A 287,205-nucleotide genomic window follows, 5' to 3' on the forward strand; every position below is an offset into this window, starting at 1 on the left:
AGCAGTCCTCAGGCTGTGCCTGCCCTAGTGACTCCATGGTGAATGGAACAGCAGTCCTCAGGCTGTGCCTGCCCTGGTGACTCCATGGTGTGTAGGACAGCAGTCCTCAGGCTGTGCCTGCCCTGGTGACTCCATGGTGTGTAGAACAGTAGTCCTCAGGCTGTGCCTGCCCTAGTGACTCCATGGTGTGTAGAACAGCAGTCCTCAGGCTGTGCCTGCCCTAGTGACTCCACGGTGTGTAGGACAGCAGTCCTCAGGCTGTGCCCGCCCTAGTGACTCCACGGTGTGTGGAACACCAGTCCTCAGGCTGTGCCTGCCCTAGAAACTCCATGGTGTGTAGAACAGGAGCTCTCAGGCTGTGCCTGCCCTAGTGACTCCATGGTGTGCTTAACAGCAGTCCTCAGGCTGTGCCTGCCCTAGAAACTCCATGGTGTGTAGAACAGTAGTCCTCAGGCTGTGCCTGCCCTAGTGACTCCATGGTGTGTAGAACAGTAGTCCTCAGGCTGTGCCTGCCCTAGTGAATTTATGGTGTATGGAACAGCAGTCCTCAGCTGCTGTTCCTCGCCAAGCTGCTCACTGAGGCTCTCCTGCCCCCAGTGGACACTCGGGTGACCCCTTGGGTCGAGGCTAGACCCAGGCCCTCCAGGTCCCGTCCCTTGTCTCATGGTCAGCTGGTGGGGACTAGAGCATTTGACCTCCTGAAACTGGCAGGACCAGAGGAAACCACGTCCTCACAGCTGGTGCCCTGGGCCTTCCCGTCCCTGGACTCTAGATCACCCTCTGAATCACGCCAGCCCTACCCGAGAGGTTTAAGCAAAGTGGATGCTCCCATCAAGGGCCGTCCCCATCAAAGTCCATCTCCTGGCCCCTCTGCCCTTGTGCAGGACTCCCAGGGAGAGGCCACCAAGGCCTAGGTCTCCTTTCACAGGGGAGGACTGCATCCTCCGCCATCAGTGCCGCTGGGGCGAAGCCGTTTCTCCTCTGGGGGCTGCTCCAGCCTTTCTCTAAACCAGGAGCACCCCACGTCTGCTGGGGGGAAGGCGCAGTGGGAGCCCAAGGACCGCAGAGGGCTGACCGAGGTCTGCAGCCCGGCCCAGGCCCGGCCCGCGGAGGCGGGGTGTGGGTCAGCACGGAGGGTGCTTTAGCCAGCTTTTGCTGCTGTGACGGAAAGACCTGAGAAAAACAATCTCACAGGAGGAAAAGTTCACTTGGGGGCTCACCGTTTCAGAGGTCTCGGTTCATAGAAGGCTGGCTCCCTTCCTCGGGGCTCGAGGTGAGGCAGAACACGGCAGTGCTGTCCTTGCTGGGCTTCCCCCAGGGACGCTGGACAGGAACTGCTGTGGACCCGGACTCTGGACCCCCTGGGCCTTTCTGTGGGAACCTTGGCGGCCTCGGACCTGCTTCCTGAGTGCTGTTATTGGTTCTTGGAGCAATTAGGTATCAGGTGCCCGTGGTGCTGGGAGGTGACCAGAACCAGAGACAAAGCTGTGAACAGGCATGGTCCTGGCCTCGTGGCTCACAGTTGACGGAGAGATTTGGATGGTTAACGGGGTTTTGTGTCATGGCACAGACACCTTGACAGAGCGTGTACAGGTGCGATTGTGTCGGTCAGAAGGATGTGAGAGGAGATGTGGGGGCAGCACCTGGGAGAAAAACCTGCATAAAGCTGAGGAATGCTGGCTGGAATGAGGAGGGTATCCCCAGCAGAGAAAGGTAGGGGACAGCAGAGGGGCCAGAGAGGCACAGCTCCCAGAGCACATGACACAGTCAGCACAGCAGGTTGCAAGGCAGGGATGGGAGTCGGGGTAGGAAGACAGATTGGGGACTGGAGAGGTAAGCAGGGGTGTGGAGAGCAGGCCGTGCCCGAACCTGAGGGACTTCACGGTGTGTGGAACAGCAGTCCTCAGGCTGTGCCTGCCCTGGTGACTCCATGGTGTGCGGAACAGCAGTCCTCAGGCTGTGCCTGCCCTAATGACTCCATGGTGTGTAGGACAGCAGTCCTCAGGCTGTGCCTGCCCTAGTGACTCCATGGTGTGTAGGACAGCAGTTCTCAGGCTGTGCCTGCCCTAGTGACTCCATGGTGTATAGAACAGCAGTCCTCAGGCTGTGCCTGCCCTGGTGACTCCATGGTGTGTGGAACAGCAGTCCTCAGGCTGTGCCTGCCCTGGTGACTCCATGGTGTATAGGACAGCAGTCCTCAGGCTGTGCCTGCCCTGGTGACTCCATGGTGTGTGGAACAGCAGTCCTCAGGCTGTGCCTGCCCTGGTGACTCCATGGTGTGTGGAACAGCAGTCCTCAGGCTGTGCCTGCCCTAGTGACTCCATGGTGTGTAGAACAGCAGTCCTCAGGCTGTGCCTGCCCTGGGGACTCCATGGTGTAGAACAGCAGTCCTCAGGCTGTGCCTGCCCTAGTGACTCCATGGTGTGTAGGACAGCAGTCCTCAGGCTGTGCCTGCCCTGGTGACTCCATGGTGTGTGGAACAGTAGTCCTCAGGCTGTGCCTGCCCTGGTGACTCCATGGTGTGTAGAACAGCAGTCCTCAGGCTGTGCCTGCCCTGGTGACTCCATGGTGTGTGGAACAGCAGTCCTCAGGCTGTGCCTGCCCTGGTGACTCCATGGTGTGTAGAACAGCAGTCCTCAGGCTGTGCCTGCCCTGGTGACTCCATGGTGTGTAGGACAGCAGTCCTCAGGCTGTGCCTGCCCTAGTGACTCCATGGTGTGCAGAACAGCGGTCCTCAGGCTGTGCCTGCCCTAGTGACTCCATGGTGTGTAGAACAGCAGCTCTCAGGCTGTGCCTGCCCTGATGGACTCCATGGCGTGTGGAACAGCTACTAAACAGGTGTTAGTAGTAAGACCTGACACTTGGAGGGACGCCGAGGTGCTCCGTCCAGGTGAATGACAGCGCTTTCAGGTTCACGACAGGTTTGTCACAGAAGCCCCTGGAAGCCTGGGAAGACCTTGAGCCCTGCTGGTTCCTGAGCAGAGGGGGTGCCAAGACCCGATCCCTGGCCCTTCCTCTGTCTCTGGTTGTGTCTGCCTTAACTCAGAAGCAGAGTCTCGGACACCAGTGGAATTACCCAACACGTTTTCCCCTGGTATTCATGGTGTGAATTAAATAAGAGTCTTGGCCACTTGTCAACACGATTACAGGCAGATTCACCTCATTGTAAGGCAGTAGCAATTTACCGGGTCCCCACCCTCTCTTATCAGCAGGTAAATTGTTTCCAGCAAATCTAAACAAAATGTGAGCATATACAAGCCCACAGCAGTTTGAAAACATGTGCAGGTGCCACAGAAGAAATCACAGGAGTGCATGGGTTGCTGAGCAGGCTCGTGTCAACACTCGACTTGGACCAGTGACCAGTCGTCCTCTGGAGGTCACGCTGACTTCCTCCAGGTCAATGGGGCTGGGCTGGGTGACGCCCATCAGCAGCATCTTCAAGACAGCCACTCCACTACATGAAAAGAGGTAGCCGCTTGCTTACTTCACATTTTTTTTTTAATTACAGGCAAGACCGAGCATCCGTTTTCTATGGATAAGTTATTTGATTTTTCTGGTCCTGTTTCCTCCTTTCAGTCACGTCCCAGGAGGGAATTTGGGTCGTGAAGAATGTGCCCTAATACCAGCAGGGTCAGAATGGGTGCCCTGTGTCTTTGGAAGTCAAAGCTGATGTCATCCTGTCCCGCTCCATGTCCAGACCAAGTGACTGGGCAGCACAGCCATGGCGCTCCCAGGCATCTATGCAAGGGGCAGGTGCTCAGAGGGTAGAGTCCAGGGGCAGCCCATGCCATGAACAAGAATGGTCACCCCACGCTGGCCCACATGGGGTGGTCTGGAGGCTGCTGCCATTGCTGGTCACTGGAATGCCCACTATCAGTGCGGGAATTCAACAGTTTCAGCAGGACGTGAGTCTCTGAGAACTCTGGAGATGACGAGCCAGCTGGGGAGGCGCAGGAGGCAAGTGCTGGCCACAGCTCTGTCCTGGGGAGCAGCAGGGCAGCCTGCTCTGACTCACCAAGCCCAGGGGGCTCAGCGTCTTCCCCACCTGACCCTGCCCCAGAAAACGGCTTCACGTTAGTGAGGCTGAGAGTCAGGACACACTGCAGTCATAAAGGGGTCTCAGAGGGTCTGGGATCTGGCTTGGATCTTCCTGGGATGCACTGGCTTTGGGAGCCCTTGGCACCCGAGAAGGAAGGGGAGCCCTCCTGGTCTTGGGCGTCCCTGCCTGGCAGGTCTGCAGGAAGTCCTTGCAGGAGAGCTCGGAGCTCTCCAGGGAGTGAGTGCTCACACTGTCACCTTCTCTCTCCACTCAACAAGAGACGGAAGTCCACGCGTCATTGTAAACATGAACAAGAAACACGATAAGGGGTCGGGCGAGTAAGTGCCATGTGGTGGCCTCGTTGGTTAGAACCCAAACCCCAGGAATGGCTTGGCCTGCGCCCGAGCACTGCAGGGGCTGCGGTTCAGGTCAGCCGCGGCCAGCAGAGCTCACGCCAGCCATGTTTGCACACGGGATTGCACACGGGATTCTTCTAGAAGGCACCTTGGGGAAAGGAAGAAGAAACAGCAGAAGTTAACTCAAGGGCACATTTATGTAGCCCAATGTATCCAACTATTGCCACCCTGATACGACTCATTGCAAACATGAGCGAGAGGCTGCATCCTACGTTTCTGGATTCCTCCAGAGCCAGGACCTGTTGTACCTCATGCTTGACCTGGGCTTGACACTGTCGAGTGCCCATGGCACTGAGGCTGACTGGGTCTCCCTGCGGGCAGCTCAGCTCTAGCCTGCCAGCCGAGGGTCAGGCCAGCCTGCTGCTCTGAAAAATTCCAGTGCTGAGCCGCCTCCAGTGGTTCCAGCCCAGAGTCGCAAGCTCCAGCGGGTCCACGCCAGTGCGCCGGACCGGACCGAGCCCAGCCCGCAGGTGAGCACGTAGACCCCCAGGCGGGGTCCCGGGCAAGGGGACAGGGCGCGGACTGTTGTCCCCCTCGCCGTCGCCCTGTTTCGTGGTTTGTGCGGGATCCTTCCCAGTCCCGCTGACCCAGAGGCCGCCTTGGGTCTGGGAGGGTCGGCGGTCCTAGGGGTCCCCGCTCTCCGCCTGACCCTCGCCCTCCGCCGGACCCTGGCCTCCCACACTCCTCTTCCCACCACCCCTTTCCAGGGTAGCTTTCTTCCCCAGGCAGGTGCAGCAGGGCGGCCCTGCCCCCGCAGCCCATCCAAGTGCAGTGGGAATGGGGGAGAGGCGCACCCAGAGGGGGAGGGCTCTGCGGAGAGGGCAGGTGCAGCTTCAGCCCTAGAGCCCCTGTGCTGCCTGAGGGGCAGCTTGAGTACACGGGTGCAGGTGGCTGGGGGGAGGGGAACTTCCTGGAGGTGAGAAAATGACACCTGAGGGTTAATTAGGAAGCCAGAACAGGGTCTCCTCTGTTCTGAGCCTCTAGCTCCTCCCCTTCCTCAAACAGGGTGGTTGGAACACAGGTGAGTATATCTGCTGCTCAGGGAGGGTCTGGAAAGGTTGGCTTGGAGCAAGTGGGTATTGGGTAGGGGCTGCCAGCCGGTGGCCCCAAGCTTCAGAACCTCAGCTTTCTGCTGTGGACCTGCAGCCCCCCTGCCCTGACTCACCACAGGAAGCTGTGGAGGAGCTGGGCACCACTGGAGCCTCCAGGCTCACCTTGAAGCAGGTCCAGTGACACACAGGACCCCACAGGCTGCTTTGCACTAGACTTGGTCTCTTCCTGGCTGACCCCATGTGGGATTCCTGGTGCCCAGTATCCTGGCAGCTTTATTCCTGGACGTGAGGCCACAGGAGGTCCCCAGCACTGCATGGCCACCGGCACATCGAGTAGGCCTCTTGAGGCTGGGCAGGCTTTTCTCCAGGGCCCCTTCCTGGCCGCTGGGCAGGCCTGGGATGCTCCAGTAGGCTTTTGTGAGGTCCAGGTCTGGACACATACCCTACAGATGAAGAGAGGGTCCAAGCCCCTATGGAGAACTTTCCAGAAACAGCAAAGTTGCCAGCAGGGGCTGATTCTCCAGGATTCTGCCCTGGCCCTGCCAAGCCCCTTCAGTGAGCAGGAGGCTTGAACTCCAAGGCAGGGAACCCTAGTCCTGCAGACACCGAGGGGGACAGTAGTCTCGGGCTCTAGTGTATTTTTCAGCAGGTTGCAGCCAGGTCAGGGGCAGGGCTTGCTCAGCTGTCGCCCTGCCCAGCCCAGTTAAGCCAGCGCTGGCCTGAGCCTGCTTGTCTCTCTTGGTCCCCATTCAGGTAGGCTCCCTGCCAGTCCTCCAAACATGGACCAGGGAGGGCTGCATTCATGTCTTCCAGAAGGGAGGGATCCCAAACTCAGTGGCACAAAGTGGCTCCTGCCACCAGCCAGCCTTTGCTAAGGCAACCTCTGCCCTTGCAGAGGGCTCAGCTGATCTCCTGTGAGCAGCATGCCCAACAGCCTTCCCCGGGGGCAGGCGGCACCCAGAGCTCTGGCGCTCCTGTGCTGCCTTCCTCCGCTACCTACCCAGTACCCACCTGGGCACCAGGGGTGGACACACCATGGCAAATAGCACTGTGGAACCCGGGGGTCGGGGTTCACCTTACAATGCAGATTTTGTCCCACGTTTCACAAATATTTCCTTTGTCTTGGGGTAGAGTTATTTTCTTTCCTATTACAGAGGTCCCTTTGTTCAGAAATCTCAGTGTTCCAGAAAGGATCATGGCTTACCAAACCCTAACACCACCCCCAGATCCTTCCTGGGTCTCATTTGAAGTGTCCTCGTCCAGACTCAGCCTTGCACTTGGACTGACGAGGATTTCACTCAGGCCGTCTTTAAAGGACTCAACTCTGAATGATGGCTCTGGGCCACACCCAGCTGCCTGAACTTTACCAGGTGTCACCTGTTGTCCCAGTGGGGTCTTCATCAGAAAAGCATCGTGGTCCCAGTGTGCTAGGCCTCTCCTTCCATGTGACGGAGGCAGTAGGTGGCCCAGGTATCTGCAGGTGGCTCTTATACACCTCTGGTGGGATACTGGGGAGCCTGCAGGAGCACCAGGTGGCGATGGCCTTGGCCCCAGGAGGTGGGAAGGTGCTCAGTCAGACCTCATAAACAGGGACTCCCTGTGGTCTGCAGTGGGCTGGAGCCACCAGGAGTGCAGCGCACACCTGCTCGGGCTGCTTGGTAGTGCCTGAGGTGGTTCTCATGCTGCCAGCAGGTGGTGGTCCTGTGTAGGTCCTGTGCTCCCAGAAACCAGGTCTGTGCCCCACGAGAGGGGACCAGATGACGGGAAGACACTGCCCCCAGGCCCCACCCTCTGCATTCCACCACGGTGCTAGGTGAGAGTTTCCGTTGGTCTGAGGGTTTGCTGTTGACATTTGGAGGAATGGCCCCTTTGGAGCTGGGAGTGGGAAGGGCTGGCTGGAGGAGGCGGGGGTCCGAGGGTCCCGAGCACTGAGTTACATAATCGAATGCTGCCAGGCCTGGGCTTCCCAGGTTGTGGGGCAGGTTTTCTAAAGCCACGTGGAAAGGACCCGGGCTGTACCCAAGAACTCCTCTGGGAGTCTGCTCTCCGAGGGAAGGACAGAGTCCCTACCCAGGGTCTGCAGCCCTCAGGGCCACATGGCTGGCTGGTGGCCTTCCCCTGGGTGGTGATGCGGGCTGTGTGACTTGTGCTGCCAAGATCTCACAGGAAGCAGGCAGAGCAGCTCCAGCCTGGGTCCACCTGACCTCCAGGGCCAAGCTGCCCCTGTGCTGTGGCCAAGCTGTGGGTGCTCTGGTCTTCCAGAAACCACTTAGGCTTGTGTCCACTGACCCTGAGCAGTGAGCAGATGGATGGCCCAGGACGGAGCCCATCTGCTGTGCTGTCGGCGGACGACGTCCCTCCAGGGTATCAGCCAGCAGGAAGGGACCCGCGCAGGCCGTGCTGGGCCCAGCACTCTGCTGGCGAGGTGTACTCGGTCCCTTGGTGGCTGAAGTTCTGTGTTCTTCTGACTGTTCAGTTCCCCCTGTCTAAGATTTTGATCCCTGACTTGTAAATTCGTGATCTTAGGTGTAGAAAAAGTGACGTTCCGTGCCGTTAGTCCTGTCTCCTGGTGGCCCTCTCTGAAGTTGCAGGAGCGACCTTGTGTGCTCGGTGGATTCCGAGTCTCTGCTCTCTGCGCCCTCCAGCCGCCAGGCATCCTCTGGTCAGAACTTGTGGAGGCCCTGAAAATCGGGCTGGCGCTGGGGCTGCATATCACAGACAGGGCCGAGGCCTTGGAGGGGCCAGAGAAGCCCCTGCCGGTATTTTGGTTCTAGTCTCATGGCTTGATTCTGCTTTGGGGGCATTTTAAACATTGCTTTTGGGCGTCCGTTTCTTTCAGCTGTAAAATGGAAGTAATGTGAACCCTTTTCTCGTGGGACTGTGCCGTGGGAACATGTGGAAACACAGCAGCCTCCAAACACAGGGCTTGGTCGTGCTCTGCAGAGCTGAAACCTGGCCAGGAAGTTCAGCAGTGGGATCACTGCGTGACCCTAATGTGATGGACACATGGCCAAGATTTGTCCATCCCCCCCGCCCCCCAGCACCAGGAGCAAGCCCTGACGTGGGCCACAGGCTCTGGGTAGAGTGACGTGGCTGTGTGGGGCCTCGGTGGGGGGGGTCTGGGTGGGAAATCTCTGACTCTTCCTCCCAATCCTCTGTGCATCTCAGATTGCTCTGCAGAAATAAACCCTATTTACCAAAAATAAAATAAAACACAACTCGTTGATAAAACACAACTTTATTATAAGAGGGGAAGGGGGACTAAATAGGTGAGTTTTCAGTGAGCAAGGGAGGGTTTTAAGAGCCAGCTGACCCATGATGACCAGCGAGTGAGTGGCTGGCAGGGACACTGGTCATCTGTGCAGCAAAGGCATCTCCTGAGAGCAGCCCCCACCCAACAGCAAGCTCTGACTGCCACTCTTTAAAACCACGCACAGCACGTGGAACAGGGACCCTAGACTCCTCTCCCTCCACCAAGTGCAGGTTTCCTCCTGCTGTGGAACTCTCCTTCCTCTGTAAGTGAAGCAGGACGTGCACAAGGTAGACTTAGCAAGGACCGGACAGGGTGGCTGTTCAGAGAATCCAGTTGTGAGGTCCAGGGCACACTCACTCTGTTCCCAATGCAGGCTTGGTGAGCAGTCTCTGAACTGTCCAAGAGACTCTTCGGCCTCTTGGCCCCAAGATTTGCTTACACAGAGATCTAGGAACCTGGTCAGAAGTTCTGGACCAAGTGGTGCTTTGACCTTGACACTACTGCTGCCAGGAGCAGGCAGAGGCCTGGGGGCTGGTGCAGCTGTAGCCCCCGACTGCATGCTGAGGACGGAGGAGAGGAGTCCCTGAAGCCACAGTGCAGGCTGGAGACGGCCGGGTGGGCCCTGGTGGACATGCAGGTGGTAGCATGGCTGGAGGTGCTGATGTGCTTGGAAAGTGGCACCATCAGGGTCCCCCGTGCAGGCCTGTGGTGGACTCCCAGGGGCAAGGACAGTGCCTAGAGTTCATCAGCAGCCCAGGAAATAGCTCTTGGATAAATGGAGGCATGCAGGTTGCTGAGGATGGTGTGACTGCAGCCCCTGTGGGAGCAGGTGTCTTGCTCACAGGCTCTGGCGTCATGGCCAGGAGCTTTGGGTTCAGCACCGGGGCAGAGCCTACTCCTAATGAACCTGAGTGGGGAGCGGCCTGCCTCCCTCCCCTCCCTGCAAACATGCCTCGGGTTTCAGGAGGGTCACCCTGTGCCATCAGGGGCCCACTTTGCAGAGACGACAGTGAAAGGCATCAAGAGCCAGTCTACTTTTATTTTCCCCGTGCATGGCCCTAAACAGTGCTGACGGCAATGCCCCACCCCATCCTCCCTTTCAGGAAAGGCCCTAGGGCTCCTCTTGGCCACATTCCTGAGGCTGGTCCCTCCAGGTGCGAGGGCTACAGGAGCTGCCCAGTGCCATACAAACAGGGTCTCTCGGAAAACTACAATGGGTTTTCCCATGACCGTGTCCCAAGGACTGTGACACAGGACGCACAGGCAGTGTGGGATCTGCACACAGCTGAGGGACTCAGGTGCAGCGGCTCAGGGCCCCGCCATCCCTGCTGAGCATGACCACAGTGACCACAGTAGTGTACGTGCAGTGTGCTGGCCACAGGTCCCCCGCTGAGCCCGGCACCAGCTCACAGGCTGGACGCCCCTCCACCCCTACTCCCTGGGCATCAGGCAGCTTTGGCCAAATGTATCTTACTTTCCAAAATGTGTCTTTCTCCTGAGCCACAGCTCTGGGTCCTGTGAATGGGAGGACGGGAGTGGCCGGCAGCTTCCCAGGATGGACACCAGCGAATGGTGGGTGGACGGGTGTCTGTTCAGGTAACCTGTGCATGTGAAAGTGTGGGACTTGTACAAAGCGTTGAAGGCTGGCATGACAGGTGTGTGTGTGCAGGTGTGGGCAGCCCGGCGCCCAGAGGGCCCTGTCTGTCCGGCTGTCTGTCTGCAAGCCTCGTGTGCTCTGGCCCTCAGGTCTCTCAGAGTGGGCACCCATCGTGGGCCGCCTGTCCACACCGCGTGTATCTTCTTTCTGGGTTAACGCCCCCAGTTAACAGCTGCTGCAGCCTGGGTCACACCTGGGGTGCCAGGACCCAGCAGGCAGAGAATTCCAAGAATCTGCCCTCTGGGCTGACAGGGGAAAGTCCCTGAGCTGAGACCAGCAATAAAGGACTTGGGAGGGCAGGGGCTGATCCTCCCTGGAGCCAGCTGGCCCTGCTCTCCACTGCTCCCGCCCTGCCACCCCTCGGCTTCTTTCCAGGAGACCAAAGCCTGCACTCTGGGTGCCCCCCGAAAGCCTGTGGGGGAGGAGGGGCCTGGGCACAGGATCCCGAGGCCGAGACGGGAGGGGTGGGGCTGGGACAGGTCCTGCTCCACCCGCGTAGATGACACAGCCCTGAGCATGACTCCAGGGGAGAGGGTCAGGAGGGCCAGTCCAGGCCAGGGTCCACCCCAGTCCTCAGGTCCCCATGCTGCCCAGGGACCCCACACCCTGTCCTCAGGTCTTGAATGCCAGTCCCAGAGTCCCCGTGCCCTGTCTCTGTAAGCAAGGACATGGCAGCAAGCGGGGGTTCTCGTCCTCCTCCCTTGGCCTCTCGGACACTCCGATGTGCTCAGCCTCACAGCCGCCCGCCTCTCTCAGACATGGCTGCCCTGGTGCCTATAGCAGACAGCTGCTGCCTTCCTCCACCCCTTAGAAAATGCTGCCCTCTGACCAGGCACCCATTCCACCCCTAGTGATGGGTCCAGATGCCTGGACACTTAAGTGCCATCCGAGGGGCAGGTGACCTGGGCTCTCTGTCACTTGGCATGGTTCCTGGAGGCAGACCCTGTCTTCTGTAGGTCCAGGAGAGGAGCTGGCCCCTCAGTGGCTCTGCAGTCCCTGTCCTGTGGGGACAGGTCCTGCCCACGGCACTCCCACCTGCAGGGAAGGAGGGTGGCCAGCCAGGTGATCAGGGATGTGAATGTCACACCTGCTGACCTCTGTCCACAGCAGGGCTGACCCCTGTGGGACCTCTCCCAGCCCTGCCACTGCGGTCAGTTAGAAAGGCAGAGGCAGCTCCAGGGGCAGGACAGCCAGGGCTGTGGGGGGCCCGTCCTGCTCGTGGGACCTTGGGTTGTCACTGGGGCCGAGGGGCCTGATCAGGTCTGTGTAGGCAGGAGACAAACACCGGGCCCTGCCCATGGCGCCGGCACAGTCCCTGGGCGGCTCTTTCCTGCGGGCAACCTCGTCCCCAGCCCCAAACGTGAGCCGCGACTCAGGACTGAAGATTGAGGACTCCCCAGCCCGGGGCTCCTGCACCCTTCTGGAAGGTCCTGCCCAGCCCGGAGGGTCCAAGGGAGGCGCGTGGGAGTCGGAGCCCACCCGCGGATGCACCCATGGAGCCTTGCGGACCTGCGAGGTTGCACGAGTCCGGCTCAGGTTAGGGCACCTGGTTAGTGCAGTCCCCACATGTGACCTGTCCTGTTGGCTGCTGCCCTCTTGGCATGGCAGTCTCAGTCCGCCACGGGAGTTCAGAGCACCCCCTTCCTTTGTCTTTCTGAAAGGTATTCCCGTGTTGCTTTTTCAAAGCCTATCCCTCATGGGCGTAAAGAACTGAGAAGTTTGAGTTCTAGAACATTCTCAGCAAGCCCATCTACAAGATGACACCACTGTCCAGAAGAAGGGAGAACTGGGTGGAGGAAGACTGAGTGCCTGTCTGGAAAGAGGCCTGGCATCTGCCTTGGCATCTCCATGTGGAGCCCCTCACACCTGAAATCCCAGCCGTGGCCAGTAACTGAACAAGAGTCCAGGGGACAGTGCACTCCGTCAGCACAGGGCTCCTGTGGCCCCACATCTGTGCACCAGCCAAGTTTGGATCAAGGATATTTGGGAAGCACTGCGTTTGGCCGGGAGGTGGAGGCTTCCTGGCCTCTCTTCCTAGCCCTGCGGTCCCAGCTATTGGCACAGTCACTCTGCATCAGGCTTTATAAGTCACCTCAAAGTGATTAGTTATTCACAAAATGAGTGCCATTTTAAGCAAGGAGCTTGAATGTCACCAACTTGGGGCTCTGGGCAGTGTGTGGAACCCGTTCCTGCAGATAGCAAGGCCAACTAACTGTACCTACAAGTGCTGTGGATTTGGGGTATCTTGCCATGTTTCTGTTTTCTCAAAGGACAGAAAGCTGTTGTCTTCTTGATGAAGTGTCCCCTGACTGTCCCTCAGAGGTGTTGCTGGGCTGCAGGGCATTCTGGGTAGCCCGTGCAGCTCTGGGTTCTGGGCCTGAGACATGCCACTGTGCTGGGGTCCATGGATCGTTTATCAGTGATGACACGTTTCTCTTCCTTTTGGCTCGGAGAAGACACCACCTATGACACATGGAACCCACACCCACCACAGGGCTCCGTGGCCGTCGACCACCCCCGCCCAGCCGTCCTGGCTCTCTCCCCATCACTACCTCCTGTGTTCCCACAGCCTCGGGGGCCTCCTGTGCTCAGACACTGCAGGAAGACAGTAGCTGCTTCCTCTGTGATGCTGCGGCAGGCGTCCGTCCACCTCCTGACCAGCATCCAGCCAGCAGTTAGCCTGAAGTGAGGATCAGAACCCAGTGTCCACCTTCCGGAGCAGTTGGCCTTGGCTGAAGGGACGCGTGCTCTCCTGTGACAAGGAGCCTCGCATTACCCTGCAGAGAAAGCAGGCCCGGGGGGAGGGCTCAGCCTGAGTGCAGGGGGCGGTGGGCAGACATGAGGTGGAGCCCCCTGTCCCTGGGCCTGCTAATCTTCCAAAGCCCTGGATAGCCCTGAGGGTGCTGGAGTGTGGACCTCCTGAGACCAGCCAGCTGCCCCTAGGACCCTCCTGGGTTCCTCCACCAGCAGCCTCTCGGGATCAGTAAGAGGGACTTCTCCAAGGAGGTCCTGAGACTCAGGGACGGGAAAGAGGCCCCCCAACCCTGGCTGAGGACAGAGGTCCACAAGCCAGGCCCATGGATCCAAAATCTCCTGGACCTGAAATGCCCCCAGGGTTGGCTGCCCCGGCCAGTGGCCTCCGGGGGCCCCTGCTAGTGCCTGGAGAGTCCACGGTGCCTCAGACTGATGGCAGAGGTCCCACTGCTGGCTTCTGAGAGTCCACACCCTCAATGTGCCTGCCATGGCCCACTTCTAGCTGTCCCAGCCTGCTGCAGGGGGCCGATGAGCTGGCTCTGGCCAGAGGAGTCCTCAGCTCCCAGCTAGCGGAACAGAAAGGGCCCCCCGGCAAGGTCCCTCCAGGAGCTGTGACTCCAGCACGTTCCTGGCTCTGTGGCTAGTACAAGCAGGAGGTGTTGTCTTGGGACTGGGGCACGTTCCTCTCCCATTGCCTCTTGTCCTCCTGGCCCTCCTGCTGCTCCAGTGACCAGGGGCCACCCTGGTTCTGGAGTCTATGTCCAGGGGTCTGTGTGGCCCCTCTGTCCTCTGAGAGCTGCAGGAGACGTCTTGTGGTCCAGGGGTCCTGGCCCTTCCTATAGGGGCCACACAGTGGTCCCTGTCTATGGCCTGGAGTGGAGCTGCCCCTGCCCAGGTACAGTGAGGTGGCCACAGGACCGTGCATTCAGTCATCCTCCACATGCCTAGCTCACAGCCTGACCCTTGTCCTGCACAGCCACCAAGTTCCTGGCCCTTTATGGCGAGTGCCAGAGACACCAGCACAGAAGGCACAGCTGGGAGTGGGAGGGCCAGTGTCCACCTGAGCTGATGACCAGGGGAGACCAGAGACGGTGGTGCGGAGATGCCACCCAGAGGAGGCGGGGCTCCAGCCGCTCACTCCCCCTGGACAACCCTGACTCCTCTCCCCTACAGGAGCTTGGCCGGCAGAGGCTGGTCCTGAGAGAGGCTTGTACGCAACCCAGTGGAGCCAACCCTGGGGACAGCAAGATGACCTCAGAGCACAGGGATGTCCTCGTGCTGCTGCCCGCCCAGAAGCAGCTGCGGCTGGCAGTAGGGGTGAGCAGGGCATATGCCCAGGGGGTGGCCAGGAGAACAGTTGGGTTGTGTGTCCAGAGGGTGACTGGGGGACAGTGGGGACCACATGTCCAGAGAGTGATATGGGGACAGAAGGAGCTATGCACTGGGGGCACCTGGACTAGAGGAGACATCAAATGACCACTTCACTATGATGCGGGCCACTGTAGCATGCTGGGGCTGAGAGCTGCCCAGTCCCCTTTAGCGTCCAGAGTCCTGGGCTGCCTGGCCCTCCCACAGCGTCCATGCCTCCCTGGGTTGACTTTGTCCCAGGGTACCTGTCTGATCCCTGGGTGTCCCTCCTGTGGGAGAAGCTGGACTGGAAAGGCCGATGAAGAAACGGTGCCTCGGGAGCAGGAAACTGGTGGCACAGTTCACCCGGGACAGCGGCCTCCCTCTGGAGGCCCTGGGTGGCTCTGCGTGCCCCCCCCCGCCCTGCCGCCCTCCGGTCCTGCCCTGTCCTCCACACTGGGCTTTAGTGAAATGTTGGCTTCTCCGAGTTTTCACTCCAGGGCCCCTCTGAAATCCCTGCATCGTCATCGGGCTGTAACTGTCACGGGCAGGGCCTCTTCCCCCGGGACCCCTGCCTCTCTTCCTATTCTGCAACCTCCGCCCCACCCTTCGGCCTCCCCCTCCACTTGGACCCTCATGGCTGGACCATCCCCCTGGGGATGATGGATCACGTTGTCACCCTCAGAAGTGGGGCCGCCCTCACTGGCTGATAGAAAGCCCCTCCCCTTCCATCTGAGGACAGCGCCGAGGGCTGTGCCCAAAGTCACCAGAGTTACCAGATTCCCCTCAAGAGAGCGTCTGGTGAGAGAACTAAGAGCTAGGAGCAGCGCTTGCCGGCCCCAGAGGAGGCCTGGCCCGCAGGACAGAGCTGGAATGGTCCAGGGACCCCGGCCACAGCCTCCACAGATGGCTTTTGGATCAAACTTCAGGTTGTGAAACCACACAGAGGAGCGGAAGGCTGCCAGAAGTCACTGGGGACCCTGTAGCTCTGCACAACCTGGTCATGTCCCGGCACTTAGGGTCTGAGAGGGACACTAAGGAGCAGGCCGTCTCCTTGGCACAGATGACCTCCAGCCAGCGCGTGACCCTTCTGTGAGGACTTTGGCATCCTGGGTGGATGCAGTCTCGACGCCTGCAGCTCCCCCTGCCGTCCATCACGGGGCAGTGTGGCCAGGTCATGGTCCTCAGGTCACTGTGACCTGAGGGACAGCAGGGTCATGCAGTTTGCTGCAGACCCGGCCCTTCCCCACTCCTGCCCTGGGGAGGAAGGGAAGTGTCCGGGCTCGGGCCCTGAACTAATCCAGGCACTCACTGGTCCAGGTCCAGGGTCCCTGCGGTTGGCTTCCTTCTGGGGCCCTCTGGGCGAGTCGCAGCGGCCTAGGGGAGGCTCTTCCTCAGGCCGTCTGAGCAGGAAGAAGCTGTCAGTTCCCAGCTTTAAGCTGGACCAGGAGCAGTCCTTCCACCTTTGTAAGTGTGAATGGTGAAAATGGGGATTGAAATGCAGGTGTCTGACAGAGTGACAGGTCCCTCCAGGGGGAATTTGTTGAGTCTCCTTGTGGACAGCTTGGTGCTCTCTGAGGCAGTGACGGTCTGTGACATCACGGTTCGGGTCCCCTGGGAACCTGGTGTCTGCCTGGGGCTGCGTTTCCGTAGGAAGTGCTGGCACTTAGGTTTGTGGCAGTGCCCCAAGCACTGGAGTTCCACCTGAGGAGGGGATGTCAGGGTCCTGGGGCCCTCTGAGGCATGCAGTGGACGTGCTGGGGCCTCCTCCTGTGTGACCAGGGCGTCTTCTACCTGTTTCCCTCCCTGAGCTGTACTGTGAGATTCAGCCGGAGGCTGCACCCAGAACACAGTGTGAGGTCATGCTCGGGCTTCATGGAGCCCCGGAGGGGTGTCTCCTGCTCCTACCCCCCCAGTCGGGCCCTCTGGCCCCGGAGGGGTGTCTCCTGCTCCCACCTCCCCTCCCTACCACCCTCTGGCCCCGGAGGGGTGTCTCCTGCTCCTACCTCCCCTCCCTACCACCCTCTGGCCCCGGAGGGGTGTCTCCTGCTCCTACCTCCCCTCCCTACCACCCTCTGGCTCCGGAGGGGTGTCTCCTGCTCCTACCTCCCCAGTCGGGCCCTCTGCTTGGTAAGGACACAGGTGGCCAGCCCTCAGGTGCGAGCCAGGCACTGTGGACCATGGGAGCCTTCGTGGGCGTCCATGTCCTCCTGTGTGTGGCTCCACTGCAGTCATTAGAAGAGCGTGGGCTGAGAAGACCTTCCCAGTGCACGTCCCAGTCTCGGTGGCCCTCACCACGTTAACTGATGCTAATGAGCCAACCTTTCAGTAACTTGTCATCGAAAAGCAGGAACAGGCCGTGCCGCTCCGGTGACACAGAGGCACAGGTAGCAGACGGCCAGGTCACGGGGCTCTGGGTTTCTAGTGGAGGCCAGGTCCGGGGCCTCACAGGGGCCCGGGGCCACCGCCACACACCTCTGCCATAGCCAGCTGGCACACACGGTGTCTCTGAGTCACCAGCAGGAGATGTGTGGCTGTCCCCCGGCCGAGAGGCACAGGGGTGAGGACAGCACTGCCAGCCTGGAGCCGAGTCTGTCAGGAAGTGGAGCAGAAGCAGTGGCTGAGGTGCCACGGTGTTGTCCGCCCGCGTACACGGTGGCATCTGAGGGGATTCCACGCAGGAAGCTCAAGGTCGGATTGGAGCAGGGACGTCACCCAGGCCAGCACGGGAGCTTCTGTAGGCTTGGAGTCAATAAATAGGCATAAGGGGTTGGCACGGGACCAGGGGTTTGAGGAGATCGCTGTGAAGTGTCCGTCAGGGAGCCATGCTGGGACCACATGAAGCAGACCGCAGGACGTGCCATAAAGAGAGGCCTCACCTGCGCGCAGAGGAAAGCACCCTCCTGGGCAGCAGCATGGACACTGGCCCTGGGCGTGAGGCCTGCCCAGTGGTGTCTGGGGGTGCAGTGTAGGATCCCCCAGGGCCAGCTGTAGGAGTCGTGTGCCCAATGGCTAAGCTGGCCGAGGCACAGACTGCACAGTGAAGCATGTCCTCAGGGGCCCAGGGCCCGGCTCAGACTGTGCACGGGGACTGCTAGTTAGATCTGCAGAGCGCTGGGCAGGCAGTGTGTTCCTGAGTGTTGTCAGCCCCTCCTCGGCCCCCTCCCCTGAACATCAGGTGTCTTCCCCACCCACAGATGCCCATTCCCGGGTGGTCAGGGCCATGCTTTCTGGGGTAAGGAGGATCTAGCAGGCGGGCCCCCAGGGGGTGCACATTATGGGGAGGGTGGAGGGTGCTCTGTCCAATCCAGGCGCACCCCTCCACCTCCCTCTCCCAAGCAGCTCTGTGGGGTTGTGAGTGACCCTGGCCCTGAGCACAAGCCACTGCTCACGTCCTGAAGCGGGGTCCCCTGAGCCTGTCCAGGGCAGTCCTGGACGCCCTGAGCACCGCCCCTGTTGCAGGTGAGGGCCACGGCGCGGGAGCTGTTCCAGCAGGTGTGCCGCGTGCTGGGCCTCCGGGAGGCCCGCTTCTTCGGCCTCAGCGTGGTCAGAGGTGAGCAGTGCTGCCGTCCCACCTTCAGGCCCCCCTGCTCCTTCCACACCCCCCCATTGTTGCTGGGCTTCTGGGGTCAGGCTCTGGGCGGACAACCACAGACAGGGTGTTGGGTGTGTCAGTGTGTGTGGTGTGTGCACGTGTGCTGCAAAGTGGGTGGTCAGTAGTGTGCAGTGTGCTGAGTGTGCGGTGTGAGGTGTGTCTGTGCGATGCCTGTGGCGTGTGCTCGTGTGGTGTGGTCGTGTGTGGCCTGAGGTATGTGCATATGTGACGTGTAAGCCTGTGGTCTAAGGTGGGTGGTGCTCACATGCGTGTGTGAGGTGTACATTTCTGTGCACCAGCACATTCAGATGACACACACAGCTGCCCGCTCAGCCTGCTGGGCTCTGTCATGTGGGGAGTGTGACAGTTACGGGGCCAAGGCGGGTGCCTGTGCAGATGCAGCCTGATTTCAAGGACCTGAGGGTAGGGCCTGGAGTGCCGGGGCGGCCCCCCAGGAAGGAGGTGGCCAGTCACAGTGGGCAGGGGAACCCGCACATGCTGTAGGACGGGGTGCTTCTCCCTGGTGGCCCAGAGGTGCTCGGCTTCCTGCTGGTTAGGGACTCCCCAGGCCTCAAAGCGAAGAGTGAATCAAAGCCCTGGTGATACCGCGCCAGGCCCCGGAGGCCGCCCCTGCAGGGGGCCAGAGCCCACAGTGTGAACACAGCCAGCAGCTCAGGACCTTTGTCCTTCTGATTGAGGCTCAAGGTCCATACTGTGAGCTGCCCACACCTTAGGGACCAGCTCACAGGTCTTCAGCATGTGTGTGTACCATGGAGCACACTCCTGTGAGGTAGACGAGTGGGGTGAGCGGGGATGAGTCACGGGAGGCCCTCAGCCAGGCTCAGCCCAAGTCGAGGCCTTGCAGCAGGACTGCCGAGGCTCGGCTCTTGTGGGCGGGCATAGTGTCCACTGCGAGGAGTCCAGGTGCACACACAGGGATTGCTGGGAGTGTCGCAGGGCAGGTAACCAGCTGGAAGGCAGCCACCTCCACCAGACCTGTCTTCCATCTCCTCTTCTGTTGGCCATCTGAGATGGCCTGCCGCCAATCTTGCCGGCCCCAGGAGCAAGTTGGCAGGGCAGGTTAAGGAAGAAATTGGGGTTCCCTGCTCCCAGGTGAAGACAGGTCTCCCTCCTGCACATGGGACCTGCCGAGGCTGAGGCTCCAGCCCGCTGAGCTTGTCCATCTTGGAGCTCAGCCCAGGGCCACTGGCACCCTTCATGGCCAGAGTCCTTAGTTTGGAGACCTGGACTTTTGAACAGGACCTTGGATTCCTTGCTTCAGCGCCTCAGGCGTGGTGACTTGTGCACACTTTTGGTAACACAGCAAGGGACGGGACCTCCACTGGCAGCCGGGGCTTGGCAGTAGGGAAGGTGGGACACAGACAGAGACAGGGCAGGCCCCCCTTCCCTGGCCAGCAGGAACGCGAGGGTCAGCTCCTCAGTCCGCCCTGGTGGCTTTGGGTGTCCTGCCGTCTGCACTAGGTAGAAGGCAAGGGCTCCGCGGGGGAGGCCGAGGTCTTCCACTCCTTCAGAGGCCTTGGTTGGGCTCCAGGGCGCCCTGGTGCATCTGTGGCCAGAGAGGACAACTCCCTGGGCAGAGAGGTGGGGAGGCCTCCGAGGTGGGCAGGTCCTCACTGCCCTTCCCAGTCACTGGGACATACCACGCTCTTGGCTGCACTTCCTAAGTGTCCCAGTGTGCGGGATCATCAGTGGGACTGGGCTTCAGAGGGAGCGTGTGCAATACCCCTCCACAGGGCTCCATGGGACCCTGGGCCACAGGAACAGGAGCTCCCAGAGGATCCTGGGGCTTTTCCAGCCCTCCCTGCTGCCCAGATGGTGGGGAGTGAACAGGAAGTCACCAGGCCCTTGCTCCTAGGGTCATCTGCAAGACCTCGGGTGCGGGTGTCTGTCCAGTCACCAGGGGCAAGAGGAGACCTTTGGGCCCGAGTGAGCTGCAGGCTTGTTGAGGGCTCTCCTGCCTCAGGAGGCTGGAGTCACACTTGGAAGGGGCCTCAGGACTTTAACATGTCATTTTTTGGAGCAGGTTGAGGTGACAGCAAAACTGAGCAGAAGGAAAAAGTGTTTCTCATGTACGTCCCACCCACAGTGTCCACATCCCAGCAGGAACCTACAGGGACACATCCGTGTCACCAGAGTCCATGGTGACATGAGGCTCACCCCTGGTGTCAGACACTGTGCAGTGCCCTCGGTGTCACCCAGCAGTGCCATGGCCCTGAAGCCCTCCCTACCCACCCCCACCACCGCGGGTCCTCTGCTGAGTCCCTGCCCTGTCCACAGTGCTGCCCCTCCAGACGGCTCTCCCTTGGTGACAAGCAGTCATGTCGGCGCCACGCCCTCCACAGCTGGGGCTGAGTCCTTGTCATCAGTGACTGACCCTCCACTCTCTGGATGTGCCACAGGCTTTCCTAGTCACCTGCCAAAGGACATCTCGTACAAAGGAGAGTTTGCTTCCTTCAAGCAAGAAATTATGGCCTGACTCAGGAGATGACCTGGTCAGGGAGGCAGGGCTGTCTGACCCCAAGGCAGAGACCATCTTCCCAGAGAGCCAGGGACCAGGGTCAGGGCTGGCCAGACTTAGGCTGTGGGGGAGGAGCGGAAGGCCGAGGTCGTTCAGAGCAGATGGGCTCTGGGCCGCCAGCCGGGCCACAGGGTTCAAAGTCTGATGTGTTAGGGACAGAATTGGGAGAGATACACGTGACCCTGGTGGTTCTGGGGTCCTCTCCCGCCTGTGTCCTCTCTGCGTCCTTCCCGGTGTCTTCGCATTGCTGTCCCTCTGGGCTGCATGTCCAGTCCCGTTCCTGGTGGATCAGGACACCCTGGAGACTCACTTAAGTTGAGCAGTCCCTGAGGCCCGGGGGTCAGGGCTCTGACATTGGGGACACAGCTCAGCCCCTAACTCCTGGCCCTGGTGAGCCTGGGAACTCAGCTGGACCCCAGCCCGCTGTCTGTCAGGTCCGTGGGGCTCTGGGGGAGACAGAGGCAGGCCAGGCAGAGTCGGGAGGCCTGGGCCCCCAGCCCTGGCCCCCGTGGAGCCTCCGGGCGTTTCCAGGCCTCTCTCTACCTGGGCAGGACTGCTGGTCCCAGTGCCATGTCCAGCCGGGTGTCTGAAGGTGGCAGCTGGACTGGGATGTGCTCAGTGGGCAGAACAGGTTAAAACTGCCAGGGACAGCCGGTGACACTGGCCTGCAGCACACTGTCCTCACTGTCGCCCAACAGCTCCTCGGTGGCTCCTGAGGGACGTTTCCTCCCCAGTTCACTTGGAGCTATGCACCTCAGGCCTTGGCACGGACCCTGTGACAGTGGAGGGAGCCCCCAGCCTCTCCCCTCCAGCTTCCACAGGAAACCACTGTCCTGCCCCAGTGTCACAGCAAGGCTTCCCTCAGCAGAAGCGTCCCCAGCACCCTCCCAGCCACTGGGCCCACGGTGCACTTGGTGGTCGGCGTCTGTTGGCGTGGGCAGGCTATAGGGTCCCTCTTGTTCTGTGGCTGGGCCAGGGAGCCTGGGGTGCAGGGAAGGTCTGCGGGCCCCGCTGCTCATCCTCATGCCTCCCGGAAGGCTGAGAGTGCGCCAGCCCTCCCTGGGAAGGCCATGCAGGTAACCAGCAGCGGTTGACAGGGCTGTCCCCGCAGCCAGCCCAAGGGAGCAGCCTGCACCAGGTCAGCTAGAGAAGAAGCTGCCCGGCTCGAGGCCCTCGGGAGTGAAGGTGAGGTGCTGACGAAGCCCGTCCTTTCTAGACAATGAGCACGTGTTCATGGACTTGGAGCTCAGGCTCAGCAAGTACTTCTCAGAGGACTGGAAGAGAGGAACTCAAGTAAGTGGGCTGCAGGCCAGGCTGAGCCCGTGTGGGCCTGCGGCTCCCTGCTGGGGCCCCCGCCTCATCTGGGCTTGTCTGGCAGGCACACTGCTGTCCCCACGTCCTCGGTGCCACACCCCACTCGGCCCTTCTCCCCGTAAAAGTAGGATGAAATACTGAGTGTCGCGGCTCCTAAGACCCCGGCAAAGGCCGGGCGCCGGGAGGTGCCCCAGGCCCGCTCTTCCTCACCCTCTCCCAACAGGGAGGCTGGAGGCCCCGGGCGCCCTTCGTCACCTCCCTCAGAGTGCAGTACTACGTGGAGCACGGGAGGGTCATGAGGTAACTGCTCCTGGTGTCCAGGACCTTGCCTGGAAGGACACCCAAGTCCAGGAGCCAAGCCTTCTGCCTGTGCCTCAGAACAGCCATGTTGGCGCAGTGTGGGGCCTGACTGGGCCTTTACCTGAAGCATCTGTGCAGACGTGGCAGGAGGGGCTCCCGGGACAGGGGCGGTGGCCTCCCTCAGATGGCCACCTCGGAGCTGGCAGGACAACCAGGAACCCTGATGTTCAGCAGGACAGAGAGAGGGCTGGGGACCCTGAGAAGGCAGGTGGTCGCTGATCCCAGAGGGGGAGGGGAGGGTGCAGGTTCTGGGAACCGGGAGGTGGGCTGAGGGCAGTGCCCGACTGTATTAGAAGACCTAGGGGAGGCCCCCTGGGCAGCCCGCCTTGTCCTGGAGCTGCGTGTGGCTGACGGCATTGGGCAGTGGGCTCAGGGAACCGGGTTCAGTGCCGCTGTGCCTGAGCCCTTGGGCAGGCCCTTCCCTCCGGGGCCCAGGCTGCTGAAGGCTGCAGCCAGGCCTGGCTGGGCCCCGCTGGGGGCAGCAGCTCTCTGCTCACGGAGAAGGGTGCGCCCGGCACTGCCCTGGGTCAGATCAGGCTGTGAACAGGGGAGGCTGGGTGCCCTGGACCAGGCTGGGGCGGGCGGCTGTGCAGACCCCACCCGGGTCCAGCCACTGGACCCCACCCAGCTCTGCTGCCTTCCAGCGACCAGGTGGCCCGGCACCTGTACTACTGCAGCCTGAAGGAGCGGGTGCTGCGGTCCCAGTGCGCACACAGGGAGGAGGCCTACTTCCTGCTGGCCGCCCTCGCGCTGCAGGCCGACCTGGGCAGCCACCGCAAGCCGCCGCACGTCGGGCGGTACTTCGAGCCGCAGGCCTATTTCCCACAGTGGGTAAGGACCCCTTGGCACCCTCCTGGGGGGTCACTGACACTGTCCCCAACAGGACTCTACGGGGTCCATGCAGAGGGGAGGCTGCAGAGCTGGGAGGGGCAGGGGGGGAACCTGGGGGAGCCCAAGGCAGGCGTGTGGCCGCGTGGACCAGTGCCCAGGGCCGACTCCGGTGCTCCTGCGCACACTTGGCCAGCTGTGCGACCTGGAGCCAGGGGCTCTCCTCCTCTGAGCCTCTGGACCTGCCCAGCTGTGAAGAACAGCCCACCTGCCCCTTCTCTCCAGGTATCCCAGGGCCCTTTAGGGGCCACTCACGTCCGTGCTTCAGCCCTTCAGTGCCCTGGGAGGGGGGGGTCAGGGAGCAGAGGAGTCCACCTTGTGTTCCCAGCCCCGGGCACTGTGCCTGGCTTCGTGGGGGCACTGAGCACTGGGTTGTCCCTCCAGGGACAGTGGCCCCTGCCCTGGGCAGAGTCCTAGTTTCCCTCCCTGTGGGCGTCTCCTTGTTCCTTGTCTGCCCCAAGCAGCTGGAAACTGTCCGCTCTGCACATTGGTCACTGTGCCCAGGGCTGGGTCCAGTCCTCCAGGTACCCCGTCCCTCTGGACATGGCTGGCCCTCCTCAGATGCACATCCCTCAGGTTTCACCCCATGCACAGACGTAGCCTCCTCCTGGGCTGCTGGGAGCCGTACGGGGAGTCGTGGCTTGTTGGGCGCACACTGCCACCTGGAATCAGCTTGTTTCTGGGTCTCTGTGGTGGGCACTGGGGGGCCCAGAAAGAGAGGGGCTTTCCTTGGGTGCTTTGGGGAACTCCACACACTCATCTCTGTGTCCCCAGCTTGGACAGCAGGCCCAGTCCTCCCGCTGGACAGCTGCAGCTGGGGAGGTCCCCTGCAATGGCAGGAGGCTGGGAGGCTTCCCAAGAAGGAGGCCAACTCAGGGGAGGGGAGGGAAGGAGGGTGGAGCTGACCTGGGCCCGTCCTCAGGTCATTGCCAAGAGGGGTGTCGACTATATCCTCCGGCACGTGCCCACCGTGCACCGCGAGCAGCAGGAGCTGAGCCCCCAGGCAGCTGTGCTGAGGTTCCTCAGGGACGCCTGTCAGCTCGAGGACGTGCCTGTCCACTTCTTCAGGCTGTACAAGGTTGAGCCCAGAGCACTGGGGCCCAGGACAGGGGAGGGACAGAGCCCCCGTGCTGACAGGGTGCTGGGACCCTAGGACAGGGCAGGCAGAGTCCCCTGCAGAGGACACTGTAACCTGGATCCCAGAGCAGAGCTGGACCAAGTCCCCACAGGTGACGGTGTGACCAACCATCCTGGGGACGGAGGTCCTCAGGACAGGCTGGTGTGGTGAGGGAGGGAATGTGTTCCCTGGTGGCTGTCCAGAGGTGGTGTGCAGCGCTTCCGCAGGGCTCCAGCGGACCCCGAGGGACTGGGGACCCGAGCCTGCTGGCTCAGCCACGGTTGTTCTGACTTGGGTCTAGTGCTGGGGCCTCGGGCCTGGACTCTGTGTCCACCCGGCCAGGCACACAGGTGACACAGCACTCAGTCTTTGCGGAGAGGACTGGGTGGAGGTTTCTTGGGGCAGGTTAAGGGGTTCAGACACGTTTGGGGAATGGAGACTGAGGCAATTGGCAGGGACAGCTCCAGCACACAGAGGGCCAGGGGAGGGTCCAGGACAGAGCTGGGTGGGGCATGGTGGTCTCTGGCCACCCCAGGCCCAGGGCCTCCACCTCTTGCACCTTTCAGGATAAGAAGCGTGAGCACCCCACTTTCCTCCTGGGACTCACCCTCAAGGGAATGCATATCTATCAGGTGAGAGAGGGACTCGCCCCTCCCCGAGACTCGCCCTGGCTGCCCTCCTGGACACAGTGCCTCTGTCTTGCAGGAGGTGAGCCACGCTCCGCAGCTGCTGCATGACTTGCCCTGGCCCTGCATCAGGAAGCTGGCCTTTCTGGTGGGTGTCTGCAAGGGCCCTCAACACTCTAGAGCCCCGGGGCAGATGCAGCTCCGTCCTTCGGGACACGTGCAGGCTCCTGGCTCCCGACAGCCCCGGAGGCTCTGGACATGCTCACCCTCACAGCTGTGCTGGCATGGCCCTGCCGGGACGGGGCGAGTGGCCGAGATGTGAAGGGAGGTCCTGATGCCCTTCTCATTCCATGTGACTCCTGGCTCCCGAGTGGGTCCTAGAGGCACATCTGTGCCCCTCTCATCCAGCTCCAGAGCTGTCACCCTGGGCCCCTGTGACTGAGAGTGAGGGCCACTGGGTAGAATGGACAGGGAGACTCAGCCCTTTAGGTCCCACCCTGGACACTTGCACCCTCACCCAGCCAAGGCAGGGGTCTGCATAGAGGGCTGCCTTCTCATGGCTAAGGTCAGACAGCCTCCTGATCACAGTGACCAAGAGATCCGTTTGCTCACGGAAGTCAAATCTTTAAAGGGGACCTTGGCCATCGCCCAGTTAGTTAGAGGGCCATGTGATGTCTTTCCTATTGCTGGAAGGGTTTTTCAACGTATGAAGCCACATCTATTGTCCCTTCTGTCTACTCAGGGAAAGAAGCTGGAGATCCAGCCCGCTGGGCTGCCCCCATCCCGGAAGCTGGTTTTCTACACGGGTTTTCCCTGGCGCTCCCGGCACCTGCTCCAGCTGCTCCGCTCCAGCCACTAGTTCTACCTCAGTGTGAAGCCCCTGCTGCAGCGGCTGCAGCTGCTGGAGGAGGCTGAAGGTGGGCACCTCCCCGCCGGGGTCTGGGCACCTAGCAGATAGCTGCTCACCCCCTCTGAGGGGTGGAGATGAAGCGGATTGTCCCTAGAACTTGCCCAGGACCTGGGCCACCCACTCTGGGCTCAGCAAAAGGGTTCTCCCGTAATGGACAGTGGCCTTTCAGCTCCTGTCCCCCAGGCGCTCCGGGTGAAGTGTAGTGGTGACCTGAGCAGAAGCCTAGAGATGGGGGCGGGGTGCAGTCAAGGTGAGGGCTGCTCAGCTCTGTCCGGGCTCCGGAAGCCCCTTTCCGACTCCTCACATCGTCCCTTGTGCAGAATCAAGGCCACGTGAAGACCTGCTGCAGTGCTGTGCCAGGCCTGGTCTCACTCTCCCAGTTTTCACCTGGGGGCTGTTCTCACTGTGTCCTTAGAGAGCACTGGGAGACAGCCACGTGTGCACACTGCAGTCACAGAGCACGGGTGGGCGTGTGCGTGAGCACGTGTGTGAGCACATGTGTGTCTGCATAGGGGGGTGAGCTTGCACAGATGTGTTTGTCCCTGTGTAACGAGGCAGCCCTAGGGAACACCTGCCCTCAGAACAGGCTGACAGTCTGTTCTCTCCCACCCAGCCCTGTCCTGGGTGGCCGTGACATCAGGGATGCTCAGGATGAGCCTGTAGCCTGAGACAGCGAGGAAGCCCCAGGAAAAGCCTTATGGGCCATGTCCCTGGGGCCAGGCCTTCCTCCAAACCCAGCTCTACATCTGTCCCCCACGCCCTGCAGAGAAGAAGCACTACCAGGAGGCCTACATCAGCGACCCGCTGGAACTGGACCCAGAGTTGGCCAGCAGGCACAAGAGGGACACTGGCCCGCACCACCACCACCGCCTCTCGCTCAGCTCTGCTGACAGCCACGGCAGTGCCCACACACTGGGCACAGAGGCCGACTCTCAGCATGCAGAATCTGGGGAGGTGTCTGTGGATGAGCCCGTAGAGGCTGAGGGCCTCTGCAGGAAGATGCCGTCCATCAGCTTCAGGGACAGCGGGGGCAGCAAAGGTGGGCTGAGAAGAATGAGGCAGCAAAGAGCCTGGCCTGCCCCAAGTGCCAGACTGCTGGGAGAGGCCAGGCTGCGTGTCACAGTGCCTCTCTGGGAACATGCCCGAATGTACCACCCAGGTCCACCTGGTGTCACCTAAGGCCAGCCAGAGTCATCTGGGGTTGCCCAGGTTGGCAGATCTGTCACTAACCAGTGTCCACTGCTGGCCTTCACCTCTGATGTCTGGACCAAGTTTTGGTCTAGACCCAGTAGAAATGACCACAGCACCCCGCTGGCCTGGAGAAGTCTGTTCTGTCTGACATTGGAGCAGACAAGGTGTCTCAGCCACAGGACAGGGAGGGCTACTGGGGAAAAGTGGCCACCATGACCCAGGCCTGGCTTCTCCCAGCCTCAACACAGACGTGCGCTGGGCAGGCTGTGGCCCCAGCTCTGTGGGGAGGTCCTGGGCCTCCTGGGGCAGCTCACCTTCCTCCCCTGATGGAGCCAGGTGGGCAAGGAGAGGGGTCCTGTGTCAGGTGGAACCCGATGCCCTGGGCTCTCTGGGACACACAGGACCACCTCGCAGTGGACACTGTGTGAGGTCACAGACCACCTCGCCTGCGGGCCACGAGGAGTCGGGGCTCCAGGACACAACACTGGGGCGGGCAGCTGCAGCCCAGCTGCAGGTGCAGGACGGGCCCTGCCAACCCCCGCTCAGGCCCCTTCCTCCTCCTCAGCCTCCTGCTCGGGGCCCTTCACAGTGGTGCAGGTCCCGCTGGCCAGGACCAGAGGCCAGAGCACCGAGGTCCTACACAAGGTAGGGCCCCCTAGGTCCAGGTTGGGCAGTGGGGCCTGCATGTGACCCATGTGTGGCCCACAGGTGGCCATGAATGTGACTGTCTTCATTCTTCCCTCCATCCCCCTCTGCCACGAGTGGGATCTCTGTGGGACAGCCGTCGGTTGGGCCCACACCCCTGATTGCCGCAGCAGAGGCCAGCCAGGGGCTGTGTGATGGTAGCAGAGGACCTGGTGGCGGAGGGTGGTGGGGTGGGGAGGCGCAGCAGGGTTGAAGCAGAACTGCTGCTGCTGGAGTCAGGGGCCTCGAGCGCCTGGAGCAGAGCACCCTGGGCGGGGGCAGGTGGGCCTCAGGCCAAGCCAGGCAGTGGGAGCCCTGCAGGGGTCCAGTCCTCCTGCCAGAGGCAGAGCACACCCAGCAGGGAGCACAGGCTTGTGACAGCAGCTGGCCTGGAGCCCACTGCTGAGTAAAGAGCCATGGGTGGCTTCTCCCTGCAGGTCCGGGAGGCGGAGCCCAGCGGCAGGGAGGCCCTGCACAGCCACAGCCTGGACCACACGCATCAGCTCCAGCCAGCCCCTCGCCCTGCACCTGCCTCTCACACCTGTGCCTTCAGCTGCTCCCTGGCAGGGCTGCTGGTGCCCCAGGAGGTCAGGGCTGCCCTCTGTGGCAAGAGGTCCATGAACTCTCTCTCCCTGGACCTGCTCAGGGAGGGCGCGTCCTTGCAGGAGTTTGTGGTGTAGACACTGTCCACAGGTGCCTCCGTCTGCGCCTGCCAGCCTGAGGGTGGCTCACCCCACACCACTGCCCCGTGGCCAGCCCGGGGCAGGGCGGTCTTGGCCCTTGCCTCTTCTATCTTCCAACCCCCACTTCCTGGCCAGCTTCCAACGGTCTCCCCCTGTGGGAGGTGTGCAGCCAGCTCGGACGTCAGCCCAGGGTGACGGGGGTCCTCCTCGTGCCTGTCTGTGGCCCATAAGCTCCTTCCCCGAATGATAAGTCAGGGCCTGGACATCCAGCGTCCAGGAGAGCCAGGAGTCAGTGGTGTTGACCCTGGGGCAGCGCAGCAGCCTATGTGAAGGGTGTCTGGCCAGCCTCAGGCCCTGGGGGAGCCTGGCCTCCTGCACTTACACTCCCGCATGGGCCCTAAACCCAAGGCTGCAGCTCACCGCTGCACCACTGTGCCATGGCCTCTCCTGGACCTTGCTTTTTATGATTCTGCTCAGAAGTTCAGGGTCCTGCAGATGCAGGCCTCTCCTGCACTCTGGGCCCAGCTGTCTCCCAGGCTCACCCAGAGACCCTGTCACCTCCTGCACAGACACACCACCAGGTAGAGGGTGGCTCCCTGCACAGACCCCTGCCCTGAGGCTGAGGCCCCTCCCGCCCCAGGCCTCACACAGCTGGCACAGGCTGCCTTCCCCAAGACGGGGAAAGAAGGGGTAGAGAAGGGGTTCACCTGGCCTGGGGAGGGTCAGACCAGCTCCCTTCAGCTCGAGGAGCAAAAGCCCAGCCCACGTAGGGCAGGAACGTGCCCACTGAGGGAGCAGGCGTGGTGAGGGCCTGGACAGGATCCTGCCCACACAGAGATATCCTCACATGTGCCTGCGCACCCCACATGGAGTCACACCCCACGGCAGGCGCAGGAATGCAGAGGACGAGGCCAGCGAGGCTCTCATGGGGTCAGGCGAGCTCCCAGCCGCCGGCCTCGACTTCCCGGCACTGCAAGTGTTCCTGGAGAAAGGGCCCGGGGCCGGCCCTCCCGGCCAGCACCCACAGCCGAGGTGGAGGCAGCCGGGGCTTGGGTGCCCGTTCACCGACAGGGACGGCACGGCCACTGCGTCTCCTCTTCTTCCCTGGCTGCTGGGGGTCGAGGGTTGACCTGTCAGGCCGGGGTCTCCCACATCATCAGTGTCATCGTCACCACCAGGGCTCCCATGGGTCCCTGAGTCCTCTGCTGAGGGTGAGCAGGCACCATGGGCCATGAGGCCATGGCTGAGGGTGGGGACCCAGTGCCTGCTGTGAGGACAGTGGCCAGGACCAGGGCCTCACACAGTGAGTCCTCCCTGAGTAGCCAGGGTGACCTGTTCAGCGCCCACCCACGGTGGGGTTACCTTTTTGTTCTGGCTACTTCTCATGTCTGGGATGGGCCGGGAGCCCCAGCTGGTCTCTGCCAGCCCTCACAGAGCCGGTCACAGCCTCTCTTCAAGACATCCCCTGCCAGTCCCCTTGGCCCTGCCCTGTGTGTCCTGCTTCTCAGCACAGCTGTGGGCAGCAGCAGAAGGTCACAGGGAGGCTGGGACCTGCACCCTAGGTCCTTCCCGATGGGAGGCAGAGGGGGCTGCCTTCTATTTCTGTCCTTCCTCTGGGCCTGGGGCCCATGGAGAGTTGAGCCAAGTGACCTCAACCACCAGGCAGCCCTGCTGCGCCTGCAATCTCTGGTCTGCGAGGTGGGTGGAGAGGACACTTAGAGGTCGACGGGTCAGCCCCAGGCCAGGGTCTCACTTCCTGCCTCACCCAGATGCAGCACGGACGCTCCACACTGACTCCTAGCTGGCACACTCACTTTGTAAATGCTGCTTCTTGGGGAGCAGAGCCTGCTCTTGTGTTCCTGTCCTCTGTGCCCTGGTCAGCACCCCCATTGGAGGATGGAGACTGCCAGCTGGAGTCCAGCCTTCTGGGACAGCCTGCACAGCTCCATGACAATGCGGCCTGGACGGCTGCTCTGTGGCTGGAGACAGGAGGAGCCGGGCCCCCAGTGCCTTCCAGCGTCCAGAGAGTGTCCTCCACGCCAAGCAGCAGGGCTCAGGCAGCAGCACGTGCAGCAGCCCCAGAAGCAGGTTAAGCCGTGGGCTCAGCAATGTGCGCATGCAGTTACAGCTTCATAAATGTGCAGCCGACTTTGCAGCTGTGGGGGTCTGGGACCCCATCCTTTTCCACTGGGCACCACCGCCCTCCTCATCATGGCTGACCACATGGGGCCTGAGGCATGCAGGGGACTCGTGCAGCCCTGGGGCCACAGCTGCAGACCATCTAACTCAGGCCTGGCCGGAGGCATCCAGGGCTCAGGCCAGGTTGCAGGGGTGGTAAACTTCTGGGACTGGACAGCACAGGGCAGAGGCCATGTCACAGGGTGGGCATGTCCTCCCCAAAGCAGAGTACCAGGGGCAGCAGAAACACCTCCGAATCCCGCAGCCCCTTTCTCAGCCCTGGGTCCTCATCATGTCACCAGTTACCCGGCGCAGGGGACATGCCTCAGGCTCACTGCTGGGAGCTGGCCTGCCAAGCCAGGAGAGCCATGTGGTTCAGAGAGTGGTTCACAGGACCGTCTGCAAAGGCCCCAGGTTGTGTGTGGCTCGTTACTCAGGCAACCAGTTCATAAAAGTGCTGACTCGAAATCTTGGGATTATTAGTGTTATTTTCCAGCTTTTGAAAGTTGGGATTTGATGGTTTTTAATTTTTCTCTGAACTTCCTTCAGACCTACTTCAGATTTCCCAGCCTTAATCCCACCCTCCTGGCAGAGGGTGCCCATGACCACCTGGAGGTTTCCGGCCTCAGAGTCAGGCTCAAGCTGGGGATGCTGATGTCAGGCCCTCTGGTCACAGGGCTGACTCCCAGGGACATGTGTCATGCCCAGCTCTCAGCTCACAGCCCTCCTGCTGGAGAATGGAGGCCCCTGGCTGCAGGACAGGCCTCAGACTGGAGCTCCTTTGGGCTCCTCACCTGCCTAAGCCTCCATGGCCCCCATGGCTTGCCACTTCCCCAGTGTCCCCAGCGTCCCCAGCAGCCCTTGGCCTGGGTGCTGGCCTGCACCTAACACTGCCCGTGCCCGACTCCTGTGGACCTGCTGGGGCTGCTGGCAGCATGTGGCTTCTCCCATCTGCCCTTTGCTGCTGTCACCATGTGCACCTGAAGTAGGCACCAAGGTTCAGGCTCCGTAGAAACCAGAGTCACCATCACAGAGCACTTGGGACCATGGGCAGTGTCCTGAACGGTATGATTTCCCTGGTGCTGGGGCCTGGTCTTCTGGGTGCCAGAGGCCGCGAGGCCTGAGTGGTGCTGGAGCAGGAGGAAGAGGCCATCTGGAGCAGGGCGGGGCATCACCCAGCATGCAGGGCCAGCTGACTCCCAGGCGGACCTCGGCCACCCACAAGGGACTCAGGATGGGCACCACTCTGGGAGGTGTGATGGGGTGACAGGTCCAGGAAGCGATGCCCCTGGCCCAGAGACAGGGCCCTGGAGGTCGGTGGCCACCCGGCTGCAGCCTTGCCTTGCACATGGCTTCTCATGAGAGGTGGCCTGCAGGCACCTGGTCTCTGGGGAGGCAGCTGTCATGCAGTCTTCGCTTGGCTCCTGCAGCAAATCACGGGCACAGAAATTGTTCAGGCAGAGACACGTCTGGGGACTGGACACCCAGGCCCAAGGCCCAGGCCAACTGGACTCTGGTCAAGGGCCTCACACAGTAGAAGGAGTAGGACCCCTGGGATCTCTAATAACATCATTAATCCTGTCTGACCCTCCACCTCCTAACCAAGTCACCTGCCAAACCCCAGCCTCCCAGCCCTCGTCACCTTGGCAAGAAGAGCTTTGGGGACACATTTTATCTGCAGCTTGTGGAATAATCGACTATTTTTGCACTTGGGGGCAGGACACGCCTGGGGGAACGTGGCTCTCCCGCCAAGCTCTGCAATCTCCCAGGGCAGGAGCTTCGTGTGTCCTCTGTGGCATCTCCAGTGCCCAGAACACAGCTGGACATGAAGTAGGCATCCAGGGAATGGATGTGTGCTGACCGTGAGGCTCTTTACACACCAGAGCTGGGGCCGAGCTGGAGGCTGGCAGTGGGACAAAGCCCTGCCAAGGCACAGCTGCAGTCCAACGCCAACTCGCCCCACCACATGCCCACTCTCGCTCCCCCCAGGGCCGCGCTCACTAAGGCCGTCTCACCCAGCTCACTGGATACTGCAGCAGACGCCACGTGTCCTGGAGCAAGGGGATATAATGAGGCAGTGGTCAGCTGGGCCTCGTCCTGAGCAGACAGCTTGCTGGCACCCCCAGTGACATGGGGGGGCCAGAATCCATTTCCTCTTTCTCCCCAAGGCAGCGCGTCCCTTTCTGCTGACAAACCAGGGCTGGAGCCTGGCTCTGTCTTACCCTGCCAGTCGCAGAACACACAGGCACACGGCCTCTTTGAGGGTCACTGGCCCCTGGCTTCAACCCTGTGCTGACAAAGCCCTGTCCACCCTCCAGGTTAGCAGTTTCCCTCTGGCTCTGAGGCCTGTGGCCCACACACTGTGTGTATGGGAAATCATCCCTCACAGGCTTGGGCATGAGATAGGATGGGGTGACCACCAGGGGACAGCACAGCACCCACCACTCAGCCCCCGTGTCCTCCCCAGTGTCGCTGACCTCCTCCACGCTCTGCTCGGAGCCAGGTCCTCAGGGAACCTCCCCAGCAGAGGCACTGGACCCCTCTACGCCCTGACACCCACGTCCTGTCCTCGCTGTCACTCAGTGGTCAGGAAGTCTCTGCCTCCCCTCATGGTCCATCCCTCAACGCAGCCATTACGTGCTTCTTAAGCTGCTGCTGAATCCTTTTCTTCCAACAAATCAGCACAAAGCATCTTTAAAACCAGGGACCTTAGACCTCCTACAGGTTTGAAGAGAGGGGGGGTGCAACTCCGGCCTTGCATGAAGGAGCTCCCGGAGGGCCCACAGGGGGTCAGAGCTGGGGGTCAGCCTCTGGCCATGTTACGTTCGCCTGGGCAGGCTATCTTTGGGATGTGTGCCACTCTGTCGCCACCCAGAACAGGGGCTCCTTGCCCTCCCGGAGATGTTTGGGGACACACTGCAGCTGCCCGCTGCTGGGCGTCAGGGGCGGAAGCTGGGGATACACACTGTACCCCAGCTTTCCTGGGCTGCCCGAGTCACTGCTGGGCACTGAGTCACCTATGGGCAGCAGATCCAGAGAGGCCTGAGCCTCCCTGTCCGAGGACTGACACCCACATCCTGTCCACACTCCATATTCAGTGTTAAGCAGGGTCTGCACTGACCCAGATCCAGTTCAGCCTTGCACCAGTCCCGAGAGCTTCTCACCTGAGGTCAGGCCTGTCCAGGGTCAAGGGAGGCACAGGGGGCTGTCACTGTCTCGGGTCACACCTCCTCCCACCCTGGCTGAGTGAGGGCCAGCCTACTCCCGACACCACCAGACCTGGTTCTACCTGGTTCTTTCATGTGTGGGGGGTACTTGAGGGTCCTGGGAACTATGAGACTCACTCCCCTTTACCAATCTCCCCGCAGCCTCCCCCGTGGAGCATACAGTTCCTGCTCACAGCCTTCCCCGGCAGGAGTCCCTCCTGGGCAGGGGCCTCCCCCGATGGATGGCCAGATGGTGGCCCACCCTCCTGCCCCAGCTAGCCTCTACTCTCCACATACCTGGGTGGAAAGTTCAATCAGGAACCAGGTGGGCCCCCCTTGCCCCCTCCTGTCCCACAGAGCCCTAAGCCCCAGCACCAGGGGTTGGGGAAAACACAAAGTGACTTCAAACTGCTCTTCCGACCACTGCTCTGTGGGCCTCCGGGTCTAGCCGTTCCCCACAGGCCTGCGGGCAGGGTCTCCTGCGCTTCTCTGTCAGCCTGGTACAGCGGGGCTCTGCCCAGAGGTCAGAAACAAGGAATGCAGCTCTCAGGTTGCAACTGGGTCCTGCGACGTGGCTCCCAGCACATGTGGACACCACAGCAGGCAGATCCCCAGCCCCCCCAGTCCCTTCTACTGCCCTGGCATCAAGTCCCCAGATGCTCTGGTTGGTTTCGCACACATGGAGCTGCGTGAGTTCAGAGGCTGGTGGACATGAAATGGGCTGTTTCCTCCTCGGTGCCCAGAGCCCTGACTACTCATAGACCCCTGGCCAAGAGCTGGAGGTCTCATCACCTCCCCTGCCACTGTGCCCAGCCTGGGCCCTCACTTGGCCAGAGAAGCAACGTACAGATACCTCGGGGCAGTGTGCTGTGAGTAATGCACCTGTTTTGCTCCACCAAGCCTCACTGCCCCTACTGTCCACCCTGATCTTCACCAGCTCACAGACAAGGAAATGGGGCCTTCCCTCTCCGGGACACAAAGCCGGCAGGAGGCAGAGCCCAAGTCTGTCTAGTTCCGAAGCCTGTGCGCAGAGCTCTTGGGTCTGTGGCCTCGTTTGTGTCTAAGGAGGCACAGCACGCAGAGCTGGGCCTCCTGGGGGGCCGCGGGCCTGCCGCACAGACAGCACAGCTCCTCACCCACCTGAGCACCTGCTGCCCATCTGCTCCGGGAGGAGGCTCCTTGGACGAGCCGTCCTCTCTCTGGGCCTCCTGTGCCGGGTGATTTGGCCTGAGCTGTGCGGGGATCTCCCGGCCAGCCAGCCACAGGTCCCTGGGGCACCACAGGCTCATCAAATCCAAACACATTTATTCCTCAGGCACCCACCCTAGAAAACAGGGACAGAGAGCACACTTCCGGGGAAGGGGATTCATCGAGATGCTGAGCCCACGCACGACTTCCTCACCTGGGCGCAGGAAGGCCTCTTCCCAGCCTGTCCCCGCTCAGCCTGCCGAGCTCGGGCCCCAAACCCCAGGCCCTGCAGTGTCTCTGCCACGTGCTTCTGCCCCGGGGACACACAGAGGATCACCAGGAGCTTCGCATCGCCCCCTTAAATAAAAGGAACAAGATGTGAGCTGAGTAGGAGTCATGACAAATGGCATCTACATGTCCCAAAGCACTGGACGGGATCCAGCTGCCTACACAAAGTCCACTGGCACTTGGAGCAGAGTGCAGTCCCCAAAAGGTGGCTGATACAGGCCCTGAGGCTGCACCAAGTGCCCTCACCCCACTCAGCAGAGCTGCAGCTCCCACAGCTGGGGGACCCATGGAGCAGGTGGCCCTGGCTGCTGCTGAGTCCAGCGTGGTGGAGGGAGCCCTGAGCCTAGCTGGATGGCCAGGGGTGCACCCCTGAAGGCACACACCAGCCAGCCCTACCCAAGACTGTGGAGGGCACAAGTGCAGTTGCCACCAAGTGCCAGGGACGTTGGAGAGGGGACCTCCCAGAAGCCCAGCAGACTTGGGTAGGCCCCAAGGACAATCTGGACCAGGGACAGCTCCCCCAGGTGGAGCTCACAGTGTTCTCTATTCTGGGTTCATCTGAGGGGGACGAACCGATGGTGTCCTGGAGCAGGTGGGTAAGCTTGCTGTTCCGATAAGGCACGTGGCCACGGCGCTCCGACAGGGCACCCAGGACATCTGCCAGGGCTGCGAGGCTCCGGTTGATGAACGAGGTCTCCCTTAGTGCCAGGCCAGTCACCCCAGATGCACCTGCAAGGCACAGAAGCCCCCTCAGCCACCCTGCACTTCCAAGCGCCCAGGAGTAAGGAGGCTCTGGGCGGAGGGCCTCTCGGCAGCTGGTGGGGAGGCACCTCCTGGGAGTCCTTACAGTGGACTCCGCCATCGCACCAGCATGGCTCCTCCAGGGGCCAGAGCTGCTCCTGGAAACTGAGGAGGAAGAACGTGACCTCTGATGGCCCTGGGGAGACCTCTGATGGCCCGATGTGACAGGGCTTCGAGTCACCCGAGCAGAGGTGCCAGGCTCAGAGCTTCCTGGTGGCCGGTCAAGCCTGGCTGTGGGCACCCCCAGGTGAGGGCTTCTTCCCGCTGCCTGTCTACCCAGCTAGCCGCCAGCTCCTGCTCACCTGCACACTCACTGCCGGCCAGGTCCACCAGCTGCAGCTTGGCCTGCGCTTGCTTCGCAGAACCCATGTGGTCCACAGGAAGGGGCTGGAGAGGCGGAGCCTGGGGAGAGGTGCTCCACCCCTTCCCTGCCCCAGCATGACCCTGCAGGGGGGCTGGATGGTGCTGCTGGCCTGGTGGGAGGGGAGGACAGAGGACAGAGGGCAGGGAGTCAGTGCGGAGGCCTCTTGCAGCTCCACCCTCCAGGCCTCACCCACCAGCGAGAAGCTGGTTCTGCCTCTCTCTTCCTCTTAGAAACAAACTGGGCAGAGGGACAGTCGGTGGGTTCTGTAGGAAACTATAACAAGAAAAGGAGGCGGGTAGCATGCTTCACATTGGGAAGTCTAACGAACGCCCAGTCCATCCCAAGAAAACTAAATAATGCTTCCTAGTAGTCCGGGTGACGACGGTGACTGGAACCCTGGGAAAACCCATGCCCTCCTGGAAATCCATCCATCAGCTTCACAGAAGCCCGAAGAAGTGCTGTGTCCATGGGTCTGAAGTCTCGCCCTGCGAAGTTCCTGAACAGACCCACGAGACCTCAAGAGCTTATGCTCATCCCCCAAAACAGAAAACACAGAGATTTTCGTAGGAGAGCCCAGAACCCCTGCACAGAGGCCACCTCTGTGTCTGTGTCTTGTGGCAGCACTCACAGGATCAGCAGAGTGCCTGGCGCTACCTGGGCCCTACCTGAGCCCAGTCCTGTGCCGGGCAGTAGTGTGCTGGCTGGTGGAGTGGCTCGAGGAGTGAGTATGCTGCCCCCCGCCCTCCCTTGTCCGGGGACCACAGTGTGGAGTGTCATTGTGACAAGATGCACCACATCTGTCTACACTGGCCTTCGGGATGCACCACATCTGTCTATACTGGCCTTCCAGGCAAGAAGGAAATGAGCTGGAGCAGGTCGCAGGGCTTCCCTGGGGCTGCCTGGGGGCGGGGCCAGAGCCGGCTCTGCAGGACACACCCTCTGCACCATGGACTTCCACACGCCACGCGGGGCCTAGCCTTTCCCCCTGGCGCCCTGCCGTGCACCTGTGCGCAGGCACGTGTGGGCCTCTGTGGCTGGAGTCCAGGAGCTGCTGCTCTGGATGCCGTGGGCCTCTGTGGCATGACATGGCCTTTCTGACACGCCGGGAGTTGATCTCTCTCCCACTGTGCAGTCCCCTCAGGACACTGTCCCGCGCCCCCAGGTGCCGCATGCCCTGTTGCCCATGTCCCTAGCAGATGCTTCCTCCCGCCCACCTCCCTCTCTCTCCCCAGCCTGTGCCCTAGGGCCTCCTGTGTTCAGGTCCCAGATCCCAGGTCCTTGGAGGGTGTGGCTGCAATTCCTGCTCCAGACCCCGGGTGACCCCGGGATTTTTCCTCTTGGTGGATTTCTGTTACTTGAACTGACCCGGCGCCAATAGCAGCTCACCAGTGCTGTCTGAGGGGGACGCCACGGTCAGAGTCACCGTCACCACCAGGTGAGATCTGGAAGAAGCCATGTGCACCAAGGTGGGGTGCCTCGCTCTGAGCTGCAGACCTCCGTGGACAAGTGCCACCAGCTCTGCGGCGCTGGCGACGGCCCTGGCAGGGGAGAGGTGTTAGAGGGCACCCAATGGCAGGTAGCAAGTACCACCCGCTGTCCCCAGGCCAACACAGCGGGCCACCGCTAACAAGCACCGCTCCCAGACATGGGTACGGCAATTCCAGAGGAGACTGAAGCTGATTTAGGCAAAACAGAACATAAGCAATTACAAATAACCAGTGGTTTCACCAAATCCAAGGTCAGTAACCCCCAGTTCCCATCTTCCTCCATCCATTTCACCCTCACGGACCCACGTTTTTAGAATATTCTATCAAATTAAATTCAGGAGATAAGAGCCCATGTCCGTGGATGGGGCTGTTGCTCAGGCTCCGCAGGGAAGGGCTGCATTTGGATCACAGTCCGTCAGCCAACAGCTGAGAGTCTGGGTTACTTCTGCAAACATGTCACCACCAAATGCCTGGCACCTCAGGCTTCTGGAAACAGGACCAGCCGCCGGCACAGCCTTCTCTTGCTGAGTCTGAGTCCTCCCCGGCTGGGCAGCCCTGCCGTGGCCTCAGGTGGGAACTCCTCCTGTCACTCCCTGGTGGTGGGGCAGGTGCTGACCCACACAGGGCTTTCACAATAACTGGAGAACCCAGGCCATGTGAGGAGTGCACCTTCACAAGACGCTGCGTCCCTGCGCTCTACAACATGCTGATGTTCAAGTGTGAGGAAGTTCACTGTCTCGACTGACCGTGGGCAGTGAGGTCCCTTCATCTGCTTTTCCTCTCCTCAAGGTGGGGTTGAGGAGGATGGAAGACACAAGCACAGTGGACAGGGGAGTACAGCAGGATCGGGCTGTGACTTCACCCCAAGATGCCCCACGAGCAGCCCTGCACTCCCCAGCCTGTGCCCCCAGGCCTGAGTCTTAAGCAGCCCAGGCCTCAGAGTGTCGGGGCCCAGTGAGCCGGCGCCCCCACACATTGCTAGCTTGCACAACCTATTTTCTTTAGACTAAATAAAGCCAAGGGAAAAAATGTTGCTAGTGACTTATGAGGTGGGAATGTTGCAAAAGTCATCCATAAACGCCCAACAATGTCAGCCTGGAGATCCCGAAGAGAACCAGGCCCCCGCCCTGATCTCCGAGATTAAAGGAGCCTGGGCTCCCTGTTTACAGTCTCCTTTAAGAGAAGAGCCCGAGGCCCGTTTCATTCTTGAGATGGCCTGCGCTCTGTCCCTCCGCTGAGTGCCCCTTGCCTTCCTAAATGAATCTCTGCTATGCCTCTTCCCGACAGGTCCCCAAATTATTTTTCTGCAACAAATGTCAAGAGCCAACAAAAGCTGAGTTAGGTCCCTGTCCCCTCCTGGCCCCTTTGGTGACAGGATGACACCCTCCCATTGACTCTGATGAAGACTTTTAAAGAGACATTTATTATACACCTTTTAAAAAGCCTTTTCTATTTCTTTCTCTTGGGCTGAGGACTGAACCCAGGGCCCTGCATGCACAGGCTGGCATTCCACCACCCGGCTCTACCCCTTTTTTATTTTCAACAGCTTTATTAACATATTATCAACATATAAAATTATTGAACACCTTGATGTTTTGACAGACTCACACACTGTGACACAGTCACAGCATTCCAGCTGATTAACGTATCTGTCACCACTGCACAGTTCCCAGTAAAAAAGGCCACTTTGGGCTGGGGGTGTACCTCAGTGGTGGGGCGCTTGCCTGGCACACATAAGGCCCTGGGCTTGCTTGATCCCCAGCACCATGAGAGAGAAAGAAGGAAGGAAGGAAGGAGGGAAGGAAGGAGGGAGGGAGGGAGGGAGGGAGGGAGGGAGGAAGGAAGGAAGGGAGGGAGGGAGGGAGGAAGGGAGGGAGAAAGGGAGGAGGGAGGAAGGAAGGAAGTAAGGGAGGGATAAAGGGAGGAGGGAAGGAAGGAGGGAGGGAGGGAGGGAGAGAGGAAGGAGGGAAGGAGGAAGGAAGGAGGGAAGGAAGGAAGGGAGAGAGGGAAGGAGGAAGGAAGGAAGGAGGGAGGGAGGGAGGGAGGGATAAAGAAAGGAGGGAAGGGAGGGAAGGGGGAGAGAGGGAGGAAAGGAGGAGGGGGGAGGGAAGGAAGAAACATTCTTAAACTAAAAATTGGGCGACATGCACTGAACCCTGAACCCTATGTGGCCGTCCCGCTGACCACCAGCCTGATCCTTCTGCACAGCTGGCTCTGCTTGGGCCATGGCCGATCGGCACCTGGGCGGCAACTGTCCCTCGGGGGCCAGGGGACCTCTGTCCTGAACTCACGTGCAGGTCAGACCCGGGACCTCTGTGCATCCTTCCTGGGTTGTCACGACGTCACGCTTGACCCCAACCACTGCTCCAGAACCCTCTTTGGCCAGGAGATCAAAAATGTCGTTATTGTAAATCTCCACTATGGACACCTCAGCCGTGGGGCTTCTCGGTGGACTTTCTGAAATGAGCCTGGGAAGCACACACGGACACGGGATTAACCAACAGAGGACAGCCCGGCCCCATGGCAGATGGCCGCAGCCACAGACACTCAGCAGGAATCCTGCAGCAGGGTGCAGGGCAGGTCTCACAGCACCCAGGTCACTGCGAAGGGAGTCCCATCTAACCTGGAGGGAGAACCATGCCTGGGGACAAAGTGGCTTCATGGGAGTCTTGCTTAAATCAGCTGCTGCACAGCCCTACCCTCAGGCCCGGCGGCCCAGGTGGAGAAGAAGGAAGGATTCACAACCAGGAGCAGAGACCCCGCAGCCAGCTCACCCTGGGGCACGAGCCTGGGGCAAGCTGCAGACCCCAGGGCTCCTTTGTCTGAACCCCTGCTTCAGGGAGGCTTGGTCAGCGGCATGGAGGCCAATCCACTCATGAGGTCCAGCCAATGTCCCCTGGCCTCCTGCACGCCCACTCAGCTCTCAAACACCACCACGAGTCTCACAATGCTTCCGCTTTTAAAGTGTGGTGTGCTGACCACTGGAGAACTGGAACTAAGGGGGCTGCTCACCTAGCGGGGAGCCCACCCCACCACTGCCCGCCCTCCCACATCCCTCCTGATCCTGCTCTGCCCCCTGACCTGTCCCAGGCCAAAGGACAAATGAAGCTGCTTCATGGTCCAGATTCCCGCCTCCCTGACACAGCACAGTTGGGTCAGCTGATCCCCATCCTGCATTGCTCTCGCCCAGGAGGACAGGCCCAGGGAGGGCATTGACGGTGTGCTTGAGGCAAGTCCTGTGAGATTTTCCCGTCCGAGCTTTGCCAGAAGGAGTCGTTAGTCCAGATCTAGAGACAGTTGTGGGTAAAACAAGCAGTCGATGTCTTCTCATGGCAAACAACAGACCTAGGCAACAGAGCAAAGGTGAAGAGGAGGCAAGGGTCCAGACGCCGGCCGTGCGCACACTGGAGTCTGTGGGGACCGTGCCAGGAACAGGGTCTGCAAGATGCCAGAGGAGCTCACTAAGCCGGCAGCTGGGTGGACCTGGCCGATGCAGACGTGGCCTTTCCTGGCAGGGGCCAAGTGTTTCAGGGTCATGGGCCCCGAAGCAGGTGCTTCTCATCCACAGAATTCCCCAGAGTTCCTTTAAAATGCTCATCGACTCGTCCTCTGGATTCCAGAAGTGGTCGGAAACTGCATCTTCTCTTTCAGCCTTTAAGCAGCTAAGTTTCTCGGGCAAGATACGCGGTCGTCACGGAGAGCAGTGTCCTGTGGTCAGCCCAGGCGACCCCAGCCCAGGCTCCTGGGTTACATGGGCAGGCCCCGCAGAGACCCCTTTCCCTCCTGCGTGCCCTCGGCTCCTCTGTGTCATGCCCAGTGGTCCTGCCCACGTCCTCCTGCTGCCACCCACGGTCTCTTTCCACTCTAGGCTTCTTGAGGGCTGAAGTCATCACACTCACCTCACGTGCTCCGTGCCTCTGACGGTGTTGGGGAAAGCATGAGGGTGAGCAGAGACCCGGCCCGGGAGGCGGTGTCAACAGAAGCTTAGAAGGAGCGGGGAGATGCAGAACAGAGTCCCCGAATCTCACTTCAAACGGCAGCCATGGCTTCTCTGTTAAGTGCAGTCTGGCAGGACCCTGTTTTAGGGTGAAGGGTCCTCAGACACTCCCTGATACGCGGCCCCGTGTTGTAAGTTTGTCTTTTGGCGGGAGGACAGAGGACATGTTAACTCCGGCACACCCATGCTGCCCCCGACCAGTGCGGGCAGCTGAACTTAAGGTCACTCGTGTGAATTTCCTGGGACCCCAAATAAAACACAGACACACACTTTACCTTTAAATCAAGCTCCAGGACGGCTCCTCCGCTCTCGACCTCAAGCTCCCCAAATGGGAGCGAGGAAAGTCACGAGAGGCTGGCAAGAGTGAGTGAGCACGTTTGGAAGTGGGCTTTTATTGGGGGGACCCTCGTCCTTAGAAAGTTCCATCAAAAAAGACCAGGAGGGGCAGGGTTACAGGACAGGCGACAGTGATTCGACCCTGGGGCTGCAGGACGGCGCGCCTATGTCTGAGGACATATTCTGCTACTTCCAGGATCCGGGCAATATCCAGGTGACTACAAAAGTGACCCACAGAGCCTCTCGGATCACGGGAAGGAGAGTGCCAGTCATTCAGCAGGACCGCCCCCCCCAGACTCACCCCCACGTCTGGCTGAACAATGTCTAGAGCTCGTCTGAGGTGACCAGCTGGGGTCTCAGCTCCGAGAGATCAACCTCATCAGCTTACACTTGGACTGAGATCTCGCGGTGCCTGTCCTTCTGAGCCGGGCTTAGTTCTCCTGGCACAGTGTCTCCAGGTCCATCTTCTTGTACACGACAGGATCATCCTTCTGTGGCCGACTCGCGTGCTCCATAGTGCACATGGCCCGCCCCTTCTCTGTCCACCCTCAGCTGACGGACACTGAGACCTTCTGTGACTAGAGCTGCGGTGACCCAGGGAGAGCCGGTGTCCCTCAGCACACTGATGCTCTCCTCTGGACGTGGGCCTGGCAGTGGGATTGCTGGGTCACGTGCTGGTTCTGCTGCTGGTGTTTCAGGGAATCTCCGTGTGGTTTTCCACGCTGGCTGTGCTGATTACACTCCCACAACAGTGCAAGGGCCCCTTTCCTCCGCCTCCTCGCCAGCGGTCACCTTCAGTCTTCTTGGCAATGGCCATTCTCACTGGAGCCTGGTGAGGGCTCACGGTGGTTCTGACTCGCGTTTCCCCGACTGGTGGTGTGAAGCATTTGTATGCCTGTTGGCCATTTGCATGAACTGACCGGTCAGGCCTGTTGCCCATCTCTAGTCAATTCTCTAAGGATTTGAACCCTCCACGCTGTCTGCTCTGGTGGTCCAGATGGCTTGGTGCTCTGGGTACAGATGCCGAGAGGCTGCCTGCACAGGTCCTTCACAGTGAAGGAGGAGCAGGAGGACTGAGCAGGCAGAGGGCAGACGCTCCCCCGGAAATCCCCTCTGCAGGCCTTCTCAGCCCTCAGCCTCCAAAGGAAGTGAGGAGCCTCACGCTCCAGCCAGCAGTCCTGTGGCTCCCAGCTGCAGCTGGCCGTGCCTGGGGGCTCAGACCCGCACTCCCCTCACCCTGGAGGTTCTGATCTGCTTCTCCACCTGGATGGGCACTGTCCACCTCATCTCTGAGCTCTTCTGCAACCCACAGCTGAGCAGTGTCTACGGACACCGAGACTCCCCCAAAGCTGGACCCCAAGAACTGAGCTCAGCATCGGTGAGGCAGCTCTTGGTGTGTGTCTGTGGTGGGGCCTGATGCTATTCCCAGGGCCCTGTTCTGCTCAGCCGAGGAGATGGGGAAGGATGGACGCCTGTGCCCTGGGGGATCCCTGAGGGCACGTGCATAGCTTCCCTCCCCTCACACACAGGCACAGGCTGGGAAGTCTGATCTCCAGGGCCTGTCACTGCAGCACAACATTATGCAAAGGGCATGTGTCCCAGGACAGGTGGCCCATGACAGAAAATACGGAAGGACTTTGCAGCATGCACCCAGAAGTACTTAGTCCAAGTAAATTGATAGACACGTGAGTTTGACAAAGATTTAAGGAATACCAGTTTGAAGACACTAAAGCACCCGGCTTGGTGGGGTTGCTACATCATGGTTCATCCCTGGTTTTAGGACACAAAAGGACAACACAAGGAAATAGAGACAAAAGTCGAGTCTCAGGGTGGGGAGCACAGAGGCCGCTGGCTGTGCTGTCTGTCCCCACGGGGCAGGGCCCGGGCTGGCTGGGTGGGCAGCCATGGTGCGTGCAGAGCAGCGTGAGAACCAGAGGGGAGTGCAGAGGCCAAGCCCGGCGTGGGCTGGAGAGCCTCACCGTCGCCATGGGCCCTGCCAACCTGGGCGGCTGAGGACCTTATGGTTTTCTCCTAGGACTAATTTAGGTGGGGACATCCTGACCATGGCCACAGGTCTCCTGTGGGGACCCGTTAATGGAACAGGAGACCCTCCATCAGGAGGCATTTGCTCCCTGCGGGGGAAAGGAGCCCAGGGATCTTGGTCAAGAGCTCTGTCCTCGGGAGACTTTCATGAGCTGAGGGAACGGCTGTCCAGAGTGAGCTGACCCTGGGCCTGCTCTCCATCCCTCCCGCCCCGTCTCATCCCACACAGCACCGAGGTTCTGTGCTCGGAGTCACCACCATCCAAGTACCTGAAGAGCTCCTCCGCGGCTCTGGGAATAATTCCCAAGTCAGCGTGAGCCCCCGATGGCAGCCCAGGCTGGTCCTCAGCATGCGGCCCCAGCATGGTGTAGCTCTTCCCGCTCCCAGTCTGCCCGTAGGCCATGATGCACACGTTGAACCTGAAAGGCAAAGCCCGCTCAGGCAGCAGCACACGCCCGGCTGGCCACTGCCCAGCGACCGGCCACTGCCCAGCGTGGAGGCGCCCTCACTGAAGGTGAAATTTCAACACACTTCATTTCATGTCCCCCGTGACTCCACTTCTTGTAAGTCAGGTTGTCATTCAGCCATGACTAGTGCCACTACGGCCACCGTGTGGCTATTCTGCACACAGCCCGCATCTCGCCCTGCCTGCTTCACATCCGACGTCTCTCATGGGTCACGTCCTCCGTCAGCTCGCAGGTCACCAGGGCCGACCCACAGTGGGTCCCTTCCGAATTCCCACAATGTCTCATTGGCTTTCACCACAGTATTAGAGTGGCTCGAGGCAAGTGCATCTTCATGTTCCATGAAATGCCACAGAAGGATGCGTGTTTTCTTACCAGGTTCTGAGAACATTTTGTTGGTTTTAGTTAGTCAGCAGCACAGTGGCCACCGTTGTACACCAATGGCTTTAGGACACAAAAGGACAACACAAGGAACCGTGGGCTTTCCTTCTTGCCAGTGAACCCACCAGTGCCCAGGCCCTCCCCACCTGCCCTGGGGTTACTGGACCACAGTTTGTTCAGCAGAAGCCAAGGATTCCTGATGGACCTTGAATTTCCCTCCAGTCCTGTAGGCCAAAACATCCACGAGAAGGTTGGAGACATCTACATAACGTTTTAAATTAGTTTATTACGTGAAATCACATCCTCAGCCACAGGTGGTCTTGCCTGAAAGGTGCTGGCCAGATGCACGCTGCAGGGCCTCCACCCTGACTGCCCGGCAGGGTCACCCAGCATTCCCAGGCCCATACTCCCCTCACCCCGGAGGTTCTGATCTGGCTTCTCCTTTTGGATGGGCACTGGCCACCTCATCTCTGAGTCAAGTGAGTGCTTTCCCTGGACAAAGGTTTGGGCAACTGGTTGGTGGTCATCTGAACACTCAGTGCCCAGAGCAGTGAGGAGCCCAGAGGCCCAGACTGAGGGAGCTGACGCATCCCCAGAGACCTTGGGGCCACAGGGACCAGCTCAGGACCTGTAAACTGTCGCCCTGCACTTCGGGATTGAGGCTCGAGGCGCGGGGACGGGAGCCACCACTGCCCACTCTCGTCTGCCGGGCCCACCTCCCTTGCCCTTGGCCCAGCAGAGCTCCCTCGCGGGAGGGGGAGTCAGGCAGGCGGCACAGAGGCTGGGACAGCACAGCGCTCCGGTTACCAGGGGAAGCCAAGTGCAGCCGAGACTGCAGCCACGGACTCTTCACTTCTGAAAAGATGCCTGCTGACCACAGCAGCCTGGCCATCTCCAGGGAGATGGACACAAGCCAGCTGAGACAGAAACTGCCCAGCAATGAGCGGGGATCTCTGGGTGCCGGGGTGGTGAGGTGGGCATGGGCCAGCCCCACTCCACAGATCACAGGCCTCGGGGCAGCCAGGGCACCAATGGCGAGACAGCAACACTGCAATTAGCTTCTATTTGTGGAGGTCGGTCACGCAGCCTCCTCTCTGGGCAGACACAGGGGCGTCTTCTCCAGGGAGTTGGAGGTGGACCTCTGGGTAAGTTGTGGCCTGAGGATCCTCAGTTCAATATTCCAACCTGGTTTAACTGATGGCTGAAGAAGTGCTCTTTACTCCTAAGACCCCTGCCTTTAAAATCGGTAGTTGTGGTTTCTAAGAATAGACAGAGCCCCCGACATGATGAAACGTTCACAGCAGACTTCTAAAACGTGTGAAATGTAAAGAATCCCAGAGGGTAAAGGCAGCCGCTAGGAGGCCCGGGTCCACCCACAGCCACCCAAGCCCTGCTCAGGCCCGTCCGCTCTGCACAGCAGTGCCCTCCATCTCCAGGGGTGGAGGCATGGTGCAGTGCAAGACACAGAGCCAGCACTGGCCACAGGCTGCCCCCGGCCAGGCCTCTGATTTCTGTATGGGAAAGAGGTTTGCTTAGGTTTAAATGCAACTGTGATCACTGGCCTTAAAAACATTTTCACTCACCCGTCCAGGAAGGACGTCAGTAAGGGACACACATCTGCAAACACAGCCTCCTGAGACTCTGCTGGACCGTAGACTCTGCAACAAACAGAGGGTGCGTCGGGGGAGGAAGGCTGCTCCGGCATCCTGCAGGAGCGGGGCCTGCGTGCAGGCCTACACGCGCACCCCGACACACTCGAGACCCCTGCCTGTCCACAAGCTGAGAGGATACGGGAGGTGGACAGGTGGCGCCCTGCCTGGGAGCTCAGAAGCATGGGGGTGTGCGTAGGCAGACACCTCAGTGCTGCTGGGCAGCCCAGTCCCCGAGACCCCGGCTGGACGGCGCCTGGTGGACTGTGTGTGCTCTGAGGTCCACTGCTTCTCCCTGGAGGCTCTTTCAGGACACCCTGCCCCTACTCACTTGTGTGTTGGTGAGCACCTAGCAGGGGACTTGGAGGAGTCGGTGAATCTCCAACTGCCCCCAAAAGCCAGAGGCCACTGCAGGGTCAGGAAGAGAGTCCTCAGACATTGTAGTTAGGAGCAGAGGACTAAGCCTGTGCCCGGGGCCCCTCACCATCCTTTGGTGGTGGTGGGGGGAGGAACTTCCCAACCCTACTTGCAGCCCTTCTGTGCCTCCCGGGTCACCCCTGCCACTCAGGAGCCAGGATCACTCACACCCAGCTGACCAGGAAGGCCTCTGACTCAGGCCCCGTTGTTTGAGAGAGAAAGAGAGAAAGAGAGAAAGCCCTGGATTTACCTGGGGGTGGGCACAGGGGTTATCTCTCACCGCCATCCCCCAGAGGCGGGACAGGGGGCACGTGTCAGTCAACCCCATGCATGATGTGCGTGGTTTATGTGTACTCGGCCAGCTGCTTCCTTCTAAACAGCACTTACCTTTCAAAATTATACGTCTTATTGATCTTAGGGTGGCCAGGACGATGGCATTTCACCAGAATCGTTTCCTAATAGAAACAAAATAGAGCCATCAGACCCAGCCAGGGCTTCACTAATCAAACGGGAGCCAGGGTGGAGGACAGGCCCTGGGCCAGGGCCAGCTGTGGCCTGTTTGGTCAACACAGTTTCCTGGACCACCCGGAGCCCTTTGCTGACAAATGCTGCAGGCTGCGAGGTGCAGGATAGCTCCAGTGGTCAAGACAGAGGATGCATGGCCTCGAAGATGGCAGCCTGCCATGCCTGGCCCTTAAAAAAAGGCTTGCCTGCCCCAACCCAGAGAAGGCACTCACCCCGTGGGGAGTACGTGATGGCCTGGGGCCAGTGGCCTGAGCATCCTGGGCACTTGCAGTTTCCCATGGGGGATGAAGCCCCCGAGGCTGGAGAGCCGCTTTCCAGCCACTTCCCCTGGGCCTTCTGAGCCGTCTCCTTCAGGTACCTCCCGTGGGAGGGGAGCCGAGGCCGCCCTTCAAGAAGTGGGGCACCAGCTTCGGCTGCTGCTGAACAGAAGAACGTGGATGGGCTCCAGTTCCAAAACAAACTGAAACTTCATGGAGAGACAGCGGCTTGGGAAGGCGAAACAGCAACAGCACAGTTCTGAATGGCCAGGCGTTTGCTGTCCACAAGTCCTTGTATTTGGAGGAAGCAGGATGGGCGCTCCCCACCCCCTGGCCAGCACATGTTGCATGCACAGGAAGCACATAGGAATTTCTGTGAGATGATAAATACATGCCAGCGCGTGCCCTGTTCCGGGATAGAGCCACAGGCTGTGGGCCCGACAGCTGTCAGTGTGAGCAGTGCTCCTCTTCGCTGTCCACTGCGGAAAGCCCCTAATGGCAGCGGCTAGAGCACAACGCTGCACACCTGGCCAGGTGGGGCTCCTGATGCAGCTCTGAGGCTGCCGCACAGGCGACCCTTCACCGTCTGCAGTCACCGCGGAATGCCACGTGAGTCCCAGCATGCATCTGGGTACTGCAGGCTAGGGAGACATGACTAAATGTTGGCCTCTGCACACGTCCTGCAGGGACGAGACTTGGCTTTGCCTGACAAACAGCCTGGCCTGACCCCTCCCACCTGCAGCGCCTGCCCTGTCCAAGCACGAAGGCCCTGCCCATGCCCAGCCTGTCCTTCACACCACTGCATAGGAATGTTTCCAAGATGCCAATTGAAGAGGGGGCAGTGAGGTCCCTGAAGCCCAAGAAGCAGGTCACGGGAGGGACAGAGCCAGGTCTGGCAGAGGGTCACCCAGCCCTTACTTCAAGTCCCTGTAAGCTGTGGTAGACCAGGAGGTCGTCTGGGCCAGGATGAGAAGATCAGGAGCACAGGTCGGGGAGCCTGTCCACGGGAGGGCAGCTCCGCGAGGCCCTAGGGAGCACTCGGTGTGCCGCCATTGCTTCGAGAACTAAAGGTTCCTACACCCCCCTGTCATGACCCCAAGACAGAGCTTTCTGCTCTTCTCACCCCCTAAACTCCCTAATAAAAGGCAGGAGCAAAGCTCAGATATCAACCAGGACCAGGGCACCCACAGCCCACGTGGACCCGTAGCCTGGCGGCCACACTCCAACATGGCCAGCCTTGGCCCCGCTCCCCTGGCCGGCACCCCTCTCACTTGACTCCTGCACCGGGAGTGACCCCCATGCCATGCAGGCATCAACAGGAAGCAACGTCCCAGCTTCAGCTGTAAGGAGAAATCAGTGGAAACCCTGAAGCTCGACGGGTTCTCTAAGGAACACAGAGGGCCCAAGCACAAGCTGCAGACCAAGGCGCCCTCGGGCTCCGGGACCTCCGACTGCAGTGCCATCAGCGGAGGAGAACACCTAGACCATCCCCAGGAGCAGGAAGTGGCTGCCCCAGCCCAGCTCAGGGCTCTTTTCTGCCTGTCCCCACAGAAGCTCCCTGTTCACAACACTGCATGCCTCTTGGTCTCATGAATAGGACTCGGTTTAAAAACAGCCTCCAGCCCCGGGTGGGGGCTGCCTGTGGTGGCGCCGTCCCCAGAGGCTGTGGATCTGCAGCCGCTCTCTTGCAGCCCCGTCACTCGAGGGCTCTGCCTCCGGATTCTCGCCATTCCTGAGGCTTCTAGAGGCGGAGGATGGAATCCAGCGTCCTGCAGCAAGGACAGGGCTCCAGGCCAAACCGCACCAGCCCTGCACGGTCTGTTTCTTATTCCTACCTAACTTCCTAGCTAACTTTCAAACCTGTAGGGCTTAAAAGTGCTCCCAAATTCCAGATCTCACATTTTATAGAAATAAGTCTGAGGCCAGGAGACGGCTGCACCCCGAAGGCAGAGGCCCTCCACGCAGAGGAAGCCCCAGGCATGCTGGTGCTCAGGTCCCCAGGAAAGCTGACACCTGTCCCTGCACGGGGGTGAGAGCCACCGCTTGCTACTTCTGGAAGTAAAAGGAAAGAATGGGGTGCCCAATATCCCACCTCCCTCTTGGGCTGTCGCTGGATAGCACAGGGGTGCCCCAGCACCCTTCCAAGTTTCCAGGAAAGAAGAAAATCAAAGGAGCTAGATTCTCCCCACCTGGTGTTGGAGAGCTCACTGCCTCCGCTGGCATCGAGCACCTGGCCCCACGCACCTCCCGTGATGCACCACCACCACTCAGCTGGGGTGGCCTGGGCACGTGCCAGCTGGCAGATTGTGCCAAAGACAGGAGCAAGACGAGCCGCACCTCAAGTGTCAGCAAACTCAGACTGTGGGCTGCACCCAGGGCTCACGGGGGCTGGAGGGGACTGGGGATAGGAAAGCCACAGAGGACACCAGAGCACCAGTTGGCAGGACCGTACCAGGCTCAGGGAGGCGCACTGGGCAACGGAGCTGAGGGGAAGAAGCTGAGGCCAGGTCGCGGTCAGCTGGTGGGGCCGTGGCCTCTGCTTGACGGCTCATACCACCTCTGCCTTAGGCCTCTGTTCTCGTGTCTCTGTTGAGTCTTTATTTCACAGAAGGTTTGAAGACAAGGTCACAGAACTTAAGGAAGAAAGAGTGAGAAGAAAGGCCGCAGCGCTCATGGACAAGCCCACAGGCACGATGGCGTGGCCTGAGGGACACCTGGGCAGGCGCCAGGGACGCGGCGCATCTGAGGTCCCCGGCTGAGGCTCTGGGTCTTCAGATGCGTGCAGCAGAGGGCGGGATGGGGGCACCAGGGACCCGGAGGGAGGACGGCAGAGGGCACGGGTGGCAAAGCCCCATTCAGCGAGCAGGACACCCTGGAGATGAGGTGATGGCCACGCGCACCCGACGCCTCAGAAGCGCGCCCAGGTGGCAAAGGTGGCAGCTGTCAGGTTGCCTCGTTACACACAGATGGCCATCCCAAACCAGGGTTAAGATCCCTCGTGCCCGAGGCCCAGCGAGGAGAGAGCATGAAACACGGTGGACAGGAGCACTGGGCACAGCTCAGGCGCCTCTGTGCCCCGGCCCCTTGGCAGTGATCGCCTTCCTTCAGGGAGGAGGCGGGACAGGGCTCAGGCCTGTCAGTAGCTGTCTGCCGGCCAGCTTGCCCGCCCAGCGACAGATGAGGACAGCTGGCCTGTTCCCGCTCCATGCCCCTGACTCGAGCAGGTTTGATGGCTGGTCGGCCACGGGGCTGGTGTTCCACGTGCTCTGGAGCTGGGGGCAGGGCAGGAGTGGGGGTCCCCTCTGTGGGTGTGAGGGGCTGGCAGAGGTGGCTGTGGCCAGGGGCACAGTCCTGCAGAGCTGAGGGCTATAGGCAGGGAGACGGAAACACATGGACCGTAAGGAAGCGCCAGCTGGCCTCAGAGCCCCTCACAGCCAAGGCCACACGGCTACCAGGCCGCACTACATGATCTGTGGGAGTTTTCTATCCTGTGATGGATGCAGAACCTCCTGGGATCCCCAGGCACTGGACCGCTCTGTGCTCCCGTGAGCTCAGCCCTCCATGAGTCTGCAGCAGGGGACAAGCTTCTCTACGGCACGGACGCTGGGTGACTGGGAACACTTCCGGTTGTCCAGTTCCACATGTCTGATTTATTCAACCTCATCTGAGTCCTTCCCATGGCCACCATCCCCCTGCACCCCGGGTTGAATCCCAAGCCTCCCTGCCCCAGGCCAGGAACACGACACCTCTTCCCAAATCTGCCATCTGCTCTGTCATGTGGCTTGGACGGTGGGGCAAGGAGCACATGCCTAGCACCTGACACCACTTCCTACATTTTTCATGGGCACTTAGGAACAGAGATGGTTTAGGGTCGTGTGGAAGGTGCCTACCAACCCCCCACAATGTGGTTTGAGGTGCATATGATACACGATGCCCCTCTCCCAGTTACCTGAGCCTACCCACACCGCGTTGCCCACATGTCTCGAGGTGGTCCTGTAGCCTTGCAATCGTAGGATCCATTAGGCCTATAGGTCTGTGACTTAAGTAAGCATGAAACAAGAGAACATGAAGAACTACCACTGGAAAAGGAACACACTCCAGAGGCACTCTGCACAAGTGGGTGGCTTCCTAAGACGGCCTGTGCACAGGCAGCCACATGCTGGCCCCGATGAGGAGCCTCGGGAGGAGCCGCACGCCCTTGTGGGAAGAGCACTCCTGAGACAGGGGTGGTGAGCAGGGTCTCATCCGTGCATCGGGGGCCAGCACACCGAGACTGGCTGACAGGAGAGGAGGCTGAGCCCCGGGACCGGCTGGGTGCAGTTGGCCCTTCCGTTCTGCGTCTCCTGAAACAGAAACCCAAGCCTCTCTCTGACCACAGTCTGTAAAAGTCACGTTTGTTCTTAAAACAATTTTCAGTTCCTCACAAGTGATTCATATTTGAAAACTAAATCTTGATCCCAAAGAAGTCCCTTTTAGACCCACTTCATGGTTGGAAAGAAGACCCCCTCAGGAGCCACATCCAGTGACAGTCGGGGCTGTGACTCCCTGGTCCTGCCTGGCATGGGTGATGTGAAGTGCCTGCCGTGAGCGAGGGGACGTGGCCTCCCTCTCCGGAGACAGACCCTGCCAGTCGGCGTGGTGGACAGTCCTGTGACCTGGTGTGCAGACGCTGGGGGTGCGGGCATCGAGGTTGTCAAGGAAAGGCACGGTGGCAGGGGGTTCAGAGAAGCCCCTGTGGAAGGGGAGAGGGCCCTGGAAGGTGGCCATAGGCTTGCAGGCAGAGCAGAGCCTTCAGGATGGAGTGAGAGCCCTGCAGGTCCTGCCCGCGGCGCCGCGGAATTCCACAAGCACACACTGAAGAGGCTCTGGCCAGGAGTGGGTGTGACCATGATGTGACCAGGTCGCATTTGAAAGGACACTGCTGCTGGGCAGGTGAGCAGGCCAGCCAGGAAGCCAGGAGCATTCGGGCAGGGGAGAGGTGGCCTGGCAGGAAAGAAACCGTGGGAGCGCTCACCGCAGAATTCACAGGACTTGGAGATCAGATGTGGCCGTCAGGGCGCCTGGAGTCTCCATGTGATGAGCTGGGAAAACAAGACAGTGCATCCACAGAGAAGATGAGGAGTTCCGCTTTGGACGTCTTCAGGTTGGGAAGCGCACATGCTAAGACGGGAGGCCAGTGGCTGCGGGATGCGTGGTCTGAAGCTCAGAGGGGTCTGGAGAAGGAGGACGGAGGAGGCAGGCGGCTGTGCCCCTGCTTCTGCACAAGCCCAGGGACTGACTAGGGGAGTCTGAGGCCAGGAGCAGCGTTAGAGAAGATGGAGTGGTCCATGGAGGACCCAGGGTCTCGGGCATGAGAGACGGTCCTCAGGTGCGTCACTCCGCTGACCAGTCGAGCCCCTCTGCAGAATGCGATTCACACCATGGCAGATGTGGTCAGGTCATGTGACCCACAGGCCCCACCAGCTACATTTGGAAATTGGAGTCGGTGTCAGGCAGTAACAGGGATCCCAGGCAGCAGTCTGCAGGAGCTTGACACAAAGCCCGAACTCTGCTCTCCCATGTCTGATCATCAACAAGGAGATGGACATTAAATAAAAACTGCAAGCAAATAACCAGCAAGGCGGTCGCCAAGCAGGAGGCAGGGCCCAGATTTTCCAGCTGACACTGATGGTGTTTTTAGGGCGAATCCAGACCTACCGCAGGCTGAGTGCTGGCTGCACCTCCACCCAGCCCGGACCTCCAGATCCCAGAGAGCCACACAACCTGGGAGCCTGCAGGTCACACAGTCCTGGCTCTTGCAGCAAACCCAGTGACATGCAGTCCTTCAGCGGGCAGGCCAGGGTCCTGCTAGTGATTCTTAAACTTGACCCACACGCCCCCGACAAAAGAAACGCTATCTTGTCTGATGGGGTAAGACGTGAAAAGACAGGCGTCCCAGGGAGAAGGTTCGGTGGGACTTGGCGGGGCCTGGAGAGGTGGGCCACTGCCTGCCGGGCCTCTGGCTCAGGAGGGTCTTCTCACCAGAAATTGAAGGCTGGCCAGAATGTCCACAGGCAGAAGGCCCCTCAGGCTGGGCCGCAGGGACAGGGTTGGCTGGGGGGCAGGGGAGGGAAGGCCAGGGCCAGGGTCCCCCTCACCCAAGTCCAGGAGTGAAGGCATGACTGCTCGGAGGCAACCAGGGACCTCCAGGGACAAGGGAAGCCACCTTCAAGGGCTTTGGAAGTGTTCACTCCAGAGACAAGTGAACTTTTTGATGCAGCTGTGACAATGATCTTGGCCTCTTTGTGAAAAACAATTCCATCAACCATTGACTACCACAGAGGACTGCTAAAGCTCAGGATGCTAACACCGTGAGACACTCAGACGAAGCAGCCTTTCCAAGAAGTGATGAGGCTTTAGAAATTGTCCAACATGGCCATTCTAACCCACATGACTGAGATTCTCAGGTGACAGTCAGCGTTACCCACATTAATTACATGTTCAGCATCTCACTTGTTTCCTGAATGCATTCTCTGGTAGTCATAATAAGCTGGAGCGAAGCATAAGCTCAACACGAAAAGGCGATTGTCCTGCCTCAAAAACACTTAGCACGAGGACATTCTGGCACAATCTACCTCCCTTTTCTCAACACGTTTTAAATTCAAAACCAGACAACATATCGTTTCATCTGTAAAGACCACAGTCTATCTCTTAACCAATAAGAGCTTTTTAAAGCATAACTAGCATGCTAGTAGTCAGACCTTGTAAGACTAGTGTCACCTGAGAGGTGGCTGCATTAGTCTCTTTTATGTTGCTATAAAAACATAACTGAGGTTGAGCAATGTATAAAGAAAAGAGCTTAATTTGGCTCACAGTTTTGGGGGCTAGGAGTCCGAGATCAGCTGGCCCCTCAGTTTGACCTCTGTGAGGACTTCTGGCTACTCACAACATGGCAGATGGCATCACAGTGGGGGTGCAGGTGGCAGGGGAAGAGAGGAGCAGCAAGATGGGAAGTGAGAGGGGTCCAGGGCCCAGGCTGGCTCTTTGTGAAAACCCACTCTTGTTTCACAGGCCCTAACCAGGGTCCCTCCAATGGGGTCTATGACTTTGAGCAAGCCCTTCCTCCTCCCAGCAGGCCACAGTGGGACCAAGTGTCCAGCATGGGAACTCTGGGAACATCCTAAGCCGTATGCAAACCACAGCAGGGCGGACAGGCTGCCCCCAGATGCTTCACTTTGGCACCAGGGCTCTTTTTATTTTTAATATTTTTTTAGTTGTAGATGGACACAATACCTTTCTCTTATTTGTTTTATTTTTATGTGGTGCTGGGGATTTAACCCAGTGCCTCACACAAGGTAGGCAGGCGCTCTACCACGGAGCCACACCCTGGCCCTGGCACCAGGGCTCTTTTCCTTTGAAGGCACTTGAAGGCAGGCAGAGGAGAGCGTCTGAGCCACTCTCCTCCAGGGCAGGAGATGAAATCCCCACCAGCAGCCCCTGCTGGGAGGAGAGAAGCGCTCTCCAGAGAGGGCGCCCAGGCGGGAGAGACCACCAGCAGGCTGAGAACGGGCCTGGTCCCTGCGCCCCGTGTGTCTTCCCGCCCTTCCTCTTTGCTCACCCGGTACGAAAGCACCAGGCTTCGCCATGCCTGGTCTCCACTTCCCGACAAGGCCCCCATGTCACATGGACCTCTTGCAGTGTCCCCGAATGCTTCTCTCCGCACAGCTGTCTCCTGCAGAGCGAACACTCAGGCAGCCCAGACTGCAGGGACAGGCATCCTGCCTGGGATGCACTGGCACAGGCGCATCTCCCAGGTCCCCATGTCCTCCAGTGAGCCTGCCAAGAGGGCGCCACTCGGCCCAGGGGGTGCACCGTGCAGCTTCAGTGTCTTGTTGTTGACTCGTTGGGGACGCCCGACTCTCATCCAGTGAAGTGCCCACGTTCTGGAGTGTTTCCTTTACCATGACGGAGGGGGACCTGTCCAGAGGCAGCTTTGGCTACAGCGAAAGCCCAGGGTGGCAGCCCTGTCGACTTCACCCCCGTCACGAGGTCACCATGTCTGCAGTGAGCTCTGAGAGCTCAGAGGTGCAGGGCATCCCTCCAACTGTGCAGACCCTGCTGCCCCCGGGGCCACCGCAGCCACCTCTCAGCATCGGCTCTGAACTGGTTAGCCAACGGCTGTGAAGAACGTTTCTTACCACCACTCACTGCCCTGAACCACCTCTCTCACACCAAGGGCGGCGTAAATGTCCGGCTCTTTTTTTTTTTCACACTTTTTAGAATAGTGAATTGATCATCTACCACCCTACAGAAGTAATTAATGAAGTTTTTTTAGAAAATATTTATGAACTCAGAATTTTTAACTATGATTATGTATTTCCATCTGCTCAGCCAGTTCTTGAGCTCCTCGTTTCCCCCCCGTGCCAAATGGTTCTGTGTTCTGGGGACATGGCCACAGCCTCGGGTACTTCCCCTGTGGCCAGCAAAGGTGGCCCCGGCTCACCCTGTCCCCTCCCAGCCCCATGAGGTCGTCTGAGGAGCACAGTGCTTGGAGAGCAGAGCGTGCATCTTCTCAGAGCTACTACCAGGCGTTTCTGGGGTAGGACTGAGAAGCATGAGGGTTTCAAGGAGAGACAGAATCAGGTCTGTTTCCAATTAACACTACAAAGTTCATGTTTGACTTCACTGCTTTTAGTTCTGTACATGTGTCCCTTTTCTGAATGCTCTACTTTTTTGAACCTACCCACCTGCCACATGCTCAGTTTGCAAGAGACTGGGCTTTGAGGCTGCAAACGCAAAGCACTGGGGGACCTAAGCCAGGAGCCACCCGCACAGGAGCAAGAGCACCTGCTCCCCCAGAAAGTAGGCAAAGCCACCCTGGCTGACCAAGAAAGCCAGCCTCACCAGGGAAGCCACTGGCTCACTCCCAACAGCAGAGTCTGCAGGAAGCTGCCCTCCCAGTAGGACACCTTGGGGGCCAGAGTCCCTGAGGACGTGGGGACACACTGGGGATACTCACATCATCCAGGGCATGGACCACTTCTCGCGAGATGGAGCTGTAGGGACAAACGACACTTAAAAGGCACACTGCAGCCTGATTTCTTTCTGAATTCGCAGTGTCCCCTGCTCTCTCCACGGCTCTTCCCCACCCCCGACTCCCTGGACTCTGGCTTCATTCTTGCTCTCTCGGGTGTGCCCTGACCTCCCCTGTGTCCATGTCCCTCTTCCCCCACACACGTCTCTTGTCCTCTCTGGGCCTCTTCTTCTACCCTGTACTCTTTGCTTTTCATTTCTTCTGTTCCTACGTGATTCAGGACAGGGGCCACCACGGGCCTGCTCTGCTGCGGCACCCTGCGTCTGAGCTGCCACATTACACTTTCAGGGTAGCAAGTACGACCAAGGAACTCAGTTTCTGATCTGCTCAATCTGCATTTGTGAAGTCTCACCGGTGACTGGTGATGGGCCACCCAGAGCAGATGACAAAGCAGCACAAAGTTGCATTTGGTACCTTGAGGTAAGAACCTTCTGGAAGCCAGGTCCAAGGAGCTGTCACATGTTAGGGTTACCACTACACTGCTGTCCCTATTTCCAGTCCTTTGACAAACTACAAATGCTCCCAGTCCACAAGGTGCACTCGTGCTTCCTGAGGCCTTCCTGAAGTCCAGCGCTAAGTCATCCAAGGTGAACACGGGAGACCTGGCAGGTCCTTAGAGGGGAGTAGAATGTGGACAGAAGAGCGGGGACCTGAGACCAGGAAGGCCACACCAGCCAGACTAGGGGGCAGGAAGCAGATGACAAGTGCAGAGGAGGTGGAGAGGCAGGGGAGGCTGGGGAGGGGGTCCGGGGGTTTCAGCCACTCTGAAGCTCTGTCCCCAGGTCTGGTTGCCTGGCGAGGAGCACCACCCTAGGGACACCTCCACGCGGACACCAGCAGCACCTGTGGGGCCAGGGCTGGGGAGCCAGGCTGTGGAGACTCCTGCCAGTTCCATACCTTTTCCCTCAACACCCCCACGTGGCCACACACGGCCACACACGGCCGAAGACGATGCCCGAGCGTAGGGTCACCTGCTATGTGAAGCCGAGCTGTTCCACTCACTATCGAAGGGCAGCAAGGGACGGATCCGACAGTGAACGCGGATGCTTCCTTTCAGCTCCTGCAACAATGACGTCCACTGTGGACACGGCTGTGAGCCACAGGGGGACAGGAGCCACCCCCTCGAGGCGTTCACTGGGGACATTTCCCACGTGATCCACGGAGTCACTGCACTAGTCCTGACTTCTGGAGAAGGCCTGCAGGGCAGCGCGTGGTCAGGGTTAGCCCAGGCTTTTCTGACTCAAACCTAACACGTCCATTCCCTTGGCAGACCACCCCCCCTTGGCAGAAGAACCCACAAGAGGCCTTTCAGTGCATCCCAGGTGAAGTGCATTGGGCATTATAGGGGAAACTGAGACATTTGACTCTTCTGCTCATCATCCTGGCCCTCCAGAGGCTTCGCCTGGATAACGTCATGGCGAGGTTGGTCAGGGTGGACGAGGAATGCGGGCCCCTGTGCAGGCAAGGGGCAGGGGCAGCCCGCAGCCGCCCATGGGGAGCGAGTGAGCAGAGCTGAGTGCAGGTGGAGCTGGGAGACTGTCTGCCCCTCTGCCTGACGCCTCTCCCCACTGCCTGTGTGGCTGTGGGCCCCTTGCACACCTGTCAGCCTGGCACCCGGCTCCAGCAGCCTCCAGGCTCCGCCTTCTCCACCCGCCTCCATCAGTCCTCCCCGCTCATGGCTGAGCCCCAGCACCATCCTGAATGGCTAAAATCTACCCAGTCGGGTTTCCTCTTTCCCTGGGTGAGGTGTCCAGAACGAGAGGCACGGGTCAGGTGTGGTGAGTCACTGGCAGAGCAGAGCAGGACTGGGGACCACCCTGACCCAAATGCTTTCTGTTGGTGCAGCCCAGCGATGCTCTCACTGGCTTGGCAGCTCTGATCCTGGCACTGACAGCAAGCGAGGACTATCAGTCAGGCCACCAGTGTTGGTAATCAGGTGTCTCGTACCCAAAGAATTCCCGACCTGACTCGAAGGCAGCATCGTCTTCTCCCAGCCCCTTTGAATCATGGAAATTGGAAAGCAACAGAGCCCTTAGAAATGCACGTGTGCAGATGCCTGTAAGGGCGCCGAGCCCCAGCCCTGTGGGGAGAAGCCCCCTTGGGAAGGGGCTGTCCCCGGAGCAGCGGCAGAGGCAGCCTTGATGGGGGGAGGTGACAGAGAGCAGTGAGAGCCAGTGAGACCAGCAAGTCACTCCACCTGCAGAGTCCAGGGCCTCGCCACCCTCGCACTGGTGCAGCCCGGGGCAGAGGAGCAGGGTGAGGGACCAGGCCCAAGGCAGAGCCCTGCACTGGCTCTTCTCTGTGTCTGTCTACTGGCATCTGGCCTTGGCTCAGCAGGGTGCTGCCATGGGGGGTCCCTGCATCCTTCCATGTCTTTCTACCACACTGTGCCTGGAGTTGGTACCCAGGTCAGGTTCAGCCTGTGACTCTGGCCTGCTGAGGTATCTGCGACCAGCCAAACCTGCAGCTCCTCTGAGATTCCAACCATGCCTTCTACATCCCACCTGAGTCCTAAACATTAGGGTCTAATGTTTAGAGCCAGGCAGAGCCACAGGGCGCCGCTGAGCACCAGGGCAGAAGCCTGGCCCCTGCTGGGTTCCTGGGGACAGGAAAGCCCCTCTCTCCCCGGGTGCCGGGTGAGCGGGTGACCCTGCTGACACGAGGCAGCAGCTCCTGCTTGGAAACCCTGTCCATAAATACTTCATGCAATGCTGCCCCACGCGCCCGGCTGAGACCAGACACTCCACGCCCGCCACATTTCCTTGATTTAATACCTGAACATTTCATTCCTGTAAACTCCTGCTGCTCGCAGGGAGCGACCTTGCTTCCTTTAAGTGCTCACACATTTGAGCACTCCATTCTAAAGCCTCGTCTTTGATCTATGATGAGCAAGTCCAACAGCTCTGCCATACGGCTGCTCCTACTGCTCGAGAACCAGGTGAGTGACACTGTAGACTGATTTCCAGCCTCTTGAGCTTCCCCGAAGCTGAGGTCAGTGTCCTGTTTGCACAGTGCCCATGGCAAGGAAGGGCCGCTTCAGCTAGTGCAGCAGGTCCAATCATGATCCTGATTCTAGACCCAGGATCGTGCGCCATCGATTCTTCTGTATTGGACTTGTGTCCACCCTAGGTAGTGCGTTTTTGCCCTTCTCACTAGATCCCATGCTGTCCCTAGCAGCCCCGAGAGGTAGTGATAGCACGGCGGTTACATAAGGTGAAGGGCCACAGTGCTGTGGAGTGCTGGCCCCCTGAGCACCGACAGATGACTCCTGAACACTGGATTGCACAGATGGCCCTAACGCCAGAATCATCCTCAGCTGCGTCTCACGCCCAGTGGAGCTTTTCACCTCTGTGAGGGCCGAGCACCCCTCAGGAGCACAGGCTTCATGGGCAAGAGGTGTCTGGAACTCAGACGTCAGCCCCGTGCGAGCACAGTCAGACCTCACAGAGGAGGTGCAGAGCCAACCACCCGCCCTGGCCGCCTCACCATGGTGGAGGGGAACCGTCTTAACCTTCCGAGTCTCAGACCCCTCATCGCTGAAGCAGCAGTGGGGGAATCTCATGACTGGGCTGGAAGAAAGCAGCTAAGGGCCAGGAGGAAGGACAGCTGGGTCCTCTCACGCCTGGCGGAGACCTCTGAGCCCTCCAGCTGGGGAGAATTGGGGGTGTCCTGCTCTCAAGTACCCCTCTTCTTCCTGAGCTCACATCAGCTCAACTCCTGCAGGCCTCAGGGGCTGGCGGGGTCCCAGCCTACAGCCAGCATGGCTACTGTGTGGCCCGGGACAAGCACCTCTCCATGCCTCGGTGGCCCCTGCTCTTCACTGAGCACCAGAGTGGGTGGTGGTGTCTGGGTGAGGGAGGACACTGGAGCCCAGCACTGACCTCAGCTGACCTCTCCACCCTGTGCTTGGCCCCCCCGCTGTCCCTCCCATTCCCTCCGTGTTCTGACTTTCTGTCCCCTCCCGCCCAGCTGTGGCCTCAGTGTGCCCAGCCCTCAGTGGCGGAGCTGGGCAGCCGTGGCAGGCGCTCACCAGCAGGCTGTTGTGCAGGGCCCGCCTCCTCTGCTTCTCCCGGTGGCAGCGTTCCTCCATGTCCTGCAAGGACTGCTCAAGACGAAGGGCCTCTGACCGCCAAGCTGGAAGGACAGTGTGACCCAGGTTACGGGGATTCTGCAGGGGGACCGTGTGACCTGGCAGATTAAACTACCTCCGCTAGCAGAGAGGTAGCCACTCACGGAGGCCAGCAGCTCTCCACATGGGACACACCCTGGGACCATGGCCAGGGGCCTTGCCCAGGAGTCCTGCACCACGACCCAGTCCCGGAGGCCTGCTCCTGACGTCCTGAGGCTCCCGAGGACCCTCTCTGTGGGAAGAGCCCGCAGCAACGGAGGCAGGGTCTGGCTTCCAATTCCTCCATTGCCGTGCTGACCTGGGGCCTCCACTTCCTGCCCAGTCAGAGACCCTCTGGCCATGATGTGAGGATGAGGGGAGACTGTCCACTACACACTGGGGCCAAGCACAGTCGCAGCTAAGTCAGGATGCCCAGGATCCCAGAGGGCCATTGTCACGATGGCTGCTGCCCACGTGGAGTCCAGCGCAGGAATGGAGAGTCTCGTCATGGCCTGAGGTCAGCAGCAGCCAGGCCTGCTCCAGTGCCCACAGTGACACACCTGGCCTGGCTGCAAATGTCCAGGGAGGAGGTCCCATCAGCAGTGGCCACTCACGAGGCTAGAGCAGAGTGTGCTCTCTCGGTGCCCAGCCAGGCAGCTGGGGCACTGCCCCCTGAGCAGTGTAAGGGGGCACTGCCCCCTGAGCAGAAGGTCTCTACAGCTGACCCCGACTCCGTCAGCAGGCCTGCTCCCCACCCCGTCCTGTCTGAGGTGCGGGATGAACTACCTGACACCAGGTGGTATCTAAGCTTCACCTCTGATGGGCGCTGAGCTGCAGGGAAGAAGGAGCTGGGAAGCTGGCCACCTGGACAGGACATGGGCCAGCAGCCTGGAGAGGCCTTCCTGGGGGTCTGTGTGCATAGGCTGCAGGTGTCTGGCCAGCCTGGGACCTCAGCCAGACACCAGCATCTCCCTAGGGAACCGCCCTGGCTCCCGCTCGGCCTTCCCTGGGGTCCCAGAGCTGCACCCTCTGCCCTGAACTAAGCAACGGACTCTTCTCGTCAGCTCCAGTGGGGAGACCATGCACAGACACACCACACACACCTACATACACCAGTACACACCACATGCACCTACACACACAGCTACACACACCACACACACGTGCACACACCACAAGCACCTACATACACCTACACACACACCTATGCACACTTACACACACACCTATGTACACCTACACACACACCTACACACACCTGCATACACCTACACACACCAACACACACACACACCACACACACCACACACACCACACTCACCTAAACACACCACACATATGTGCACACACCACACACACCACACACACACGTGCCCACACACCACACACACACCCATAAGCAGCAGACACACTGACCTCTCTAGGGCGTGGCCCCTGGCCATCTGAGTGCAGCACGGCCATGCCTCAGAACGGCAGCGGGGCCGCAGCCCCTCACACTCTGGGAATCACAGGAGGGGTCGTCGCCCACAGCCCTGCCCAGCTGTCTTCAGGCAGGACGTGGGCTGCAGTGGATAGCGTGACCCTGCACTCAGGCAACACTGCGCAGCTGACCACCCTGAAGACAAGCCCCTATGAGATGAGGTGCAGTCCAGTGGCTGGGGACTCATGGAAGGAGGAATCCCACCTATCTCTGGAAAATCTGACTCTGAAAGCTAATGTGCCCGCAGGCTCCATGCAACACGAATGCCAAGGGCAAGAGTCACTGTTCCCGTGACAGGGGAGGAGGAGACCCCACGGCGGTGGCCGCAGGGTGGGGGGGGGGCGCAGCAGCCAGGATATAAGACAGTGTTTTTCCTCACTCTGAATGGGCGTCAGTGGGTGGCTAGGAGAGGCGGGGGCTGGGCCCAGGCAGGCCTCTCCCAGCAGGCCCGGCTGGCACAGCGCGGCCACCTCACCTTGCACAGCCTGACTGTCCAGCTGTGCTCTCTGCACAGCAGCCGCTGCTGCAGAGAGATGGGCCTGGCACTGCTCCTGACAGCTGCCCAGAAGCTCCAGAACAGAAGAGCGGAACTCCTTCACATCTTGTTTAAGCCTCTACGGGAGGAGAGCACACACACGGGGCACAACTAGTTTGTGACCATCCCCACTGTGGTATGACCCAGAGCAAGTCATCATCCACTCCTGTCCCCAAGCCCCAGCCCCAGCCCCAGCCCCAGCCGGCGGCCAGCCGACTCCATTGGGGCCTGCAGCAGCACCTGGGGTGCCCTCACTGCCACACCCTGGTTCAACAGGCTTGGACCAGTGTTGGGAAAGTAGCTCATGTGACTTGAGTGGTTTGTGTCTTTAAATACTCACAAAATAGAAATTCGAGCATGTCCCCGATTTCCGCAGCAGTGCCGCCCATTGTTTGGAGGCGGAACTCCCCCTGGCCTTTTGTTGACCACCCTTCAGTGTTGGCAGAATCCTCATCTCTGTGTCCCCTCCAGGGGACAAAGCCCTGATGGGCAATCCAGACCAGCTCTGGGAGCCCCATTATCATGGGCTCCTGCCAGTGAGGACCGCTCTTCAGAACTGTGCCCCAACAGAATCCCCGGACGATAAGCAGGAAAGCACCCCCGGAGCTTGGGGGACGTCACGGCCATATCCTGTGCTCCATCTGCTCTTTCCCCTGGATTTATTTCAAGGATTTTCAGTTTGACAAAGGAATTGGTGAGTGGCCACCACCAAATTCTCCTAGGCTGTGACGCCCACCTGGCCCAAGCAGTGTTCTGCTTCTCAGCTACACCTTTCTTTTTCTATAAAAAGAGAGAAGTTCTTTCATGTGCTTGGGGAACACTTTAATAGAATATAAAAGCTAAACTGAACTAAACTATTTCATTATATAGAATACAGATAAATTACAGAGCTACTTTTCAGGGATAGATTGATTTTCCTCAAATGGAAGAGAATTAAAAAGAAACTCTATATAAATCCACTCTGAATGTACCAAAAAAAAAAAAAAGTTAAAAGTCTCTGGATGTGACCAGCACAGAGCGCAGACTGATCCCATTAGCAGATGGTGTGGCATTGTTGTGATGCCGTGTTTCTTCCTGATTTTAGCCCTGGTCCCCCTGTTTATAACAAAGGCAGAACAATGCTCCTAATCAGAGGTAGTGAAATATCCACCCTGGAGGACTTCCAAACGTGCTCATGGACTAGCAGTTCTCCTTCTTTCTAGAAACCTCCAGCAGTGTGCTAGAGGCAGGCCCCATGGACGCCATGGACGCCTCGGCCATCATCCTTACCCTGCACACTGCGCTCGCCTCCCCGTGCGGCCGTGAGACAGCAACCCTACCTGACCACGCTGAACCCCGCCCGGCAGCCACCTCAGCCACCCACTCCCGGCCAGTGCGAATTTTCTGCTCCCACTTTTGGTCAGAATGGGCTTCTAGGTTTTTTCTGTTCAGTGAGAGTTGGAGGGCAGAAGCCCCAGAGGGAGAGGTGCCTGCAGTGAACGGCAGGGCCCTGGTCTTCCTCGCCTGGAGAGGCCCGCGGCCCCCAGGGACCCCACCAGCCCCAGGAGCTCTGCTTGCTCAAGCTTCCCTCATCCCCGGGGTTGGGGGCTCACTTCCCACAGGCCGGCTGCACGGTTCCCCCAGAATGAACCCTGCATGCTGGATCTGCTCTCTTGTGTAGGTGGGCGATGCCTACCTGAGCCAGGTGCCAGGACTGGGCCAGCGCTGGGTGCACACCTCCCTGCCCTCCTCCACGCCGAGCGTGAACCTGCATGGCCTGGAAGTGGCTCCCTCTGACCCTTCCTTGGTACTGTTGCACAGGGAGAAATGAAAAATGGCAGAAAGTCTTAGAGCGAAGCAGGTGCTGTTGCCCTGAGGCCTGGTTCCAGCACACTGTGTGCAAGAGCAGCAGCAGTGGGTTGGCCCACAGTAGGGCAGGGTCAGGAGAAGCTGCTGGTAGACCCAGCTGTTCAGGTCTGAGCCCTTGGGCACTGGCCAGGAAGAGGGGAGAGGCCAGCATCCAAGGAAGAGGCCACCAGGCAGATCCCAGAAGGGACAGGAGTGGGAGGGATGAGGTGCAGAGGCCCATGAGCGCCTGAGGAGCTCTCAGGACCCAGCAGCAGGGCTCTCAGAACAGGTGCAAGACCCACCACTCTGGACTCTCACGGGGAGAGGTGGGGTGAAGGAGAGGACCCTCACAGCCCTGGGGGCCATCTAAGCCTCCAAGCAAGCAGGGAGGGTGAGGGAAGCAGAAGCACTGGGACAGCCTGGTGGGCGGGCCAGGGTGCAGGTGGGGGCCAGCCCAGTCCTGGGCTCTGGCCTGCACCACTGACCGGCATGACGGATGCTCCAACAGCAAGTGCAAGGCAGGACCAGGTGGTTTCACCTCAGTTGTGGCGTCCACTGTGGAGCTGCCCTCACCAGCAGTGCATCCTGGCGAAGCCGGGCCACCCGAGGCCGAACCACACTGGGCTAACTGCACAAAACACACCGCAACCTGCACTCACAGGAGGAGGCACCACGCATTCCAGCAGAGCGTGAAAGCCGTGGGAATGCGCAACGGACCCCCAGTATATTCTTCAGAGGAGCAGAGAAGGGAGCCTGTTGGTGAGCCTCTGGGAGGTGACCCAGAGGGTGTGAGCCCTGGACTCCCAGCCAACCAGAATTTGAGTTGCTGGCACAGTGTGCACTGGGCCCAGGTGAGTGGACAGGTTCCCTCACAAAGCCTGGGAGAGGGAGGGCCGGGTCAGCAGGGAGATTTCCAGAAGTTTGCTTGTAAGTGAACCTCACCCAGAGGTGTCTGCTAGGGGGCGGACCAGACAGGAAGTCCACTTGCTCCGTGGAACCGTCCAAAAGTGCACAGAAGTCCAGTAGAAGGCCAGGGCAGGGAGCCCGGGGGATGCACCAGGCTGCCCTGCAGGCCAACGCGCACCACAGGAGACGGGCTGCCCCGCGTGCGGCAGCCTGTGGTGGACACTGGAGTCAAGGAGCATTCGCAGCTAATGGCCTCTCTTCGTTTGGGTGAAGAGAAAAACTAAAGCAAAACAAACTCTCTAACAGGACTGACTCCATATTCAGAGGAATCGAGAAGTCCATCCTGCTGACCACACGAGGGACAGAGACTCAGAGGACCTAGCACAAGAGTAGCTGGCGCTGACAGCAGCCTGGAGGGGAGCCCGGGGTGATTTGGTTTCAGGTAACAGGAAGGAAAGACTGTGGAGGAGCAGGGAGTGGACAGGTGAGCTGGGCTGTCCTGCCTGCCAGGGAGGCCGAGGAATAAGCCAGTAAGCGCAGAGAGAGGCTGTCAGTGGAGCAAGGGTGCTGGACCTGACTCAGGAGAGGGGACACTGAAAACAGGAGAGCCAGGTACTGTGGCACACATCTCTAATTCCAGAGACTTGGGAGGCTGAGGCAGGAGGATCACAAGTTTGAGGCTAACTGGGAAATTTAGAGAGACCCTCCCTACCTCAAAATAAAATGAAAAGGGCTGGGGATGTGGCTCAGTGGCAGAGCGTCCCTGGGTTCAATGCCCAGTACCACAAAGAAAGGGAGGGAGGGAGGGAGGGAGCAGAGGAGGGCGGGGAAGAGGGAGAGAGAGAGGAAGAGAGGGAGAGGAAGAAGCTGCCTGCCCTCAGCTGAGGAAGGATCCCCCTCCACACTGAGTCTGGTCAGTCCACCTGAGAGTGGCTCCTCTGCAGTGTGGTCACACTTTAAGCATGTTGTGCTGGGGGATGCCCTTCCGGGAGCAGCTGCAAGGGGCCGGACCCCGGACCAGTCCGAGGGTGAACAAGTGGCGCTCTGAGTCACTGGAGGCAGGAGGTTGTGTTTTCTAGCCACCAAAAGGAACTGGAGGTGCCAGGAAGCGGGACAGGCCATGAGAGCAGACGGCAGAGACTCAGGTGCTGGTGCCGGCTCTGGGGCTCCCAGGGGGATGTTCAGCAGAGCGGGCTCCTGAGCACAGGGGGACCCAGAGCCCTCGCAGGGATTCTGCAGCTGGAAGGCCTTGGCTGCTGTGGCCTCAGTGGCCTCCAAGATTCCTGGGGGGGGCAGCCCACTGTGGGGGCATTTGGAAGGGGAGGTGATGAAGTTCCCAGCTCCACTCTCACAAATGGACCAGGTCCCTACAAAAGCAGAGCTGGACGGAGCAGCGGAGGCCCTTCCTGCTCTTCTGCTTCCCCACCGTAGGAGGACACCTAGCTGGGCCAGCGGGAGGAGCGGCCCTCACAGACACCCAATCCATACAGCCTCCATCTTGGACTCCCAGCCTCCAGAACTGGGGGAAATCAATGTTCTTTGTAAACCACCTAGTCTCAGGTCTTTTGTTATAGTGACACAAAAAGACAAGGGCAGTTGAGTGACTCTAAATTTACTCAACACAGATTGGACAACTCACAGTGGATGAATTTATGGTACATATATTAAATCTAATTAAAGCTGTTTAAAGAAAAACAGCCTTCAGCTGCATCCTTACTTTATTAAATTCTTGTGAATGCAGAGACAAATAGGAATTCGGAACATAACCTGTTCCACTGTAAGAAGATACTTTAAAATGTCAGCTGAAGAGCTCCTCTCACCTCACCAGACAGAGAACAGAAAAGCTCTAAGGAGAGTGTCACTTTTAATTTATTTCTTCGATAAAGGCTGAAAACTGACTTCAACACTAAATCACTGGATGCAATTCAAGATATTTAAATATATTACCTCTGCCAATTTCAGATGAAGAATAGCATTTTCTGTTTCCAGTTCAACTATGCTTTCTTCTTTGACCTATCAACAAGGATCCAGAAAGGGAAACCGTCACCAGAGCACTCCTGGGTGAACCAAGTCACAGGAAGTAAGTGCACACACAGGAACAGAGAGGTGAGCCTTAGAGGAGTGCAGGAGTCGCCAGCATGGGGTGGAGGGGACTCCACTGCAGGCTCCTCTGCCAGCAGGCATGGCCTCCCTCCCCACCACCCATATACCTATGACCCCTCTCTGCCCAAGGGCAGCCCCAGACTGCCGCAGCAACACTTGATGGTGGGCTACAAGCACAGGACCAGGACACTCCCTCCCTCTGGTCAGAAAGGGTGCTCAGGAAGATGGACTGGCAGGGATGGGAGTGGCAGAGTGGCCGAAGGAAAGGCAGTACCCAGTCACAGGGCTGAGACTGTGGCACATCAAGGAGAAAGAGCCTTCTGTGATGTGGGGACCCGTGGGGGAAGGAGGTGACTGCAGAAAGGCAGCCAGCGCTTGGCAGGGTGGGGTCTGCAGCCAGAGGAGCTGGAAATGGGCATTTAATCACACGGAGAGAAGAGCCCTGGAGGTACTGCAGCAGAGTTTCCTAGGTACTTAGACTAAGTACTGCAAGATCAGGAAACTGGAGAAGAGTGGACAGGAGTGAGCTGGTGAAGTCCTGCTGGCAGGTGGAACCTCCTGGGGGGACTCAGTCCCTCCTGCTGGGAATTCCTCCACTTCCAAGTCTGCTGATAAGCAGGTCGCAAAGAACCTGCGATATTTAGGACTATCTTGCTTGTAATTCTAAACTTTCTGATTGGTGACACAAACCTGATGACACCTGAGAATTATCTATAGTATTATTGTTATGTCCATTTATTTTTTACCCCTTATAAAAATCCTCAGAATATTTCCACAGTTCATTCCAAGATCCCACCATATCTACATGTTCCATTGCAATATAAACTAAAATTATGAACCTGATACACTTTGCTTAAATGTTTCCCACATAGATACTTTCATGATACTGTATATAAATTGTTTTCTGAATTTTTAATTTTTTCATTACTATAGCATAGAAATACAATTTTTAATGTGGATCTTGATATCCTCAATCTTACAGAACTCACTTTTTAGTGCAGACTTAGAGTGGATTCGCTGGGATTTTCTATCGACGCCATCTGTGAATACAGATGTCCTTACTCCTTCTCTGAGGTAGGTGACTTTGCCTTCTTTGGCCCCCTACCCTGAGTAGCATGTCTAGAGTAGTGTTGAACAGCGGGGCTCAGGAGGGATGTGCTGACCTTGCTCCAGATCTTGGAGAAACAGTCATCTTCTGCCACACAGTGTGATGTGGCTCCGAGTTCCAAATGCCCCCACCCCCACCCCCGTCAACTATGTCCCTATTATTCCTAGTTGGTGATTTTGTTTTTTTCTTTTGTACTGGAGATTAAATCCAGGGACACTTAACTACTGAGGTACACCCCCCTCCCCCTGCCACTACCGCCCCAGCGGTGAGACAGAGGGTGACTGAATTGCTGAGGGTGGCTTTAACTTGGGATCCTTCTGCCTCAGCCTCTGCAGTCTCTGGATTGCCACTGTGTGGGAAGCCATCCATGAGCCGTGTGTGAACAGAGCCATTAGGCAGGGAAGGCTGGTTTTAGGAAGTCCCAAGTCGGAATCCACGGGTTTGAGAACATCTGAACGCTTTGGTGCCCTGTTATAGCACAGTCTCCCAGGAGATGGGTATAACTTGTCAAATGCTTGTCAAAATGCAAATGCTTGTCAAAATAACTTGTCAAATCAACCTATTTTTTGGTAACTCCTCCCACTGAAACCTTATACCTGCCTTTGATGTACTCCCCCTTAAATAATCTGGCCTTTTTCAAGTTATTTAGCTCCAGTTCCCATCAGGATTGGAAGACTCATCAGGCGTTCCACTTTTTAAAATGTAATCTCTGGATTTGTCTTATTTCTTACTGATTATTTCAGACTTTTAAATTTTCCCAAACAGCTCACGCCTTTTGGTAGAAACCTGTTCTGTTGGGGTGCTGGGCACCCCAATACCACTGTGCCCTGTGGTTGGGTGTTTTCATTATGAAGGGTGTTGGATTTTGTCAAAACTTTGAGATATGGTGAAGAGTTTTGTCCTTTATCCTATTGATATGATCTGCTGTATTAACTGATTTTTGGAGTATATCCATTTGGTTGTAGGATATAATTCTTTTTATACATTATTGGAACATTTTACTAGTATTTTGTTGAAGGTTTTTGCATCTATGTTCATAAGAGATACTGCTCTCTTTTCTCCCCAGACTGTCTGTGTGGCTTTGACCTCAATCAACACTGGCTTCATGGAGAGCAACACTCTCCTATTTGAAGGGGCTGAAGGACAGCTGTGAATCCTATAAGGGACTGGTGAACTAGTGAGAGCATCTGGGCCTGGGGTCCTCCTTGAGGGTTTTTTGGTAACTAATTTAACCTCTTTACTCATTGTGGTGTGATAGTAGGAGCAAATGTGACTCCATTTTGTTTTATGACTTCATCCTGTAAAACAACCATGCCAAGTAGAAGAGTCATGACTGGAGCAAGATGTTCTTTTCCTTTTGCTATAGAAACCTTTAAGAACACGGAACTACCTAATGGGGTATTGTTTCTGTAACTAGGGTAACAGGGCTCTGTTTCTGTAACTGGGGTGACTGGGCTAACTGGGATTGGTTAGGCTTCCCTCCGCTTGACTGCACTGTCCCGCTTCTGTAACCTGGCTGGCTTGCATTGGCTAGACCCCCCGAACATCCCTTTTTTGGTTTTCAGGCTTATAAGGAGTTCCCTTGCAATTGTTCAGGGCTGATCAGAGGAACAACTTTATGTTCTGGTCAGCCGCCACCGGTGTGCTTCAGTAAAAGCTTGATTCGATTATACATGAGTGGTCTGGAAGTCGGTTTATGAAACCCTGGGACGAAGCTTTAACTATAACAGTGGTTCTGCTCAGCTTTTGTTTTTCTTCTTGGGTCAGTTTTGGTAGTGTGTGTCTCTAGAAATTTGACCATTTCACCTAAGTTGTCTAATTTCTTGGCAACTTTCACAGTATTTTCTTACAATCCTTTTTCCCTATCACTTTGGTAGTACTGCGACCTTTTGATTTTAGTGATCTGAGTCTTCTCTTTTTTTAGCCAGCCAAGCTGATTGTAATCATTTGCCACTAATTTTCCTCTGTGGTTTTGCTGTTCTCTGCTTCATGCATTTCCTGTTTACTTCCTTCTCCCTACTTAGGGTCTGATGTGTTCTGCTTTATCCAGTGTCCTAAGGTGGAAGGTTAGATTGCTGCTATGAGAACTCTTATTTATTTATTTTGGTGGGGGGGGGGGTACCGAGATTGATCAGGGGCACTGGACCATTGAGCCACATCCCCAGCCCTATTTTGTATTTTATTTAGAGAAAGGGTCTCGCTGAGTTGCTTAGCACCTTGCTTTTGCAGAGGCTGGCTTTGAACTTTCAATCCTCCTGCCTCAGCCTCCTGAGCCGCAGGGATTACAGGCATGTGCCACCATGCCTGGTGAGGCCTACCTTATTTTTAATGTCTTTACAGCTATATTTCCCCCAGGCACTGCTTTAGCTGCACAATACAAAGTTTTATACATGTGTCCTGCCTCAAATCATTTCATTTGATTTGTGATTTCTTCATTGACCTACTAGTTATTTAGGGGGTGTCTTATTCAATTTCCACATATTTGTGTTTCTCAAATTTATTTTTATTATTAATTTCTAATTTCACTCTAGTGTGATCAAAACGGATTTCGTGCAATTATTCTTTCAAACTTGCCTGGGCTTGGCACCAGGCCTCGTGTGCTGCCTATGCCGGCCCTCACTCGGCAAGCACTGGCCAGCACTTAGCCCGTACTCGGCCCCTCTCGGCCAGCACTCGGCCCCACTCAGTCCGCGCTCGGTCCGCACTCGACCCTACTTGTCCCGCACTCGGCCCCGCTCGATCCGCACTCGGTCCGCACTCGGCCCCACTCGGCCAGCACTCGGCCGGCGCTCGGTCCGCACTCGGCCCCACTCAGTCCGCACTCGGCCCGCACTCGGCCCCACTCGGCCCCTCTCGGCCAGCACTCGGCCCCACTCAGCCCGCACTCGGCCCGCACTCGGCCCCCACTCGGTCAGCGCTCGGTCCGCACTCGGCCCCACTCGGCCCCTCTCGGCCAGCACTCGGCCCCACTCGGTCCGCACTCGGCCCGCACTCGGCCCCACTCGGCCCCTCTCGGCCAGCACTCGGCCCCACTCAGTCCGCACTCGGCCCGCACTCGGCCCCACTCGGCCCCTCTCGGCCGCACTCGGCTGGTACTCGGCCGGCGCTCGGCATGCACTTGGCACTCGCTGGGCAGATACATTCAGCTGTGGGTGTTGCAGGGATGTCTCTCGGGTCTCGCTGGTCCCTGTGCTGTCACTGTCCCTGTGGAAAGTGGAGCACCGACATTCACAACCTTTATTTTTGAAGTGCCTATTTCTTGGTTTGACTCTGCCGAATTCTTGTTCCACTTATTTTAGGGCCCTGTGGTAAGGTCCATCACATTCATAGCTTTATATCTTCCTGACAGACTGATCCGCTCATCCTGACGAATGTCCCTGTCCCGGGAGGAAACCAGATTTATTTTCATTTTAGTGAGACAGGGTCTCACTAAGTTGCCCAGGCCATCCTTGAACCTGCGATCTTCCTGTCTCAGCCTCCTGGGTCTCTGGGGTTATAGGAGTACACCATCACACTTGCTTTTGCCTTCATTTTGAATGACATTTTTGTTGGGTCAAGTTTTTTTTTGTTGTTGAGGTTTTTCTTTTGTTGAGAAGTTTTTCTTGCCATACTGTGGACATGCCCTCCTGCCCTGGCCTCCACTGTTTTTAGAGTCAGCATCAAGTCCTCTTGGAATCTCTGACCACTGGTTTCTCTCTTCCTGCTATCATATCAGTGTTTACTGTGACATGGGGATGGGTATCTCAATATCTACCTCACTTTTGGAGTTCTGAGCTTCTCTGATGTTTCAGCACACTTGGGGTTTTCTGTTCCTGTCTCTCTCTTCTCTCCATCTTGTTCCTCCATGACATAGGTTGATGTGTTTAAAGGCTTCACATGTATTCCTGATGTTCTCTTCATTTTTCTTCAACTTATTTCTATCTCTGTTTTTAAGATTGAGTCATTTCTACCAGGCTCCTGATGACCTCCCACCAGGCCACACTGGGTTGGTGGTGGTCTGAGTGGGGCTTGTTGCCCCTCTCATTTTCTGATCCCTCTGTTAAGCAGCCATCAAGACACAGGGGACCTTCTTGGCCTCACATCTGAAAGATATGGAAAATGACAACCCCTAAAACTGTCTGGCCCAGAGGAAGAGGGAGAAGGGAGAAGATCATTAATCTCTCCCAGTGAAGCCTTTCTCAGTAATGATGAAAGCAAACTCTCATCCCTTCCCGGTTTCATCCCCAGCATCTCTAAAAGCAAACAGTCATCCCTTCCCAACTACAGGGAGTCCTGAAGGGAGGAGGCAGATACTGAAACACTCGTCCTGGGCTTTTCCCCTTTCCCATTGCCGATGAGTTCTGGAAGAGAAAAACCAATGGGGAAGCTCTGGGAGACGATGAATCCTGGAGAAAGAAGATCAGCAGTGAACACGGAGTCTGAGCTTTTCCCAATGACCATAAGTGGCATTTTCAACTTCTTTTTACAGCTTCTTTCCTGACTGTCCAAACCAACATGTGCTGCTTCAGTCTCCAGTAATTAAACCACCCTCACTGTAAAGACCCAAGACTCTTCTGTAACCAGTGGCCATTTTCCTACCCAGAATGAGCCCCACCAGTGCCTGGCTGACTGCTTGCTGCAGAATTAAGGAGAGCTTGCTGACCACTTGAGGTCTGCCTCCCTCCAGTTCTTTGTGTTTTCGTAATGGTGCAGAACAGTGTTGGTTGTTTTGCTCACAACACCTACTTACTAAACTCCCTTAATTACTGACTGATTGCTCTATTGATGTTGACAATGACCTGGACATAAATTTCTCCAAGATCATCTGATCCAATGAAACTGGGGGCAGTGATAATTTTTAAATCCAGTCTTTGAGGATTATCCTAAACCCAGAAAGGCTCTCCTCAGCCATCTCCCTCCCTCTCTCTAGTACCCGAGCTGGCCTATAGTTTAACTTGTGGCTCCTTAGGGGCTGGCTTTGCCCTCCCTCCAAGGCACATGTTGAAGTCCCAATTCCCTGGCCCTCAGGATGTGACTGCCCTGAGGTAGCTCAGGGAGAGGGATCCCATCCTCTTGGTCACCCCAGACACAGGAGCTGGTAAAGGTGAGCCAGGGGGAGGCAGAACACAGAGACCTCGATGATTTGCGGAAATCTTAGCACGTTGTCTTTACTGAATGCTTTCTTGTTTGATGCGTTTACTGAGGATTCCAGAGGCCTTAAACACTTATTTCCTACGGTTTTCACCACTTTTGCTTACAGCAGGTCCACAGAGCTCCTCACCCTCACCCTAGAAGTCCTTGCCTGCAATGGCCTTCTCAAGTGACCTCCATGATCCTTCATACCCTTGAACCATGACTGCACAAAGTGACAGATCTGATCATGTCTTGCTTCCCTCTTAAAATCTGATAGTGTATCCTTGGCATTGAGATAAAGGTCCTTGGGCAACCCACTGCTTTGTGTGCCATCCAGCCCAGGGCCACCATATATCTATCCCCACAGGAAGCCTTTTCTATACGCTCAGCCCCCATCAGAACACGGTTCAGCCATCAGGACACAGGGGAACTTCCTGGCCTCTCAGTGTCTCACTATGTGACCTCCCGGGGGCAGGGGGTGGTCTTTGAGGCCTTTGCCACCCAGTATTATATTTCTCTAAACTGCTTCATCAGTCTGCTTCCTTCGCACTGCAGACTCCATGAGGATAACGACAGGAGTGATGCCTGTTTCTTCCTAATCAGGCATGCCCAGCAGCTAGCTGCACAGCATGCAGCAGGCATTCCACGAAGAGGAAGAGGCTGTGTGAAGGACAGTGGTGCCAGGGTAGGACGACAGAGGGGGAGTGGACAGATGGGTAGGTGGGCGGAGGGGCCCAGGTTTGAGTTGGAGATGAGGAGCCGTTGGGGGAGGGTAGACAGGCCAGCGACCCCTTCTGTCCTGCAAGCCAGGTTGTGTGTGTGTGTGTGTGTGTGTTTGGCCCATCTTCAATTTCACGGATCCATGAAACCCATGAACCCCACAAATTCTCCCTTGGCCCCAACACCCAGGTGAGGGGTTGGCTCCAGCCGCTAGGCCCCTCAGGGACTCACCCGCACTTGACGCTGCAGCTGCTGCGCTCGTCGCTCTGCGAGGCCCCATAGGGCGCAGCACTCACCGGTGTCACCTGCACTTGTGGGCCTCATCGCAGGGATCCAGGCCTACAGGTGGAGGGGGGCAAGCAGGGGCCAGGGGCCCGACCAGCCAGGGGCCAGGGGCGGATCCACGGGGTGGGGGCGGGGCACAGCGAGCGCACGGGGCGGGGCGATGGGACGGGTGGAGAAAGCAGGCGAGCACGGTAAGCAGGCCCACGGGGCACCCAGGGACCCTGGCTGCAGGAGCCGCTTGCCCACTCCCACTCCTTTCTCCAAGGGCTCTCTGGATACTGTGGGCGACCCTCACACCTTTTCTGCCTGGCTGGGGTTGCCCGCTGCACGAACTTCTCACTATGGCCTGGGAGGCCCGCCTGTCCCACCTGGCACTGGCCGCTCTGTGGAGTGTTACCGGCTGTGCGGACAGCTGGTCCGTTGTGCCACACCCTACGTTCAAATGTGCCCTCCTCTCAAGAAAGCAGGTTGTTTTCTCTGGGAGTCCACCACCTGAAAGTTCGGTTACTAAATGCGTGCTTATATTAACGAAGCCATGCCAGAACTACATTCCAGGGTAGTCTGGGAAGTGGGGTCACCTCTGAGCTGTTGGCACCCGTAAGCTTCACTAAACATCACACAGAAATGACTTCCACATCCCAGTCTGAAGTCTAACAAGCAAACGTGCACCCTTCTGGTTACTGACTTCGTGAATCCACAAGATGAAATGCCAGCATACAAAAGTGTTGACCATATTGGGGCACATTTTCCCTTCTGCAAGTAACTTGACTTAGATTTTGTTTACTGTTACCCTAAATATATGGCTGAGCCTTTGGATTAGTTTTCTGTCCAGTAAAACACGGAGGAAATTTTTGTCCAATGGTACACAGTAGGAAATTATCAAGGACCCTGCTGCTACTTCATGTGGTTCAGACCTGAAGGAACACTGTAGGTCAAAGTCATTATTTCCAGAGAAATATGGCTGTGAGATGGAGTGGAATCAGTACTAATCCTCAGTCTCCAAGACTTGCTTTCTCCAAACTTTCAAGTATCTTTTTAGGCATTAGCATACAGTAAGACTGAATAGTATGATTCAAAAATGTAAATATCCAGTTCTGCCATCAAAGGCCTCCCACAAGTTCTCCCAGCTCTGACACGCTGCTTCCCTCATGGGAGCCTGTCTCAAAACACAGTATTGATCACAATCGCTCCACTGTGCAGCAGAACAGCAGTCACTCCTGCCTGTCTGCAGCTGTGTCCTCTGGCCCTCTCTCTCTTTCCTCCCTCGAACTCTCCTAGAAGCCCTTTGTACCCTCGCACCGCCTGCTCCACACCTCTGCTCACAGGCTATGAAGCATAAAGGAACCTGTGAGTGAAGAAGAGGTACCCTGGGGACAGGCAGATTGGGGCGCACACCCAGGCATACAAGGACAAGGGCAGGGCTGGCCCTGAGGGTTCAGTCTGCACAAACCTGGTCTGGCTGTGGGGCTTGCTCTCACTCCTGGCCAGTGGGAGTTCCTCGACATGGACTTAACACTTTTAGTCCCGCACACCCCCTTTCACCAGCTGCCTCAACTGGGTGCTTGCATTTAAACACAGCTCAGGAACATTCACACAATGCTCATTACTGGATGTGTTTAGGAATTTCAAAGTGGCCAGGATGGGGCATCCTAACTAAGAAATGGTCCCAGGGGCCATCTGGGATTGCTCAGGTGCGAAACAAGTGACAAGGTGGGGGAAGGAGCACTCTGGTCGTGGACGATATGAAACTCACCTGAGCCTCAGTGGACTTGTTCATCCTGCAAAGAACATGTCCCCACAGGTGGAAAATACAGGGGAGCAGCATTTTGCATTGTTTAACATGAGTGACAGATGGAGGCAAGGGAGAGAGGGCTGTTGTTAGAAATATAAACTCTGTCAGCATTTTTAAAATAACAGTGAATACACTTAAATACATACAAAGTTTATTAAAAATAGGTTGCAACCGAAATACAGTAGAAATGGAAAACTACAGCAGTTTGGATTTTTCCCATAGCAATGCACATCATGAAAAGCACTTTTACACATATTCACATTTGACCTCATCATCCAGGATGGCCAAATCCACCTTTGTCTGGGTTTGACAAACACACAAATATCCCTGTTTGCACTCATGCTGTGTGTGTCTGTCTCCCACGTGTGACCAGCGGTTATCAGCACCCGTGTTTCTCTAGGCAAGGTGTGGATTTGCCACCTGGAGGCGCCAGTGCCCCTGAGACACCAGGAGGAGCTTGCTTTTTCCGGGGCAAGTGTGCAAATCCTTCATCAGCTCTCGGGACCATTCGACTCTTACTTACAGGGGGAATGGAGAAAGCACACTTTCAAATAAGAACCCTGATAGACAAAAAAATATTTACACTTATACTTTGGACATTTTATCATACAACTCATATTAAAGTGGTTTCTAGGGCAGCAAATGCCTCTGTTCTATTTGAAAGTGTGCATATTTTCCCAACATACATCTTCGTAAGAGAACAATATGGTACAGAAAGATCATCTGGACCCCATTAGGGCTTTGTCAAATAGGAAATGTGCTTAAAAATCACAAAAAATTTTACCATTTTAACATCACACAACATAAACAAACTGAGGTCCGTCTCCCCAACATCAGCCATATACCCACAGCTGAAAAAATGACAGTGATAACTCAGAACTCACAAATTAAAATTAAATAACTCCATTATACTATAAAAAACAAAGCTCAAACTGCCATGAATTATTCTTGCAATACTCCAGTTACAGATGGCATAGTCAAGGAATTCCTTTCTTTCCCACAGAATATCAATGTAAATTTGTTTCCCAAATTTAAATTTTCTAGTGACATCTGTGCTTGGGGATCACCTACCAATATCCCCATTTTCTCAGGCATTTTTGATCCTAGTTACATCAACACTGTTTAGCTACAGAGATCTTTGATAGACTCCTTAGAATATATGAAATATTAGTTAACTTTCTAGAATAACTGTCATCTTCAATTTCATCAATGATTCTTATTAGGCTAACAACAACCTGTATTTATAAAAATAAAATCTAAGATTAAATTCTCAAAATTTTCTTCTTTAAGAATTTTAGAAATCAAATATTAATCAAAAATTTAATTTAATCCAATATTCAGAACTGATTGGTGGCTCTTGTTTGTGGGGTGAGATGGGCCGTGTGCCATTCTGCTCACAGGACCTTGCTGTCCAGGCTTCGGCATGGCCCAGACAAGAAGGCATCTGGAAACACACCCCGAGGGGGCCAGAGGAGCAGTCCACACGTCCACCCTCACTCCTAAAAGTCTGTGGCAATGGAGTGCACACAGCAGGCAGGGCGGGGTAGCCAATCTGAGGGTCACGGGCAAAATGAAGTTTCCAAGAAAGTCCAGGAAGAGAATTCTTGGTCTACAGTGTGTGGCACCAGGACAGGGAGACAGTACCTTGACTGTTCCTCTTTTTGCCCCATGAGGCCAGGACTCCAAAAATAAACCAACAAAAAGATACCCTCAAGTGAGATCACTCAGAATCAGACAGGGTTCAAATTGTACAAACAACAATTTCTTGCTGAAGCAAAATAAAATTTCTTGGAATTTGAACATCTCTAAATTACAACCACTATAGAATCTGAAATTAGAAATCACTTAGAAACACAGCCTCCCCCCTCCTCTTCAGGTTCCCACCTGTGACCCCTGAGCAGATCTGTGTGCACATAGTTGCCCTGTGCCTCTCCTCACTTTGTGTTTAGTTCATTCTCCAGTTCTGTTAATTTACGGGAAGCTTTCACTTTATTGGACACATCTTGACCTTGTGAAAAAAGGCGCTGACGCTCTCTGAATGTTAGGTTTTCAGGGGCTCCGGAACTTCCAGGTAAATCTGCATCTTGGCTGGACAAGAGACAAATGAAAGATTACCCTTCAATGCAGACATGTCTGCCCATAGCTAGCTAAGTCTGCATAATGAGCAATCAGTTGATACTCTCGGGAGACACATTCTTTGCTGAATGTTGTTATAATGCTTCTTACAAGTAAACTTACTGGGGCTATGTTTAAACCCACATACAAATATAGGCAAAATGTTCTCCTTATTAAAATTATAACATTCCCCAGTCATATCCAACATTCAGACACTAGTGAGTCAGATTTCAGCCAGCAGGTGTTTCTTACCAGTTAAACAAATTTAACCAAAGGGTGCAGTTTCAAAATACAACTTATGACTCACACCTACAGATACATCTAATTTAATACTAGGAACCAGAATGGCTGTTTTCAAAATAGCTGGCATTGAGAACTAAGATCTAGGTGAGGACAGTCTGTGATAATGTACAGCTGGTTTATATTCTGGGCAATCTCAGGGTTGACTCCACATGGCTGAGCAATATCTTTGGCTACTCTCCTCAGATTTTCAACCTTCTCTGGTAGAAGCAAATGGCAACACAGCTAACTGCTTCTAGTGCCTGGCCAGTAAGCCCAGCACCTATATCACTGTGTGAAACAGAGCTACATGAGAAAACCAACGTTAAAAAGCTTTACCCTATGGCTGCCCCAGGGCCCCCCTAACAAGGCTCAAAAGACACAGCAAAGCATGTCTCTATCTCACGGTCACCCACAGTGGCCTCCTGGAAACTGAGAAAGGGTCTTTCTGGAGTGAATTCCAAACACATCCTTCCATGTGCTCCTGTGATCTTGTACAATGGAGACACTGAGCTCATGAAGCCTTTGAAACTTCAACCCAGTTTCACACAAGTTAGCAACACCTTGGTCACAGACACTACCAGCGTGACTCGGGGTACCTTCTGGTGTGCTTCTCTCTTGCATCCCGAGGAGCATCATGGGCACCGCTGACTGCCCCAGCAGATGCTGGGTAAGGGTTCGGTCCTTTTCCAAAAAAGAAAAAGTCCAAGTTATAAGTACCTGATTATCTGTAAACCTTCATGACAATAAAGATACAGTGACCCCCACAAAATAAGACACCTTTAATCATTGAGCAAACAAGAAAGCCAAGACTCTTCATATCAGATGAAAGACGCACCTCAGGAGGCCTGCATCTCTTGGTGGCCTGAGTAACCCAATCACTACTCAGCTGGTGCTCAACAGCTCACCTCCCTTCATCATTTGAGTGGAACACTGCGGTGGATGTGTGATAACCAACTCAAATCTGATGGAGTGCATGGTGAGCACAAATTCAGAAGACAAAGCCACAGAAATTTCACTCAAATGGGAGGTTAGCAAAGTGTTCCAACATGCTGCTGAAACCAAGAATTTTTTTTACAAGATCTCTGAAGCAAATGCAGTGCCAGAGATTAAGCAGGTAAGCACATGATTGAGTTCTTCTCTGGAAAGCTACTGAATTGTTTTTCAAGACAAACGGTTGTAATTATTAAAAACAAAGTAAAGTTTTTTAAGCCAGCTGGGCTGCCATGGCTGCTCATGGCATCAACCAGTCAGGCAGCCCCCCAGTACCCTTGGTGAGTTGCTGGAGATGCAGAAATGATGTAAATGGAGAGCTCCAGGTGCATCCAAGCATGTGGTAATACTGCCACTGATAATATAAAAATCACAGTGTACTAAATCATTATTAATGTGTACCTATTAATTGTGACAATAAAATATAAAAAAAATTCACACCTGAAAAACCTGCTTATAAAAATATAGGCTGGAGTACTGAATGCTCAAAATACCCCACACTGACAGTATCAAATATTGGATTAAACAATAGCTTTGGCCACAAAGCTATTGCTGTACTTTTTATATTAAAGCCTCCCCCCCCACCCCAAACAAGGTGCACAAAATAAATTTTTAAGATGAGTTTTCTTCCATATGAAGAGTCCATGGTGCAGAGCTCCCCAGACACACAGACGAGAGGGGGGCCATGGGGTGCTTTACCCTATGGCTGCCCCAGGGCCCCCCTAACAAGGCTCAAAAGACACAGCAAAGCATGTCTCTATCTCACGGTCACCCACAGTGGCCTCCTGGAAACTATGAGAAAGGGTCTTTCTGGAGTGAATTCCAAACACATCCTTCATTTCATCTGTCTTTAAAAAATACTGTGGCATCTTTTGAGCTTTGTTGGAAATGATACTGGCTTCTTTCACTGGTAAAAAAAAAAATCAATTTTTCAAAACTTTGTTCCTAGAATATCAAAAACCTCCAGCAATATATATATGAATACTGCCAATTATAAAGTTTCCCCAGAGCTTTAGTAATGCTTCTTTTTCAATATGTTGCTATGCTGAAATCAGTATTATTCACTCTGATTTGTATCCAAATTCTGTTCCTCACACTGCCCAGTGGAAGAGGCCAACTCCCACGTGCAGAAGCATGCTCGCCAGAGAGCTCACAACAGAAGGCTGGAAACAGGCATGCAAGGGAGTGGACGAAGACAGGGCCAGGTGGGCTCTGCATGAGCTACAGAGGCCGCAACTTTACGAAGGATCTTCAAAGAGGCTAAGCAATCAGATGCAGGCTGTAACCTGCTCCGAAGTGCCACTTCGTTGTGAAATAAAGTAAGGGTTAGTGATAGGACTGAGAGCCAAGATGGTTAGAAATGACTCCGACCTGCAGCGTTCCGCCACCAAACCTCACAATTGTCACAACACTTACAAATTTGTACAGCTCAGCTTATAAAATTTAATACAACACTGATAGCACCTTCCTTCAAAATTTGTTACTCCATGAGTGTCTCTAAGAGGTACCAAATTCTAAATACTTATGGTGAAATTGTACAAAAAAGATTCAAGCTGGCTTTCAGAATTTCTCAACCTAGGTATTATGAAACACCAAGCCTTCAATGTGGATTAAAGCTGATTCAGGTAGAGAAAAGGCAGAATTTGGGGAAAAACTCCTCTGTCAGGTTGCACTGAGCTCTGAGCTGCTGACCTCCAGACTTGTTGGTGACGTGGAGCTCCACAGAATTCGGAAGGTGCATGCACTTGCTAAAGCTACACAACTGACCAACCGACTGTATCTGAGTGGGCTCAAAGCTGAATTCCAGTACTGTCACCTGGGTGGAGTTCAGTGTACCTTAAGCGTAACTCCTGCTGCTCTGGCACTTCTGCAGGGAGCAGCCTCTGCATGCAGGCAGCCAGAGGCTTTTCCCTAACTAACCACAACTAGGTCTACCGCTGCCTGGCTTCTTTCTGAGTGAAAGGTCAGGGAAGGAAGGCCAGGGCGAGGAGAGGAACCGGGGGACAACTGGGGCACTACATCCTGGGTAGTGGCCGTGCTGGAGACCAGCTCAGCAGATGTTCCACTCCCCAGACAAGCCACCACCAAGTATGGGATGCCTGACGTGGAAACTGAAAATGCACCTTCATTGCTACCTTTAGAGTCAGTTCAATGTGCGAAAAAGGCACTTGCTCAACCACAGGTGAAAACTGTTGGAAGAGGGAGAGAATGAAAGCCAAGACCAACAGTACTCATGGTCTGGAGTAAAGGGGGAGGACTGATTGTCAGCTGATCAACGGGATGGAGCTTCTCAGAGGGAGAGAAACCAGAGACATTCATCAGCAGAGCAATTAGCAGGACACTGCAGCTGGGGGTGGAGGGAGATCACCATGCTGAGTGTAACCAAGTGGAACCCAAACTCCACAGCAGGTGATCTCGGGCCACCCCAGGTGCAGCTGTGCAGAGACCAGGTTCCAATCATCAAGACCAGAGGGTGGGGCTTGCACTCTATCTTTTACCTCTACCTTTACAGTGACCAGGATGGCAGAAGCTTGGTTTGTTTGGAGGGGGTGGGGGCTGGCCTGTTTTGTGGGCAGTACTGTTGGCTTTGGCCGAGGGTGGCTGGAATGAGTTGGAGAGAAAGATGCCATCGGAGGCCGGGCGTGGCTTGCAGGGGGGCTGCTGTGGCTTAAGGGCGGCAGGAGGAAGATGCCCATAAGACTTCCTCACGCTGGAGTACTTATCCTGACCTGCTAGGCTGCAGTCCTCCTCCTCCTCCTCCTCCTCATTGTACGAAACAAACTTGGCAGTGAACAGCGAGTCTGGGGAGAGGACCTGTGTTTTGAGGTAGGAGGCGTTTCGCTGAGGTGGGGGAGGAGGGGCGCTGGGCACAGGGGACGGGGATGGGGGCTCGTAGTCCCGTGGAAGCGGAGGTCGGCACAGCCCGGGCTCCTCGGGCTCCAGCAACCTGCGCGCCGCCTCCTCGTGCTGTCTGCGCCTCTCGGCCTCCAGGCGGCTGTAATACCCTTCTTCCTGTCGCCTCTGCAGGCGGGAATAGACAAGAGTACAAGGTCAGAGATCAGGAGGGGACAGGCGGACCCTCTGGGCCTTCACGGAATATGACAGGTGCACTGACCACCAGGCCCCATCTTCACACCGACCACATGTCCACAGGATGTCACATTTAACTGTCACAACTACTGCAACAGAAGAGGTGGGTCAACCCAGAAATAGTCTCCTTGGGGAGAATCTTTCTTTCCTGGGAAGGGTACTTAGGTCACAGTTGGACTAATCTGGGTTATGTGACGTAAAACTGCTCAGCAATAGTTTAGGTCACTATCAGGCCCCTCCAGTCACGAAATGAGATGAAGCCTTACACTCCTTTCTTTCCTCCTGCTTCTCCTCCTCCTCCTCCTCCTCCTCCTCCTCCTCCTCTCTCCCTTCTGTTTTGGTAGGACATTAACTTACCTGTTAATGCTGTTTTACTAGGAAACCATAAACTGTAAGGAATATCACTTATTTTCCCAAAGCAACAAACTAACAAATAATGCTTTCCAGTTCTTAACTTACATTTCAAATCTTAATAAACTCCCTGGTGGACAGAAAATTAGAGAGCCAAGCATGAATAGCAACAGCAACAAGATACTGAATTCAAATATATTTTGACACATACTGTACATTTTTTCTGACATACATCTGCACAAACTACAGTTGACAGTGTTAAAATTGTTTTGACATTAAAAAAAGGTAACAGCACAGTTTTGTTAAAGATTGACATGAGTTTTAGAGCACAGAGGGAAAAAGTAAGTATGAAAGGGAGTGAAAGATCCAATAGATCACCTGCTTAACCCCAGTGAATGTCTAGTGCTGGAATACAATGAAGTTTCAATTCATTCAACAAAAAAGAATTGCTGGGGCCCTGCTGGCACCAAGATAAGTGTTCATTCTTGTATCTCTGGGCTGTATCCTCTCTTGCTCCCTCTAGAGCCAAATCTCATGCACATACACACCAAAGCCCCTGCTCCAACTGCAGAAACTAAGGAGGAAACTAAGGAACTGCCAGCCCTCTGCACTCCGTACACCAACTTCGAGCTTCACCTTCTGCTCTCTGCTGGGAGACCCTTGAAGGAGAAGAATTCTTATTCTCCTATCTGTACAAAGTCAGCAATCCCTTGGGCAGGGCAAATTAGAATGACTTCTGTGACTTTGGAACAGCTCTACCAAGAGCCTTGGAGTTACAGGAGGAGCAAGCTGCCTGATAACACAGGGCGGAAACCAAACCCCTTGCAGTTACACCAAGAGCAGATACAGTCACATGACCAAGGGGACGTGACTCTACCCAGAAAAGGACCACACATTTTTCTATGACAACACAAACCCGTCAATTCTGAACATTCTGTATTAAAAATAGGGTTTTCAGCTTTTTTACAGTGACCACTCAATTATAGAAGCAGTTACTAAAACACAAGTGTATTCAGCATAATAGTAAGTTCAAGAATGCACGTTGGAAAATAAACCCAAAAGTTCCTCAACAACAAAACGTAGCCTGGCCCTCTGTGGACACAACCCTGAGGTGATGGCAAGGCTGCCTCACCATGGCTCCAGTGAGGCCAAGATGGGGCCTGACCACAGGCATGGGCACCGGCAGCACTGGCACAGCTGGCAGGCACTGACCTGGGAAAGGCACCCTCCTAACAGGCAGGGGACTTTCTCAGAACAGCAAACCACCACCAACAACGCCACAGGCTTAGAAACCAGAGGGTCAGATTCTGAAAACCCCTGCTTTGCCTCCGTTACACAAGTGAAAGACTTGTGGGAAAACCCAGGCTCCCCCAGTCCTCGGGAGCTGCTGGGCCACAGCAGTGCTGGAGGATGCCCTTCACAGAGGCCCAGGCCTCCCAGCATCCATTGCTTGCCTACACACACTCTACTCTAGGGGCCACCTATTCCCTAAGTCTAACTGAGCCACAGCATGGTATCAGTCCTGCTTGTGGTTAGATTGTCCTGTAGCCTAATCCATCACCAACTACCAAAAGCTTCCTAAAAACAATGGTAGGGGGTGGGGGTTCTACTGACACAGCTCACTGCACTATCAAGGAAACAACTGCTAATAAAACTAAGCTTTCCCTGTCACAAGTTGTGACGCTCAAGGCTTCGACCTTCACAGAAGGGAGGTGACTGGGGAGCATGGCCCCTCTGCAGCTGCACAGCTCCCTGTAGTCCCTGGACGAGTTGGGGTCTTCTTGCCCATGGGGAGGGCTGCAGCTATGCACATAGACGCGGATCTGGCAACTGCCTCACAAGGTGCCCATTTCTCAAAATCAGATGTCATTTTACAATTCAACTGAAGAATCACTTGAATTAATACACACAGAGAGAAATAAATAACTCAGAATATAAATCAGGTTGTAGACTAAATTTTCCTTGAATAATTTTTTTTTTTTTTTAAAATAGCCATCTGTTCTCTTAACCACTACAAAAATGGAGTGATTTTAGTGAAAACCCTATCTGAGATGGTCAGTTACCAGACTGTCTTACTGTTTGTTCCTACTGCCTCCCATGGGGCTGATTCAAGTCAATAACTGAACAAGTGGCATCTTCACAAAAACGAGCTGGACCCTGTCCAGTGGGGTCCACACCCTGCGAGGGGGGCCTGCGCCCAGAGGCCCAGTGCCATGCAGACCTAGGAGTTCGGGAGTCTGAGGGACCAGCTCAGAAGGCAAGGGGCCTGGAGGCAGTCCAGAAGAGAGGTAGCAGGCCAGACGGGAGAGAGTTTTTGGTCCATAACCAAAGCTGGGGGTCCGGCCCTGTTCTGACGTGTGCATCTGAGCCACGAGGCTAGCCCCTCTGCCCCAGCCAATCACCAGGTCAGGCTAACTGGCAACGCTAGCTGCCCTCAGAGGACCAGGACCTTTTCTTCGGCGTCCCGCTTGGCTCGCTCCTCCTCCAGACGCCGCTCCTCCTCCTGTCTCACGCGGTCTTCTGCTTCCCGCCTGCGCATATCCTCCAATTGCTGCTGGCGTCTGCGCTCCTCATCCTGCAACTGACAGTGAACCGCTTTTAACTCTCACCCCAGCCTCCCCAGCCAAGACACCAAGAGCAGACCAGACAAGCAGGACAAGGAGACAGGACACACACAGAAGGCCGAGTTTCTACTCAGGAGATGACAAGACTCACAGTTTTACTTGCTACTTTCAAAATGAGTGGCCTAAAAACCTTGTCTCCACAGTCCCAGGGTCATCCTCCCACTCATCAAGGCTCACAGAAGCAAGCTGTCACACAGCCATGCATGAAACCACCACTCTTCCATCAGAATGGGTCCGTCAGCCAGCTCCTGTAGACTGACAGACCTGCGTGGCCGAGAGCCCCACTTTATGGAACTATGGAATGCCTCCACCACCCCAAACACCGAGAAGGACGTCCCTCTGTGCCTGTGGTGGGGGGAGTACCAAGTTGCCCACTCTGGACCCAGTTTCTGCTGACAGCTGTTGCCAGCAGCCCACTTCCCTGGGGAAATGAGGGGCCTAGCGCTCTTGCTCCTCTAGCCCTTGGCCACTGACTCCCTCCAGATCCCATCCTGGACCCATCCTGAACCTGAGGTTTGAAAGGAACTCATTCTGATTCACTTTTGTCTGCACCTGCAAAATGCCCGGGGACCACTGCCAACCCCTCACATGGTACACTTAGGTAACGACTAGTCAGAAGTTCTTATGTTGGTCCCGAATCCATCATCTTAGTTTTTCTTTTTTTGGTCACTTAGGTTCTGCCTTTTTGAAATAACACAAAAATGTAATGTCTTTACTTCATGACATTCAAACATGTGAGGACATCTTCCCATTACCTAGGTACTCCTTCTATTTGTTTTTTTAGCTCCTTATCCTCCTGGTCACATTTCTCTGTACATCACAGGTTAAAAATACCTTTTTTAGACAGAAACTCCGGATTATTGGCCAGAGCAACTCTAAGACTCTCCTTTTTCATTGGGATATGTGGCTATTTTTTACATGACAGCCTGAGACAGTATAACTTTGAAACCCCTGCACATTTCTTCTCATCTGGCATGGAGCTGGGCTACAGGACACCCATAGCCACACCATGACACACCATCAAAAGAACGATTTAAAATCTCTAAGATTACAATGAACTCAAAGCCATCTAGTTCAATCTTTAACCACTGCAAAACTGCCTTACATAAAATTGCTATGATGTATTTCAATATCTAGAAAATTACCAATTTTTCTATAAATTGATCCCAACAAAATTTAAAATGTTAACTTATGAATTTAATTTTTGGAGGAAGCAAAGAAACATTAGCAACTTCTCTATTCCTTGATTCCTGTGGAACAAAACACCATATCTGATTGGAAAGAATAAATTAACCTGTGTTATTAGTTTCTTCATATCAGTTAACAATGCTAAAACAACTCAGAACAATTGAAGTGGCCTTGTAGGGGACAGATGAACTTTTCTTTTAGCATGACCTAGCCATCAGTGCAGAGAAGGTCAGCATGCTCAGCTGCAGGGTGGGTTTGCAGCAGGAGCAGACCAGGCCCAAGTGGCCTGCGAGCTAGGCAAGGGAGAGTCCTATGAGAACTTCAGCCCTCAGCACCCATCATGAGAAACAGCACCCACACAGCAGCAGCAGAGCGCAGAGCTCAAGTTCTGAGAAAAGCAGCTCGGAGTCGGGCTATGCCCCGCAGCAGGTATTTCCCTTCCAAGGAAGGTGCTCCTCATGCTGTACTTCCCAGAGCCACGCTAAATGAGGCCAGTGCAGCAAAGCTTAGTGCCTGGTACCCGAGGCAAGCTGTTATCTCTTCCAGCCCAGCAGGAGCGTCACCACAGGAGGCGAGAATGGCAGGATTTCCACGAGTACCTGTCTGTCTTACAAATAAATCTATGAACAGGCATCGTCTACAAAAGAGCTCTATGCCTTTAAATCAGGGTGGTGGACAGCAAGTAAGAGGCCTTTTCCTTGTGATCAGCTCATTAGTTACTAATTTTAAAGTAAGAAATATTAATTGGTGCTATTATAATTAAGAAATTTCTTTCCACTCTTAGGCTAATTCATGTATTTTCATTTCCAAAAGAAATTGTTTTATTCTCCAAAAATATGTTCATTTATTTCCCCTCCTGCCCCCTCCAAAGCATTAATGAGAAAAAAAGAATCTATTGATTTACTCAAAATAACAGTTCCTAAAGTACATTGAACTGTGTGGTTTATGTTCGTTGAGAGTAAAAGGCATTGGAACATCAATTACAAGGCACTGGAACACTCTGCAACCTAGTGACACCTGCCTGATGGGACACTGGACTTCAGTCAGGTCAGCTCTTTGCTACACATGGAGAGGACGAAACGCCTGGGGAACAGATGCTCTGGACCAGGACCCAGCATGCACAGGTGGGCTATGGCCCTGCTGACTGGCAGTCTGCACATCCATGAGTACTTCTGTTTTAAAAAGTGCAGGCTGAGATCTAAATGGGCACAGTTTCAGGCCACAAACACCTGCCTTCTCTCTCCATTTACTACAGGATCCCCAAGGCAGACAGTAGGGGTTAATATCTGAACAGGAAGTGGGCCATGAGACCTTGGCTTTTTTGACATTTTCACCAAACAGACAATTTGAACTCTTGTTAAAGTCCTTAAGAATCTTCCTTCCTCTATACACCTTTCCTGCTCACTCCTACTGGAAGTGACCCCCACCACCACCACCAAAAAAAAAAAAAAAAAAAAAAAAAAAACAAAAAAACAAAAACAAAACATTAAGGCCAAAAGATAAAGAACATCCACAATTAGATAATTCATTACAACAGGCATTGGTTCCCTGAGCTCAGCTCTGCCATGCAGCTGCTTATCCAAGAGAAAGCTCCCCCATGCTATGGTCAAAGATCTTCTTAAGAAACAGCCCTCCCCACGACAGCACCATGTGTCCCTGCCTCAGCCCAGCCTACTCGCTACTGCTGCCTTTTCCTAATCCAAGGAAACTGATTAAAATTGTAAGACCCAGAGCTCAGTTGCTGCACTGTCTCAGTGACAGAGACAAAGCAGAGTGACCCCAAGCAGGCAGTAAGACATGCACCTGGTGCTCCTTTAGGCCAGCTCTGGTCTTGCACCCACAGGTGAGTTCTATTTTCTCCATAACACACACTCACTGGCAGTGAGATGAACACGTTTCTCTTCCTGATTCCTTCAGTAACTCTGCCCTCCTTGGGGAGTCACTGTCCATATTGGGCAGGGCCTGTCTCTGTCCAGGGTGCTCTGGTGTAAATGGTACACAGGCAGTACACCTCCTCCTGAAGGTCACTTCCCCAGATAGGCTTTTGATCTCATCCCCTCCACTCTCTGTGTCTAATGCCTACTGCACACACCAAAGCCAGGCTAGAGAGTGGCATAGGATGGGAGGGCCAGCTGGGGTTTTCACACAAGGCATCCAGAAGAGCTTCTAAAACCAAAAAGCATCCTGGCCAAAGAGGAGGAGCACTGCTGTGGGGTCTCACATTATTCTGGTCAGCAGATGACCACTGAAGTGTGGTAAAAGGCAAAGCTGAGACAACCACTGGCGCTGGCCAGGCACTGGGACTGTCTGGTGGAGTGAGTGGCCAGCAGCACTGCTCTATGACAAGGAGGTGCTTTGTGTAGCACCAGGAGTACTCGGGACTGGGGGACAGGCAATGCTGCTGTGGCCGGACCTGTGACAGCAGGCCAGACTCACACCAGGCTTGGCTCTTTCACTCACCCACTTGGCAGGTTTGTTATGAGGAAAGGAGAAACAGAAGTGGTTATTTGGCAACCAGAACAAAAATGGCAGGGGTTATGCACACTGTCACTGGGCAGGAGGACTAGCAAGCTGCCCTGTGAACCTCTGCCTGTGAAGCTTTCAAAAGCCCAGGGACCACCTGCCCTGGACCCTACTTGGATGGGCTCCATAGGCAGGACAGGTTCAGACATGCCCAGGTCTCCTGGAGCCAAATCTGCCTGTTGGAGCCAAGGGAAAGAGCCTGCAGGCAAAGCTCTGCTGCAAGCTGGCCTGTGGGCTCCTCTAGCTAGACACTGTGGGTTGAACAGGACAGTACATCACTCAGTAATCAAGACTTGGAGGGCCTCTCAGCCTCTCCCTCTCCACATGCCCTTGGAGTTCGGGGATCTGGCCCCAGAGCCACTTGCCTGGTCATTACTGACCATCAACCACATGCTAGAACACCTCCAGAAATGGACAAATATCACTGCTGCCCACAGAGGTGAATGCACATGTGATGAGCCATGTTTAGGGATGGAGGACACAGTGCTCAGCACACATGCAGTGAGGGGGAAGGGTGATCAAGAGCTGTGGAGGAGGGCACAGGCCACAGTGCTGGGCAGCAAGCCCACAAGATGTCATGGCGGGAGGCAACCAGCCAGGGCAACCCCCAGGGAGATGACATGGTGCTCAGGTACGAGCTGGCAGGCACACTGAGAGTCATCACATGGGAGCGGGCAGGCAGCCGCGTGGGCACTAAGGAGGACATGGAGCCCGACAGACTGCAGGGAGGACCAGAACGTGTTCTTGGGGGGCAGAGACTGACTCAGGAGGGCTGGGGTCTCTAAGGCTGCTACAGCTGCTCTGTCTAGAGACCCTGTGAAGGGGCAGGGGCAGAACAGAGAGTGCCGCCACACTCTCCCCATGACCAGGCAGGAAGGGACAGCAGCTCAGGCTAAGGGACCAAGGTGGTCAAGTGCTAAGGCGGAGAGGCCAACGGTTCTTGAACAAAGAGAGGGTTATGGAAACGGCAAAAGTCCCCAGGTGAGCAGCTGAGCCTTCACTGGAACGAAGAGGGTGGAGGCAGGGGCTGCTGGGAGGCTGCGGGCAGAAGGGCTTCAGTCCTGAACATTGACTGCTCGAGGAGACAGGCAGGAGGTCTCCAGGTCTCAAGGGTAAGGGGGTGTGGCACTGGCATCGTGCAGCCCTGAGGTGGCAGGGACCACTGAAGAGGTGGAAGGGCAGGAGCCAGCCTAGGCAGCCTCCCACTGTGGGAATGCCGCTGCTCCCGCCAGGAGTGGGATGCGCTAGGACACGTCTCCAAGCTGCTCCCTGAAGACCACATGCTTGTTGCTGCCCACTAACCTTCAGGAGGCTCCTGGGCAACCTGCCAGATCTGACAGCACGGGCATGCTACAGACAATGGCACATTATCAGTAACACGGATACTCACCAAGGCTGAGAAATGCTCAAAAACATGTGGGTCACGGTGACTATTAATACTCAAAATACTTGTCTTTTTAGATGCTCAGAATTGTTTCTTTGAAATAAAAATCTAAGTGTGGGCTGGGGTTGTAGCTCAGCGGTAGAGCGCTCACCTAGCACGTGCGAGGCCCTGGGTTCGATCCTCAGCACCACATAAAAATAAATAAAATAAAGGCACTGTGTCCAACTACACTAAAAAATAAATATAAAAAAAAAAAATCTAAGTGTGCCCATTATTCTTAATCATTGCCACTCATCCATCAATGTCTCATGGCATTCAGACTCTTGTAGAGCAGAGTCAGCCTCTTAGAGCCTCAGGCCTGTGCCTGCCACATGGTGGACACTGACAAATGTTAAATGCTCTACCACCTGATTGATATTTTCCATTTTACATCTATGGACACCTCACATACAAAGTAGGGGGAATATATATATTTTTCATTTTTTCTTTACATAAAACAAAAGGAAAAGATGCAGAGCTCATAAAATATGCTTTTTGATTACCAGGGAAGTAACACATCTTAAGAAAGCTTTTCTGTGGGTGACACTGTCCCTGTGCTGAAGAGGGGACTGGTGAAACAGCATCAAGACAAACCCAGATTAAGAAATATTTGCAGTGCTGCCTGGGGCTACCTCCATTTCACCCCGCAGTTGATCCAGAACAAAATGGTTTCAAGTCAGTAAATACAGATCAGTCAGAATGTGACGGTCTAGCAGGTCACATATGCTTCTTAAGCGTGAAGAGCAGTAACTCTTCAACCAAAACTTCCCCAAACTGACAAACATGTTGGACTCACAACAGAACACGACCTGACCATCTGGTATGGCTGATAGGCTAAGATTCCACGTTGGATTAGTAAAGGAAGTGGCAACTGAATATCATTTCAACTGAGCTTATAACAACTGAACATGTAAAATCTATTAATATAACAAGAATGAAATAGATTACTTATTGCAAACTTTAGTTGTTTTGCTCACATACTAATGACTACATAAGAATACACAGAAGCAAATTATAACTAAAACTGAGAAAAGATCAAAACCATAAACAAACAGTAACACTTAAAGTTAACAGAGAAAAGTAAAAAGTAACTAAATCTAGTAACATTCAAAAGCATGCTTCTAGAGAGTCACAGGGCCAGTCCCCTGGTCTAGGAGACCCTGGGCAGAGCTGATCTACTGAGAACATAAAACAGCCACCACCAGAGGAGGAAGGAAAATCGAGACAGGAGAAGCACCAAAGGAAAGAAACAAGAACATACCAAATCTAGAACAGAGATTGCTGGGACAGCAGTCTGCTGCAGGCAACAGAGAAGGAAAAAAAAAGAAAGATGAAGCGTGAAAAAAAAAGTTAGACTCAGACCTGAATTCTGCCATCGGCATACTTTGTTGCTATCATGCTTCATGTTTTTGGACAACCTGAGGAGAAAACTGAAGAACTGCAAGCTAACTTGTCATATGAGAAGTAGGAAAGTGTCCACATGGTATTAAATACTTGGGCTTCAGCATTAAGATACATAGAAACCAAAAAAGCCAAATTTCCTTTGGTCTCTTATTCGGACACTACATATTAACCTTAATGTAATTAATGGAGAAAAAATTAATACTTTTTATTAAATTCTTATAAAAAGCTTTCCCAAATATAATCCAGACTAAAAGGCTTTGAAATATTCAGGGTTGTAACCATTTGGAAAAACTCTGACAGACCTTCAATAAAAATTTCATCTTCACACAGAAGAATCCTACAGAAATGTTATGCTGCAGCTGCCCACTCTCACTGGCTGCTGGAGCAGGGCTTTAGTAGTCGAGTGCTCACACTGCCTGCTCGGGAGCATGGTCTACACCACAGGCAGAGCTGTGCTTTCCCTGCACCTGTGACTGCTGGGCAGTCACAGCTGAGCTTTCCCTGCACCTGTGACTGCTGGGCAGTCACAGCTGAGCTGTACCTCCCTGAGCAATGACCTGTCTCCTGGCACACAGCAGGGCCCCTGGCCAGTGTGCAGCGAGTGCACCAGAGCTGGCCAGAACAGTGAGTGTTCCCGAGAGCTTCAGCTCTGCGTGCGCTGGGGGAAACTACTCAAAGGACCAATTGCAAAAGTTCCTGGCTCTTATCAAACAGTAGCTCTTTCAAAGAAAGCACTTCTAATTGAAATACCATCATTCTTAAGGGAGTTTATTACTGATGACTTACTAAATAAAACAATATTGTCATTAAAATCACATTTTGGTCTCATTTAAGAAACTTTTGAGTCTAAAAGGGACTCAGGATAAAGTTATGGGGCAAAGTTACACACATATACACATGTGTATGTACGTGTGTGTGTGTGTGTATGACTAAGAAGCACGTGTGTGAGCAAACTGAAAAGGACCCCACTATTGGCTCTTGCATGCTCACAGGTATTCTCTAAAGTTGAATTTCATCATAGGGTGGTAGGATAAGAGGGCTGACCTACAATCAGTACTGTTTCAGCCCTTCAATTCACTGCATTAAATTAGAGCTGAAATCAGAAACTAAATCCAAGACCAAGAGAACATGCTCGTGGCTGTCTCCTGCCAACACTGCACTGTGCAGATTAAAAGGAACACTGAGATCACCAACATGACCTCGACAACAGCACTCTCCACAAATTCATGTTCAATGCCATATTAGTAAAGTGCCTCTCTGGATGAGGCAACAAAGAATCTTTCATCTAAAATTTGGCATTTTAATAAGTAATCGAATTAAAGTAAATTTTGGTTTTAAATTTTTATTTGAAACAAAAGTAATTTCCAAAATATAGAGAAATAAGGTAAGATCAAAAGTTCTCAATATCTTTATACTATAATAGTGAAACTATTAATCTGATAAATACCTGTTTCATCAATGGTACAATTACTATAAAGACCATGCCTGGCAATGATTTAACACTTTCACATTCTTTGCTCCCAGTCAGGATCAGGAGAGTGACCTGACACGTTTGTACGTGCTTTTGTCAGCACAGGCACACCCATTGTGCCTCACAGCAGAGTCCATGAGGCCAAGCCAAGTATTTACTGTCTGGCCCTTTAAGGAAAGCTTTGCAGACCCCTGATCAAGATTATTAGTGGTCATTAGCAAATACCTATTATCTCCCTTAATTATGAGGCTGCTAATTAAGACAATAGTGGATTTACTTCTTGTCAAAGTACAAGTACCAGAACTTCCAGCACCACGTCCTGTCCCAGCTCACTTCTGTGGGTCAGGGGCAGACACCCTTCCTACAGCGAGCATGCTGAACCAAAGCCCACTCTACTCCTTCCTGTCCATGGGCCTGGCTGCCTCCGGGACACATATGCGGCAGCTCAAGCAGGGAGCACAGATACCACGACCCAGGAGCTTTGCCCTTTACCCTGGCTCTCCGCTCGGCCTCCAGGCGCTGCATGATCAGCATGGTGTCCACGTCATCATCCTCCTCCTCCTCGTCATCCTCGTCCTTCTGCTTGGACTCCTGCAGTCTCTTCTGGAACTGCCACTCCAGCATGAGCTTGCGCAGGCGGTCACTCTCCTCTGCAGTGCGCTCTGCCCTGCTCTGCAGCTCGTGGATCTCCTTGCTCAGCATGTCCACGATGTGCAGCTGTTGCTGCTTCTCCAGCTTCTCCCTGGCGTCCCGCTTCCAGGGGTCTGGAGACAGGCTGTCCCCAGAGGAAAGCTCCTCTTTGCTGATGGTGATATACTGCAAGTCTCTGCGCTCGATGGTACGGGGCTGCTGCTGGGGCTGCAGCTCTCGAATAACTGTCTCCTGGGGCCTCTGGAGTGTGGATGGCTTCTCAGGCTTTGCCTGAGGGGTGGCCAGGGGAGGGAAGGGAGCAGGGTGCAGAGGTGGTGTACGCATCTGGCCCAGCTTCCTCTCCTGCTCCCTGCGCTTCCTCTCACGCTCCTCTTCCAGGCGGGCCTTCTCCTTCTCATACCACCTCTGGTGCTCCTCCCTCTTCTTCCGTTCTGCAGCTGCCTGAGCCGACTGTGGAACCACCTGGTTGGTGGGAGGGGGTGGGAGAGGCAAATCCATTGGCATCCCATCAAAGTCTCCAGCGTAGTGGACAGGAGGTGGAGGTGGAGGGGGAGGCAGCTCTGTTCTGATGGGCTGGGAGATGGCCACTGGGGTGGGCAGCACTGCTGCTGGTGTTTTCCATCGGCCAGGGCCACTTTTGGTCAGTGTGGAAGCAGGGGTGGCCGACTTAGAGGAATGGTTCAGGTGCTCTTGGCTGGAGGTGCTGGATTCCACAGAGGAGCTCTGATTTATCCACAGGTCACTGTCAGATTTCCGATCCATAACTGCCTCTACTTGCTGTCGCTCAAGCTGGTAAGCTTTCTCTTCCCGAAGCTCTTCTTGGGAACGGGCAACACGCTGGGAAAAGAAAAAGGAGAAATATTATACTTCAATTATTCACCAGAAGAAATCACCCCCAATTCATAGACATTTCACATTTGTGGAGAAGACAGACTACAAAAACTGATGAACGAGGGTCTGGACTGGAGGCTGGGGCCACCCTGTGGCTCACTAGCCAAGAGGGACTGCAGTGAACTGATCTGCCCAAGGAAGGATGAGCCGTCCCCTCTGCATCACAGGACCAGTCAGGCCCATGGCTGCTGGTGCCTTCCTTGTGCTTCAAGGACAGCGCACAAGGGCTACCAGCCTCGCAGCTGGCTTCTGAGAAAAAGTGAGTGCAGTCTTACTATACAAAGGGCAGAGCAGTGAATCCTCTTTAACAAGAATTCTAATCCTCACAAAGAGGAATTATTATATTTAAGCCATTTAATCCACCCTGGACCACTTCTGAATGAGTCTTGAAGCTTAGGACTAGCTTTATAAGCTGTTTAACATGTGTCCATGGACAAGGCCCATCCATCTGAGAAGAATCCATTCCTATCCTGGTAATGTAAAAAAGGCAGTGCTACAATCCCGATGACCATGAGGTTTTATGTGCACATGAAAGAAAAGAGAAATGAACACACTTTCCATAAACAAAAAAGAGAAAGTATCACTTTAAAATACAACAGCATAATGGAAAAATGGGACATTTACTTCCAACACTTAGCTACAGCTTTACTTCTCAAACAGAAAAGAGCTTCTTCATTACCAGGACACATAATCTACACACTACACGAAGTATTGAATTACATGGAATCTGTGGACTGCCGCAGGGTCTGCGACTCTGCACCTGTGGTCTGGCAAGACATCCAGGCAGGGGCGAGGAAGGGCATCCAACACTCACAGGACCAGGCTGCCGTGGGCCATCAGGAAAAGGCAGGATGGGCCAGTGGATCAGACCAGAGGACCACTTCTGCCCTCAGAAAATGGGCTATGGCTCTCCTCGTGCACTGCCCCCTGTGAGTGGGATGCTCTCCTCTCTGCCTGCCTGCTTCTCTCACCCTTCAAGGTTCAGCTCAAACCCCACCTTGAGGCTCAGGTCTTCTCTGACACCTGAATGGAAGATTGGCTCTCAAGCAGGTACTTCTTATTTGGTTCCACTCACACCAAGCCCTCGCTTTGCTGGCCCTCAGCGGGACCCTCCACCACAGGAGCACAGACTACCCTGTGTCTACCAGCCCCACTTCCCAGGTGCATGACAAGCTCCAGGGATGGAGACAGAAACAAAGTGCAAACGACATCCCTGGTTCTCACTGCTCTGTCCTGCCTCAGGGAGCCCTACCCCAGAAGTGCAAGGCCTTGTGCCACTAAGGCTTCCTTGCACAGACACAAGAGCATGCAGAAGCCATTCTCTCTCTTATCCTATATTCGACACTATGTCTTTTTTTCCTCAGACCACAAAACCATAAAAGAAAAAAGAGAAAATTCCAACTGTGCCTCAGAAATCGCTCATCACCCTGTCTCACTGGTCCCTTTTGTTCCCTCGCAGGTGCAGAGGTTTGTGGAACCACTTGCTTCTAACCTGAATGGCAACACTGGCATGACTGCTATCTGTGTGCATGTGGGGCTTCTCCTCATAGTCTGGCCACTGGTTCTGAGGAGGAACCATGCGATCCTGGGATTTGGAGGCTGGGAACGTGAAATATTCTCTGGTGTATGTCTGAGTCGGGATGGGGTAGGCTTCAGGTCTGGGTGGAGGGCTCTGCTCCTGCAAATTGTGAAGAACAAGGAAGAGTGAGTCATTTGCAACTTTAAACAGATTAATTCCGTTTCCAGTGATCTGTTTTAAGATAAAAAACCCTATATATGTTAAATACTGTATTAAAAATTAAAAGTGTTTGACTCCATATTGTGAATAATAAAACACATTTCATTTTCTCCAGATTTAATTCAACATGAATTTACCTGACTAGTTACTAAAAATCCAAAAATTAAATGCTATAAATCTGAGAGTCAGAACCAAGGCCACTTTGCTGAGTAAGAGCTGCTTTAGGTAACTGGGATGGTCCCAGGGGACCTAAGGACCTAAGAGAGGTAAGAGCCACAACACATCAATCAGACCTCAGCGCAGAGGTTCCCCGTGGAGACAGATGTTATCTTGGCTGTGGTTCCAGAGGAATATGGGCTCTTCCCTCCAGGACTCGGCGGCTGATCTGTTGGAAACAGGGAAAGGTTTCATAGTAAACCAACCACCTGAGAAGCAGGTGAGAGTGTCCTTAAAGGAAGCAATGGTGTCTCACATACCACCACACTGCTCACACCACAGATCAGACAAACACATGAGGTGGGGGAGAAGCTGGGTCACCCAGCTTGCAGACCCAGCCCAGAGCTTTTTCCAAGACTAGGGATAGGGTAAATAGTGAGCACGCCAGGCTTTGAGAATCTTGTGCCTCACTGTGTTTCCTACTATGACTTCTCCTCCTTTCTGTTAACAACCCCTGAAAAATGTCAAAACCATCTTGGCTTCAGTTGGTAATTTGCCAATCTTGGTCAAAGACATTACCAAGGCATTTTGCCCAGAGCATCAACTGGGCTTTTACTTCTGTTACAAGAAAAGAATCTTTAAAATGTTAGTCCCGACACCCCTTGTCTCTCACTCAGCCAAAATATGCAGGTGATGACACCTGAATAGCTAACACAGAACCATGCCCCCTCACTGCTGACTGTGACCACGTGGGTACTAAGGAAGGAAGTGACCCCTCTTACTTGCCACGTTGGGGCTAGAGCGATGGTCAGCTCTGTTTTTCATCAGTCTGTCATCTGGCAATTTCTTTGGCTCACTGTACTCTGCCCAGGGCAGCTGAGGACTCTCTGGCGACCCATTTTGAGCTGAATTATTATAGAGCTCAAAACCTTCACTTTTTGGTCGGGGTTTACCTGAGCCACGTCGATCTGAAACTGAAATCAAAGTACATTCAATATCTCTTCATTGGTTGAAAGATCTTAAGACACCTTGTTTAGCTTTAAAAGGAAGATAAATTCTAAAACTATTTAAATTTCATAAGAACTTTTCCCAGCAAGAAAATAGTGATTTTTATGTAAAAGTAGATTCTTTGTATAGAACTGTTAAAAAGCTTTCAAATAAAAATCCTGAGACTACAGAAAGCATCTCACTTAACCAGTATCTACAGAAAAAAATATACTTCTAAAATTCTATTCTCATCAAATGACACCCACGTAAATAACCCCTTCTAAAGTAAATTTAAAAACCAGGAGAAAAATGTGGTCTGCTTGTTCCTCAAGACTTGCAAATGGTCTTGTCTCTGGATCGCTGGGGTCATGGCATTGTTATGGTGCCAGCTGTCTGCGTCCTCTACCTGCTGCCAACTCTGATCTGCTGTGTGCACTTAGGGGCTTCCCTCTCTGGCTTCTAACTCAAAGTCTAGTTTGCTTGTGTCCTGTTGTATGGGGTGGGGTCAAATGTAAGAGGCACACAGAGGCAAGGCTCACGATGAATGTGTGGTTAGCTGGGGCGCCCTCCCCACCTGCTGGCTTCAGTAAGCAAAGGCGCAGACTGCCAGGGCCTGGCATGCTACTTCCAGCTACAGATGTCAGGTTCTATGGAGAAGAGGGCTCTGTGAAGACCACACTTCACAAGCTGTGCACATATTAAAAAGGGTATTATTTCAGAGATCTGGAAGGTATGCGATGACTTCAGAGAGTGAGTCATTATGTTTTTCTCCTTGAGGTTTCTGAAGGGATTCTTTAAAAAGCCTTGAGTTTATATTAATTTCATCGTGAGATGTTTTTGATGTAGTTATACAAACACAGTTCCCACAAATAAATTATTTTAAAAACTGAATTTTTAATTTAAAGTGAATTACATACACTTACATAGCTTACTTCAGCACATATGTGAAAATTCCTTCAGTAAAGAATGCGCCATGTCCTTTAAGGACCTCCCATCCTAGGCTTGCCTATCAAAACTGAATCTTTACTTACTCACGACTGGCTAAGCACTTATTTGCTCCTGGCCTACAGAAGCTTATCAGCAGCACGGATCAGCTCCACAGGAGCAGAAAGGAACTGGAGGATCAGAATGGGCTCCCAGGGCAGGTGGCACCATCTGAGTCTTGCTATTGTGCTTTCAGCCTTGACATCCTTATTTTCAGAACTGAGACAGTGATAACACCAGCACTGGTTCTGCTATAACTACTAACAAGTCATGTCTGATACATCTAGCACACAGCATAGGGTCAGCAGAAGCCAGCTGCCCCTGGTCAGCGAGCACTTCATGGTCCTTACTTCTCTGCATCATGGGGGATGGCTGGTTGAGGAGGGTGGCCAGGCCGTGATAGATGGCACCTTGCTTTGCTACCTCGAGTGTAACCACGGAACTTGTTCTTGTCATGAGTTCTGCTGCCCTGGGAAGAGAATGTCACCAGTGTAAGAAAAATGAAACCATATTCACTGTCATTTTGTCAGCCATGGCAAACACAGCCACCAATCATGTCACCCAGCCTCATTTGCCATTTTGGACAATTCTGACTTTCAGACAAATTATCTTCTGCCACTTCCTTCCTTTGAAAAATGAACCATAAATGCATGCTAACATATCCCCTAATATATTAAGATAGTAAGATTAGCTGGGTGTGTGGTGGCATATCTCTATAATCTTAGCTACTTAGGAGGTTGAGGCAGGGGAATCCCCAAGTTTGATGTCAACCTGGGTATTTAGTGATACTCTGTCTCCATTCCCTCACCCCCCGCCAAAAAAATAAATAAAATAAAATAAATGGGGCTATGGATGTAGCTCAATAGTAGAGCACCCCTGGGTTCATTCCTGTTAGAAAAAAAAAAAAAAAAAGATGATACTCAAAAATTACAAATTTCATAAAGTATTAAGTATATGTGTGTGTGTGTGTGTGTGTGTATCTCTAATTTACAAGAAAGTATTCTAGACTAAAATATATAGTTATCATTTGATAGTAAAGGAAATGTCAAATACACTAGGAGTTTACACTTAAAATACTGCAGAATAATAAGGGCACAGAGCTTTTTAGCTTTCATCTCCCAATTTCAAAACTGTATGTGAAAATCATATAAAAACACTAAGCTTTCAAATAATCCATGGGTCATACCTTTCCTGAGAGAGCCCCACCAGACTGCGTCCATCCACACTGAGGAGCTGGTCTCCTGCTGCTAGTCGTCCATCCTGGCCCACCATGCAGTGTGCAGACACATTGCGGGAGAAGAGAAGCAGTGTGAGCAGACTGGCTGTCCCCCTAGTCCTGCCCAGTCCCGCTCAGCCAGGGGCACCAGCACATAGCACCCATCCCGTCCATCAAGCACAGGACATCAAAAGCTTGCCTCCTCAGCAGTGATACTGACCACATCTGCAGCGCCTCCTTTCACGACAGACTTGACATAGATGCCCAGTTTATCCTGGCCAGCGCCCTACACAAAAACAAGGTAAGAAGCTGAATGCACAGCAGGAAATTAAATGGGCAGCAAAGTGCAACAAACCAAAACTTGCCGTGAGTGAGCAGAGAGCTGCACCTCACTCCAGAGCTCTGAACTACTTCAACAGAATCAATACTCCACTTGCTACACCTGAAGAAACTACAGAAAATATTTCTACTTTTTGATTCCAAATTTGGAAGGAAAAAAAAAGGCTCCTGAAAAAATCAATTTTCATAAATCAGCTGATAAGACTGAAATGGACTTAGAATCCTGAACTGACCAAGAAGTGTCCAAGCAGCTCGCAAGCCAATCATCAGCACTCACATGACACATGCTGTTAACCACAGGGCAGGATTTCTACCCTCTGCAATTCACCCTTACACCCATGTTCTTTTCAAAATTTTAAAAAAAGAAAACGAGTTTTTTTTTGTTTTGTTTTGTTTTGTTTTTGTGGTCAATAATAAGAGGGACTTAGGTAGTATGAGAAAATTATGCATTAAATACTGTAACTTACACTTTGTAACTCTAAATAGTAAAGCTACAAAACCCAAGCCATATAAAATTGTTACATTATTCTTTCATAATAAAATGACACATACTTAGGTATATGTATAATTACAGAATCATCTATATTCTACTTAGACATCACAATTACAAGATAAAAATTAACACCGGATAGTTTTCTAGGATCATCAAAGGAAAAATTACACATGAAATCTTATTTGGGTATTACTGACTGACATTATATGATTGAGTACATACATTTTTAAGCCATGACAAAGGTAAATTCATATTCACTTAAACACTTAGGAATTATTACATCATACAAGAAAGTATATAAGAAAAGGAAAAAACAATGATTTTAGCAAGTCACTTAATTAAAATAGATTTTTTACAAGACCCTGAGATGATGCAATTTTCAGGTGGAAACTATCCACATTTCCCCCATTTGTTAACAATTTCCTGTCCTATGTCTACAGCTGCATTCCCCCAGTTGTAGGCAACCCCGTGAGGTAGCCCAGCACTGGAGAGTAATCACTCTCCACGACAGCCACAGAAGCCTCCCTGGAGCAGGGCAAATCCTGCGCCTTTCAGACAGAATGAACCCATACTAGGTACCCAACAAATGGCAATTTTCTGACCTTAGCCAGTCACTTAGCAAAGTCAGTAAACTACACTTTTTACCTGACCTCACCTGAGCAGGCACCACCTTCCTTGGTCAGGGACCCAGGAACACACAAGACCTGACTTCTAAAACCTCACCTGTGCATGTACCACCTTTCTTTGGTCAAGGGGCCCAAGGCACATACAGGACCTGACTTCTTTTTTTTTTAGTTGTAGATGGACACAATAACTGTATTTTATTTTTATGTGGTGCTGAGGATGGAACCCAGTGCCTTCCACATAAGAGGCGAGCACTCTACCACTGAGCTATAACCCCAATCCAGGATCTGACTTCTAAGGCAGCCCCAGCTGCTGTTAAACTGGGTTAATGATCTAATTAGTCCAAGTGTCACATATTGATATCTTTGTGAGATACAAACAACTTCTTAATTGCACAACACAGCTGTTCAAATGACCATTCTGCTCATTCAACAAGCCTCCCCTGCATGCCCCTCCTGCCATGAGCTCTGTGTTTGCACATGTGAAAAGAGACATGGCTGCCTGGATGGAGCCTACCTGCCAGGAGGGCCTCTGCTTGCTTGTAGGCATCAATCACTCTGCCAGGACACTGAACCCCCTTCCTTTTCTGGTACTGCTACATAACTGTTCCCTGTTATTTAGGCCAGATTTTTTTTTTGGGGGGGGGTGTGCCAGGCTCAGGCCACTGAGCCACATCTCCAGCCCTATTTTGTATTCTTTATTTAGAGACAGGGTCTCACTGCATTGCTTATCATCTTGCTTTTGCTGAGGGTGGTTTGAACTCACCATCCTCTTCCCTCAGCCTTCTGAGCCGCTAGGATTACAGGCCTGCACAACTGTGCCGGGCTCCGATTTTTTTAAAGTTCTAAAACAAAGACTTTGTTGTTCTGTTTCCTGCTTGACTGATAGAAAAGCAATGCTTACTGAATGTCAGAATACCACTGCTGGTGGGAATAGGCTCTTACTTACCCATGTTTTCACGTAGTAGTATCTTTTGATTAATACAACACTGACTTTGTACTTTTAAATAAACTATCCTCATGTGCTAGCAATAGGAGTATTTTAGGAAAAATAACAAACACGTATTTTAAAACAATAAATCAAGATTCCTTTCCCCATTTCTGGTATGCTTTAGAATATAGCCATGAATATAAAAGACCCTCAATTGCCTACTTAGACAAACTGTAATAAGACGACTCTTTATGACATAACAACTCTGCTCTGCCTCTCCCTGTTGCCCATCTGCAGGGGCTCCTTGGTACTCAAGCTCATTTAGGAAGGGCCATGACAACCCTGACTACTGCAGGTTGCTCTTGTCAGGAATGTCTTCAATCAATCTGACATTCAGGAATCACAGCCCAAGGACTCCATTAAACCTACTACATCAAAACGACATTCTAGACATCTACTACACATGGTGAGGTTGCAGACCCCATGTTCGTCACAAGTACATCTAAGTAACCTAAAATCCTGTGCTGCTTTAATTAGGCAACTTACACTATTACACACAACATGAAATCTGCAAGTCCAAATTTAAATATTAAAGTAAACTGATCATGAATTTCAGAAACCTCCAGCAAGACCAGGACGCCGTCTTGCAGCAGAGTTGTTTGCCTCTCCACTGCCACTCTGCCTCTCCTAAAGCCTAGTGGGAACCATCTGACCTGACCAGACTTCTCCGTGGTCACAAGCTGCCTCTGCATAGGCACTTGAGGCTCCCCAGCTCGGGTTCCAAGTACAAACCGCTCCCAATCATGCTCCACGTCACCCTACGCTGACTCACTTTCCTGATGTTGTCATTCTCTCCACACAAAACATCCTTCTGATGCCATGAATCTGCCCAGATTCATTCGACCCCTAGGCTCACCTGTCACCCACCAGCCGCCATCTCTTCTCATTTGTGCTCACATGGGGTTTTCCTTGTTCCCCTGGAGTGCATATTTACTGGGATAAGGAGTCTGAAGTTTTAATGAATGGATGAATACTTTGGTAAGTGAAGAAGGAACAGATACATGTCTATTACATAGGAATTAGCAATACATCTTCGTAAAATTAGTTCAGAAAGTTAGAAAGCCTAAGCGTATCAGATGATAGATGAGCTCACTTCCTGTGCAGCTCAGTCACATACCTTCTGTAAAAATCTGTGAACACAACTGCTGTAGAGAATTTACAATGCCTCTGGTGGTTATTTCAGAAAAACAAAATTATAGAGGAGTAACTTGAGATGAAAGACCACTAAGGAATTTCTGATCATCTGCATCAGAGCATAAGGATAGTTACTTTCATCCCCAATACCATACTGTTGGCCCAACTATAAGAGGCTCGCTGTGTCAATCTCGTCACAGTAGTCCTGGTCTGACAACCTGGACAGCAGAGAAAGAAGCCAGACATACTGGAAATGGACAGCTACTGACAGGTGCAAAGGAAAACCCAATTGCTGAGCCCTTACAATTCCTTAGCTGTAGGGAGCCCCCTTACTACCTGCCCATTTCACCTGAATAGAAATAACACGTTAGCCTAGGATAAAAAATATGTAAGATAAAATTCATTAAACCACTTAATTTATGCCCAATTTCTAAATAGTAATGCACAATATAACCTGGCCCAGGAAGACTGAACTCAAAATTTATTATGCGATACATTAGCTTCTATTTTACACAGACGCAAAAGTGATTAATTCAATCTATGATACTTCTATCCCTTTCCCAGTTGGGGAAGGAAAGTGAGGTGCAGAAGTTATGCCTTCTCTGCCACTGGATGTTAGCAGACAGCACATCAGTCACTAAAGCTGAAAGCAGAAGCTTTGTACATACCAACTAGAAGTCAGTTCAGGAACATACAGCAGGTTATGGCTGTTGGTAGACTGGTATCCGTCAGCCTACAACCATGCCATCCAGTACAACCCTTGAAACATGGCTTTAGAATAGGCATCTGAGTATAAAACACCGAGATTTCAAGGCATGTTTGGAAATACTGACTTTTACGCTGATCACATGCTAAAGCAACATTTTGAGTGTAGTAAATAAAATGAAGCATTATAAAAATGAATTTCACTTCTTTTTTAAAAAATGTAGCTAATAGAAAATTTCTAATTACCAATGTGGTTCACAATATATTTTTATTGAACAGCCCTGCTGTGAAATTGAAGGATTTTCACAGTATGTATGCTATCAGTAACCAGAGTAACTAGTAATGAAATTATAATTATGCAGATAACTGGTCAAAATAAGATCTTATAACAACATACACACAAACATTATGCTCTGGTTTCTAACCATGAGAAAAACAATGAGTGCCATTGTAATTGAGAACACAACACAGAAGAGCAATACATAAGAGCTAAATAATATTAAGAAGTTATTGCCTAAAGGTACCTAAGATAGTATTTAAAAATACTGCATTTTGGTCTACTTATTATTTGCAAAATTAACATCACAACCATTTAGGATTACCCACTCCTCATTCAACAGGCCGGTTCCCTTACACAGTAAGCAGGACATGCCCTCTCCCTGATTCCCAATAGAGAGACTGACAGGGAACACATACAGGGGTCAAGGGACACAGAGATGCCACCCACAGGGGGTCTGCATCCCAAGCTTAAAATGCACTGGTAGCCACTCTCCTTCTCAGAGGAAAGGGGCTTTGAGGAGAGAGAGAAATAAGGGCAGAGGGAGAAGAGGGTGCAACAGAACCTCAGCTCAGCTTTACCTCTAGACGGTCACACCCGAGCACAGCAGAGCAAATGCCCAACTAGAAGACAGAAGTAACTCCACCTCGCCACCGTGTATTGCCTAGCTGCGAGACTGCGCTTCCAGCCGCCTCAGCCGAGGAGGGGAAGGCTGCTCCCCAGGCCCGCTCTGGCTCCTCACCTGCCTTCTCAGAAGCAGGCAAAGGCACCCATCCTCTGCCTTGTGTGGATGCAGGCATAAGCAGGAGCGGGCACTCCAGACACCCCAGGAGCAAACAGAGTGTGTGGGAGTCCGTATGAGTAACAGCACGAAAACATCATTAAGCAACAATCCAGTAGGAAAAAAAAATGCTGGAGGAAGAAGGTGCTGCCAAGCTGCCTGGCCCAGCCCATTGTTCTCAGGTGCGGAGGCCAGCCTGGCGCCCGGCTGGAGCTGTAAACAATGTGGGCCTGGGACCTAAGAGCCCTATGCAGCACGCAGCTAGCTCACACCCACAGTTCTCAGGGCTTCAAAGGCTTTATCACCAATCTATCAAAATCCAAACTGGAGTTTAAGAAACATTCGGAAGAGTTCTCTTTTTGGAATTACCTTAATGTTTAAATAATCAGTTCTAAAATTCATTCCTTACATAGCTTCAACACCGGCAACCCTGAGAGTAAATGATAAATTATCCTAACAGACATGGTATGATACACAAGGCAAGCTTGACCTTCATGGGCAAAATGCTAATCCCATTGGTTTGTTGCTTACTCTTTTTGTATCAAATATAAAGAGGAAAAACCAAAACACACCCATCTCCCAACTCTTCTCTCTTCACAGAATAAAGAGGCAAAAGAGGCTGAAGCTGGGCCCCAAGAAGGCCTGAGTGAGGAGTCCAAGAAACCCCAGCAGAGTGAGTGTGTGTGTGTGTGTGTGTGTGTGTGAGAGAGAGAGAGAGAGAGATAGAGAGAGAGAGAGAGAGAGAGAGAGAGAGAGAGAGACTGTCGCCAGGGAGGAGGCACCCCAAGCTTTCCTTGGACTCGCAGAGTGGTGAGAGGCCCTTGGAGGGACCCTTCACCTCCTCACAGAGCTTGCCACGGTGGATCTGCAGAGGGGCACACCTGGACCTGTAAGCCTGATGGGGAGGCGGAACAAGGCCAGCACAGTCTAGGCTTTACGTGCACCACACTGTGAGAAGACAGTTCATCAGAGGACTCACAATTCATATTCTTCCTATTTTACTACTATAACAAAATCCATATTTCAGTCAATCCAAGAAATTAGCCCTTGGGCCATAATTAAAAAAAAAAATCAGTGAAAGAATCATTCTTTTAAATAATTTACTATTTTTCTTTTGGCACAAAAATATACTATTTTCTTGTTCACAGGTAAAAGTCACAGAGGCACTTTGTCCTAACAGAGTCGCTCTGTGCGCCAGGGAGTGGTCTTCACAAAGAGCCCCGACGAGGTGACTGCACTCTCCACCAGGATTTCCCACATGGTGGAACAGGGCCATGAACGAACAACCCAAGAGGATGGTCTCAATCTCTTCAAAGGATGAAATCACAGTTTCTGGAAGCAAACTGCTCCTCAGATAGTGAGAGGCATATTAACCAACACTGCCTTTCTTCTTTTTAATACAGGCATCTTGTGTTTTAAGATGAGTTTTAAAAACTTCTTCAGTATCTAGTCTAAAAGCACAAACATCTTTAAAGCACTAATTAACCTTCCATTTTTACACGGGCTAGTAAAAGGTCCTAAGTACTTTTAAACTTGTCACTCTCGTGTTGCTTAAAAAAAAAAAAAATAGAGAAGAAAACAGGTTTTGGAGAAAGGTCACAGGAACCCCACTCAGTGCAGCAAACAGTCAGGTGGGGGCTATTCCAGTCCTCAGCCCTGGCAAGCCACACAGCTGCACTTATCATTGTTTAAATAAAGCGGTTTTCACCATTTTGTAACCAGCAGGATCAAATGTTATGGTTTTTCTCTCAAATAAAAAGCATATAAAGGCTTTATGTTTTTACAAACCTTAAGAATTTACAGCATAAAGAGAGCACCAACCACTTGGGTGTGTAATCACAGCTACATTCAGTGGTTCTTCACAAGCAAGTTAATTATCAACAGGCCTAAACAAGTGGCCTGGAGGAGAAGCCTTTGTCAAGGATCCCGGAAGAGCCCTCAAGAAACTCACCGGTTCTGTCCTTCCAACCACAGAGAACCACATTCTCCTCTCTAGGACAACAACAACAGCTCCTGAGCTGAAACCAGCCGCCCACTTCTCAGTTTTCAAGCAGCCAACAGCTGGCTTCTCAAGATGGGGAGGGCCACAACCCCAAGCTGGACGCTCCGGCACGGATGGCACCTATCACACACGGGCTAGCACCAACGCGACACAGGCTCTTACGCAACCAGTGCACTCCGACTCCCATTCACTGTGCACTTTATTAAACTTTAAAAAGAGCTGGAAAAATAAAATTATTTCTTTTTCAAAAATCCAAACTACACAGGAAGCATCATGTTGTCCCATAGATAGTAAGAAGTAGCAAGCCGAATTCCCTAAAAACAACGTTTCAAAACAATCTGTACACACACCCTGCTTCCCCATCATCTGGATTTCATAAAACTAACCAGCATGCAGAGGGCGAGGCAGAGAACTTCACATCAAACACAGTTCAGGGTTACAGCAGCTCAGCCACACACCAATTAAAAAAGGAAAGAGGCCTGGGTGGAACACAAACCCAGTTCCAGTGAGCAGTAGCACAGACGCAGGAAGGCAGGCTCCTCCGCAGGAAGGGACACTGGGCTGGCTAGCCACAAGACCACAGGAGCATCAGTGGCCCTGCTGCCACTGTGCATGCTCTACACCAGGCACACAAATGGGGAGCTACAGCCACCACCAAAGCACCAAAGGCAAGGAAACAGGCCTCAGCGGGGTGGCAACTGCATGCTAGCAGCAGAATCAGAGTGGCTCAGAGTGGCAGTGTGCCCTGAAGCCTGTGCAGCAGCAGCAGAAGGCTGTGTGGCACGCACGGCTGGGTAGGAGGCAGGGCCCACAGGGCCACCTCCTGCTGCAGAAGGCTGCCACACACTGAACCACCCTGTACCAGGAAACACCCAGCAAGCTCACAAACAAGTCCAGGGCTTTAACTCTGCACACCTGGGCACCTCTCAACCACATCAGGTTATGCTGGTAGTGCCCAGGATGGGATGCCTGCCTTATACTGTGGGCCTTCCTCTCAAGAACCAGGGACACCACAAGTAAGCCAGAGGAAAACGAGCTGCATGAGGACTGTGCCCAGGGGCTGCTTCTCATCTGGTTTTCACTCCAAGGACACTCGTCAAACAGACATCAGAACTATTCTCAATTCTGAAATCAGATGCTGCCAAGGGAAGGGCGGTCTTCTCCGAATTGTCTCCTTAGGGTGCCTCACACTAGCTCCAGAGGCTTGTCTCTGGCCCCAGCCTTCTCAGCTCCATTCCCCAAATCTGCCAGGTACCATGTTTGCTTATGAGGCTCCCCAATCTTAAGTGCAACCTGTTTAAACCCAGCTCTCGGGTCCCAGTGCCCCATCCCCTCGGCCCTCCCGTCTCTAGCAGCACCACTTTTAGTGACACCTAATGTACCTGCTGCTCAAGACAGAACCAGAATTTATTTTAATATTCAACCAAGTCACTGCCCACTCAAACACCGTCTTCCCACACATGTATGTCAGCACCAACTCCCAGCCAGAATCCACCAGCCCCTCAGCAGGGCACAAGAGTCGAGGCCTGCCTCCAATAGGGTCTGTGAAGCCACTCAGGCCTCGGCACAGCTGCACACCTTATATGGACTACTTCCTGCCACCCTGCTGGCTGTTAGGATCTTGGGTGGGAAACCAGCACTGAAAGACTCTGATGCATGTGCCACAGAGCGGGGGAGTTGAATTTCAACCTTTGCTTTCATCTAAACCTCTCGGAAGGTCCCTGCCCCATCTATAATCCAACCCTTCACCCCCTCAAGACCCACCTTCTCCAGGTCCTGCCTCAGGAGGTGGCCGGTAGCTCAGCACCCACTCTTGTCATATATTTTATTAGAAAGCTCAGTCATCTGCGAACCATCCTGTACTCGCAGGTACACAGAGCACATACTCATGCAAAAGAGACCACGAGGCTGCAAAGCAGAGCCCAGCTACAGTCTGCCCCCTGCAAAAGCAGCTGCTGACAGCTCTGTGACCTGGCCCACGTGCCCGTGATTTAGACACACAGGTGGCCCCACTTCTCTAATCAGGCAGCCCTTGCTTTCCATCAGGTTTCAACTCAAAAGCCATTTCCTCAGTGCCACCTTCACCGAACCTTCTAACTCAGAGTCAGACCCTCAGCAAACATCCCTGCACAAGCAAGGTCCCACGATGCCACCTGGTACTTGCTGGCTCACTGTGTGCCCCCAGTGAAGAAGGGCCTGCTGACAGGGCAGCTGTTTAGCAATATGATGATGGCAGAGGAAAACTTCGACTAGGTAACAAGCAACTTCTAGGAGGGCTCAGTCCAGACTTGGTCTCATTCAATCTGTTTCACAGCTGGGGATAAGCCATGGCAGGAGGAACTGCCCTCTCCTGTGGAAAAACTACTTCTGTTTTCTTTAATTTTAAATTAATGTACTCTACTCACTGTACGAAACTTCTGAAAAGACCAAACAGAAAAACAAAGTGAAAACTGCCTCCAAGCCAAGGAGATGTCTGCCCTCCCCTACAGCTAGGATGAGAGGAGAGGCTCGGGCAGCCCGCAACTCTGCGTGGAGTGAGGTGGTGATATCGAGCAGGGGCTGGGCCCCAGACTCTGCTCTTCACAGTGCCTGTCCCAAGAGGGTAGTGTCTGCTTGTGCCTCTTTCCAGGAGCAGTGGTGGGCGGGTCACTGTGCAAATGTAGCACAGAAGGAGAACTCAGGGACTCAGGTCCAGTGAGATGTGCACATGGCTATGTCACATGAAGCTTCAGGAAGCCCTAATTCTGTAACCCTGTACTGCAGCTAGAATCACCACCAATGTGGCTACTCTCTAGTCTTTCCTATGAATCTTCTTTTTTTTTTTAATTTTTTTATACCTTTATTTTTATCTGGTGCTGAGGATCAAACCCAGAGCCTTGCATGTGCTAGGTGAGCATTCTACTGCTGAGCCACAACCCAGCCCCTCCTATGAATCTTCTTAACCATCTCCCTCAGTATGGGAAACGAGAGAAACCTAAAGATTAAAAATTGAAGAATCATACTCTACTTTTCACCACTAGGCTGTGATACCCTCTTTGGGATAAACATTCTAATAAGCCACTTACTAAGTTTATCCTAACACTAGGAAAGGTAACAATCCAGTCTTAATAGGACTCCATGGCCTGAATCTAACCTTGGGGGACACCCCCACCGCTTTAGTCTTGGGTTCCACAGCTTGTACTTTTGTGACAAGGCCAATCCTGTTGTAGCTCTAGAGGGAGGCTGTGTGCTCCTCAGAGGCTTCTGCACATAAGCAAGTGCCAAGAGGACACACAGCAGCTCCAGAGGCTGGGGTGGGAAGTGCCTGCAGGACAGCTGGGCCGGTGGCCCAGTGCTAAAGGTCAAGCAGCACAGCCTCCCAGGGCTCCAGAGCTGGTGTGAGGCCTGGCCAGCCCTTTCGGCCACAGGTCTGTGTTCCAGCCCAGGGCCTGTCTCTGCTCCTTGCACTTCTTCCCCACTCACCTAGGCCACAACAGGCAGGGCCTTCCTTCAGGGCTCCTACCATCTGCTCGTCATCTGACTCCTGGCCTGAATCTTCCTGGGGAAAAAGCAACACAGGGCAGCTCTCTTGTCTTTGGCATCTTGCCTGTGCCTCCGCGTAACAGAACAAAGGCTGAACTGTGACTTTTGGCATGGCTCGTCCAAAATGTCCACCTGACACCTGGCAGCCTGGAAAGGACAAAAGTTTGGAGCAGAGGGAGAGGATTGCCAGGTGGAGCCTGAGTCCCATCCTCCCTCCCTGCTGTGTCAGAACACCATACCGGAGAGAAGACCAGGGACCTTGGAAAACCAAATGCTACCCATGTCACACAGCAACAGAAAACAAGTGGTTCTGGATTGGGAGTTTGATTAAACTGCAGATGACAGTGAGTCTGATATTGGGAGCTCAACCTGCACATCCCAAACTCCGGCAAGATGGGCTTGTAAAGTGATTCCACATGTAACATGAAGTACAGAAGTTAAGTCTCTTCTGCTCAGTTGTAGCTTCCTCTGCAGTTCTGGGGTGGAACCCAGGCCTCTCCTGTGCGTGCAGAGCACACTAGTACTGAATGTATATATACCCCACCAGAAGTGAAGCCTTCCCTGTGTATCTAAGTATGCTGGGATCAACTGTGATCCTAATGTTTTCTTTATCCTGCAACTGGGTGCTGACCAGCTGGTAAGCACAGAGGGAAAGGAATCTCACAGCTGGTACTTCCCTTTTCATATCTTTACATGTTTTGAGGTATGGATCAAGGAAATGGCAAGAGTCTGGAACGTAACAGCCTGTGAGCCCAAGCGCACCAGGGCTGAGCAGGAGTTCTGGACTGTGGGCTGGGCTCAGAGGCTCCATATGCACCCTCCTCCTTCCTTAGAGGTGGCTCTCAGGGACTCGGGCTTCAGAGATGGCCCACTGAGTTCCACATGGGCTTTTATAGGACACTCCTGAGCAGCAGTCCAGGCCCTCCTACTCCACACCAAGCCAGAAAACTGTCAGTGTCAGCACCCTGTTCCTCACCAGCAAACCCTTCATTCCTTGGTGGAGCTGACTCAAGTTTCGAAGCTGGCTCCACACTGCCCTCCCTGCCTCCACCCCCTTGCCATGAGGGCCAGGCCATCCAGCACAGCAGCCACAGGGCTGATCTGCTCAGCCCCTCTGGTCTTGTGGCCCAACCAGTCTTCCCTCAGGCCTTTCTTATAGGAGCACACAATCCAGGAACCAGCTGGCTTCAAGGTTTCCACAGTGCTCCACCAATGTTTCTAGGGCAGTAACCTCTTTTTTTTAGGACACACCATCTTTATTTTTTTATTTTTTTTTTATGTGGTGCTGAGGATTCAACCCAGTGCCCCACGCATGCCAGGCGAGCGTGTTACCACTTGAGCCACATCCCCAGCCCCAATAACCTCTTTTTTTCTCACTTTTCTAAAATGTGCAAATGCAGAGTTTCCTGGTACTTGAACTGGATCTTTGTGACTCAGTCTATGGATAACAAACTTCAGAGCTAACCTAGTGAACATTATGTGACCACAGCTGGTAACATTATGTTATGTAAATTAACTTCCATGATTAAAGACACATGACAGTAAATCAAATGCCATTCTTTAAATTAAAAGAAAAAAAAACTAGTCTTGTTTATCCTTTTTTTTTTTCAAGAAATATTTTCCTCTACTGTTTGCCAAGGACTGTCAGGGAGTGAGGGTGCTAGAGAGAAGGCTCTGCAGTCAGCCCTCGGTAGAGCAAATGCCTAGTGATGTACTGCCAGCTGCAGAATGTGCTTCAAAGAGAATCACAGAGGGACAGCAATGAGAGGGTGGGCTGCCAGTGAAATCTTTGGACGTAGGACACCTGAGCCTTGTTCTGAGAAGGAGCATAAGGAACAAAGATTCCAAGAAAGGGCAACAGTGTCCATAGGAATCCCATGTTAGGAGGCCTGCATGTTCCAGCTCACTGCCTTCAGGAGCCACAAACTCAGCAAGCTCCCTTCTCTTCCACATGTTTGGTGCAGTGTTAGCCTCATGGTCTGCCTCTGTGCCCTCATGCCAATTGCTGAAATACTGTGGATCCCTGGGCAATGGGAACAGCAGGGTTTCAAAGGACAGTTTGTTTATTTCCAATGAATACTCAGTATTATGATTTGGATCTAAAAATGTCTCTTGTTGTGTTATGCAATGTCACCAATGTTCAATGGTGAAAAGACTGGATTATTAAGGCTGTAACCTCATTAGTAGATTAATTCATTTGATGGATTACCAACTTAAATGGACTACTGGGTGGTAACCAAAGGGAGGTAGGGTGTGGCTGGAGGAGGTACTTCACTGGTGTGCAGCCTTGGGGACTCTGTCCATGGCCCCTTCCTGTCTGTCTCTCTGCTTCCAGGCTTCAAGGAACAGAGCAGTGCTCCTCCACCATAATGTTCTGTCTCAACTGTCCCTCACCTAGACACAACCAACCATGGACAGGACCTCTAAAACTGAGTAAAAACAAACTTCTCCTTCTCTAAGTTGTTCTTGTTGGGTATTTTGGTTACAGTAACAATAAGCTGATGAACACACTCAAGATAATAGACATTTGGTACAAAGACAAATTTCAAACTATACTTCCGTTACTATTACCAGTTTAAAAACACTTCTCAGGATATGCTAACAGCCTGCAACACCCAGGGCACTGCTATCATAGTGCTGCACAGTATCTGCAAGCTTTCCAAACACATTCCCTAGAGATGGGAAACAGGTAATTTTACTGGTAAAGCATTATTTTAAACAAAATATTAGCAGAGTTCCCTGAACTGTTCATTGAATATTAGCTTTAACAATCATGTTTGTTCCTCTAAAAGCGTCTATGAACCCACCAAAGTTCAGGACACACAAACCAGACTTAAACATTCACAGTGGAAGAGACCATGAGTAGTAATTCCAGTTGTTTAACTGAAAGAGAATGTGTGGCTGTCGATGTCCTGCCAGATTAGTGGGTGCCAGAACTCAGATCCCAAGAGCCCTGGGGGGCAGCCCAGCAGGAAACACCTGAGAGGAGAGTGATGAGCTGAGGTCTCCTGAACCCCAATCCACCTCTGCAAGAGAACATCTGCAAGGCAGGTCCTCAGTGGCTCTCACACGCCAACACCCGCTGTGAGGAGGCGGTAGACCTGTGCAGGCTTCTCCTGGGCCCACACTTTCTCACTGCCTTCATGGGCACCACCCACCAAGCCACATTCTCAGAGCAAGAGTCACCCCACAGTCATCAGCCAGCACAGGGTTTCATTCAGGCTGCAGCTCCTCCCCAGGCTCACTCCCCTACCTTTGCTGCCACGATGCTGAGGCCCATTCCGTTCTGCTTCTTTAGGGTCACAGTGATTATTTCAGGCTCTTTCCTCAAAGGCTGGGCCTGAAGGAGGAAAACAAAGGCTCACTTTATGAGGAAAAGGAGAGAAAGACCCACCACCTCAGCCTCACACAGTGACCTGCAGAACTGAATACTGGCGCTCTTGAGCATGGAGAGGACTGGCAATAGTACTATTTAAATGTTCTTTTAAGAACTTAATTAATAAAAACAAAGATGAATTTCCACTGCTCTCATGTTAGACAACCTTCCCCTATGACGGAAATCCAATCTTCACCTTCCCCTCCAGGTTCTTTTTGGGGGAGCGGGGGTTCAAAGAAGAAATCTGAACATATTTCATATGGTCTGGAACGAGGATAGCAAAACCCAGCTATACCAAAGACAACCTAATATTTTAGTCTCTTGGGAAAATGAAACATCATTTTATTTTAAATGGAAAAGAAAATGGCTGCAGGAGTTGTGTAGTGGCGTTCAGAGTCCCTGCCAGAAGTCCAGTGGAGGCGGGGGGTGGTGGTGGTGGGGAGGTCTACCCAGAGGGGTGAGTCGCAGCACAAGGCCAGGTTTGAACTGATTCATCAAACTGGAAAGAGAAGCCATCCAAAGCCCCATGTCCTATACATGCCACGCCTCATCCCAAAGTAGGGACAAAACCTGAGACACACCAGCAGCACACAGGCCACGTGCAGCAGCGTGGCCATGTGTGGGCCACTTAGTTATGGGACAACAGCAAGCCTGAGAGTAAACATTTTGAAGGAAAAAAATAAAATCAGGTGATAAAGGAATTTAAAAAAAAAAAAAATCAAGACTTGAAATCTCCTAAAGAATCTAAGAATTAGAAGGTGAAGAACTGGAGATTCCTTCTAGGAAAGTACTTGTTTTCCTATAAAAATCTGGTAATCAGAAGTGGATGCTATAACTTTGAATTTGGCAAACAATAATCAGCGATGGTTTATCAGTAGTTAAATGTGATTACACATTTGGTCTAACAGAGCAATCAATCAATTTTTGGAGATGGATCTGCTACTCCAATTTAAGGTATGCTAGAAGAGCCAAAATAAATTGCTCTGAATTAAATATACAAATGAGCATCTTCTTGTTTAAAACTTTCTGTACAAAGCAAAGGAGAAATTTCCCTTAAGATGTAGAAGCTCTTCACTATTTCAAAAGATGCAAAATATTAGTGAAAAAACTATTGTACATTTAAGAAAAGGTAGAACTGACTAGAAAAGAATAAAATATTTTTTGCCAAGGAAAAATATTTTTCTTATAAACTCTGTTAAGAACACCATATTACTACATTTTTAAAATATGCATTAACATTAAGGCTGGCATAATTCTGAACTTAAGTATTCTTCAAACAGCACAATTTGTTAATAGATGAAAGTGTAAGATAGATGTGGCCCAGGGAAATGTATCTATATATAAATGCATGTTATCTTTATAAATCATGGTTTTAAGATGTCTGAATCAAACTGGTATTTTAAGAGGGCCCTGAAATGTTTCCCATCACAACAGAGTTCAGTGCAAGCAAGGAACACATCCGCATCACATCTTCAAGTCAGTACAGGCCCACCCAACACCCTCAGACTACTTGCCAGTTCTGTGTTCTCACGCAGAAAGTGGCTCTCATAATCTGCACCTTCAAAATGTATTGTCCAAGTACCTGGTGAGCGCACATGAGGAATCAGCCTGCAAAACCCTAGGAGGACACAGGTGTGTTAGGACAGGGAAAAGCCCAGCTCTCAGAACAGGTGGCCCTGCCAGCAAGCCAGACACTACCCAAGCGTGGCATCTCACAGGGCTGACTCCTCTGCTCCTTCATTCTCTACAAATCCAATTATCAGTTACTTAATTATACACTGGTTTTGACCCAATAGGATTTCAGGAGCAAAGTGAAATTGGGTCTTTCTTTCCTCTGGATCCCCAAATGACTTTTTTATTACTTCTGAAAGAAATTAATTATCAGGTCATAAATTCCTTGTAGAACTGTTTACTGCAGATTAGGAGACCCTCGGTGGCATTCAGAATGTTAATAGACGAAAATGTATATCAGGTTTTTCACTCAGCAGAGGAGAGGAAGAATGACAGGGCCAGAGAATGGCACAGATGTGGGCATCTGCCCATGCAGCAGACCTGGCTCACCTCTTCACTATTTTTCACTCTTAAAACATCAGTAAGTTGGTCTCCCTGCAGCAGCCCTGCGGGCATGGGTAGAAGCCATGAAGTGGCTGGGCCTTGCTCCAGATCACCCTCATGTGGACCAGTAACCTGAGCATCAGCTCTGTGCCCAACCGTGCAGGAGGAACCTCTGGGAGCGTGGCCCCCTTCAAGTACAGTGGAAGTGTAGAGCAACTGAAGAAATACAGAAGAGTCACTCTTGGGAAGGCTGCCAAGTGTGAGGGCCATAAACACACGCTGGTTTTAAAAGAGCTGATGAGCCAGGTGCAGTGGCCATGCCTGTAACCACAGCAACTGGGGAGGCGGAGGCAGGAAGATCACAAGTCCAAGGCCAGGCTCGGCAACTGAATGGGAACCTGAATCATAAAACAGAAAGGAGCAGGGCGCAATGGCCATGCCTATCATCCCAGTGGCTAGGAAGGACAAGGCAGAAAGATCAAAGGATAGCCTTGGCAATTGAGTGAGAACCTATCTCGAAATAAAAAAGGGCTATCGATGTGATTCAGTGGTTAAGTGCCCCTTTGGGTTCAATCCTCAGTACCAAAGTAATTAGAAAAGTAAATAGAAAGGGCTGGGAATGTAGCTTCATGGTAGAGCACTGGGTGCAATCCCCAGAAGTGCAAAACATAAAAGAGCTGCTGGTAACAGGGCAGACTGAGCAGAAGGGGAGGCCTGGGCAGGAGGATGACAGAGACCACACATGATCAGCACAGGTGACTGTGGAGCATGGAAGAGTAAAGCTGGCTGTGGGTTTTGACTTGTTGAGAGATGTGCACAGGACCCCTCCAAGCAGCCCTGTTGTAGTTGAATGCCTACTGCCCCTGGTTCCCTACTCTGTGGCGAGGGCCATACTTCCACAGGCTTCCCATGTGCCTAGAGTTCTGGGCCAGGTTACGTGCACTTCAGGGGGACTTGGCGGGCCTCTTGCTGCATTACAGCCAGCACTGGGCCACAGGTGTACCCTAAACCAGGACTAAGGGCTCTCCTGGCATATGCCTTCACATCCAGGCCACCCAACCTGGTCCTCTGCTCTTCTCCATGCACTCGGCATGTTGGAAGGGCCACAATACTCATACCATGTAAATAACACTCAGGGGAAGTGGCAGTCTTTCTAACATGAACTTTTTTAAACTACCAAAACTTTGAGATACCTTTGAAGGCAGAAAAACAAATTTATGTGGTAAGTGAAACATTCAAGTTAAAAATCATATTCACTGAATTTATCCATCATGGGCCCATGGACATGACACTTAACTGCATCTTGCTGTTACTCCTTGTTTCAATAAATCCCTACATTTTGCATCTATTTTTCTACTCATCAGAGCTTTTCTCTACTTTCCCCAAAAGTAGCAGAATAGAATCAAAATTTAGTCTGATTCAGAAGCTCATACTTCACAGCAACAGTGAGCGATGGGAGGGATGTAGAGTTGGAGGAAGATCCTGACTTGCAGCTAGCTGCCTTTCCTCTTGCAGAAGATGGCTATTCTTTCTATCAATAAACAAAAGCAAGACTATGTAGACAGGGTCATGTGACAATCTAGGAAGGCCTGAGGTGGACTCTTGACGGCTATGTCACAAGCCCCTCCATGCCCCACAGAGCAGTGTGTCATGCACAGCATGCTGGAGGCTGGCCCTCACTGGCCTGGCAGGGCATCCCTGCAGCAGTGGCAGGGTGCTCGGCACTGAGGCAGCCCTGGCCTCCTGGCAACCGACCCAGTCCTCAGAGACCTCTTAGTCCATTTTACAGGTGAGAACCTGAGGCAAGGGGCAAACTGCCCCAAGAGCACATGTGGCAGGGTTGGGTGGAGCTGGCTGGTTGGTGCTACTCTCCCCTGCTCTACTGGGCTGGCACCAACATCACTTCACCAGGTGGGCAGGACAGGTGCTTTCTGCAGGACCACCACATACCCATAGTCATGCGAACGAACACATCTGACCTCACGTCACCATGAAACACTTCTCAAGTCCAGGCAGAGTCCTCAGGAGACAGTAAAAGAGAAGCTCGCTTCCTCCTGGGCCACAGCTCAGGATCCCGCTGGGTAACCAGCACTTACCTCTCTGGCACAGAGGGTCTAAAAACTCCTGTAAACCATTTGGAATGTTTCTGACAACGTCACAAGAATAGCCATCTTCTGGCAAGAGGAAAGGCAGCTGCAAGTCAGGATCCTCCTCCAACTGTACATCCCTCCCATCGCTCCGGGCTAGCTCATCCGCTGTGTTCTCAGCCACAGCCACCACGTTGTCTATGAGATCCTGTCAGAAAAGATCACTAGGTCACAGAAGATGCTCAACACCTGAAGTGTGTGACCAGCAACACTCAGAAGCCAAGTGATCACAGTGGCTCACCACCTCCCAGACACACCTACATGGGCACGGGGCTCTGGAGACAGAGCAGGCTCTCTAGCTCATCCATGCTCACTAGCTGACTTTGAGAAGCGACAACTCACAGGCCAGCTGCTCACATTTTAAATAGGGACCAAGATGCCACTAATCTTCAGCTACTTATGGCTGCACATAGGAAGAAGCTGTTCAACACAAGAAAATGCTATTCCTCTTTTCCAAATAGTTATATCTGTGCACAGTTCTTAAATAGCTTTATGTTTCAGTCGTTAATCATCATATTCTTGTTGAATATTTAATGTGAAAATATTTAGAAGTGAAAAGACTGGATGTGGCAGTGCACACCTGTAATCCCAGTGACTGGGGAGGCTGAGGCAGGAGGACCACAAGTTTAAGACTAGCCTTAGCAACTTAGCAAGGCCTTCCCCCAAAATAAACAACAAAAGGACCAGGAATGTGGCTTCATGGTTAAATACCCCTGGAGTCAATCCCCAGAACAAAAAAAGAAAACACAGTAAAAAGCTTATATATTAAATACTAACAGCTGTGTCACAAGCCCTCCACGCCCAAAAGAACTGAGTGTGGTGCTCTTTACTTTTTCACTCTTAAACATTTTCACCACTTAAATATTAAAGCTTATATGTTAAATTAAAAAAATGAATAAGTTATCGACCCAGTAAATTTCCCACTTTGGAAATACATCAATAGAGGGTGTTTTTGAATTAGAGTCTCACGCGTGACTTCCGTCTTAAACACATTACGGCACGTGATGCACAAAAGAAACGTCAGTCCTAATGCACAGTCCAACCAATGAAGACCCAGCCCAGCACCCTGCTACTCCCACTCCAGACACTAATACCAGTCCCCATCCTGCCTGCCTCCCTACAGGGGCGGGCCTCCAGCACATCCACACCAGAATGGTGATGTCCATCCCTCTCATGCTGATGGGAGGCATCTTGAGTGTCCTATGCACACGCCCTCTCATGCCACTTACACTGGTGCACTCATGCAGGCTGTTGTGGAATCAGAGTCCACACTTCCTCACTGGAGCTGGCACTCCCTAACATGACACTGACATGCTCTACTGGCAGGTGGCACTGCTGTCTGTGTAGCTTCAAGTGTTGGCTGTTTCCTGCCTCCTCCTGGCACAAAGCAACACTGAAGGGTGGCTCACATAGCCACCCACTCCATCCTCAGGGCTCAGGTGGTTCCCACGGCACTGTCTGAGCAGCTGCCTCTGAGTAAAGAGCCATCAAGGCAGACTCTGTGGTCTGGGCTCTTGGTCCCCATTCCTTCCAGCAAGCAGCAGGCTTGCCCGGCTCAGCCTCTTGCAGATTAATAGTTTTTCTTCTGTTTAAAATACTTGTGCAGTTTCTGCTCCTAGCATTGAACTGTCTCAGATAACTATAAAATGGATTTTAAGTAAACTAATGTACTAAATAAATTGTGAAGTAGGTGTTCCTTTTTTCTCCTCATTCAAATTTTCCCTGCACAAACACACTCACACTTGGTCGCAATGTAACACTCACTTACCGTGGGGATAAAAGGCTCATCAGGTGCACAGTGATAATTTTGTAGTAAGGCTTGAAGCTGCAGTGAATTTAACTTAAAGCAGGTGCTGTTTATATTTGGAATGTCATCAGGTGCATACTTGTCCATGGTAAGCAAAGTAGTTGCCTAATTAAAAGAATAAATGAATATCACAAATTTATTTCAAAAATATTCTCTGGGTCTAGGAATGTAGCTTAGCGGTAGAGCACAAGGCCCTGTTCAAATCCCCAGAAGCAGAAAAAATAATAATCTTTTATGTAATATTTATAAAGCCAATAACTTGCTTATATAATTTCAAAATTTAGGAAAAAACACACAAACACACTTATTGATATAAACTAATATATTAAACTAAGAATGTCATCCTTTTTTGGGAGGTGGGGGATGCCAGGGACTGAACTAAGGGCCACTCAACCACTGAGCCACAACCCCAGCTCAATTTTTTATTTTATTTAGAGACAGGGTCTCACTAAGTTGCTTAGTGCCTCACCATTGCTAAGGCTGTTATTGAACTCGCAATCCTCCTGCCTAGCCTTCTGGATCTAGATGCCTTCTGGATTTTACTATTATACAGACATAATCAGATTCAATTATTAATGTTCATAACACATTTCAAAATTCCCTTGGAGCCAGGTGCAGTGGTGCACACCTGTAATCCCAGCAACTCAGAAGGCTGAGGAAGGAGGATTCCAAGTTCAATGCCAGCCTCAGCAACTTAGTGAGGCCCCAAACAACTTAGTGAGACCCTGTCTCAAAAAATAAAAAGGACTGGGGAGTGGTTCGGTGTTTAAGCACCCCTGGGTGCTTAAAAAAAAAAAAAAAAAAATTATAGGTCTTGAGACTACAGATAACTCATTTCCTTATTTCCTTAAATATAAAACACAGTGCCTATTCTTTGATATAAACAATTTCCTCAGAGCGAGTCAAGGCATTAGGACATGATCTGGCTTGTGCATTTTAAAATTGGAATTTATCTTTCACTATGAAGCTTTCTGAAATACATTTCACTGGTCTCAATACTCTACTGGTTAACCACTTATTACAGGTTGCACTGTGTCCCTCAAAATTCCAATGTTTAGAGGCCTAACCCCTAGCACTTCAGAACGTAGCCTTATTTAGATGTGGTCTATACAGTGGTAACAGGTGAAAATGAGGCTGGGGGGTCATGTGACTGAAATCCTTTTACAACTGCACACTTGGACAGGCATGCACACAAGGAGAAAGCTGTGTGAAGCCGAAGGCAGACCTGGGAGGATGTGTCTCGAAGGCAGGCTGTCTGGAAACCACCCAAGGCTGGGGAAATCTGGAACACATCCTCCTTGTAGCCTCTCAAGGAGGCAACCCTGCAACAGATTTCAACTCTGGCCTGAAGAACTGGAAGACCACAAACTTCCATTGAGCTACCCAGTTTGAGGTGCTTTGTCAGAGCAGGCAGGTGCTAGCACCTCAGTGTTTCACTATTGGTACATGAGAAAACCCAACAAAAGGAAGCTTCTGAGTTCTACTGGATCCAAGCTCTTGTACATCATAATATCTGACACATCTGTCATAAAATGCATTACCCTGAGACAGGAACCACACACACCTGCACGATCCTGCTCAAGTGACAGTCCGCAGCCAGTTCTAGCCCCTGCTTCTCTGCCCAGGCTTCGATATGTCCCAACTGCTGGCGGATAATTGCTCCCCAGTAGTGGGAGCACAGCCCTGAATCCGGGTCTGTCACCAATCTGTTGAACAGCCACATATTGATGAAGTGGAACAGCTGAGAGAAAAGCTGGATAGTCAGGGCAGCATTGACTCTGCAGCGCCGCAGCAAGGACATGGCTCCCGTGAGTGTGTGCAGCACATCATCTGCCCAAGACACAGAATGAAAATGAGCCAAACGTCCCCCAAGAACCTTCTGAATCACACTAAACCTGCATATGGCAGCTATGGAAGTAACTGTGTTGACTCACTTTAAAATACCAATCTCTTTCAAATAGGAAACAGTGGCATGGTCTTAAATTACGTATTATTATTAACTAATCCCTCTTTAGCCAACAGGTTCACTCAGAAAACTTAGAAAGTATGGCTAGTATGACATACCCAAAAGGGACATTCACAAACAAAACAGACAGTGGTTAGGAGTTATTATTTAAAGACTGCCAAAATTCAATAAGACATCTCATTTACTCAAAAACACACACTTACATATTTTAAGCATGAAGGTAGAGCTAAATGTGAAGGGAAAAAAGGGAGGGATCTTGGGAGAGCCTAACCTATTTTTGGTCTTTGCAGACTGTTCTCTTCAGGATCATCCAGAAAGGCGGGCATGTAGTTATTCAGTTCTGACTGAAGACAGTGGACCAGGTATCTGAAAGCATTAGACAAGCTCAATCATCTCAGCATGATGCTTCGGCATGGCCAGACATGCTACCACAGGGGAAACAACCTGTACTCTTTAGAAACATTTTCCATTCGCAAAACCAGGAGTGTCACTACTCTCAGGATTCCTGAAGCAGAGCTCACTGAATCCAAGACTATTAACCAACACCTCTGGCTTATGCTCCTTAGCACCATCTTCACTTAAGGTAAATAAAACACCAATACTCGCTTTGGAAACTGAACAAGAAAAGATAGGATTCAATTCTTCACGGAATGGTGTCATCCTCAAAAATGTGCTCCTTACTTAAATGCCATCTGAACCAGATGTGCTAGAACGTCCTGGGCATCGAGCGTGATCCGACTAAGGTCTCGGTCCTGCTTGATGAAGTTGAGCAGCTCAGATGCGTTGGCCATCCAGAAGGCAAGTGCCCCTGCAATGTTCTTCTGCTTCTGCGGGCAGAACATATTTCCATCAGCTATGTGGCACAAAACACAGTGACAGCAACAGACAGGAATGCTCCGAAAAGCTGCAAAGACAGACCAGTACCTTCCATTTTCACCCAGGAATTGACCACAGATACCAGATACTCGCAGAGGAATTTGGATGTGTACAATGGGAAGCAACAGCCACTGCAACTGCTTCCTAGGACCCATGTATACAGACCAGGGTCTAATTAGCTTCGATTTATGCAATCAGTGGAGAAATGCAGATATCAAGTAATAAAACACCAAATTGTAAATTGTGCATTATCTGGTAATCTGTGCAGTATACACAGATGTATCCACGGTTACCCACAGCCACCCTGATACTTGTAGTCACTGGCACGGACACCATGTGACTCAGTATCCCAGTACTGATCCATCGCATCCTCTCCCGACCACATGTGCAGGCCAGGCAACCTCAGATGAGAGTCAAAGAATAGGAACCAAAGACAAATAATAAGGAGAAGAAACAGAACTCTGGTCATCTCATATCCACACTGAAGTGCATTAAGCAGAAATTATGAAATGCTGATAAAAGTTGCACAGTCAAAAGGGTTTTAGTACTGCGTGTTCAGTTGCTGGATGAGGGTTATGAACTTTCAGTCCAGGTGCTGTAGTGTCATACTGGACATGGAAGCAGCATGAGAAACTCAGCTAAGCCAACGCAGCTAGGAGCAGCTCCCAGCAGTGTTTCCTACCTGATCAACCTGGTCTACCTCCTGGCGAAAAACAGACGGGGAAATCAGCAGAACAAGAGAAAGAAACGTGTAAACAATCATGACAGTTTAAAAAAAAAAAAAATCAAAACACTAACATGAAGGTACGACATGAAGGTACAACATTCAGTTATGTTATTCCCAATTACATTTCATTTATGATTCTGAAGCAACTTTGGAAGTATATGACATAAAGGATTAGTTTCACGTTCTTAAAATTGGCACAGTAACTAAATGAATTTTATCGTTTATCTATAAAGATGATGTCACAATAAAACACACACAAACATACTGATCTCTTTAAAAGATAGGCAAAGGAAGGACTTCTAAACATCTTTCAATGACACTGAGTGTCCATTCCAGAATTAACTAGTAGAAATGAGAGAGACAGCAAAGACTTGTACAAACATCAAAGCAAAAGCTGAGAATTTAAAACTGCTTGAAGAACTTACACTGTACCTATGCTAAGGAAAATAAATGGGATTTTGGAAGCAGAATTTAAATTATTCATTGCCATAGTCCACTAATTTGAAGCTTAAAAGCCCTGTCCTAACAGCAGTGACTGCCCTGACTAGTGGACACTGGCAAGGATACATCTACTAAGGGCAGTTTGTGGCTGGCTTCACTCCGAGATGTGCTTTTCAAGTTCAAACATGAAGGGAGACAGCCAGTGCCTCAACTGAAAAGGAAACTCATGCTTGCCTATAAATGATCATACTAGAGTCACAAAAAGGTATCCAAATAAAATGTCCTTTCTTTTTATCTATTTCTTAGCTTAAGAGAATCATAACCCCACCAAATTTACATCATGCATGCGAAGGAAACATTTTCTTAAAATTTTTGGCTTTTAAAAACAATTCTGAGGGAATTAAAAGGTAATCTTAGTTTCCCCCAAATGGTCTTGCTAGGAGGAAAACAACCAAACCATCTACCCATATCATTTAACTTCATATTACTAGAGTTTTATTCCTCAGTAAGAAACTTAAAACCTGTGAATCTACTGCTAAGGTCCTTAAAGATTGAATCTTCAAATAAATATCTGCTATCCCAATTTAATCAACCATAGATAGAGAGTAGTTAGAGGAACCAAGCCATTCCACCAACAGAATGCATCCTCCTGTCCTGAGACTTTCAAGATAGGTTCATGAAAGAATTTCATTCTCAGTGAGAAATTTGTTCTTATGCCCAGCACTCTTCTATGCATGTGGTCAGAAACAGACCACTCTCATAAAAGCACAGTGGACACACCCAGGGAGCAGTGCCAGCCTGCCCATGGCACACTAAGGCGGTGGCTACCAGGAGCAGCAGGCAGGAGCCAGTGATAGAGTGTTTTGGACAGGGGGGTTACACAACACTGTGAATGCACTAAATGCTACTGACCTGTTCAGATCAAAAAAGGCAGCTGTTTTTTAACATGTAAATTACACTTCAATAATCATTTAAGGAAAATGCTACAAAAATGCTCAATAGTCACAACACTTGCTCACAACCACTGTGGCAATTGCGAGGTCTTTCCCATGATCAGTGTGTCATCACATACAGTTTCATCTTCATTTACTCTAAAGTACATAGGGAAGAAAGAGATAAAGGTCTACATTTCCTCTGAACATCTTAAGGTACACGTTTTCTACGTTTTTACTATAACTTATTTAGAAAGAGCAGCCTTGGGACAGTCAAACATGTAGCAGGCCAGAAGTGCTAAAGGACCTGCCTTCCCTGGCCGAGTGCCAACTCCACAATTGGCAGGCCTCCTGCCGCACTCACCTGAATGACCCCTTCCATCATGCTCACCATCTTGTTGACCACGGCGATGACCTTGTGCGTGCGCTCCGTGGGACTGACATCCGGCCTGTGCTGGCTGGACAGTACGTGCCGACATGCCATGTACAGCACATAAGTGGGGGACAACTTAAAATGTACTGTAGAGCTATTCGTGTAATTGATAATGGCAGATAAAAAGGAGTCTTCAGCTGTAAAAAGATTGTAAGATAGAAAACAAGAACGTAAAAGTCATATGGGAAAAAACCAAACAAGAAATAATGCACTAACAGCAGAATCTGAAAATACTCACCACTTTCCCTGAATTCAATGCTAGCAGGCAGCATCAGTTCTGGCCCAGCAGCATCCTGAGTTCTAAGAAGGGAAATTAAAATGTGGTCACACATCTACCAACACCACTGGCCGCCTGCGTGGATCTCAACAACTACTTTAAGTCTCACATGACTTTCAAATGGGAAATAAAAAACAGCTAGCCCTTGCCTCACAGGTGATCCATTCAGACACTGAAGCAAACAGATGGGGAACGATCTTATCAGCACCCCCCACAGAATACCAGCTCCTCTGAGTACAGACTACCATGACCGAGCAGCTCTAATACACGATCCTGTATTGCTAATAAGCACTCCTGTCTGGGACAGGGATCAGGTGTCCTGCACATGCTACACTATGGCTCAGGTGACAGTGAAGAGACACCCAGAGAAGCTGAGCCAGGGTGAGCTGGAACCCAAGTCCAGCACTTTCTAGAAGTGGGACATCATTTGTCCTTCTCTATTAATGGGCACCAAGGCTGGGTGTGGCAGCGCATGCTTGTATTCCCAGTGGTTCGGGAGGCTAAGGCAGGAGGATCACGAGTTCAAAGCCAGCTTCAGCAAAAGCGAATTGCTGAGCAACTCAGCGAGACCCTGTCTCTAAATAAAACACAAAATAGGGCTGGGGATGTGGCTTGGTGGTCGAGTGCCCCTGAGTTCAACCCTTGGTACCCTCCCCTGCCCCCCACAAAAAAACTACATTGATGGGTACCAGAGAAGAAGACTTTTAGGGTTTTCCTAGCCACTCAGTACCACAGCCTCAAATAGGCATCTACTTACTCCTGTCTTCTTAAGGTACTTCAGCATCAGTTGGCCTGACACTACATAAATATGGAACTAATTTAAAAAAATAAAGAAAAACTAGAGTTTGGAGCATTTCTAAGAACCAGCATTGTGCTAATGTTTACCTATTTCCAGGTTTTCAGGATCAAGTTATTTCAAAAGGTAAGGACATTTCTATTGCTGTAAGAGTCCTTCCAACAGTGGGTCACCGCCCAATGGTGATGCATCAGATGACCTTGGGTTGTGATAACAGTCAAAACACATTTGAAAGCCACTGCTAAGCACAGACTTTCTAAAACATGTATGGGAAACAATCACAACTCCAATTTAAATCTCCTGCTTTCCCCATTGGATAGTGCTTAACTTAAATATCCTTTCTTTAAGATATGTAATTAGGACCGTGAAGTTAGTATTCTTTAGTTTGTTACTAGCTATACTTTATATGTAATATTTACCAAAAGCTAGATATACACACACAGATGAGTGATTATCTTCCGTAACATTTCAAAATCTTTATCATTTAGTGAATTTTAACAGACAATAAGAACTTTCAAATATCCTGTCTTTGAGAAATCAAGAAAATTGACAGCAGAAGCCAAAAACATGTGTCCTACCCTTTATGCATACAAAAGAAAAACTGAGTTGTGTGGATTAGTGATTTATATTGCAAGGAAAATATCCATTGAGTTAAATACTGACTTCAATCAACCTGAAGTTAGCTCAAATTCAAATAAACCATGTATCTATGAGAGGGAAAGCCAGCGCAGCTGTTGGTCATCTGAAACTGAGCTACTTAGCAGACCCTGGGTGACTACCTGCCAGCAGCAACACTTCAGTGGGGACTGACAGCTGGTGGCGAGCTGCTGAAGCAAGCATTTAGAATCACAGGTGTGTTCACTGAATGAACAAACAGAGAGCAGAAAAAAAAGAACCTGGGCTGGGTTCTCAATCTCCTCCCTCCACCCTCACCCTCACCCTCCCCCAGCACCAGATAAGCAAGAAGAACAGGAATATCATGTGTGTTAGCGTAAGTTATTACACTCCTAAGGGTAAATCCCCTTCTCATCAAATTGTGCTCTTTAGAGTTTATTTTCTAGCTTATGATTTGATCATTTGGATTTAACTCAATAATTTAGAAAAACAAAGATGCTCTTATAAGCAGAATATAATTTAAATTCTCAATGATTTTACTATACCTCTCTCTTACACTGCTGAATTTACAGACACCTAAACTGCAGATAGACAGTTACTTAATGGATTTTGTCTTTAATATCCCACAAAACGAACCTGGATAAACCTTACCAATTATTTATTTCATAATTTTAACAAATCTGGTAAAAGTAAGGTTAAACTGTGATTAGAAAAACAAATTGTGACAAAAGGATTTTTTAAACTAAAATTAGTACTTAAGGAGCAACGTTGTGTATAGGTAAAGGAATGAGAAACGTGTCATACTTTTCAACTTACGGATGTTTGAGTGAGGACATGAATCCACTTGGGGAGGGAAAGACTGCTCAGGATGTGTCACATTAATAAATACGGGTGCTGTGTCAATATGGTATCAAAATACCCATATGATGGTTAACTGTATGTCAGAAATTTAATTTTTATAAGAACACATTTTAACTAAATATTTTGCAGGGTAACATTAGTTTGCAAAGACTCAAGGTTTTGTTTGAACTGTAAACATGTTGCTTTGTCGATATTAAGACAAGATGAAAGCAGATGAGCCTTTCTTTCCATTCCCACCCTATTCTTGCTGTCTTCACACCACATAGCCTTGGAACAAGTAACACTTATTTAATTGATGCAGTCATGAAATCCGAGACACTTTAATAAACACATTTAAAATACTATATGTAATCACTCAGACGGAGGACACTGAAGTCTTGCAACGCACAGTGACCTCTGCTGGAAGATGGGAAACTGAACAACTGCTTCCGCCCCAACTGCCTCCGCTACTGCAGGGCTGACAGGGAGCAGTCAGCTGGCTTCCTCCAGGCTCGCAGAGCACCCGCAGCTCCCTGCTCTACAGGACAGGATCCCATTGACATTTCAGAACAGGTACTGGACAACACAAGCTCTGGTATTACTGTTTAACACGTAAACTGTTCTGGAAGTCACAAGGACACAGAATTTCAACTTATTAAGATGAGACATTAAAATCCTACCCTAAAGACCAGTTCTCTACCCTAAAGACCAGTTAAAAACAAAGCCATGGGGAAAAATCATTTATCCTCCACCTATCTGCCACATCAGAAACAGGGGCCACACATGGCCCTCTGACATGCTTCAAGATTCTCTTCAAAGTCAGTTTGGCTTTGTATCTTTCTAAACATTAAAGATTTCTTCTAGAAATAGGTGAAATGACTGGCTTCCTCTAAATAAAAGAATTATCAGTATTAAGGTCCTGTAAAAACTTCTTCCTCTACACATTGTCACAGAGCAGGCCATCTGGAAGAGCTACCTTACTACTCAAGGTGCAGCTTGCATCAACTCAGTAATGCTACAACATATGAGGGACACAATTACTAACCAGGTAATTTTTTTTCTTTTTAAATTCAATAACACAGAAAGGAAATACCTTAAAAATATAATTGAAAGCATTCTTAAAATGTCATTCTAAAATGCAGTTATACATAGTTTGGTATCTCTTGTCTCCAAGTCCTCTAGGAATGCTTTCCCTCCTAGAGGCTACATACAATAGTCCCTACCTGTTCTCCTGCCTGCGGTAGTCCTGCTGCTGATCCACGCGGATCATAGGCTTCACCATCCCTCGTTCAGCTGTGCTGGAGGTGGAGGACACCCTGTCGCTGTCCAGTCTGGTGGTGCTCTGTGCCAGGGGAAGCACAGTGTGTCAGTATGCATGCAAACCAGGCTCTGCATCTTGCACTCAGCACTCTAGACAGACATCGGATTCAGGACTGCCTTGCGGGAAAGGAGCAGCAAAGCCGGGTCAGCTCCTAGCAGCCAGTCCACAGCAGCATGCCTAAAGCACTTGGCACTGAGAACAACATGACATACACAACCACTTCTGTTTTCAAGAGCTGGGAGTGAGCTAGCAAACAGAAGAGAACTGCGAGCTGTGTGTACAGCAAGAGCTGTGGGTCTTTTGTTTATTTATCAGTCTTACGATCAGATGTAAAAAGTCTGCTTACTTTGCAGCTCAAAACCTAGTGAATTCAGCACAGAAGCTGATTTCTAATCACTGCAAAGCAAAAACACGTGGTGGTCCAATATAGACATAGTTAAGTACTTGTAAACAGTAGACATTCCTAACCATTTGCAAGGCACACAAAAAAGAAGAGAAACCCATCAAAACACATTCAAAAAAATTAATATGATAAATTATTTAGAGCAAAAATTCATCCAAGAAATCATCTACTATAGAAACTGAATGTAGGTAAGAAGTAAATGAAGACTGTCCTTATCTTACTACCCACAGATTAAAACTGAGTATGTATTTTTTCAGTTTTTCATATTTTCCATAAAAGGGATTATATAACCCATTTTATGCAATACTCTTCATGTACTGTAAATACCTTACATCACTATTTTATATTACAGAATTATAATGGCTCTACAATATTTTGTTATCTATTCGTCATAGTTTCCAAAGTCATTAATGCTTTATGACATTGCTAGGGCTAATCACATAAAGATTGCTGTGACAGCTATGCCATGGATACACATTTCTGTGCACAATAATCACTTCAGGAGACACACTCGGAGACTCCAATTCCCTGGCCAGTCACTGACAATACTGTTTGGATGACAAAAATCTGTTACAAATGCTAGTAACAAGGTGATGGGTAAATAAATCACAGCATATTTACATCCACATGAGTCTGTTTTACTTAACTTTTAAAAACGCAAGAACATGCTCACAGAATGACAGCTGAAGGAAGCAGGACACAAAGGTATGGAAAAGAAACCTGCCCATTTGTGCTAAACTGTGTCGATGAACACGTGTACACAGCTCAGAAGCGGGCCAGCAGCACACACTGGATGAACAGTCTTCATTCTCTCTTCTCTCCACCTATCAAGGTTGGCTTGTCAACTACAGCTGCTTGTGAGTAACGGCTCTGCTTGGCTCCAATAGCACTTACTCAGTTCGGCATGAGATAAATGCTGTGAAGTGCCAGGCACTTTTCCAGGTACAGGAAGCACAAAAATGGCCTGTGCAGCAAGAACCCGGCGTCCAGAGCTCTCAACCCCTTCTGATGGGAGAGACAATCTCGTGCAGGAGCAGGCCAGTGGGACCGAGTAGCATCAGAGCAGAAGCAGATTAGGAGGGAAGGTGAAGCCAGGCAGGGCTGTGATGGGGGTTTAAAGCAGTGCACCAGCACCATTGCATGCACACTTTTAAAACAGGAAGATGGGAGACAGGTGGAACCCAGCACCCATGATGCCAGAGCTGTTCCAGAGTCTTCTGAGGCAGATGTACACAATGTGCCTGTCCTCATCAGAGGCTGAATGAAGGAAAAGAATCAAGGGCAACTTCCATCAGGTTTGTGTTGGGCAATATCATATGGATGATGACATTACTTACTAAGGTGGAGAAGGATCAGGAGAAGAAGTAAGTTTGAAAAAGATCTAGTCTTGTATTAGCTATGTTAAGTGTGAAGTATGTTCAGACACCCACATGGAGATGCCAAGCAAGCCTCTGGAGACCAAAGTCTGAAAAGGTCAGACCCTAGGCACACATTAGGGGACAATGAATGTCAGATGGTGTAACCTTAGGCAACAGGGCAATTCAACAAGAGACGTGCATAAATAGAAGAGTAGGGGCCTAGGCCGAGGGTTGGGCCCAACCCTCCCAACTTCAGAAGACAGCCTTCAAGGAAAAAGGACCAACCAGCAATCAGCCTGAGTAGGGACTACCAGGCAGCGAGGAAGGGTCAGAAAAGAATAGCCTGGAAGCCATCAGTCAGCCTGAGCAGGGACTACCAGGCATCAGGGAAGGGTAGGGAGAGGACACCCTGGAAGCCAGCAGTGAGCCCAAGCAGCGATCACCAGGCAGCAGTCGGGAGAGGACACCCTGGAAATCAAAAGCAAGCACTTCCAGGAGTGGGCACAACTGCACACTGCCAGGAAGCATGATGCAGAAAGCCAGGCTGCACCTGGCAGTACAGGAGCCAACAGGAGCACATTAGAGTGTGGAGTCAGCAGTGGAGACAGTCATTATACACGACTGTTCTCAAGAAACTGCAGTGTGAATTGAAACAGGAAAACGGGGTAGACAGCTTGGGGGGACACAGCAAAGGTCCCTAAAACCAGGAGATCCTGTGACATGCTCTGATGTGGGAGAGTACTCCCAGGCCCTTGCTGCTTCATGGCCACCAATGAGCAACACCTTCTGTGGTGCTCCTCCCCTAGAACCAGGATGAGCCTGTGGTCTGCTTCAACCAGTACAAGGCAGAGGCATGACACTGTGCCACCCTGGGCCTACCCCTTAGAAAGGTCTGGAAGTACCAAGTTCTGTGAGCCACCCTGCCACTACAAGACCAGCAAACCAACTGGCCCAGTAGTTCCAACAAGACCGTACAATTGCAAGCAAAGAAAACGCCTACTGTGGCAGCCACTGAGCTTTGGTGTAGCTTGTGATCAAACGAGGAAAGGGACACACTGCACAAGAACTAAGGATAACTGTGGAAGGGCCACGTCTGAGAGGTCAAGCAATAGGAGTAACAAGAGAAGGGCACCACCTGCAGGCCCGTGGGCACCTGACAGGACACACAGGAGGAGTCTTGGGAAGTGTGCAACACGTGGGAAAGAAAGCACAACATCCCTGCATGGGAAAAAACAGCAGTCTTCTGACTTCTTCCATGCATCACTCTGAACTCACAGCAGAGCAGGAAGACCCATGGGTAGGACCGCTGTGGTCTGTCTTTACAGGGGAGTGCTGTGGATGCATGGCCAGCGTGTGGCCAGTGTCTGCCCATGGTGTCCTCTCAGGTCACAGGCATGCCACCACCTACCCTGCTTGTCGGCAATGCTGTCCCACTGTGGACATCTCCTCCCAAGTCAAAGGTTGTTTCCTGAACAGTCCTGGCCAAATAAAAAGAAACGTGGAATTAATTTTCAAATGACACGGCAAAGTTTCTCAATGATTCAGCAAGAACAGTTAGTTAATATCCCACGGTTCTAAACATCATCAAGAAAATTCTTTATTTTGAGCACGCGGATATGAAAATTTTTTAAAAATTACAGTAAATTTATGAACTTTTCTTCCTGGCATATACTGAACACTCAGGATTGTATTAAAATCTATACTTTAACAACAAGGAATTAACTGACATAAACAAAGAGGATATTTCATCATATTTGGGCTGCAAATGACGTATAAATGAAATAAGTGCACAGACTGAGGTGCCCAGGACCCTCTGAGGATGCAGCTACAGGAAAGGTGAGCCGCAGCAAAGATTGAGAGCCGCCCTCCTGCTGAGAGACAGCCGGTGGGAGTTGTGAAGCACATGGATATCACCACTTAAGCTATAAGACAGACCTTGGAAACTTTCAGTAATGCTATCTCAAAATACCAAAACTTCTAAACACATCATTAAAAAGTAACTCAGAATAAAACAAATATCATTTTTCAGAGCAAAAAAGGCTGAGGAAAGCTGTATTCTTTGGCACAAAGAAAGGATGAATCGATCCACTGGTTCCAACCTAAGGAGAAAAAGATCCTAAAATCACCTAGAATCAATGGCTAATGTCCTGTACTGCTTGCTATACGGAATCAAAAAGAATGAAATCAAAAAGAATGAAATCACTTTTGTTCTAATATTTGAAAAATATATGGTCTATAATTTCAAAGCACCATGCTACTTGGAATTTTTATTTAAGCTCAATCTATAGAATTAAATAAGTATGTGGTAGCATATACAATTTTACAAATTAGAAAAGCAGGTATAAATTCCTCTACCTCATCACTAAGAAAATGAAACTATATTGTAATGTAAAATAATACAATGCTTTAAATAATAGCTTTTGAAAGAAATTACAGCTTTTATTGCAAGCTAAACACTTATCAGCTTTCTATAAACATCACCAAGTTTTTCTTAATCATCATCTGTCACCAAGATATTCGCAAAAACATGGAAGTGCTTTGCTGGCCTCAGGGGATTTGAATGAGATTCAGTTGCACTATTGCTATTGATGTCTGATGGGGACGGAGAGACACACAGCTTGCCCTCTGTGCTGCCCATCATACACACGTCACCCTCCTGTGCTCTCTTAAGGACAAAACATGAGTATGATCACACCTTCTTGCTCTTCATAATTAATGTCCAGTAACCAATTCACAGCACCACACAAAGCTTTCTAATCCTTCCTCCAAAGTTACCTCTTTCAAGGTTAGCATGGGCCATCCATGCTGTTTTGGCATCTGAAAAAGTCCAGAGTGACTTACTGCATGGCCGTGATGGGTCCCATCTCCCTGTCCTCAGCACTGAAAACACAGGAGCGCAGACACACAGCTTGCCCTCTGTGCTGCCCATCATACACACAAGATGCACACGTGAGGCATCAGTGCATCATTCCAAGACCTTCTCATCCCAGACTGACCCTCAGTACCAAAATTTGCCACCTGCCGGTAGACACCCACAATGACCTGAAGATGGGCTCTGACATCTGTATCTAAGAGCTTGGCTACTACCTCAGAAATTTTTTATGAGTGTGGCAGCTGGACAGCAGAACGAAGTAAATGTTTACAAAAAGAGAGCTCTTTCTAATTCATGAACCACAACAGTTTTCATGAGCATTGCCAGAAAAATATGTAATAATAACAAAATTTCACATCACATTCTTCTTATTGAAACCTAAGCCACATTCTTATATTCTGGCCAGAGACATAGTGAGAAGAAACAACTGCAGGCTTTCAAAGCAGGAGTCAGAGGGCAAACACTCAAAAGGAGATTGACCGTCTCAAAAACAGAAAAACTACAATAGCAAAACCGAAGGGCCCACCAACATGGGACGGGGTCCCTCCCTCAATCACAATTACCTGCAGCAGCAGACTCGGCAAAGTAGAAAAGAACACGGAAGCAGATCACAGTGCAGAAGCAAAGGGCAACTGCACACAAGAGCAGTAACCGTGGAAAGGGGCTACCACTCCAGAAAAGCACAGCTTGGGCTGAGGTTGTGGCTCAGTGGCAGAGCGCTTGCCTAGTATGTGTGAGGCACTGAGTTAGATTCTCAGCTCTGCATATAAATAAAGACAATAAAAAGGTCCATTGACAACTAAAAAATTATAAAAAAAAAAAAAAAAAAAAAAAAAAAGCAAAGCTCGCGTGTGGTCTTTGGTGGAGCTCAGCAGCCAGGAGTGAGGAGGAGGACAGTCTGCACACAGGCACACTTCACCCCATCCAGGGAGAGCCAGGCTAAGGAAGAGTACAAGTGAGACTCAGGACAGGAGCAGGAATTGGGGAGGTGGCTGGTGAGGGGACATCTGAACACCGGTGGTCCCGGACACAATGGAAGGATGAATGCAGACATATTCAGTTTCAAGATGAAGGAAGGTGGTGGAAAGGAATGGGTTTTCCTAGGAAGGCACTTGCTAGTTTTCTTTGGAAACCTAGAGGTTTGGCCTTTTGGTGAAACCTCAGCTCAAGAGGAGCTAGGAACAGATCTGACTAAACAAACGTGTGTGATGAGCCATTTAGTGTTTGTTTTGGAAAAAGATCAATGTCTAACTAATAATACCTGGCCCAAAGTGTAAGCTCTGGGTGGATAACCAGAGATGTCATGGGAAAACTAGCGGGAGAAGTCGAGAAGCCCGTCAGAAGTCTGGTTTACGTCTGTGCTGGATGGAAAGCTCACACTTCAGTGGACTTTTCAAGATGCTTTAAACAGCACAAGGGAAGAGCTACTGCAGCTGTTTTTCCAAGATCAATACCTATTAATCTGCAATATAGATAATAAAGAAGCTCAACGTGTATGCTTCAACATTACCATTATCAAAAGGCAGTAATGCCTTCCAGGGTTTCAGCAACAGGCCACCCCGAAGGTCCTCAGAGCAGCTCCAGGTGGAGCTCATGTGCTCTGAATTCCTTGAGAGACCTGGGTGTGCTGTTACCAGTTGTAGAAAAAAACACTTCCCTAGAAAATTTCAAAATCCCAACCACACAAGATGATTACATAGAATATTGTGATCTTCTACGAAGGAACAAGTATTGTTCTGGTGTACTGGCTTAAAAAGAGATTAAACATAAACAATTCAAAATCCATTAGAAATTCCAGTATCAAGATGAAGTCATGCTCTTTTTCCCTCTAAAACAAACCCAAATTAATAAGAATAGGAACCAAAATTATAAATCCTGCTTTAACTTTTTTCAAAACTAAAATAATAAAAAAATAAAAAGTCAAGCCATTTACACCTCAGCCGATGACTCCCAGTCAGAACACACTGTTCCCACAGCTCACCCAGGCTTATGTCTTGGGCCCTTCCCCATCAGGCCTCCGTCCACAGATCTCTTGGCAAGAGCATGGTCCTGGCTGGGGTCCACAAACTTAAACACATGCGATACCCCAAACTGCACTTTCATGCCACTCTGCAGCATGGTGGTCTCCGAGATGCGCTGGCCGTCCACATAAGTCTCCGCATCCATACTTCTAGGTGTCACGGTGACCACACCATCCATGTTGGTGAGGTCACAGTGATGAGGCTGGATTCCTGGGCCAAAGAGCTGGAAGCACAAGGGAACCAGAGGCTTGTTCAAGTACACACAGATTTAAAGACAAACTGAAACTGTGAGTTCCCCTTCTATGATCAATGTCACCCAATGAGCTCTGGATTCTTGGTGCTTTCTTAAGTGCATTTTCCCCAACACCAACAGTATAAAATCATGCAACACTGCCAAAACACTAAGGCATTTTTAGCATCTAGTAGCGTGATTTAAGGAATATTTTAACTCTGCATTAAGAAGCACACAACTGAGCCTGGGGATGTAACTCAGTGGCAGCACCTGCCTAACACACACAAAGACTGGGTTCCCTCCCAGCCCTGGGGAACAAAAAAGACAGCGGTAGCGGCATCACATGGTTTCTTAAACACTTACTAGGTAATTTATGGACAAACATATAGAGATAGTTTTGATTAAAACTCCCCTCTTTTGTGTCTCACTGCTGTGCTAAGAATGAAGGAATGTAAAACTAAAAACCCTACCTTTTCACAACTGAAAATCAAGAAGATCGAGAGTGATTTGCTGGAGTTCAACAAGTGATAAATCCTGTGCTAGGTTCTGTTTCAAGCTCCCAAGAATTACCTCCAGTCCCTGATCACTGAAGGCCACGACTGTACATCAGACCCACTGGCAGGAGCTTCCACAGTTATCTCTCTCACCATCTTGTGGAGAAAGTCCACAGCCCTTGAGGAAGGCAACAAGCCCACATCTCACTCAGTGACTCAGAGTGGACGTAAGGTCTACAGTTTTCCTTCACCCACGAGTGAGCTCCATGGCAGGCTCTCCCCTGTGCTTGTTGCTAAGGACATGTGGAAGCCACAGCAGAGTGTGGGGCCCAGAGTTGCGGCACCACCACTGCATACCTGGATGGAGTTGTCGTCCAACCTTTCTGTCCCAACTTCAGTCACACTCAGCTGAAGGCGGTAAAGCTTTGGCTTGTCTCTGGAGTCAGAGCCATCTGTGAAGAGAGAGGGAGAGAGCTCTGCGTGCCAAGTCTAATGTTCTTGCTATTTGAAACAAAGGACTCCCTTGGAAAAGATATTACATCTCAGCCTTCTCAGAATTTTTAAGACCTCTCCAACTTGCATCAGAGAGCTCAACAAACCAAGCGCAGAAACTTCCAAGAGAGAAGCACACTAGCTTCTGTTTATTGTGAAGTGGGAAGACTGCCACTCACCCGACCTTCTCATCTCATAAGAGGAAATACTCCCCACCACACTGCCAGGGGCTTCGCTAGGATCCTGAGGTAAGGGAATCAGCAACAGTAAGATCATTAAAGACACGTGGGCCTTTCCTTCAGCCCAGGACCTTCACAGGGCAAACCAGCCACCTTCACGGCACACCCGGACCTCCTAGCGCACAGTCCCAGGGTGAGGTGTAGGTGTAGACTCCCGACAAGTGACTCTGACGACCATCCCTGAAGAAGACGAGCTGGTGAAGAGCTCAGTTCCTTAAGCAGAGCTGGAGTGAAGGGCAGGAAGGAAGACTGGGTCTGTCTGGGTTCTGTCACTTTACCATCTCTGAACTGTTAGCACTCGTAACTTCCATGAGCGTGACTCTTCACGACAGGGGAGGGGAGGAGGTGGAGGAGGAGAGCAGGCAGTACTGTCAGGCCTCTGTCCTGTTTACGTGAGGCACATCCACTCACTCCTCAGCCACTGTACCCCTGCTGGTGCAAGAGGGTATCTCCTGAAGACTTCTCTGGTTTCAGAATTCACATGTGAGAATGCACACCTCACAGAATCCAAGAATTAGACACCATCTCAGACCCCAATGTACATACCACAACTATACTTTTCAATCCCGTGGCAAAAAACAACAAGCAGTTTCCTCAAGAGGCGCTTGCGAGTCTGCCTGACCTGTTTCACGACTCTCTGAAGAACTCCTACAATCTCATTCCCTAGATCAGGAATGTGAGCTTCAGGGCTTCAGAAGTCGGAGGTCCTTCCAGCGTGAGTGTGCGGAGTTCTGGCCAGCTTGAACTCTGCTGAAGTGAATCTGAACTCTCACAGACAGGGCACCATGAATACACTAGACTCTACAAAATAGCATTCTAATGACAACTGCTTTCTATTTCTGAATTGTTTCAGAAAGCTATGACTTGTGGGTAAGCACAGAACAGCATGTGACTTTACAACACTAACCCATCTAGACATTGACCTGTCCTGATCCAGGCAAGGCAGAAAGTCCTCTGGGACTTTTCCTGGACCTGGGCACTTCCCTTCACCACTTGGAATTTTGTTCATTTTAAATGCCCTGGGCAGTTCTAAGACCCATGCCTCTTCTGTGTCCAGAGCACCACACCTCTTCCTCTTAACCATGCAGCATGTTTTATGAAGACTCCTACCAACTCATCTCCCTGCTCGTCAGGCTCCTTAGTGGCCAGGCTGTACCTGGCCCTTGGCATTCAGTGAGTGTTCACACAGGCAGTTGTCCATCGGCAGTGCATGAACAGCAACTAATACTAGGTCATGCAGTCAACACAGGTGCACAGACACTATGCCAACGGAGCAGAAAGGAAGCACAGGGGACAAACATGCAATCAGGTGAAACAAGAATAATTATTTCAATATAAAGTTAAAAATGTTAAGAACATGCCAGGCACGGTGGCACATGACTGTAATCATGTGCTTGGGAGGCTGAGACAGGAAAATCACAAGTTCAAAGCCAGCCTCAGCAACTGTGAGGCACTAAGCAACTCAGTGAGACCCTGTTTCTAAATAAAATACAAAATAGGGCTGGGGATATGGCTCAGTGGTCAAGTGCCCCTGAGTTTAATTCCCGGTATCAAAAAAAATATGTAAGAACATAAAAGATACATCTGTTAGGGGGAGACAAGAGAAATGCACACCAATATTCCTTTGAAATGTCAACCTCCAAAAGCTTCCAAAAGCTGGCCCAGAGCTGCTGTGTGCCTTCTACACCCATGGATTTGGAAAGAGAAAGGAGGGAGAACACAAGCTGCTTCTCCAGGCTCTGCTTTCTCCCCACATTGCTACAGAAGAAATCAGAGAGGATACCTGTGCAGACCCAGAACACCCTGGTAGGGCCCAAGGCCAGTGGGCAAGTGGTGTTTGGTCCAAGGTAGGGGAGCAGGAGGAGTGAGCAGGGTGGCAGGGTCTGGGTGCCTCCTGCCCCTTCTGTGACACCTTAGGTCCAGCTCCTGACCAACAGCAGCTGATCATCTCCAAGCTAGACAGTAAGACTACTCCCTCAACAAACACCCCAACATCCTCCCCTTCCTCTACAGACAGCCAACTTCAGCCCCAAGAACTGGAGCATCTATCTCCCAGTGGACAGCTACAGTCGACCTGGAACACCCTGGCACACAGGTGACTTAGCAGAGTGGTCCTCCTCCCAGAAACCTGCCTCTGATACAGTGTCCCTTGTCCAAAACCATCAGGACCAGAAGTTTCAGATTTTGTATTACTGAGATTTGGGGGCATTTGCATGTACATGACATTCTGGAGATAGAGCCCCAGTTGAAGTATTGGCTTCCCTTGTGCCTCATATACATATGCTGTGTTCCAACCTTGACCCATTACATGAGGCAGATGTAAATTTCCTTCTGCATGTGGGATTTTTCAGGTGTGGAAGGCTCCACCTTAATATGAGGGGGCAAAGGACTGGCATGAACAGAGCCTATAGACACCCTAAAGGCACTTCTGTTCTCTGTCTACAGCAATGCTGCAGCCAGCTGGGCCCAGCCACAATTGCTCCCCAGGGTGAACCTGGAAAAGCAAGAGCAGCAAAATAGGCTTCTAGTCAACCTGGGTTCTGACACAGGTGCTGTATAGGCGTGAACAACAGGATAGTACATTACATTTCTTGGACATGCAACAGCAGGTCATCAGTGTTATTTTGCCATGAGGTTGTTAGTGCACAGTTACAAAAGTAGTATGAAGCATAGCATTACCTTCGTAAGTGTGACAGCTGTAGTAGGCAAAGTGACTCCTTCTCCCTGGGGCTGAGACACAACCAGGACCCAGGTGAAGGCAGCATCAGCAGGACAGAAACCATGCAGAGCAGCAGAAGAGGGAAGGAGGAGAAGAGACGCAGAGGTGAACTTCAGTGAGACTCGGCTCAAAGGAAGAAAAGGTACACTTTACCCTCAGCTTTCAGAGCTGTGCAGACAAGACTACAGTAGTGCCCCAGTCAGTGTTCTAGAATCAGTGAGACTGTTAGGATAAACAGGACAGCAGGTGAGTCACCACGTGGCAGGACAGCAACAGCGAGTGAGCTACAGAGGTTGCCACCCCGCCTGGCCGACAGCCCTGCTTAAAGAGCACATTCAGATCCACACAAAGAAAGCTGCGCCCTGCCCATCCCTCCCACAGCTGGGGCAAGCTCACACCACATATCAAAACCTCCCTCTGCATCCAGCAGGACCTCACCGAGGTTGTGTGCTTGGTTGCCCGTGTGCCCAGTCAAGATGCAGTACTTTTCCATTCATAACAAATTAATATGTACAAATATTCTTTTCTTATGAATGGAAAAAAGATCAATTTCATTCAGCATGCAGACTGAGAAATCTGAGAACCTAGGAACACCTCATAACCTAGTGAAAGAACACAGCCTTTGGTGCAGGAAAGACCTGGCCTAGCATTCAGGCCTTACACCAACCCTGTGGCCCTCAGGACAGCACAAAGAGCTCCAGTCCTCGGGCACCTGTAAAGAAAGAGGAAAGTTCTCCCTGGCAGCCACAGAAGGTGGAGGCCGCACAGGCTGGAGATGGTCACTATTACAGAGCTGTGGCTATTTCCTGGCATGGGGACTCCCTGACAGGATGGTCTTAGTCACCACTGCACTCGAAGCTCTGCCCACAGCAGGAGCTCAGTGCATGCTGCAGGAAAGCAGCAGAGTGCCAAGACCTGCCAATCAGCATCTGGTGGAAGTAGCACAGAAATGCCATGCATCTAGGGCCCATCATCTTCCCACCCCTAAAAAAAAATCTAGACATTTGATTATCTGAGAAACTGAAAGTATAAAATAAGCAGCTCAAATGGGAATTCCTACTAGAATGTGAGGTTGGGTTTGATCTGCTTGGTCAGGGCTCCACCTGTATAGCCCAGAAGGTACCCAGTGTTTAATAAGTAAGTGTTTAATAAACAAGAGGGACAAACACAGCCTGGCTCTGCTAGCCACCAGAATCAGCTTCCCACTCTTCACTTGAAAATCTCTGTTGGCTGCTCTTTATCAACTTCTCTAAGGTCTAAACATTCAAAAAATCGGTTTTAAAGAAAATAATCATAGTTTCCAGCATTTAATGAAAAAATTTTAAAGAACAGATGGTAATTTCAAAAACAAATAGCTGTCTCTCTGTCACCATGTCCTCCCTCAGGTACACAAGAATCAGCGCTTTCCTGTACGTTAGAGCAGTGATCCCAGGACACCGAGGCAAAGCAGCACTGCTGCACTCCCTGGGCATCCTCGAGCATGAGCGAGTATGGACTGCCATCTGCAGCCCCACTGCCACCAACCAGGGTGGCATCAGCACCCTGGCTAACTCCTAAGGCTGCTGGGCCACAAACACCATGTCTCTGCTGATTACAGGGAGCAGCCCAAGGAACTAAACGACCTTGGAAATAAAACTAAATGGTGGAAAATCAAAGAAGAGAAAGTACAATTTCTGCCTACAGACCCACATGTTTTCTACACAACAGATGCATTTTTAGGCCATTTTTTCCTATAATTACTAATTGGGCTGTATTTAAATGAGGTTTCTTTGGGGTGGGGAGGATGGAATAATATCTTCATAATACAGGTCATAATACATAATACAGGTCACACAATCCTGTTTTAAATAATAAATTCCATAATTTTGGCTGAATGATAAACAAAATGCCTCCTATAGAGTGCCTATGCAATATCCACCACACAGTAATGTGTCTGTGTGGAACTGCTTTAGGAACGTGGGTCCACTGCTCTATCCAAGGGATGACCACGCCATAGCTTTAGTTCAAGCACATGCTCCACGCAGGGTACTCTTAGGACTAGTAAGAAAATAAAGTTAGTCTGCTACTTAAAAATCCAGATGGGCTTCTTAAATGCCCTGTTACATTTAAAGATATTCCTTTTCAACACTGTGTGCACATTATGAAGAACAGGATGCACACATATACACATATACTAAATATGCCCTAGGAGGAGTAAATTTCAGTTTGCTGCTTTTAGCAGATTAAGTATTTAACTAAAGTTATTTTGGGAAAAAAAAAAATTTCTTAAAAAGAAAATAGACTGCTTCAAATTATCTTAAAATGCTGTACACATTATTTTAAATTTTATTTAATACTCATTTTTGTCCAAATGAACTTTATTTTTATATATTTATGATATTAAGTTTGCTTGTTATTTTAAATAAAAGTCATTTTAAGAAGATTCCTTTTTAAAAAGTAAGTAGTCTGAAAATGTTAAGTCAGCCAACAGCAAAGACACATTAATAAGATGCATTAAAAAGCAGAAACAGTCAAAGCTAAAAATGGCCATTTTTAACACTCTCTGGCATGACCAGCTTCCTCACCTGGGCTTAACTCCACTAAGTAGGGCAGCTTCTCAGGGGGGAGAGCAGATCCGTAGCCTGAGCTGTCTGCTCTCTCCTTCCCCTTCAGTGGCTTCCCTTCCACAAGCTTCTTCGCTTTCTTTGGGATGTAGTCTGATGGCCTCCTCTTCAACTGAAAGACTAAAATCCCTGGAACAGGAAAATTGGGAACCATCAGCCAGACAGTCTGGTGTGTAGGTGCTGATGAGCAGTCAAATGCCCAGACATTTATCAAGATGGTCCATCTTAGTAACCTCTACTGAGGAACAAGTAGGTGAAGGCTCGTCCAAGTTACAGGTTTACTCAGTGAAGGAAGCACTAGCCTCTGGTGAGCTGCAAAGGCTCCAGCAAACACTGCAAGGATCTTTCAATTAAGAATGGGCTTCCAAGGGCATCTTCTGCTGCAAAATGCACATCAGTGTGAGAGGATCCGAGTCTTACACTGATGGATAGCCCATGGTCAGTGACCATTCCTCCCCCGACACACACACACAACATCCATCATCCTACACACACAACCTATTTTAGTTGAGCTGATTTTGATTTAATTCAAATGAATAAATCAGAATTCAAAGCAATTTTTCTTTAATGAAGTTTACCTTTGTACTGTCCAGAAAAGTGCTAAGTGTGTATTTTAATGAAATTAGAAATCTAGTTGCTGAGGTGTTTGCTTGTAGGTATTTTTAAAGTTGTCAACCTATGTTTATACTGATACGATTAACTGGCAATGAATTTTTATGTCTTTATTGGTGCAAAAGCCCCCACTACTTAAAATTAAAGCACAATTAACTGATGCAACTCTGAAAGTTAAAAACCCATGTTTAATAAAATAAAACCCACAGCTTTAAGCCATCACTGTTTTGAAATAATTAGGGGAAATTATTTGAACAATGCCAAGGATGAATTCATTACAAGCTAAGCATCCCTGATTTAAAAATCTGAAATCCAAAATGCTACAAGTTCCCAAACCTTCTGAGTGTCAACGTTTAACTGGTGGAAGGCAAGATGCAGGTACACTGAAACAGTGCCCAATGGCACCTGCAGCTGTGTGTGAGGTGCACACCACATGAATTTCATGTTTATAGCTGGGTCTCATGTCTAAGATATCTCATTATAAAAATGCAAATGTTCTAAACCTTAAAAAAAAAAATTTTCAAAATCCAAAAACTCTGGCCCTAAGCATTTCAGATAAGGAATACTCAGCCTGTATCTGAAATGACCACAATGCTGGGCAATATGTAGGGTTGTAGGTTACTTTCACTAGCATAACAAATCTGTCCAAATGCCATAATTCATCAGATCAGTTTAGAAAGTGTTTCACTGCTAACAGGTAACAAAGACCTTGAGCACTACTAATAGTCTGGTGTCTTCCTGAGACATGGTTTTCACCTGTAGTATCACTGTGCAAGATCTGTGCAAGAGACTCAGAGGAGCTGAGCCTGGTCCCACAAACCATGGCACCATGGAGGAGCTACCCAACCAGCCCACAGAGAAGGAGGAACACCACGCAACAAAGAGCCATCAGAAACCATTCATGCAGACATCTGCATCATCTGGTGAACAACAGGTGGGCCATGCGTAATCTGAGGTATCACAGAGGTAATCTCTAATAGTGAAGTCTACCTTTGTCACTTGGCCATTCCCTGAAGATCTGTAAAGGACACTCTTCATCATCAAGGATAATTTCTTTAGCACCTCTTTCATCAGAATGCTGGGCTCCAGGGGGAAGCATAACCTAAAGAAAAATAATTAACAGTGAATATGCCTATAAGGTAAATTAGCAGGCATTCTTAATGTTAATGAATGAATATAATGTCACTGTGATATGGGTGTAGTGTTGAACACCTGTGATCTCAGCTGAGATTAGGCTGAGGCAAGAGGATTAAGTTCAAGGCCAGCCTGGGCTACTTAGTAAGACCCTGTCTCAAAATAAAATAAAAATGGCCAGAGATATAGCTCACGGCAAACATGAGGCCCTTGCTTCATTCCCCAATACCAAAAAGAAAAGTTGCTGTAGAATGAAATTGATCATGCATGATAAACAATTTTCACTAGTCATAAAAATCAAATCATCCACAAACATGAAAGAAATTGTTTCAAATAATTGAAAGAAAATGTTCAGTCAACTGATTGGGCAGATTTTATTCACTTGGCCTCTAAAATGGACTAATCTTGAGTATTTTTATTTGTTACAAACTTCTATATGGAAAGATCATACGTGAGAGCTAACCCCTAAGTAACTTCCTGAGGCAAGACCACTTCCTCACGGCAGTCTTCAACTTCTCCAGTCCCTGGCCCATCTTTTCACTTCAACAACTCTCTCTAAAGCAGTTTCAGACAACATGTCACCCAAAACCAGGTCAGTTTCCTGTACTTGAAGATAATGTCTTGATGATCAGAGTCTAATCAGATCATGCGATACATGCATGATCATTTGTTCTACACTCACGTAAGCAACTGTTTTGTGATAGTATGCTTACTGTACTTTCGACAGATAATGCTGCTGCTTCTTACTATGTGTTCTGACTAGCCAAACACGTTTTCCTAATCACCCAAGAAAGCCTGAGATGGAGAAGACAGTGGCAACTGCCACTCATCTTGTGGCCCTGCACATACTGCAGAGACTATGCATTCTTGTCACTCCATTCAGGGACATCAGGAACCACAAACAGAAGGAAAGCCAGAGAATCCAAGCCCGTTTCTACAATTACCGTGAAAGTGCACCCTAACAGGCCTCACCACCAGACATGTCACCTTACTCACAGACCCAGTGGGTCGCACTCCTGTAGAACCTTGTCATGACTCTCCACAGGGCTTCAGGTGGCCCTGAAGAAGCAAAGCTGTTACAGCACTGCACTCCAGCTTTTTAATCCAACTTCCTGGCCTAGCATACACACTGCCTTGGGACCTTATCTCCACTCAACTCCATTGCCTCAATCTCTTTCACACAACTTCTGAGCTAAGCCACATTGAGGTATGTGCACTTCACAACCAGGTCATGTTCCTCAGGCTTCCAGCACCCCTCCGGCCACCTTTCACATCTGGCCAGCATCCACTCATCCTGCAGCTGGGGCTCAGCAATTTTTTTTTTTTTTTTTTAAGTTGCAAATTGACACAATACCTTTATTTATTTATTTTTATGTGGTATTGAAAGGATGGAACCCAGTGCCTCACAAGTGCTAGGAAAGTGCTCTACCACTGAGCCACAACCCCAGCCCCGGGGGCTTATTAGTATTTTGAAGAGCTTTTGCCAACTTCACTTCAATTGAGAAGCCCTGTTGTTTCCTGGCCTTTCTATCCCCCTTAACTATAAGCTCTTTGAAGGACAGCTGTCGGTTTTGTATCCCAGCACAACATCTAACAAACAGGAAGATCTATAGGATTTATGAATGACTAATGAATAGGTAGACAGGACAGATGACTGAAGAACACTAACCACTACGGTTCATGAGGTGGCAAGCTGAGAAAATAAAAAAAAATTTCTAATTCAGGGAAAAAGAACAATCAGCTCTTGATTTGTAGTGCCTAAGCTTGCAAAAGAAAATTGGTCCAAAAATATTAGAGCAGAAAGCCAAAACTAAAGTGACCCTCTAAAGAAATCAACCCAAAGGAACGGTCAATAAACCCAAAGTAAGCTTCGTGACTTCATGACCCTGGTCAAGGTCTCTTTACTTTCTGATTTCCACCAGTAAAATCACCCACCAATTACTATAAAGATATTAGACTGTTCCTTATTGCATACCAAATCATATGCACTCTTATGGAACTGTCAGACAGAGTAACACATCTCAACAGGAACATTCCGCAGCAAATACTTAAGCAATACCAGGTATCAGGTGCAACACCCTTGCCCCTGCCACATGCTCATAACTCAGCAGAGCACAAGGCTGGAAAAGAATCAGGCCACTGTTCACTAGCAGACCCTATCTACACCACCACTTCACTTGTATTATTTTGACTTAGAAAAATTTTACGACATTACTAACAAATTTCAAGTATAAGGAATTGAGTAAGTCTATGGATAATATAAATTTTATAATATATTATCCATAGACTTACTCAGTTGGTAGATAATGTCTCCCATATATATTATAATGCTTGCTACATATAACAACTATCTCATAAAGCCCTATGCTGCCTGGCATGGTGGCTCCAACCTGTAATCCTGTGACTTGGGAGGCTGAGGCAGGAGGATCACAAATTCAAGGCCAGCCTCAGCAAATTAGCAAAACCTCAGCAACTTAGAGAGACCCTGTCTCAAAATAAAAAATAAAAAGGACTGGGGATGGAGCTCAATAGTTTCCCCTGGGTTTCATCCCCAGTATATATATAAAAACAACAACAACAAAATACCCCTGCATTATGCATTAAAGTAGGGCCTTCCTCTACTTAATACATACTTGCCAGGAAGAAGAAAGTACACCCAAACGTTTTCTATCCCAAGTGTCTTCCCATAGGAAACACATCCCGCTGTCCCTGCTGACTCCAAATCCAAGGCCATGCAGGCAGAAACCTCCCCACCCCCGTCACCCATTTTTTAGTGGCTGATGACACTCTAGCTGGAAGGGAAAAGGCAGTCTAGAAGGGCTGCTGCTTCTTTAAAAGCTGGCAACCCAGTATTTCCTTTGGAGTGCAACTTTCCACCTCGCCTAGCCAGTGCGAAGGACTGACCCTGGGTCCACCAAGGTTGTGCCTCGAGCACCTCCCGCCTCACCCTACCCTTCCCACTGCAGGCTTCCTCTGCCTAGCAAGGTGTGGACCACCCGTCCTGTGTGAGGCCTCATGGAAGACTCTGCTCTCCTGACATCTCTTCCTGCTCTTTTTATTCTTATGCATTTAAACAGCTGAATCCCCTCATTATTTCAACATGAGGAAAATACTTGTTTCCATGTTTCAGTTCTCAGCTGAAAATTGGGCCATATTCATAAAATTATGGAGCTATTACTTTTTGGATATATGGAAACTAATATGGATCTATTTTTCCAATTGAATATAACTTCTCAGCTTTTCAGCAGAAAGATAAAATTCAAGCAAGCTTCTTTATTAAATTCCCTCTGAGGCTAACAAAAGAGGTACAAGGAACAACCCTGAACCCTGCAAAACATGTCAGGGAAGAGCTGCCCTCCATTCACTGCACAGAGCAGAAGGCTCCTTCTCATCAGATGAGGGGCAAACCCAGCCTTAGTCCCAGACAGCTGCAGGTAGAGCCTATTGAGCTGATTCTAACAGTCATGAAGAAATACAACCCAGAATAAAACATGTTTAAAAGAAAAAGAAAAAATAGGTTCTTGTGATACATGATTTTAAGACTTATAAATCTACAGTAATGAAGACAGCTTATTACCGACAAAAAAAAAAAAAGGTCACGTATATCACTGGAAGAGAACAGAGTCCAGAAAATGAAGCACGTATGTCTGTAGTCCATTGATTCTGACAAAGGTGCCAAAGCAGTAATGAGAGAAAAGAGTTTCCAACCAAGAGAGAATGAACATCAGCCCTTATTTCACATAAGAGCAAGCTCAACCTGAAAATCCCAACTCTAAAACACCACGTCCCGAGCATTTTGCATCAGCGGAATAAATGCAGGAGTACCTGCAAACCTGAAGGAAGCCAATTCTCACACAGAGCACCAATGGCACAGGAGGCCAAAGCAGAAGCTGGTCTTCACACAACCAAGAGCTTTTACTCTCTGAAAAGTGTCATTTAAAAAATAAAAAGAAAAGCCACCAGTGGGGGGAAAATCCACAACACATAGATCACAGGTAGAACATGACTCCAGGATATAAAATTCAACCACAAAAGGACAGTGCTAAATGCCTGTCAGAAGGGCCAGCACTTTGGAAATGCAATGACTCCAGTTTGGGAGAGGAAAAGGATGCCACTGGTGGGTGTGCAACGGCATCACTGGAGCCAGCTCCTGGCTTCCTAAAATGTCCGCCGCGTGCACCTGCCACGAGAGGGAGCCACTGCCATGCTGGGAAGTCACCCCAGAGAAAGCGTCCACAGGAAGCCCGAGCACCTGCCTTCACAAAAGCCTTCCCTGAAGAGTGAGCTGAGAAGTGGAAGCAGGCCAGGTGTCCATCCACAGGAACATGGTTCATGACTGGTGTGACTACACACTGACACTACTCAAAGCACACAACAACCTGTACAAGACCAAAGCCTCCATGTAAGTCCGAAGCCAAGCAACAGGGTCCTGACCGGATGCCGCTGGTCACGGGGCAATTCTAGAAAATGCACAGCCCATGGCGACAGACAAGGTGAGCACGAGGGAGGGACAGGTCCCAAAGAGGCAGGAGGAGCCCTCTGAGGTGAAGGGCAGTCAGTGGAACCCTCATAAGCTCAGAGCTCAGACTGCAAACGTGGGGTTTGCTGAACTTTATTCCTTAATAATTTACTAAATTTTCATTATTCAACAATTGCTTGCTGAGATAGGAAAAAGGGGAACAGCTATGTTTTAAAATCTACTCAGCTTCGATTCTGACAGAAAGATCATAGTAGGTAGGTCTATGGCTGTGGCTGACTCAGAAGTTAAGGCAAGAAGAGGCCGAGGCAGGAGGATTGCAAGTTCAAAGCCAGCCTCAGTAAAAGTGAGGTACTAAGCAACTCACTGAGACCTTGTCTCTAAATAAAATACAAAATAGGGCTAGGGATGTGGTCAAGAGCCCCCGAGTTCAATCCCTGGTACTCCGGCACCACCCCCACCACCCTGCCAAAAATTAAGTTAACTATGTATGCAAAATAAAAAATGACATGATGCACAACAAAATGTGAATGGTATGATTATCCTTTGGTGGCAAAATTTTGAGCTATCCTTATTTTCTTCAATTTGCCTTTTCACATTTTTATCTTTTATAACAGGAACATGTATTATTTTGTAATGGAACAGAGATTGCTATTTCTTTTATGTGGATCTAACAAACGGTTTCACCATGTCAGATTCTACATGATGCAGTGGGATAGAAAATCAGCAGAGCTGTTACAATTGCCTCTAAACCCAAACTCCTGAGCAAGGTACTACTGGGAAGAATAGCACTCTAGTTACATACCTGAGCAATGCAGTACTCCTTAGGATTTTCTTTTTCCAGACCATATTTCTCTAAAGCTTCCGCCACAGCAAAGTCTGCAGGATCCGTAGTAGACAGTAGGATTGTCTTATAGGGAATGTTTGGTTTTAAACTATCTGCATAAATTCTCAACGTTCCACCTGAAAAAATATTTTGACACCTTTGAGTACAACTTTATTTCACACCAATGACAGGAACATCAGACATCTGCAGCAGCATAAGAGAAGGCTCTCAAGTACCAACTGTGATGGTGCACAGGCAGCCTTAGCACCGCCACTACGCTTTCAGCCCCCACAGGAAGACCTGTACCAAAGGAAGCCACTGCAGGGAGTGGGGGCAACCCTGCAGGAGGAGGCTGCACCCGTTCTCTCTCCACACCAGAGCCTTCTCCCCCAGGTGCAGCCCCTGCTCCTGCTGCCACTTCTGCACTTGAGCATCACTCAACCTGTTCCTCCACTTCCACTTCCTGAAACTCGATCTGAAGTAAATGAAAAATTAAACCCACTAAGCAGATCCTCTTTTAAAAAATGAATATGAATGAGGAGATCTCAGGTGCACAAGCCCAAAGACTTTTCATGAGGGGTGTGCCAACAGAGCAGGGCTCTTTAATTTCTCGACAGAAATGACATTCTAGTTTGTACTAACTGTGAACTCATTTGAGGGGGAAAAAAATCAGCCAGAGCAGAGCACTCTGGCACCCTGAGGTTCTGTTGGTTCTTTTTCATGAAAATCCACAAATGCTCACGTGGTGTACTATTGCCACTCCCAGGAGTCTGCATCCTACTTATTGCCCAGGCTCGATAAGCACAAAATCCCCATCTACAGGAGAGAGCCTGAGGAAAGAAGGTAAGAGGCTCCATGTCCCCATACCAAAGCGTGATGGGCACATGCTCCTGTCTTCAGTCTTCAGCTTTCCCACCTATTAGGAGCTGCCCAGAGGTCTGAGGATCTCTTGGAGCAAGTTCTGAATCTCCATGACTCCCTGGGCCTCTGAATTCTGAAGCAATTATTCTGGCTGCTGAGTACTTCCCATGTTCTCTTCTTCAACAACTCTAGCATGAACCACATCTTGGTGATTGAGTCATAGTAAATTATAGTCTCCTAAGAATCTGGGAGACCACACCAGTGTAAGGATGTGAACCTGCTAGGCCCAGCCCCCTTATCTGGTGGAGATAAGGCTGCCAGCACATCTCCACCAAGGGCACCCCCACACCAGCCAGAGCTGAGGACATGCGCCCTCTAAAACTCCCATTCTGGATGGGAGGTAGGATGCAGGGGAGAGAACTAACAAGAGAACAGATGCTGCGAGATGGCGATTCACATGTAAAACAGGAAGTATGGCTGTGAGAGAGTGAGCAGCCAGGGCTTCCTAAGCTTGGGGGATTGCCAAGGCCACTGAGACCTGAGGGACTTGACAGGGGAGCTTCCTGAGCAGGGCACCTATTCGTGCCAAGGCCCTTGGTTGTTGAAGGCCTAGCTGGGCTCACTGGTCAGGGTGGATAAGGTGAGGGAAAGGGGAAAGATACAGTCAGAGACTAGCTGAGATCAGATCACACGGGACTTCCTGACCTGATCACGACCTTGGGTTTTATTCTAGTTAGAGTTTTGAGAATGAGTGTGAGCATGTGTACCAATGCATGCAAACATCTCTATCCATGGGCACCTGCAGGGAGGAAGGCAAAATACCACTGAACAAAAAGGACTCCAGCTTTGGGCAAAGGAGGGCAACTTCAGGAGTGAGCCAGAACAAGGCATGTGTCCACCTACTGGGACACTTCCCCTCCTAAGCTATGATCTGCCCCAGATGCAGATTTGAAAAAATCTGCAAGCCGTGTGTGTACGGCAGGACAGGCATGAAGTGTGCAGACAGACCCAGGTGGCATCTTCATGTTGCACACCAGACAACCAGGGAGACCAAGACCTGCTCTAAAAACTGACAAGATGAGTCTGCAACCTCACTGAGATGTCCACAGAAAAACACAAATGCATTTGACAAAATTATACTATGTGAATGTGTAAGTACACCACAGTGAATTCCACCTTCACAAACATCTATAACACACTGATTAAAAATGAATAAACGAGTGGAAGGAAGACTACAGAATAGAGGAAGGTCACTGCAGAAGATGACTAGAAGGAGGGGATGGGAAAAGGTGGCACCGGGAACTGAAATGGAGGAAATTAAAACCCATGTGTGTATGATTATGTCAAAATGAACCCAATTATTGTGATAATAAGAGCAAATACAGAAAGAAAATGCAATGGGCTGACATCTAATTTTTGTTTAAAAAAATGTACATTTTCTAAATCCTCAAACAATTCCTCTTTGATCCCAAAGTTACAGATCATGTTCACTATTTGGTCTGAAAAAAATTTAAGGATGAAATTTACCAGGTCACTTTAAAAATCAGCATGGGTCCCACAGATAATTTAATTCTGAGCCACCTGGTACTCTTTTAAAGAAGACATCACAATGAGGCAGTTGTACGATTCATATTCTTGTGGCCAAATGAATTCAGTTATTGAATAGAATTACTTTTATTACCTATCTGAATATTTTAGAACATCTGTCTAAAATGATGATTCAGTTTTAGTATAGTGAATGTTGAGTCAGTTTCTGACACACAAAAAAGCAATAAACAGGTACAGTCCAAGTTAAGAGATTTCTAGTTTTATAAGCACAGAACTATGATGTTGTCAGAGCACTGACACACCCTCCCACAACTGACAAGAAAGGAGAAAGTGAAGAGGAGGACTAAAGTCCATCACATCAGTTCTAAGACCGACAGATGCATTATTTCCCCATTTTGAAAATGAACACACTGAGGTTCACTTTGTGCACAGGTTTCCAATGCACCCTAACTCCAGGCCCATGTCTTTCTGTAATGCCCCAATGCTCCCAGGACTGTGTGCTGAGAACTGGTAGACAAAGGAGTGACTCTCCAGAAATTCTTACAGTTAATGAATGTCTCAGTGAGAAAACCCATGACAACAATTGGTAGAATATCTGCACCACCAATCAATTAACTGGGGTATACAGAGCATTTTGGGGCCAACTGCACTTTGAAGACCTCACAGAGGGAACACACTTGCATGTTAAAAGCCTGACAAGTGCAGTACAAGCCTGTTCGCATGGAAGACTCACCCTCAGTTGAGCCAGTGGCTACTGGAGGCTATCAGGTCCATTTTTCAAAGTAATTAATTCATTAAAACAGACAGACAACAACTTGAATTTAATACTTTTGAGTTCCTTAATATTAACCATAAAGAATGGAGTTTTTTCAAGATGGCAGAATAGAGGAGATCATTTTCCTGGCTGATCCATGGTGTGAAACCAAGAAAGCAGACAGGCAACTTCTGAGGAAGGCAGGTGAGAAAAAAAGGACTTTACTGGGAATTAATACTGGACCTTCAAAGCAGATTCGGGACTCAGGAGGTCGGATATAATAAAATAAGGAAGAAATCCCCAGCTCCACTCCTGCTGCCAAAGCTGAGACACCAGCCAGAGTGGGCCCACTGCAAGCCAGGTGGAGGATAAGGGAATTAGGCAAAAGAGGAAATTACAGGATACAAATGGGAAAAGAAGAGTTCCAACTATCCTATTTGCTGATGATATGACCCTATACCTAGAGGACCCAAAAAACTCCACCACAGAATGTCTAGAACTCATTGAATAATTTAGTAAGTAGAAGGATACAAAATTAACACCTACACACCAGCTGCACTCCTATATACCAATGATGAATCAACTGAAAGAGAAATTAAACCAATCATTCCATTCACAATAGCCTCAAAAAAATAAAACATTTGGGAATCAATCTAACAAAAGTGGTGGAAGACTTCTACAATGAAAACTACAGAACACTAAAGAAAGAAATTAAAGAAGACCTTTGAAGATGGGAAAATCTCCCATGTTCTTAGATAGGCAGAATTAATATTGTCAAAATGGCCATATTTCCAAAAGCACTATACAGATTTTATGCAATTCCTATTAAAATTCCAATGACATTCTTCCTAGAAACAGAAAAAAGCAGTCATGAAATTCATTTGAAAAAATAAGAGGCCCACAATACCCACCGCAATCCTCAGTGAAAAAAAATGGAAGCAGAAGCACAATACAAGACCCTAAGTTATACCACACAGCTACAGTGACAGAAACGGCATGGCACGGGCACCAAAGCAGACATGAAGCAGTGGAACAGAAAAGAAGACGCAGAGACACATGCACAAAAATACAGTTATCTCACACTAGACAAAGGCGCCATAAGCATGTACTGGGGAAAAAATAGATAGCCTCTTCAGCCTCTTCAACAAATGGTACCGGGAAAACTGGAAATCCATAGGTAGCAACATGAAATTGAACCCCTATCTCTCACCCTGCACAAAACTCAACTTGAAATGGATCAAGGACCCAGGCACTAGACCAGAGACCCTGTGCCTTCTAGAAGAAAATGTAGGGCCAACTCTCCAACACGTTGGCTTAGGAATCGAATTGCTTAACAAGATTCCAAAAGTGCAAGAAGTAAAATCAAGAATCGATAAATTGGGTAGTAGAAACTAAAAAGCTTCTTCGCAGCAAAGGAAACAATCCAGAATGAGAAGAGAGAGCCCACAGAATGGGAGAATATCTTTACCTCAGATAGAGCACTAATCTCCAGGATATATAAAGAACTCAAAAACTTAACACCAAAAATACAAATAACACAATCAATAAATAGGCAGAAGCTCTGAACAAGCACTTCACAGAAGAAGAAATACAAATAGTCAACAAATATATGGAAAAATGTTCAACATTTCTAGCAATTAGAGAAATACAAATTCCATGTCATTCCAGTCAGAATGGCAATTATCAAGAATACAAGAAACAATAAATGTTGGTAAGGATGTGAGGAAAAATTTTCACTCATACATTGCTGGTGGGACTGCAAATTGGTGCAAGCACTATGGAAAGCGATATGGAGACTCCTCAGAAAACTTGAAAAGGAACCACCATTTGACCTAGTTATCCCACTCCTCTGCTTATAACCAAAGGACTTAAAAGCACCATACTCAGTGACACAGCCACATCAATGTTTATTAGCCACTCAATTCACAATAGCTAAGCTATGGAACCAACCTAGGTTCCCTTTAAGAGATGACTAGATAAAGAAAATATGGTATATAAACAAACAGAATATTACTTAGACACAAAAAAGAATGACTTTTGCTAGTAAATGGATGGAACTGGAGACTATCATGCTAAGTAAAATAAGCCAATCCAGAAAACTAATGGCTGGATGTTCTCTCTGATACAACAAGGGAGGCAAGGAATAGAAAGTCAGCAGATTAGACAAAGGAGAATGAAGGGAAGGGAGGGAAATGGAAAAGAAAAGACAATAGAATGAACTGGACATAACTTTCCTGTGTTCATGTATGAATATGTGACCGGCAAAACTCCACATCATGTACATCCACAAGAATAGGTTCCTAATTAAAATAAGTTCTACTCCATGTATGTATAATGTGTCAAAATACACTCTACTGTCATGTATATCTAAAAACAAATAATAATTTTTTAAAAACTACAAATAGCTGCTTTGCCCACAGCATTTACTTTCTTAAAGAGTTTTCCTGGGAATCTAACATATATAAAAATGTTCCTTTTGTGTCCAGTCATCCCTTTAATAGAGAAGCTCTGCTTGCGAATTCTACTGTTTCTACTCTGAATTCCTGAGGTCTTTTTTCTGTTTTCTTCCTGGGCCCCTAGAACACTGCCTAACTGTTCTGCTTGCTGTTGTTTTTCATCACTGGTGCACTTTCTCTCCAACGAGCCTCACCCACACCCATACAGATAACCTTCTCCACCTCAATCGGACACCAAAGAGCTGGGCTCTAGTTCAGTCACTGAGTCACCAGCCCAAAGATACCCTACACGATGCCAGCACCTCACCTGACACACGTTAACCCATCTTCCACCCCAAACATTCCCTCGCTCCACAGCCCATCAACCTCTGTCCAACACTGCTGAGTAAAACCCAGTCTTCACAGGGCCCAGTATTCCACCCTCCAACATCCCTCTATGCACTGTGTCCTCTGCCTCCTATGGGCAACACAGGCTTTCCTAGGCCTGCTGTGTCTACTCACCATTCCCTCAAATCCAGCTTCTATGCTGCCTCCACAATCATCTCTCTAGATCTAGATCTGAAGCTGAGGCTAAACTGAAAGCTTTTCAGATCCCTAGCTTAAAACTCTTCAGTAGCTCATTGACAATGCCCATCAAAATTTCCTATCAAAGTACCAGGCATCAGTGGAACATAGGTGGGCATCTGGGAGTACCAGCTAAGGGACATGCAAAAAGCTTCCTACTTTCTTAAAAAATGTACATACATGTTACATTTAACCCACTAATGTGGATTAGAAGATTTAAATGAACACTCAAGTGACTTATAAAAATTGATAACTGCAAGCCAGCTTTTTATTATGACTCACATGCACCTGAACTCATGCTTGGGGCTCCTCCAAGGAGCAACGGACTCTGCTCATTTCAGGGACACCTCAGGCTCCTTCCTCTGGCCAGTACCTTCAGGTCTGACAGCAGCTGGCACTTGGAGATATTTCTAAATGCTCCTCTTGTGCTTTTTAAAATTTTTGCTTCTTTATATTTCTCTGCCTTTTTTGGTTGCATGTAGTTATAAATCATGACAAATTCTTGATAGAACACGGGACACATTTAAACAAAAAAATCTTGGATCTCAAAAATGCCTTATTAAAATATTTAAAGAATCAAGAAGTCCCTCTTGCTCCTAGTCTGTTTGTTTGTTTGTTTGAAATCACCAGTCCTACAATTCCTGTGAAGTATCTAATTAAGACTTGTTTTCAGTGCACTGAGGATAGAAAAAAGAGCTCCGAGCTGGGGTGGCAAGCTGGAGCCGTCTGGAACCCACGCTGAAATGTGGTAGAGCCCCGTGTCCTCAACAATCACTGGCCTAGGGCAGGACAGTGACCACACATTTCCGAACACAATCCATGGAGCTCACCTCCTGTGTGGAGACCAGAATGATACACAAACAAAACACATTAATACCAGCCCAGGAATGAACACAGGTGTGAAACTGCCTCCCAATCACAGACCCAGCCTCTTGATCCGGACCGTGGCTGTGAACTCAAACTGGACAAGCAATGACACCTTTGATGCAGGAGAGAAAGGCCTGGAACCAAGCAACCCTTCCAGACCAAAACTATGATTAAAAAGGGCTTCAGAGAAATTCTTCCAATCCTCACATCCCAAACCCTACCACTATCAAGTAGGCTAGCAGGTGTAAAGAGTAAATGTCCAAAGGTACAATTCTGAAGCCCCTGATGTGACATTACACAAGAAACATGGAGGTGGAGACCAGACCAAACCTCTGTGGTCAGGCTGGATCAATAGAGTGATTTTTTGTTGTTTAAACTCAAATGGTTATGCTATTGTTTTAACAAGTAAAACAACTTTGTAACTAATGTGTAACTTTGTGATAACTAACTTGTAACTTTGTAATAAATATCTTCTTTGCTGAATACAATTACAGATTGAAGTAAAAGTTTTAGGCCAAAAAGCTAAAAATATTCACAACCAATGCATAATTAGAATAGCAAGATTATCTATTCCCATTTCCCTCAGAACTACAGAACAAACTCCAGACATGCTGGCAGAGGGAAGATGAGGTGCGAGGAGAGAACACCACGCACTGCTCACGGGACCACTTGCCATGCTTCTCCGTGAGCACCTTAGTTTGTAGGTCTGACTTTGAAACTATGAAAAAATGTAAGTTATGAAGATGCAAACTTTTAAAAGTAAGAAACAAGTGTAAATCAATAAGGGAACATGGCCATACAGATAGGAACTATGTGATTTTAAAAACTATGTGATTTGTACTGCAATTCAACAGTACATCCTTGTAAGAAACACCAACTTCACAAAAATCTCAACATGTTTTCTGAACCCTATTGTTAACAGTAACACTGTTCCTATGTTTACAGAAAAAAAACAATCATGTTGATGCTGTTAGGAAGAAAGAATGTTACTGTAAAAGATACCCAGTTTTTCTAACATCAAAACAATTTAAAGGAACAAGGATTTCTGAGAGAAGCAGCCATCTCAAACCCCAGGAAGGACATGCACAGGAGGGACATCCCGCCAAATACCAAGTCACTCAAGACCACCAGTAGCCAAGGCCCAGAAAGAAGCTTTCTGGAAGACTCTGGCTGGCTCCAGGTGTCACTTCAAGAACCACAAAGGAAAACAACTGCTGTGGATCAGAAACACAGGAGGGCTGTCCATCCACAAGCTCGATAAAAAGCATTAAGTCACTGCTCCTTGTGAGAAGACAATCAAGTGTTCTGGACCTCTCTCTATCTACGCCCAGTCAAGAAAAGAGAGAAAACAAAAAGAAAAACAAGGCAACTGACACAAAAAGATACAGCCAGCAGAATCTACAAGGTCAATGACAAACCAACTAAAAAACAAAGAAGTAAAATGTAAGGGAAGAAAGGGAATTTTACTGTAAAAAACTTCAAAGGCATATTAATCAATGTGTAAGTCACTTCTAGATCCTAATTCAAAAAAACATTAATCAATTTTCATGTGTGTCACTTGGTTCCCACTCCAATTAAAGGAACTACCAGAGACAGCTGGGAAAATGGAAACAATGTTATTTGATCAGAGTAAAAAATTACTATCAATTTTTTATATGTAATAATGGTATTGGAGTTATACAAAATAATAGTTTGGGAATGGAGCAACGTATATTGCAGAAAAGAAGAAAAGGGTTGTTGATCACTGAAATTCTATGATAAGTAGATGAGTGTTCACTACCTCTTTCTCTTCTTTTTATACATCTGAAATACTCTAGAATTTTTTTTAAAAAAAGTTATGCTGGGGGAAAATACGTAACTGGCTATTTCTTTATGGAAGAGAATTCTTTTAGCCAAGAGAGTGCACAGATCTGCTTGGTGTTACTGCAGATCTGCTTGGTGTCGCACACAGAAAACCAACTTGGTGTGTACCTGAATCGGGCCTCCCATCTGAGCTGCGGAACTCCTGCATCCTCTTCTCCAGCTTTTGCTGCCGCCGTCGTTTCATAACCACTTCAGGATTAGAAATGGTTCGCGTAAAGCTGGTTTCCGGCATGTCCTTGTATACCTCGGCAGCCAGTCGGGAATTCTCACTGAGGAAAGAAGTGGTAACAGAACTTTAAACCTTTTTTCACTGTAACACAAAACTATATGAAATCAAAAGAGTAGATGCTACTGGGCTACCTCTTACCCCATGGTAAAGTTGTGTATACTCATCATGTGCTAATCAATTACTATGAAATAGAGAATATACTCTCTCGATAATATACCAAACTAAGCAGATATCTTCAACAAAATCCTTATCATTAGGTCACACAACTTAAGTGCTGTATATTCAATAACAAAACAAAAGGAAAATCTATAGAGTATACATTAAAGAAATTCTGACTATTGTTATCCTAAAACTAACCAAATGAATGATATTATATCACAACTTTCTAACCATGAGAAATAATTATAGGATTGATTGCACTTAAGTAAGAATCCTATTTAAAATTATAATAAATCTTCAAGATCTCAAATTAGTGAAATCTCATGATTTTGTAAAACCTAAAAGATTTACCAACATCACTTTCCTAAAGTTAAGCTTTCAAAAGAAAATTGTTCTAACAATTTCTGTAAAGGAATCAACTACACAGAGTGATGAGCAGAAAACTAAATATTAAGACAAAATGGAAAAAGTGATATGCTATTAATAAATACACCTAAATACGTAATTTTCATAATTAAAAATCAAATTTTAATTTATCAAGTTAACAATATAACTCATTTTAAGTAGCTCATTTTCTAATTCAAATTATACGTTGTCTCAAAACCTAAACTGACAAACACAGCAAACCATAAGGCATTAAACAAGACTTTTTTTTTAATAAATGACCAATTGATCTATGCAAATTTCTTCTTCTGTACAACCACATTAAATACAGCCTGCTACACTATGCCCAGGTTATTATATCCCTGAACTGCTTATTAAACTAGTTTTGCTATATCTCAAATAGGCGCAAATTCCACTTTAAAGGACACATCATTCATGGACACACAGAAAATATCAACTCATTCTAAAAAGTGGGAAGAAAATAAACTCAAGGAGACCACTGCACCACAAAAATATAGATAGCTAATGAACACATGAAAGATGTTATCTTTTGAATAATACATTAAATTTAGTATGTGGAGAATATCATATAACACAGAGGTAATACACTGATCCAAGAGGTAAGAGGTGTAAGCATGTAAGAAAATGAGAAGGGGTGGTCAGCCAACAAGCTGAATACCCAAGTCACAGTCCTAGAAATCTCCCAAGGAGACACACAGACCTGCTCCTACCCACTGTCCCTCGGTACCTCCCCAGAAGCAACTGGATGAGTGCCTGTAATACCAGAAGGATGTTCACTGGGTCATTATTCAAACCTAGGGTAGGGAGGTGGGCTATAAACAAATACAAGTACATTAAAAAAGAATCAGGTACATAAATGATGGAAGAACTATGTGACAGAATGCCATACAATCTTAGAACTGTTTTTGTGAAATACATATATAGAGGAAAAATACCATGTAAAAAGTTCCAGTTGAAAAAGCTGTGATTGTATTTGTTTAAAAATCTTCTATGTAAATACTTTAAGTATATATATTTATATGGAAAAACAGACAGGATTAGCTTCTCTTGGGTTCCTCATGGGTTCCGGCCCATCTGCTGTCTGACTTTCTGAAGTGTATGTTCCTTACTTGGCCATGTAACATACATAGTACAATGCATTCAATACCAGGGCACAGAAAGCTGCCCAAGGGCAGGTTGAACTAGCAACTGGATGGGGCAAAATGCACGCTGGGAACTAGAGTCCACCTAGGGAAAGTCTAGGAGGTGACCTACATGTCTTTCTGTTATGCAGAAACAGAGATTTCCCTTATTCCCTCATCTCTGAGCTCAGGAGCTCAAATATCTTGGGACAGATAAAGTGCACCTACCATAAGTCTGGAGTAACGGGCAGGAATGGGGAACTTGATGTGTCTGAACCTTCAAAGGGAAAACCTGCTTTTCCCTGGCCTTGCCCTTTCTACCAGACATCAGTGTCCCAAGGCACACAGGAAACCTTGCTGCCCCATTCCAGATGAGGCCTCTGGCCGCAGTGCTCTACTCAGGAAACAGGCACCTCAGTCATGTATGCTGGGATGAGCAGGAGGTGAGCAGGCTTCTAACCTCAGGGGACCTTCCTTAGGTAAGACCCGTTTACTCCCTAACTTTGTGGGTCAATCTGCATCCTTCCCATAGCCCTCTGGGAAGGTCAAAGCCAGTTGCATTAAGAACATCTGTGGGCTGGGGCTGTAGTTCAGTAGTAGAGCACTTGCCTAGTACATGGAAGGCACTGGGTTCGATCCTCAGCACCACATAAAAATGAAAAAAATAAAATAAAGGTATTGGGTCCATCTGCAACTAAAAATATTAAAAAAAAAAAAAAAAAAAAGAGCATCTGCTTGCAGTGCAGAGCAATGGGAATACTTCCAGAGCAAACCCACCTGTCATCCCCTCGAGAAGGTCCATCCTCCTTATCAGACGTCTGTCTCAAGGCCTCCTTTTCTCTCTTCTTTTTTTCTTTCTTTTCTTTCTTTGAGAGAGTTCTCTTGAAGTTCTGTATAACACCTTCTTTCTCCTGCTTTTCTGGTCCATTACTTTGAACCTTCTGATAGAAGTAACATCATCACTTGTTAGCCACTACCCAGGAATAGCATAATGTTCCCTGTGGGGAGGCTTTCTTCTCCACATACAGCATCTCAAACCAGAGCTACGGAACAGGTGAACTCTGGGGTGTGGGGACACTACATACAGTGAGTGAGCCTAGAGTGACACAGGCAATTTTTCAAAACCAAGTGAATTACATAATCGAGTCTGTGTGTTCAATTGTATATAAATTTACCTAACTTTCAAACTAATTGAGCAAGCAGGCAAACAAACACTCAAAGCTAGTAAGAACACTGGGGTGTGATTCATGAATCTGACTTTTAATGACTAAAACTCCAATAAGTTACCATAAAGTAACCTAAGTAAAAAGAGCCTAATAAAACAGAAATGAGGAGTCTAAATCACCATCTGCTTAGTAGGTACTTTTCTTTAACTTCAGAAGAAATGTTAAGAGTAGTCATAATAAGTGGCTTTCACAAACCAGGGTCCTACTTATCAGCTTTCTCCAAAACGCCTGACTGCTTTTTCAGGCCTTGTATGTGTTTGCTTGTTCTTAATCTGCTTTTCAACTACGAAAAGGCCGTCCCACATAGCCACATTATTTTTAGGTGGAAACTTAACAGGTGAAGAATTTTAAAAAGAAGAAAAAGATAAAGTACTGGAGAGAAAACTGCCTTTTACTTTCTAAGATGGGGGAGTAGAGAACGTTCATGTTCCTGTTTCCATTCTGGAATCTTTTACATTGCACTGGTCCTAAGAAGAGTTTGCACCTGGCAATGAAGGTTTGTGGCCCACAGCAAAGTGAACAGAATGCACAGCACCAGCTGAAATCACAACACAAGGATGAAATGAAATGTGAGTGCAGGACCACAGAAACCCATTCGAACCTGTGTGCATCACTTCAGGTACAGTCAAGTCACTAAACACGGCCACGAGGAAATTCAAGACCACATGCATAGGTGTGAGGATCAGCAAGCAACACTGGCCTCACACAGAAGGAAAGTGTTCTGCCACTGTGAGCGAGCAATGACAGTCTCTCTCAGTGTACAGGGGGTTGAACAGAAGAATACCTCAAAGTCCTCTGAACTTTGCATTACTACTTGCTAATACTGAATTCCTGTGAAAGATGCTATCTGATTTAGCAAAGATTATGTAGTATTCTGAAATTATATCAACATTTCTAGTACTCACAGAAAAAAGAACAGTAGTACAGAAATTCCAGATGACCCAGGCAAGATTTAGAACTGACACGGCTCCCTGGCCGCCAGCCACACAGCCAACCCAATAATCCCTTCCAAAGCAGTGAAGCGTGACTGGCACAGGCCTGAGGCAGAGCAGGCCAGTGCCAAGGTGAGCCAGGGCATGCTGACATGTCACCCAGCTATGGCTCAGCCTAGGCCTGGTGCAGAAGCCCATTGCAGAAGCCCGCTCCACACAGCACCACAGCTCGGAACCACCAAGCTTCTATAATCCAATAACCTCAACCTCTTACTTCCCCATGAGCAGTGGAAAAATGAAAGTGGAACAGACCTGGAAAGGACTGCAGGTGAGTCTGGGCTGGTACTTTTCCAAACCCTGATTAGCATAAATCTGAACCAAAAATATTGACCCAAGTGATATATAAACTCCTACACTAACATACTCCCATATGGGAATCCCCTTTCACCCTGCAGGAGTTGTGTTTCTATTCACACTTGAATAAATCCTGTTCTTACACTCACTCACCCTCATCTGTGGATTTCATTTTTCAAATCTGCAAGACAAGAACTCAGAAAGAAAATAGTGGTTATGAGCTGCTGAGGTATGCCTCAACACCGAAGGGCATAACCGGCCTTTAAAAGCTGTAGCACATTTCTTGGCTGCAGAGCCTGCAGCCTGTGCAGAGCCTACCTGCCAGCATAAGTGGAGAATCTAATTTCATCCCAAACTCCAGTTTCAGAATCATCCCTCCATCGTCTAAGCACACCAAGAGTTTGCCGATTCCTAACCTCACTTGTGCACTGTGGAAGGTTGTCATGTGCCTTTTGCAGTGGCGACTGAAAGTTCACTATAAATAGATTATCAGAGTTTCCTCTTCCTTCCTGATTCTCATTAAAGCAATTCTGATTTTACAGCTTGGGGAAAGAATGGAAGGTGATAACTTGGTCACTAACTCAGTCACAAAAACTTACTCCTCTTTCAAGAAGTGAGCAGCAGCATCTGGGGCTACTAGATGAAATGAAGGGTAAAGCAGACACCATCAGGCTGCTTTTATGTTCTTTTCTAGGAGGACAGTAGAGGGATTTAGGGAGAGAAGACAAATAGAAGAAGCTCCTGTAACAAAAACTCAATCTGATTTGCTCCCACCCAGCCACGGTCAGCATGTGATAGGGAGGCGCCACCTTAGCAGGGGCTGCGTCGTTCTCATTCTTGAGCACAAATCTGCCTTCCCGGTCATCTTTGTTCCAATTCAACTGCACAACTAGAGGCTTCTCATCAGTGTCCAATCTTCTTTCTTCTTCAAACATGAAATGGAAAAGAAAAAAAAATATATGCCGTAGTTATTTCATGGCATCAGCACAATAATTGGCCAAGTCACATAATTTAATTTTATAAAGTATTTTATTCCCCCAAGGATCTGCTGACAGACTGAAATGCACTGTCCAGAATGTCAAATCAGTGCTTAGTATTCTGTCAATACTGTATGCCCATTACCATGACCAGTGCCAGGTACTGACAGGGGCATTCCCCTTGTTCCGATATAACTGGGAAAAAAAGGAGAAATATACATGGACTAGGATAAAGTAAACGCAACTCTGCTGTAACCTTATTTCAGAAGTCAAATCATCTCTTATGCAACTAGAAAATAAGAAAATGATGTTAATACAATGCAGAAGTTCCACAGGCTTACCACCTTAATGTTACATCCTACAAGCATCAGCAATAGCACACAATCAGTGTAGAAGTGACTGCAGTAACCTTCTGCTCTTCCTACCTGCATATCCATCTCTGAAGCTTGCCAATCTCAACCCTCAGCTCGCCTTCACCAGAAAGCTGCCATGCCTTTCTCTGTGTCCAGTGAAGTGCATGACTGGTGCACTGAGTCCCCCAGGGAGCAATTCCCAAGTGCTCCACAGAGCCTGACATTTCCAAAATCCAGAAGCCTATGGTGGGGTGCAGGCTCCAGGGAGAAGGCCCTGAAGGATGGAGCAGGCACAGCATCACTCAGCAGGGAAAAGACTAAAAAGCAGGACCAGTCCACCTAACTCTAAGAGCACATTCCCAGGTGTCCTCCTCATCCCTGGAGAAACCCATTCACCATGCTTTTCCTATTACTTTGTTATAGCCACTGCTACAAATTTAAATAGTTTTTGAATAACCTGCCCATTTTTCTTTCTTGTGAAGTCTGCCCTGGCATACATTTGGCAGAACATGAGCTCTTCCAGGAATTCCTGCTGCAGAAGCACCTGTACAAAGCTTCCTCCCTACACAATGCTTTACAACCCTTATGAACAGGAGGACCCAGCACTCCCAGGCTTGAATAAAGGAAACTCATCATAAAACCAAAGTATCTGGTAAGGCAGGGGACAGATTCCCTCTCCTATAGGCATCCTCCCGTGTCCAGCTTTGCCACTGCACAGTGGGCTGGCCAGCACATCATCACCAGGAGCACGGGCAGTGCACACACTCAGCCACTGTCGGGTAGTGCAAATTCTGCACAGAGTGAGACTACATGGTGCTAGTCAGTCAGCAAATATCTCTTTAGTTAAAGAGATAGCTGGCAAGGGCGGTGACAGGAGAAAGGTCCAGCTCCTGAAGGCTGCAAGAGCAGTGAGGTGAGCTGGTTCCATGATGGGCCAAGGCTGCTCCTCATAACCAGGCTCCACAACGGCACAGAAAGTAAAGAACAGAGCCAGGACTAAAGACTGTTTTGTGAACTGGCCTGTATGTAACACTAAAACACTGTTAAATTTGAGATTGACCTCATTTCTCAAACAAGGTCTCTATCAAAATGCTTTTGCAGGGCTGGGGATATAGCTCAGTTGGTAGAGTGCTTGCCTTGCATGCACAAAGCCCTGGGTTCAATCCCCAATATCACCAAAAAAAAAAAAAAAAAAAATACTTTTGGCACTGTTCACTGTACAATGTTTTCAGATTGAAGTGGAGTTATTTTAAGGGGCTTGCTATAGGCATTACGAATCTCTGGGTAACAGGTTCTGGTGTAGGTGATAACACATCAGTGAACACACCAGGAGAGGCACTTCAGAGCCACCCTGGACTAGGGTTCTCCAATGAAGAGCGCCCCCCTAGAGCACAGACCCAGCCAGGACTTGAAGGGAAGGAAAGGTGTAAGATGCTCCAGAGAAGGTCAGAAAGACAGGCAGGGAGTGTGGCAGAACTCTGGGCACTGGCATGAGCACAGCCCCACACCGGGTGAGAACTGTCATCTGATCAATACTGCCAATGCCATGGCCAAATTAAGATTCTACAAAAGCACTAGCATCCCCAGCAAGGGATGGCACCTCAAAGATGGATGACGACATGATGGTGCTCTCACCAAGGCTGCACAGAGGACCCAGATGACCATATCAAGACCCGCCACCATGAGGCCAGCCACAGGCTCACTGTGACAAAGGAGGCAAGCATGCCAGAAAGAGCTAGACTTCCAGAGGTTCTTAGTAAGCACTATATACAAATAGTAAGACAAAGCATCAGAATGCAGGAATAATAGGTTATGAATTAATCAACTGAAAATCAGCTTGATAAACTAGTGATAAAAATCAATAAATTTGGGGGCTGGGGATGTGGCTCAAGCAGTAGCGCGCTCGCCTGGCATGCATGCGGCCCTAGTTCGATCCTCAACACCACATACAAAACAAAGATGTTGTGTCCGCCAATAACTAAAAAATAAATATTAAAAAATTCTCTCTCTCTCCCTCTCTCTCTCACTCTCTCTTTAAAAAAAAAAAAAAATCAATAAATTTGGTCAGGTGTGGTGGCACACACCTGTAATCCCAGCAGCTTGGGAAACTGAAGCAGGAGGATCACATGTTCAAACACAGCCTCAGCAACTTAGTGAGGCCCTGTGTCAAAATTAAAAAAATTAAACAGTTTGGGTAAAAATTAAACAGGTTGTGACTCAGTGGTAAGTACCTCTGGTTTCAATTCCTGGTATCAAAAAAAGAATCAAATTTGAATTCTTGCATAAGCAAGAATTATCAAACTGTTCTGGTTACAAAATTTATACTAGATTGAAATTCCTCATGATGTCATAACTAACATTAAAACTAAATCATAAAAGTAAAACAAAATAAAGGTGCACTGTTCTTAAAGCATGGTGAGAAATCACTAAATGTAAACTTAAGGTGCTCTGGGCCCCTCTGCACTTTAATCACTAAAAAGTCCTTCTGCCTTAGTTTTTCATGATTTTTTTTATTTGCATAATCTTTTATGTTTCCACTTAAATTCCTATGAGGAATCTTATCCAGAAAAAGAATAAAAGTGGAGTTTCCCTGGTGGGTGACATAAGGGTCTGACCCCAGAGTTATCCCACAAGGGCTGGCAGGTAGACATAATGAGTTGCCCTGTGACAACAGGCTACTAGGGAAAACTGAAAGGTTTGAAGGACCCAAGTACACCTGCCAGGCACCAAGAGAGCCCTGACTCCAGGACTATGTTGACTCTGCAGCATCACCTTGGTCAGCACCATGGATGCTGAAATAAGTGAGTACTGTCTAAAAACCCACATGCACAGGAAGTGAGAGCCAGAGTATGACAGGTTTGGCAGACCCAGGAGACACCCCCCATCAATAGCAGCAGTTGTGATAAGAATGAGATGAAAAGCTTAGTGTGCTTCCCATTTTATGTATGCTATTTTTTTCAACCATCTACCAGATTATTAACTAAGTATGCACCAATTGTCAGAGTCTACCTATTTAGTAAACTGGACTACTGTGTATTTCCTTTGGCCTAGTGGGGTCATTTAAAAAAATCACTGAGATACTAAGGAAACTAAGGGAACCCTGAAAACATGTGTGCTTGGATTCCCGGGTCTGAGGTCCGGTGCAATACATAGAGCAGGCAAGGACACCAAAGGGCTAGGGAAAGCACTTCCTTTGCCTTGAAATTCCTTTATTTTGTTTAGCCCATACCAAAAAAACAAAAACAAAAGATACCTATTTTACTTTTTAATTAAAAACATCATAGAAAGTTTAAAGAAAAAAAGTTGAAACCATTCAACTTTTAGATATCAAATACCAGTCTTTCATCGTATTACTCCAGAGACTTTGGTAGGACCAAATAACCAGACAGCATGGATGGAAAAAGCATTTAAGACAGATATCTTCTTTTCTTTGCAACAAAGGTTCTAAGATAAAAGAAGAACTCAACCTCAGAAAAAATACCCAAAATTGCAAACATTCTCTATCGCCAAGTTTAGTTTGGATATTATTTATACAGGGAATATGCTCAAATCCTTAAAAAGTAATGAACATGGCCCACCTCCTATACCACTGGGCAAAGGGTACCCTACATCTGGAAATCCCCCATGACAAACATCTCAGTCCAAATTCAAATGCACAAAGAAAGCTGTATATCTGAAAAAAATGGATTATGTTCAGAAAAGATTTGTAGTTAAAATTTACAACGGGGTTGTGTCAAACATAGCCTTTAACTTGCTGAACTAACTAACTGTATCCTGTACTTTTTCCACAGTTCATACAACACCTATAAAAATTGTATAAATTTCTACATTTCTAATCAATCCAACTGGAGTTGTCATTTGGTATAGTTAAGCTGTACATAATCTTACAGAATGTAACATAATTTCCAACGTTCAGTCAAGGAGGAATGACAGCTACGTCAGGGGACTTTCCTTGAGATACCCAACACAGCCTGGAGGACAAGGAAAGCATGTTGCTCACCAGGCAGAAACACGACAGCAAGACCCACAACTTACACCACAAACACCTGACTGGCCACAGCTAGTTACAGAAGCACAACTGTATATCAGGCACACCCTCCAAAGGCACGAAGCACCCCACCACCATGCAGGCAACACAAGACATGCTGCACAGCATGAGCCGTCAACTGTCATGCCCCTTCCTTCACAGAAGCAAGAACTTCATGAAACTGAAATGTTCATTCTACTTCCAGTGAGCATAGGCGCTGGGAACTTCCCAGGCATAAGAACTGATGCCAACCCACCCATCACTCCCCGCCCATGCAAAAAGGAGGCAGAGGGCTATGGTGATTGAAATACACAGTGCAAGCTGTGCACTCCGGGTCAGGGATGCCTCCTAGCAAATGCTCTGCAAATACTAACCTCCGCTGACGTGCACTTCATACAGTGAATACTTGGGAGACGACAGCATGCGCATGTCGGGGCGGAATTTCTCTGCCAGAGTTTCAATCACATCTTGGGTGGTAGCAGTGCTAGAGACGCGGATGCATTTTGTGGCAAAGTTTCCAGCAGCTTTATCTTGAAAATAAAATCTCATCACTCCATGGAACTCCAGATCCTAAAAAAAAAAAAAAAAAAAAAAAAATTTTGAAAAAAATAACACTTTGAAGAGATTCACTTTTGATAATTATGCATAATCAGTAAAAAAGATTAGTCATCACTTTCTAAAAATGTTTCTTTACATAAACACCTGAGGCACAAATTAATATGAGATTTTAATCTTCGAGTTTAAGTGACTCTGGATAAGCTGTTTAAGGTTCTCACTGCCTCACTGTCCAGATGGAAAACAACGGCTATGAGGAAACTAAAGTTGACAGCCAGCTTCACTGGTCCTCCCCAACGCAGGCACATGTGGCATACACTGTGTACTTCTCCACCACCACAGAGCTGGGGAGTTTGCTTCAATCACCAACTCTTTGAGTCTCTGCTAGAGAAGAAAGGTGTGAGACAGACCCAGAACTACAACCCAGAGCCACTGCACTCCGAAGCCCAGCCTGTGCTGCCCCTGTGCTCTGAGCCCAGCTCTGAGCTTCTGAGCCATTCTCTTCTGAAAATAAGGGGGATATGTCAGTCACAGTATGGCTACCACTGTGGATGAATGGAATTCTCAACTTTTCATGGAGTACGAGTGTAACAAATTCCCAACATGAACTACTCACCCTAGACAAACAATGCCCTTGATCCTTGTCTCAAAGTCTCACTTGTAGTGAAAAGCCACAGCAAACCCAGCCCAGGGAGTCCCTGCATAACTCCTGCTGTATGGCTGAGGCCTGCCAGGAGACACCCTCTTTGGCTTCTCCCTTGAGACACAGAAGCACAATTCCTGAGGGGGTTCCCAGGAGCATTTCCAAGGCCAGGCCACTCCCACGGTGGCCAGCAGGAGGAGGGACTAGGCTCACCCTTGACCCCTCTCACCTCTCACTCTGGTTAATACTTTCTCAAGAACCAACCAGAATCTAACCAAGAATTTGTTTTAAACACTCCCCCCGAACCCTCATCTCAACCCTGCTAAGTGGAATCACATCCACCCTTGGCTGCACACTCCATGGAAGTTTCCCCTTCTCTCAGAAGTCATCTAACCTGGGGCCCAGAGCCAGGCCCATCTGATCCTCTATTTCTCCCCAGTCCACTGGTCTTTTCTTCACGGTTATTTATAAACTAAGAAGTACTTATTTAAAGAGAAATAGGGGATATTGGAGAGGGGTTTATAATTGTATAAACAACATGAAAATAAAATCAGGAAGCAAGACAAGTAAAGCACACTTGCAGCTCAAATCTTCTCTGGACCTGTTCACCCTAGACCTGCTCCATCATGCCCACCCCATTCCCCAGGCGCCAGGGGGTTTGGGGGAGGCAGGGTCCCCATCGTGGGGTGGACTTGAGAAAGCTTCCTCACTTAGCTAGGTAGAGCTGCATTAGTAGGAGTCCAGCTCTGGTCTCTCAGAGATTATTAGCAACCACCTCTTTGGTATGGATAGAGTAACAAAGCAAACTCAACTGATATGCCTTTCAAAGTCTCATGTTGCTCTGCAACCCTGGAACCTCCAAGTGACAGCACGTGAGAGGAGGCTCAATTGCAACCTGTGGCCCTGAGCTGGTCAACACCAAGCTACACCAGGCCCTTGCCAGACACTCTCACGCACCCTGTTCAGCTTTCCTTCCATTCAAGAACCTTCCATTTCAGAGTCCACTCTCCTTCACCAGCTCCAAAATTACTATAATGTTTAGTTATATAGATCTAAGTTTTCCTATGGAAGCTGTATTTTCATCCCAAGAATGTGAGACTGCTACTGCCACCACCCCAAAGTCTCAAAGGTGAGCTGGCAGAAGCACCCTCCTCTTGACAGAAGTGACACCAAAAGGGTCCACCAGCCCCATGACACTCTGCCATCCTGTGAGCAGAGCCTTCACATTATCTGCAGCGCAACCCCAAAGAACATGAAGGTACCAACCTTCCTGAGAGCAGTCAACAAGGGATCCAAGGCTAGGAGGCGCTGAAGAATCAGAACAGCGACATCACCAGCAGTGGGGTGGGGAGACCCTCCATCGGCATTAACAGGATAGAGAGTGAATGGATAATGACAAATACAGGAAGGTGGAGAAGTCCACCTAACTTCTCATAATTCCTTACAGACAGATCACTACCCTTTACAGTGAAAAAGAAACTGCAGATATAAACCTCCTCCCTAATGCTTCAGTTTCCAACCTTGCCTATAATGCTAGGAGGAAAGGGGAAACACAGCCAGTCAGAGGGGCGGAGCAAGTGCCCCCGCCCACAGCACTTGTATAGAGAAGCACAAGCACTAACCTGAGGTGTCTGATGAGACCACACTCCAGGCCTTACAACTTGAGTCAAGTATACAATGAAAACTACCTTCGATTTGATTTCAAATTGGTATTCCAGGAGTGTTGATAAGTTTGACATCACCCAGAAGCAGCTGTTAAAGTTTAGATATGAGGTGTCCCCCAGAAACTCATGTGTGACAATGTAAGAAATGACTGTGTTATCTCACTCCAGTAAGATTGGCAGCCATTATGAAGTCAAACAACAACAAGTGCTGGCGAGGATGTGGGGAAAAGGGTACACTTGTTCATTGTTGGTGGGACTGCAAATTGGTGCAGCCAATCTGGAAAGCAGTATGGAGATTTCTTGGAAAGCTGGGAATGGAACCACCATTTGACCCAGCTATTCCCCTTCTCGGTCTATTCCCTAAAGACCTAAATAGAGCATGCTACAGGGACACTGCTACATCGATGTTCATAGCAGCACAATTCACAATAGCAAGACTGTGGAACCAACCTAGATGCCCTTCAATAGACGAATGGATAAAAAAAATGTGGCATTTATACACAATGGAGTATTACTCTGCATTAAAAAATGACAAAAATCATAGAATTTGGAGGGAAATGGATGGCATTAGAGCAGATTATGCTAAGTGAAGCCAGCCAATCCCTAAAAAACAAATGCCAAATGTCTTCTTTGATATAAGGAGAGTAACTAAGAACAGAGTAGGGATGAAGAGCATGAGAAGAAGATTAACATTAAACAGGGATGTGAGGTGGGAGGGAAAGGGAGGGAGAAGGGAAATTGCATGGAAATGGAAGGAGACCCTCAGGGTTATACAAAATTACATACAAGAGGTAGCGAGGGGAAAGGGAAAAATAATACAAGGGGGAGATATGAACTGCAGTAGAGGGGGTAGAGAGAGAAGAGGGGAGGGGAGGGGAGGGGGATAGTAAGGGATAGGAAAGGCAGCAGAATACAACAGACACTAGTATGGCAATATATAAATCAATGGAAGTGTAACTGATGTGATTCTGCAATTTGTATACGGGGTAAAAATGGGAGTTCATAACCCACTTGAATCAAAGTGTGAAATATGATATATCAAGAACTATGTAATGTTTTGAACAACCAACAATAAAAGAAAAAAAAAAAAAAAGAAATGACTGTGTTATATGACCAGGGACTGAACTTCTGAAATCATGAGCAAAAATAGACTTTTCCTTCTCTACACTGTTGTTTTTTTTTTAAAAGAGAGTGGAGTGAGTGAGAGAGAGAGAGAGAGAGAATTTTTTTTTTTTTTGTAGATGGACACAACACAACACAACACAATGCCTTTATTTTTATGTGGTGCTGAGAATCGAACCCGGCTCCCGCCCGTGCTATAGGACAGCGTTCTATGCTGAGCCACAATCCCAGCCCCCTCTACACTGTTTTTATCAGATCTTGGACCACACCATGAAAAAGCTGACTAAAACATTAAGTATACCTATGACCAGACTATTCCCTTAATAAATTAATAGGTTAACATTCTGTTCAATTATTTGGCCATTCCTAAGTTTGGCTAATGTAAGTGCATAGAATCTTATCAAACCTGATAAATGGGGCTGGGGTTGTAGCTTAGTGGTTGAGTACTTGCCTTGCACGTGTGAGGCACTGGGTTCGATCCTCAGCATCACATAAAATAAATAAATAAAACAAAGATATTGTTTCCACCTACAATTAAAATTTAAAAAAAAAAAAAAACCTGATAAAATTGAAAAAAATCAAGTTCCTGAACCTGAACACTGGAGTGTAAGGACAAAACTAACAAATTATTATTATTATTATTATTATTATTATTATTATTATTATTATTAACATACAAAAAGGGTTTACTACATGACAGGTACTAAGAGTTTCATACTTAATTCCCCAAAATAAAGAGTCGGGTGTGATCACCACCACCACCAAATGAGGAGAAACAGAAGAGACGGCACAGAGGGGCTAAGTCACCCAGCCTGCTAGGAACAGGACTGGGATGGGGTCTCTGCTTCCACAGGGAGGGGTGCTGACTATTTTTCTTTAAGGAAAGTAGGAAACAAATGGCCCAGAGGTCAGCAACCTGCACCCATTGCCTTCCTGGACTGAAGTGGCATGCAATGAAGGGATGCATGCTCAAACGGGGCAGAGGCCAGGCTGGCTCTGCCTCAGCACTACTGGCCCATATGTCAACCACCTGGGAGAGAGCAGAGGATACATGTCAGCATGTCAGGCTGCATCTTTAACTGAGTTACTTAACAATGCTGAGAACTTAAATTTCCTCAATTCTAAAAGGAAAATAAGCTTGTTTTGAGCATTAAACAAAACACGTATAGCAACAAACATGCTGTATGACATAGAAGTAAGTGCCCAGTGGTCTCAGGTCTTGCCCTGCAGTCTCTCCCAGGGGATCATGGCTGTTCTGAGGCAAGAAACCCACTTCATTCTTTATGCTAGGTCTTGCCTCAAGGCACAAGGCAATGCTCTGCAGGTAACTGTACAGCAAATTTCAGTCAGAACCCCGAAAGCAGACCCAACTCTTCCAGCTGAGGTATCCATTCCAACTGCTAGAAACCCTGGAAAGCAAAATTTTAAATTTGTAATAAACAGCCATAAAGGCTTGAGGACAGAGCTACCATCCTAATAATGCTGCAGCCAAGCCAGCTATGATTTTTAAAAACAAAGGCTGACTTCAGAGAAGCAGCACATCTCCTTCCCACAGCACTGTCAGCTGTACAAACCACCAAGGACAAAGGATATAAATATCGCCATGTGACAGGTTCTCCAGGCTGAAAGGAAGAAACTGCTTGCAGCACAGTATTTTTGAAAGAAAATGTTTTTATTTATTTTTATTATTTATTTTTTTAGTTTTCAGCAGACACAACATCTTTGTATGTGGTGCTGAGGATTGAACCCGGGCCGCACGGATGCCAGGCGAGCGCGCTACCGCTTGAGTCACATTCCCAGCCCTTTTTTTTTGGCAGAAATTTTTTTAGAACGGATAATAACTCCCCATAATCAATCCATCAGTACAATCAGCGTACAATGCTAATCTAGGTAATTTAATTTGAAGGGAAGGAAAAGCAAGCCAGCAATCACCAATGCCTTCTTCTTACAGGTAATTCCTCCTAACAGGACACGCATCTCTAGTATATATTTACCTTTGTATAGACTTCTCCCTCAGAAGTGATATCACCAGAAATAGAAACTCTATTTAGGATCAATTTCATTACAACTACAAACAAAAGTATTTTATCAGAAAGAACCAATATAAATGCCTTACCAACACCTCACCAACTCATGAGATTGATGATCAATTGGTATTATTTTCCAAACCAGCAGGGGCTCAGTGGGAAACCTAAACCTTCTCTTGATAAAGCTAACCAGAACCATTAGATTCACGACAAATGGACCAACCATGCACAATTCACTTCTCTTGCCTGTGTTCAGCACATATTGAAATTCACATCCCTCTCTAGCCTGTAACAAAAGCATTCTAACTTCAAACACCAACATCCCCATTCCAGTTCCCTGTGAGGAAACAAGGGGTGGCAGAACCAACCACTTTCCAGAACACTATCTACTTCTAGAGCTGGTGCCTCCAAAATATTTAGCCACTCAGATGTAGGGCACACGTTCCAAGCCCCCAGTGGATACTGAAACAAGAGTGTACTGAACCCAGTCTATGCTACATACTTTCTATACATACCTATGAACAAGTTTAATCTGTAAATAGGCACAGCAGATTGATAATGATAACAAATACTAAAGCAGAATATGGTGACAAGATTATTAATTGAATTAACTAATTTAAACTAATTTAAATTATTTATAACTTATAAATACTTATTTCTGAAATTTTCCATTTAATATTTTTGGACCATGGGTGACCATGGGTAACTGAGACTTTGAAAAGCAAAACTGCACACAGTGGGGGACTGCACATATTAAAAACACAGCTGTGCCCTCAAGCACATCCTTGCACACACACTGCTAGTACACAGGACAGTGGAGTGGACAGCAGTGGCTGTTCCTCCTACTTCTGCTAAACCATGATGACCTGAGTGTTGCCAGTTTCCTGTAGAGGGTGGAGGAAGCATCTGAATGGGGGCTGGGGGAAGGTTATATGAACACTTTAAATGTCAGCATTTTGCGAATACTCTTTAAGATGATTTTTGTTTCATAACCTAAAACTTTTGGAAGACAAGCAATACTCCTGAAAGTCTAAGGAAAAAAAAGAGACTTCAGACACCAAGGTTCTTCTCCCCAGGGTCTCCTTGCCAATGACCTTCCATGCCCCACTCCCAGGGGGAGGAGCACCCACCAACCCCATACTCTTCAAGGGCTTTAATTATATGGCCTTGTAATTGTCTGACTTCCCCAATACAAAAGCACTTTCTACAAAAATTCAACAAATGTGCTTTATATTGAACTCTCTCTTCAGATAACTACAGGACATAGGTTAAGAATTATGCCTGAACTCAAACCCCAGTTTTACCACAATTCAGTTTAATTTCTCTGAGCCTCAGTTGTCTCTTCTGTAAAATGGGAACAGTAAGAGTGTGGCTTTCATAGGATGCTGTCCGTTACCTTGGTCAGGGTGCCCTACTTTGCAGCCACTTGAGAGCAGCTAAGCAAGTGTGCACACTCTGGCCCTGAGACCCACAGAAGAAAAGGTTCACTCAGCACCCGCACACATGCACTTGGTCTTTATAATAAAAATGTCTGTGTTAACCCTTTGCTGTCTAAAACCACAAGCATAAGCTCTGGTACATAGCAGCACACACCTTGGCAACCACTGTGAACCAACCACCATGCTCCCAACGCTTGGATGCTAGTTCAACAAGTCTGAAAGACCATGTTCACTAAATACGGAGGGAAAGGCCATTGTTCAAGTAAAGAGCAGAAGTTTTCTGGACTCAAACACTGACAAGGCATGAGAGGATGTCAGCAGACCTCCCTTTCTATGCAGGCATGCTCACTGACACCCACCCAGTACCCAAACACTTAAAAAAAATTTTTTTTAACCCTCGGAAAACAGCCCACTGTGAAAACCAAGGAGCAAACATTTTTTTAAACACCTCAGTTATAAATGCCAATACTATCTACCCAACAACTATCTGCTCATCTGCTCGTAGCTGCCAAAACTCCATAAGCCATGACTGTCAACTTTTATAGCAAGTCAGATTCCATGGAATCTCGACCCGGGCTGTTGGGAGCATCACAGAGGGCTCAAAGAATGGAGGTCCCCGTGGTGCTCTTTGGCTTTCTGTTTTTTGAATAATGAACCACATAAACATCTACGTATATTAAAGGAGACATCAAGCCCACATGATACAAGAGCAGTTACTATATCTTCAATCATAATCTTTAAATACAGCATGTATACACACACAGAAATGTACAGATATAGCTCCAGAACCAAATCCATGAGGCATTACTGATTTTTCCATGTGCCCTTAGGAAGTCTGATGAAACCTATGAATATGTTCTTAAAAGAAGGATTTTAAATGAATAAAATACAAAAGATTACATGAAAACACAACTATTCAAGTATTTTAAAACTATTAAGGAATAAGTAGTACTTCACCTACATATCAAAGATCTGGAAAAATTTCATACAACTATTATTTTAAGGAAAACATGAGTAATAAACTCACCAGTGAAGAAAACACTAAATTTCACTTAGAAGTTAATAAAAAAATCTATTGAAAATAAACATGTAGTTCTTTTCTCATCCAAGTTCTGAGACCCTATGAATCTCTCCACAGACCTCAGTTCAGAACTCCTACAGATACCCCAGCAATGGATATATCACCAAACAGGCTGCTGTGCTCCTTCTTGGAAGCTTGTCAGCAGGAAGTCCTGCACTGAATGAAAGCAAAACTCATGTCACACAGCTTCACTAGCTGAGCTCATTGTAACACAGTAGTATTATCTGGGCCTACATTCAAACGATGGGCTATCAATGATTGCATGGTTCCATTAATGAAATGGAATAGGACAGAATAGAAGATTTCTACCAGGACTGATGCACTCTGCGTAAGCAAACAGTGCAAATACTGTCCCATGAAATTTTATTTCAGGGATTCCTTTGTACACGCTATGCCACAAGATAAAACACACCGCTTTTCTTCCCATAGGTCACTATTGACCCAAAGTAAGTTGAAAAACGGTTTCTCAATCTCACACTATCAACATCTGGGGCTGGACCACTGTGGGGCTGTGCGTGTCTGGCACATGAGCATATCCATGCAGATGTTAAAAAACAAAGCTGGCCTTCACCACACCCATGCATACACACACCCAACAATCTCCATTTGACCTGCTTCTGTTAAACCACAATCACATTTGAGTGCTAACAGACCAAGTTCACAGAACATGGTGGGAAAGGCCATTACTCAAGCAAAGAGCACAAGTTTTCTGGACTAAAACACTGACAAGGGGTGAGAGGATGTGAGCAGTCCTCCCTTTCTATGCATGCTGACACCTGCCCAGTACCCAAACACCTTACATATGTTAATGGCATTAATTACACGATGTTAAATGCTAGTGTCTGGCCTTCATGCATGAGAAGCCAGCACCACCGCCCCACACCTACCCTGGGGCAATAACTAGTCTCCAGACATCTGCACATGGGTCCTGGGGACAAAGACATCTGATGTGAGTGTGGATTCAGAACAAGTCCAGAACCTCTTCAGAATGACATTCTAATTCTGGTTCCTTCGATTGCTCTCCTCCTATGACCTAATTCCAAACCCACTCACTGTTCTATTTGCTTCTTTTTTCCACATTTGTGTTCTACTCTCCTAGCCTCAAACAGACATAGGCTGGCCAGAGAACTCCAGATGTGGGCTGAGCAAAAGAGGACACTAGTTCTGCACACTAAGCTGTAATTAATGCAACTTAAGACTACACCAGCCTTTTGGTGACCACTTCATAGTGTTAATCCACCAGATTCCAGAAAAATAAAAAGTTACATCATTTTCACGTTTATCTACTTGATAACATTTCTCTAGCTTGGTTCTCATCCATTCAACAACAGCCTTTAAGTACAGCTAATCAACTCATTCCTAATTCATTGAGATGTTGTAAAGAACACAATTTAGACATTGTTAGATTGCCTTATAAGGCCCAAATACTCAGTGGCTACTGCACTTCTTCCATCTATATGTATCTGCCTCTCTTGACCTCCTGGCATTTAATGAGCCATATTGATTCCTATAACTGGGATCACACAGCTGTTTAAACCCAAGAGCTCCTTAGTCTTGCCATAATGCCACTTTGGTAAAGGTCCTACCAAATCACATCTTGCTTCTAAAACTTTTTACTGTGTAATAAACATCATCCTGGAAACTCACACTTAAACAAACACACAGTAAGATATAAAAGTATGCTTGCCAGCATACATGAAAATAAGAGACAACTGAGACAAAAGCTCATGAAATAGTTCTTTTTACCCAAATCTGCCTCAAATGTATCAATAAATATATCTGACTGATTACAGCAGAACTCAGCATGTAAGACATTAAGTAAGACTCCCTTTTCACAAATTAAAGAAAGGTTTTTCTGTTATAGCATTGTTTGCTCTGCAGCCTTAGTTATCTCTTCTTTCAAAAGGAAGACAACACACTCTCTCCTTTCTACGAGAACTGAGACAGGGACACAGTGCAACAGACAGCACCTTCAGACTGCACTTGTTTCTTTGTTCAAAGACAGCCACCCAGTGACCCAGGGTCCTGTCTACGAAACTAACAGGGTGAACCACCCAATTGCCAGCCAAAGCCTCAGCTACCCTAGAGGTAGGTCACCTGAGAGTACATGCTCATGAATGTTGAGCCGCACATGCACTGTCTTTTGACCCTTCAGATAGGCGATGCGGCTCCCAGGTGAGTACAAGGGAAACGGCCTGTAAAACCCGACACACTGAAATTAGAAGTCATCCCTAAGAGTTCTAAACTAGCCACTGTGCTTCAGAGAAGGCCTCGGATGGGAAGTGAAATAAAATGGCACTGACTCCTGTCTAAACACTAAGGTCCAGAATTTGGTGTAGCCTGTTGACTGATGTAGACTGAAATTCCATGTGCTATTCCAGCTCTGGGAAAAATCAGGCATGGTTGTAAAATTACAATCTATCACCCCAGCATCTGGAATAAAGTCTGAACTAAGTTGCTACAGTTGTCTCAAAAGCAATGAACATAAAGCAAGGTAGAAGCACTGCTCTAAATTCAGTAAAAAGCTGATGGGCCTGACTGGAGTACAAGAGCAAGTCCAATGCACAGAGATTTGACTCTAGTCACCAATGCAGAATTAGACCCTGGAACTCACACTGCTTTTCCCTAGATAACATGATCAGACTTACAACTAGTTCTAGAAGATCATATCTTTTGATACATTATTTTAAGAAAGAAAGATTTTTCCAGCATCATTAATTAGTATTCCTGGAAGTAGGGGGTAACATGGCTCATTTCAACAAGTAGTCTGTTCAATTAACTAGATTTCTGATCTACAGATCAAGGGCATGAGAAACAATTCATCATAAGGGTGTGCATTTTCATGACAGTCCAAAAAAGTGATTTATGATTCCATGTCACTTCATATACTTCAGCAAACTGGAATAATGAACTACATCAATGACACTCAATTTCAACATAAAATAAGTTATCCAGGACACGGAAATACAGATGAAGTCAAATTAGACTGAATGAATGTCCTTAAGCAACCTGTTTTCAGAACAAGATTTCTCTTGTGATACAAACCTTTTCATTTAAATTAAACTTGTAAATTTAAGAAAATACCCAAATAAGAAATTGTGGGGGTTTTTCCCCCTGGAAAGAAACAAGCTAATTTTAAAAGTCACTTCCCGTGGAGAAAAATAATCAAGAAATGCAGTGCGACCCAGAAAAAAAAAAGCTGTAACTATAGAAGGCCAGTCCGCTAAGTGCTCGGAAAAGAGTGAAGCCTCATGTCACAAAACCCAAGGTTTATATGGAAGGAAGTGCTTAGAAGCAGACCTTTAGGGGTGTCTCAAATCAGTGTTAAAAGATGGCTTCCTCATGGGTGATGCTGAGATAAGGAGACAGCCCAGGCAAAACCAGATCCATATACCCACTGCACCTCAAGACAGATCCCAAGTGGATAAAGAGACACAGGTCAATCAATCCTGCTAACACTTAGGAAGAGGGCAAAAGTTCCTGCCCATGACCCAAAATGCTAAAGCAACTCAAGAAATATTAATAAAACTGACCACAGAAAACTCACATCACAAAACCAAACCAACCCAAACCCACATGCGCTCAGCAAGTCCAGAGGCAAGCATCACAGTGGGAGAAAACATCCAGAGAGGAATGTAGTGTCTCTTATGCACAAAGGGATCCCAAAATTTGAAGAAATGGACACTGCCCAGCAGAAAGATGGGCAAGACCCAAAACACCTACAGCAACTCCTGTTAACGGTGAGCATGTCCTTAAATATACAAAAGGATGGACTACCTCACTCACAGCAAAACCACCTCAAAACAGAACAACGTTAACAGGATCATTCTTCAACAACTCAGCTGCAAAACCTCTACCTTGGGAAGGATGCAGTGCACAAGCACTGATAACACAGCAATGCATGGAAAAAATCACACACACACACACACACTGACACAGCAGCCCACTTGTGTGTACCTACCCCAGAGGTATATCAGTAAGAGCAACAGAAGCCTGGACACAATCCAGTGGCAGGGCTGGGTGAGTGGATTCTGGTACATCCATATAGCAGGTAAGATGCTGCTGTTAAAACAACAAGGAAGCTCGAAGATGTGGGAAGGCAGACTATGCAAGACACACAGTCAAGCAAGGACAGAGTTCAGTGGCATACACCTGAGTCCCTCCTGAGAAGGGGCAGGAATTACCACAAAGAACACTCAGAGTGAATGGACCCACATGCAACACACAAGGTGAGCTCTCCCAAGCATAGGTATACCCCTGGAACCATGCAAGTATTTTAAATAAGAAAAACTAAGTTTTAATGAAAAACAATCACTGAAAACATAAATCAACTTGAAATGAATGGGTCTAACTGTATCTCAAATTGGTCACATTACTGCACAGGAAAAAAAAAAGATTTTTTTCTAAGTGACTTTAGAAAACAATTTTTGACTTCACATTCCCAGTGAAGTATTCTAAGGACAAATATCTACAAAGAAATGTTAATCCTCCTTCAAAAGTTCTATTGTTAAAATACGCTTCTTCTATTCTGATTTAATCATTGAGAGTTAAGGAGTATGGCTAAAATATAAACAATTTTTAACTTCCATCTTTTTTTTTTTTTTTTTTTAAACAGCACTGGGGATTGACCCAGAATTTCACATGTGCTGGGCAAGTGCTCTACCACTGACCTACACCCCCCAGCCTTCTGTAGTTTTCTTGTGTGGAATAACTAGATCAAGATTTTCTAGAACTTTTTTCTTTTCCTATATTTTGTTACAAAAAAAGTAAACAGAATAAAAAAATTTAGGAGGTCTGATTAAAAAAAAAAAAAAAAAGTTCTATTGTTAAGTAGTGATACTGGTATTATTTTATGTAATAACTATGTAACAGAATAATGCCAGAAAGTCATTGTATGAATATAATGACAAAATTTTCAATAAGAGAAAAGAGATATACAATGATAGAAATTAAAAATTCTATAAAGTCAATCTGAAATCTTAGAACATGTATTTTTCTACTCACAAAAAAAAAAAAAAAGGAAAAACTACCTGCTAGTTCTTCCACAGAACCAGCTTAGAAGTAAAGACAAGCATGTCCAGCACCTGGCTCTCAGCCCTCCACACGACTCTCCACTGAGGACCACGGCTCCAGGGGAGCGTGGCTTCAGGGCTATAGGAGAAAGAGTGAAAGATGAGTTTGGGACATCTGGTTACTCTGGAAAGAAAGCAGCTCTCAAAGACTAAGGGTTCACATCAAAGGAACCTTCAGCCAACCAAAAGGCACAGCTGTCCAAGTGCATGGCAACTGGACACAAGTAAGAGGAAGCCTGAAACGCACTGCATGTAAAAACCCACACAATCAAAACACTGATAAAGAAAAATGATAACTTGAAAATTAGTTGAAACAACTGAAAATAAGCAGCTCAAGAAAAAAAGTATTTTCTGCTTTCCTATTTTGGATGGCAAGGAAAACATATTCCTATTTGTTTAAAAAATCTCAACCAATAGGAATGAGATGGACATCATTATCCTGCATACACGTATGAAGATACCAATGGTGTAAGTCTATTTTGTGCACAACCAGAGAAATGAAAAATTGTGCTCCATTTGTGTACTATGAATCGAAATGCGTTCTGCTATCATGTATAACAAATCAGAACAAATAAATTGATTAATTTTTTAAAAAAGAAACAGAAAATATTAAAAAAAAAAAAAGAACAAAAAAACCCAAGAGGCTCAACAAATAAACATGAAAAAAATAATGGAATTATTAAAACTGCCATTCCACACCCTAAAGGCCTGGGCAAAGGTCACCATAATAGCACCTTCTGGTGAATGCTGGTGAGGAGCTGGACAGGAGAGGGCTCTAGGAACTAGACCTGGGATGCTGCCTCCAGAGACCAGCAGCACCCACAGAACACATGGAGAAGCTGATCTGAAGGCAGCTGAGCCTCAGTCAGACACCATCACACTGAAAAAGACAAGCCACAACTAGAACAGGGAGCTGCTACAGGGAAACTATCCAGCATTCTCCAAACACCTAAGGCACAGCACCACTGCCTCGACTGAGGGGAGCTGCCTTCAGGGAGAGCCTCCTATGGCTCCAATTCAATTAACCACAAAACACATTTTTGAGATACAGGGAATGCACAATAAAGAGAAATTACGGCTAACTTGGTTGCCCCGAGTATTGAGATGCACACTGAAACAAGGGAGAAATGACTTAATGCACCTTAGGATTTGCTTTAAAACAGGTCAGTTAAAAACAACAAAATGATGAACCAAGAATGAAACTTGAAAATTCTAAAGCCTGAATTTCATCTGCTGTAAGATTGCCATATTAAACTGCTTGATGTGGAGAAAAAAAAAAAAAAAAACCTGTCATAAAGTGCAAACTATAATTACATACAAAATAAAATAAATACATTTTCATAAAAATACAGATGCTGTAGAAAAACCCAAGGGATTTGATTCCAGAAATATATAATAAATTATTTAACATCACAAAGAGCAGCAATATATGTGTGGTGGAAAAAGTGAGAAAGTGAGGTGGAGCCCTGGAAATAGCCACTTGCCAGGTTGTGACCCTGGGGAGATAGGTGAGTCCTCCCAAACCTGCTCAGCCATGGATCTAGAGCTACTCCTGCATGTGGTAAAAAAACATGTGATCTAGAGCATACAAAAACAAGGCACCTGCCGATGGGTGTCACACCCTGTGTACGCACTAAAGGTCTGCGTGGAGAACATAAAAGAATAAGCTTTGCAGAAGAAAATAAAATGTCTTTTATATAGTCATAATCCTATTGTTGAAATAAAATCTCCAAGAGTTCAAATCACTTGCAATGATTCAATTGATTCTACCCCCAAAAAAATACATAAAAGTATGAAATGTCTTACCTCAGAATTATGGCAGCCAGAATAAAACGCAAGCAGAGGAGATGAGAAAATTGCATGAAGACCCTCCTTTGTGCATACGGAATATTATAAGTTTCTAAATTTGAAGGACAGGGTAATGAACCATACAGATTTTTACACAAACACTGGCCAGCTATCATGTACTTGTATTTACTAACTTCCACATCAAAGTAACATAAATCCTCAAACTCTGGCAACTGCAATCAAAATTTCCATCTACACCTTTTCAGTATTCTCAAAAATGGATTTCATAGCATTCAGCCAAGTTAAGAAAAAATCTCCATCAATAAAAAATGGGAAAAAAGAAAGAAAAGATCTTCAAACCACTTACCTAAATTGAAAATATCCTCAAATCTGTATTAAAGTACTGCATTAGCAAACAAACACATTTAACTTTCAGGCAGCTTTTCACCCTCTGTCTTAAGGCCTTTCACACCCAATTCAAGAGAGGTGCACTCTCCAGGGGCTGGGACAGAAACAGAAAGAACAACAAGAAACAAAATATTTTTTGAGTAGTGAGTGCAACGTGAATGTTACTGCTTTTAGTGAGAATTTTACAAATTAAAACAAGACTCCTCCTCTGGTTCAAGATGATCTCTCCCTGGGTTTCAGGAGCAATCCTGAACTGGGGACCTGGTGCGAAGCAGTCCCTCCCACCTGCCCTTCCTGCTTCACTATTTGCATTACCAAATGACTACCACAGACTGGAATGTCACTTGGTATCAGGACTGAGGAAAACAAAAAAGTGAGCTGCGCAAGTCAGCCTGGCAGCTTTGGAAAGGAGGTCAAGGTGCTGAGGAGCTCAACAGCAGTAATTTAGAGAAGGGAGGGAGGGGCAAAAGGAGACAGATGACACAGCTGACTGCTCAATGAGGCGCTTCCTTGACACAAATTGCAAAGAGCATTACTGTGAGGAGTCACTCACTTAACTAGAATCTCATCCACTGTTGGAAACCGTGCTCAGAAGCCACCTCAGCCCCTAGTCCTGAGACTCTTTCTTCCATGTAGTCACACAGATGCCCCCGGCTAACACAGACACACAGAGGCCAACACAAGTAGATCCTGGAACAGGCAGGTCCTTAGGTGATTAATGGCACACAGCACAGGCATGTGTTCAAAGACAGGAACACAGAAATACAGCACGTATTAATCAATTCCATAACTGGAAACCTCAAAATCAGTATTTCTGCTTTTATGTGTAAAGTCACACTATTCATGAAACCTCATTTAAGGACATTTTTAAAGAAAATATTACCATTTCTAGATATAACTGCACACAAAATCAGAAACTACCACAAACATAATTTTCTTCTTCACTTTAAGACAAGGAATGCAGAGTCAACCTAAAGCACCCACAGCAGACCTGAACTTTTCAGTGGAAACTGCCCTACCTCCACGGAGCATCAAATGATAGGAAGCCCAATAGAGACCTCAATTTCCTTCCTGAGACAAACAAGATGTTCTACTGGAACAAAGGAAGCAAAACAAAGTGAAGGGAAAAGAAAACACAAATAATAATAATGGCACATACAATAAGCACATTCAAGAAATAATCTTCCTCTTGCTCACGCAGATGACTGAGGTTAACACGCAGCCTATGCTAAATGCTGTGCTGAGGGCTTCTGATGCATCCATCGCCTGCTTCAATTTCACAGCACCTAGGAGGCAGGCACTGCTCCTGTTCTGCCTCACAGAAGGAACAGACCTAAGGAAGATGGAGCAGCTCGACCCCCACACAGCTGCACTAGTGGCCCAGAATTCAGGTCAGGCAGTCCTGAAGCAAAAGCTACACTTTTAACCACCCTGCTACACAGCCTCTTATAAGGCCACTTGATGAGTGGACCTCAGTAACCATTCTCCTACACAACAGACAATATGAAACAAACATGGGATTCACCACACAGCTGAGTTTGAAAAAGAGAAATCTAAATCTACATCACAAAGTACAGGCTCGAAAGTATATGGGCCAACTCCTGGATAAACAGCACCAAGCACTGGGTAGGGTGGAGAGGGCATCCCCACTAGTCCATGAAGAGGTTCAAGTGAGAGCAATGTAAACAGCTGAGCAGTGAAACTCATCAAACAGCAGGGGAGAAGGCACAAAAAACATAAAATATGCCAACTACACTTAAAAAGTCTCAATCTAAAGAGCAATAGCAAAAGCCATAAATAACAACTTACACCCAATGTATACAATTAGTATTCAAAACATATAAGAATTCCTACAAGTCAATTAGAAAAAGACCAACAGTTCATTGGAAAAACCTAGACAAAATACACATATAAGCAACTCAAAGTGAAAATCAAAATGACTATAAATATAGTAAAACATGCTCAATCACTGAAATCAGTAATATAGACTTAAGTCATTATTATTTCAAACGCTTCAGCCTATTAGAAATTTGACAGTACTGAAGTTTGAAATGTAAACTGGTATTGCCATCTCAAAGATTAACTTGACAGTACTCAGTAAACTGGAATCCAGGCATTCCACCTCCAGGTACTAGACCTAACAGACTTCCATGAGTACAGATGGACACAGGGCAGACAGTCATGAAATCCACATTCACCACAGCAGGAAAGTACAAACGACCTAATCGTTCCTAGACAGGAGTACAGAGAAGTTAACTGAGTTTATTTGGACAGTGGAATAGCACAGAGCAATCAAAACCATGCACTACATCTACTAACAGGAAGTTCCAGATGCACAGTTTTCCTGGGAGAGGCAGAGGGAAAAGGAAAAAGAAGTCTTCTTCTTCTAATTCAAGTTCTTAAGCTTTCTGAAGCTCATTACCTGAAAGAGTATATATGACAACAGTACATCCCGTGTGGCTTTGGGAGTCAAATGAAAACACTGGAACAACACCTGCCGGTGTAAAATGAGCATTCTCAGCGCACACGCCTGGGGAGACCCTAGGCAGAAGCCCAGTTTGTGTGTCTGAGAACTGAAAGAAGACCACATGGCAAAATCCTAGCTAGGCATGCAAGCTGTTGTTAGAGAATGTAACAGTGACTGTTACTAACACTCCAGCCCTGAGAAAGGCGGTCCCCAACACAAGAACTCCAAAGAGAACAAACATCTACTAGGAGCTGGTCAGTTACAAAAGACAAAGGCTCTCTGTGTTTGTCCAGTAATTATCAAGGAATGGAAGGAAGGAAGATGGAGCTCACCTACAAAGCGGAAGAAACAAAACCAACACCGCAGGTCAGACTCTAAAGCTGGGCCACAAATCAGCTGCAGGGCAAAGCTCATGTCACAATAATGCTCTGAAATCATATTACATATTTTAAACGCCAACTAATATGATAATGCCAATCTAAAATAAATGTTTTAAAAGAAATCTGCAATCTAGTAGCCAAAGAATTCTCAGAATAGATGTAAACCCTGAGGTCTCCCTTCCTCCCTCCCCCTCCCTCCCTCCCTCCCTCTCTCTCTCTCTCTATCTCTCTCTCTCTGCCCTGGGAAAAGAAAAATAATGAGTCTCTGCTCTTGTGGCACTTAGAGTATAGCAGACACAGGTGAGGACAGATGGAGGTACACAGATGCCCTGGGATGTTGGTGAGAAGGAAAGTACCATTTCACAGGGCAGCCCAGAAAGTCTAAGGAAGGGACACTGGACTGGAGCAACACTTGCCCATGTGAAACGAGCATTCTCAGGGCACACACCTGGGGAGACCCTGGGCAGAAGCCCAGTTTGTGTGTCTTGAGAGCTGAAAGAAGACCACATGGTAAGTGCAGAGTGGGAACAGGAGAAGCAATGTGATGGAGTTGGGGGGGGGGGGGACACAATGGAGATGGCAGGGCAAGGTACAATCTTTGGGTGATGCAAAAGCCATCCCTGGGGATTGAGTAGAAAAATGACATGATTTAGAAGTATATTTCAGGATGGGAAACAGACTTGGGGCAAAGGTCAAGAACAGAAATAAACAGTAAGATGTCAGGATGTGACAGATAACACAATACAAAGTAAGAGTTTATTGAATAGGCCACATGAGAGATGGGGAAAGCTTGAACAAGGGTCAGAAGCCAGAAGCAGAATGTTTAGAAGCGGTTAAATAATAAAACAGGGTGGAGGTAGAGCCAGCAGTTTGCTGATAGATTAGACAAAGGCAGGAATCTAGAATAAAACCGGGCAGTCAGTGTGCACACAGGAACGCGGAGGAGAGCCTGGAGAAAGAGCCAAGTGGGCTGATGGGGAAACCTTAAGTCTGAAACGCCGGATGCACCTAAAGCCATCCAGGCTGCATAGAGCTGGGTGGGGCTGAAGTTCAGAGCAGTGACCGGGCTGAGAACTATAAATCTGCAACACATTCATGCTTCTTAGAACGTGGATGAAAGGTCCACTCAGGAGGAAGTCTGGAGAAGAGAGTGGGCATGGGAGCAAACCCCAGGGACTCCCCCATGTGGCACAGGACAAGAAGACAGCCCTGGAGGTCCAGGGAGACCGGGTCCTGTGGGTGTGATGAGGGTCCTGTGGGTGTGATGAACCGTGCAGGAGTCCAACAGGAGAGCTGAGAAAGAAGGGCTGGTAGCACAGCACACGGGGGCCCTGACCAGGGTTCTGGTGAAGTTAGGATTGACCCACCTCACACAAAAAGGCAAGTGAAGTCATCCTGAACTGTGGTTTTTGCCTTTAAAATTAAACCACTTAAACTGTTAACAGAGTGAAAACTAATTTTCTCTTTTATCCGTGACAGCTTCACATCAAGTAACCAAATTGGAAAAGCGACAACTGTCTTAACACAGAATCATTTGGCTGAGCCTTGTTTGTACAGTCTCCAGTTTTTTTTTGTTTGTTTGTTTTAATCTTGACTTTAGTACCATGCAACTCCCTGCAGTGCCATGGATCAGGCTTCAATATTCCACCTAGAAGGTTCTCCAGGTACCAAGAAAACAAAATGTCCTGTTTTTTTTTTCTTTTTAAATACTAAATATCCTTTGTCCATCTATTAGACTGTGTATTTACTATGATATTTGTGGAAATAAACTGAAAAGAGTGAATTTGTAGGGCTGGGGATGGGGCTCAGTGGTAGAGTACTCACCTAGCATGCGTGAGGCACTGGCTTCGATCCTCAGCACCACATAAAAAATAATAATAAAATAAAGATATTGTGCCCACCTATAACTAAAAACTAAATGTTTTTAAAAAGTGAATTAGCAGGGGTTGGGGTTATAGCTCAGTGGTAGAGCTCTTGCCTAGCATGTGTGAGACACTGCGTTCAATCCTCAGCACCACATAAAAATAAATAAATAAAATAAAGGTATTGTGTCCAATTAAAAATGTCCATAAAAATATTTTTTAAAAACAGCGAATTAGCAGTTTCAAGTCTTTTGATACCTGAGTGGCAGCCCTGAACCACACATGCTGGGCAGCCTCTAGTGACGGTGGTCCACAATGGGAGCTGAAAGCTTCCCCTCCTAGGGTGTCACAGACTGGGTAAGGGCACCGCTTTTGCACTTCCCAGGAGGTCTGATGCTAAGGCAAACCAACCTACCGTACAGCCAGACAGAGAAAAGTAGAGCAATGTAGCTACGGTCAGTATGTAAGACTTTGTAATGATAATAAACAACTGCTACTATATACTATGCTTTCCACTGTTATTTTAGAGTATCTTCCTTCTCCCCCCGCCTTTTTTTTGTTGTTGTTTGTTTGTTTTTGTTTTTGTTTTTTTTTTTTTTGGTGTGTGGGGCGTGGGGGAGCTAGGAATGGAACCCAGGGCCTAGTGCTTGCTAGACAACCATTCTACCACTGAGCTACATCCCCAACCCTCCTCCTTCCACTTATAAAAAATAAGATTACAGTAAAATTTGACAGCAGTAGTGGCCTCATCTCCCATTCCTGTGCCCTCTGATGACACACTTTTCTCTTGGGCTTGATTTGATCTCATGCTGCTCTATTCATCATGGCCTACAGGCAACGGACTACTCTCCTTACACAGATAAGCATGCAGCTGACTTCACCGCCCATCTTTGTGTTCATGTAAGCACACTGTCTGATGTTCGTGCCATAAAGCTGCCTAGCATGCACTTCTGAAACGCAGCCCTGTCATGAAGAGGTACACAGCTACATTTACAATCATCAAAGTTCATGGTCTATCTGTGACCTTTTTAAAGCTCATGCTCTGGTTTTGGAAAAATTTTAATTTTATTGTAATATATATGTGTTTGTGAGAGAAAAACACACTATGGATCTATATGTAGATACACACACACAAGCACACCCCTGTAGTCCATCTTGTGAAACTTCTTAATATAGAAATGAAAAAAAAAAAAGAAAGAAAAAAGAAACACTAAGGTAAAAATAACTTAGTAATTTATAGTTGTACTAAAAAAATCAAGAGGTTTTTTTTTTTTTTAAAGCAAAGCATCTCAACCAGCCAACATTTAAAGGTTTCAGAAACACCTGTCTATAGCCAAGGCTCCTCTGATGCTCATGGTCTACTGGCAATTTTTTTTTTTTTTTAAGAGAGAGTGGAGAGAATTTTTTAATATTTTTTTTTTTTTTTTTTTTAGTTTTTCGGCAGGCACAACATCTTTGTTTGTATGTGGTGCTGAGGATCGAACCCGGGCCGCACGCATGCCAGGCGAGCGCGCTACCGCTTGAGCCACATCCCCAGCCCCTCTACTGGCAATTTTAATAGATCTGAGCCTGGTTTAAGAAGAAAAGACCACCCAAGCTCCGTTGAATCTCACATCTACCAAATGTAAAAGGGGAAAAATGGTACAAGCCATCAACTCTAACTGCAGCTAGGACATTTAGAATTACAAAACATTAACTGTTCCCTTGGTCTTTTTAGTTCCAATTCAAAAACCCTAAAAATAAGGAAACCAACCAATAAAAGGCACTTAATAACAAACATACCATAAAATCAGAGAACCAAAATAACCAACTAGGAAAAAGTATTTGTAAACACAAGATATCGATTTTTTTTTTAATTTTACAAATTTATAATAAAAGAATATCCAGACAGAAAGGCAACACGGATGGCAAGGACACTGGTGAACGGCTCTCAGCCCGACAAGGAGAAGGCCCCATGAACCTTGAAACCAGTGCTGGGATGACCACAATCCCACCAGGCATCGGAGTAGAAGACGGATCGACCTTTTAGGTACCAGAGTGGGAATCACCTACCCTCAGACCCAAACTCCACTCCTAAGGCATGCTGTGTGGAACACACAGGACCCTTGCAGCAGCCTCCTCCCCACTCTGTGTTCTGGAGACGCTGGACTGCTCCTCCACAGTTAGGAAATGTTGAGGAATGCAATATGGGGCAGTTATTAAAAGGTACAAACTGTATTATGTCCATACATACATTTTCTAATTTATGGGATAATTTCTTCAATATAAAACATGTTGCAGGAAAGTATAACTCCTCTGATGCCATTGAAAAATAAAATTCAAATACACACATGTATTAATTTGAGGGTTCAGAATATAACTGGGGAAGACAAATTCTAAAACTTCCTCATAATGGTACTTTTGAAAAACTAGAATTGGAAGAAAAGAAGGAGACTTTCAAATTCACAGAATCTGTGAAAAAAATCACGAACTAATCTTAATCTTCATAAATTTTTGTAAAAACAGGCTCCCCATGTCACTTGTCACAAAACTTGCCTTCAGCCTCCTTTTCAGAAAAACAGGTATGAGCCTCCAGAAGAGCCTGCTCTTATAAGGCGCAAACCTTTGCTCTTCTGGTGGCAGATGACAAAATTTCCCCAGCAGGGACTCCCTAACTATGGCTAAACATGATCCAGGCAGCATTTTCCCAAGGAATATTCCCAACTGATTGCCAGTCTAAAGCTAAACACCAGTCTTGGATTTTGGCACAGGCAGGCAAATCATCGCCTAGATTGCTTGGCCCAGACTCCATGATGACAGCAAGAAGACATGGACACAGTGGGATGGAACCCAGTGTGTGAAATCCTGGTGAAGGAGAGAGGTAAGACCTCTACCAACTCCCTGGCAGAATGTCCCACCACCTAAGAATGCAATGAAATTTTAAATTTCGCAGTAAGGATGCACAATGTGAAGTCAACAAATGTTAAGTAAGAATACCATCAGGCAAGGTCAGAAACTACCTGCCTCCCTGATCTCAGGACAATGGCCCCACAGTTAACTGTGGGCCTTTTTTATTGAAAGAAGGGGCAGAGGACAGGAGCCCAGGATTGCAACCTACCACCAGGAGAAGAGAAAATGGAATCCTCCAACAAGTAAGTCAGCCTCTATAAAGAGAAGGGCCACCACTAAGATACAGCCCCCATCCCCCATGCCCTCAAAGGACCACTGGTTCTGGCAATCAGAATGTCAAAGTGTTCAAGGAGAACAGCTGGAGCAATGAGGTAGGGCCATACTGAGAAGGGCAGGGGTCACATGAGTCCAGAGCACATGGGAAAGGCTGGAATGGAAAGGTTTGTTGAATGAATAATGAGGTACCATAATGTGGCAGTTACAAGACTTAGCAAAAATACTTCCTAAGAAAACACAACAAAACCTGAATGCCTCTAAAGAGAACAGAAAAGCCCAAAGATGGATGAATGGAGGTGGGAAAGAAAGAAAGGAATGAGGAAAGCAGCAAAGTCCCAGAGCAATAGGATCTCAAACAGAAGCACTGGAGAGAATGTTCTTGAAGTAATAGGATCAGAACATGTTTCCAGAAACAAAAAAAAAGAAAACTGGCAACTCAAAGTGAATGTTATAGTTGATACATGCTACCAGAGATGCTCAAGGAGCAGGGATCTCCAAGGTGCCAAAAAGTGGCACTTCAGGGGTCCTGAAGAAACCTTATGGCAACCGGTCCTCTGTGCTGGGAACCCACACCACTTATGCTACCCACTTCTCCGCTGTCCTGGTTGCCAGACAGACTGTCATGACATTACTGTGCTGATATTTGAGTAACCTGCTTAGTTAAAAAGGGCCAAAGCACAAACACTTACCTATGCATTGCAAAATTGTCATTTTATGATTAGCTGTTGCTGTTAATCTCTGGGTTTAATTTATAAATTAAACTTCATCATAGGAGTGCACGTGTGTGAAGACACACAGCATGCTTAAGGTTTGGTACTGCCCTTGGTCTCAGACACCCACTGGGGGCCTTGGAATGGATCCCCTGAAGATAACGGGGACGAGTGTACTTTACCTCCCACAAAGAAGTTTCTTCCAAGCTGTTCACTAAGTTCTACTATTTCCCATACAAAGAAAAACAGGTCTATCACCAGAGCACTGAGTGTAGGATCTAAAAGGTACAGGAGGCCATTTCCAAACTTGTTCCGTATGTCTGAAATTCATCCTTTCTCGTTTGGAAATGGCACATATTTTTTCAATCAATAATAAGGCACTATTAATAATAATCAAGGAATTGTCTCTAAAGATTCTACTAAAATTCAAATGTTATCTGGGGAAAAACTGATAATACATAAAATAAATTTCAGGAAATTAACAAAGCCTTAGCAGAAAAATCGGGGTCTGCAAAAATCACAACTCAAACAAGTTGTGTTTGCTGTTTACATTTAGGTCTCTATTAGGCAAGGAGGGATGACCATCAAGGAGGACATCACTGAAAGAAAGCATAAAGGAGCTGGGAGCCACAGGCCAGAGCTTGTAGGGCTCAGTCTCAGCCAAGGCTGCCAAAATGGGTCTGACCCTTCCTTCCTTTTCCAAGGCACAGGAAAGTCATCGTGAGACCACCACAACTGCCTTCTGTCTTTACTCAGACTCACACTTCTGTTCGCTATGCACAATAAGAGGTAGCATCACAGCCTGAGTTGGAAAATAAAATAAGGCTCACAGACGTGGCTGCAAAACACAGAATGGCCCAGCTCAAAGTGAGATCAAAGGGAGGGCTGGGGAAAGCCCTTCAGTGAAAATCACACACACGTGCATACACGCATGAGATGTGCATCCAGATGTTCACGAGCATGCCAGCTAAATAAACAGAAGATAGCTTCCATTACATCATACCTGTGCTTCTTCCTGAAAATCAAGTTCTAAACTATTCTATTAATAAATTATTTTCCTATAAAACTTCCAAACATTACTTTCATTGCAGTAAACTTAAATTTTGGAATTTTATTCATACAATGGTTAACAAAAGGTTCAGACTATCTGGGTTCAAATAATTGCTGCATGGCTTATGAGCTACATACTGTGGAATAAGTCATTTAAACTTATTGTGCCTAAGACTCTTCATCCAAACATAAGAACAGCAAAAGTGCCCACTCCAGGGCTGCCTCCAGGCCTGGAGGAGGCAGCTCCGCAACACACTACTGCTGCCGCTGACCTCAGCCATGCAGTGTGCACTCCTTGAACTCAAGTTCTGGAGTGGCTGCCAGAATTACCAAGGTGGGTTCCAAATATTGGCTTATGGACAGACACATGGCTGATCAAAAATCACGACTCAGTCCTGGCTAAATACGCAAACAATTAACCAGGTGCAACATAGACCTAACACTTTATTCCCCACAAATAACATAAAATCAGGAAAGAAAAACCCGGAAGGCAATGAAGAACTTCTTCAGATGGCAGAAAACAGGGTAATTTGTTATTTGTGTATGTGTCAGTACTTTCCACATATTCTAAAATACGCACATTTTTAACAACAGGAAAAAAAAAAAAAAACTTTAAATATATGACCTTACTACAGGGAAGGAAATGCACTAACTTTAAGTCCAACCACATTTTCAAGAAATACTTTAAAAAGGGCTACAAAAATAATACCACAAATATATTTAATTTTCTTTCTGGTTCTCTAATCTTCATTTCACTACTCTTGATATCTCCCAAAATAACTATTTCATGAAGGTAATTAAAAATAATTGTTTATAAACTAAAATCAGCAAGTTTGGCATAAAAATCATGTTAGCTGTACCACGAACTCAACAAGATCACCTTTGCCAAACTTGAATTAAAACCACATTTTTGAACCTTGGAGGCCCTAAACATGAAATGCAGTAAAACCACTGTCCATGGTACTCCTGGCAGGCACCTCCTCTTGAAAAAGCAGGAGCTTAACTGATCTGCAAAGGAATCTTTACAAATCCATATACTCAGCAATCAAGATTCTTTTCCTGTTTTTTATTATCCTAATAAATCAAAGGAATATGTTTATTAATGAGCATGTTCCACTAACTGGTTAAAAGCAGCATGTCACCAAAATAACTCAGAAACACTACCTATGATAAGTGAAATGGCAATCTGATAATGTTGAAAATGAACTCACACCAGCCACAATTCCACAACACAGCATACCTGTTACAAAACAAGTTGCCACTGAGTAGAAACAAGTTAATCCTAAGTGCTGTTAACCTTAAATAGAAAGCCACACACTATTTTGAAGTATTAAAATTCCAAATGTGTATACCGGGTTTTAGAACATAAATATGTCCAAATGTCTCTCAAGTCATAATCTTCAAAACACAATAACAACAGAAAAAAAGACATCCTCATGTAGCCGATGCTGGTGTAACTCAGAGTCTGTGCTTGGAAGAGGGAGGCTGAGGGCGGGCAAGGGCTGACTGTAGCCCACATTAACAACGTAATCACACTAGACAGAATGCTTGAGCCACCACTGTCGGAAAAGTCCTGTAAGAACTAGAAAACTTTCAGAAGGCATGGCTCCAGTCTAGTGCTTAGCCAACAGCAAACTGCTTCAGCTAGGATGCGGCTAGCATTCCTGGATAACAAAAGCGTAAATATTTGCATTTTATCACTAACTAAAATTTAACTAAAAATTAAGTATTTAAAAATATAGAAAATAAACATAGAATGCATAAAATTAATATGTGAAATCTACACTAAGAGTAAACTCTGTTCACATTTTAAATATGACATCTGTTTATGTTATAGTCCTACTTGAAAATGTTATGAAATAGAGATTTACATTTACTTTAGAATTGTTATGTTTTTAAAAATCATTTGTAAAAGCAACCACTACTAAGTATACTAGGGCAGTAGGTCACAAACTCCAGGGGTTTCCTCGTAGGTCATTTGTGAGAAAGAAGGCCGTTCTTGTCATAACACCTGGACAATGCTGGCCTTTCCCGTGTGCTGCACAGATGGCAGGAGGCAAGGAGGATCACTGGAGTGCCTCAGCATGCATGAATCAAGGCAGCCACATCAGGGTGGCAGGGACGGAGCACAAATGTACTTTCTACTGCTCTGCACCACTTACACTTTAGAAAAAGCTAGTTTTGCTTAAGAATGTCTCTGATAAAACAGAAAAAAAGATGGATTTTATTGAACTTTGGAGTACATGCTTTCAATGGTCTGTGTGCCCAAGGACTCAAGGAAGCCTTCACTTCTGCGGCAAGCCAGTGCCTGTGACATCTACACTAGGAACTGGATGAGGCACTCTTCATGGAACACTGTTTTCTTGAAAGAATGACTAACAAACTACGGTTACCCAGGTTTGGGAGTTCTTCAGACATTTCCTCAAAAATGAACAAAGCAAGCTTATCCCTCTGAGCATTGTCTGACCAGGCTGCCAATCATGAAGTATTTAAAAACTTGTCCCAGCACTGCTGAGCTTGAGCGCATCCCTATACTCAAGAGCTTCCTGGTGAGCACATTATGGCCCTGTCTGAGGGAACCTGTCAACAATCTGCAGACGTGTATGACAGTGCATTAGTGTTTTCCAAATGATCAACGTAGGATGGAGAAGACCATGCACAGGAAAAACATCCTTTCCAAGCACAAGATAGACACATGGGTTTAGTGTAGCAGAACACAAGGTCTTCAAAAGAATCTTCTAAAGGAGGATTAGTTACAAAATATTTAAGTTCAAACTAGAAACCTTATTTTGACTGATTCTTTCTATGTTCATTACCAGTGACCCTTAAAAATAATAACTTCAAGTTTTTGTCAACAACATAATTAAGGTAAAAAGCAAAACATGACGTAACCTAAGGACTCACCAAAAGCTTGAGTAACATCACACAGTACATTCAGAACAGAAGCTCCCACAGCCTGAGTAAACCCCCCGTACAGCACTGTTCTCAGAGCCTACAGCACTCAACATTATTCAGACAACATGGACATCCACTGCTCTTTAAAAGACGGCCTCCCAACCCATGACTTTATCCTACAGTGCCTGTGAGGCTATGGAATTTAAAAGCTGGAGTATTATCAAACAGGTTGCTGCTCCTGTCCTCCTCCTATCAAACACACAGCTCCGGATGGCAAGGGGCGCAAGTCTCAGGACAAAGCTGCCAATAGCAGCACACACCACCACCAGACAGTTCCCGCTGGTTCTAAGGAAACCAGGAAATAGGTCAGGAGGTCCCCTTGGGAATCACCCCCCGAGCCAGGCAAAGGCAGGCACACTCAGTGGGCAGTCACTCAACGTGGCAGAGGTGAACCTCCCCGACTTTCCTTCAGCAGGACCAGCATGGAACATGGAACACAAATATGAGCTGTGATTCTGACCACAACAAGCCAACTGGACCCCTCCTAAGCAACCAAACACCCAAACAACAATGAGAAAGGAGTGGTCCAAGTCCTCCTCAGCTGAAGTCAGGCACTCCCAGCGGTGCGTCAGGAGGTGAGGCGCAGTGTTTCTATGGGACGGGATGCTGACAGAGCCAGACTCAACAGGAACTTGTCCTTATGGTCTGATTCCGCCCTACCAGAAAGGAAGTCAGCTTCAAAAACACAGAAAACAGTTGAATATTCTGTGAAAATGGCTGGTCCCTCTGCCTGGGTCAGTTGGGCCGAGTAAACTTTGGGCAGCTTGAAAGTACAGGAAAGACACAGTTCCAGCAGCCCAGTCCTGTTCACACCTGGAGCCAGTGGAGAAGACCCCAATTCACACTGCTGTCCTGGTGCAAACACCAACAGTTACAGAGCACTCCAAACAGTCCTCCTAACTCCAGTGCAGTGACATCTATTCAACCTGAAAATATAACAATGTGATCAAGTGCAACAAAAATGCTCTTATTTTCTATAATTCCTACAATATTCTTTAATGTTACATTTCACGCAAACAAAAGTACAGAAATTTTGACTATTTTCCAGCCATAGTAAACCACTCCATTTCAGTTCCTCTAAATGTTTTCATTCCTAAAATGCACTTATGAACATGTACACATGAGACCCCATATTCTATGACTTTGGAATCACTGACGCTGGGGAAACTTACCCTGCTTCATGTGTGAGCCGCCTTTCTAGTGCTTATTCTCACTTCGTCAAAGTATGCTCACTCCTTAGATTATAATGTGGTTTGATTAACTATCTGTATCAAAATGAGCAAGTTTTTAGATTGCTACTGTGGCAGAATAAGCCTAACCAGACAACATGAGATAGGGAGACACATGTCCCCTGCCACCTTGTAGCCTGTTCAAACCCTCCGGTGAACTCCAAAACACCTGGGACCAATAGATCCCAGACTTTTGGATTTCAGACTTCTCCAGTTTTTATAACATTTGCAAGTTACAGATCTCTTAGGGAGGGGACCTGAATCTTTGCATGAACTTCAAATTTTTCTTACACACAGCCTGCAGATAACTGTATACAATATTTTTATTGTGCCTATGTTTTGACTGTAACCTTCACATGAGGTCAGATGTGGAATATTCCACTTGTGGCATCTTGTTGGTGTTAAAATTTTTTTTTTATTTGGAGGATTTCAGACTTTGGAGGTTGGGGTACAATTTTGCTAGAAATGTTAAGAAAGATCTGCTCATGAAAAAAGATGGAAGACAGATGAGGTAGCACACACCTGTAATCTTAGACTCAGGAGACTGAGGCAGAAGAATCCCAAGCTTGAGACCAGCCTGGGTAACTTAGAGCAATCCTGTCTCAAAGAAAATAGAAAAAGGGTTGGATGATATGTGAGGACTAGCATGTGTGAGGCCTGGGTTCAATCCCCACCATAGTAAAAAGCAAAAAAAAAGTCCAAATTTGACAAGATGTACACACCTGCAACAACTCCTATAGGTGAGGACCCTGGATGGAAGGCCACCAGTGGCCTGCCTTTCAGGCCTTGATGGCATGTTAGTGTTAGAACTTGTAGGATGTGGCACTTTGCTCAGCATCTGACTCACAAGTAAATGTGGTCAGAAAATCCTTGGTCCCTGTCCCTGGCATCTCCAGAGTGAACAAGCACATCCTACATACCATTAGCAAGGAAACTAACCTAAAGTAGAAATAATTTTCAACTAATGAGTCAGTTTAGTTTTATGTTCAACAAGGGCTACTTGCATGTCCATTTTATTTATAGTAAAGAAAAATAGGTATATATCAAAATAATTGCTATTCATTAGCATTTTCTGACATTACATCAAAGTTCAAGTCTAGCAACACTGTTTATAAACAAATAATCCTATGCCTCCAGAATAGCCACTGCCTAATAATGATGCTTTACATACACAATTGCTCAATTAAATTCCTAATGACATAAACATGACTCTTAAGAATTCTTCTTAAGCTTCCCACTAATTTAGTGATATTGTGCCTATATTTTTCAATATGAAAGACCACTTCTATTACTCCTGATATGCTGCTACTTCTAGTTATTTAATCACAATAGAAAGTCTATAAAAAGTTTATAGCTACAACATTTACATTCCATTAGGTCAACAAATTGCATAAAATAATTTTTCATTAGCAGAAGGATAGCAAATCGAAACTGATCTAGATGTAATTTCAACTTAAAGGTATCTAAAAAATAGACAATAGCTGTACCTCAGATACTCATATAAAACTTAGCCCATTATTACAGGAAATAAAGATTTTAAAAGGTTATAACCACTACTGAGTTCAATTTACAAAAAGAAAGAAAGAAAGACAAAGAACAGAGATGCCATGCATACTAAAAACCCATCAGCGGCAACCACCTACTTCATGATACATTGGCCCCCAGAAAAAGGAAACGGGGCTTTCAGCAGTGCCAAAGCTTAAAAATACAACTGCCATTATCAAAACAGTTTAGCTGCATGATAAAGCATAGTTAGAACCAAAGTATTAGTCTGGAATGCCGTAGCTTCACTGAGTTATGCAATCAGCTCCTCACCTGAAGACTCCCTGCTCCACCTCTGCTCACAAACCAAAGTTATTTTTTACATGCATTTTTGAGTAAATATAAATCACCACATTATTTCTCAAGATGAATCAAGGTATTAAATGAAACATACACATCTTCTATGAGGGAAGAAAAAAGGCAATGAACTCAATAAACAATAAACAAATGAATATAAAAAATATCTCATGAAGCTAAATGGTCAATTACCTAGCATAGGTTTTGCATGTAGGTGTAACCTTTACAGAAGATGAAGAATAAGATAAGTAAACATTAATCTTTATAGACAAAAGGCAATTTTCACTAAATTTTTAAAAAGCGTTAAGTCCCATGTTTTGTCAGAAATACAAGTACACACAAAGGAAGTCATATTCAGTACTCTTCCACAAAATTGTTATTGAGCCCCTACCATGCAACAGACAGAATAACTTTTCAAGAACAAAACTCTGAAGTGTTTGCCTTCAGGTAATGAGGGATGAAGACTCGTCTCTGGCTGTCCAGACAACTATGGTGAGTTAAACCCACAGGAGGACCTAAGGGTGACCAGAGAACCCTATCCCAAGGAAAGCAGGAGGCACTCTGCCTTGGAAAGCACTGGGGACCCCCTAAAGAAGCAAAGGAAGGAGAGGAGAGGACTAAAGAGCTTCAATGAACTCTAATCTTCCACAGTACTCACAACGTTAATTCAGCTAAACACCAATCCCCTGGTGATGAAATGTCCGCACCATCAACCCTCATTTCACAAACTCCAACAGAATGAGAGACCCATTTTTGGAAGCTCTCTTCTTACACACAATGTGAATGTTAAGGAAAAGCAAGTTTAACCACAATGATTTTAAATATATCTTAATCTTCTTTAAAAATAAATGTAATTCAAAGAACCATGTTAATTATCTTCCTAAACATAGAAACCTCAGAATTATCATGGTTATCAAAGCTCACCAATCACAGATAATTAAAGCAGTTATAAAATTTGATAAGACACTGATCACTGTACCAAAAAAGGCAAGAAAAAGCAAAAAACTCATGCTCTCATTCACATTCATAAAAAAATTACCCAACAAAATAAATGCAAGGCTTAAATCTTGTCTGTACAAGTGAACCTCTACAGTGGATTTGTTCAACATCTACTGAATATCTAGTAAGGACTAATATGTCATTTATGTTCTTGTAGAAAGCTAAGACATTTAATTTGTAATGGCCAAATGGAGTAAAAATAATCATTAGATGGTAAAAAAAAATTCATATACACTCTGATAAAGCAGAATGAAACCACTATCCTTAAAAATACTGGTTTAGAGAATTATTAGGCTACATACACCGCAAAAAAAAATAGTTATGTAAAGCTTAACTTCTAAGACAAGAACAAACAGAAAAGCATGCAAAGGTTCTCTACAAAACAGAATAGGAAGTGTGAGCTAGCCATACACAATGACAGTGCTCAGAAAAAAATAACATGGACTTTTTTTTTTGGGGGGGGGGTATTGAGGACTGAACCCAGGGGCACTTTACCACCGAGCCACATCCCCAGCCCTTTTAACTTTTTATTAAAAAGTTAAGTTTGGCTAAGTTGCTGAAGGCCTTGCTAAATTGCTGAGGTAGATTTTGAACTCCTGACCCTCCTGCCTCAGCCTCCCAAGCCACTGGGGTTACAGTTGTGGCCACTGGGCCCAGCAACATGGACATTTGTTAAAAACAATTCACTATATAAGGCTTTCAAATACGATTTTGAAGAATCTCTTCTAAAAACAGAAAGGTTCAGATTTAAGAGGTGAGGAAACACTAGTATGAAATATACAATCTTTTTTAAAAAGTCCTTCAATTTTTGCTCTGTATACACAGCAACTTTTCACCTCCAGAATAACAGAAGAAAGATTTCCAAATGACAAGCCAATTTTATTTTAATAAGTACTCACATCTCTAGGAAAATGAGAATGTTTCAAATTAATACTTAAAAGTAGAATTTCATTAAATTAATTAACTACATTTCTGGCTTGGGATTTTTTTTTTAAATGTCAACTGAATTTAAAAGACCAAAGAATAAGTTGAATACTCTAATACCCAACTGAAAAAAAAAGATTTTTTCCCCCAACTAAACTTGAGAAATCTCTCAAAAAAAACAATTAAAAATAGATTAAAACAAAAACAAAAACAAAATGATTATGTACCAAGACAATATTTTACATCCAAATATTCTTAACCTACCACAAAAAAAAAGAACTCATTATTCCCAAAAAACATAATCCTTAAATTAAATTACTACAAAAGTTGTGCTAGAAGTCTATGAATGAACACTTCACTACATAGTAAATTTGCTTACTAGAAGCTAACTCATAAACTCACCACAGAAGATGAGTTGTGAGTCAGGTATAAGCCAACATCAGTGCTCAGACTGGTAACCTGAACCTAACAGTTTATATCAGCACTGGGACTGAGGATTGTGAGTGGCTCTAACCATCTCAAGTGTGCTCAGAGGCAAGATGAACAGAGGAAGAGCAGCCTCCCACCACAAGCAAATCAGGACCCCAAAACGTAGAGTCAAATTTTTCTCAACATGACAAGCTGAGATTTAATGATAAAGAGATTAAATTTCACTAGAACGTTCATATCTACCAAGGGTGTTTTGGTGCCAGAAAGCTAGCAAATAAATATTGTTAGTTTTAAATCACCTACAACAAACCAAAACCAGATGCTATTAAACAAGGTCCTGAACAGGCCCGAATCCAGAGTGTCAGGTCGCCCAGTGGAAGTGTGCACAGCTAACACTCAAGGACATACATTCTGGCCCTGTGCCCTCACAGGAGGGTCCTCCTGGCCACCTCTGGCTTCCCTGATGGACTGGGCCTCAAACATTTTTTTTTGCAAAACCGGGCACAACTCTTTCAGCAGCTCTGTTATAAACAACTGCCAATGCACCAGACCAAGGGTGACTGACTTCCTCCTGCCTGGGAGCCGGGCTGCCTGACACCCTGCTGCGCCCTGGCCGGCGCGGGTGCCTTGGCACCCAGCCAGAGGGGTCGGACACAACTCTGGACGTCAGTCTCTCGCCGGAGTGGGCACCTCACGCTCCAGACCCCCCAAGCGAGTACCAGCCCGTCACGTGCTCTCCGAGTGACCGTAGTCCATGTCCCCACACTCGCAAGACGCCAGGAGGCGGCCAGGACCAAACGTCCAGTGCGGTCGGCATCCCCTGGGGACACGAGACCCACAGAGTGGCCCACCAAGCACGACAGGGCGACCTGGGGCACAAGGGAACGAGCAGGTGGGGTCCAGGGCACGGGGGTCAGCTACATAGGGGCCCAGGAGCACCAGTGAACCACGGGACACAGGTGGGTGACCAGGTGGGGGAGACAGGTGAGCAGCCAGAAAGCACAGGTGTGTGGCCAGGTGAGGTCCCAAGGACACAGGTGTGTGGTCAGGTAGGGTCCCTGGGGGCGCAGATGAGCAGCCAGGTGAGGTCCCCAGGGACACAGGAGGGCAGCCAGGAGAAGGCCTGAGGCACGAGGGGCTGGCCAGGTGGGGTCCAGGGCGCACAGGCGAGTGGCTGGGGCTGGTCAGGGGAGGCCTGAGGCACAGGAGAGCAGCCAGGTGGGGACCAGCGGCTCAGGCGACGAGCCGGGGAGGCCGGAAGCAGAGGGGGCGGCCAGGTGCGACCCCGGGGGACACGGTTGAGGGCGGCCGAGGGCAGGCCCGGCGCACAGGTGGGCGGCCAGCGGGGCCCGGAGGCCCAGACGAGCGGCCGGGCGGCCCGGGCACAGGTGGCGCGGCCTGCGGACCCCGCACGGGACCCGCCCGTGCCGGCGGGGCGGGGGCGCGGGCCGAGGCGGGGCGCGGGGCGGCGCGGGGACGGGGTCGAGGACGCGGCGGCGGGGACCCTCCCGCGCCGCCGCGGCGCGGCGCCTACCTCGGTCGGCTGGCTGATCTCGAACAGGTCCAGCCGGTTGGCGTTCCAGTGGTGGATGATGTCGGCCAGCTTCCGCCGCTCCTCGTCGCGGCCGCCCACCGACATGGTGGGCCGCGCTGCTGCCGGGCCCGCGGCCGGCACCCAGGCCGCTCTGCGCCGCGCCCTCCTCCCGGCCCGGCCCGCGTCCGGCCCGCGCCGCCTCAGCCCGCGCCTCAGCCCGGCCGGTGCGCCGCGGCCGCCCCGCCCGCCGCCGCCGTGCGCGCCCGCCGTGCGCGCGCCCGCGCCCCGGCCGCGCGCCCGCCACCCTCCGGGCCGCGCCGCTAGGTGCTGCGAGCCGCGCGGCAGGGCCGTGCGCGCGCCCCAGCAGGTCGGGCGCCGCCCCCGGGGCGGCTGCGGGTGGCGCCGGCGCTGCGGCCGCAGCTTGGGGCTGGCGGGAAGCCGGGACAGCGCGGGGCGTGCGTCCGCGGGGCGGCGGCGCGGCCGGGAGCGCGCGGGAGTCCGACGCCCGGGGACGCCTCGCGCGGGCTCGGCGAGCTCGGGACAGGTGTCCTCCGGCCGCCCTGGCCGCGGGGAGGTGGGCTGCGGACCGGGCCCGCGCCGCGCCTGACAAAGGCGCTCACCTGGGAAACGCCCCCGCCGGCGGGGATGGCGGCGGCGCGCGGCGGAGCCTCGGTCGGTGTCCCTCGCCCCCTCCTGACGGGAGGTCGTCCCCCGCCCACCGGCCCTCCACCGCCGGAGGAAGCGGTCCCGCCCGCCCGGCTTTGTCTCGCCGCGGCCCGGCGCCCTACAGCCGCGCGGAGGCCCGCGGGAAGCGCACCTCGCCCGGCGCCGCCCTCGCCCCGCGCCCCGCTGCCCGCGGACCCGGGTTCCACGGCGGCGAGCGGCACGGCCTGCGGAGCGCGCCGCCAGCCCCGCAGCCCGAGCCCGGCCCCGCCGCCGCACAGGCCGGCTCCAGAGGGGGGCTGCTTTGCACAAGTCTCCGAACTGGCGGCTCCGGAGGCCCCCGGGACGGGTGGTGGGGAAAGTCAGCCAGACTGCACGCTTTCTGCCCCGAGGGTTTTGTGATTAAAAATGAACAAATAGCCCTCCTATGTGGACATGAATGCGTGTGTGTGGACACAGATGTAGGTGTGAAATGCCCCTGTGACGTGCGGGGACACCGGAGGCTCCAAAGCAGTGCTATTTATTATTCTTTTTTATTTATCAAAATCGCCATTTGTATGCTGTATGAGAGGCACATAGATATCTGACTGCGCTCAGTGGAAACCACCCAGCACTAGCTCATTGACAAAGGCCTAAAAGCAACTAGAAAGCCACAGATTGCCTGAGATTCTTACACCTCCAAGACTCAGACATGGAGGCCATGATGGTTCCCAGGTGGGCACATTCTCCCACTAAGTGTCATTGTCCAAGACCCCATGAAAACATTCTGCACCATATGCTAATTCTGATATACATAAAAATGAAAAGATGCGATATCCATCTTCTATTTTCCGTGCATTGCTGAGTTCTGATATGTTTAAGAATTGTATTGAAATGACGTTCAAGAAATACTACATATAAAAAGCATGAGGGATTTATTATTAACCCTATCTGGAAGAAAAACTGATATTTTAAAGTAAAAGACTGGACTGAAGCTAAACAAAGTTGTACTGCATGAGGGTAAAAGTAGTTTACAACTCTAAGTTGGTTTAAGTTTCCACTCTATATTTAACTCTTGGTTTTCCCTTTTTAAAGTATTAAATTGTTTTTAATTACACTATTAAAAAAGTAAGACCCTGTCAGCACTGATGTCATGGGAACAAATACATAAGAACAAAGCAAGGAAAGATATTGTAATTATTGTTAAAATGCTTTAAAATGTTTTCTTAAATATGTGTGTGTGTGTGTGTGTGTGTGTGTGTGTATAATATATATATGTGTGGCATTATATATTATATGTGGCATTATGAAGACCAGGTTCTGACACCAACCAACTGTAATAAACCTTTTCCTGCCTCAGTTTACACAGACTCTAGAATATAAGAAGTACCAGGAAAAAGATTAAAACATCTAAGGAAAACAAATGATACAAACATACCAACAATATTTGATGACCAATAGTTCACTTAATTTTCTAGACACTAATCTCAGTAACTTAATCAAATTTTTAAATGTTTCAGTCTTATAATTGCATAAATCATCTTAAGTCCTTTTAATGAATGTATTGCTTCAGAGGATGGTCTTTCCCAGAAAAGTGGAAAAAAAAATGTAATAAAAAATACAGACAATGGATTTTATAGCCTACGTATAGTGGGCTATGCATGTGAAAGTTAAGCTAGAAAGTTAAATAACTAAACTCCCCTTTGCCTAGCCCATGGCTAGAAGGTCAGTGGGGTGCAATGAATTTTTTAGACAAGAAGAGAAAAAAAATTGTAGAGGACAAGTTTCCATTAAGAATCTACTAGTTTACTTGAAAAATGGAGAGGTATATCTTTCAACTCTATTTTCTTCTTTATAGTCCCATTTTTCTGGTATTTGGTCAAATTTTAGGTTACCTGACAGAATTTCCAAGAAACAAGTTTTTACAGAGTAATGATATAAATAGCTTTTAAAATACAAATTTAATCTTACTTGTTTAAACAAAAATTAATCTTACCAACTCAGAAAGACATCTGTGGTTAAATGTGTTCACTGGCACTTTGTAACCTAAGATGATGCTGATGAAAATTTTAAAAAAGCTCAATCTTATATACATAAGTTGATTTGCTGAAAGGAAATAAACCTCTTTCGTGGGAGGTTATTAAAAGGGAAATTACATCTTGTAAAAATTAGTCACTTACCTTTTAATGTGTTAGAGAATTACTTTGTATTGTTTTTATGCAATATTATGTGAGGACATAAGTTGAAATGTGCTTGTACTTTTCCTGATAGATCTAAGTGAAACGTGGCAATGAGTCTTCTCCGTCTCCTTGCATCTCCGCTCCAGGTCCTCCTTCACAGAGGTGGGCCTCCTCAGTGGGCCTTCTTGAGGTACCTGCTCCACCTGCTCCTCTGGAAGTGCTCTCCCCTAACAAACAGCTCCCTCTGCTACCACGTTTTTCATTTAGAAAACTGACCAGCAAAACTATTGCTTCTCTTGATGTCACCTCCCCAAATTTCCCTGATCTCTCATAGGGGAACTTTGATTTCATCTCCTACCTTTAACTTGATATCTTCTGAAAGTACCTTTTTCCCCTCACTAGTTCTAGGCCCTTGATGTTAAGCACCTGTCTTGACTTGATTCTAGCTCCCACTTCCCAGCACTAAGCACTGTGCTTGCATATAGCAAATGCTCAGTAAATTCTTTTGACTGGATGGAAGGTGTGTTCTACAGGGGCCCTGGCACACAGCTCCCATAGCTGCTTTCCTACCCGGTTGCCGCAGACAATAGGCAACTGATGAGTTTTACAGAGCAGAAATTCCATGACTTGGAGGCTTTGAGGGTTTCCATCTCATCCTTCCCCCTTTCTTCTAATAATAAAGGTACAGTTCCAGAGAATGGGCTAGAGAAGAGAGAAGTGTGCTTGCCTTGTCCCTAACAGAGATCTTGATCTCCTGGACAACCATCCACCTGCCAGCCACAGAACAAAGGTAAAAGGAATGCAGGAGGCATGATGGAAACCAGCTGTTAAAGGAACCAGCTGGGCTGGGCCTGACTCCCACCCCTGTTTCCTCAGCTCTGTCAAACAGAGGGACTAGGGAAAAGATGAGGAGCTATTAATATAGCCAAGACAGGAACAAGCAGTTCGTATATATTGGCCATGACTTCTCTGCCTCAGGTCCTCTCCTGCTGCAAAAGGTATGTTTGTATGCACAGTTTGTATGACATTTAATATATGCCAGTATATAGAATATATGTAATCTTGCCAGGGACTAGTATTTTAGGATACAAACTTCTATTAAATTTTATTGACTAAGAAACATATACCAAATGGAAGGAAAGTATGACTTGAAAATGCTTTACCCCCAGTAAAAATAAGAGAAACAAAAGGAGTTTAGAGGAATGCCTTGTTCCTGAATCCCTGAAAGTGAAATATCCAAGAACTTTCCCCAGGTGAAATCTCTTTTTTTTATCTGCCACCATCTCTGGAAATAAAAAGTACCAAATTACATGGTTTTACTTGCTTTTGAAAATGCTGTGCAACTTGAAAACATTTTTAAAAGGGCTCTTGACATTTGCAGCATTTCTATGAGAAGTGAAAACGTGGCCTGAGGCCTTCTCTTAAAATGAAGCTCTGAGGCACCCTTTCCACTTGTGTGTCTGCTCTGAGTACACCAACGGCAGATGGATGACCAAGAGAAAAAATGCAAGCGGGGTGCAGTGACACACCCCTGTGATCCCAGCAACTGAGGAGGCTGAGAATTTCAAGTTCAAGGCAAGCCTCAGCAACTTAGGCCCACCCTGTCCCAAAATTTAAAAAAATAAATAAAATCAAAAGGACTTGGGATGTAGCTCAGAGGTAAAGCACCCTGAATTAAATCCCTAGTATTAAGAGAGAGAGAAGATGTGAAATTTTAGGATGCTTGCAGCAACCCAAACTGATGAGTGTTTGGACAGATGTGCCTAGTGATAAGAAGGGCTGAAAGGGAAGCCCTGCTGGACTCTGGGCCAAAGCTGGCATATCCTGTAGGAGCTGGGTTTCTTGGTGGTGAGGGGAGGGCTGGAAATGCTCAAAGGGAGAAGAGAAACTACTGCCCACTGCAACCTGGAGCTGTGACTCTCAAGTCTCACAAGTCATGGAAAGAGAAGAGAAAATCCTGACACAGCCTTCTGACCAGAAACCGTGCAATGCCAGCCAGAGAGCACATTTGATTCCTTCAACTATGACAGCAGGACTGCTCCTAGTGACAGACTTGTTAGCCAGAGAGAAGGGGAGCAAAAAGACAGACGCCCGGTAAGCTGGCAAACCCAGAGCTCCAATGCGCATGAGTAGCTCAAATGCTAACAGACCATCCAAATCAGGATGAATTCAACTCCAGATAGAATAAAAGCAATGGAGCAATCTGAAAAGAGCTTTAAAATAAATATGTTTAAAACCCTTAAATAAATATATGAAAGAATATCCACGGAGAGGGATAAGAAATTATAAGATGACTGGCAACAATAAAATTTATTTTAAAGAACCAATTGGAAATCCTAGAAAAGACAAAATCTACTAATTGACATCTTTTTTAAAATACAATTTCAGAGGACTGCAGGGAGGGCAGGGAAGCATCATCACTGAAATAATGGCTGGGAATCTTCCAGAGGGAAGAAACCCCTGAGTCTACAAGTCCACAAAGCTATCAAACACTAGGCATGATGGATGGAAGTAAATCCACGACTGAGCAAATTACAGTTCCACTAGAGGGTCAATTCAGTCAAAGGGGAAACATTAGAAATTACCTGAAAAACAAAAAATCCCTGTGAATGAAGGAAAACAGCCAACGGGATGAGGAACACAGGAGTGCGTGCGTCTCTGGGCTTGGGCTGGGTAGCTGAGCTGAGAAATCCAAGGGCAGGATGGCCGCTGGCAACTGGCTCACCTCACTTCACCAAGCTCCAAATGCCTGATTCCAGAAAAACCGTTTCCTGATTTTAGCACCACTGTGGAGGGATGAGGCTCCTCAGAGATGCAGCTCTGTGCAGGCTGCAGAGAATGCGACTAGCAGGGAATGGGGCACTTACATTAGGTGCTGGGTTCAGTTCAGTGACTCCAACAACTGGTTATCAGCAGGACTTTATGGGAAGGATTTTCAATAACTTTTATTATAGAAATCTGCAGTGCCATCATGGGAGAGCAAGCCCTCATACAACCCTTCTCCCTGCCCACTCATCACCTGGCTTTACCAGTTAGCACCAGCCTGCTTCACTTATTGTCTCTCCTCTTGCCTTGTTTGGATTATTTTAAAGCAAAACTCACATAACTTTGTCCATAAGTGTTGTAGATGTATCTTCAGAAGGTAAGGATGCTAAAAATGCTTTTTTTCCTAGTATCATTATCTCACCCTGAAGATGAGCAATAATTTCTTAAAATCATTAAATATCAAGTCAGTGTTCACATTTCCAAAATTTGTCTTGTTTTGTTTTGCAGTACTGGGATGGAACCCAAAGCCTTGCACATGCCAGTCAAGCACTCTCCCACTGAGCTATATCCCAGCCCTCCAAAGACTATAAACCTACCCATATATCCCCTGGACCCAACCCTCACATGGAGAACCACTCTCAGGCCTCTAGGTATTTCAAGCCTTTCTAAGTGAGTCTGAGGTTCAGTCAGATTTGAGAATTCCTGGCAGAGCTGGACTTTCCTGTCCTGTTTAACTGTAAGACTGCATCATTCCTCCCACATGACACACCTCTTTCCTCTTAGGTGAAGACGCTTTCCTTTCTGTCACTGCACCACAGGGAAATCAGCTGCACTCTGGTGCTGGCAGAAGGGGGCACTGGCTTAAGAGGCAGCTCCCAGGTTTGAGGTCCATCTCTGGCACTATTATAGGACAATAAGCAGGTCCTTGTAGCTCTCTGAAACTCACTTTCCTTGGACAATGAACAACGATGGCATTGTACCTTGACTGCCCTCCTTTCCCGCAGGATCGAGTTAAGGGAAGGCACATGAATACATGGAGTGTTCATTGACAAAGAAACACTCCCTTCCAGCGTGGAGCAAGGGCGCCACGGGGGCGGCCCTGAGTTTTCTTCATGGACTCCAACGTGAGGGAAACAGCACAGAGACATTTACACATGCGCATGGAGGAAAAATCATTAAATTTTAACTTTTATGCATATTTTATGTTTAATTATTAACAGGCACTATGTTAGAACTTGTACTTGTTCAGAATATTGCAGCAAACCTCTGAAGTCTTGGAGGGCTTTAAGTCATAGAATACCATAATAACACCGTGGTTTTTTATTATTATTTTGGAAGGGAGGGGTGTGTATTTTGCAATTGTTTTCATTGCAGTAAGTTGTCTATAGTGAATTTGGTATATTAGACCTTGTTACCTTTTTAAATGTATATTCCATGGAGGAGGAAACTTGCACCCACCTAGCCCATCCCCCAAACCAGCCCCCAACATGGCCAGCTGCATTCTAGTTGTCCTGATTGCAAAGGTTTCTGCCAAGCTGCTGTCCCCACCCAACCCTACCTCCTCTGGCATCACACACCTGCCAACTCCTCTCTGCATGCCTAGGTCAGCAACTTGTCTCCTTGTTCCTGGTGTTTCTCCCTCCTTCCTGTTGTGCATACCCAACTGGTCACAGAAACTCTCTATCACAAGATGCTCTGATTACGTTCTCTCCTGCTCTCTTTCCCTGTACAAACCCTTCCAACCCAACACTACTCTGTCTCTTGGTGTGCTCACCCCAATAAAAGCCTAGCGTCAAAGCCAGCTCAACGCAGTTAATTTTTTAGCCTAATTTCCTATGATTCCTGATGTGAACTCCAAGCCCTGTAGCTCTCCTCATCTGCAGGGGCACCACTTGCCAACCTCCTCAGCTTTGCTGCTACTCTCCCTGCACCTGAAGCCCCCTTCTCACATCCACCAGGTAAAATCCTGACCACCCCTGCTGGCTCTCAGGGTTGCTTACTGGCTTGGACTTTCCTTTGCTAAGCCCAAAGAATTTTGCCTTCCACCCTGTGAAGTAGGTATGGCCACTTGACTTGTGGTCAGTGAGCAGGTGCAGAATCAGCAGGTCAATTCTGTTGGGAGTGGTGTCCAGTCGTGTCTCCCTTGCTGCCATGAGAAAGGATGTGGTGGTGTAGAGGTGCCAGGGTGCCCAGCATCCCGGGCTTAGCCAGACCCCACACACAGCTACCCTGAGTCACTGAGCTGAATTGGGGGGTCTGCATTTTCCAGGGTACAGTAGAAAACATTTGTTGCGGTGAGCCCCTGAAATGTGGGCATTGCTTATTACAAAAGGACCACTTGGCCTGTCTGGACTCCAGGGCCATTGCTCTAAGGCCCAACTCAGGTCCTCTGCCAGCTCAGAGCTCCCTGCTAACTGCTGCTCAGAGGGCACCCCTTCCGCCACACTATCCCCTTGGTGACCATGCCCCAGCAGGGTGGAGCCACATAGGCTGAGAGGCTCGTGGACCTCCACTGGTCAAGCAGATGCTGGCCATTCAATGGCCAGGTGTCCTCCTGAAACTCAGATTTATCTGAATAACTGGCATGATTTCTCCCTGTGAAAGTCAGACAAACTCTACCCTACAGCAGCTTCTCTGCAGTGCTCCCTGTCCCTAAAGCCTTCAAAACCGGTGTCTTTTATTCTTGGTTAAAACAAACAACAACAACAACAAAAAAAAAAAAACACTTCAAACTTAATTTCAGACAGTAAAGTTTTATTTTTGTGTGAGTTGTAGAACATTACAAGACTATATAAATAAGTATCTCACCTAATATTTCCACCAATGTGTAATCTCCCAGAGTAAGGCACAGATACATGTTCCCTGGTAAGACAGTTCACGTGGTAGAACATAGCTGTATAGTTTGATTGAATCACTGAAGATCAATACTCTTGTCTTTCTAAAGTGAATTTTTAACCAGAATGTTCACAAGCAAAATCAAATTAAAAGGCAACGAATTATAGGTTGAAATCATAAAATGAAAATTTTAAATTGTTATAATATGTGTACAATTACTAAATGTATGAAAAGTTTTGGTTCCCAGGTTTTTTGTTTGCTTGTTTAATAAAGATTTACTTGTGTATCAAGGATGAAATTAGTAAATAGACATTTATTGTAAATTAATTCACATTTTTTTTTTGCTAGAAGGAGCCAATTTGTTGCCTAGGTATTAAAGGTCATGTTTAGGTGCATAGCTAAAGTAAGGTGCTTGCTTACATGGGAACTGTGGCTCCTTCAGGAGATGGGGGAAGCTACAGTGTGGTCAGAATACATTAGCAGTGGTATTAGGTACCATATGGGTTTAATAATTTGAGATTGTAATTCCTCTGAGCAATTGAAGATATCATAGCATCTTTTAAAACATGCATCCGGCAGCCTGGTATGACAGAATTCCACACGATGCTGGACTTGCCCTTGGATGGAGACTGCAGAAAGCAGCCCTCAGTTCAATATTACGATATCTTTTTTCAGAGAAAAGACCCAACTGTTGACTTTTTGTACAGTTGTGAAATAAGGAAGATCACAGCTTAATTTCAGTGTCTAAATACACTACATTAAAAAATGGAATTTCAGAAAGAGCGCAGGGGTGCATGTGCAAACACTGGACAGGGGTGGGCTCAGCTCGGAGTGAGGGAATCACTTACTGAAGTTCCAATGTAGCGAAGCCTGTGGAGATGCTTGTTCAAAGACCAAAGCCAAAATGCAAATGTCTACAGTTTGATAATTTGTTTTAATCATCGGGAAACAATCATACGGAGTGACAAAGCCTGTGATTCATTCCATCTTTAAAACATATCTTCTAACTATGTTTTGTTTTGTCCCATTTTCTATACCACAAATCTACATTCCCCCAACACCTCCTATCCCTGAGATCACTTAGACTACAGATTAAAACTGACTTTCTGAGCATTGTAGCAAACTACAACCTCTGGGCCAAACTCAGCCTGCCTCTTGTATTCATAGGCTTCATGAATAAAGAAAATCAAACTGAGAGGTGAAGTGTGACAAAACATTCATTTTAAAACCTGGATATAAAATAATAGCTAATAAACAAATATGAAGATATAGAAGTCAAAGAGCAGGAAAATATCCCACCATTTGATTTGATTTCACTATCTGCTTGCTTTGTTAAAACCAAAGAGGAACCAGGCACAGTGGTACACACATTAATCCCAGCGCCTTGAGAGGCTGAGGCAGGAGAACTGCAAAGTTTGAGGTCAGTCTGGGCAATTTAGGGAAACCTGTCTCAAAATAATTAAATTAAGGGGCTGGAGATGTAGCTGAGGGGTTTAGTCAGTCCTCAGTACCAAAAAAAGGAAATAAACAAAAACCCACACCAAATACTTCAAAAAGGACATCGTACTTCACCGAGAACAATGACAATTGACCCTAAAGAGAATGTGTGGTCCCAGTGACATCCTCAAAGATTTCTGCTGGCACACCAGGGGTCCAGTATTTGCAGGTATTCATGACTCACTCAGAAAGTTCCAGCAACTGTGAAATACATGAATTTCCCCTGAAGTCACTTGGAGATTTCATACACAGGCCACTGGGGTGGAGGACTAATCCCTAACAAGGATTGCCTGAAGAAACAAGAATAAAAAAAAAATACCAGATGTCAGTTCTTAATTTGCAATCGTATTTTCTTAGATGGAAATAGACAATAATTATGAGTTCATTTCTACCTATTTTGGGGAAAGCACAATCGTTAATTACTGAGTATGCTCAGCTGATCCAGGCAGAGGCTTGGAGGGTAACAGGAAGGTCACCACACACAGCGACTTGAAAACAAACGCCTGGGCCAGGCTCACCTGCTCATTCTGCCTTCAGGTAAGAAATGCGGAAAGGGCTTTGGGAGCTTCCTGGATGATGTCACATGGTGGCTCTCCTGGCTAAACTGGCCCTTTCACGCCCCCTGTTTCCCGTCTCCTGTGGGCTAGACTGCTTCCTTCCCAGGAGGCCAGGCTCACTGCGGCAGTGGGTAGTGATCTCCTGTGAATCCAGCCACACCCCCTTTCTGCATCCCTCGTTTTGCTCTTAGTAACTGAGTTATTAAAGTAATTAATGCACATTCTTGACTTTTATAGTGAGCACATAGAAAGAGCACACCCCATAATTGAGCTGCTCGTTTACACCTGTGCGGACCCGCCCAGACTGTCAAACAGCAGCAGCCTACCACGCCCGTGCCAGGAGCCCTGCCCGTCCAGCCCCTCCACTCCCTGGCAAAGCCGAGCACCATCCTGACTTCTGACACCACAGAGTCACTCGTCTGGCGTGTGAAGTTTATGAAACTAGAATCACACGATTTTTATTTGTGTGCCTGTTTGGCTTCTGCTCATGCAGTGTGCCCCTGAGTGTCTGTGCAGTTCCCTGGCCCACTCTGCCCTCGTGCCTGCCGTTATGAGCACTGGGGCTGTTTCCAGCCTTCTGGTCCGGAAGAGTGCTCTTGTGTGTTCTCTGTGCTGCATGGGCACACACTCGGGTGTGGGATTGTACTTATGCACACACTTAGCAAACAATGCCAGGTCCCCAAGCACTTGAACCCATTGACATTTCCTTCAGTGCTACTCTGTCGGCCACTGTCCTCAGATGTTCTGGTGGGCATGTCACGGGGTTTTAGATGTATAGTTTTGGGGTCAAATTTATATTTTCCCATGTAGCTGTATGATTTTTTCAAGAAGAATCTGTTGAAGAAGAAAATCCCCCACAGCACAGCCACCATCACACAGCTGAGTGTCCCATGTGCGTCTGCCCAAACTAACTTTTCTTTTTCTCACTGCTTTAACTACTCAGGCTTTATAATGAACTCTGCTGTCTGGTAGACTAAGACCTTTTGACCTGCCTTGATTCTTTTGGCCTTCATTCTTCTATGTGAATCTTAGAATTAGCTTGTCATCACAGAAAATCCTGCTGCAAGTTTTGTTTGGCTGCATTGCATCTGTAGATCAATTTGTAGAGAACCGATAATATTTAGAAAACCATTTCTAATCCATGAACACAGTATATTCCTCCAATTTAACTACATCTTCTTAAACTTTTTCTCAGTGGAGTTGTCCAGTTCTGTCCGTGTAGCCCTTGTTTAGTGAGCTTTCGCACTGCTGTGATCAAAATATCTGACAAGAACACTTTGAGGGGGGAAAGTTTATTTGAGGCTCAGAGTTTTAGAGCTGATTCCATAGAAGGCTGAGTCTGTTGCTCTGGACCCAAGTGAGGCAGCTCATCATGGGGAAGGGCCCAGGGAGGAAAGCTGCTGGCTCATGACCACCAGGGAGCAGAGAGAATAGGTGACCATAAAAGGGGACACAGGTAAAATGCACCCTTCCAGTGCAACACCAGTGACCTACCTCCTCAAACCACACCCCACCAGTCCATTCAAACTAGCAGGGACTGTAGGTTACAGCTCTTGCAATCCAATCCTTTCCCCTCTGAATATCCTTGCATTAACAGGAGCTTTGGGGGAATACCTCACATCCAAACCATAACCGTAATGGTGTATCGTTCTGTCCAAACAGTCCTTGTGCATCTTTTAAAAAATGATTTAATCCTAAATCTTTGATATTTTATGTTATTGTAAATATCTATTTTAATATTTTATTTTCTAAGTGTTACTAATGCATAGAAATATGATGGATTTTTAAGACATTCACCTTATGTCTGACAACTTTACTAAGCTCACTTCTTAATTCTAATAATTTTTATCTACATATACAATCCATTTTCCACAAATAATGGTAGCCCTATTACCTCTTTGCCAAGCTTTATAATGTATTGGTCTGGTTAGGATGGCCAGTTTCGTGTAGAGTGAGTGTGGTAGTATATAAAATATTCTTGTTTACTTCCTTATCTCAGATGGAAAATCTTCAATAAGTCACTATTTAATGTTTTAAATATTTTTCATACCTTTTTAGAAAATACTTTTTGTCATGGTCATGGAATACCCTCTATTCCTAGCTTGCTGTGTTTGATTCAATCACAAGTGCATTTAAATCATTTTAAATCTCTCTCTATCAATTGCATGATTATATCACTTTCATCTTTTTATAATGTTAATGTGCCAGGACCTAGAATGAGCCCAAAACTTTACCATGTATCATCATTGTTATACAGTGCTACTATTAGTTTGCTAATATTTGTGACATTTTCATTTATATTCAAAGATTAGCCTACTGTTTTTCTTGTTAGGTTTGATGTCACAGTTATGCTGGTCTCAACGTTTGTGAGTGTCCCCCTTTTTTCTCCTTGTAGAATGTGCTTGGGTCTGGGGTTTTGTGTGGCGGGGGAGGCCAGGTCAGAGAGGGAGAGTGTTGCATACAGACACAATTCCTTCAACAGTTCTGGAGCTATTCACATCTATTCCTTCCTGTGTCCAAACTGGCAAGTTTCCTCTTTCTAAGACGGTATCCAAATCTTCAAATCTGTTGTCCTAAAGCCATTCCTAGTGCCATCTTGAAATCCTTCTAATGTTTCAGGAATATGTAGTGATGCCTCTCTCTTTTTATTCCTGATATTGGTTGTTCACGTCTTGAGATTTATTGATTTCATCTGTCTTTTCAAAGAGCCAAGTCTTAGCTTTATTGGCATTATCAGTCTTCAACAGACACCATGAGCTATGGAAAGTGAATGATGGAACGAGAATCCAAAGACACTCAAAATTAGAGGGGAAGATATGCCTTATTGATATTATTTCAGGAAGTTCATCAAGTTTTTTTAGATAATGGCTTTGTTGAGACATAATCCATATGCTGTAAAATCTACCTTTAAAGGTTTGCAATTAGCAGTTTTTTAGTATGTTCACTGAATTTTGCAGCCACCACCATTATCCAATTTCAGAACATTTTCTTCATCCCAGAAAGAATCCTTGCACCATTAGTAGTCATTTTCCATCCCCCTCCCTCCAGGCCTAGGCAACCACAGCTGACTTTCTGTTCTTATTTTTATGCCTGTTCTGAAAGTCTTATAAAAGGAATCATAAAATAGATGGTCTTTTGTGACTCGCTTCTTTCACTGAGCCTAATCTTTTCAAGGCTCATCCATGTTGTAGAACAGCCCAGTTTTATAATGAAAATAAAATGAGCACAAAAAATGCTGTTCTGTGATCAAAACGTGACTGTGCTATTCTCTAAGACAGCACAGTATGAGACTGAGTTATCTCCATTCAACATGCTTATAGGGTGTTAATGTTTATAGTGACTTTTTTAGATGCAAACTTTCTCATCTTAGTTCCTACTCTGAACATTGCTAGTTTTAGAATGAATATTTCTAAAATGCATGCTTAGGAGCTGGGGATGTGGCTCAAGCGGTAGCGCGCTTGCCTGGCATGCGTGCGGCCTGGGTTTGATCCTCAGCACCACATACAAACAAAGATGTTGTGTCCGCTGAGAATTAAAAATATATATATATATTAAAAAAATTCTCTCTTTAAAAAAAAATTAAAAAAAATAAAATAAAATGCATGCTTAGCCAAAGGAAAATTGTTTCTGAATTTTTAAGCATAATCTTTCAAATAAGATAAAGTATTTTAGATGATGCAATTATTAAGGTGAACAATTTGGGTTAAAATGGAGTTCAACATATCCTGCTTTTCTCTAAGGATTAATAATGTAAATCTTCCCAGCTAATCTAAGAAGCTTTAATTTGGAAATATTTATGGCTGAGGTTTTGAAAGGTATCAAGATTCACCTTCAGCCTGGAAGAAAGTATGTTCAATCCCTAAATCCAGGGGAGACATTGCTCTGATTCTCAATGTCTTCCTGGGGCACACGCAGGTCAAAACTGAGCACATGGCACCCTAGGCACTCACAGACCTTTGTGTTGAGCATGCCTCCAGGACGGCAGACCAGACGCACTGGGTGAGTGACCAAGATCTCATGGCCTAGCCAACACCTGCCACTCGGTCAGAGGGATCTCCCTCGGAGCCGTGGCTTCTCAAGGTGGTTAGATTTAGGCAGCAGTACTGTTTCTTTCTAGTTCCTCATCCTTTTAAGACATTAAATTTTAGCAATTTTCTCCTTTAAAAAAAAAAAAAACGCTCATATGGTGTATTTTAATATTAAATAGGTAATCAACATGATAGTAAAACCATATATTTCAATTGTGGAAATTGTGTTTACACATCTAGAAATAAGCTATAATCTTTAGATTTAGATGTAATTTTTTTTTTTCGAATAAAAGTGTTTCCCGGTCAGAAATTCCTGAAGAAATTCATATAAACCAATGTCTTAAAATGTTTGCTCAGAAACCCAAATTCACTTTCAAATTGGATTACCAAGTTATCAAGGTTTATAGATACAATATTATTTGTTTTACAAGAAAATAAAAATCTCACGGTGTGCCCAAACTCAGTGCCCCACGCCATGCATGGGAGGCCTGGAGGGAGCAGGGCCTGCTTGGCCTTGCTGTGCCCAGAGCCGATTCCCCTGCGGATTGCTTTCTGGTCTCTTCTTGTGCATTGGAGCCATGCAGGCTCAGGATGCAGACTGTGAGGCCGGGGTAGGGGTTGGTGACAGTGACAGGTTTGTCACTGGAAGTGCCTAAATGCCGGTGCGCCCCCAGGTGAGTTCAGGCAGTCCAGGGAGAGGCCTTGGTTACTGATTAACCAAGTGTGGGGCTGCACAGTGCTCGGCCAGAAAGATGAGTCCTGGGTCAGACCCACGCAGTCGGATTCTAATTCTTTAACTTGAGAAACTTTCAAAGGTCCCACGGGACTGTTGATACACGTGGGACAATACTAGTGTCCACTGTCAGGACAGAGCTCTCCATGGGTCTCCTGCTTGTGGCACATCCCGTGAGCAGGGGCAGGAGCAGATTTTATATCAGGCTCCTTCCAGGGCTGAGATAGAACAAGCGAACTTGAGGGGGAGAAAACCTCCCTCGGGGGCAGAGGGCAGCTTGGTTTGCAGCCCCTTATGAAAGACTGGCACAGCTGCGTGTGTAGCAACCCCTGGACACTGGACCAACCCCATGAAACCTGGCAAGAGGGGTGGCCAAGACGAGCCTGAGGCTCATGCCACCTCCTGTGCAGGGATGAGGGAGTCCCTGGGCGCCAGCAGGGCCCGAGGCTTCTGCAGCAGCACTGCAGCCCCAGGCTGGCCTTGAGCCTGCAGTGGGCAAAGACTTCAGAGGGACTAAGGATGGCACCTTGCCAAGTGGAAGTCCCTCAAAAGTACCCTTCCCTCTGACGCTAGAATTGAAACAAAGCAATGTTTCAGGGCTGGGTGTGGCTCAGGGGTAGAGCACTTGCCTAGCACGCAGGCGGCCAACATCCCCCCAGAAGTCAGTATTTGTCAACTCGGGGATCAGCTGCAGAGAAGGGGTGGAGGCCACCGGTGGATTCAGAGCATTCATCAGGGTGAGGGCCAAGAGTCCTCCTTTGAGGACTAGCCTCTTCGGAGGGTGTGATAGCAGGTGCATGGGCTGGGGACAGGGGCCCAACCAGCCAGCCCAGATCTTTCTTCTGCATGCTGCCCAACTTCCCAGGCTGGCAGTGGCTTTGTTCCCCTCTGGCTGGATGGTCAGGGGACCCTCAGGAGCCACCCAGGCTCCAGGACCCTGGTCGCTCCCCTGCCCCTTCAGGCCTGAGGCAGTAACAGCTTCCCATCATTGCTAGTGCCCAGGAACTCCCTTTAAAGTGTGATGCAGTGGTTCTATTGAGATTCAGTTCACAAACCATATGAAGTGGCTACTTGAAGGTTCTTTATGGCTCCTGCCACATTCAGGGTTGTGCAGCCATCACCACGATGGACTCCAGAACACTTTCATCACCCTAAGGAGAAACCCTGCCTGTTAGCAGTCTCTCCCCACTTTCCCACTCCCTCTGGACACAGGGAAGCCCAAGCTACTGTCTGTCCCTGTGATTTGTCTGTCCTGGAATTTTTGTATGGAAGGGGTCAGATGATATCCCTCCTCCTCCTGAATACTTTGGCCCGCACACACCTGTGTACATCATCCCTCCAGGGAAACCCTGTTAGAGGTCACCCTGCTCTTCCAGGACCCTGACTGTGGCAGCGGCACTTGCCACTTAGATGTAGAGGAAAAGGGAATAAGTTAGGGATAAGAACCAGGATGGGCCATGTGGCTGGGACCACAGTGGTAGCTGGTGCCATAAACAAGGTAGGGAAAGCAGCCGTGTGGCACTGTGCAACCTGAGCAGACCATATGTGCCTTTGAGGGGTAGTAGGTTTAACTCACCTGTAGGGGCAGGGAGAATGTCCACCAGGCGGGGAGACAGAGAAGACTGCAGGCAGGGGCACCGCTGTGCGCTATGAAGTCAGTCCCCAAGCCAAGCGTAGCACAGAGATGCTCTGGATGTGCCCTAGCTCTTTCTCTGTGCCTCTTGGACATGGTGAGGACAGAGCATCCCCAGAGCTTTAGGAAGGCTCCAAATCCCCGTCCACCTCCCTACCTTCCACCAGCCTCTTTTCTGGCATGTCCAGAACATCGTACATGATAATAACTTATCTGTGCAACCTACCCAACTAATCCAGGAGCACCTGGACACATGGGCACCCCAAATCCTACTAGGAACACTAGCTAGGAGAGCTCATAAGCCTCAACAGCTGCAACCCCCTTGGCTAAGACCCATAAAAGGAGAAGTGCCCTGAGACTGAACACAGTGGCACCCTGACCCTGTCATCTGGTCACTTGTCACAGCCTAGCTCAGGAAAATTGTCACAGTGATGAACCTGTCCTCAGGCTTTGGCAGAGCCTGGCTCCCTCTGACCATCAGGCCCCCACACGACCCACTCCAAGCTGGCACTTCAAACTGACACTCTTGAAATGGACACTGCTGCCCATCCAGCCTCCACCTGGGCAGCTCTGCAGAGCTGGTTCATGAAAGCTCTCATCCGGCCCCTATAGTGACCCTGAGACCCTGTGACTCTGCATTCCCACCTCTGCCTGTGCTCCTGGCACAGTGTCCTGTAACTCTGTGGCTGTCTTAATGCGTTCTTATCTTTCTGTGACCTATACATATCATGGTGTGAAGTATGATGTGTGATTTGAGGGTTATAAATATTAGAAGTTAAGATTGGGATAAGAGAACTTGTGTTTTCCGGGCTTATGACTATCACATGATCCACGAGTATTCAGTGAATGGCCCTTGCTGAAAGGTGTAGCCTGTGAATTTATTGTCATTGTATACATTGTGACAGTGTGAAAAGAGAAACTTTGGTCTATGTTGATGACCTAGTTCACAGCACAGAATTTAAGCACACAGCACGTAACAGGTGGAAGAAGAGCTATACCAAAAGAGGATGCTGGTCACGAGGTACAGAGGATGTGCAGGAGGAGCCTCCTGAGAGTTGAGAGGAAACAGATTTTGTGTCTGGGGGCTCCTGGTAGCCCAAGGGAGGAAAGGTCAAAGGGTCAGAGCCAGAATGGGTCCTGAGGTTCGTCCACTGGAAGCTTCTGGTAACTTCAGCAAGGGCAGGTTCTCGGGGTTGGTTTGGGTTTCTCCAAGGAGTGGTTGGGTAGATTTTACTGCTCTCCTAGTGGGGCTGGGCGCCAAATTTCAGCCATTTACAATCTGAAAGGGAAGTGGGGCAGCAGGACTGGAGCTGTGACCTGCCCTGGCAGAGCTGGGATGAAGGGAAGGCGGGAGAAGGGAGCCGACGGAGAGCAGAGGCAGGCTTTGAAGGGCCCGTGAAGGCCCTGGCCCTGGGGACCAGGGCGGAGGGGAGGGCCGGGTGAGAACTGGACTTCCAGGGCTCTGCACTTGTTCTGGCCTTTATGAAGTGACTTAGGGTGAAGGGCGAGAGGGCCCAATCTTAAGGGTTTTGCTTTGTAACTCTCCCTGAGCACTGGTAGGCAGGGGCAGAAGAGAGGCGACTTGGAGCCCCGACACAGGCCTCAGGAGTCCTTGACAGGATGGCGCAGTGGGCAGAGTGCTCCGCTGGCCAGCCGCAGCGTCTTCCTTTCCTCTGATTCTACGCTACCCTTTCTGGTGGCCTTTCCTGATCTGCATGTGAGTTTTTCAAGGACAGTGCCCATACCCGCCTCCTCATGTCTCACGGTCTCTGGTGTGACACGAAGCATGCAGTGGTATCTAATTCATGCTCAGAGACCTGAGCCCTGGATCCGGAGGGGCAGGGCCTTTTGCAGCTGCTCCGTGCCATCTCCATGCCTGCTGGCTTCTTCTTCCTTGTTCCCCTGCTGAGTGGACAGCAAGGGACTCCCAAGTGAGCGGAGGGAGGCACATAGCCTATGACAGGCAGGTGACACCTTGGTGGCAGCATGGCCGCTTGACCGTCCCAGGGCCTGTCAATCCTCAGGATGGCCCCCACCTGTGCTGCTGAGGGTGCTGTGGCCTCCGCGCCCACCTGTGTGCCGGCTTCACTAGGCTGCAAGGAGGCCAAGCTGGGAGCTGGAAGGTGCTGACCATGCAGAGGCCAGGAGGCTGTGCAGTACCTGTGTCTGAGGAAAGGGGACTGTCCCCTTGGTAGAGAGGCCTCCTGGATAGCGGGGACATCCCAGTGCCTTGTGGGGGATGTCAAGAGAAAAAAGGCCTCATGGGGGGTGAGATGCTGGGGAAGGAGCAGAGCTTGATGAAGCACCTTCCAAAAGCAGCCTGGTGATCAACAGTCTCTTCATGCAGATCCCTCACGGCCTGGTGGGAGAGGGAAGGGTGGAGGTCAGTAACTGCACCCCAGCACATCAACGCACTTCTGGGAAGGTGGCTTGGCAGTCGTCAATGCTGGTTTTGTGTTCTGTTTCTGTTTCACTTTGATATAAATATGGAATTTTTTAAAATTATGGAAATTTTACTCTGCTCTTCTCAGAAATCTTTTCCTCTTTATTAATAAAAATGGTTGTTTCATTGGTTTGTTAATCCCATATTTTCCTGGAACTTTCTATTGAGGGAGAAAGGTACCTGTAATGGAGCACTCTGCGTCTTACAAGCCTCTCTGCATTTCTGTGCCAGTGTATCACATGTACCCTTCACATTTCCTGCGATACAGCCCTGGTGTCCCTGTTTCCATTTTATACCAGTGGACTCAGGGGCAGAGCACTCAAGCAGCCAGCCAGGCCCAGGAGCACCCAGCAGGAGCAGTGGAGCTGGGCTGGGCCTGCAGAAGGTCAGGAGGGCCAACAACATGACTCTTGCCTCGCAGCTAGAGAGACCGAGTTGGCTGCTCTGTGAGCTCTGCGAGCTCTCTCTGGATTGCCATCTAGGAACATTCTAGAATCTCGTCACCAAGTACATGGCACAGAGTGACACAGAGCAGACACCCTCAGAGCCCTCACAGCCCCTGCCAGCCTCCTATTGCGTGGCCGAGTGAGCACTAACAAGCCACACAATTGCATTTGAAAACACCAGACATGTATTACCTTTGGGAGAGTGGGGTGTTTTTCATTTAACATGATGGTAAATAAACAATTTGACAGATATTTTGACATGGTAGAGACTGGCATTATTCAATAGAAATGTAAGTCACATGGTGATTTGAACTTTTCTTTAGCAACTTTAAAAAGGTAAAAAGAGAATGTGAAATCAATGTTGATAATATATCATATGCAACCTCATATATCCAAAGCATTATAGTTCCAGCATATATTTGATATAAAAGTCACGAATGAATTATCATACATTCTTCTTTCTCAATGAAGCCTTGGGAGGGGGTGCCCGCTCTGCTCTTCTGGCCCTCCTCCATCTAGATATCTTCACCAGATCTTCCTGCCGTTGGCAGCCACCCCTTCGTCCCTGTGATTTTCTCGGAGGAAGGAAACTGCCATCCACCCAGTGTGACTCGGTGCTCTCTGCAGAGGCCTCACTCACATACTCAGCCACTCTCTCACGGATGCTTATCACCACCCTGTTGCGGTCACTTGGAAAACAAAGAGCTGCCTCTGGTTTTCAATCAGGGGTGATGTTCTTCAGTAATTTCTGGAAATTTCCAGAATGGCTTACTTACTCTTACAGCTTTAATTGCAAAACGAGAGTCACACTCTTTCTCAGGCAGCACCACTGTCACAGTCTGTGCTTTGCTTTCCCTTAATAACAAGGAAACCTGCACTGACTTACACATGCTTAGTAAGCGTTCTCTTTCTGGATTCCTGACCTCGCATAAGCACTTGCCCACAGTTGTGGACCTGCACTGTGATTTGTCCAGACCCTGGGAATGGTCACTGGGGCTCCTGCCAGAAACCTAAAGCCTCACACCTGGCTGAATGTAACTCCCTGGCTGGCAAGCATCTTGGGCCTGCTGGTTTCCTTGGTAACAGCATCCTAGGCCTTGGGAGAGGGCAGCGGGAAAGTTATTTAAGAAACTGTGAATCAGAAGCATGGTCTCATGCTGAGGAGGGTCTCTGGGATGTGGACCATGGACCACACGTGAACAGGAGGGCCCGGAGCAGAACAGCACAAAGCCTGAGGCCTGGACCTGGTGCCTGGACCCAGGACCCACTCCAGCATCCCTATCTTTCCACCTTTGGGCAGCTTTTTGCGTGGAACCGGGATGATGCTCCTAGAGGGCAGGGTTGGGTGGAACCGCAGTGCAGGAAGCTGGCCAGGGAGTGTCTGATGCGCCCCTCCCTTTCCTTCTTTCCCTCCTCCCCTCTTTCCAAGATGGTAGTTACTATTTAACACTTGGTTTTCTTAATTAACAAGGTTGGTTTTCTTTAATCCCCTAAAGAGTGTTTTCTTGAACTGAAGCTAATGGTCTGGTAGAACCCTCCAGAGGAGGAAAGCCGCGCTTCCTGCCAGCAGCCCCGGTTTTCTCAGCGGTGCCCCGGGTGGGGCGTACAGGGGTGGAGGAGAACCACCTTCTCTTCTCAGCTGGAAGGCAGTGGCTTTTGTGGGTGACCTCCTAACTCGTGTATCAAAATACTGCCCTAGAACTCTTCCTGCTGATCAAAACAAAGCAAAACCTGCAGTTGGCTGGGAGGAGTCAGCTCTCAGATCCAGGCGGAAAGCCAGACTGTGCGGCCTGACCTCAGCAGGTGCTGGCGGGACTCAGTTGAAGGGAGTCTTGGTGCTGGGAGGTGCTGAGCGTCTCCCTGCCTGCTGCCTGGGCTCCGGGCTGTGTAGGAAGCCGAGGTATGAGGATGCTCTCTGTCCCGTCTTTCTCTCCTTTCCTCCTCTCACTTCCTTCTTCTCTTTCCTCAAAAACTCCAATGCAAAAACATTCGCATGCTCACCCCATCCCAAAGCTTCCCCGCAGGCGGGGCTCGGCGCGTGCCAGTGATGGGCTCTGTTCCTCAAAGCCACAGTCTCTCTCTGTCTCCTATTATCTACCTATATATATATAGCATCATCTCTTTCTCCCTATCATATGTCTATTAGCTACTATCTATATCTACCATGGATGATTTATATCTACTTTCTATCATCTACTACCTATATCTACCATCTATATGTGTATTATTCATTATCTATCTATCTATCTACCTATGCCATCTATCCATCATCTCTCTGCCATCTACCAATCATCTGTCTTCTATCAGTCATCTATAACAGGTGATTGTCCAGCTGTTCAGCTCTGATTCTGCAGGTCTGTGCAGTGCCCATCAACCAACCCATGAATAACACTGTTGGCCAGGTGCTGTAGGCAATGCCAAGTGGCAGGAGGAAGCCACCTGCAAGCCCTGAATGTCTCCACCCCCCTAGGCAGGGCTGTTGCATAACACCCTGGCAGGTCCCTCCCAGTGAGGTGGGCGGGGGGCTGGTCCCACACACCTGAGTGCTTTCCAGGTCGCCCTGTGGGGCCTCTGCACCTGCAGGACAGGTTTTCTAGGGAAGCCAAATGCACCAACCCCCGCAGAGGCCATGGCCACAGAGGGCTCAGCTGTGCAGTCCTCCCTTGTGCACCAAATGTTCTCTGGATGCTGGACAGAAGGCGCAGGTGGAGGGTTTCCCTCACAGGGTTCCTGTGGGACACTGGCTGTGTCAACAGGACTAATGAGCAGCTGTCACAGGCCAACTGCATGCCTATGAGGGGAGCCCAAAGGCAGAAGGAGAAAGTCTGTGACTCCTGCCCCCTGGAACTTCCACCCCAGGGAGGGAAATGGGAATTAAAATAAAAATTAAATACAAAGTTCCACCTTGTAATACACTGTAATATCAATGTGTGCAATGGAGGAGATACAAAGGGTGAGGTGACTGAAGGACAGCAGTATCCACCAAAATCAAGAGTGTATGCATATACTCGGGAGCTGGCAGAAAGTAGATGGTTTTCCAGTGAGGCCCGTGGGTTAACCTGCAGGAGAGGACAAGACTTCCAGGGCTTCAGAACTGCTTTCTGCAGTGCAGATGGGAGACACCTACCAGGGTCGGGGTGAGGAGACCGGCCTGCAGTGGGACCCTGGACTCTGGACGGAAGCCTGGCAGCTCTGCTGCCTGCTACACTGGACGCAGGGGGCACCGAGGACATGTTCTCAGTACAGTGACTGCTCTGAGGGAACACAGCACAGACACAGTGCAGTTATACCCTGTCTGTCTTAACACTGAGGCCTGCTTTGTGGCCTGTTCTACAACTGTGGTCCAGTGGTTCTGGTGGTCAGTGGCGAGCTTGTGTGTCTAGGTATTGACTCTTGGCATTCATGCCCACAGCATCTGCAAACCTGGACTGAGGATGCAGAGAAATTGCAAGTCGCCTGACATTTCCAGAAAGAAACAAAGTGCATAGCCAAGCTAGATCAGCCCTAGACCACTGCAGAAATATGGCGTGTGCCCTACACTTAAGCAAGACAGTCCTCAAAACCATGCTGAGTTTTTTTCTTCTTTTTTCTTTTTTTTAAGAGAGAGAGAGAATTTTTTAATATTTATTTTTTAGTTTTCGGCAGACACGACATCTTTATTTGTATGTGGTGCTGAGGATCGAACCCAGAGCCGCGCGTGCCAGGTGAGCGTACTACCGCTTGAGCCACATCTCCAGCCCCCATGCTGAGGTTTTAAGTTACATGTCTGAGCCCACTTTGTGTTGCTATAACACAGTGCCACAGACCACATGGCTTAACAAGAAAAGACATTTATTTCTTGCAGTACTATAGGCTAAGGTTAAGGTGCTGGCTTCTGGTGTGGGCTTCACACTGTGTCAAAAGCTGGAGGAGGACATCAGAGGCCAAGAGAGGGAGTGAGCCTGCAGGCCTCCCTTTCCTCTTATAATGCCACTAACACCATCTCGGGGCCACCCTCAGGACTCATTAATGCCATCACCCCCAAAGGCCCTCCCTCCAAACATGAGCAATGTGTGAGCTTGGGGTTGTTTCCCTCACTTGGATTTGGGGGTACATAATTAAACTATAGCAGCAAGCAAGGGACGCTTTGAAAAAGACGTATTGATTGTCTTTCGGGAGCACAATACTGTGAAATAGTCCTGCTGATCAGGGAAACGCCACATTATCCTCACATGGAACACAGGTCCACGCAGGCCCTCACAGCTGTCAACGTGACTTTGACCCCTGGTGGACACAGCGCCCTCTCACACTCACAGCCCACCCTCCCAGGCACCTGGGGTGAGCACGGCCACATCATGCCTTGGAGATTCCTGCTCCGTTTCCCAAGGCCTTGGTGGAAGTCTCTGCGCCTGGTTGCTAAGATACTTTCTTTAGCTTCAAGCACTGTGCTGACAGGTTTCCAAAGGGACAAAGGAAAACAGTCCTCCCTGGTCCCCCACTACCCCCACATGCCTGGAAGGTGTGAGGAAGAGGAGGGAGGAAGAGGTCAGGCTGGGCTCCCACACCTGCACTCCTCCCATGACCTGGCCCTGAGCCCTGGGACCTGTGCCTGGTTCCTGGACGAGAGTTGGACAAGGACGTGGCTCATTGCCCTTAGGGACTCACAGTGGCCACTGCCCCTGCCCAGCCCACAGTGTTCACGGGCAGGGGCTTTTCTGATATTGCCAGGCAGGGACTGAGGATGAACCTTGATTCCTTCTTGCAACGTTTGTTTTCAAAGGATCCAAAGAACATAGGTCACACTGATATCTTTGCTGGCCTTGAGTACCAGCCACACCTGGAAGAGATGGGTGGCGCAGTGTTTGTAGCAGATATTCAATGTCCAGGGGTAGCTGGTCTGCTCCTAGCAGCGGGTGATGGGAGTGGCCAACATCAACCCAGCACCACCTGGTGCCTCCCTGACTGGACGGAGCAGTGCTTGTCTCAGCGGGTTTGTTGTCTTGGCAACATAGAAGGAGCCACCGGCATGCTCCGCCTGCCACCGTCGCGTGGAATGCCCACCTCGCTGCACGGGCTCACACGCAGAGGCCAGGCTGCCTGGGCCCAGGCTGGGGCAAGAATTTTCTGAGTGTTCAACCCACGCCTTCTTTCTCACTAATGGGTTCACCAACCGCACTCCTCACGGAGGGGGAGCCCACGATGAAAGCAAACCATGGCAGGCAGCCCCGGAAGTCTCCTTCCCAGGCCCTGAGCTCCGAAAGCAGGTCTCTCAATCTCATGCTGAAGGCAGAAATGGGTTTGACTTCTTTTGCACTTTGTTTTGTGTTTTTTGCATTATAACGTTATCATAAAATGCTCTGAAGATGCTTCTTTGCGCTTGCTCCCAAGTGGAGATAAGATGGGGTCTGCGTCAGGGGAGTCCTGTTGTTCCTGGAAGAACCAGGAGAACCAGTGCGTAGTCCCTGGGCGGGGTGGGGGTGGGTGGCAGGTCAAAGTGACTTCAGGAGTAGCCTTGCCAAGAAACTGCTCTGGGAGCTGGGGGGAGCACAGTCTCACCCTAACTTAGGCAGAACCAAGTTGGCATCTATCAAAACAACCATTTCAAGGGGAATTAAAGGCCATGCATAGTCCCAGCCTGGTTAAGCCATTTTGTCCCATCTTCCCAGATGAAGACCACCTATAAAAACTTAAATATAGTACTTGATATATAATTATATAATTATTCATAATTATATAAGTATATTATAATTTTGTTTAGAATAATATCAATTAATATTAGCATAATGATGCATAAGCTCTGGATGATGAATTCCAACCTAGTTTAATGCAACTGTGTCAATTTTGCTAAATAGTCCAAGAATTAAAACCTTGGGACTTATTGGGTTGAGACTGGGGTAATGCCTGCCCTTGGGAACCCCTGGCTGAGCTGTGTTGATCAGGGGACAAGGGTCGTCAGCAAGTCCCTGAGGATGAGCCAGGTCCTTCTCATCCTTCCTGGATTCCAGGAGCTGGGGCCCTCTTGGGTGGCCCTGGGGCAAGGCGTATGTTGGAGTGCAGAGGTGCTGAGCCCCACCCCTTCCTCCCTCCTCCTCAGTACTCTGTCAGTGGATGGACGCTGATGGTTAGCTGGAAGTGCCAACAGTTTGTCCCTGCGCGAAGCTTTTCTCCCAGCTCCCCTGCTCAGCTCTCAGGAAGAGTGCAGGAAAAAGTCAGAGACAGAGGGCACACGAGTAAATCTGAGAGCCGATAACCCTCGAGCCATTCCTAGTGCGATCCCTCGCTCAGTGTAGTGCAGTCTCCTCCAGCATATGGGTGAGGCGACTTCCTGTGGTCTACCTGAAGCCCGACTTGGCTCTCGCAGGTGTAGGGTCAAGTGCGCGTGGCTTTTGTGATTCTAAGTCTTTGCTGTGCCAGGTTGGACCCAGGGCTGCTCTACCTCTGAGCTGCATCTCAGCCCTTTTTACTTTTTGTTTTGAGGCAGGACCTCGATAAGTTTCCCATGCTGTCCTTGAATCTGCCATCCTCCTGTCTCACAGGTGAGTGCCAGCCAAGGGGCAGGTTGGAGAGAAGGTCAGGTCTTCGTTATTTGACTCAATTTTTCTTAAGAGGGGATCAAGGAAACCTTGGTTCTCTCATGTGAAATATGTAACCAGCTGCAATAACTGCAGGCTAGAGGTGCCCGGAGAGATGGAGACCCTTGCAGAGCAAGTAAGAGTTTAGGAGAAGGGTCCTTTGTTCTCTCAGGTGGCCTGGCAGATGATCTGGCCTTAGATGGATCCCTGGAGCAGGACAGAGGTCCTGGGTCTTTAGTAAGAGAAGGCTAGATGAAAAGGAGGAGGATTGGTGGGCCTTGGTGGGAGGAAAAAGGCAGTGGGAGAGGGTGGGGGCAGGGGGAGGGTGGGGGCAGTAGGGGCAGGGGGGAGGGGGCAGGTGGGGGAGGGGACTGGTGGGGGAGGGGAGCAGGTGGTATGGGAGTCAATGGGGAAGCGTGGGGAGGGGAGAGTAGTTGGAGGAGGACAGGTGGAAGGGGCACTGTGCAGGGAGGGTGGGCAGGTCAGAGGTGATGCCTGTTAGGCCACGACACAAGAAAAGACCACTGACTCCAATTAAAATCAAATTAAAGCAAGCTTATTATTTCAACCGGCCGGGCTGCCTTGCCCATCAAAATCGTGGGAGCCAAGGACAGCGGCGAGGCTTCTTTGTGGCCCAGTTTTATAGCCCAAAAATTACACAAAGGGGGGGTTACAGATAACAACACTCTGAGGAGCGTAACACAAGTTTACATTTTTGCTGGCCCCAGCATCAGAATTTATGGAGATCTTAGAGACTCAGAGAGGGTCGTTATCCGGCCAGGGAAGGACAGAATTTATGAGGCGTCACTAAGGTTTAGGAAAGGGTTGTTATATGGTCAGGGAAAACCGGACATGGGTGAGTTCAGGGCACGGGCAGGCATTCCAATCAGCTTTACAACATCAACTAATGGCCAGGCCATACAGACATCCTGATATTTTTACAGAAAACAGAAATGAATCCTTCATAACTTGTGACAAGCTGGCTTCTGATCTAATGAGATAACTAGGCTAGGTATATCAATGCCTATGTCTCTCCTGAGCCGGGAGCAGGACGGCTGTGTGGCTGGTTCCAGAAGTGACACTGCAGAAAGCTCTGCAGTGCTGGAGATTGTGTGGCATCAGCGCCCAGGCTCCTGTGTCGAAGCACCATGCTCCGGGTGGCTTAAGCAACATAAATTCATTTCTAACAGTTCTGGAGGACAGAAGTCCAACAGCCAGGCCCAGTGTGGTGGGCATCCCTCTGGGGCCTCCTCCTGCCATGGCCTGAGTCTCTCCACACCCCACGGGGCCTCTCCTCTGTGCACGCTGGGGCCAGTGAGCTCCTAGAGCCTCTTCCTAGGTGCTGAGGATGTGGGACACGGCCCCACCCTCACGGAATCTCTTGGCCTCAAGCACCTGCTTACAGGTCCCCCCAGTCACTCCGGTTAGGGCTTCCACGTGAGCCTTTCTTGGCAGGGGATGGAGGGACAAGTGCGACCACAGCAACTATGAAGTAGAAACTTCTGACTTAGTCCTGAAACAGAGGATCGCTGTAAGGTGTATGAAGCCCTGTGTCTCACTACCACCAGGGACATAATGACACCGAGTTAGAAAGACAAGAGTGGAAGAAACAAAATAGCAAAGCCAAGTAGCAGAAGAGCCACCAAAGCCTCTGGTGCCCCGGAGCAGAATTATATTAAAAATTTTGATATTTTAAAATTTGGAGGCATCAATCTAGAACATAAGCAATAAGCCCTTTTATAAAACTCACCTTCTTTTATTCACTTACATCTAAATACTATTCAACTTTAAATATTCAACTTTAAAAAATAAAATTGAATTTCTCTTCAACCTTGTAGTTCAGGTGTTTTATTGGATTCTGTGGGCTTTGCTCCCGTTGCTTGGCCCAGTGAGGCTTGGTAGCCCAGCTCGCGCAGGGTCATGGGTGAGTGGGCGCACGCGGTCATCTGGGGTGGAGGCAGTCCTGCCATCACCGCGGTTGCCTGGCTGCGACCTCATAGTTTTGTGTAGACTGGGCTCAGCAGTGTGCTGAGGTCCCCTCATTGGTGCCTAAGGACTCACTAAGCATCCCTCGGCGCCACCAAGGCACTAATGCTAATTCAGACTGTCCAGGCCTGGATTCTGAAGCCAGTGCTGTGCCTGCTGCTCATTTTCTTAAGGCTCTTTCCTTTTGAAATCCTCTCACAAATGAGCCCACCTCTCCCTCAATTGCCACTGAATTCTAACCCAGAGTGACAGAGGCTCTACATCTGCCCCAGCTGGGTGCACACTGCAGGGGCCCCGCCCCCAGAACACAGGCAGAAAACCGTTCATGCTCAGCACAGCATCCCGGTCAGGTCAGGAGGCCTCAGTCCAGCCCTGCTGCTCCCAGTGGTCGGGGTTTCTTGCAGGAGAGTAAGATAACCACAGGCCACGAGGCCTCAGGGCGTGGGCTTCCTGCTTGGGTCGCACACTCTGCCAGCACAGAACACTGGCTTTCTCTAAATCTATGACTTACGAGAACTCAGAAAGAAAAAGACAAAAAAGGTCAAATAAAATAGACTTGATGGCCGCAAGCACACGGCTTCTGAGAGCTCCAAGTGTCGGACTGTGAGCCTGCATCCTCCTACGGGGCCCAGAACCTGCCTGGGGCCTGTTCCTCTTCAGGACAGCTGCAGACTATCAGGTCCAGCATCAAAGGCCTGGAGGGCGTCCTGTGAATCCAGGTTGATTTCCTCATTCCAAGCACATGGTTTTAGGCAGCTTAAATGGAAAATGGTATAATAGGATCAAATTTAAATTTCATTAAAAGTTAAAGGAACAATAGAATCTCATTAAATTCTGCCTGAGTGACCCCTTGGTTAGATGTCAAACATGTCCTGGGACAGCCACAGCACACCAGCCACTCTGGGGGGCTGGGCAGGGGAGCGGAGGCCCATCCTTCCCTGGAGGCTTTTGCCCCGGGAGGGAGCATGCCTGCACTGGGGCTGATACAGTGGAGGTGCGCATGTGCAGAGCAATGCAAGTTATCCTAATGGATCCCAGCAAAGTAGTACCAACTTGCAAATTCGGTCTTGTTTTTTGTGTGTTTTGAAGACTTGGGTTTATTTTTAACATCGTGCAGTTAATTCCACCATCTAGGGTGAAACATGGTTAATTTGTTGTGGATTTTGTCTCAATTTCTTTTTTCTGTGCCATAGAATTGGGATAATACAGCACATTGGCAGTTCTTGGTGGCTCTCAGCCCTCCCTTGTTAGAGGGTTCTCGTCTGATTTCTTAGTTAAACAGATGTGAACTCCTCCTAGGGACCCATGAATGAGGCTCTGTCTGAGATAACCTTTGAGCAACTGGTGTGTGCTGAGCAGCAGCTCTGATGAGGAGATTGCTTGCCAGAGGAGCCCACACGGCATCCTCTGTGTCAACGTGCCCACTGCAGAAGACGTGGGAGGTGCTGTGCAATTATTTTGCAAACAAAATATTTATTTCAAGGTTTTACTTATGAGCAAGGTCTCAAATTAGTTGCCAGAGTAGGGAAAAGATGGGGGCAGCTATAAATTTTGAGAATCAGTTTCAAAGCAGTACATTATTTTAAGGCGGATTGCTTTAGCTGTGCACTGAAACTCCTTCTGATGAGAATTATGAATGATCTCTATGCATCGGCACTGCCTGAGGCCTACAGTGGGCTGTGGTCTTGGTGAGGGCATCTTCCATGGCCCCTGATGCAGTCATACTCCAAGAGGGGTCCAATTGTTGCTGAAGGTGACCTGGAGCTAGCACATGGGCCAGGGGTGAGGGAATTATCTGAGAGTTTCTGCCAAATCCTCCCTTGTTGTTACCAAGGGACAGGAATCCTCCCTCCCTGCCTCCCTCCCTCCCTCCTCCCTCCTTTCCTTTCCTAGGTCTGCTGAGAGGATTTGCCTTCATCAGCTCTAGATTAACTTGGCAAGCCTTGCTGGGGACCCTGTGAGGCAGCCTATACAGACGCTTGAAACTGCTGACCACGGCACCTGGTGGGGAGTTGGGAAATCAGCTCGAGGTGTCTGATGGTATCACCTGGTGAGAAATCAAACTGCAGTTAGTGTTTCTGAACATTCAAACACGAAGCGTTAAAAATGCCTGTGGAAGAACACCAGAAGCTCTCAGGACAGGGCTGGTGCAGGGCCAGCCTCAGAGACCAGAGTCCAGCCCAGGCTGTCTGCAGAGCACTCTGAAGTCCAAGCCTGCTGTGTGGACACAATGGCCAGGTGGTACAGAAGACACCAGGCGGGTAGCTCAGGAGCTCTCCCAGCTCAGGCTGCTTTGGGAATAGTCTCTTCACAACATGTGGGCCAAGCAGCTTTTATGTGAACCTCTGGATTTCCTACAAGATTTAAGGCTTATTCCCCATTAGCTACTTTAAAAAGGTAAGTTTGACTTTTACCTGCGTGACACTCCCCTTCCTGACCAGCATTGACATTAAAAAATACACTATATATGAACTCTTTGTTGCAATTCCAGAGAAAAGTTACTACAAACATTTAAAAGAATTATTTCTTATAAAAGGGCAAAAACATTCCCTGGTATGTAACAAGAAAGAATAGGAGAAATTGCCACTCATTGTATTGGCTTTTCTTATTTGATTCTTATTTGAATATTCTGGCCCATCATTTTGGATTTATAAAAAAAAAAAAAAAACATGTGCAAAGAGGCACCGAGGGCTCTGGCTTTGAAGAAAGAAAGGCGCAGAGCAAAGGAACTCATGCTTTACTTGCTCCCTGCATGCACCGCGGCTCACAGAGGAGAATCCTTCAAGCCAGGCCCCTCCAGAACCCCTGGCTCTTAGGGTTCAAGACTACCTGAAATCATCCATTCCTTCAAACTGGTACTTGTCAACCGCGCACTGGGTCAATCTCTGAGGGTCCAAGACAGTTTCTACCTTCAAGGAATTTACCATTTGGCAGAGGAGATTCAGAGGAGTAAAAGAAGGATATGATTCAGTATGACACAAGAAGTGGGTGCGGAAGAACAGAAATTCATTGAATTAGACAAAGTGGAATGAAGGGAAGGGACGGGACTGGGGGTAGGAAGGACAGTAGATGAATCCAACATAACTGTCCTGTCCTGTGTTCATTATGAAACTCCACATTATGTGCAACCTCAAGAAGGGAAAGTGCTACTCCATGTATGTATGCTGTGTTAAAATACACTCTGCTGTCATGTATATCTGAAAAGAACAAATTAAAAAATTAAAAAGCGATTCAGTGTGACAGTGTGTGTTACATCTCAAACCATCTTATTGTTGAGAAAACTCTCTTCAAAATGATATTGGTTTATATCTTATCTGTCTATTCATTCAATAATCCTCTGTCCATCCATCCCCTCACTTGCCCATCCATTTATCCATCTGCCCATTCATTCGTGTCTGCACCCATTCACTGGGTATTTCTAGAGAAGCAGGCAGATGGAGCTTCTCAGAGATGGCTGCACCTGTCTATTTAGCTCATCCGATACACATTTTATTTTTTTTGTACTTAACCTAGTCCATGCATGAACATAGTGGCTTGAACTCAGGGGCACTGAATCACTGAGCCACATCCCCAGCCCTTTTTTGTATTTTACTTAGAGACAGGGTCTCACTGTGTTGCTTAGCACCTTGCTGTTGCCGAGGCTGTCTTTGAACTCGATCCTCCTGCCTCAGCCTCTGAGCTGCTGGGATCACAGGTGTGCACCACCACACCCACTCCATCCCACATTTACTCTTTTTATTATGGAACTGACCTTTCTCCCTCAGGAAGGTCGTTATTTTCTCCTCTTGAATCTGTGTGCGTAGGGTCTTGTCAGTGTCCCCGCTGACGATCTGGCTATGTCGTCAAAAGGAGAACGCTTTTGCCTGCTGTTTCTCACTCAGGATGCTCTCTGTGGGAATTCAGCCGCCAGGTTGTGAGGAAGCCCAGGCCACAAGAGGAGGCCACGTGTCTGGGTGTCAGCTGACAGCCCAGTGAGGCCCCAGCTGACATGGACTGCATGCTGCAGGACAGGGCAGGGCCAAGACACTTGTGCTGGGTCTGCTCTGTGACCCTGTCCCTCAGGAGCCATGTGAGGTAATAAGCCATTGTTGGTGTATCTGAGCCGCTGCTCTTCGGGGTGATCTGTTGTACAACAATAGATTTTTAGTGCAGAAGGTTTTTAAAGGTAGTTGGAATTTTAAAAAATCATCTTCTGGAAATTTAGATTTTACTTGTAGACGACGAAAGACATACTTATAAAATATTCTGGTTTTGTCAGCTATTTTTTGTTGCTGTAACCAAAAGACCTGACAAAAACAATTTTAGAGGCTGGACATTTTATTTGGGAGCTCACGGCTTCAGAGTTCCGGGTCCATAGACGGCCACCTCCATTCCTTGGGTCTCAAGGTGAGGCAACACCACGGCAGAAGACTGTGGCCGAAAAAGCCGCTGGGGACAGAGCACTGGGAAGCAGAGAGAGGGGGCTCAGCTCAACAAGGACAGAAAAGAACCCCCAAGGCACACCACCTGCCTGCAGTGAACCACCCACTGACCCCTGTCGGGGGATTCATGCATGGACCAGGTTAACTCTAGACCCAGCCATCTCTCCTCTAAACCTTCTTGCATCGTCTCACACATGCGCTTTGGGGGGCACCTAATATCGACCATCACATACTCAAAGAACAAGTCCATGACTGACCTGAAAAAGAGTAATTCAGGAAACTCTGATCTTCTGGGTTCAAAGAAGGGAGAGATGCAGGGCAGGGGCCTTCAGAGGAGCAGGTGGTCTTAAGTGTGAGTTAAGAGTGCTAGGAACTCACTGCAAGGGGAAGGGCCCTTCAGGGCGGCGCATTCAGGGAATGGCAGAGTTTGCTTCACCCAGAGCGGGGGACCAAGGAAGAGAACTCATGTTTATTAAGGACAGATACTTGAGTATGTGCTCATTTAGTTTTCACAACTCTCTGGTGAGAGATTTTGCCTCCATCCTACTGTTGAAATAAACTGGGGTTGAGAAAGTTGTGAGGATTTTCACGGGTTCCTCAGCCAGGAGCCGAGCTGGAGTTTGAGTACAGGTCAGGCTGACCTTGAACTTTTGATCTTCATTTCTTTAGTGTGATGTGGTCGCCCAACGTCAGGTTATGGTGAGAGGCAGGTTGTAAAGGGCACAGGAAGCTCGCCCAAGAGAGGGGTGGAGTGCTCCGGCTCGCGGCTCTCAAAGCATGGCCCATGGACCCCGGGATCCCTGATGTCCTTCCAGGAGGCTGGTTTTCATAGTGATACTGCGTGTAAATGTGAACCGAGTGTAGAACTATTCATACTAACGCAGACGTGTTGATGTCTGGTCCACGTGTCGACACGTGCACCGGGCGCAAAGCAGCAGGAGGTGCATCTGCCAGGTGTGTCTGGAGTCCTCACCACTGAGCAACTGCAGGGACAGGATCGCCAGTCTCCCTAAGGAACCGGGAGGGTAGGACTTGCCAACTTGGTCCTGTCTCTATGTGGAGCCCACGTGGGTGAAATGGAGAGAGCGTGGAGCTCCCTGTGCCACGCACTAAGCAGAGGGCTGCAGCTCCTGGACTGCCCACTGGCAGGAGGAGCCTCTTCCTTCCCGTGACCACCCATGTTCCTTCAAAGAACAAATGTTAGACCAACTGTGGCTATCCAGACTTGGGTGCTGGGTAGGCGTTCACAGAAAATGAGTCGAGTGAGCCTGTCTATTCAAGGAAATTAGCCAGCAGCATTTTTTGGTAAGGACAACACTTGAGGTTTTGTGTGAAAATTAGAATCTTGGAAAATGTGTGTTCACTACCCTGAGCTGGACGGTTTCTCAATACTCAGAGACTGTCTGATAAGATCAGTGGTAATATTAACAAATGTGACCTTTCCAGGATTTCGTAAAATGTGTCGACATTTGGAAGAGCTGCAAAACTCAGCGCGTCACAGCTTCTAAGTGACCCTGCAAAGTGCAAGACTGGCCCGCGAATTTTAAGGGTAAGAGTAAAAAACTCCTCGATGTGGTTTCACATTGGGAGTTGCAGGTACCTTTAAGAAATCACCATTTGTCTAGTTTTAATTCATCATCAGAGAATGACCACAGTTATGTGAAAGGCTGGGTATTTCCCCCTCTGGGTTCAGCCAAAGCAATTCAACACGACAGACTGAATGCAGAGGTAGGTGTGGGTCCTGCTTTCTACCCCTCTCCTTCCTTTCGGTGGCAGGGGTTGAACGCCAGGGCTCTTGCTCTTGAGCCACATCCCCAGCGCTTTATACTTTATTTTGAGACAGAGTCTCCCTAAGTTGCCCTGGCTGGCCTTGAACTTGTTATCCTCCTGCCTCAGCCTCTCAAGTTGCGGGGACTACAGGCCTGTGACACCGGGCCTAGCAGTTCAACTTCCTTCTAAGACATTAATGATATTTGAAAAATATCATTGAAAAGTACAATTCTTTGTGCGGCTTGCACCAAGTTTTTCTTCACTTTAGAACTTGTAGTTACGTTTCATAAAATCATGTTATTTATATTGATATATAATGAGTTTGTCGTTGTTGCTACTTTTGAGGGAATTAAATATTTTGGGAAATTCTCATTTAAAATGCGTCACAGGCTGGCGCAGCAATCTTGTATGTGGTTTTCTAGCCCCGGGTGGTGGGGGTACAGCCGCCCTGAGAACCTGAGAGACTTCTGTGGGGCTTTGCCTGAGCAGTGCCACCCAGGGCTGCCTTGCTTGGTGGCTTATGGCCTACTCCACTTGCTCATTCACCAAGTGTTGAATGAGTTCCCACTCCTGAAGGTGCTGAGCTCCTGGGGGCTAGGGTCCACGTTTGGCCACACTGCCCGGCACAGAAGCTGCTGGGTGGGCCGATTCCTGAGCTCCCCTGATCTTACGGTGCTTGGCTCTTCTCTTCCAATGCTTCCAGTGGTGACGTCCACACCCTGACCTTCAGCCAGGAGCCAGCGCAGGGACTCAGCTTGGGGGTTGGGTTGCCTGCCTGCGTGTCTTCCTAGGGGCGTAATGAGAACATGTCCCTCTTTTGAGGCAGCACAGCCGCTCCCCTCACAGGGCTGCAACGTGGGGCTCCTGGCTGCCCTCTTTTGAATGCTCAGCCCCAGCTGGGGCTACTGGGGCTGCTAATGCAGGTATTTTCTTCAGTTCTGAAGACGAGGGAGGGCGGTTGGTGGGAGTGAGCCTGTGCCTGTGGGTGGGAAGAAGGCTGTGTGATGGACTCAGGTTCAGGGCTCACTGGAGGCCGGTGGAGAAGGGCAGCTGACTCTCCAACCCTCCCTCACTCCCCAGCCCTGAGGGCTTCTAGTAACCTCTTTATTTCCCTGAAAGGTCATTGCTAACCTTACTCTCAGACTCTTACCTGGACACTCTAATGATAGTGACCGAGGAGCGGAGACTGCTGCCTGAGGCCAGCCGTGTCCTGGACCTGCCTGAGCACCCTCACAGGGATGTGGCTTGCTCCGTGACTGCCGAGGCAGCATATGGGTGCTTCGGGGGGTGGGCAGTCTCAGCTGGCCAACGAGGCTTTCAAGCCTCCCGCTCCTCTGAGCTTTGACCTCTCAACTGGCTCCTTTCCCATCTTGTAATTAAGAACTTCTCTGGCCCCACTTTACAGGCTATTTGCATCTTTCTCGTTACGGAACCCGGTGGGAATGCACGCTCCGTTATGGCCGGGGTGGTTTGCTTCGTGCATTTCTGTTAAGGTTTGTGGTTAAGGGAATGGGCTGCTCCAGGGTTCTCTCCTGTCAACAAGTATCGCCAGTTGACTGCACCAATGGCCCCCAGGCTGTCACGGACGAGGCTGGGCCTGCAATACTGCAGCCCAAAGTACACACTACCCCTGACGCCCATGGGGTGAGCGTGGGGGTATGGTGGGGTGCCTTACAAGTGTACAGGAAAGCCCCACACCAGTTTTCAGAGGTCAGGGAGGGCTTCCCAGAGACAGAGACATCAAGCTGAGATGTGGAGGAGAGGGTCCCAGGCAGAGGATGAGATGCTGGGGCTCCAGGGGATCCTAGAAAGCAGGACGTGGAGAAGGTGTGGAGGTCTACTCCAGAGGACACCAGTGAGGATTGGTGAGGTCAGCAGAGGACATCCGGGCTCTCGGGGAAGCCACACTGGTCTGAGGGCTGAGGTCTGCACAGGCAGGAGGGTGACCTGTTGTGAGTAAAGACCCGACAAATTGTATATTTGGGGTTTTCCTTGCAGTCATATCTGTAGTGGTCTGAGTGTGTCCCCCAAACTCGTGTGCTGAAACTTGTGGCTACTGTGATGAAACAAAGCAGAGAGCCTCCTGGAGGTCACCAAGCGGAGAGGGGAGGGGACTAGCACCTCACAAAAGGGCTCGGGTGGTCTGTTCCTTCCAAGTCTTCCTCCACAAGGAAACCACCCTGGTGCTCTCTGGAGACCAGCAGCAAGGCGCCATTTTGGAAGCAAAGAGCAGCCCTTGACAGACACCAGTGCCAGGGCCTTAGCCTTGGGCTTTAGTCTCTAGGACTGTGAGAATTAAACTTTTGTTCTCCCAGTCTCATGCATTTTGTTATAGTGACACAAACCGGCTAAGAATTCTTTTTGTTTTGAGACAGGATCTCTCTAAGTTGCTGAGGCTAGCCTGGAATCTGTGGTTCTCTGCCTCAGCCTCCAGAGTCGCTGGGATTACAGGCAGGCCCTGCCAGGCCTGCTTTGCCGCAGAGCTTTTTGACGTACTTGCTTCAGGCCCCAGCGTACTTCCAGGTTCTGTGGGGGAGGTGAGCACAACGTGGTCTCCTTTCTTCAGCCTTGTGCTTTTTGCATTTGTAAATTGGTGCTTTCTATGATGTCAAGGAGACAAGACTAAATCTTAGACAACAATCAGGCTAAGCCAGGAGAGCACCCCTAGGCTCAAACTCCAGCACCAGAAACAAACCAACAAAACCGCAGGCTTCTAAGGCTGCTGGGCTGGTGGGGTCCCCCTGAGCCGCCTGCTGTGCTGTTCTGACGTCAGTGTGCCCAGTGGGAGCAAAGGCACATGAGGGCAGCGTGGTGGTGAGCAGGGCTGTGCTGGGGTCATGGAGACAGCAAGCAAGGTGCTGCCTTGGGGCTGAGGAAGCGCTGGGAGGCTCAGCCTGAAGGGAGGCGGGAGAAACCCATGCGGTACAGGGAGCCAGACAGCAGAGCCTGTGCGGTGTGGTCAGTAATTACTGGCCTCCATACATTCCTGACAGAGGAGGGGCCAAGCGGCGTCTGGGACTGAAGTCTGGCCACACTTCTGCAGGGGAAAGACGCTGGAGCAGGGGGGCGGGGCTGGTGTAAGGAACAGAGAGAGCCGGAGGCTGGTACCCACCAGGAGAGGACCTGAGCCTGGGGACAGAGCGGAGTGGGCTTCCAGAGGCGGGGCCTAGTCGTCTCTGCAGACTGCACCAGGGAGGCTGGCTGAACACAGCTTCGGGGCAAAGGGTAAAGAGTTTTGCCCTGGTTGGTGCTGATGCTTCAAGAGTCTCATCTTGTCATCAAGGGGTGATGACACTGTTCTGCAGTGTGAGAACCATTAATTAATATCTTGCCAAGCACGCCAAGGGCAGGGACCAGAAAACACCTGGAAAAGTCTGTGAGTCTCGAGTATGACCCACTTTAATTCAAAAGCAGCTGGCTGCAGCCAGGGACTTAGGTGTCGTGTTTTTAAAAGAACTGGGCCAGTCACATTAGTCCTGCGTGGCCAAGTTGATGCTTCTTAACCAAAATAAGCACCAGTTTAAAAACAGTCCCACAACCCCCACGGTACTTATTGATTTATTTTTTGTCCTCTCTATTTAAGATGAGAGCTGTTTAGAGAAGTTCCCTGGTGATTCTGGTTGGTAAACCCGGCTTCGATGACCAGGATGTGAAGGACAGTGGGAGGAAGAGCTTCACGGGATCGGGGCTGGCACATGGGGTGGGGCTGGGTGGCACAGATCAGGCCAGGCGAGAACCCGACCACCGGTTTAGGCAGATGCTTTTCTTTCTGGGATTATTCTGCTAAGATTTTGACTGCAAGAAGATTTCTTCCTGATCCATGGCACAGAAAGTGAAACACAGGCACTTGTGGGGGTAGGCGGGAGAAGCTCCATCTGAGCGCGGTGTCACAGTTAACTTGGCTTCTCCCTGTGTGACTTAGAGTCTGGACTCCATGCAGTTTTGCCTGAGCTTTGCTCCATGGCCGCCTCCCCCTGTGCTCCCAGCACCAGCTCCTCACAATCTGCACCCTCGCCTAGATGCCAGCTTGCTGTCTACACTGGTAGCTTTGTCCGACCCTCGCCCCCTTGGGCCAGGCCTCACAGGTCAGCAGGGCAGTGCTGGTGCAGGAGCCGGGGGTGGGTGTGTGCTCCCCAGCTGCTGACCACAGGGCCACAGGCAACCATGCTGCCCTGGGCGTCCCAGGTGGAGAACGCAGGTCTGAGGTGGACGCTGCAGCTCCTTCTCCAGGCCTGAGGCTGCTGGCAGGGGGCCCGCCCGCCTGGCTCCAACACTCCTCTCTGATACAGCAGCTCTCCCTCCTTCATAAAGAATCACTCCCAGGATAGAAAAACTGCCCTCTAAGCAGGGCTTTCCTTCCACCATGAACAAAACTCTTCATTCTCTGTTGGCTCCGCTGGGGGCTCAATGACCAGGAAGAGGAAAGGCATATGGTCTAGATGCCACGCGCCTGGGGATTCAGAGGAGTCAGCAGAGGATGAGCTGAACTGAGAGCCGCACCATGTGAGTTCTCCTGTGGGCCACCTCCGGTTCAGAGGCTGAACAGTTGTCTGCATGGCAACTTCAGAAGATAAAAGAGAAACAGAACACTGAAAAAATAAAACCAGCTGGGCTATAGCGTAGTGGCAGAGCACTTGCCTAGTATGCAGGAGGCCTTGGGCTCAACCCCTAGTATTTCAAAAAGCAAAACAAAACTCATATTAGCAGATCCCAGTTTGAAGAGAAAGAACTGAATTCTGGCCTTTAAAGACCAAGTTGAAGAAGCTTCACAGTCAAGTCTGCAACAGACCCCAAGGCTCTTGTAGAGGTGCCCGAGGGGGGTGAGCTGTGGCCAGAGCACTCACCGGAGGTGGCCCCAGGGGAAGGGAGCTGCCACGGGAGCTCACCCGAGGACCATGCTGGAGAGAAAGGCCAGCCTGGCACCGCACCCACCAAGGCTGGTGCCACTCACCATGCTGGTGGTTGGTGTTGGGCATTGCCCACGCCTTCTCACAGATCCCCACCATGGCTCTGAGCCGTGTGTTAATCTGATAAGCCTGGGGGGCTGGAGCTGCAGATCCTGTGTGGAGTATCGTGTGTGGTCCTGCAGAAGCAGGCGTGAGGACGGTGGTCCACCAAAGCACTCACCCACACGGCAGGGCTCTGGCCCACGGCTCAGTGCTGGCCCGAGTGGGATGCACCGTTGCCGAGGACTCCTTGCTCGTCCCTCAGGTGGCAAGTCATCGGCTGTAGGCAGAACACTGAGGGTTCCCAGGGCAGAGACACCCCTCTGGGTGACGGGACAGTGGTGGATGCAGGCCTTCAGGCATGTGACCAAATGCACAGGATGCCCTGCATGAGAATGAGCCTCACAGAGGTCCTGGGCACTGGGAGCTGGTGACAGGACCCCATGGGGTCCCCAGTGTGAGCAGCACCCTGGTGGAGCCGGGGATGTGGGGAGCACGGGGGGGGGGAGCAGGGAACACTCGGGAAATCTCTCACCTGCATGGTTGGGCCGTGAGCCTAGGACTGCTCTGAAAACAGCCAGTTGGAGAAGAAGGGTGAAGTGCAGACGCAGGCTGCAGTGTGAGTGAACCTCCAACCTCTATGCCTGGGGACGCGCGAGAGGCTGCTGGCATGCGGGCTCCGGAAGGGCAAGTCCTCAGCGGCAGGCATTAGAGCATGGCTGGCTGGCAGGGAGGGCACAGGGACTGCTAGGGAGTGTGGCGCTTGCCCCGGGGTCCTGAAAGTGTCAGCGTGGTGACATCTGCTCCACCTTGCAGATGTGCTGAATCCCACCAAGTCGACTGTGAAGGACGGGTCAGAGTGTGCCCATTACACCAAGGTAAAGAGGGTCACAGGGACAGCCCTGGGTGGCAGCAACTTACCTCCATTCAATGCACTCAGGCTGCCCGGAGCGAGGCGGTGTGGGCACACCCTGCCACGTGCTCACGCTCCAGCAGGAGCTGAGGGAGAAATGCTGAGCGAGTTCCTTAGAGGTTGTGCGTGTGATAACAGGAGCGGCGATGGTGGGAAATAGAAATTCTAAGGTGAGCCCACCCAGTAGGTCCCACCAAGATCCCGGACCAGCACAGCGCTGCAGATGAATAGGTTCCTGTTGTACTGACTTCCGGGAAACTTCTAGTTTTATTGCTACGTGTTGTCTTTCTTTTGTGAATAGAAGCAGCAAAACTTAAATAGAATATTGTGAGCCAAGCCCACTCTGGACACTTGTGTTCACGCTGCCTTTAAGTTCCAGACACATACACCTCTGAATCTTCAGGGTGGGTGGGTGGGGCAAAGAAGAAAGAATACAAATAAGATCTCCAGCCCAGGGACACCTTCTGGCACCACAGGCTGGTCTAGAATGGGGTTTCATATAAAGTAAGAGTTAAAAAAAAAAAAAAAAAAAAAGTATGGCTGAAATTCAAAACAATCTGAGCCATGTGTGGTGGCGAACGCCCCTAATCCCATCAATGCAGGAGGCAAGGGTAGGAGGATCCCAAGTTCCAGGTCAGCCTGGGCAACTTAGCAAGACCCTGTCTCATAAGATGAAAAAGAGTTGGTATGTCGGTCAGTCTAGAGTGCCCTTGGTTCAGTCCCCAGTCCCCAAACAAACAGACCAATAAAAAAAGAAACAAAACCAAAAACCAATTTGAATATTTCAGCAAGATATATGTTAGTTATTACTGATACAGACCTAAATACTGGAAAATTATGCCAACTTTAATAATGTTAAAAATTTTAAATGCTAAATTATGTACATATTTAAGTACAAGGAATATCATGTTCTGCTAAAGACTCATAGTTTGCATAAAGAAAATTTGTGATAGTCAATGAGGAAAAAAGAAAAAATTAAGAGTATCGTAATTCAATTTCACCTACTAAGCATTTAAAATAATAAAAACTGAAGAAAAATTTCATCGAAGTTGTTGATAAAGTGATGAAGGAATTTGGGAAAAATTGCCAACTCTTTAGCACTGCCTGCTCGCAGCAGCAGGAGCTGGCTTGTCAGGAGAGCAGTCAGCAGACCTTCCCAGCACAGGGCTGGCGCAGGAGCAGCACAGCCATGCAGCCCCGACGCTGCTCCCTGAAGTCAGGTGTCTGCTGAGGTGCGGAAAGAGCGTCTGAGATGCCCCCAGTCCAAGGCAGTAAAATTCCCTCATTATCTGTCAAGCAGCACTGCGATTTATTTGAAATGCAAAATCCACGACTTCTACGTGAGTGTTAATGGTTTTGCTGGCTTTGCGATGTGGACATCGGTCATTATCTTCGGTGGTGGGGAAAACTGGTCCTAATGAGAACTCCTCCCGTGGGGCCCCTCGGAGTGCCCAGTGTCGGCACAGCCCACGGACAGTGCGTCATTTCTGTCATTTACAAAACCTGTCAATGTTTTCAGGTAGGTGGTCTAAAATGACGATTCTGTCCGATGAATGATGATGCATGTGAATCTGTCACCTTGTATCTTTTCCCAATCAGCTCTCTGTGTATAGCATGTTCAGTAAACAGCAGAGAGAGTTAGACACCGTGCTGAAGAGCTAGAACCCAAACAGGGAGGCCTGAAGCACGTGCGGATCCTGAGGCTCCCCTTAGAGCCGGAGCTGTGGAGCATTTTGGCACACGCAGAGACCCGTCGTCCCTGGAGAGTGAAGGCCTGGCTTTAGCCAGCTCTGCCTTCTACAGAGGGAGAGGCTGGCCTCGGCAGGAGGAGGAAGGCACGCTTCAGTTTCAGAGTGAGGGAGCGCACTCTGCCCCTGTGTCCTTCCTGTAGGTGAGCCCTGCCCTGACTCTCCTGCTTCTTACTTCTTTGTCAGTGGCCCCTGTCACCTTTAAATAGCGGATCGCCTTTGTCTTGAACATTAATTATTTACCTTCTTCCCCGAGCGAGTGCTGCAGGGAGGCAGAGTCCTGGTGTGATCAGAAGGCTGGCGCTTGACCTCTGAGCCCTGGGTGAGCTGAGAGACCCGGGGCAGCGGCTGAACTATGAGGGAAAGCAGAAGGTGGTGTTCAGTGAAGGACCGAGACATGGGATCTGAAACAAGGACGTGAAGCCGCCACTGGAAGAGGAAAGACTGACAAGAAAAGCCCTTCTGCTCTGGGTTTTAAAAAGGCAAGTACAAAAGCATAGCCCAGTGCTGAGGCTGCCAGCGCTCCGAGCTCCGAAACTCAGTCCCAGGGCGATTGGGGAGCTCAGAGGATAAAGGAGACTCAGCCAGCGGATGAACTTTGTCAGCACGGTCACCGGTCTCTGTGACCTGGCGTGGTACGGGGACACTGGGTCTGTGGGACGTCAGGTGATCAGGCCAGATGCTCTCCTGCAGTGATGTGAGCCCACTGGAGCTCGGGGTCAGGGCCAGGGGCGTCCCAGGGCCTCTCTGCCAGGCCGAGGCTCCCAAGGACCAACCACGTTATTAAGAGGGGTGGGGAGAGCGCGGAGGACATTCAGGAGCCCCTCAGGGGAGAGTCAGGCCCAAGTCTAGGTTTGTTGATGGTTTGGACATTGTCAGAACGAGCGGAAGAGCAACTTGTGCTGGAACTCACATGTCTTCCTACGTGGTCATCTCTCTATGGTGTTCATGTAAGTTACGGGGTCTGGAGAGCAGAGGGGAAGGGTTTGTGATTCTAGGTCTACGTTGACTGGGTTACTGGACACTTGGCCATCTGCAGAGGGAGGTCTTCGTCTCCTCCCAGGTGCTCACGTCCTTCTGCACGAGCGTCTTCACGGGAGACGTGCCTGACCCACCTGCTGCCCCCTGAGGAGGAGGAAGGCAGCCGGCCTGAGGCGCCAAGGTCTGAGGTGCAGGTGACTGAGCTCAGAGGTGGTCAGCAGTTTGGGAATCAGAGACCAGAGCAAAGGCTGACCCCGAGTGGGCCAGGTGGACTCGGATGTGGAATGTGCACAACAGCTCAGAGTCGGGGGCTGTGGACCTCGGCTGGCGATGGCACTGAGGGTGCAGACACCTCAGGAGTGGGGGTGGGCCTTGCTGGGGAAGTGCGTCCCGGGGCAGGCCCTGAAACGGGTAGTGTGTCCTGGGCCTTTCTCTCTCTGGCTCTTGGCTCCCCGACGCCATGAGGTAAAGAGATGCTCCGCACACCGTCTCCCCCACGCTCACCTCACCACAGGCCGGGAATCCTCTGGCGTCTGTCACAGCGATGAGAGCCGGCTGACCCCTCCACCCCGACTGGAATTCCCTGAGCAGTGACCCCCAGAAGGGAGCAGACAGAGTCGGTCACGGGGTGGTGAGAGCAGCATTTCCAAAGTGTGCCCCAAGCTGGGGCAGCAGAAGACCGCCCGCGCGGGGGCAGTGGGAAACCCGTGCCAGGGTGGTGGGAAGCTGGCTCGGGCGTGGGTCTGTCTGGTGTTGGGGCTGACCTGGAGACACAGCGGCGAGGCCCCGTGCGGGTGGTGCTGTGGCTGGGTATGGCTTGAGTGTGTCCCAGAGCTTCAGGGGCTGGAAGCTTGGTCCCCAGTGGGGTGGTGCTGAGGTGGTGGGCCTTGTGGGATGACGAGGCCACGGGGCTCCGCCCTCATGAATGAATCGGTGGGGTCCCTCAGAGTGAGCAGGACTGAGCTGGTTCCACTGAGGATGGGTGGTTACAGGAGGGGTGAGCCCCGCTGCTCCCAGCCTCTTGCTTCCTGTCTTGCCCTGGGATCTCTTTCCCACGCAGTCTGCCCTTGTGATGCCCTCCGCAGGAGGCCCTCACCTGAGCCCAGCAGGTGCCGTGCCTGTGGGTCTCCAGAACTGTGAGCTAAGCTAATCTGCTTTTAAGATCGACCATGTCAGGCATTCTCTTATAGCAACACACAGTGGGTGAGGACCGTTGAGCTGGAGGCAGAGGGCCGAGCAAGGGGAGATGTTGATGGGAACAGCAGTGGGCAGCAAGGACTTGAACCAGGCTGGGGACAGGCCGGATGGAGGAGCAACGGCCTTCAGAATGCCTCATGACAGAAACCCAGGCTGAGGGGAAGGGTGGGGGAAAGAGGCCCACAGACAGCTACAAGGCCACCAAGAACCAGACTGGAGCCACAGGGCCACCTGGGTGTCTGTGCTCTGCGGGCCCCAGGGAAGTGGAGCCTGGGGCACGTGTGTGAGGCCATGCCTGGAGGTGAGGGGAGCAGCTAGAGGGGGATCCTGTGAGGGGCCTGCTTGAGCCAGCTAGACCGTGTCCCTGCGGGCACTGTTGGGAAGTCCAGGCAGGGCAGGGAGAGCAAGGCCACTCCTTCACCAGGCACCGTGGAGCCCACCAGCATGCTCAGCCCTTGCCAGACCTGTGGCCCCGAGACTTTGTTCTCCCACCACGTGAGCTCATGGGGTGGGCTGGTGCCCCCGCCCTCTGACTCAGTGTGCGGCCCTATCCCATGGGCACACGCTCCTGGTTAACGGCATGGAGGTGCCTGCTGTCCTGCCCACAGCAGGGACCTCCGTCAGGTGGTTCCCCCTCCATGATCACACGGGATCCTGCCCTGGAGGGTGGAAGGGGAGCCAGGAGCGGCTCTGGTCGCCAGATGCTGTCCCTAGGGTCCACCTCTCCCCTTGGTTCCTGTGTGTTGGCAGGGTCACTGTTGGAGTCCTGCTGGTAAGTCCTGGGTGCAGGAGGCTGGGCTGCTCTGACTGTGCACCTCCATGACCTCTCGGGCTGGCTCTGAGGCTGCATCTGTCCCTGAGCCCGCTCTCTGTCCCCGAACCAGCTCCCCGTCCCCAGGAGCTCCACCTCACTCATGGTGAAGCGTGACATGAAACCCCCAGGTGTGTGGGGATCTCTCTCTGGCATGGTTATCAGAAGAAGAATAACCTGGATTGTTTGGAAATCTCAAGCAGATGAGGAATGCCGTGGTGCAGGGGTGCCAGGCCAGACCGCCCTCCATCACCCCATGTGCTTGCTAAACGTGAACCTAATTTGCATTTTCCTGGTCTGCATTCGGTCATTCACTCTGTTTATTCAGGTAAAACTTGGTCCCTGCACAGAACTAGAAGGCTTGACACTGCTCTCTGATTGTCATAGAGGGGAGTGAGCATTGAGAGATGTTACCTCCTGAAAATAAGAAGGCCTCAGAGTGACCACAGCAGGACTTCCCTGAGTTGTTTAGATACATTGTTGCACTAAGTTGTAAAGTCATAATTCAACCTGAGGAAGGAAAGGAAGGAAGTGGGTGCGTTTTAGGATCATTCTAAAAGAACCAGCAAGGGTTCTGCCTGGCCTTTTCCGCGTCAGTAAGGCCAGCCCTGCTGCCTCGACTGGGCCAGCGATCGGTGCCCAGGTCCATGTGTGGTCTGTTGGGGAAGCCATCCAATCAAATCAGGTCTTTCTGGGGAAGACAGATGCCAAGTCCACGGGAGACAGGGACCTGACCCTTCTTGAGCTGCTGGAGGGGTGCTCTCCCTTCCGTCCATCCTTGCCTTGGGGACCCAGAGGTAGGAAAGGGTGCGTCCCAGTCTGCAGGTCCCGCCTGCAGATGACTGCGATGAGCGTGCCTGGAGTGCAGTCTGACTGTCCTGTCCTTGCCACCTGAAGTCCCGACATGTGCGAAGCCATCAAGATACAGGTGGAAACGTGTTGGCTCACCAGCCAGGGGCGGGACAGGGGCAAAGGTGTCACACCTAGTGTCTCACTGCACGTGGAGAGGTGCTCCGAATCCTGGCTTGCAGAGGACCAAGAGCTGAGCCACGAGCACAGGTGTGTTCAGCTTGCAGAGCTGGAGCCTGAGAACTGGAAGACCTTGTCCCTGCCTGTCCCCTTCCACAGGGCGCAGGCAAGCACATGCCAGAGGAAAAAGCCAGTCCCAGGTTGGTGAGGGTCTGAAGTGCACCCTCGCTGCCCAGAAGGAGCGGGGTCCTGCCGCAGTCTCTGGCTGGGCACAAATCAGTCTCCACACAGCTTGTAGATTCAAACAGCAATTCTTTATTCCCGAACTCACACCGCCGTCTACAAACACGTTCTGGGGAAATCCACGTTCTCTGCCCAAATCCACACTCTGCCCAAATCCACTACTCTGCCCAAATCCACTCCGCATGGGCTTCTGTCTCCCAAAATATACTGTCTGACCCTAAGAACTCAAGAGGAACTCAGCAGCAGGATACGCCCTATTCTAAAGGGGGAACACCCTAATCTCCTATTATGCTAAACTGCCCTATTCTAAAGGGGGAACACCCTAATCTCCTATTATGCTAAACCGCCCTGGTCCTTGAGCAAGGTCACCTTTCAGTAGTCCTTCCACAGACAGCATGGGAGTAAGCTGGCAAGGAGATTGTCATACCTACTTGGCTGATGGCTCCCAGCAGGGTCCCAGTGGGGTGGTGCAAACAGCTGAGGTACAAACAACGAGGATCCGCAGTCTGGGCTGATCCTCTGCTGGACATGGGACCCTAGTCACCAAACAATGAAGCCAAACCTGCAGAAGGCAGACTCGGGTCAGCCGGCCGCAGCCCAGACTGCTGGGGCACACCTCCGGTGGCTCGCCTTGGGGAGGAAGAACCCCTGGTGGTTGGCATCTTCCCCTGGTGCTGGCGGTGAAGTGCTGGGGAGTCAAGAGTCTGATGGGAAAGATGACCAGAGGCTCTGGGTGTGGGGCTGCCCCTGAGGGTCGCCTGTGCCCCGCTTTTGGCTGGCTCAAGGTTGTGCTCAGGAGCAGCAGTTCACAGAACCCAGATGCACGACCCCAGCCCCACGGCACTCTGCCTGGGATGAGAGCAAAGCCCAGAAAGATGCACATGACGCTCTCCCTGGAAGTCCAGGGCTGACATCCCGCTGAGGCTCAGCCCCGAGCACACAGTGGAACCTGCGCTAGCCTCCCAGGTCAGAGGGAGGCCAGGGAAGGAGCCTGGACCCAGCTCACAGCCCTGGAATTTACATTTATCTCTGGAATTTATAGGTGACTCCTGGAATTTGTATCTACCCCTGGAGAGCCCAGACTCCTTTTTGGAGAGCTGATGAGAAGACTGACAGGAAACTCAGTTCAGTTCAGCTCGGTTTCCATGCACAGATGCCTCTTCCTCACCGAGGCCAAGTATGTCTCTAGGTTTTGGTTTTGGCCCTGAGTGCTGAACAGCACTTGAAAGCTGGGGTTGGGGGAAGAGCCCAGACACGTGATCTCCAAGGGACTGATTTCATGGTTAATTAAAATATCTGGGCCGGCAAATTCCTTTGAAGATGACTGCTCCTGAGATAACGGACGGATGCAGGAGTGGGAACCAGGCCAGCAGTCCTGCCAGAATTCAAAGCCCGCAGGATTGGAAGTCTGTTTCCTGGTGACACATGCCCCTCCACTCTGCACAAAGCCAACGGACACGCAGCATCTAGTGGCCACTGGGCGGAAAGTGGTCCTGTGTGCTCCCTCGTCCAGGCCTGACCTCTCCGAAGGCCACCTTCCCAGGCCTGTCCGCAGACGCCCACGGCACCCATCTCACCCCTTCCCATCACGGGGACAGGGGCTGCTCATGGCCTGGTCAAGCAGCACGGTGTCTCAAGCTCCCATTTAACAAACGATGGAGGTCACAGGGAATCAGACATCTTGTAAGAGGAAGCGGAATAAGCCCCGACTCCCCAGCTCAGGGGCCTCTGCTCAGTGGTTCCCACACTCACTGAAGCCACGGGACGGTTTCTTCCCCTAAGACGGAGTGGAAGACTGGCCTGAGTCCAGGAAATGCGGAGGTGGTGGGCGGTGGGCTCCTGTGCATCCTTGGTGGATTCTCTGTGGCCCTGGCTCCTTCACTGTCCCAGGCTGATGGCTTCTGATGGCGGGAGGTCACGTTCCAGGCTTGGCATCTCACAGCTGGACCTGGCCTGAGGTCCAGGCGCTGTGGGCCCGGGGCAGAGCTAGTGACCACAGGTTCCTAGCCCCTTTCTGATGACTCTGGTTTGAGTGGAATTTGCCGGCTTCCTGTTTCTTGGTGGGGATGTGGCCCACAACCTTTCTCAGAAGTTTCTACTCCTGAGAAGTAGGGTCACAGCCCCGCTGTGCCCTTTCCCAGCTGTGAGTGTAAAATGGTGTGGAGGCATAAAGATAAAGTCTGACATTAAAAAATGACTTGATTACAGTGTCGCTGCAGCTCGGAACCTGAACACCCCCCATGGCCCCCGTGTGGAGGACTTGTCCCCAGCCTGAGGTGCTCCTGGGGAGGCAGCCTGGTGCCAGGAAGTGAGGGCAGGGCAAGTGTGCTGCAAGGAGATATTGGGACCCTGGTCTCTTCCTCCGGCTCCTTCTGCCTCCTGACTGCTTTGAGGTGAGCCGTCTCGTCTCCTCTGCCATATGATGCCTGGTGCCACCACAGTCCCAAAAGCATCAGAGCCAACTCACCACGGTCTGAAACCATCGAAATGTTGATATAAAATAACCCTTTTCTCCTTGTATGTTGATTATCTCAGGTGTTTTGTGACAGTCTTGGATTGCTGATAGGACTGTGGATCTGGTTCATGTCACCTTCTGTTCTCTGCCTCGGTTTTGGCATCTGCCAAATGGGCTTGAGTGCACTCAGCCTCAGTGGTTGCTCTGGTAGTGGAAGGAGTTCTACAACTGAAGGTTCTAGTTGAGGGCCTGGTGTGCTGTGAGTGCTGCTAGTAGGACTGGCTGCAAATACTGCAGAGTCCAACAGCCCCACCGTCTTGGTCCTGCTCATAATGCATGTCCACTGGGGCCAGTTGGAGTTCTCTGGTTTGCTTTGCCCTCACTCCGGGACCAGGACTGGCAAAGCCACTGACCTTAGGGAGGGCCTGAGTACACCCAAGGTTCTTGTGTCAGAGCCTGGACTCAGCACAGAGCCTGTACACGTCCTCGTGACCCAGGTCTTGCCCGTGGTGAACCCCCCGGGGCAGGAATGCCAGTCTTCTAGGGACTGGAGAGAGGGAGGACGGGCGTGTGTGGGCAGCACAGCTCACCCTCCAGGACTTAATCAGTATTGGCTGCTACTGTCCAGAGTGTTGTGACCTGGGAGAGCAAGGCCATCGTGCCCAGTGCTGGGAGGCGCCCGTCGGTCAGTCTAAGGGAAACCAAGGCCGCTCTTCATTCCTTTCGTTCTACACTTGGGCCTCCAGCCACGCTCCCGAGGCTGCGGCTTTACAGACGCTCTGGACAGTTCATGTGCAACAAGAAGTGAGGGCTGGCAGGGCCGAGGGAGGTCACACCTGAAGAGAGCCTGGGCCCTTGTGGTGGTCACCACTCCACTGCTCATCTGGAGGCAGAAGCTGCCCGCGGCTGGGCTCCTGGGCCCGGCTGGGCTGTGGAGGACTTGTGACCGCACCATTCGGAGTGCACAGCGCATGGACTCCAGGGAGCCCGTGGGAGGCCAGGGACGGAGCCAAAAGTTTTCATAGTTTCCAAATACTTGTTCACCTTTGACCTTGGCACATCAGGCTGACAGGAAGTGCTGCAGAGCGGGCGCCTTGGCGGGGGGTGAATGAAGCCTTTGAGAGACTCTCCGGCCGCTCTTCCCACGTTTGGCCTTGGCTCTTGTGGGGCTCACCCTTAGCCCCCTGGAGGCTCACCCAGGTTTTCTCAGCTGGGCCCTGTGTGCTCAACTCGTCCACATAGAAACACATGCCCAGTGCCCACTGCGTGCTATGTGGTGCCGGGCTGTCACCTCTACAGGTCATCTCTTTCCCGCACTTGCCCGGGAGCTGGGGTTGGGGTTGGCAGGCGTGAGTGGGGACGGTGCCCATGGATTCCCTGCCCTCTTCTCTCCTCCTTCTCTGTTCTTACCCCAACATTTTTCCCCAACCTTAGAATTTTCCAGAAGGGAAGCCTCAGCATCTCACTGAGACCTAAGTGGGCAGCATGGCTGTGGGCGGGGTGTGGCTGTCCTGTGTGGGGACAGGGCATGCGCATGGGGAGAAACGGGCAGCGGACGTCCCTAGGACAGGATGACCTGTCTGGATTGGAATGAGCCCGTCTGAAGCCAGGCATGGGCACCCCAACCTGGAACACCTTCCTGACCATAGGATCTTTATTTCCCTGGTCTCCAAAAGAGGGGAGCGGAAGCAAAGTTGCCGAGGCGCCCAGAGGAGAAGCTGCTTACATGTGTCCCTGGGGGTGGGACGGGCAGAGGGAAAGAGTCCTGCAGTGTGCACTGGAAATAAACTACAAAGTGGCAATTCGTGGGTCAGAGCTGTGCCAAGGAATCCCTGCGGAGCGAGTGACCGGACTGTCTTCCCCACTGGCCGGAGTGACCTCTCCACCAGATCCTTTGCTCCCGGGACCTGCAGGGGCACCGACTTGCACCGTCACCTCCTGCCCCAGAGAACATTCTGTCCCCTGGGAGCCCCACCGCCACTCAGGGCAATGGGGCAGGCAGGGCAGAGGGGGTGGCCTTTTACACGTGACATCCACACTGTCCCACGTGGAGCCTGACATCTACCAGGCCTCAGAGCCCGGCTCCTCCTTCACGTGGGACTCCTCGCTCCTGTGCAAGGCTGCACCTGTGCTGTGGGCCCGCCTCCTTGGACAGGACCTGAGTCGCTCTACCCTCTCTAACCACTGCGCTTCCCCTCCCGCGGGTCTGCGGCCCTCTCTCCTGGATCTTCCTGACTCTCAAAGAAAGTTCTATGGCTTCTCCCCTCTCTGAAAACCACAAAAATTCCTCTAGGTCCCATTTCTGTTCCAGTGACAGTCCAGACCCTGTCCTCTCCCTCACTAGGGCTCCTCTGCTGCTGTGGCACCCTGTGCTCAGCCCCACTCCTCAGTCATCCCTCTACACATCCTCCTTTCCTTCCTTCCTTGATGCTTAATATCAGGAGCGCAGAGCTCAGTCCTGGGTCCTGTCTCTTCTCACACTCCAGGATCATGGCTCTGGGCCCCCCTCTGTAAGCTGAGCCCTGATCCCACCCAGCTCAGTCTTGGGTCCTGTCTCTTCTCACACTCCAGGATCATGGCTCTGGGCCCCCCTCTGTATGCTGAGCCCTGATCCCACCCAGCTCAGTCCTTGGTCCTGTCTCTTCTCACACTCCAGGCTTATGGCTCTGGGCCCCCCTCTGTATGCTCGCCCTGATCTCACCCAGCTCAGTCCTGGGTCCTGTCTCTTCTCACACTCCAGGATCATGGCTCTGGGCCCCCCTCTGTAAGCTGAGCCCTGATCCCACCCAGCTCAGTCTTGGGTCCTGTCTCTTCTCACACTCCAGGATCATGGCTCTGGGCCCCCCTCTGTATGCTGAGCCCTGATCCCACCCAGCTCAGTCCTTGGTCCTGTCTCTTCTCACTCCAGGATCATGGCTCTGGACCCCTCTCTGTATGCTGAGCCCTGATCCCACCCAGCTCAGTCTTGGGTCCTGTCTCTTCTCACTCCAGGATCATGGCTCTGGGCCCCCCTCTGTATGCTGAGCCCTGATCCCACCCAGCTCAGTCCTTGGTCCTGTCTCTTCTCACTCCAGGATCATGGCTCTGGACCCCTCTCTGTATGCTGAGCCCTGATCCCACCCAGCTCAGTCTTGGGTCCTGTCTCTTCTCACACTCCAGGCTTATGGCTCTGGGCCCCCCTCTGTATGCTCGCCCTGATCTCACCCAGCTCAGTCCTGGGTCCTGTCTCTTCTCACACTCCAGGATCATGGCTCTGGGCCCCCCTCTGTAAGCTGAGCCCTGATCCCACCCAGCTCAGTCTTGGGTCCTGTCTCTTCTCACACTCCAGGATCATGGCTCTGGGCCCCCCTCTGTATGCTGAGCCCTGATCCCACCCAGCTCAGTCCTTGGTCCTGTCTCTTCTCACACTCTAGGCTTATGGCTCTGGGCCCCCCTCTGTAAGCTGAGCCCTGATCCCACCCAGCTCAGTCTTGGGTCCTGTCTCTTCTCATACTCTAGGATCATGGCTCTGGGCCCCTCTCTGTAAGCTGAACCCTGATCCCACCCAGCTCAGTCCTTGGTCCTGTCTCTTCTCACACTCCAGGATCATGGCTCTGGGTCCCCCTCTGTAAGCTGAGCCCTGATTCCACCCTGCTCAGTCCTGGGTCCTGTCTCTTCTCACACTCCAGGATCATGGCTCTGGGCCTCTCTTCTGTATGCTGAGCCCTGATCCCACCCAGCTCAGTCCTGGGTCCTGTCTCTTCTCACACTCTAGGATCATGGCTCTGGGCCCATCTCTGTATGCTGAGCCCTGATCCCACCCAACTCAGTCCTGGGTCCTGTCTCTTCTCACTCCAGGATCATGGCTCTGGGCCTCTCTTCTGTATGCTGAGCCCTGATCTCACCCAGCTCAGTTCTGGGTCCTGTCTCTTCACACTCCAGGATCATGGCTCTGGGCCTCTCTCTGTATGCTGAGCCCTGATCCCACCCTGCTCAGTCCTGGGTCCTGTCTCTTCTCACTCCAGGATCATGGCTCTGGGCCTCTCTTCTGTATGCTGAGCCCTGATCCCACCCTGCTCAGTCCTGGGTCCTGTCTCTTCTCACTCCAGGATCATGGCTCTGGGCCTCTCTTCTGTATGCTGAGCCCTGATCTCACCCAGCTCAGTTCTGGGTCCTGTCTCTTCACACTCCAGGATCATGGCTCTGGGCCTCTCTCTGTATGCTGAGCCCTGATCTCCCACCTGGTACATCCCCTTCCTGGACCTTGGACCACAGGCAGCTGCCTCCTGGACCTCAGTTCAGGCACCGACTGGCACCTCTGAAGCCCACATCATGTGAAAACCCTTCCACAAAAGTGGCTCCTGCTGCGTCCTCCCTGATCACCAAAGCCTCTCACACCCCGACCATGCTGCCCACCTCCCTGATGCCGTGGACTCCTGTGGCCACCTGCAGACTGCAGCAAACTCCCCTGGCTCTGACTTGAAGACGCAGAATCAGTGTGGGCTCTTCTCATCTCATCCTGCTTCAGACAGTTTCCTCACCTCGCAGAAGGAGAGTGGTGACGGGCTTCCAGAGACGGCCAGCAGCTCCAGCAGGCCCCTGAGATCTGGGGTGTGGCGGGGCCTGAGCTTCCCGCAGCACCTGGCCTCCTGGCCGCCTCGGATGGTAGGCAGAGGAAAGGGGGCTTTCATAAGAAGAGTGTCCTACGCTGTGAGGGGCACACTGCCCGGGCAGGGACTCTCACAGCCTCCCTCTCACCTGCCCCTGTCACCTGCTCCCTTTGCAGGCTGCTGGCTCTCCAGAGCTGGGTTTGCACACACGCTTTCCAGGCACCAAGCTGAGAGTGATTTTTTCTGGAAGGATTTGTGCCTACTCTCCAGGCCAGGAGGGGTGGCACCAGAGAAGCATCTGGAAGATCTATAAGGAGGCTGCAGAGTTTGCAGGAAATTCTGTGACCTTTGCCCTGGCTCTCACAGCTGGTCTGTAGTAGAAGCCATACTGAGGGCCTGCCATTTGCCCTTCCCCCTTGATGACTCCTGGTGGACAGTGACTCGGACCTGCGCAGATCAGGTTCCACTCTCAATCTGGGCTGTGGCCGTAGGACACAGTGAGGCTGGCAGAGGCCAGCGTCCTGGCTCCATGTACCCTCTCCATGTGGTCACCTCCAAGGGCTAATACGTGTTGACAGACGGACACGGTACCGTGCCTGGGGAGCTCCTGGGCTGAATGGCATCTGCAGACACTCCTAGGCCAGTGTGCCAGGCCGGAGCCCCGCTGCAGCCACAGGTCACCCCCTTCCAGTTTAATTTCCAGCTCTCATGGAAACTGACGCTCACTCTTGGTCACAGCTGCAGGCTCCCTCTCCCAAGCCTGGGCAGGGTGGACGTGGCTTGGTGATCGGAGACAATGGAGGCTTCAGGCCCTCCAGCAGCAAGTGAGAGAGCCTCCTGGCACCCTTCCCCAGGGCACCTGGGCAGGACACTCAGTACCTGAGCTTTGACACCCACAGGAGCCCCATCTGCAGAGCTCCAGAGGCCGAGCTGTGGCTGGGAGAGTCCAGAGCAGGACCTCACATTCTGCAGTCACTCGGAACTCAGCCTGTTGCTTCTGGTAGACGTGGTTTCCCAGGCGACCTGTGGCTGCCGAGTGGAACCTCCCCCACCGTGATGCCGCACAGGCGCTATGCCAGATGCCTGTGACTCATACATGTCCCCGTTCCCCACAGGTTCAGCTCCATCAGAAAGGAAATGCCATTAAAGAACAGGACATCCGCGCCTGATCTCATGTTGGACTTTCTAAAATTGATGTTGGGCATCTAGGGGGATGTTGAATGGATACCTCGTGGTCTTCCTTGAGGAGTTTGCATTTAAATGGCTTCTGTCCATGCAAAGAGACATGCAGTGCCGTCACAGCTGTCACCAGAGACACAAGCTAGCTTGACACCATGGGAGGCAGTCGGGGATGGTCGACCAAAACCGCTGATGCGTTGATATTGACCCCGAAGCACCCGTGCTGTTAATCGAGTGGCCGGGCACATTGGCAGCAGTGTTGAGAGGTAAACCCACCCAGGTCTGCTTGAATAGCCGCAGCTACAGACGGGGATTGAGAGAGCTCTGTGGAAAGATGTGGGAAGATGTTCAGACAGGAAGGTAGAGGGGAAGGTGAGACACAGAACTGCAGGTAGAGGGAAGGATAATCATTCATCTTTCCATCTGAAGGAACACAAAGACTAGCAAAGGCGGAGTACAGATGGTTAGTCATCGGGGTGACCAGGGAATTGCACCAGTGGGGGCCACCAGGGTGAGACTTCTTGTTCCTACGTCTTTCGATTCCATCCTCATACTTGGACAACGTGATGTATCGTCCACTAAGCAGAAAGCTGCCCATGAAGTAGCACCTTCAATGATCACAGTCACACTGTCTCCCTTCTCCCAAGCATCTTTGGAGCCTGGCTCCAGTGCCAGCTCAACCCTGCTGCTTCCACGCTGCGGCCAACAGCGCAGTGTCTGCACATTTACTGCAGCAGGCAAGCTTCCTGCAGCTCTGCACGATAGTTAGAAGGGAGCTGCCTGTCTGCCCTGAGATGCTCTTCCTGAGGGAAGCTCCCGGGTCTCAGGCATCAGGTCAGGGACCCACGAGCATTGTCAAAAGAATGAGCAGTGTAGGGGACCCTCCCTGGGAACACTCACAGCAGCACTGGGAGGCCTGGGACCCTGGGAGTGGCTGAGATCCTCCCTGGGAGGAACTGGGGTGCCTGAGGATCTATGGGAGCAAACATCAATCTCCAGGTGGCCAGGGAATGCCGTGCAGCCCAGGCCCTTCCAGGCTCCTGCCTGTCCTGTCCTAGCCCCAGGGTGTCGAGGACCATGGCCTTTGCTTTGTGCATACCCAGTCTACTCCATGTGTTCATGCAACGCCAAGTCGATGGAGAATTCCATCAACTGAACGTGAAGCCACTTTCAGCTAATGCCCATCAGGGATGGGAATGATGAGGCTGAAATTTTGACTTGATGGGCAACAAGTGCTTTCGCGGGCATGTGCTCGGCAGCTGACCAAGGCAGCGAAGCTGGGCTGGGGGAGCTGGAGCCCTGACTCCAGGCTGACACAGCCCAGGCCTAGGAGTGGAGGCTGCAGCGCTGACTTTCCATCTCCTAACACCACTTGGCACTCCACAGTGGTCACCCGAGGTTGCGAAGCCGGAGGCACAGCCGGCAGGCTTCAGGGCCCGCTTTCATCTTCCAGGCCCCTTGAGGGATTGGGCATGTGCCTAAGAGAGCAGGGCCTCCCTGGTGAAGGGGGGGGAAACAGAGGTGTCCCCTGTTGCTCTTCCTGACTCATGGGATCCTTATGACCCAGACTGGGAGGGATCTCTAGGCCACCCAGGGAGCCTGCACCTTCGGGAGCTGCCCTTACCCTGCGGTTCTACCAAGGAGCCCAGGGCTTCCTCCCTGGGAGGAACTGGGGTGCCTGGGATCTGCAGGAGCAATCGTCAGTCTCCAGGTGACCAGGAAATGCCATGCACCCCAGCCCCTTCCAGGCTCCTGCCTGTCCCGTTCCAGCCCCAGGAGAGTGGCCATTCTGGTGTCCAAGGGCAATGGCCCATGCTCTGTGCATACCCAGTCTACTCCATGTGTCCTGGGGCTTGGCCCTCTCCATCGTTTTTCACATAGACCTCTTCTGCCACCTAATTGCACTTCTTCTTGTCTGCTACATACCTTGAACTTGCCATTGTCACCCGGGTGTGACCCCCTCTTACCCTCACAAATCTGCAGTCCCAGGCGATGCTGTCCAGCCTCTCTGCATCTGCTCGCAGCCCCCAGGAGGAGGCGAGGGAGAAAGTCAAGAGCAGTCCTGTCCTCGGTTGACCCGGAGAGGGCTTCTGGGAAGTGTGTTTGTGCTGGTATTGATGGAGCGTGCCTGGCACTAACTAGTGGGGCTCCCGAGCAACCCTCCGAGGCTGGCTGCATGGCACTCATCTTTCACAGGGACAGGGAAGCTCAGAAAGGTTAAGTCACTTGGCCCCAGGACACACAGATAATGAGTGGCCAAACAAATCTTCCTCCACTTCAGAGGCTGACCCCAAACCAAGACTTGGTTTCTGTGCACCATTTGGTAACACTTTTCAAAGGAAGTAAACTTCTGAGCCCATGCCTGAGTTTTGCTTTAATGTTGAAGAAAAAAGAACCCAAAATTGTCTTTAAACATCCAACTTTGTGAACCATGAAGGCACACACTTTCAAGCTTGGCTGGGGGTTGTGAGGAGGGCTGGGGGCTCTGCAGGAGCTCGGGGTCCTCCCCAGGAGCCTTACCTAAACACGGGAAGGATGGCTCCCCCCCAACACCCACCTCCGCCTGCTAGGCAGCTCCAGTGGAGCCCACACCTGAAGCCCTGCCACCCCCATGTGGCCCTGGCAAGGCACACAGACCCCAGGCCTGCCTCGTCCTGCTGACGCAGCACCTGCACTGAACGAGATGTCAGGTCAAGACGCCGACTCAGTTTCTGAGCTCTGTTCTAAGCCTTTGGTGTTGTGATTCACGCTCTCCTTGGGAGAGCTGGGGTGGTGAGCTGGCTGCTGTAATTGGTGGCGGGCAGTTTCCTTGGGACCACTGCCAGGGCCCAGCCCAGACACCAGCCGTGGACACTCAGTGTTCTCCTTTGGTTAATTCTCGAGATGGGTTTAGATCTTACTTGCATTTTTTTTTTTTCTCAATCACTATTTAAAGAGCAAACTTAAGTATTTGGCAATAAAACACTTGAGACAGGAAAACTGAAACTGGGTGCTTGCTGCCTTGTACCCGGGACTGGGTCACCTTGAAGGCTGACCTCAGCACGGCTGTTGGGTCAGGAGTGGCCACAGCAGAAGGGGAGCGATGGGGTGCCCTGGAGCCTCTCTGTAGGAGCCTGCACTCCTGTACTTACAAAACTCCTGGGTAGGATACTTGGTCTGCTTTGCAGGTGCTGGTCAGCAGAAGGCCCAGCCAGGCCAGCACCATGGCAGCCACGACCTGGGGGAGAAGGAAGGTCAGAGCTTGGTCAAGCTGAGTGAGGGCAGGAGCCCAGGAACTCTGCCCTCACCTCATATGCCAGGCAGGGGGACCCCAGGGTTCCACCTCAGGGGCCCGAACATTCCATGGTCACCAGAGGGAATGCCACCGGTGACCATGGAATACCCTGGTCTGGGCGATGCCTGAGAGGCTCTGGGTGGCTCCTCTCCCCTTAAGAACTTCCAGACTCCCTAGGACCTGGATGGGGGGCCAGGAACAGTCCCTGGAGGCCACAGGTCTCAAAGGTCCATTGGTGATGGCTGCCCACTTCTTGGGCACTGCTGGCCTCTGGCTGTTGGCCCTCTTAGGCCTGCCACAGAGGCCCAGCAGCTGCAGCAGAAAGGAGAGAGACGTGGAAGAACGAGAACACAGAGCTGTGGCCCGTGGCGGACCCAGCACTGGGGCAAGGGGACTGGGTAAAACTCAGAATTGTGTTCATGCCTGAGTCCAGGTGTTCCTTAGGACCCACGTTCTTATCGTGGACAGAGGGACCCATACATCCTTCCTACGACGAGGGCTGAGGTCCCTGAGGGAGTCCAGGTGAGCATATGGCTTGCCAGAGCACCCACTGAGCCTCTCCTCTGACTGCCTGGGTCAATGAGCAGACCTCTCGCCTGCTCCAGCTCGCTGCTGTGTGCCGACAGGCGGGCCAGTGCCCTGGGACGAGGCGTGTGGGCTCCCGGGCCCAGCTCTTCCAGAAAAGCCAGTTGGTGCGCCGGGGCAGCCTTCCCCGCTGCGGCACACGGGCCCTTGCCTCACGGCTGTTGTGCCACTGCCCAAGAACAGACCCTCCGAGGGGTTCCTGGCCAAGGGTGCCCATGCAAACACCATGGGTGTGCGATTCGAACCTGTGTTATAAAAGAGAAATCAGGTGACTGTAGCTGTCAGGAGTGAGGGGGGAATTCAGTCCGATTCACGGGGGGCAATACAGGCTGGCCTCTGGTTACCCCACATGCACTGTGGGGACTCGCATCGTCTCCCCAGAATCACTCCCTGGGGACAGCAGTGTCCGTTCTCATGCAAGGACACACCACCAGCGGGTGAGCACTGGCCTACCGCTGTGAGGCTGCGAATGGTGAAATGTTAGGTGTTTTGAACAAGAAAAGGACTAAGGTGGATTACACAGGTTATCGTAATACCATGCCATCAAAATGTAGTGAACAAACACTTTTTTATAGGAATGGGGACGTCTAGAAGCTGGAGAAATATGGGAGACGGATGAGATGATGGATTGAAAGTAAAAAAGGCCACTTTCAAGAAACTTGAAATACCAAGGTAAGTATAAAATTAAATCACATGACATTCATGCAATTGTTTCTTTTTAAAAAAATAGAAAACTGAGCTCTTATTTCCCTTCAAGGTCCTCAGAGGGCGATTTTAAACCCAAAGCCGCTCTTGCGCTACGGAGGGTCTCAGGCAGCCTCCCCTTGGCTCCGTTCCCTGTCCCACAGACACAAAGTCTCCGTCTCTGGTTCCTCACCTTCAGGCATGAAAGACTTGAAAACCTGGAAAGCTGCAGTCTTCTCCCCAAACACAGCAGAGACACGAGAACATGGGGTGGTGCTTCAAACTTCAGGAGGTGTCTGGAGCCCTGAGCTGCCCAAGAGCCCGGCGGCCCTGGCCCTGGTGTGTGGCCCTGGCCTCCTCACGGCTTCCTGTGACAAGCTGAGCGAGGGCCGCCTCCCCACTGCCCTGAAGGGGCTCCTCACTCCAAGGGGACAGGCCCTCTCGGGTGGGGCCAGGGTCTCCAGGGCTGCTGCCAGGAGGCTCCTCTCCCCCAGGCTCAGGCTGCGGGCACCTGGACTCCGCTGGGTTCCTCTGGTGGTGGCACTCCCGCAGGGCACAGACCGATGGCCTCTGCCTCTCTGCTGAGGGAATGGGTGGCAGAGGGAGGCCGCCCCCGTGACACACGGGCTCAGCTGGCAAGCAGTACCCACGCTCTACGTCCTGGAGTGCGCTGGTACCCTCAGGGCCCTAAGTTAGGGGACCTGGAGCAGGAGACCCTGGTGTCCCCTCCTCACTGCAGCCAGCCTCGGGGCGACCATTGGGGGACCTTGAGGTCTGGAAGTTCATGAGAGTGGAGGTGTGGGTCTGGTCCCCCAGGGGGGGCCCTAATGGGCCCCGGGGCCCAGAGTCGCTGGTTTGCTTCCCCCTGTGCCTGGGCCCACTCACTGCTCCCTGCTTGCTGACCTCCAGGGTGTGGATGATGTCAAGTGTCCTCAGCAAGGACAGTCAGCCTTAGCTGAGATTGGACCAGGCTCAGCTGGGCTCGGGCAGAGGCAGCACCACCATGGGTGGAGAAGAGCCCCGGGTCTGCTGGGGACGTGCCCAGGTGGGGGGTCAGTGCGCCCCATGAGCCCCCGAGCCTTCCAGGGACAGGAAGCCGCGGCCCGCTCTGTCCCCTGAGGCCCTTCTCCTCACCGCTGTGTGTACGTGTTCACATGTGCCACCGCCCCCGCCTCGCTCCCTGCGCCCCCTCTTTCCTTCCTTTTTCTTTCTCAGCAAGGACATTATTCAACCCAAGAACACCCAGTTCAATAAGAAACGTTCAAGAGTAAGAATTAGTTGTCTCTGTATTAAAATGTTGTGTTAATTTAAAATAAATTTGTTTACATTGTTTTGAACATTTAAACCACACAAACTGATAAATAGGCACAAACTGACTCTTCAAAATACATTACTTATTTTGTTTAAAAATTTATAACACACCCATCAATAATGTCCCCAGCAGGAGATGCTCGCTCACTCGGGGCGGGCGCCTCTGGAAGCACTCCTTTCTCACCACTGCTCCACCAGTCTCGGGGTCCACCCACAGGGACTTGGCCCACCCTGGGACTGCCTGAGCCAGCTTTTTGTGCTCATCCGCCAGCCGAGAGGGCCTGGCCTCCCCGGCGTTCCTTGTGCGTCATGGTCATGGGCCGTTTGTGGCTGACACTGAACCTGAACACTAAGCTCTTGAAGATTTGAAGTTTGCAAAGCAACCTCAAAAGGGATTAAGATCCCTGGCAGGGACATCATCATGTGCTCTCAGGAATGTGACCCAGGAGGAAGTGCCCCAGCCACAGGAGGCTAGCAGGATTGTACAGAAAGAAATGCACACGGATAGAGCTGGAGCTTTCTTTCCATATGGAAGTTTTTGAAGTTCATTTCAACAATTGAGGCTCTTCACGGAAAAACCTCCTGACACCGGTCTTATGAATCCAATCATTAATGTGTCCTAAAAGACCAGAGTCACCTGATAAGATAGCAGGTTGATCAGCTGTCACCACCCAGCTAAATAGAGCCAGGTTTGGTGAGAAGCCTGGAGGGGACCTGGTGGGGACCAGCGCATGCCACACCTCCAGATCAGCAGCTGAGCAGCAGACAGACCCAGGCAGAGGGGAAGCAGGCCTGATCCCACAGAGACTGAACTTGTGGGTACACTCTAAATTCTAGCTCCCGTCAAAATCTCAGGAGGGGAAATTATTATTACTTGGCAGCAAAAGTCAAGGAGGAAAGGAAGGCCCAGAAAGGACGGCCCTCCTGGCGTGTGTCATCTGAGAAATGTTGTTTACATCTTCTCGGTTTAGCAGCAGACTGTTAGCACGTCCAGAAATTCTTACGTTGGATTCTTTGTGGAAAACACCAGGCACACACTTGCACTGGAAGGGCCACTCCTGTTCGCTGGGGCTGAGAACTTTTCCTCCTCCCGGAGATAAAAGGGGGTTTCTCAGCAGGGCCTGGGTGTGAGGGTCAGCTCTGCAGGGGTCAGAGGGATGGCCTGGGAAAGGATCCAGCTTGGCCTGTGTGCAGGAACACCCAGGGTGTGAAGCAGAGCTGTGAGGGAACTCAGCAGGAGCAGGGGCCCTGCTGCCCAAGTTGCTGCTTCTAAATCTTTTAAGGAAAGAAAAAAAAAAAAAAAGTCAGAAATCTGGGAGTTTGAATAAAATTTTATAAAGTATGGGTGAGCCAACGGGCCCTGGGGACAGAATTCCTAGCTTGTCCCAAGCCCAGTCCCCATGGGACAGACAGGCACCCCAAAGCCCGAGCAGTCCACTGGCACCTACAGGTGGGGCGGGAACCAGGTTTGAGTGTCTCAGGGGCCAGTCCCACGTCTTTCTGCATCATCAGGTGACAACTGCACTTGAATGGTGGCTCCCTGGTGGGGTGCCAGGCTGGCCCTCCAGCCTCTGGGTCTGGGGATGGGAATCCCAGGCGTTGATGCCAGAGCTGGCCACAGTGGCCCACACAGGGCAGTGTCCCCAGCCCCTCCCCACTTATCTGAGGTGAGTCACCAGGCGCCCATGGGATTCCTTCAACATGACCCAGGAGACTGTTACTGACAAGGGGGAGAGGGCTGACCCCATGGCCCCTGATAAGGAGAGCCAGGGGCCGTCTCACAGAAATGCCTGGAATTCACTTTAGCACATCCAGCTCTTAATGTGACCTGCAAGAATGTCTCCCGCCCAAGGCCCGGGAGTCGCCCGCCAGCACTGGGCGCCACCCAGGGCGGGAGGCAGCCTTGGGGACGTACCAGGCTGGGGCGATCCCAGCCCATCCTCCTCAGACCCTGCGACAGGACCTCAGCCTTTTGCACTTCTAGAATGAGAAGTTTGGACTTTGATCTCTGGGATCCAAAGCCTGTAATCTCTGGAATCAGGTCCGAGGCTATCGCCTGCCCTGTGACGGCCCTGTGACGGCCCTGTGCAGATTGTTTACCCACCTTGGCTTGAGTGTCCTCATCTGTGGGGCAGCCTGTTAGGACCCCTCAGTCAGGCCCTGCCACCAAAGCTCTCTCACCCTGACAGTGGGGATGGGCAGAGCTGGAGACCCCAGTGTCCCCTGGGACCCTTAAGGCTACTTAGCTAGGTAAATGTAGAGTCTGTGAATCACGCTGTCACTGAGCATCAATAGCAGTGTCTGGGCTGCAGCAGCATCATGGTCCATTCAAGGAAATGACCCACCTGCCCCCGAAGGAGGCACCTGCACAAACACTCCCAATGCTCTTCAAACCCAGGCCTGCGGGGGCTTCAGGACACTCAGCCCTGGATATTTGTGGTTTGGGGATTTCTGGATAGAGCTTGGGGACAAACGGCCTTGCTGTAGTGGCTGGTACTTCCTGGACTCTTTCTCCTGCACATGTGGCTCAATGTGGGTGCTGAGGGGCTGACGGGGTTTCTTCTACTGTCGTGGGCCTGTGGTGGTTCAGAGGGCCTGGCCCAGGGACCCCCGTCCACAGGGGCACATGCACTGATAGGGCAGGGCCTGCTCTACCTGTACCACCTCCATCCTCAGGGGGCCAGTCATGTGCAAGCCATCTGGCTGCCCAGCTGACTGCCACACCTGCAACACCAGGGACTGGAGACTCCGCTCCCTGCCCTTAGGCACCATTTCTGCGGGGGTGGGGGGTGGTCCTGGAGGCATAGGGGGAGGAAACTCATGCATGGTTCTCTGGCTTCAGTCGTCTTGCTTCTCCCCACTTTTCTGGAAATAAGCCTCCTCAGCCAGGGCTCAAGGAGAAAAACAGAGCCCATAGTAGTATTATAAGTGACATAGCGTAGCGCAGGGAACTGGTTGTGCAGCAGTGGGGCAGGGCCAAAGTCCACAGGATGGGGGGCCACACCTGGGCTGGAGCACCTGCCAGCCGGGGTTCTCCTCCAGCCCCATTCTCCTCCAGCCAGGGCTTCTCAGCTGGGGGCCTCAGCTCTCCCTGGAGGCTTTTTCAACTCTTGGGTCAGGCCCACCAGGTCGCAGAGCACAGTCTTCAGCAGAGTGGACCTGAGGGTCTCTCCACCCCGTGAGAGCTGGCCCCTCCCACCTCCCTAAGCACACCAGCCCCCAAGGAAAGCCAACCGCAATCTAACCCTAACCCTAACACAGCTGAACTCACACTGCTCCCCACCAGGAGGTAGGGTCTGGGAAGCTCTCTCTTCCCTTCCACATCCCATAGCTTAAACCCTGTCACGGGCAGTTAGTGACCATGCGTTCATCCTGGTGGCTGTTAGAAGGAGGGCGAGAGGGCAAAGCTAGGTTAACTGAGCTACAAACACATTCTCCACTAAAGCAGGAGCGCTCAGAGGGTGGCGGTCTCCTGTCCGTAGCTGGTCACAGGCCAGAGCTGCCATCCTGGGTACAGCTTCACCAAGGTGCCACAGTGACATGCAGAGTGATACACGGTGCTGGCCCGGCCGGCCTAGGGACCTCAGGTGAAGCAGCTGTGGGCTGCACAGGGGTGGGCAGCGGGGTGGCGCTGGGCGCTGGACCTGGGAGCTTGGCACGTGTTCTGTCACTGAGCTGCCCCCGGCAACCAAATGCATTTTTACTTCCATATTTTCAACATAAGTGGGTTTGTTGATTCCCTAACCCTTTGCTGCCTAAGCGGAGGAGCATCTGTACCCCATGTCATCGGCTCTGTGTCCCCTTTACCTGAGCCTCGTTCGCTTGCAGGGGTCTGGGCCCTGGGTGGTACCAAGTGGAGCTGTAGTTTCTCATGGACGCTTAGGCTCAGGACGCAGCCACATCCAGACCGGCCTGGGGTCTCGGGCATTGCAGCCCGTCTCTCCCTGCCCTGTGGCACAGCAGCCCCATTCTCCTCCAGCCAGGCTCAGCCACACAGCCACACAGTAGCTCCCTTCTTTGCCCGCTGACTCAGAGGCATGGGGACCTGGGGGGCGGGGGACCTCAGCTCCCAGTTCAATGGGATCATTGTTGTGTCTTCTGGTAGAGGCACCCCGTCCCCCCCAGCCGTGGCCTCTGGTCCATTAGTGCCAAGGTCAGGGAACTGGGAAGCAAACATTTTGTTAGTGGGGCCCTAGGCGTGACCATGAGGCGAGCCCTCCTCTCTCACTCGCTGGGTGAAGGAGGGAGCTTCCCTGCCGCTGGCCTTTTCTTTTTAAAGCAGAAACACCTGGGATAACTAAAGATCAGTATATGCAGAACCACAGAAGGTGCCCAGAAGTCCCTGGGTCTGCTTCTGCGGTCCTCCCTGTAGACTGAGAACGGCTCCCGGGGCTCTCCCTGCAGCACACTCGGTACCTGAATCTTTTCAGTCAAGTCCCTGTGTCCCAAGAGGACGATCTCTATCTCGTCCACACAGGCGCTGACTCATTCACCTGTTCCTGCATTAATTTGCTCACGTATTTATTCAACAAATGTTTACTAACATCCACACCCAGAACAATGTGTCGAGAGTGTTCCAGGTACGGGGCTGTTCCTGTGAGCAAGGCATGTGACTTCTCTGTACTCCCAGACCTTGAAATTGAGTGTCTTTCGGAGCATATGAAGCACCCCACCTTCCTGACCTGAGATCTCGTAGGGAAATGGGGTGGGCTTTTCCTCACCAACATGTACCCGTATCACATGCTTGCAATTTGGATGAGAAGTCAGCAATCAGCGATGGTGGAATAGCTTTCTGGAGGTCTGCTAGCCTCTCCCTACAGAACATGTTCCTGACAAGGACTTCAGGTTGGAAATGCAAGGCTTCCCAAGGTTTATCTAGACTCTTCGAGAACCAAAACAGTTCCTTTTTACTTGGTATGGAAAAATTAAAGAGAAGAGGCCCTCTGATCTTATCATTACTATGGAGGAAGCATTTGATGAACTTCATGATAAAAGATGTTTGGTAAACACGAACTAGAACTTCCTCCAGGTGATAAACAGGATCTATGAAAAAGCCACCACTAACAGCCTGCTGAATTATGAAATAGCAGGGATTTTCTCCTGTTAGAGGGGCCAAGGTTGTTTTCACCCACCCTTTCAACAATGCCTCAGAGGTTTTAGGTGGAACATTAACAGTAAAAAGCCATGAAGATCAGAAGCAAGGTAGAACTGCTATTATTCATGAAACCCTATAGAACATTAACAAAAAGTTCTATAATAAATAAATGTAACAAGGTCACAGGACACAAAATGAATGATAAAAAATTAGTTGCATTTCTAGAAATTAGTGATGAACAATTGTAAAAAAAAAAAAAGTTAAAGGAAAAACACTAAAATCACATCAAAAACACTAAGAGCTTAGGAATAAATCCAGTGGGATACGGGCAAGCGCAGATGGGAGAAAATGTCCACAGCACACGCAGTCACCAGGGGCTGGTGTCCAGTCCACAGCTCTCTTACCAAGCTACCATCAAGACGGACAGCCCAGAGGGCGCTGTGGTGCACTCCCAGTGGCTCGGGAGGCTGAGGCAGGAGGATCACAAGTTCAAAGCCAGCCTCAGCAAAAGCGAGGTGCTAAGCAACTCAGGGAGACCCGTCTCTAAATAAAATAAAAAGTAGGGCTGGGGATGGGACTCAGTGGTCGAGGGCCCCTGAGTTCAATCCCTGGTACAAAAAAAAAAAAAAAGGACAGCCCAATGCAAGATGTGCAGAAGACGTTGAAGCTCTTGGAAAGGAAGGAGGGTGTCTTGCGTGGCACTGTGTGGGTGAGTACACGTGTGAAGACGCACTGAAGTGAACACTAGCAGGAAAAGGAGCTCGGCACCACAGTCACCACAGAAACACAACTGAAGCCGCAGTGAAGCGCCACCCACACCCAGAGTGCGACCGCCCACCGTAGCAGTGGAACGGCCACTTCGGGGAGCGCTTTGCAGTTTCCATGTGAGCGGAACGTGCGTCCCCCACGGCTGGGGGTGGTGCTCAGTGTGGAGTGTATGCTCAGCACGCACAAGGCCCGGGTTCCCTCCCAGCAGCCCAGGAGCCAACAACCAAGCACACCTCTTTCCAATGGTGCAGCCATCTCACTCCTTTGGCAGGGAAATGAAAACATACACCCATCCCGCGACTTGCACAGCAGGAACGTTCCCTGGGCTGAACCCTGGAGGCCTGGGGGCTTCCTGTCACATGAATTATTTCTACATTTTAAAAAATGGAAAAAAAAAAAAAAGAGAAAATGTGTTAGTGTTTAGCTTCTGTTTTCCTAGCGCTCTCTCCCGGTGGCCTCTCCCACGTGGACACCTGGACCACGTGGACAGGCAGAGATTCTGACAAGCTCTTCCGTTTGTGTCCTCTGGCAAGTTTCTCTGAAGGTTCACTGTAGTCAGCCCTTCTCCGTGTGTTTCGTGGAGACATTAAAGAGGACTGTGGATTCAGTGATCCGTGCTGGGTGGGGCCCTACAGATGCTAGACAGGAAGACACCGCTCAGATCCCGCGGGAACCTGGTGACCTGAACCAGACGGCACGTCAGCTCTCTCCAGCTCTCTCATCACGCATCACGGCCTTAATTTTTATATGATGCGGATTCATAGCAGAAAAAAAAAAAGATACGAAAGCATGAGAAAACAGTAGCTGCTGTGGGTGCTGCAGCCATGGGGTCCCCTCCTTTTATACAGATATCCTCCCTAAAAGTTGTGGTTACAGCACGCATGCTATGCCACTGTTCTGCACTTGATAGGTACTGGAGAAAATTCTCACAGGATTAAATGTCCCGTAATATGAAGATAATATATTACTAAACAAAGTTTGTGTTGTTGGAAAGTTTATTTCCATTTTGTCAGATCTTGTGTCTATATAGCTGCACCCCTTTTTTTTTTCTGGCAAGAGATCTACCCAGGGTCAGGGGCAGGTGGACTCTGAGAACATTCTGGGCACAGTGGGCAGGAGATCCCAAGAGGAGGTAAGATCTGGCGTGGAATATTCTACAGACCAGAAAAGGGGCAGCCCTGGGAGATGATAAGGGTATGAATGTGTGAAGACTGGGAAGAACCAGTCAGGCCAGGAGGGTGCAGGTGAAGGCTCTGCACCCCAGGAGCATGGAGGGGAGGCTGGATGGCAGGGGTGGGCAGGAGCGAAGGGCAAACCCTGGGCCCCTGGGGGCCAGCAGCAGTGGCTGCAGGGGCATGAGTCAGAATTCAGAGGAGCCAGGGAGAGCCATGCAGCTCCCCTGGGTCGGAGCTCAGGACGGAAGTGGCTGTGGAGCCAGGAATGGGAACAAACCCTCCTGCTGCGGCCTAGGGTGAGAGGACTGCGGGCCCCGCCATGTTGGGTGCTGGGAGCTCCACACAGGAGCCGGGCTGTGCCACCTGCAGCACTTCCCTGATCCCACTCTGAACTTGAGGAAGGTAGTGAGTGACGGCTGCACCACCTCTGCTTTTCCCTGGGCCAGAGACAGGATGAATGAAGGGAGCTTGGTGAGGACACGGCCAGTTTGCCCCTGTGGTGCTTGGTGGCTGCTGGACAGCAGGGCACACTCCCTGAGCTGCTGTTCTGTGGGGTCAGAGTGGGGTCTGCCTTTGACTGGACAATCCCAACCCCTCCTGGGAGCATGCACGAGGGGGTCAGGGAGGCCTGGGTCACTCTGTACCTGCTGCCCAGGACCAGAGGCCTAGTTCTTACTTCCGGCCATTTCTATTTGTTCCAGTCACATCTGGGACTAGCACCACTTACCATCAGGCTCTTCCATCTCAAAGACTCACTAGGTGAATTCTAGAGGATTCCAGCAGAGGCCTGAGAGGAAGGAGGGAGACTGTAGAGCAGGGCTGGCTCTGTCCGGTCCTCGTCCCCTGGGCACATCCTAGCGTTTCTCTGATGCTGCTGCTTCATCTCAAGTGATATCCTATCAAGGTGTGAGGACTGGCCTGTGCTGTGTCCACGCTGTGCCTGGACGTGGTGGGGCCTACCATGTGTCCTGCTTTTTCACTGTCTGAGTAGGAGGCCGCACAGTAGGAGGACCGCGGGCTCTATGGGTCACCTGCTGTTACCAGTGCAGATGGCAGCCGCAGTTCTATGGTGCTTGATGCCTGCAGGGTTTGGTTTTGTTTTTTGCAGCCTCGAGACTGAACCCGGGTGCTTTACCACTGGGCTCAGCCCCAGCCTTTTTTATTTTTTATTTTGAGACAGGGCCTCACTCAGCTGCTGAGTCTGACCTCAGAGTTTCAACCCTCCTGCCTCAGCCCGCACAGACACTGAGATGACAGGCGTGGCCCCTGTGCCCAGCTGATTGCTGGGGTGTGAAAGGCCCCCTCCTCAGGGCGAGTGTCCTGGGGAAATTCCTTTGCCACCAGGAGCTCTTCCAGAAAGGGCTGCTCCTGAGAGCCTCCGCCCTGGGAAGTAGGGAGGCTCTTCCAGACCTTCTCAGAGGCTACAGAGGAGGCGGAAAGAAAGGCTATTCCCAGTTCTCCACATCAGTGCCACACGATACCCCTGGGCAGGATCCTAGGCAGGCACAAGGGCACGTGGCCTTTGCAGCCAAGGCAGGGCCCTGCTCCTGGTTGTGCCCACCCCAGGGCCCGGGCTTCCATGGCAGACTCTAGGAGCCCGTCCCCTCCATCCAGCCACACTCTCAGGCCCTGCTTTCTCAGGAGCAGACTCTTCCAGGGGAGGAAAATGTGCCTCCAAATGGTCTGAGCTCCTGGGTTTGGAGCTAAGGAATGTCCGGTGTTTGAGTGACGTTGCGGGCAGGAGGGAAATGAAACAAGCCAGCGGGAGCCACCTTGCCAGGTGGAGCTGGCTCTGTGGGCAGGTGGCTGGCACTCCAGGGCACAGGACAAGGTCTGTGGGGTGTGGTGGGGCCGCCCCGACAAACAGCAGGCAGGAAGACAGAGGCTCAGAGGCCAGCTGGGGAGGCCCATGGGCTTTCTGAGCCCTTTGCAGTTACTGTCCTTCAGAAACAGAGACACAGCTGGCCCACGGACTGGGGAGTGCTCCGTGGGCAAGCTGGCCTCTGGGTGAAGATGGGCCTCTGCTCCACTCCCCGAGTTCTTTTCTGATCCTGGAAGTTCACACTATGTTCTCTGGGCTACCATCTCCTTTCTGTGAACGAGGACACAGTGTTCGCCTGTGTGGCCAGGACCTGTGTCAGACCCAGGGCCCTGGAGTGGCCTGTGGACTTGAGAGTAGTACCTCCCGGGGGCCAGGCCCTGCTCTGCCCTGACCTGGGCCTGGAGGAGTCCTGGTCTTGCTGTGGCAGGGGCTCCAGGAGGGTGTGGCGAAGGCCTGTGGGTCGGCACCCCAGTGTGAGCCTGGGCGGGGACACCTCTGAGAGCCAGTCTGTCCTGCCCGGCTCCAAGGCCTCTGCACAGACGTCTGACTGGCACTTTGTAGCTCAGGCCCCGGGAGAGAGACGCCTGCTGTCTTTTTACAGCTGGGGCTCCACCCAGACTGCAGCAGGGCTCAGCGCCCGGTCACACCCTTGGTTTTCATTCATGTGGGATCTGGAGCTGCAGCTGTGCCCCAGAGAGGAGGCCAGGAGGAGGGCAGCCTTCACATCTTGCAGGCTCACTGGGAAGCTCTTTGAAAATGAGCTGTAATTAAACCCACATCGCTATGGGGCATCGTGAGTTCAGGGCACTGTCCCCGGGCACTGAGAGGTCTGGCTTTGCTGCGGCTCATGGTATGGCTGTGAGTGAGGATTTAAATAGCCCTTTCCCTCCAGGATAATGCCATGTTACTCTCGGGAAGTTGCACAATGTCACATCAGAGTCCAATGCACAGCTGAGTTCAAAAAGAGTACTAGGTTGAGTGTCAGTCTCTTAGGGATGGCTGTAGACCATTGATTAAAATGAAATGTTGGGTCAGAAAACCCACACTTGTCCAAACACCGGGAGGTGGCTGGGCTCCACAGGGCCCCGAGGGTAGGTCAGGGAAGCTCAGTGTGTGAATCAGTGCTTCGTCCTTTTGTAGACTGTCCACTTTACAGTAACACTGTCAAACCCAGGGGCAGGATTCGGCCAAATGTGCTAGGAGGCTTCCTGTGTCACAGGAAGGCTTCCTGCACTAGGAGGCTTTCCAGCTCAGCCAGCAATCTGAAGACCCCACTGAGCAGAGTCCCGTGAGCAGCAACCCCTGTGGACCGCTTCCAAGCTGGGCTGGCCCACCCAGCTGGACCACTTGGGGGTCAGCACACAGGTGAGCCAGGCGAGACACAGTGTGCCAGGTGAGAGATGCGCAGATGGTTCTCCATGCCAGCGTGTGGGGTGACTCCATGCATCTGAGATGTGCTGGGCACAGAATTGACTGACTTGACCCGTGATTGGGTTAGGAATGAGGGGACCAGAGCTTTGTGTGTCTTCTAGTTCCTACAACAGGATGCTTAGGCGCAGCAAATCTAATACAGAAGAGAAGGTGGGATCTGGAACCGGGTGAATCTGTTTGCCCCCATTGGATTGGAGTGATGTGGGATGGCAAGAGGTGAGAGGGTAGGAAGGTTCGCATGTGGGCTTGGAGCTCAGTGAAGAGATCTGGGCTAGAGGTACCACGTGAGATTCAGCACCATTGGGAAGATCATTCTAGAAAGAGACAAGGGTGAGATGACAGGGTAGGGGCAGAGATCATCTCCCGAGGAGTCCCTGTGAGTGAGGGATGGCAGGAGAGTGCTCCTGGAGGAGGCCGGGAAACAGCGGCCAGAGGCAGTGGAGAATGTGGGACGGGGAGCCACGGAGCAGTAAGGAAGGGGGCCCTGTCTGTCCACATGGCAGCCCACGCTCACCCTCAGGAAGAGTGCAGCCAGGCCAAAATGGCGGGCTGCTCTGGCTGCAGTGGATGAATAGGCCTGTGGAAACACTGACCCAGGCCTGTTCAAGGATGTGATGGATTGTTCTAGAAAGTTTGATGAAGAAAAACTATGAACACTGAATAACATTGATGAAATGCTGTTGGTGGGTAATGGAGCTTGTGGGGTGGGAAGAGGGTGGGACACCAAGTGCTCCCAGGGAGCGGCGCGGTCTCTGGCAGGACGGGCTGGGCATCAGACAAGGGCGAGCACTCTGGAGCCGGCCTTCAGATTCCAGTTCTGCTTCCTGTGTAGGCAGGGCGACCAGTCACAACAGAGAGGTCAGCTCCCACTAGCTCAAGAAGGGGCGGCTCTGGGTTCTGGAGCTGAGCACCAGGGGAAACCCTGGTTCAGGCCTGGGGCCGAGGTCGGCAGGGAGCCCCCAAAGCCTCCTGCAGACTTGCTCCTCGTGGGGAGACACAGCCACCCTGGGATCAGCTCAGGGGACCCCAAGCTCCTGGCTCCAGAGAGAAGAGGAAACTCCCCAGCAGAAGGGCTCGCCGGGCCTTGCCCCCAGGTCCACAGTGGGATGTGGAGCCATGGTGGACAGCTGGACATGGAGGCGGGAGGACTCCTTGGAGGGGACGACGAGCAAGTGGACCTCACACACGGCGGCGATATACCCCAGTGTCCCTGGACCTCGTCTCTCTCCCTGAAGATGCAGGTGCCATCTGACGCTATCACCTTATCTGTCACTTGAAATAATATACACACATCTGGTCCATGGCTGGCACCACAGAGGTTCTCAACCCGTGACGGCTGTCGGGTTTGCAAGACTCTATGCTTTTGGAGCAGTTTAAGGTTCACAGAAAAACAGAAGAAGACCCAGGACTTCCCCTATACCTCTCACCTCCACGCACACAAAGCCCCCTCCCGCCATGACATGCCCACCAGACGGTCTCACTGTTACAAGTGATGAACCTACATCGATACACCATCACCTAGAGTCTGTACCTTAATTAGGGCTCACTCTAGGTGGGACGCATTCTATGGATTTGAACAAAAGTAAGGAGACATGCATCCATCACTTTAGTATCATATGTTCTTTTCACTGTCTAAAAATCCCATCTTCCTGTCTGTTCATCCCTCCGACGTTAGTCAGCTTTCTGTTACTGCAACGAAATACCTAAGGTAATCAACTTAGAAAAGACCAAAACATTACATTGGTTCATAGTTTTCAAGGCTTCAGTTCATATTGTATGGACTTTGTTTCCTTTGGGCCTGTGGTGAGGCAGCCCGACGCGTCACGGTGGGAGTGTGTGTGGAGGAGAGCTGTTCACCTCCTGGCAGAAGTCAGGAAAAGACCAGCCACTGATGTCCCTGGTGACCTCACTTCCTCCCACCAGGCCCCGCCTCCTGAGGTTTACCACCTCCTGGGAGAGCCAAGTGCAGGAGCAAACCTGCCGCCTCTAGAGACATTCAGACCACATCCAGCCCCTCCCTCCCCCAGCCCCTGGCAACACTGCGCTCAGTGTCGCCCTGATTCTGCCTTTTTAGAATGATGCACAGTTGGAGTCATGCAATCTGCCACTTTTCAGATGGCTTTCTTTCACGTGATGATCTGCATGTGACATTTCTCCTGTCCTCTCTGGCTTGAGAGCTTAGTGTGAAGCACTCTCCCACAGTTTTATTCACTCACTACTGTAGGACGACTTGGATGCCCCCAATCTGGTGATTGTGAATAAGGCTGCAGTATGGACCCACGTGCAGGGTGTGTTTGTGTGTTTTCTGGTTTGGCCTGGCCACACATTTCCACGCCTGTTGTGCAGAGGAGTGGGATCCTGTGGTGAGAGTCGGCGAGGGTTTGTAGGAGTCACTAGACTCCCCGGAGCACTGCGCTCTTCTGCTCTTCTCTCCCACCAGCAGTGGCGAGGTCTGGGCCTGTTCTCTAGTGGTTTTGGTTCCTTGTGGCAGTTTTAGGAGCTCTTTGGCGAGTTTGGACAACGGTCCTCTATCAGACGCACCTTTCACAAATACCTCCCCTAGATGTGGCTTCCCCTTTCTTTCTCTTGACAGTGACTTTTACAGAGAAAAAAGGGTTTATTTGAATGAAGCCCAGCTTACCCATGCCTTCTTTTATGGATCACTCTTTGCTGTTGTGTCTAAGAAGTCGTCACAAACCCAGGGTCACCTAGGTTTTCTCCTCTGAGACTGTTACAGTTTTGTGTTTTACGTTTAGGTCTGTGACCCACTTTGAGTTAACTTTTTATGAAAGGTGTAAGAGCTGGTCTAAATTTACTTTTACCTGTGTGGATGCCCAGTGTTCGGCACAAGCCCCGTTGTATTACCTTTGTTCCTTTGTCAAAGTTCAGTTGCCTTGTTAAGCTCGAATTCGGGACCCCCAAAGACCACCAGAGACCCAAGATCGATGTAAGCAGCAAAGAGGTGTTTATTGCGAGCTAGCTCGGTCCTCCACGCGCACACACAGCAACTGGTGACTCTGAGAGACCCCGAGCCCAGGTTTGCAGTAGTTTTATACATTCTTTGGAGAGGACAGGGACTTCACATACATCATAGCAAATCATCACACACCGCGGGAAAATCAAATAACAACTCTAAAACATGATTAGCACATTCACTGGCGGGAACAAGTTGGGTAGGGTGATTGGTCAGTACAAAAGGGGTATTCATTTGAACCGATTGGTTTAAGCCATGAGGGGTGTCCGTGCTGAACTACATGGTTTCCCAACTTGTTATCAACCACCATAAACCACTGGGAGGGTCATCTGGCATCCCAGGTATTTCCCTGTCTCATGCTGATTGGTGCCTGCTAGGGGGTTGCTATGGATCCCCACCTAGCCTGACTGAGTCAGAGACACCTGGCCAGCAGATCTCTCCTGTTATTTGTAGATAAACAACATAGCAGGGTGGGAATGTGCTTAGGAGTGCTCTGTGGGTTTTTCCAAGGACAAAGGTGATGTCCCTTCCTTGGACAGGCTTGGCTCTTGAAGCCAGATTTAAAGTTAGGTAGTCAGTGTAGTTAGGTAAATCGGGTCTAATATCGAGTGAAATCGAAAATGGAGGCCATGCTGGGAATGACTCAGGGAAAACGCAGGACAACTCATGGAATGTTAATGAAGTCCTGAAAAGGCCCTGGGCCAAAGTCCACCTCAAAGAAATGTTAATGGAGCCCGGAAAACAGCCCCAACAGACTTGGAGATAGCCCATCCCAAAAGGTGATAATTAAGCCCACCTGTAGGCCTCCAACCTACATTCCATCACTGAAAGAACTATAAAAAGGGGAAAGAACAGCCCTTCCACGGATTCCCACCTCTTGGGTCCCCTTCTTCCTCCGGGAGAAGTCTTTTCTGCTGTCCTTTAATAAACTTCTAATTTCTACTCTGACCTTGCTTCGGCGTGTGCTTTCTGGTGTTATTCTTCAACATTGGGGAAGCAAGAACTCGTCACCGGTCAACAGCGGTTTCACTCTGAGATAGAGGCTGGTTTTTCAGCCTCTATTTTTGTGGGTCTGTTTCTGTATTCTCTGGTGTTTCCATTGATCTTTTTGTCTATTCTTTTATCAATCACAGTGCCTTGATTTCTGTAGTTTTATAGAAAGTCTTGAAGTTAACTTTAACTTTGTTCTTCTCCTTCAATATTGTGTTGGCTATTTGGGGTCTCCATATTAATTTAAGAATTCATTAGTCAATAACCACAAAATAATTTGCTGGGATTTTGATTGGGTTTGCATTGAATCTATAGATCAAGTTGGGAAGAACTGACATCTTCCTATTCATGAACATGGAACATCTATTTAATTCTTCGATTGCTTTCTTGAGAACTTAGTAGTTTTCTTCATATTGACTTTTTGATTTATTCCTAAGGCATTTCATTCTGGGGCGGTGCTAATATAAATGTTAATGTGTTTCTAATTTCAAGTACCATTGGCTCATTATTGGGACATAGGAAAGAGAATGACTTGCATATTTATCTGGTCTTCTGCAATCTTGCAATCATCCCTTAATAATTCCAGGAGGTTTTTTGATCTTTTTTTTTTCCAGATTCCCTACATAGATGATCCCTTCATTAGTGAATAAAGACAGTTTCACCTCCTCCTTGCCAGTCTGTGTGTCTCTTAAGTCTTTGTCTAGTTTGTTGCCTGAGCTAGGACTTCCTGTCCAATGTTGACAAGCAGTGGTGACAGGGGCCTCCTTGCCTTGTTCCCCACCTTTGGGGGAAAGGTTGGATTTGCTCACCTGTAAGTACCATGATAGCTGCTGAGTTCTCGTGGATTCTTTTTATTCAAGTTGAGGAAGCTCCTAGTTTACTGAGGGTAGCTCTTGTTTTTTGTAGCTGCGTGAAAGGGGACACGAGAGATCGTGTTCTTCCTGGCTAAGGGGCGCATGTCAGAGAGGCCCTGGAGAGTACCGAGCTCACCCTGGGGGATCTTCAGCTGCACTGGCAGGAAGGGCGCGGCCGGCTAACCTAGATTTTGGAGCAGAACAGGCCCAGGCGCTTGGCTTTCCAAACCTCTTTGAAGAGCTTCCTCTCTAGTTACAAATGAAGGGTGGGGGCAGGCGCAGGGCCGCTGTCCCACGCAGGGCCAGAGCAAGGGCAGCGGGGTGCGGGGTGAGCAGGCCGAGGGGCCCTGTGCTGTGGCTCTGAGCAGCACAGCTCCTGCCTGCAGAGCACACAGATCCTGGGCTGGAGCACACAGACGCTTACATGTGAGCCAACTTTACAACCCAATTCAGGAGAAGTGTTTTTCAATGTTTTCTGTTTCTTTTCTTCTTTGAAGCAGGACATGAGGAAGAGATAGGAGGAAGAAAGGGGTCTATTTCTGTCTCCTTATCTCCCTCCCCCAGCCTCCTGGCATCCTGCTGCGGGCCTCCCAGGCACTCAGGGCCCAGCCTGTCTGGTCTGGCTCACTGACCTCATGGACCCCATGGGTCCCCTGTGTCTAGCAGTCAGCATCACATCCCAGCTCTCTCAGCTCCGTCAGCGTGGACTTAACCCTTGAGTCTTACTTTTAACGTGTTCTGAAAATGGCTATAAAAATCATCTAAGCACCGAGGACCTCTAAAGAATGGACAGCACGTCACCCTCAGCCTTCCCGACGAGAGACTCTGCCAGGACTAGACTCTTGGCTCAGTCTCAATCAGAATATCTGGGGTTCTGATAGTATCAATGGCCAGCAACACCCTGCCTCCTTAAGACTGGAAGGAGGTGTCCTGCAAATTCTCATTTCCTGAGCCAGGATTCCTTTTTTCTTTTGAACTCTAGGTAAATTCTAGCCAAGTGAACGGCTGAGAAATTGGGAACCCTTTGTTATTGTTTTAAGAGGGGGCTTCCCTTTGTCAGGCAGGAGCTGGATTCATGAAACTGGCCCAGGGCAGCTTCTTCCTAATATATTTGCAAATGAGAAGAGAATTGGCAAGTGGGGCTCCAATCACCCTGGGTTTTCTCTTGCATTTTCTGTATAGACAGGGGGATCTTCAATGCTTGACCAACTTCCTCTCTGACTCAGTAACCTGCAGTGAAACAGGAGCCACGTCCACCCACTTCCTTTTGGATGGAAAAGGAACCACTGCAGCCCACAGCACAGGCTCTGGAGGCAATGAAGCAGGGCAGACTCACATGTTATCTGGCACAACCGGGCATTCCCTGGGGAGCGACACAGACCGACACAGACAGGGGCTGTGGGCTTAGGGCTCCCATTCCCAAAGGACTGCTGGACTCACAGCAAAGTGCCATTTACATCACATTTGAACAATTACAGGACGGAGCCCTGCTGCCTGGAGGAGTCACAGCAGGGAAGGGCGGAGCCTAGGAGCTGACTAAGGGCCCCAAGTCCCATTGTGTGGCCTCAGCCCCTCCGTCTTCCCTCTCCTAGGAGTGAGGACTGAGTGAGGCATTGCTTGTGAAAATCACACCACGGCCTGAAAACACTCCCCTCAAGTCACCCTAAGCAAAGTAGGTATAAATGCGGGTCAGTTACCATGCTGAGGGATTTTTGTATTGGGCAACGGCTGAAGAAAATTGTAAGTAAAACCAAAGACTATAACAGAATGTGTTGACAGAGTTATTTGAATCAGTGTAGTACAGGTGCAAGAAAGATCAGGAGCCCAGTCTTACTCTCCTTAATAAGGGAAACTCTATATGAGTTAATAAATGATATTGGAAGGAACCTTTTTCTTTCTTTATTTGTTTATATTTAGTGGTGTTGGGGATCGAACTCAGTGCCTCACACATGCTAGGCAAGCGCTCTACCCACTGAGCCACAACCCCAGCAGCCATTTTTCTTTATGTTGAAAAAAGTTAAATCCTGCCCACAGTATTTACAAAAATAATTTTCAGATTGATTAAAAAATTAAATGTTATATAAAAACTTCTAGAATTAATACATAAAAATAAATAAGATCATACTTCAGTTTTCAGGGTTAGAAAAAGACTGTAAGCAAGACCCAAGAAGACAAAGAAAGTAAAGACTGATCAATTTGACCATATAATATTTTTGTGGTTAAAAATTTCCTTAATAAATGCTTACTGGGGTACAGTGTACAGTATATACAGAGAAAAGCACAGATCTGTGCCCTGCTTTTGAAGCCAGATTTAAAATTAGGTAGTCAGTGTAGTTAGGTAAATCGGGTCTAATATCATATCGAGTGAAATCTAAAATGGAGGCCATGTGATAATGATTCCGGAAATGCAGGACAACTCATGGAATGTTAATGAAGTCCCGGAAAGGCCCTAGGCAATGGAACCCAGGAAACAGCCCCCAACAGATTTGGAGATAGCCCATCCCAAAGAAGTGATAATGAAGTCCTTCCGGCCCAGTTTACTTGTTTGGCCCGCCTGTGTCCCAACCCTTCCCCCTACATTCCATCACCAAAACTATAAAAAGGGGAGACAACTGCACTTCCACGGATTCCACCTCTTGGGTCCCCTTCTTCCTCCGGGAGAAGTCTTTTCTGCTGTCCTTTAATAAACTTCTAATTTCTACTCTGACCTTGCCTCGGCATGCTTCTTTGGTGTTATTCTTCAACATTGGGGAAGCACCGGTCAACAGCGGTAACACTTTGACTAGCAGCATGGCAGGCAAGTGATATTGTGTAACTTCCAGACCAGCCCCATGTTTGGGATGCTCCCTCTTAGAAGCAGCTGTGGGAAATCATGGAGGACTGAGGCCCTGAGCTCCCTGCCGACAGCCAGTGCCATCTTCCAGGAGGTGCGTACGCCATCTGGAATTTTCCAGCATGGTTGAATCTTGGGACTGCAGACAACGACCAGGGGAGTCGGTCCACAGAAAATAAAGATAATATCTTAATCTTTTAAACCACTGAGTAGGTTTTGGGGTGCTTTGTTATGCAACAACAGATTGCAGAAACACTTCTTTCTCCATGGTCGTGTGGAGTCACTTTTACCATAAACCAGGGAACACGTAGCTGGGTGCGGTGGCCATGCCTGTAATGCCAGCAACTTGGGAGGCTTATGCAGGAGGGTCTCAAGCTCCATGCCAACCTCAGCAACCTAGTGAGACTGTGGCTCAAAATAAAAAATAAAAAGGACTGGAGATGTGGCTCTGTGATAAAGTACCTCTGGGTTTAATCCTCAATATCCATCTAAGAAAATAAGTAAATAAATAAGCCAAGCAGCACAGTTTCAGATCTGGTTCCAGGTTCTTCTATCCCATTGGTCCATCTAACTATACTTTCATTAGTTTCATAAAATTTGTTTAGATCTTTGCATCTTGATAATATTAAGTTTTCTCTGTAGAATTCTTGAACATATTTCATGAGCTTTATTCCTTTTTTTTTTTTTTTAAAGAGAGAGTGAGAGAGAGAGAGAGAGAGAGAATTTTAATATTCATTTTCCAGTCATCGGCAGACACAACATCTTTGTTTGTATGTGGTGCTGAGGATCGAACCAGGCCGCACGCATGCCAGGCGAGCGCGCTACCGCCGGAGCCACATCCCCAGCCCCGAGCTTTATTCCTTTTAAGGAGTTACCTGAATATACAATGTCATCTGCAAAAACCAAAGTTTTATTTCATACTTTTTGAACTTTACTATTGTTTTTTGTTTTATAGAACTAGTAAGGCCCTGGAACACAGTGTTGATGGAAGTGGCAAAGTATCATCATATTCCCAATATTGAAGGAAGGTCTTCAATATTCCACCATTTATGATGTTTGGATTAAGATTTTTTTTCCTTGTTAATTCCTTTTATCAGATTATGGATATTCCTTTTTGTTTCTAATTTGCTAAGAATCTTTAAAAAATAATTTTTAAAATTTTTACTAAATCCTTTCTTGTATATTTTGATGATTCTATGACTTTTTTTCCTATTAGTTGAATGGCACTGATTGATTTCAGATGTTAAATCAACCTTGCCTTCCTGCTGTAAGTCTAATTTGGTTGCTGTTATTTTTCTTTTTATATGTTGCTGTATTCAATTTTCTTTTATTTCTTTCTCTTTTCTTTCTCCTTTTGGATCTATGTTTGGAAAAGAGATTGGTGCACTATTTTCCTTTTTGTAAGATCCTTACTGGATTTTTAATATACAGGTTGTGCTAGCCTCGAAAGTCAAGTCCGATACTTTTCTCTTTTTCTGTTCTGGGGTTGTGGCTCAGCGGTAGAGCGCTCGCTTAGCACGCGTGAGGCCCTGGGTTGGATCCTCAGCACCACATAAAAATAAATAAATAAAATAAAAATATTGTATCCAACTATAACTAAAAAATATTATTTTTTTGTTTTAAAAAACATTTATTGTAAGTTTAGTGTTATTTCTTTTTAAATTTTTTTGTGGACTTCACCTCTAAAGCCATCAGAGACTGAAGATTTCTTTGTGGAAATTTTAAAATTACAAATTCAGTTTCTTCAATAGACATGCACAAACCAGAAGTCTCTCTTATTGATATTTAACATAGACAAGAATAATCCCTTATGTATTCTGAATTATATTCAGGGATATTAATTGCTGCCTGGTTTTCTTTTCTTGTTTGGAACTAGAGATTGAACTCAGGGGCACTTAACCACTGAGCCACATCCCTAGGCCCTTTTTATATGTATTTTTTGACACAGGGTTTTGAAAGTTGCTTATGGCCTCCCTAAGATGCTCAGGCTGGCTTTGAACTTGCGATTCTCCTGCCTCAGTCTTCTGAGCTTCAGGAATTACAGGCACGAGCCTAGCTAATTGGTGGACTTTTAAATTTTTGAATAATAATTTTTAAACAACAGGAAGGAATCTATATTTTTGTGAAATGGAACAAGCTGAACATATTTTTTTAAATATTTTTTAGTTGTAGTTAGACACAACATCTTTATTTTATTTATTTACTTTTATGTGGTGCTGAGAATTGAACCCAGGGCCTCACACATGCTAGGCGAGCGCTTTGCCACTGAGCCACAGCCCCAGCCCATGAACATACATTTTTAAAAAAATAAATATAACAATTTTCAGAACAAAGTATAGAATCAGGATCTACTTATAGTGCACAGCGATTAAAAAAACCCCAGCAGAATACTACTATTTATTTTTTGAACTTGTTGATGCACACACATACACACCCGTAGAAAAAGACAGTGCACACACATGCACACACACACACAGCAGGCACAGCAGTGGCGACGGGGGGTGGGGCGGTGCAGTGGGCAGAGGGAGGAAAGGCTGGCCTGGCCGCCTTCTGCCACGTTGGGTTTTCCATTGACAAGAGCATGAAGCCGCCTGCAGCCCATGGAATGGCATTCCCCTGCAGGCGCTGGGAACAGGCGGCCCCAGCTGAGGGTGCTGGTCTGGCCTGGGTCTTTTGTGTCCCCAGTCCTCTCCTCTGGGAGGGGCAGCCAGGGTCCAGCGATTGGCTGCTGTCCCTCGTACAGATGAGGAAGCTGAGGCTGGAGAGGAGGGTCAGCTCTCGCCTCCGCTCAGGTCACTCAGTGGCGGGATGGACACTGGACAGACGAAGCGGGTCTGCACAGTGTGTGTTTCTGGCCATCTCAGGCACCATGCATGCTGCCCGGGCTCGTTAGTGGGGCCGCCCAGGGACTGCGATGCCTGAAAGCCAGAGTGTCTTCCAGGCAAGTTCTCAGTTGGTGGACACAACCCTGCAGCTGGGGCTGGAGCTGAAGTCCAGACTCGGCCTGGCACACGGCCATCGCTGGATGGCTCAGAGCTGCTCCCTGACTCTCCTCCTGTAAAATACCCGGCCTCCTCTGCAGCGGGTTTCAGAAGAGCCCCCCACACAGCAGCACTGTGGGGTCTTTCCCCTTCCTGTGGACGCCCACAGGCCACTCAGGCTATTCTCTCTTCTCTTGCTTGCTCATGGGGGCAGAAGCTCTCCAAAGGACCCCAGAGAAAGTTCCTTCAGAGCAAGAAACCCAGCTCCTTTGTGGGAAGTCTGGGTATGTCAGGCTTTAGGCCCAGATGGATCCAGGGCAGATTGCCAGATTCCACAAGACAAGATAGGACATCCAGCTAAATTTAAGTTTCACTTAAGAATCTTTTTTTTTCAGTATGTGTCCCAATTGTTTCTACCTGGAATCGACATTGAACATGGTGGGTTGCATTTTATCTGGTGGCCCGGAGGCAGGGCCTCAAAGGATGGCACTCTGCCTGTCCCTCTGTTCTCATAGGCATCTGCAGAATTCCTTTCCTGAGCCAGGTTTCTTGTCCTGCAAGGGCTGCAGGCCAGGTTCGGGGGCCTGGTATGGCCCTGACCTCACACTGGGGCAAGAGGAGGAAGTCATGGGGTCCCCAGCAGATGGTCTTGGGGGAAGTGGGCCAGCCCTCCCCCAGCCTCATGGAAGAGGGCTCTTGCATAAAGCACACCTGGAAGTGGGCTGTCCATGGCAGTGTGCTGCCCTCTGCCTCATGCCTACTGCCCAGTCTTTT

At 49.9% G+C, this 287,205-nt stretch overlaps 3 protein-coding genes, 1 long non-coding RNA gene and 1 other non-coding gene across 25 annotated transcripts; 3 read left to right on the forward strand and 2 right to left on the reverse strand.

The window, feature by feature from the left end:
* The first annotated feature begins 4,345 nt into the window (after positions 1 to 4,345).
* LOC143401723 (FERM domain-containing protein 1-like) lies at positions 4,346 to 28,422 on the forward strand. Its single transcript, XM_077107893.1, is given in 17 exon segments — positions 4,346 to 4,377; positions 4,835 to 4,925; positions 5,461 to 5,476; positions 8,034 to 8,266; positions 12,987 to 13,102; positions 13,674 to 13,767; positions 14,345 to 14,488; positions 17,981 to 18,071; positions 21,869 to 21,945; positions 22,190 to 22,266; positions 22,971 to 23,157; positions 24,137 to 24,292; positions 24,898 to 24,963; positions 25,700 to 25,874; positions 26,634 to 26,906; positions 27,624 to 27,703; positions 28,180 to 28,422. Coding segments are annotated over 17 exon segments (2,151 nt in total).
* Positions 28,423 to 29,356: 934 nt separating this feature from the next.
* On the reverse strand, positions 29,357 to 63,753 carry LOC143401750 (kinesin-like protein KIF25). The gene is made up of 11 exons (XM_077107894.1): positions 63,543 to 63,753; positions 61,110 to 61,213; positions 47,612 to 47,679; positions 46,742 to 46,816; positions 44,583 to 44,732; positions 40,229 to 40,405; positions 37,837 to 37,988; positions 36,389 to 36,559; positions 35,859 to 36,014; positions 35,212 to 35,354; positions 29,357 to 29,536 (listed from the first exon to the last, which is right to left on the reverse strand). The coding sequence occupies exons 1-11, from the start codon at positions 63,724 to 63,726 to the stop codon at positions 29,357 to 29,359; spliced, it is 1,560 nt and encodes a 519-aa protein (XP_076964009.1). The 5' UTR covers positions 63,727 to 63,753.
* Positions 63,754 to 77,189: 13,436 nt separating this feature from the next.
* On the reverse strand, positions 77,190 to 205,323 carry Afdn (afadin, adherens junction formation factor). Of its 16 annotated transcripts, none has more exons than XM_076858022.2 (34): positions 205,136 to 205,323; positions 170,168 to 170,363; positions 165,246 to 165,361; positions 162,702 to 162,865; positions 160,119 to 160,279; positions 151,077 to 151,234; positions 145,651 to 145,762; positions 144,010 to 144,177; positions 138,353 to 138,447; positions 137,230 to 137,492; positions 133,785 to 133,854; positions 130,518 to 130,636; positions 127,005 to 127,066; positions 126,698 to 126,903; positions 124,916 to 124,936; positions 124,039 to 124,184; positions 123,629 to 123,723; positions 122,956 to 123,221; positions 121,353 to 121,496; positions 119,534 to 119,732; positions 116,897 to 117,000; positions 115,260 to 115,346; positions 101,360 to 101,425; positions 101,110 to 101,183; positions 100,274 to 100,392; positions 98,735 to 98,926; positions 98,090 to 98,181; positions 97,551 to 97,736; positions 95,009 to 96,004; positions 92,903 to 92,938; positions 86,333 to 86,458; positions 83,172 to 83,463; positions 80,049 to 80,133; positions 77,190 to 79,143 (listed from the first exon to the last, which is right to left on the reverse strand). In XM_076858022.2, the coding sequence occupies exons 1-34, from the start codon at positions 205,238 to 205,240 to the stop codon at positions 78,990 to 78,992; spliced, it is 5,475 nt and encodes a 1,824-aa protein (XP_076714137.1). In that variant the 5' UTR covers positions 205,241 to 205,323; the 3' UTR covers positions 77,190 to 78,989. The 16 variants fall into 16 exon arrangements, with proteins under 16 accessions (XP_076714137.1, XP_076714144.1, XP_076714143.1 ...); XM_076858033.1 differs by having other exon boundaries at positions 79,057 to 79,143; positions 83,390 to 83,463; XM_076858029.2 differs by lacking the exon at positions 92,903 to 92,938 and having other exon boundaries at positions 86,333 to 86,464; positions 165,246 to 165,358.
* On the forward strand, positions 166,872 to 166,944 carry Trnaa-ugc (transfer RNA alanine (anticodon UGC)). Its single transcript has one exon. It is a non-coding gene; the product is annotated as a tRNA-Ala (tRNA).
* Positions 205,324 to 247,292: 41,969 nt separating the features above from the next.
* On the forward strand, positions 247,293 to 265,542 carry LOC143401039 (uncharacterized). 6 transcript variants are annotated; one of them, XR_013154807.1, is made up of 6 exons: positions 247,293 to 247,373; positions 247,491 to 248,180; positions 248,294 to 252,608; positions 253,640 to 259,920; positions 264,089 to 264,185; positions 264,271 to 265,542. It is a non-coding gene; the product is annotated as an uncharacterized LOC143401039 (long non-coding RNA). The 6 variants fall into 6 exon arrangements; XR_013091560.2 differs by having other exon boundaries at positions 247,294 to 247,373; positions 247,487 to 248,180; XR_013091557.2 differs by having other exon boundaries at positions 247,299 to 248,180.
* The last annotated feature ends 21,663 nt before the right edge of the window (positions 265,543 to 287,205 follow it).

The sequence above is a fragment of the Callospermophilus lateralis genome (genome assembly GCF_048772815.1).
Source record: "Callospermophilus lateralis isolate mCalLat2 chromosome 6 unlocalized genomic scaffold, mCalLat2.hap1 SUPER_6_unloc_1, whole genome shotgun sequence".
Taxonomy (NCBI): Eukaryota; Metazoa; Chordata; class Mammalia; order Rodentia; family Sciuridae; genus Callospermophilus; species Callospermophilus lateralis.

Coding starts and splice junctions, on each gene's coding strand:
- Afdn (XM_076858021.2), bottom strand. CDS start 205,240: ATGTCGGTGGGCGGCCGCGACGAGGAGCGGCGGAAGCTGGCCGACATC. Junction 145,763..151,076: donor AGGAGTACTGCATTGCTCAG/GTATGTAACTAG, acceptor ATTTTTCTTTAG/GTTATGCTTCCCCCTGGAGC. Junction 86,459..92,902: donor CAATCTCTGTTCTAGATTTG/GTATGTTCTTGT, acceptor TGTCAGTTGCAG/GATGAGGAGCGCAGACGCCA.
- LOC143401750 (XM_077107894.1), bottom strand. CDS start 63,726: ATGATAATGGGGCTCCCAGAGCTGGTCTGGATTGCCCATCAGGGCTTT. Junction 46,817..47,611: donor AAGACGTATAATTTTGAAAG/GTAAGTGCTGTT, acceptor TGTTTGTTGCAG/AGTCTACGGTCCAGCAGAGT. Junction 29,537..35,211: donor AGAGGCCTTCCTGCGCCCAG/GTGAGGAAGTCG, acceptor CTCGACCCCCAG/CAGCCAGGGAAGAAGAGGAG.